The sequence below is a fragment of the Mytilus galloprovincialis genome, chromosome 3, assembly GCF_965363235.1.
Source record: "Mytilus galloprovincialis chromosome 3, xbMytGall1.hap1.1, whole genome shotgun sequence".
Classification (NCBI taxonomy): domain Eukaryota; kingdom Metazoa; phylum Mollusca; class Bivalvia; order Mytilida; family Mytilidae; genus Mytilus; species Mytilus galloprovincialis.
In genome coordinates, this window is record NC_134840.1 from 30,162,173 (window position 1) to 30,400,958 (window position 238,786).

Here is a 238,786-nt window from a genome sequence, read left to right on the forward strand (position 1 = left end):
AGATAAAGTCTGCACTTTATGCATTACGCCAATTACCGACCTACAATACCTTATAGACATTCTTTGTTGAAGTTTTTCCTTATTTCCACTAAAAAGGCAAAGAGATGCTGAGCTTAGCTTTGTTTATATATTCTTTGACACCCAATTAATAATTCTACTAAAGTATTTTTTATGAGTGGAAGTGCATAGAAAAGGGATAGAAGACTAATTTTTGCATGAACTCTCGTTAAACACGAAAGTTGTTATCCATGTTTTCTCCATGGACATAGAATGGTTTCTTCGTCATTAAAAGAACATGTATCACGCCTATTTCGACCAATATAGAGCAGCTCAGCGATTATGTTGTAGGATTATTGTAGTGGGTTGGTTCATAAGATTCGGGTTTTAGTACTCACATGCTTCTTAACAAAAAGGAAAATGACAAAAATACCGAAATTCAAAGGAAAATTCAAAACAAAAATTCAACTGCCAAAATCAAAAGCTCAAACACATCAAACGAAGAGAAAACAGATGTCATATTCCTAACTTGAAACAGGTTTTCCTTCTAAATTTAACCTTGTTTTATAGCTAGCTAAACCTCTCACTTGTATGACAGTCGCCTCGTATTTCAGTACTACATATAACTCATAATGTGCCGTTATTTATGGACATTTTCGCAAAGCTTCAGTTTATTATGGTGTGTTGGTTTTTTTAAGTTTTAAGTCTTTTAAGTCTTACCTAATATTTTAAGCAGGGTCTAATTCTATAGACTCGGGAAGATTTAGAGGTTGACATTTCGTACAAATGGATAAACACCTCTCTTTTGTTAAAGATAATTACGATGACTTTAAATATCTTGTGTGGGTTTTTTTTTTTGTTTCTGTATCATTTTTTTTCATGTCAATAGTGAATCGAAGTATTAAGATTTTTGACATAATGACTGAAAGAAGAAATACTACAGCTGTCATGTGATGGAAATTATAATGTTAATTGCCGAAAAAAATATATGGTAATTTGATAATAGAATATTAAAAGACTATTAAAAAGAAATTATTCAACTTTTGTTAAAACATTTCGATTCCCTATAAGATTTCGATAAAGTAATTCGGTCAAGTTTTATATCCAGATCCTCATTTACATGTTATCATAAATATCATCCATATATATATCACATACTTTATTAATATAAATGGGAGTAGTATTGAATTTATCTGCGTCAACAAGAATGATTAATTTTCATGATAATATGTTTTAAATACGATTTTTTGGACAAATTTATACAAGTCTGATGCACATACGTACGTAAGTCTTGTCATCTTTGGACCGTAGAATGTAATGCATCCCCTATTAGCAGTATAACGTTGACCTCCATTGAGTTATATGAATTATAATTATTAATTGGGTGTCAAAGAATATGAATAAATCTAAGCTGTTCATCTTTTGCGTTTTATGAGGAAATAAGGAAAAATTTCAACAAAATATAAAATTTGAAGGTCTCGTAAAGTACGTCACTAGACGAAAGAAGATATGCTGCATAAATTTTGCATTTCATAAATGACCAACTTTATAAATTAAAAAAAAATCAAACAAAAAACTCTTCAGAATCGTATAACACGAATAATACTGTTCGTTCTGACCGATGAGTTATAATTTTTAATGTCCATAGCGTCAACTTTTTTTTTTGCACAAACGTTATTGACCCCGACACACGGATTTGTCTTATGTGTCCTTACAGATCGAACTTATTCGCGGATCCTTATATTTTGGCTACTTAAAGACCGATTCTAGAGTTTTAACGAATTTTAACGAGATTTTTACGGTTTATTAAGGGTTATTACGAGCTATTACGATATATTATCGGCAAAATTCACCGCGGATTTGTTACGAGTTATCACAAATATCTACGAGCAGATAACGGACATTTTACGAGCCTTTCAAGGGTTGTTACTAGTATATAAGGGAATGCAACTAGTCACCAACGCTTTTACGTGTAAGCTACAAAACGTTTTGAGTTAGTTACGGGTATTTCAGAGTTCTTACTATTTTGAAGCTATTGTAATTTTCCCGAATAGTTAAAATACACGTAGAATTTGAGTTGCAATTCCGATGATATTTAGTACTTGTTACGACACGAAAAGTGCTCGTTTTAACTCGTAATAAATTGTAAAGCTATCGTAACACGACCCGACTGCAATCGTAGACAACCTGTTACATTGCGTAATAATCCGTAAGTTACTAGTAACAAATTGTAAACTTACCATTACAAATTGTAAATTTACCATTACAAATTGTAAACTTACCATTACAAATTGTAAACTTACCATTACAAATCGTAATAAAAAAAATGTAACTTCTCATGATTCTTCTATGCAGTTCATCGAAAGTTAAAAAAAAACGTATCGGGTGATCAAATGATGATTATTAACTCCTAGTTGCTTATAAATCAGGATAGACCAAAAGTTGTTAATGGGGAAGCATGTCAAATTTATATCATCAAACATTTAGTATAAATAGTTATCAAAAAGTAACAGGTTCATAATTTAATACGCCAGACGCGCGTTTCGTCTACATACGATTCATCAGTGACGCTCAGATAAAAATAGTTATAAAACCAAACAAGTACAAAGTTGAAGACCATTGAAAAACCAAAAGGAAAATACATATCAAAGCAGATTTTCTACCGTAAAAATTCGGTTGGTGAGTTAGCATTTAACATAAACTAACTGCACTTTTAATTTCTTGTCGTGTTATCTATGTAACAGTAGTTCAATTTGCATTTCATTGTAAATGCGTTTTTCCATTTAAAACTTCGATACCGACTTAAGGTATTCACGTTGGCGTTACTATATATTTTTTTGTTTTAATACTATCACCGAGTTCTAAGTTTTCCTGTTACTTGATTAGAAAAGATGAAGGTTTGTATGGTTGAGGTCGAAACAAAACATTTGATTGACATTTTGTGAATAGGGAAGTTGTTTGGTAAATCTAATTTGAAATATTGAAATGTGAATAACGGGAAGCGAATTTATTGGCAGGCTCGTTATTAAAAAGGCAAGCGTATATATTTATTAACTCGGGCAATAAAAAGGAAAGAGAATTACTGAGAAAATATTTTACTTCGCATTTATTGAGTTACTCTCCATAAATGCAAGGGTATTTATTGGCCTACTCGGTTTAACCAAGGAGGTTATATACAAGACGAGTGAATGTATTTGCTGATGAACGGTTTACGACACTTAAGGATTCTAGCGAGTTGTTTATGAAGAAAAAGATTTTGTTGACAATTCTTAGAATATTTTGACATGTCAAAAATGACTCTCCTTTCCCGGGTCCTTTAGAGGGACTGCGAGTTGAAGCAAGTTGTGCTGAGTTATTTACGGATGCTTGCGATCGACTACGAATTGACCATCCAAGGACTCGTACGAAAAATCCTTGAATGTGAAGGGAGCATTAGAGAGGTTACTCAACTGCTCATTAAACTAAACAATTTCCTAATTTGTACATTTATTTAGAATGTCATTTGCAACTAAAAAACATTATCCAAATGCTGAAAACTTGTATTGAAATATCTAATAAGAAATTCTTCCATCGAAAAAAAACCTACCTATTGGGTGATCAAGTGTTGATTGTTTAACTCCCAGTGGTTACATGTAATAAGTCAGGATAGACCGAGGGATAGACCAACAGTTGTTAATGGGGAGCATGACGAAATTACATTATCAAATATTACGTAAAATATTATATAAAAGTAAATTTTCTTCCTTAAAATTCGGTTAGTGATCAAGCAATAAAATATAAACTAAAAGCACTTGAATTTCATGTCATGATATATATGAGTATGTAGTTAAATTTGCATTTCATTGTAGATGCGTATTTTCATTAAAAGTTCTGTACCGATTAAAGGTATCCACATAGTTTAAAGTTTCCATGTTACTTGATTAGAAAAGATGAAGATTTTTTCATGGTTGAGGTCGAAACAAACCACGTGATTGACTTTTTTTTATTAGGGAAGCTATTTGGGAATCTAAAGGGTAGCGAATTTATTGGCTGGCTCGGTATTAAAAAGGCAAGCGTATATATTTGTTAACTCGGATAATAAAAAGGAAAGAGTATTATTGAGGATGACTCGGTATTAAAACAACATTCGCATTTATTGAGTTACTCTCTATTAAATGCAAGGGTATGTATTGGCCTACTCGGTATAACCAAGGAGGTTATATACAAGACGAGTTTATGTATTTGTTGACTACATATTATAGGCAAGTTTATTTACTTGATGGCCCAATATAAAAGTCAGATAAGTAAAACAGGAATCGGTTTTAAAGGCAATTGTTTTATTTACTGTATGATAGGCAACTGTATTTTTGACATACGGTATTATAGGCAAATGTATTAAATGGCTGACTGTATTATATGAATGCGTATACAATGGCAGAAAAGGTGTTTTAGGCAATGATATCTAATGTGTGACTCATTATATGTTAGCTGACTCGACATTATAGGCGAGTTTAGTCGATGATATTACTCGCTATTAACGACAAGTGTACTTATAACGAAATATTTCAGATCGTATATCAGTAAAACAATACAGGTTATTTCGGTTTTCAGAATAGATGTCCTTTTGTTGCTTTTGAAATGGTTCAATCAATGTTTTAATAAAAGTGTCGGTAAGTTACATGTAAAGATTATTGTTTTTCTTATTATTTGACACATGATTGTTTAAAATCTAAAATAAGATCAAATCCCGATTTTTGTTTTCTTGAAAAGTTAGAAGCTTTATTCCTAACGTAAAATGTATTATCAGAACTGTAATACTTCAACTGTATAGTGATTGGAAGATTCGTTTTAGGAAAATAATTTTTACATAAAATGATAACATATCCTTACAAAAGACTGTCTTAACTGATATGAGGTTCTTGAGTCAAACACTAATATTTAGCTTTAGCACCCTTGTGAACAACACCTCAATAAAAGAAGATGTCTGTGTAAAAGAGGGACGCAAGATACCAGAGGGAGAGTCAAACTCATAAATCGAAAATAAACTGACAACACCATAGCTAAAAATGAAAAGGACAAACAGACAAACAATAGTACACATGACACAACATAGAAAGCTAAAGAATAAACAACACGAACCCCGCCAAAAACTAGGGGTGATCTACGGTGCTCCGGAAGGGTAAGCAGATCCTGCTCCACATGTGGCACCCTTCGTGTTGCTTGTTTTATAACAAATTCAGTAAATAGTCTAATTCGGTATGTCACATTCATGAAAGGGAAGGGGATTGTAGTTACGACGTAAGGAACATATCCGATATCATTTGTGAAACGGTTATTCCATAACAGTCAACCAACCCGGGATGGCGTCCGTAAAATTTACGAAGAGATGATTTCAACTTCACCATTTGGAACTCTTGATTTAATAGCTTCCTTGTGAGCAACAACCCTCTATCAAGAAAATCATGATAGAAAATGCAAGCACGGGAATATCGTATCAATTTGTAAGAGGTATGGTTGTCGTTAATTGTATAAATATATATGTTATTCTTATTGTTCATTTGATCTTAGTAAAACCACACGTTTATTGGTGGCATTTTTTTTAACCAAATAATGATTTCACTCATATTGTGTTCATCATTACTGTTTTAGGGTCGAATTACAATAAGACGTGTTGGTATGGAAAACAGTGAATGATAAGGGGCAATACTAGGAATTAAAAACTTTGGTTGATTTCTGTTCTTTGTTTCATTTACTACGTACTAGTAAGTAAATCATGTACTATGTTCACATTATGAATAAAAGGATACCGGTTGCATACACGGTTGAGCCAAAAGTTTAATTAATATATTCTCTTATATCACTTTTTTTTAATCTTTCAAACTACTAATATAAAAAAATGTCATAGAAAAGAAATTGTTTATTTCATATAGAATTATCTAATCCAGTCAAATCATGAAATGATTATTAAACATAAAAATAAATATATAAGAAGATTTATTTATCATGATTTTTTTAATGCCATTTTTCAATTAATATCTGGAGAACTTTATTCGTTTCGGATTTAGATATTTCAAGTACATTTTTCTCTCGTGACAATGACCAACCTGAAAGATCATGAAAGAAATTTGACCCTTAGAATCGTTTTTGTATAACGGAACGCGATTGGTAAATTTTTAATTTAGATTCCAGCGATATAATCATAATTAATATTCAGTATTTCTATAAGTTGTATATCCTCATTTTCTTGAGTAAACAGATTAAAAGATTTCTATTATGAAAATTCTGTCAAATATGAATTATGGAAGAGATGTTTATTGAATAAAAATACAGATATCATCAACTACTCTATCCAGTCCATTGTATTTAGTATGCTACGTTGACCTTTTGTAATAGGCCTTCTCACAACGAAGCACTCACGTACCTTACAATTCGAATAACATCATCGTCGATTATTAATTTAAACATGTTTATATTTCGGTACGCGAATCAAATATACATTCGAGTGGAAAATCCTGCGTTCCCCGAATTTCAACTATGTTATCCATTTCATTAGATATTAGATATGAAGCCAATTTTATTTAATTCGGATTATAAAATCAGGGTGGAGAAGCGAATATTCTGTTTTCGCTTCATTTCCAAAATTGTTCATATTCAAAGAAATAAAAACGTTTTATTACTGTTAAAGAATTTCTTGCACCCGCGCGTATTTTGTTAATACTCTGATATTACATTTATTGTTGATTGTCGTTGACTGTTCAATGATAGATTCGGGAACGTAAGATATGAATGATAACTTATAGACTTGTCATGTCACAAAACCTTTCATTTGTTTCCCTTCGTTGTTGGTTTTTTTTTGGGTTCTTTTTGTTTTTTTTTCCTGAATAATGTCTATATAATTAATCAATGTTGTCTTTAATAATTCACATTTAACATCGTTTTACTTTTAGAAAGTTTATGTCTTATGTAGATGAAGACTCGAATTATAACGCAGATATATAGTGGAACGTAATGAGAACCTCGACTTGTCTTTTTTCTCAATTTTTATAAAACCATACTAAGAACGTTGAACCTAATCCATCGTTTGTTGTTGTGTCACTTGTTATTGCTGGGTCTTTTTGCATCGCCTGTCTTTGTTTTTATGCCAACTTGCATAAATGTTTAGTCAGTATTACATAATACAAGACAAAAAGTCGTGTTTTAAAAACTTTGATAGTTGAAGAAAAACACCATTTGATTTTATTACTGAATATGTTGTAAACTTTTGAATCCCAGTATGACTGAGTGTATACCGGTACAATATTTATTCTGATTAAACTTTTATATTGGACGGAAGTCCGCAGTTCTACATCGAATTCCCAATCCTAGTTTGCTATGGAGGAAATTTTTTTAATTACATTTTCGCTTCATCAAACTTTCGTCAAATCTACTGGAACGAACGCAAAAATACTCACTTAATCCAGAGAATTTAAAAGGTTACCCAGTGTAAAAGAAAAAAAATCATTAAAAATACCTAAAATGTCATCATTCCAACGAAATGTGTCAACATTATAGAAAAAAATGTAAACATACAGTTCATTAAAGCGACACTAACAACATGGTGAGATAAACTTATTCTGTTGTACATCTTGTTTATAACAGGAAGCAATCTCACAACATTTCCAATTATTGAAATTTTAATAGCTATTGAATTGTTGTCGTAAGAAAACAGGTTTTTTTTCTCAGTTATGCCATTCTTTTTAGAAGACTGTTTTTCTCGGAATTATTTTTATATATATGTTTAATCTGGCATCTGTTAGTTTTAAAACGATTTTGGTTTTTTGCATTTCAAACTTTTCAGCTCAATATAGTACCCTTTAAAATAAAGAATTTGTCGTTGTCAATTCATTACTTATGGAAGAAAACTATTGTATCTCTTAATATCTCAAACAACCTTAACTGCTGAATTCTTCCTATAGTGTAAAACTTTTAGCGTTCAAAATCTATGAAAAGGGTATTTTTAACAGAAAACGCATTCTTTTTTATTCGTGTGGTGCACATTTTCTTTCAATACTATCAGTTAGACCGCTCAGGGCGAAATTCTGGAAAGTATAGAATGTTGTATAGATAAGGAAAAGGCTTACAAAAAAGCCAAAAAAAAAACAATATTTCCCGAAAGAGTTGCAACTTCATTTGTTAAACCTTTATAAACTTTACAAACTTTCCCTGATGAGAATAAGTATTGTAGTAAGCAATTATCAATGTCGAACTCTGGCTTGAATTATATCCTGTTGAACCAGGAGAACACTTGCGGCCATATCGTATAGTAAATCATACACTAAGGATTTCATTTCTATGGAATTTTTCGTAGGATGGATTTTCAGGGAAAGTATTTCTATATCAGTTTGTTTAGTAATTTTGGCGATTTTAAGTGCTACCATTACATTTGTATTTTTTTCTACAGAAAATTCAATTGCTCATTCTCTGATAGTATACAAGGTAATTGTATATAGTTTTTTGGGTTTTTTTTTCATATTCAGTAGAGCATGCTATCGGTACTTTCAATATTTCATAAGAATTCGTCAGATAGCCCATCCACGTACACGTTACTCTAAGACAATACAGAATTCGTCAGATAGCCCATCCACGTACACGTTACTCTAAGACAATACAGATAGCCCATCCACGTACACGTTACTCTAAGACAATACAGAATTCGTCAGATAGCCCATCCACGTACACGTTACTCTAAGACAATACAGATAGCCCATCCACGTACACGTTACTCTAAGACAATACAGAATTCGTCAGATAGCCCATCCACGTACACGTTACTCTAAGACAATACAGATAGCCCATCCACGTACACGTTACTCTAAGACAATACAGAATTCGTCAGATAGCCCATCCACGTACACGTTACTCTAAGACAATACAGATAGCCCATCCACGTACACGTTACTCTAAGACAATACAGATAGCCCATCCACGTACACGTTACTCTAAGACAGACATCACCAGACTAATGAGTACTATTATTTTTAAAATAAAGCTTTGATCAATGATCTATATTAAAAAGCTAGGATTCTGAATTCACCGTGAGAACAATATACATTTGCAGTGGTAGGTGCTTGTCATTCCCGTTTGAAACTTTAATACTCTCTTCCACTTTTTTATGTAGGGTGTAAACTTTTTTAATTAGAAATCTTTATAACTACAACAGGAAAGCAGGACCAACTTTAAAGAACATTCAGTATAATAATGATGTACATAGAACACGTCAACGCGTCCAGAACTCATTTTTTTCGTATTTATTTTGTATGAAATTAATATGAACAGACACTTTTTCAAAAAATCAATTAAACGAAGTAGTTATTAGATAATCATAAGTTGTAGAAATTCAAAGGAAAATGGTTTTAATGGATCAAATTCTCGTTAAACACTGGTTGAATAGTGTGCAGTACAGAGGGTTCTTTATCCCTATCAATAAAAGAATGGTTCTTACTGACAATGGGTAATATGTGTGAAAATTGAGATAGTTTGTCAAGATTTATTTGCCCTAAATAAACTTTTATGTAGGCTGGACAAACTCCTCACTGTCACATGGTTATGGATAGCTCAATATTATTCCTCGTATTATTCATTCTAAATTAAAAATAGTCTTATTTTGTTCGTTATATTGTCTTATGCTTTGTAGTATACATATGATTAATTTCCTGTATTGTCAACGATTTTTCATCCATTTTATTAGTTCAAACTAAGAGATGAAAGACCGAAAATAATGTAATACGCTTATAAATAAATATTCGATTGGTTAGATTAGTAAATAATAGCAAGACATTTTTTCATTTTTTTATATATAAAAATCATAGGCCATATAAATGTTCGGTTTATCTCCCTTATTACAGTGAAAATAATAACTCGGTTTTTCAAGACCATATGAATCTGTCAATAAATAATATAACACTGTCCGGCACAAGATGCTAAAAGATCAGAAATACAAGTAAGTATTTATTTGTATTGTAGTCCTGTATTATTATGTTATAATTTTAATGTTATATTTAACAATGCCATCAAAGTGCGAGGTTTGGCATGCCACAAAACCAGGTTCAACCCACCATTTTTTTCTTTAAAAATGTCCTGTACAATGTCAAGAAAATGGCCATTGTTATATCATAGTTCGTTTCTATGTGTGTAACATTTTTACGTTGTGTTTTCGTTGTGTCGTTTGTTTTCTCCTATATTTGAGTGTGAATTCACATATATACTATAAGACGTGTCACGGTACTTTTCTATCCCAAATTCATGTATTTGGTTTTGATGTTATATTGGTTATTCTCATCGGATTTTGTTTAATGCTAAGTCCGTTGCTGTGTGTGTTACATTTTAATGCTTTGTCGTTGTTCTCCTCTAATATTTAATGCGTTTCCCTCAGTTTTAGTTTGTTACCCCGATTTTGTTTTTTGTCCATAGATTTATGAGTTTTGAACAGCGGTATACTACTGTTGTCTTTATTTACGGAGATTATAGTTGACCATATGAGTGTCATGGTTTTTTTAGTTTTGAGTATGCTGATGTAACTGATTGACCGAGTATACCATCCACTATAGTAGCCAGTGCTTTAGTACTGACAGCGTTACCTGTCTTTCTATTTTACATCCAGTTCATAAAATTAAGTGTTTGATATAAACTAAGGTTGCAACTGCCTTTGGCAAAATTTATTTTCAAAGTTTGATTTGTTCTATTGGTTTTATTCTGATTGTTTGATTGTTGGTTGCTTAACGTCCAGTGGCAAGTATTTTCTGCACGTTCGTGACGAGAACAAATTAAAAATGAATACAACATCTAGTTCCCGTAATAGAGGCCGTCCGGGAAGAACGTTGGGATCTCTGGACTGCTACTCGAAAAGGAATATATTATGGACAAGGAGTGGTTACAAGGGTTCTTTTCCTTCTCTTAAGACGAGGTATCGGAATTAACGTCCCAATTCTGACCGGACGGAATGCGAACTTGAACATCCCCATTTTTTAAAGGGCTTAACTGTCTGTCGGAAATCACCTTATTGACCATATTTCTATCCCCTCGTCGTTGGGGTGATGTTATTCTGATAAAACATAAGCTTCTGCTTGTGCATCATATAGAAAATATTTTTTTCTTAGTTAATGGTTAGTTTTATGTAAGAAAACCTGTACAGAATCGAGTTATAAATACCCTCTGTGGAGTATATTTTAATTCTTTAAATAAGCACGTTTGCACAAAAGAGAATACATATACGATCCATGATTATCATTTTGTACCACATATATAATTCACAAACTTGAATTTGAACTTTGCAACCTGAAGTATAAAACAATGCTTTAAAATCGGTATAATTATATTAACTTGTATATAGAATATGACCAGTAAAAAGGCTGACACAAAAGATTAAAAACTGATCGTTTTAAATGCAAAACTCATTATCAAAGTAAGTAATTGTAGATTCGGCACGCAAGAGTCATCAGTTATCAGCAGAAAGTATAGTTTCGGCATACAATAGTTATCAGTTATCAGCAGAAACTCTAGATTCGGCACACAATAGTTATCAGTTATCAGCAGAAAGTATAGTTTCGGCATACAATAGTTATCAGTTATCAGTAGAAACTGTAGATTCGGCATACAATAGTTATCAGTTATCAGCAGAAACTCTAGATTCGGCACACAATAGTTATCAGTTATCAGCAGAAACTCTAGATTCGGCACACAATAGTTATCAGTTATCAGCAGAAACTCTAGATTCGGCACACAATAGTTATCAGTTATCAGCAGAAACTCTAGATTCGGCATACAATAGTTATCAGTTATCAGTAGAAACTCTAGATTCGGCATACAATAGTTATCAGTTATCAGCAGAAACTCTAGATTCGGCACACAATAGTTATCAGTTATCAGCAGAAACTCTAGATTCGGCACACAATAGTTATCAGTTATCAGCAGAAACTCTAGATTCGGCATACAATAGTTATCAGTTATCAGTAGAAACTCTAGATTCGGCATACAATAGTTATCAGTTATCAGCAGAAACTCTAGATTCGGCACACAATAGTTATCAGTTATCAGCAGAAACTCTAGATTCGGCACACAATAGTTATCAGTTATCAGCAGAAACTCTAGATTCGGCACACAATAGTTATCAGTTATCAGTAGAAACTCTAGATTCGGCATACAATAGTTATCAGTTATCAGTAGAAAGTATAGTTTCGGCATACAGTAGTCATGAGTTATCAGCAGAAAGTTTAGTTTCGGCAATTTTACTAAACAATTTGCTGAAACCGAAACACTTTTGAACATACGTGTATTTTCTTTTCGATCAGAAAAGTTCGTAAAAAGTGGATAGCGAAATGCTGTTTTCTGTTATTTTTTTTTTACATAACACAAAAAAAAAAAATCAGGTTGTCTCTCACTCTAAAAGTATTGTCACGGTAATTTATTTCAGCATTAGTTGGTTTACTTCCTGTTGGAACCAAAAGCCTGCAATTTTCACTGCAATTATAAATCAGATACATGGCTTATATCAACAAAACTGATGACGGAAATATTTCACGAAATTTAGTCACTTTCACTATAATATTGGTACTTTCCCTCTAGATTGTTAATTTTGGGCATCAAAAAAAGATATATTTAGATATTAATTAACAATGCCTATTCAAAATTGAAAATAGACTCATCTACTTGAAATAAATGCATTCGAAAATAAATATTTGAACTTCTACATACTTAACTTTTTTCAATCTGCAAGTTTTAAGTTATGTTTTGTTAAACAGATCATGATGTGAAAAATAATTGATTCAAAAACAAAAATAGGACAACTATTCGATCTTCAATTAAAGTGTCTATATTTTCTTTATTTTTATCATTATTATCGTTTCTATTATTAGGTTGATAAAACCTATCAATTTTAAAAGTTTATAAAAGCTTAGTAAAAGTATGTGTGAAGAAATTATACCACTCCCGCCAAAAGTTGTTTGACCTGAATCTTCCTACTCTAAAATTGTCACTTACTATTAATCGGTAAATATATAAATAGTAAATTGACAAGCAATGAAGCGTTGTGATATTGACATTATGACAGAAACTAATGGAATATCCCTTATTTAAAAGAATTGTTAATATTTGTTTTCAAGAACAAGCCAAACTCGCCAAAGGATACAAGCGTTTTGTTTACATAGACCAAATATTGACACAACCTCCTCAACACTAAAAAGTCCGTCCGTTAGAAGCCTGAATTTAACGTAATTAACACCTGGTGTTTGAATATCTCGTTAGCTGATACCCGTGTAAAGTAAATGATGAAATTCCATACGCACCCTTTTTGTTTAACTTAATGATCATTTTTACACCTGTGGATACATGCACATTAGTTTTAAAGATTAAGCTCTGTACAAAGTGAGCTTCTTCTACTTAACCAGTTAACCACAAGATTGATTACTTACTCGTTCAAGTAACTTGTTATGACTTCAAAAAGATTTTGTACACATTAATATTGGATATGGGTGCAACAAGCTCACCAGCGCTAGCGAATATCTTTCTCTTAAAGTAACTCTACCATTTAAGTAACCATTGAAAAATATGATACAATCATAGTTCTTTCTTCTTCTTTTTTACCCTTTAGAAATAAATCTACATATCAACATTTATATTCTGTATTTTTTCTCAGATTTTCCCGTGAACATTCATGAAATATTTGCCACTGGGTATCAAGCAAACAACAATCAATCGATGTCACCCTGAATATATATATATATAGTAATGCAATGTAAAATACTGACAAAATAGATTCGTATGGTATAGAATTCCATTTATTTCAATACTCTTGGTTTTTAGGTGTTTTTTTTTTTTTTTTTTTATCTTTCAAATTAGAGTGTTCATTTTGTATTATAACCCATTTGGCTGAAATAATTAACTTATGATCTTCAGATTAATTATTTCAGTGTTTTTGTTTGATATGTATAACCATTATGATACAAAATTGTTTAGAAAACTGCTGTATTTCCATATATAGTTGTGTCAAAGATAATGCTAATAGTTTAAACTATATTTTATTATAAATGATTCGCCATACATGTATAACTGTAAGAATAAATAAGAAGTAAACAATTAATTATAAAATGGGATTAGGAAACATAAGCAGTGCTCTTATACTTATATAAATCCATCTCCCTAAAATTAAAAATAAAATTACAAAACTATGTAAAATGAATTCTACAAACTAAATAAATATTATGTTAAAAGGGGCATTATAATAGACATATATTATAATAAACTCTTTCGGATTTTCAACATATTTAAAACATAAACGAAATAAATATGTAAATTGGTCAATTTTCAAAATTAGGAATCGATTTTGCTAATCATAAGATTTGATTGATGGTTATTTTTTTAGATTTTAGCTGTTGTTTTAAAGATTCTATGCAATAACGTGCTCCCTCTTTAGCTTCAAAACGTTTTCTCTTAGCAAAACTAGGACGTTACGCACGGTAAATATTTTGCGTCGCAAGACGTAACATGTATAATTGACAAATTTGACGCCATATACTAACTTTAACATTTTGTTATCAAGAGCGGAGTACCTACTCGATCGACTTTTATCAAACAAATACCATAAGCTGAAGAAATGTTTCAAAATTTATCATGTATAAGGCAATAAGGATAGTTTTTATTTTTTTATAGTTTGAATACCTAACAATTAACAGTGTTTTAAACATGAAACCAAGATATTCTACTTTAAATAGAAAAAGGGAACATTACCTCGTTAAATTTTTGCTTTCAATTGCTATTAATCATTTTTAAAGACAATCCGGTACATGTATAAATGTTTCTATGAAAACCTCTTGTTTCACCATCGCTGTGACAGAGGGTTACTTTGTTGTTTTTGTTTTCTGTTATACCATTGTATCCACAAAGGTTTTTCGGAATAAAACTTGATATTTTCTGATCTGTGATTAGATGATTACAAATGCAAACTTTTCTGATTTTATTTTGGATAGAATACATAGCAACCTTTAAAAAAACATGGGACACATGAGAAGATTTTAGCCTGAACATTTTTTTTTTTACAAATTGAACATAAAAATTTATGGTATTTATTTCATAAAAATCGATCATATAATAATTCAGCAATATTTCTTTTTATAATGATTTTAGTTGAAATGATTTTTTTTAGATTGAACTCAATTTTGTCCAAAATCTGTGCGAGTTTTCAGACTAATTTCTCGATCTTTTTACCACTGATGGTTTAATTTTACAAATACGTAGACTATTTATATAGTTGTTTAAAATTTATAAGACCTTTGTAACGCGGTTTCTAATCGGTTTCTAATCTACAAAGGTGTTTTAGATTTGCGTGAAAACTTTTGTCCATAACAAATTATCCCTAGGCCCATCCCCCCTTTTCCCCTGTGTCTATAAAGGGTTTATTCCTTATGTGTGTATGTTTTTCTAATCTGAGTGTTATTTTTAATTAAGCAGACCATTTTGAAATGAACATTTCCCGGCATCATTTTAACTACCTAAACAGTTCGTAAATAGTGTGTATTTGTATTAAAGACGCCACTGTGCAGAAACGCCAAAATGACACCCTTGGACATAATGGCTAGACATAGGGAATACTTTCCGAAAAAAATTGTAAGATCATAATGTTAGTGAAAACACCCGACTCATTTAACTATTTGTATGAACTTATAGTTTGTATCTTATAAATATGTTAGTTTTGTATTATAAATGCACATTTAGTATTTATACAACATGTTTCAGCTAAGGAATGGACAAAAATAACGTTTGGACATAGTGGCTAGACATTCGATTTTTAAAAAATCTGCTTCAAGAAAAAGTTTTTTTTTACATTTGAAACTTTGAAAATGTTCATCTGTTTCTCAACTTTCTATTGGGTATAGTTTTAATATGATTTGATTATTTTATAGGGATAATAATTGATAAACTTTCCTCAAAACTCATTAAGACAGGTTCCTCTGCTGAATCTTTCGTTGGAGGCTGGGTTCAAAGTTCAGCCAATACCGAAAAACGGGTATGATGTTATAATATAAATCTAGTAGGAAGCTGATATACTAAATTTCGCAGATTTTATATGCAAAATTACAACGGAACATAGAGACATGCTTTTGATTTAATCTGAAATGTTACACCGGACATGCAATTTTTAACGCAAAAGTAAGATTTAATTTAAAATAAATGTATGGTGCAGAAATTTATATAATTAACTTAAAATAAGAAAAAAATGTCCGGGCCTTTCTGTAGATATATGCATGTTGGTGATTTTATTTTTTATAGGCAAATGGTTGCTGTTCTAAAATCATATAATAATGTAATTTTAATCCGAACGCATTACCGTGCGTAACGTCTAGGTAAACTTAATGCAGAAATAAAACGTCTCTAATGAAACGAGTTTGGTAAGTGGTTTCATATTTTGTAAACATATATTTGTTTTTTTGCAATTTCGACATTATCAAATCTTTTCTAGGTTAGCAACCAGACCTTCTATTTGTCTCATAATCTATACATGTAATATTAAAATTACACAATGTAAGAAAATCAAGTGATATTTACTTACAAAATAAATAATACAGTAAGTACTTATTGCATAATGTATTTATTTATATTTTATTTACAGTCTTAATCTTACTTCAGACACCTATTAGATTTGTAAGAGTCAAAACACTCTAACTGTAAAAACCAACACATCTTTGGGAACAAGTGTTTATTTATAATCACCGACAATTCACACAGAATTCTTTTCCTTTCAAGATAAAGTAATCATTACTTAAACGAATATATTTACTCGTTAACTAATTCTCATTCAAACGAGATCTACTCGTTAGAATTATTAACAATAGAATGTGAATAGTATAATTTTCAACTATTCTTTGCTTTTGAACGAAAGAAAATAAAAAAAATGGTGAGATTTTCAAATGTTTGTCAGTTATTCTATTATGCATTGTTCCACAGTGACAAAACTCATCAAATATTTGGTTCTTTTTATTTTTCAGTATTTGAACAATTTCTGATTAAAGACCGAATATTTATCCAAGAAAATCAGATTTTGTAAAACTTCTTTATGTATCTATGTTGATTTGTGTATTTTGTGACAAAGTTCTTTTCTTCGATACATTTGAATCAGTTCTATTGGATTGAAAAGTTCCTTTCATTTCACCGACTTGACTTCCTTGCGATTAGTACATTTATAAAGACCCTTTCTTCTTTCGGAACAATGATGGATAGTTTACCAAACCTCTTACTTTCGGAGACTCATGACTTTTCTTATTTGGACAACTGTGTTATACCTAGTATTGTAACTGGTCCAATATACATAAATCATGCTTTGATCTGTTATTTCAGCAGATACCACTGTATCTTATAGCGTAAGTCAATTTCATCCTCGGATGTCGTTTTTGGGTATACAAAACCTGGAATTTTATTTACAAAAATACAAGATACGTCAAATGCACATTTCCTATATAAGGCTCTCATCAATGGTGCTTGGAATCAATTATTTGAAATCAGGAAAAAGTCACCTGTGGGTATGCCAACCAGCTAAAATATATATAAAAAAAAAGTCGTGTGGTTACCTGTTAAATTAGGAACAAATCTATAGCTTATTTGCCTCTTGTTACGCGTATGTGATGTGTCTGAGTGATCAAATAAAAAAGCCTATCAAATCGGGAACAAATCATCCTTGTTGTTGACTTTATACAATCAGTCACAAGTCATCAATGTGGTTGCCTGTCAAATCAGGAACAAATCATCCATGTTGTTGCCTAAAAAAATAGATACAAGTCCTACATTTTGCCAAATTATGCAAAAAATCTTCTCTTTAACGTTGTGTTGCCCAAAATTACGAGTTATTGAACAATTTATTGTTGATTGTGCGTCAATGAGTTAACAACTCAATTTATTACCCAAACACATTCATTCATATAACACACACATTTTTTTACCATGTGTCCCCTTTTGGTTCAATGTCGAACAGAGACTGTCAAAGCCTCTTTAAAGTAACGGTGTGTGTGCTTCCTCAATGCACAACTCTGCAAAATGATGGAGATACGTTAAAATCATGTGGAGGTTAATATGTGGTGTCCCACCGAATGCCAGGGATTGACCTGATTTTCAAATACAAAAATCATTCCTTTCTGCACTTAATATCGATATTTTCGAATAACAATGTTTCGAATTGTGCAGATATACATAGTAGTATGTTATGCAATTCAAAGGTTGGATATTGTATCAACTTTTAGAACAGAAAAAAAAGAAGTCGTGTTTTGATCCGAAATTCACAGATTTCACAGCAGCATAGTTTTAACATTTGTATAAATATTTACCACTATGATCTTACGGTCACCATCACGAGATGCATGTTTAAGCAGTCTTAGATCTAAAAAAAAAATACCCGAATTATCCTCTGGGCTCTTTGCACGAAATCAATTTCCCTCATTTATTTATTTCCTAATTTGTATGTCAAAAATAAATTTAAATTTGAACATTGATAAACCTCTATTGCCTGAGCTGTTGTTTAAGTGCTATGTATATATATATATATATACTTATGAATATAATTATTTTCTGTGACTGTATCTTGCATTAATTTGTAGGATCCTTTACTATAGATAATTGAGCTGATCTGTAACAATAACATCTCCATGCCTTATATATCATGTACTGTAGTACGCCGCTAAATTAAAACTGACGAGGAAAGGTAACACACGGGCACTGAAAGCTTTATTTTTGTAGAGCCCAGGTGGTCGTGTGGTCTAGCGGGACGGCTGCAGTGCAGGCGATTTGGTGTCACGATATCACAGTAGCATGGGTTCGAATCCCGGCGAGGGAAGAACAAAAAATTTGCGAAAGCAAATTAACAGATCTAACATTGTTGGGTTGATGTTTAGACGAGTTATATATATATAACAAGTCAAAAAGGGTACAACATCACCATTAAATAACTATAAAATGAACAAATATTAGATATTTCGGATAACTGATATCCTTCTTCAATAATAGCACGAGGTCAAATGAATCATTTAAAAATATTCAAACTGAGAAACTTTTTCTAAATGTCGAAATTTATACAATTTAAGCGAACACCACAGACACTGATACAATTTTAAAATTTCCAAACACGGCGCAAAGATTACAAAGATATGCCAAATGAAAATAGTTATTTTCGATGTGAACTGGCACAATTTTAAAGGTTGTGACAGTTTAGATGTTATAACTGCATTGAGGGCAGTCCTCAAACAAAAAAATCAAAAATGGTCTAACCGATCCAAGTTTGAATAATATTTCAAATTTGACAACGGTAGGGCAATTGCAACAGAAACTACCTATTTAAGCCTCCCAAACGAATAGCAGTCTAACAATGATTAGAAAAATAAGTTTGATCTAATGAGGTAAAATAATTGAACGTGGCTACGTACTTATACATCCATCCCGAATGAATGAAGCCCTGTAATTTAAACTGGTATTTTAAAAAGAATTTCGAACTGTAAAGCCGGAGTTACTGGAAATAAGTGAAGACAGAAAAATGAGGGACTCATTCTATGTTTTTTCATTTATGCCCTCTGGGGAGACTGTCCGTAACTCTCTTATCCAAAATCTTTCCCGAGCGACTCTGTCGACCTTCGACCAACCTTCGTTGTGGTCTATGATTGTGATGGCAAGGTTTTTGAGATCAGCTTGTGTGTGTCCAGGTGATCTCAAATGACGACTTACGGGTAGGTCGGGCTTGCAAGTGTAGTCACTTCGATGACCATTCATGCGTTTGTTGAATGACTGCTCTGTCTCGCCAACATACTGCATGCCACATCGACACTGAAGGAGGTATACAACATTCTGGGTTTTGCAAGTTACATTGCAAAATATAGTGTACACAGACCCAGTCGAGTGGCAAGTAAATGTTTGAGTATTAAGTATCTGTTGACAAGTCAGACAGCGTCTGTTACCACATGACTTGCACCATCCTGCAATTGAACAGCTTTTATTTGAGGAGACGTCAGCTCTAACAAATAAGTCTTTGAGACTTGCTGGTCTCCGAAAAGCTAAGACAGGAGGATTGGGAAAGATCTTGGATAATTTAGGGTGTTTGGCAATAGTTTGCCAATTAGCACGCGCGGATCAAACGTGAAAGGTTAGTAAAGGCTGGATTGTATGTTAGAACAAACGGGACTATTTTGCTGCGCCTCTTCCGTTTGTACTGTAAGAGGTCATTGCGGCTGTTATTGTTAGCGGGCGCAAACCCCTTATCTATGTCCAATTTCTTATAACCTGTTTTGTGAAAAATCCGCGAAGTTCCTGTAACCGTTTCGTGACAGCCTCCTCAGAGGAGCAAATCCGCTGGACTCTAAACTGCCAAACTGTCGCTTCTCCACAGAAGATGTCCAGTTAACCAAATTTCAATGCCGTAGTCATCCTTCTATTTTTGTGTGATGATTTGAAATCTTTACAGTGTTCCTTGTGTTGCATTGTTAGTTATCGTATTATACAATTTGCAGGTGTGTTATTTTTTTCTTTCCATAGAAAAATTATTGTTCTACTTTGTTGTTTAGAAAGTAATTCGTTAAAAGATCTTGTTGTCTATAAGATTTGGTTTTTCTTTTTGGTCGTTATGTATCTTATTCTGGACCATATCTGTTAATGATATTGGATATCACGGCACCATGAAGGAAAAGAAAAATAACAATAGGAAATCAAACATCATCCCTTCCTAAAAAAGCTTGGTTATAAATATTACCAAGAAAATTTTGAATTTTTAAAGTGCTCTCTCTCTCTCTCTCTTTGAATTTTTGCGATTAAGAAATATGATATTGTGAAGTAAGCCTGTTAGAAAAAGATGTAATTGATTAGTAAAATCAATTATGAGACTGGAAAGTCGATTCCAACCATGTGTTACATACTTAATACCGTTGCCTTATGTTGTCCAGTTATCTATATCCATTTATCAGTTTTATTTACTATCAAAATTCGTGTTCTTTATTGAAAATATATCAAAGGAATATAATTATTTGTTATGAGAATCAATATCAAAAATGTTACTGAATTAATAAACTATCTAGGTTATTATTTTTACGATAAGAATATCGTGGAAAATCTTTGATTTTATCTGGTAATTTACATTTCTTAAGTTATTGGACTTATTTTTTCTAACTTTTAAAAACACATTATGTACAACATACATGTTTAATTAAAAAAATTATATTAGGGTTCGTAAAATAAATGTTATGTGTAATTATCAGTATAAGTTTGCAGGTCAAATTAAATTATCTCCCATCGAAAGTGAATCCTCGTAAACATGTTTGATGGGTTCTTTTTGGTATTGTTGTTTCTCCGTATATTAATTTTAATCTTTTGACAATTCAAACTGTTAGCACTAAAAACGTTCTCTGTGGGGTTTTATTCAGAATAGCACTTTAACCGCAGGAAATAAGATATCTTTTGATTTCTAATTATCATTTATCAACAGATTACTTGTAAAGTTGTGTAACGAAAAAAAGAAGTTGTTAAATTTTAATTAAAAGAAATATTTTTGTTATTTGATCTTAGCCAAAAATCTTTTACCCCCACGCAATAAAATAATTACTTTTATTTTGATTTCCTTATACATTCTATTGTTTTACTATGTACTCTGTAACTTAATTATGACTGTATTAGATTATGAACGTCTTCTTAATTCTATGTAAGCTGCTGTTGTAAACAAATCCGTTTCATTTTTCCTTTTCATCGTGCAGAATAGATGGTTGATTTTGAGCATGTAAACCGACCTGCATTGTAAATTGCAGGTATGAACAGATGTAAATAAAACATGGATAATTACACTGCACATGGTAATCATCATAAACAATTGATGATGTTGAATACTTATCATAATTACATCAGAATGAACTTATTACCTCATAAACGCATGTGACATGCTGTCTTTTATCTGTCAAGCAAATGAAAAAAGGGCAAAAGGACTTCGATGAGTCTAATAAGTTATGTATGCTTAGTTATGAATTATTTTTGAATATGTACCATGTTTATAGGTTCTAACTGATGTCATTTCAGGAAGGAGTGAACTAATAATTAAGTTGCTCATAAAACAAAGGTAAAAGCTTGCAAAGGACATTTCAAACTCACAAGTCGACGGTAAATAGACAAACGTCATTCCTAAAAAAAGAAAAAGAAAACTGAAAAAACACAGTACAAAAAACACAACATAGAAAACCAAAGACTGAGCAACACGAACCAACCAGAAACTGGGATAATCTCTTGTGATCGGGAAGGGTAAGCAGATCCTGCTCCACATGTGTCGTGTTGCTCGTATCATAGATTATTTCAAACCCATTTCATTTGATTTTTTAAAAAGCATCAAATTATCTGCCTATCACAAACGCTTAAGGAAGTAAGGTTAAACTCTTCGATCAGATCTTCTTCCCGTATTCAATAAACGATATGTAACGATAAAAGGTTAAACAGACAACAGGAGCTCGACTCAAACTCAATGTATATGATGGTATAGTTCAAAGAAGGAATTTGTTGTATTTATTCATAAAAATATTTCTATGAGCAATAGATTCATTTTTTCAGTCAGTTTGTTTTTTTTTTCTTTTCTTTTAAGATGTTTCACAGTTGGTCATGCTAGGGACTTCGTTTTAGCTTACTATACGGTATGAGTTTTACTCATTGTTACGTAAATGCCGTACGATGACCACCTCGTCCACTGTTCTCTGAAAAATATGTGTATCTTCTCCTTATTTTGATATCTTTCTATATCGTTAAACTCTCTCTACACGAGACATCGGATTTTACGTCCACATTTCGACCGGAAGGGCTGTGATATTTACACATCCTAGAAAGCAAAACGTGCTCCCAACTTTAACAATCAGTTTTGTGCCTGAACGTAGGAGTTTCTGTGATAACCATATTTCAACACCCTATTCGCATCATTTGGATTCACCATCTTGATTCTAGACGAATTAGACTTTTGCTTTTATAAACGTATATACATGACAACAGAGACCCCAACAAAACACTGCATATTTACTGTATTGTTACATGTATATTTTGCTTTTTGAAATATTTACCAGATGAGGTCAAAATATCCTTTGGAATGCTGATTAATACCAAATACTAAATACACCACAATACCGAAAGATTTATTTTCTCAGGAAAATATGATTCCTTGCCTTGTGTGGCATAACATATTTGGTGGTCAAGTTTAAACATCAAAGAACACTTCATTTCAATTTAAATAATTAGAAAAACAAATGATCTAATTTATGGGATCGAAATTTTGCACTCAGTTGATGTTTTCTTTTTCGGTTTAAATCCTCGTATATAGTCATTTAGTTTTTAATTAAAACGCGGAAATGAGAATAAAAACATCGAATTTCTTCCATGACTTGCTAAAAGCGACATACTCTAATTATTAAAAATTTCCTGGGGTGGAGCATGAGTGGTTCTTTGTTAGACGTATTCCAATTTCTTTGATAAAAAGTGTAATTATATTCTCCTGGTGAGATAGCGCAGAGTTGTTGACACACTTGAAAGTTTAAATTTTTACGTCGGGTACACTTTGCCCGAAGGCAATAGCGTTTGAAACAGTAACTTTTTTTATGGAATGAGAGGGACATAAGACACTCGAATTCATCATAAAGGATACACTTAACCAATTGTGCGATTTAGATGGCACGCATAAAACTAACTTCTAATCACAATTAAGTTACAAGTTTTTTTTAAAGGTCAGATGATTGATGATTCAGCCACCATGTGTAGAACGAATGTTTTTTTGTTGTGAACTCTGATAGACGAACCTACCTGTTTCAAGACTTTTAGTAACTTAAATATATCTATTTTGATTATTCAGACTTTTGCTATTACAATCATAAACATATGGCAACAGAGACCGCATCAAAACACCGCGATACCTTTTCATAGTCTTCAAAATGTTGTTTAACTTAATGTTTTAACACATTCCACATTAAAGTGTGTCAAAGTACCGAAACTTTCCTTCTTGCTCTGTGTATGTTTGTGTGTGTTTATGCTTGAATTATTTCATTCTGTATGTTTTACTTGTTTTATAACATGTCAATGTGCAAAAGTTTTATCCCATCTGCCTGTATTTGTACAATATACAACTTATTTATTCATTTGAATAATATTTGTTATGAACATTTCGCGTTAAGCGGATTTTCATTTCAAATACATATAATAATGCCAATCATTTGTATATTTAATGTATTGCACTTGATCGTAAATTTGTATATTTTCTGCATGTTATATCATACCAACAGAAAACACGATTTTTATTTCTATAAATATCGTAAAATTAACAGATTTGTTACGTTTGCAATGTATGGAGTTGTCTTCCTTTTTTCTATTTTTAGGTTTTGAGCGTCCCCGATATATCTCCTTTTTTTACCATGTTCTTCTCATGTAAGATCACGAAAGATATTTTTACCTCCACCATAGATTTAAAAATCTTTGCTTATATGAAGAAAAATTATTTTCCGCCTCTTGAAAATAGAGTTTGCTGTTGTAGGTATGCTTCATTACTATGTTTATTTCCTGTACTTATGTTATCATATTTTACCCCCATCAAACTTGATGGTGTATTGCACAGCGTCTTAATGTGTGGTTTTGGAATACATTATTTTATGAAATTGAAATATGACCATTAGAAATGGTCGGTTGCCTATTTTTTATGGATATGAATGTACATTGCATCGGCTTGATTGAATGGATACACGACATGAGAGAGAATAATAGCGATCAGAAAGACCATAGCAACCATTGTGGATCAGCCAATAATTTCAATCAGATAATGAATTTACAGAGCGATGGGAGTTATTGTCATGAGAAAAAAACTTCAGTTCGCTGTGTGCGTTATCTGAATGAATTATTGTGTGTAGGCATAAATAGGCTGTAATTTCATTGGAAGATTTAATTCTGCTTTAGACTTAAACCTGCTGGCAAACGTCAGCTGGGTTTTTATTTGTCATACAAACCGTGATTATGCTTCAATTGAACAAGCGACAGTCACAATGAAAGGAAATCCTTAGTTCTATACTATACATGCCCATATAGCTTTTGATGAGGTTTTCTACTATAATAGCCCTTTCATTACAGCTGAAAAGCTAAATCCGTTTTTTCAAATCTTTCGATCGAATCCTCGTTTTTCTATTGATAAGTTTAAGTCGTCTAACTTTATCGTTTTCATTCGATAGCCACACTTCTGGTTATAAGGAATGGAATTATTTAACTGGATTTTCCCTTGTTTTTTCAAATTCTTATTTTAGTGTTTTGTGTTATTTCGGATGTACAATTTATCTCGTAAAATGTGAATTGTGTGTTTCAACAGACAAAAGTTGTGGTAAGACTGAAAGACATACCTCATGTATTTCTACGCATTACTATAACCAGGTTGCGGAACCGACTGTCAAAAACTCTTAAAACAAAAACATTTTCGACCGAATTGATCGGAAAGATCTATGTAAAATGTATGTATGTATCATTATTTTTCAATTACATTATAAAGTTGTACTGTTTTGGGTTTTTTCTCTCATTGCTTGAACGACTCAAATGTATGTACGCACACATTTTGTTATCGGGTACATTTGGTGTGGGGTAGAATTTCCTGACGTCATCCATAACACGCTTCACTGAATAAGAATTGACTGCTGCTGATTTCAACTCAGGTTGTTTCTTTACATTGGTGAATAAAATATGTATTCAAGTAGAAAGAAACCACCAAAGATGAAATTTCCCGGTTTTGTCCGTACACTAGTTCTGGCATATGTCTGTCTAAGATATAAACTCAAAATCATGCTTTAATTATTTGTCATAATTTTTTTTGGGGGGGAATGTATATATATATACAAGAAGAATATTAATATGGATAACCCATTCAATGTATATCATACGTGCATGTAAAACTAAACTGATATCAACACCTTCTTTTGGTGTACAAATGTAATGCATGTCGATGTTTTGTAATGTTTTTCTCGGTTGTTTTTTTTTTTTTTCTTTCAAAGATACAAATAAAACAAACGATTCCTTTAAATGTAAGGCTATACAAGAATACTCCCCCTCCACAAACACATAGACAAAAGTTGATTTACCGAACAGGAATTAAAATGCAATAATAGAAATGAAATATGTCATAGTAATTAAACCTATGTTTCTTCAATTTGAATTTACGCTATAACTTTTGTTGTTGTTTTTTTTTTTGTTAGGTTTTTGTTTGTTTTTGTTTCGTCTGTTTGTCTTTGTTTTTTGTTTGTTGTTTGTCGTTTGTTTGTTTTGATATTTGTTTGTTTTGTGTTAGTTTTTGTTAGGTGTGGGTTTTTTTTGGGGGGGTAGGTTATTTTTTGGGGGGGGGTAGGTTAAAGAAACGTTCGCCAAATTTACCCATTTACACATTAATTCAACCACCAGGCTTAAAATTATCGCAACCATTTTTTATTAGTTTTAATTATTATTTTTTTTTTATTCAGATTTATGTCAGTAGATGAAAATTTGAAAGTAATAATTTTTATTTAAAATTGTTGATTTGGTTACAAGGTCAATTCAATATATAAATTTATGCATTCCAATTTATGTAATTTTTATTCTTGTTTCGAAACGATTAACCTGTAATAACAAATATCTTTACAACATGCAAAGTGAAAATTTACAAAACTTTTCACTGCATCTGCATATATCGTTTTCTTTATTCAAAATATCAATGTTTACTTTTTACACGACCGCAGTGAATTTATATATTTTTGTTGTCACTAAAAATTTTAGTGCTCGTTTATATTATTTTTTTATTATACAATTAACTTAAACTTTTATATTTGTAAAATTAAAGAACTATCTGACAAAATCCTGAGAAGCATTATTTATTATATTAGAATTTTATAACATTTCTTTCTTTTGAAATATAGTTATAATTCTTTTTTTCAGTGGAAAAAGAAGAAGAAAATATGCTTATAGACGGTTATAAACTCAATTCATAATTCAAACTTTTCAAGGATCTAAAATATTTTTTAAATTATTAAGTTATTTTATTTCAGAGCGGTATTTCCATTATCTGTCGACAATTATAAAATATTTTAAAAGTTTTCAGGGTTTATTCAATTATGTTAATATTCTTGTTTTCCTTAAATTAGAAAGTGAAATAGATTTTTGTTCTCTAAAATAATACAAATTTTATAAAGTTGTAAACATTAAAATCATCGTGATAAATATTTATTATTTTTATTATATCTGTCATACATATTTTGTCCAACAAAAATTATTTTGTGGTATGATTAACTGTTGGGTCCTGATTGATACTTTCTATAATTGAGATGTAAGATTTCATCAAACATGATCTTTCCATCATAAAAGACGAACGTTTCTAATCAGCTAAATAGATGCCAGGAACTGATGAAAATCGCTTATTATGAATTCCATACATCTATCTATCACTGAGGTTTTATTGTGACGATAAAACCACCAAGATTATCTCGCCTATGGCCTTTGTGTCCACCGTTATTTGGAAAATTATACTATTCAAATCCCGGATAATATTCAGCATTGGATAGGGTAAATGACGCTCTTTAACAAAGAAGGCGAAATCTGATCGTGTCATATATTTGATCTGGACAAGATTTCATCAAATGTCCTTATTACTGATCATTGCTTCTTAACCATAAGTCATTAGGTGGGGAAATTTCACAAAACGATACATTTTAATAAAATGCATCATGGTGTTGACATAGGGTTGATTGGTAAAGCACAATCATTCTTTGGATACAAAAAATCTGAAAACATTGCCAAAAGGCAAATAGTGTCTCTGATTAACTTTGTTGGTTGACCCTGGTATCCTTTGATTCTTAATGTGGTCTTATAAAATGAATCTTTTATCAGAAATTGAACCGGGGGATAAACTAATGAAGTTATGTTATATGGTGTAATTACCCATAAATTAAACAATTATTTCTCAATTTTTGTCTGTTATTTTTGTCACCACACAAAGATATATTGTACAATTGATATGAATTATTATTGACAAGAGCATTTTCTTCTTATAGATGAATTTCTTCGTGATTTCTCTCATTTTGTGATTTTCTTTGATACAAGAAAAGCATAAAACAAAATATCTAGCAACCTTACTATAGATAAGCTGTAAATTTATGTACATTTTTGGTTGTCATTAGTCGTTTACACAAGTTTATATCTTATCTGATTCATTCTTTTAAGTTGCAATTTTCCATACGAGATTGGTAATCAAGATTTAACAACTAGTGTATAAACAGCATGAACACATTTAGCGTTCTCGTTTATAAATGTTGGGCCTTTTTTCATTCTACAATAACTCTTGTTCTTGCGCGCCACATCTTAATATTAGAGTAAAGTTTTCAATAGATAAACATATTTTGTAGTAATCTTCAACGGCATTATTTCTAAACCAATATAATCAAAATTACAGATTAGTACAAATTAAGTGTTTTCCAACAAGATAATATATTAATACCCTAAAACATGCTTTACGCGGTAGGGATTGATTTTAGAAAATAATTATAATTATCACATTTAGAGGCGCTAAATCAGCCGCTAGACTAGGTATTATCACAAAGGTTCACAAATTATTGAACTCTAATTATAGAAATAGAGAATTAACATCTTTTACCCGTAGAGGCATTAATTAAGATAGATGTTGGGGACTTTAGCTGTCAACATTGTCACACAAATTGAATTGTATTTCGACTTAATTTTCTTGTATTCATTACCTGTAATCAGCATCATGCGATTGATACAGACATTGATCAATGCCAATCTTGGAGGTGTATAACGTTATTATCTGTTGTACATATTTCGGTAATTTCCGCTAATTATGTTTTGTAAATATTTTTCATTTTGTTAAAAGTGTCATCATTGATAGTTTAAAATGTTCAAAGTTTTTTTATCGAAGCATGTATTTGAAATCCTTAACTATAACAATATTTTTTTTACCTTACTAATCCTTTTAAAAGCCTACTTCTCAAGTTATAATATAGGGGGTGTACATATTAATATCTTTTTTTTTTTAAACAAATGATATTTTTATATTTACGATTTCGAAATTTCCTCCTTTACTACGAATTCAGAGAGGTAAAAATATTATAATAATTGAAGGTTTAAATTCAGAATTTTATCTTTATGTATAAATATTTTCTAACATTTATGTGAAAATATTAATATAAATCAAAAAATAGAAAATGTATTTCAAATGCAAATTTTTTTGAAAAAGTACGCGAAATGCAACTAGGCCTTGGAAGTTTTATTTGAAGAGAGCATGACTATGATAATTCTTTAGAACGTTTACAATTAAATTGACATGATAACTGTACATCTTCATACGAAGAAAATTTATGACCATTGCATTTATTTTTTTTATCTTTATTAAAATAATTTATTATTCTACGTCAATTACTAAACATTTATCCGGAGAAAAAAAACAGTTCAAGGATAACAAACTTATGCGTAGATGAAAATTTTAAGAAAGTACTTAACACAAAGTGTAGTGTTGATAAAAACAGAATAATCAGCTCACTAATGCAAAATTTACCCATACTGGGTTTTTTTCAATTCTTATTCTGAAAGGGTTTGTTCAGCCATTTGAAGGTTTTTTTTTCTGATTTTTGTTTTTGTTTTTGTTTTAAAAAAAAAAAGTCTGCAATGTCACTTGCAATCAAAAGTTAAAAATTCATTATCAAAATAAAAACTCGAAAAACTTTAAATTGGTAAATAATATAGTTACAACACAATGTTTTTCCTATTCTACTTATTGAATCAAATGGTGTATATAAATCTGTGTCTTTTTCTATAGAATAATAACGCAGTTTTAAAGAGATACATTGATAAAACGATTCTATTTCAACAAGACTTATTGAACAGTTGAATAAATATTTCTTCCATTGATGGTATTACAACCGTGTCACATTACTGTTTAATTACTCATATGTGAACGTTTTTGAATGTGAACAAAAAGGTTTAAACATCGGTAAATAAATATGTTTGTATTTGTCATTTACTTTTACCAGTAGTTGGTGACTGTAATTCCTACCATATGTTCCAAACTAACATTTGTCAAACCGGATAATCTTATATAAAGATCAAATCTTAGCCATGTCGATACATAAACCTTTTCTTACTGAGTCTCAATGATTTTTAACAACTCTTAGTGTTTGAATATGTAGACAAGTCTTCATTACAGTCGTGATTTGCATATTTGATAAGATTATTCATAAAAATGTTTATAAAAAATATGATTTTCAGTTTTGCTAAATAACAAACGAATTTTAAAAGTCTTTTGTGTTGACTAGAAATTTAAATTCTGAAGAAAATCAACACTCGATAGTAAATAACTGCATCCAAAAAAAAATAATGTCATTTAATTGTAATATGTACAATAGACTGGCCGAAATATTGTTATTCAAGTCGCTATTTATTTATCAATAAAAGCTTTGTAATAAATATAGATTAAGGAATTAAAACTAGCATTATTATGAATATTAATTAAAAGATTGTTCCTCAAAATTTCATTCCTCAATAACATGGTTTATAGCTGAGAGTTTATGCAATTTCCTCATATATTTGTTTTACATTTTACGAATTTGTTGGTTTTTTTTACTTAAATTTGAACATCTGTACACCACTATTGCCTTGATAAATAAACTGGTTCACTGTGACTTTACTTTCGTTGTTTAAGTATTGAATACAATATTTTGATATCTAGTATTAATTTGCATATTTATAGTTGAAATCCCATACTAATTTACCTAATGCAATTTTACAATTTCTCGCCTTCATTGACTGTTCGATTCGTAGCTGTATGAAATCCATCCTAAAGTATATCCATAGGAGTTTATGATTTCCAAATCAACAGAATAAGGACTTTTAAATTCAAAACTCCTACGCGCACTTCACACACCAAAAACAACTTCACAGCTTTTTCATTGATGTTCTTCATCTTGAAGGTACATTAAGAACCTAAATGAAACCAAACGTACTCACCTAACTGACTATCAGAGCTAAGCAATAATATTTGCTTTGCGGTTAATTTCGGAAACTGTGAGCATTTGTTGAAGGTATTAGTTAGGCATGTTTTACCAGTACTTCTATCTTTGTTAAATATAAAAAGACAATAACGCTTTATAATTTGGTGCATCCTGAGCGCATCCTGGATTTACATTTTTAAACGTTGAACCAAATAATTCAATAGCCAATGCTATATGTATAGCGAAATAGTTTTAAACTATATGACAAAAAATGGCATAAAAAATACACAAAAGGCCAATTTTGCCTGAGGGCGTGTGAACAAAAGTTTCTTAGCATACTGTGGTTTAATAAGGGGGAAATGAGAAAAGGTATGTTATAAATCACATCGGTACAAAAGCACTTACTGCTAAGCTGATAATATTCTATAAAATCGGGAACATACTAGTCTTTAGTTCTTTTCTGGATGACTTAAATTTAACATTCTACTATATCCCTTTGTTTATTATTATTATTGTGATTAAGGTATACAATGTAGAATGTTTGGATAAAAATGTAGTTTAGTCCTGCTATACGCATATGTGTTTCCGAAGTGATGACATATTTAAGTTTTTGTCTAAATTTGTATCTAGATAAAAAAAAAAGAAGAAAAGAGCCTTTTATGCGGAAAAGGCATTTGTCTAAACTAACAAAATTCTTACTATGTTCTTTTTTCTTGTGTTTCTGGGTTGCTCTCTCATTGACCTACTATCAACACCTCTCTGTATTCATATCCTTATTTTTAAGTCTTTTATTGGGTTCAGCTGTTTTTATTTTCGATGATGACACACCATTTTTATTCAGTCAATGTACCTATGTCTTTGTGCTTCTTCTGCTCTGCTGAAAAGATAAAAGTATTAAAAATTCTGAAATGGGGGAAAAATTATACTTAAAAGACATGTTCAATTACTTATTCAAATGCATTGCATGTTAACTGTAAAAACAACATTATTACTTTAAACATTATAAATTTTAAGTTTTATTTCTAAAATCATCTTGCGAATATTATCATCTTAAAACCAACTTTTGTTTGTGTTTTGTTCTTAATTGCAGTATGCACCTTTTTTTACTTCTTCCTAATTTACATTTCAATCATGTGAAAATTCTTAGGTACGAGTTAAAGTTAAGAATTATATAAAATTTGGATAATTAGAGCAATTATTCCATTGCTATATTATGGTTAAAGTGGTTTTGTGTGCAATCAGATTTACCTATTGGCAGTCACAACAGAATTAAATTTCCTTTCAAGGTCTTTATCTTTCGTACAGACAGACGTTTGGAATATGAGTTTTATGAACGACATTTTCTTCTTGCAAAACGAAAACCGAACTATAACATAAATCATAAATTAGATAACATCTTGAACTTTATATTAATCATGTTTTAAAAATTGTATTTGACAAAACGATTCAACATTTTCTGCATGTGGTCAACAATAATGCTTTTTTTAAATTTCATAATACTATGTACTATGTTAACAACATATTTCGACACTACATCAATTTAGTGTACACGATCAATGTCTTAATGTATTATAACAGACAACATAATACCAAATAATAATGAATTAAAAAAAATCAAAACAAAATGATGAATGTTCTTAATCAATAACTTTATCCCTTGGGTTTTATGCGATCTTGCTAACAGGGCTAATCACTTGTCCTAAACAAAGATTTTTTTCCCTTTATGGTGAAATCTCGGCATCATAGATCTTTTTTGATTAAGCAATTATCCAATTTCCCTCTTTGCTCCCATATAGTAACATAATTCTATTATTATGAAACATATGTATGGCATTTTTTTTATCTCCTTATTCAACTGTTTATTAAACTAAAGTCAAAGAAAAAATTTGAAATTTAACATTGATTTTAAAAGTACCTTCCAACTGTTTTGTTTCAGAAAACACTATTCATAGATAATAGTTCATCCTCATATAAACGGTTTTTCAAATTAAAGATTATTTTAATTTAGTGGACTTTTCTGTGACGGATCTGAATAAGGGATTTTGGCAAATACTTTCCTTAAAATTTGAAAGGGTTTTTATTGCCTTTCTTTCATAAATATAGTATTTGTAAAAGTAAATTTATAGCTTCGCATTTTCAATTGTTTCCTACATCCCTCTGTCATTTCATTAAACATCTTAAAATCACAAAACAGCAAACATTTGTGTATGTTGAGCTCTTTGATTCATTTAAAATATTCAATCATAACCATCCATAGAAACAAGAATACCTTATAACTTTAACATGCTTGTCGAAAACGATTGTGGCTTCCCTTATACTCAAGTGACATGCACCTTTAATTAAATAGCATTTACTTATAAGGTAACACGAAAACGTTAATTTTATGGAATTACTAGCAAAATAAAACAAAATCCTAAATTCCAATTTTTGCAATAAATTCTTTAAGAATTAGGTGAAATCAAAATTACCAAACGTTGTTAAATATTAATTTTTCGATTAACCACTAGACAATTTTGGTTAGAAATTCCCAAATCTTGAACTTATTTGAACTCAATTGACGATCGGCTGTCATACTTTACTTTTGAAAAGTGGTTTTCAATCTTCTATATCTATTATTAGTATTTCTTTATTTATCATTAGTATTTCTGATTAAATTTTTTATAATATATAATATAAAGACAACTATTTAATGTTATTTATCTTTTATTAACGTTTTCAAATAATGTGCTCTTATTATTTCAGCACTTAGTGGTCAAATGACAATAAAGATATTGCTTTATCAAAATTTGTAGTAATAAAAATCGACAGTTTCATTTTGAAACACGAACTTGTGTTCTTCCTAACACTGATTCATTGGCCATCTTTTTTTTCCTCTTCGGTCTTTTCTTTTTTGTTTCAGTTCTTTAGTGTTTGTTTTAAGTTTAAATTCAAAGAAAGTATTGTGTCCTTTCGCGCAAGAGGTAATGAAGCGAAAACTTCCTGCGTCCATCAAGAAATCCATCTGATTCGTCCAAATCGGTACTATTAAAATTTATTTTGAAGATAATATATTCATTTGATTTTTTAAAAGTCTTATTAAATTTGGCACTGTAGTCTGGTTAAGTCAGTTATTACTCTTAGACATTGCTTGAATCAGGTCATTATTATGGTAGTCAATTCATATTCATATTTCATACATCAGAAGTTAGAATCCACTGTTCTTAAAAACTGAAATTCAGAAACTCTCTCTGACAAAGTAGACCTTGGATGACTACCATTTTTCTGTCCCTTTTGTTATATAGCTCCAAAAGTTTTAACATATTTATACAGTCGTGGTTTGCAAATGTTTAGGCTTCAATTTTCTAATGAAGCTAAGTTCAGAAAATCGCACGAAAGATATCAAGTTTTATTTTCCTTAAATCGAATATAATTAAAGAATTATAAAAATTAACAATACGTTTTATGAATTCATTTTTCATAACTATTATTTACTGAAGCTATTTATCCTTTTGTGGACATGAAGTTTCAATTACAAAATATTGTGACGGATATATCACTCAATAGAACAATACTCATTAGAGATACTTGATTTATTAATTTGGTACGCCAAATTCGTCTACATAAGACCCAGCAATGACACCTGACTCAAAACTGTTTGGAGGCTACATCAATTGCAAAGTTGAAGATCATGGAAACCAAATAAACCACAAGGTTTTGCCAAATCTGCCTATGTCTGTGAGTAGAACATAGAGGAACTAGAGTTTTCATAAAGGATTTCTTCGCATAAAAAAACATTAAAAAGGCAGTTTATGTGAAGTTTAGAGGATATAGAATAGTAATATCATGTTATATAAGAGACAGCCAATCCAAGGAAAACATTCATGGCTGAAACAAATATCAAATATGATGTTCGTAGCTGTAAAGAACAGTAAAATGGCATCTTCTTACTCACTACTTTATTATAATTTTTAAGGGACCGTCCATGCAAAAGGAAGAATGCTTACTATTGTTTTGATATATTGTTACTATTTGTTTTAAATATCAATCAACACACCAAACGTTAATAAAATAAAGTTAAAATAAAAAAGGTATAACTACCAAATCAAATGGAATAACAATTAAATCAACAACGTTTCAACAACATTGAACAACACCATATACATACGTAAAATAACCTTGCCATTACTGTCGACTCTTTACAGTAATACAAAGTAATGAATTCAATACCACAGCGCACTGAAAGTTCGACAAGGAAAAGTTAAACATAAAATATACCTTTATAAAAAGTAGTCTTTCGTTAAAAAGGATTGACAAATATTTAAGAACAATAGTTGTTCCTAAATGATACAAATCGACGAGTCCGAAACAACAACAACAGAAAACAAGTTTCAAGGAGACATGATCTGATAATTGTATCCTCCTACACAATCAATCCTTTGCAATTTGATAAGGTTCTATAAATATATGCATACAACATATGACGTTAATCTATCAAGAGATGGAGAAACAGTTTGGGCGTCACTTCTTATCTTTTCAATTTCTTTATATTTTTGTTATAACATTATGGAAAAATCTATAAAAATCGCGCAAAATAAGATCCAAAAGAAGAGCTTAACCAACATTACAGATACTTATGATGACCAAGCGAATGAAGACATGTTAGCAGTTTCTTATTTTCAAAGACATTTTTTACCAACTCTTGGTAAAAGTCAGATAAAGAGTGTTGCATAGTCGTAACGCGAAATGCTATTACATTCAAATTTACCATTTATATACATTTACGAAATCGATACACGTCATGGGGACCTCAAGATGTTGATTGTTTGTGTTTGTTTGTTTGGTTTGTTTTTTAAGATATGAGTTGCTTTTCCATTGGGGTATATCATTTTATTCATATATACAAATTACACTGCAAACGATTAAAAAAGATCACCTTGCTGTTTTCTGTAATACTTACAGTTTTGGTTAACTGACGGATACAAAATTAATGCGTACTTAACTTGGTTTTATATACAAATACATATTATAAACAAATGATGACAAATATAAACAGTATACATATAAATGTTTACACACAAACGAATAGAACAAGAAAAAAATAAAACAAACAAAATAAATACAAAGTTGAAAAGATTGAAGATTAACAATATCAATTTATGCTGATGGAGGAATAATGATAGTATTTTAGAGACTTTATTTTATTTATGAATATTTTAAGCAAGCACGGGATCGGCAGATTTACTGCGACAGAAAACAATTTGAAGCTATCTAAATGACTTATTAACTATCAATGTCAACGTTATAGTACTTCCGGTTGTCATTTTCAGCCGATCACGCTTGTTAGTTATCCCTAAATTAATGTCGTCGCTATGGTGAATCAAGATCGACCAAGAAAGAATGCAGGAGGCAAACCCCTGTCTCGGGTAATTTGGTGAGAATCCTTCTGAACAAAGGTTGATCAGCAGTCCCGCGGAGTCATTAAATTGTTTTTGAAATTTTTGCGACCTGTCAAAGTTCAAATATTATAAATCTTTATTGGTAAATAATGACATCGGATTATTCTCTGTTCAGAATTTCAAATTAAACGTTGAATATATAATTGATTTATTATTTTGTAAAACACTAATAAAATATCGGTCTGTATTCTTTTTTCAAATGTCAAATTTATCACTATATATTTTACTTTATTTGCTCTAAAAGTATCATCAAGATATAGGGGAGGGCAATTAGATTTGCATTAAAACTGTAAGATTAAAAACATCAGCAATAAAAGTATGGATACAAAGCTAATATACTAGTTATACATAATGTGAATTCTCTCTATTGTTTTTCTATATGCAAAATTTTTTGATAATGAAACCAGTTCAAAATAAGTAGAGTTTAAAACTGAGGCTGATAACATTAATATGAGTTAATATGGGCATATTATCTCTAATCAATTAGCATAAATTATGGAACAAAAAAGAGAACTAGTAACTGTTTTGACATATATAGTTTACAGTATACATGTACATTGCGTTTTGCAATACAGTCTATGATACAATGCTCTTCAACTTTGTACCTGTTTCGCTTTATAAATATTTTGATGTGAGCGTCACTGATGAGTCTTATGTAGACGAAACGTGCGTCTGACGTACTAAATTATAATCCTGGTATCTTTGATAACTATTATTGTCAGTGTACACGAGTTTGTGATAAGTTTTGTAGTGTATCGGAAATTTCGACTATAGCATGGCCTAAAAACTATGTTATTCGTATATGCGGTTTATGTCTCATACGGCCAGGTTTAACATGACATTTCCTTGTGATGTAAAGAAAAGGGCCATCATTTTTCAACATTTTACATGGCCAACACTATATATTCTAGGTTTTGTTTCGGAAGGTTTTTTTTATGATTTTAGACTTCCAACTTCAATACGATCTTTGGGTTAAGTACATTTTAAAATGTTAAGACATTTTAAATGTGTTTCTTGACTTTGTATTACTCCGTCCTTTTTTCTGATGTCCTTTTATAATGAGCTTTTTTTTTTTAAATCTTCTTGTAGGTTTTTTGTTTAATGTAAGTACCATTTTTCTATTTTGTTTCAATAACAAACGTTTTGTTAAGTAACTCGTGTAAAGGAAGTCTCTTTACTATTTTTTCAAACCACTTTCACATAAATAGAAGGTAACACACTTTAGTTCTAAAAAGGCATATTTAGAACTGTATATTTCATTAGAGACTGTATTTTTTTTTTTTTTTTTTTATTTACTAGCATATATAATTTGTAATTTTTCGGTTTCCAAACATGCATCTTCTTTAACTCCTATTCAAAAATTATAAATAAAGATATCAAATTTATTTCTAATATATCTACTCATTATATATCATTTGAATAAGATATTCAGGGAGGTAGCACTATTTAAGATTGTTAACATTTTGTCAATATTGAGATTTGTAAAAGTAGTGTTGTCATCCAAGACATACAGATGTATGATTTATTACTAATAAATTGGAAAAAAAACATTAAAAAAATGCATTTCATAAGTTCGAGTATTACATGTCAAATATTTATAGGCAGATATGATGACGTGGAAAATTGACAGCAATTATATATTTTTTACTGTTTTCTGTTAAAATTGTAATTATTGATTTTAATAAATGATGCAATACGAAAAGATAAGACAAATACATGTCATAAAACAAGCAAATGTCTATAATTTCAATAGTTCAATTCAATATCACATCTACGAAGAAATAATACAATTCTGAAACTAATTGTTTTTCCATTAAAAAAACAAAATTTTATCTCCACTTTGTTGAAGTCTGCTTAACTGATTACGGACAAAATGAGCCGAACACCTGAATGCTTCTTTATGGTGTCAAGGATTTGAGAATAAATCCTTTTTGAATTTTGTCAACCATAAAATTTATGTTGAAATGATAAAAAGAACTGTCGTTGAAGTTTTGACAGATATCCAATAGTAAGATAATTATAGCTGGTGTTCAATAAAACGATTAAGCTTTCAAAACATACACATTGTTGAACATCATATAAATATTTCATGTTATGCAATATTATTCTTTATATTACGAGAAATTAATTTGCTCATTGATTGTTGTATGTTAGAATATGATGGTTCAATAGAAAGACAAGCTTACGAACAATTATTCTATATTCTATATTCAATTTCATATATTTTATATTTCAGACACAAAACTGAAAATTTTATATCGCAAACAATCTTTTAAGATATGCTTTTCTGTTTGCCTCAGATGTGACAATAATATATTGTTGTAAAACTTTATGTCAAAGATACTTATAATGCTCCTTCGAATAAACTGTTGTTCTGCCAGTAACTTGTACACCAGAAGCATTGAGATAATAATAACATAGAACAGGCAATAATAGCGAACTAGCTGAACCTGACATTTAAATAAACGTCATTAAAATGTCAAATTATTCTGCAACCATAACAGCCATGGCAAGAATGAAAGGCAACAAATTCAACTATAAATAATACAATTTTTAAATATTTGAATACCATGTTTAGAATATTTAGATAGAAAAATAATCATGTCAATGTACTTGTAAATATACATTTATGAGATTGCAGAAAATGTACTCATGAATATATATAACACAACATGGTGTTCCATGGTCTGTAACTATTGTACTGGATTACCATTTTCTATCAGCGACATCTCTAATCAATTATAGTACCTATCATGTAAGCTGGGTAAATCCGATTATACAGTGTGTCAGGTTTGCTACTTTTTTTATTAATCTCCTAGGAGAAAAGTCTCTGTTTTTACATAATTTTTCATATAAAATGAGCTTCTTTTATAATTCCACAGTCTTAAGATGATTGACATGTAATTTAGAGGGTCGATGAACAATCAATCTCATATTTCATATATTTTGTAGATTTTTCAGTATTTTTTTTTTTTTTTCGAAAATACAATTACGATCTTGCCATTGTCTTACGTTCATAAGAACACGCATTGTGTATTGTCTATTGCTTAGATTCAAGGTTGTTTGCTTTTAATATTTTTTTATTTAGTCATGTATTTTAAAGAAAACAGGATCTATTGATATTTGAGTGTATAAATTAAAAAAATAATAATAACAAATGTTGTAGATATTAACGAATACAAATCAGTCATTCCATCAATGCATTGTCTTTGTGAATCTGTTTGGCTTGATTACTTATTGTATCATCCTAAATGTAACATTGTATTAATCATATTATTATTGTTTTGTCTACATGACCTCCAAAAAGTGTACAAAAAGAATAATTTATTTTTAAGCAAATTTATACACAAATTGTACTGAAATCATATATCATCAAAGACACTGTTTATCAAATATTTACAGTAAAAAAAAATCGTTTCACTTATTCAAAATCAGTGAACGCTAGCTGCAATAAAGATGTAATTTAGTCATTCTAATTGACGGAGGTCAGTATTAGGTCATTATTGAACTAATGATGTGGCTGAAAATGAAATGATGTTGGATGAAATATGATGATCTTTGATAAACGTCTTGTTGCAAATTGGATATCAGCTAATGAGAAGAAAAATCCACTGAACTGTAATATATAATTATGTAATTACGCCAATATCATTCTGAAATTCCTATCAAATTAGTAAAGTGCTTTATTTTAGATCAGTTATTTATAATACATTTTAAAGTAATTTTAGAATAAAAATGCTATTTTTTAATAAAAGGGCAAAGCCTATAAAGAAAAAAATATTTCAACTCGTCACTGTCAACACATTACTACATCCAAATGTAGTTCGTTACTTTTGCATTACAAATATGGCTTTTATCTGTAAAAAATAAGCATTTTGGTTAGGTGTCTAAAATTAAATCTAAGCTCTTACTATGTTATCATCGTTTTCTATGACAAAACTAAAGAATAAAAAACAGAATAACTATGACCTAGGTGTTGTAAAATATCTTTTAGTTATTGATGGTTCTGAATTGTACAATGTAAACGAAAAGAAACGTTTGTTTCTGCCTCCTTGTTAAAGCTTAACTTATACATAGAGTGTGATACTTTTAATGTCTCTCTTTAAGCTACCATATACACTGCTAGAAAACACACCTTATACTCAATAAAAACCATTTCATAACTATTGCCTCGTTAGTTTCGTAGTAGCGTGCGCTCCACGAGTGCGAACGTTCATTAGTTCAATCCCCAGTCGATTTATACGTAGACTTCAAAATTTTGGTACTATAGGTACGCAACATTTAGAGTTAAAGCAAAGTCGTGTCTTCTTTAAATCAAAATAATGTGCCCTTTTTGGGGTGATAGGTATTTCTGTAGACCCTTACCTGTAAAAAAAAAATCCGGCATTGTTTTTAGGTCATCTAAATATTAGCGTTCGTGTTCATATAGGATTGAAATTTGTTCGGGCAGGTTTGCATGTAACATTTTCCACTAGACATTTGAGCAAATCCATCATCTTCTTCATCACCATCGTCATCATCTTCTTATCAGTATTCTAATTCTTCTATTTCATACATATGACTTTATGTTTCAAAGAGATTCCTTGAAGGAATAAAATATTCTAATATTAGACATAGCATTATAATAGGTTTACAATGAAATACAACATTTTTATTTTTACTCTAAAAACTGCATGTTTACATCGGCATACTTGAATACTAGTCAATATATAATCGCAAAAGATTGACATTAGTTAACTCGTCTGTTTCCATGGAATATTTCTACCATGTTTAATAATATGTAGAAGGAAGCATTCTTTCATTACAGCAGATAATAAAATAATGTCGTAAATCCTAATTGGAGTACGTGTTTCGTGATCCCAGGAAAATAAAGTTGCCAGCAAATACGACAAGAGAAAATGTTGTCATCAGTTGACCGGTGAATGAATTATATTTAAATATGAAATGAATAAGTTACAAATGAAGGCAAATGAAATAAATAAAAGACACAGTAACAGCGATATGGGTCGGAGCTAACTTACTTTATTTTCATAATCGACACGCAAAATTCTATTTAAATGCTTTTATATCGCCGTGATTTCATTAAGTCTTGCCAATTAAGGAGTAATCTTGGCTGTACTACAGAGTTAGAGCGCTCAGAGAGGACTCTCAAGGGGATAATGACCAAGTGCTTCTGAATTGTTTCTATTCTATTATGTTCTCGAGGCACTTCTGGTGCACGGAAACATTTCACCGACGAGGATGAAGATGTATCCTTGATGACATAATGCTTCATGAAGCATGTGAAATATGAATGTTTTGTTCACATCTTCAATTTGTCTAATGTATCAAATTAGGAAATACAAAACAAGGTTGACACCACTGGTATAATAAATTGGTAAATATGGAATAGAAAATAAAAAAAAATCTTTTATTGCAAGCAGACATTTTGAAATATTCTAATGAAAGGTATATTTAGATATATATTTATATGATTAATGTCTACTTTAAGCGTTTCCATGTTATAAACTATATATTATTTTGTTAATATATTTTATTTTAAAATAAGGAATATTTGCTTTGAAAATAATGTTAACCTGATAAAAATTACTCAAACATACTCCTAAAAAGGATAAATTTCTGCAATCACAAAAATGCATTTCATTCTTATCCTTAAAAATCAACTGACTCAACAAAGTTTTCGTTTGACAAAAAAACATATTATATTTAGTTGATTGTTTTATAAATATGTTATGTGTTGGTGTCTTTATAACGTTGTTTACATATATTGATTTCATTCTAAACATAAACTAAGCTGTATGAACAAAAATGAGAATAAAAGCCCAATAACCCCTGCAAAATATAGTATACCTCTGCAGTGGCCCTCTATATACTGAAATAATTAACAAAAAAAAAACCGTGAAGCGACATCAACAAATGGTGATTTTTGGGGAAACACTTCTCTCAATAGTTTCAAATATAAAAGTACTTTGCCTTAAATTATGAGTCACAACAAAAATCTTGATTTGAAAAATATTCTATATATATGTTCGTCGTTAATAATCTGGAATGTTTTGTAGTCATTTTCACAAATGTCTTGCAAGTCCTGAACAATGAAGCAATTAACTTATGTTTTTGAAGAAACTGATCTTTTTAAGATCTAAAGACGAGGACATCACAAATCAGGAAGTGTTAAAATTCCAAAATGTGCTTCGTAATTCCGTTCGAAAGATGTACGGATTCATGTATGGTAAAATGGTTGAAAAACAAATTGGAAATTTTCTCTTCTAATTTTTTTTTTATGAAAAGTAGAAGTTCAATTGTTTGTACTTTGAAGAACTGTAAAAGCTAAATTACAATTCTATTCTTTCAAAAATATGGGTGTACAATGTGGCCCGACATCATCCAATTGAATTACAATAACAAATACACAGTTCCGAGTAGAAATAATTATTAAATAAGGCATGAAAAAATATGTTAATATCGAATAGAAAAAGAAATTAAGGCAAATGTGCTGAAAATTAATGAAGCTTATAGAAATATAGAATTGTAAATGGATCATGCAATAGTTAACGCAATGAAATCAAATAAATATTTGCATTACATTAGAGATTTTAGTTGAAACAAATCTCTTTATTAAATCAAGCAAAGGAGTACTGAATTTGAATAATGTTTCCATTAAATTAACATTAAACCTATTGCATAAGATGTTAATTCGTATTTCTCAAATTAGAAGAAAGAATAAATCATTTTTACATAATAATTAGGTACTTTTGTTATTTCAGTAACAAAATAGCAATATAAGAAATGTTTGAACAAAAGTTAAGTTTACCAACTGTTAACCCTGACAAGATGTTTTACATATGCTTCTAAAAACGATTAGAACTAATTACGTTTAATCTACAAAATGCTAGTTTTTATTTCCTATTGAAAAGTGCAAGCATGGAAAATATCACATGTTGTCTAGAATGAAAAAAAAACAAATATAAATTGCATATAAAAGGGGATGAAACGACAGTGATATATATGTTTTGCAGATTTTTTAGTTAGAGTCGAGCTTCTTCTTAGAGCATAAACGATAAAGACTCTGACTTGTTAAATAGTATTTTTTAGGAATTATCAAATAAAAAAAAAAACTTAAATCACAAAAATACTGAACTCCGAGGAAGGGAAGGAAACACACCAAACGAATGGATAACAACTGTCATATTCCTAACTTGGTACAGGAATTTTATTATGTAGAACATGGTGGATTGAACCTGGTTTTTAATCTAGCTAAACCTCTCACTTGTATGACAGTCGCATCAAATTCCATTATATTGACAACGATGTGTGAAAAAACGAGACATAATGGGTAAATTTAGGTAGATTTTAACTAGCTTCATGATTACGTACTACATAAACATAAATGTTCTTGACATTTATTTTCTTTGTGTTCAGATTTAGTTATCCATCTAACATTGTTTTATTACTGACCATGTAACAAGTTGGTTTTACTTTACAATTCGACACCAGCTGAAGACCTACAACATATAAAGATAAGGAACGAAGTATTGATATCATAAAGTAAAATTACAAAAATACTGAACTCCGAAGAAAATTCAAAAAGGAGAGTCCCTAATCAAACGGCAAAATCAAAAGCTCAAACACATCAAACGAATGGATAACAACTGTTATATTCATCACATGGTATACACATAAACAGGTATGCTCTTAAACATCAACATTGTTGAACTTACTATAAAAGAAAATGAAAAATTGCTACAAATAGTTTCACAATCGACAAACTCATCAGATCCCACCGATAGTATACTAAAATAGAAGCGACCGGCACCAAGTTTTGAATAATTTACAAGGAAAGATGGAAGTATACAGCCAAAGAAACAGTAAGGTAGCTGACATGTGTAGCAGCAATGGTTAAATGATGTCTAGCAAATACTGGACGAAACCAAAACAACAATCAGTCAATTGGACCATGAAACACAAAGAAACAAGATACACATACATAAATTTAATTATGAATTCATCTATATATATGTTGAAAACACAATAAAGATTACCAAAATGTATGCCATAAATTGAAGCTCTGAGTTTGACTATAATAGACAAATAAAATTAAAAAGTGAACAGTTGTAAGATTTTTTTTTTATTTTATGTTTTCTCCTTATTTGGATAGGTGTCAATACTCGTTATACATATCATTTCAACTTCCTCTAATTATGAGTTTATCTAAAACAAACCAAACAATAGCAAGTCCGACATGTACTCCACACAATAGAAATATGCAATTCATCATAAAGTCACATTTTGACCCCTTGAATTCGAAACCAAAAGGTATTTAAAATTTGTCATATGACATAAATTATGGACTTTCCGTTTTGAATTATCCTCGGAGTTAAGTATTTTGATATTTTACTTTATATGTTCACATGTGTCTACCGGTATTTCTGAATTTGTCTGACATAATTAAACGTAGTGCATTTATTCAAAACAGCAAAAAAAAAAGTCTTATACTGATAACAATTAGAAGTCAGCAACACTCTTACCTCAAAAGATGTGTTATTAACGTGTACATAAGTAGATTTTTATATGAGTAAAGTGCGAGTTTGAATTAAGATGCTGCTTTAATCATTTCGAGTGTTGCCACGAAAGTGTGAACAATACCAAATTTTGGTCAAATATCTATTTCAAACTTGTTTAGGACATCAAAATGAAATCTCAACTGAAATTTCTGCACTTACAATGATCATGTTCTGTTATCCCATTCCCGTTACATTAAATAAATAAATATTATTTTGAAAGGATCAAAGTAAGTATTCTACTTTTTTCAATATCAGGAACCCGAATAGAGCTCTCCTTTTAAGACAATAAAACAAGGTTTCCGAATGTATAAGTCTTTTTACACTGTTTATCAATAAAAGTTGATATGAACTTATAAATATAATATATATTTATATGTAACATCGTGTTATAAATTGGCGTTGAAATATATTCATTATCTCTATTTTTTATTCACTACAATATGTTACTGAGAACAACAATCAAAGTCTTATCACAGCGGTTTACTTAACATATGCATAGAAAGTGTAATTATTTATCAAATTGAATAGTAAGTATTTTTATAAACATTTATGTTATTTATAATAGTAAAGGAACACACACATTCACATATATAAGTAAATATAGATATTGCATGAGGCTAAGCGATTGGTGCTGTAGTGTATCAAAAGTGTGAGTTCAATGTTCGAATCCCGTTTGGGGACAAAATTTGTCAGCATAAAAATTTAATTCTAACACTGTGGTGTAATTTTCAGACATATATATATATAGAAATATATTGAGGCCGATAGAGGGAAAGATTATGCAAGGGGGGACGAAAAAGACATGCGACAAGCAATGGTAATGTCTTAAATCTACCTAACAAAATATAATATCAACACACACAAAAATCAGTACGTCTATCTTTTATACAAACTGTTTTGAAATAGATTTAGCTGTTTTAATTATAATTAGCATTATCATATGTTCTAAAGGATAGAACATCACTAAGTTAAAAATAAATACATTGGCTATAAAACATATGACATATTCACTTGCTGTCCGGTGACAATCGTTTTTGCGGGTCTGGATAACAGGCTATACAATAAGTCATCATATATAAAAAGCTTATAAGACACCTAGATACAGTTTGTTAATTCATATAAAAGAAAACAAGTTTTTAAATGATTCAAACTGACTTTTCAAGACACTAAAGACTGAAACAAACAATAACTTTTTTGTCAAAAAATCGGTTCATTTAATATTCTTCCTCAATCTGTTTCTATCCTTTGATAAACATCAATTTTCCTAAGAACATTTGTTTCTTCATCTTCCGTTATTTACTAATATTGATCTTGAATTCAAATAGTATTTTAAACAACTAGATAATATTAACATATGTGATAAAATTAAAAGAATGTTACAATTCTCCTTTTCCATCCAATTGAATCTTTAATTTCATTGCTGCTGTAACTGCAGGCGATTCTTTTTGAATGAAACAGAGTGTTAAATATTGTGTTTGCTACAACGTTTTAATCATCGACCAATCAAATAGGTCGTAACAGCTTGCACTCGGTAATTATAGAGGTCGATATTAATGCAGAGATGGCCATTATTTTCACATATGTTTGAGACAACTGAAATGAACTTTAGATGGTGAAACAGAGAGACAATTTCTTCACATTGTTGTATGATTTCAAATTTATCATGTTAAAGAAAGCTGTGTCGGATTTGATGATAAAAACTATGTAGTAGGGGGTTTACGTTAGTTGTAGTTTTAATAATAATTGTATCAAATTTAGAAAATTGATTCGTCTGGAAACAGGACGTTTGCTTAATGAATTTATATTGTCCAAAATTAAATAAGTATATATTTCTATAGACAATTTTCGAGTCACACTCCAAGCAAGCACAGTAAGGCTTCAAGTTCAAGAAGTGTAAGGTATACTAAGACGAAATACTATTTTTATCTCGAAAAGTTTTTAAGTTTTTTTTCTTGGTATGAAACCAAAGGTGTCGTCACGAAAATAAATTAATCAAGGTTTGAACCATTTGAGTGCAAGTGAAGTAAAGGCTGATTAAATATTCAATTAATAATCCTAGGGGCTGACAGGCACATCAATATTAATGAAAATCTTCACAGTTTGACTCGACGGAGGATTAAAATCTGTTTAAATATTTGATGTGACGTCGCTAGTTGATATATTTTCAAGTGGGGACTTTACAGATGGGGACAATAACAAAACTTGTAAGTGGAGGACCCATTATATAATAGGTTCTTCAGAGGGATGGAGAATCTGGACACTATTGTTCAGAGAAGAATACAAACTGAAGAGTTCGATTATTTTCTTCGTTACCTCTCAGTCATCTGAACGGAAATTAATCTTACTTTTACAAAGAAGAGCTCTCCATTACATCAGGTGATATTCTGATTTTAGAAAGGAATTTTAATGTAATTGAGATGTCCAGCATTGTCCAGTGTTTTCATTACCAACTTTTTAACAAGATATGTCAAGGTTTTAGAAACTTCCTTTTAACAAAGTTTAAGTCATTCAGTTAAGGGAATCATGTTTTGAAAGGGTAATCTATGTTCATAGAAGTTAAAATGGTTGTCATTTATCAAGTTCTTTCTTTGGTTGTTGTACTTATGTTCGTAAAAGTTTTAAGCTTTAGAAATGGGTTATCTGCTCGAAAGTATTTTCCTGCTCCATAATTATTGTAATTATTATTAGTATGTTTAATGTCTGTAGTAATTGGGATCGAAAACACTAAACATTCAGATCACAGAAATACTTTCCATTGTACTTAAAACAAAGGATTTCGATTTTTTCAAAGTGAGCTTTCCATTTAGCAACCTTCCATAGCACATTCAAGAATATATCGTTCTCAGTTGAAATAAGGTTTCTGGGATTGTATTTCGTACAATGGTTTCTTGATAGAGTGGACTGTTGTTATAAGAAAGTGATTGAACGAAGGGTTCTTACTGGTAAAGTCTCTTTTTTTTTTGCGTTTCCAGACGCATCATTATTTGGCTTGCCAATTTGAAATATCTTATAAATTAATAAAATTATATATTTTTCTATTGAAAGTTATCCACAATTTTGTCCTCCATTCCTTGTTTTTGATATATAAGAATACGACTTGGCCCCGAATTTTCTTTTCCATGAGCAACCGACATGTTCTTCTGTCATCTTTCAAGACTAGGGGCAAGGATGCAACGGTTTTATTGCTGTTCTCCGTCTTAATGTCGTGGTGAAGCCCTTACACCGAAAAAGAGATCGAACATCACTGTAAGATCACTTAGTACCATTTTTAGCGGAATTATTTGTTAAATGTCGAGACAAAAAAAACACGTGCACATTGAATGTGTACATAAATGTGTATAATATCAGTTAACTTCAGACGAACGGGTAAAGTTATGTAACATATATTGTCATAATGTTTCAAACAATTTCGTTGTATTATACAGAAACAAATTAAAAATCATTGTGACTAATAATACGCACATCCAAATATAAAAGTGAGGTGAAAGACACAAAAAGGGATGTTCAAACTAATATGAGTTGAAGACACACAACTGTATACAAACACAAAATAGAAAACAATCAAAAACCAGGGCTGATCTCAGGTACAACAGAGGATAAGCAGATCATGCTACATATGTGACATACGTTGCACGTTGCGTAAACAAGTACCCATTCAGTGATAGGTCTTATTCTCTGATGTCACATTCGAGGAAAAGATTACTGGACCGTGGTTACGACAATTGGAACATATCCGTCTTCATATGTAAACAACTTATTTCATAATGGTACACAAAGTCGTGATGACGTCCGTAAAATTCCGAAATGGAAAACTTCAATTTTATCACTCGGAACCCTTGGTTTGAAAGCTTTCATGTACGCAGAACCATCTTTCAATTCAGGAAATATAAGTTCCAAGAAAAGGTTACTTTAGGATTAAACGCCTTTTTAAAGGAATTTATTAGTGTATAAACTCGACCAATTCACTCACAAACAACGACGGACTTTTATGATAGGTTTGTGAGTGACTTGGTCCAGTTTATACACCAATAAATTCCTTTAATAAGACGTTTAATCCTTATAATTCTTTAAAATTAGATATAAGGAATATATTTTTCCACACTCGTTAGCTCTATCACACGTAAATTGTATATTAAAAATTATTTATGTCATTGAATAGCCCTGGCGCATGAATATATGTGTTGGTTAACGCAAAAATATGTACTCAATGAAATAAATTTTGTTAACGTCGGTGTTATTATCGCCGCCATCTTGTTTACATTGGTTATGAAAATAAGTTCGGTCAACGTCGTCTTTCGAAAAATAACCAACGTCAAGATCAACTACCGGAAGTTTTCTCGACCATTCATATCAACGTATTCCCTATTATGAAAATCATATAAGAATTATTTTAGTATACCACTGTTCAAAAGTCATAAATCGATTGAGAGAAAACAAATCCGTGTAATAAACTTAAACCGAGGGAAACACATCAACTATAAGAGGAAAACAACGAAACAACACAGTTACACAACACTGAAGTGCAACAAAAACAGACGACAATGCAACATACATGAATTATAGTGTCAACTGGAAGATATGTACTAGACATGCAGGCGTTGCTGGTATGTTGCTACATGGTAATTGAAAGTTTACAATTGGGAAGCTGAAATCTTATACTTAAGTATGTTTTATCTTTTATTTATTTTAGTTAGATAAACAGAAGAATATAATGTATAAATAGCATGAAATACATATTACATTACGAAAAGCTATTTTAAGAAAATGTAAAAAATAGTAAAGCAATGACTGTCTTTCTTCGACATATAGTTGTCACTGCCCTTCACTACATTTTTTTAAACATTCGATAAACACAAACTTAAGTTAAATTAAAAAAAAAACAGTTTTGTACAAAGGTTTGTGTCACAAACGTCTCTTGTATTACTGCGCATTTTTTGGTTAGAATTAAAGAACAACCTGTAGACATTTATTGAGCTTTTACTCTGTCACAGTGAGCTTTAGAAAAAAAGTTCAATAATTTTATTGATTTTTCGCTTATTTATATTATCAACGCACATCATTTAGATGCGTATACAAGTTGGAATATTATGATTTGTATTGTCTAAAAAGCAAGCTTCGTATTTTGGAGGATTTTATTAGGAATATCATCTATTTGTAAGATATCGGTAATTCTATGAACAATTCCAAAAGAACGCAACGAAGTCAAAATTGTCAATATTATGATAAAACAGCGGCAAGAACTCTTTTTTATTGCGCCAAATATAAACGATACTTTTTCATGCAAAATCTACTCAGAAATTGAGACCAATGATTTCTTCTAAAACTGATGTGCTATATTTCTTATCTTCATACACTTATTACTTTGATATAGTATATTTATTTCAGTATATGTGTATTGAAAATAGTATGTAATGACGACATTTTCATGTGTTATCACATGCAGGTAGGAAATTCCATTACTGATTTATTTCGGGAGGTATCCAATTTTAATTTTCTTTCTAATTTTCAGAAATATGACCTGCAGCTATACATAGCTTGTTCATTTCCATTGTCATCTTCAGGTGTTCTCTAAACCCCAGTGTTAATTTCCGCTATGAGATCTCGTGCTCTAGCGGCACGCGGCTAATTAAGCTGTCCTTTACAGAGTATACTTCCTGTCAACCAAGCAGCATGGCTGACTCCAGCTACACGACACTGTGTAGAAATAGTGTAATAATTAGGCTGTTACGAGGGAGAATCTTTCCATTTGAGGTTAATATCATCAACTCATTGCCTTAAGTGGGTGAGAATTTCTGGAAGACAGATGAAACTCTAATTAAACTTTTTACGACAACATGATTTATTTCCGTTCTAGACTCTTAATTAGTTTCTTAATATTCTTAGAGAAAATAATAATTATCCTGTTATTGCTTTTAATTAACAATGTCAAAATAGCCCAACTACTTTTAGAATATATAAACTAAACAAAATGCTATTATTCAAACACAAACACGTACATTTTTCACAATGGCTTATTTTTTCACAATTTTTCATTTTTGTACTTTTCAAAGACTATTTGTTATTATACTGTATGCAATAATATTATTTGAAAAAAGGAAGAAGACACCAAGAGGACAATCAGAAACCACAATTGAAGAAAGACAGACAATAACATGCGAATAGATAAATAGACAAACAACAGTCCGCACACACTCCACAGAAAACTTGAGATTAAGTAACACCAACTTCTTATCTGGTGCTCCTGTATCTGAGCAAGTACTTCCTGCTCCACTAGTGACACACGTCGTGTTGCACATGACAAGACATCGCGGTGATAAGTCACATTCGATGATTCGACAAAGGAGTATAGACAGACGGGATTAGTGCTTCTAAAAATATTTATTCATAGATTCATCTCATATGAAAATGAAATCAAGGAGTGGTGGTATGATTGTCTATTAGACAGGTTTATACCAGAGACAAAATGACCAAGAAGTTGTCAACTACTCTACAGTCTTCAACAATGAGCAAAACCCCATACCCATAGCAATCTATTAAATGCTTAAAATATAAAAATAGTCTGATTTCAATAGCAAAGGTATGAAAAGTTTTTAGAATAAATTTTAAATTTCTTACCGGTGCTAAGGATCGTTTTGAGCTTAAGCTCAATCTGAAGATTATCGTATTTTAAGGTTCTAGTATTTTATTTCATGAATTAATACGCTGTAAGCCACCAAGAGTGCCCTGACCTGTAATGGGCACTGTTCACAATTAAATGAAACAGATCCTCGCTTAAACAGCACTAAGATTCGTTAGTTACTATGTAAGGTATGGTTCATCTGATTGTTAAATATCTATGTGCTGAGAGGTTTTCCATATGTATGTGGTAATGATATATATTTTTATAAACTGACGACTTTCCATATTTCATAATTTTCAACCATTGTCATCTGCAAACTAATGAATAGTCATTTTGTGTGTATATAAAACATTGCAATGTGTATGTTTCCAGCTCAAACCAGCAATACCTAATACCTCCAAGAGAACATACATTTATATAACATTTCTACGGTGGCCGAATGCGGCCATGAAAGAAAAAAAAATATGTTGTTCCCTCAAGATACTATGTCGTTCCCTCAAGATGCTATGTCGTTCCCACAAGATAGTTATCTCGTTCCCTCAAGATACTATGTCGTTCCCTCAAGATACTATGTCGTTCCCTCAAGATAGTTATCTCGTTCCCTCAAGATACTATGTCGTTCACTCAAGATGTTATGTTGTTCCCTCAAGATAGTTATCTCGTTCCCTCAAGATACTATGTCGTTCCCTCAAGATACTATGTCGTTCCCTCAAGATGTGATGTTGTTCCCTCAAGATAGTTATCTCGTTCCCTCAAGATACTATGTCGTTCCCTCAAGATAGTTATCTCGTTCCCTCAAGATACTATGTCGTTCCCCCAAGATGTTATGTTGTTCCCTCAAGATAGTTATCTCGTTCCCTCAAGATACTATATCGTTCCCTCAAGATGTTATGTTGTTCCCTCAAGATAGTTATCTCGTTCCCTCAAGATACTATGTCGTACCCTCAAGATGTTATGTTGTTCCCTCAAGATGCTATGTCGTTCCCTCAAGATACTATGTTGTTCCCTAAAGATAGTTATCTCGTTCCCTCAAGATTTTAAAATTGTATTGATATATGATTCATTTCGATAACTATCTTGAGGGAACGAGATAACTATCTTGAGGGAACGACATAGTATCTTGAGGGAACGAGATAACTATCTTGAGGGAACAACATAACATCTTGAGGGAACGACATAGTATCTTGAGGGAAAGACATAGTATCTTGAGGGAACGAGATAACTATCTTGAGGGAACAACATAACATCTTGAGGGAACGACATAGTATCTTGATGGAACAACATAGTATCTTGAGGGAACGAGATAACTATCTTGAGGGAACAACATAACATCTTGAGGGAACGACATAGTATCTTGAGGGAACGAGATAACTATCTTGAGGGAACGACATAGTATCTTGAGGGAACGAGATAACTATCTTGTGGGAACGACATAGCATCTTGAGGGAACGACATAGTATCTTGAGGGAACAACATAATTTTTTTTCTTTCATGGCCGCATTCTGCCACCGTACATTTCTGTCTCACAAATTTATATACATTTCATTTTATTCCCAAGATTAATGTTGATGCATGTGGAACTCGTTACCAAACCGGGTAGCCAGGAGTCAATACTTCCAAGTCTGGAGCATATATAGTCCAATTTATTTTGTATTGATAATAAAATACTAAAGTATATATACTTTTATGTTTTTGAAATTAATTTCAAATATGTTTTAAGATTTTAGATTCCCTAGCATGTGACCTCTATTAATCTTCAACTATAGATGTAAATGTTTTCCTAGATTATGACATCACAGAATGCAAGATATTACCACAGTTTCACTTCATTTGTTTACCTGGTGGAGCAAGAAATTATCATTTTACAGAATGATTACTCAATGCTCTTCAACTTCGTACTTTATATGAACTTTTTTAAACTTTTTTTTATTCGAGCGTCACTGATGAGTCTTTTTTAGACGAAACGCGCGTCTATCAAAATACAAAATATCAACCGTGGTATGTATGATGAGTTTATTTAGGTTGCGTTTGTGTAGCTTTAACTTAAGTTGTTCTCTATAAACTTCGAATTGCTGTTGTTGTTTTTTTTTATTAATATCTTGCTAAAGATCTCTTCTACTTTTAGCAAAACCACATCGGGCAAGATACCTTTTTCTTGCCTTACCTTGTTGTCTTAAATTTGTTCATCAGATTTTTGTTTTCTTTTTTTACCAACATAAAGGAATAAACAATACAGAAATTTAGCACACATTTATTGTATGCTTCTTACAATATTACTTACACAATAACAATATGACGCATTTGCAACTGTGAAGCAAGCTTCTTTAAAAAGCTTATACGTGTATTGGCATTCCTGTTTTGATAGAAAGTACAAGAAGAAAACATTTTCATCTGATCAAAAAGTGTCATACCTCATTTCTGTCAAACCTGGGCTGAGCCTGGACATTTGTTTATCTCGTTCTGTGTTCTATAATTTGTCCCGTTGCATGGCTATTCTACCATCTACTAAATTAAAAAAAAATAGTTTCAAATCAGAAAATGAAAATGCAAAAAGTAAATGAACGAAAGAAAAATGAAGGACACGTTAAACGATAACCGAAGCATACTATGGTACTTCGGGATGGAAAAAGCAAAATTGACTCTTGTGTGCTTCGGTATCAAAAATTTAAAAATCAGTCCGACACCGTTTTGATAATGACCAAATGGGATAAGACACTCAGTATATTACAAAGTTTCATTGTACTTTCAAAGCGAAACGAAAATGCTTCCATTTATATAACTATATTCAACTAAAGTGTCCTGATTTACACTTGTCACATGCTCGTTACAGTATTTGTTGTCATCTTAAAACAATGTTACTTTTAAAAACATACATGTGCCATACTGGATTCTTATTCATCTGTAAATATTTCGATTGTTTTAAAAATTGGTCTTTATAAATTATACACGATTTGACAATTGACATTCACGAAAAAATGACAATAGAAAACTGACAATATAAAATACTTCCTTCGTCTCCAAACGTTTTTGAAAAAAAATGACTAATATGTGCTATACATATATATTTTCTAAAATTTATGAAGAACTATACAAACAAACAGAAACATAACAAAACAAAACAAAACAAAACAGATAACAGAAGATCGTCAGAGCATCAAGACTGAGTAACACGAACACCACTTTTAAAAACATTATTTACCAAAATGTTCCGGCATGGTGATATGTGGCTCCAACACGATTACTTTTGATAAAATCTAACAATAAATCACAAAAAGGAAGAAAAGCAGTTTTTTAACTTTGGCAAAGAAAATTGACTATGTATCAGTAAAAGGTCCGACTCTACAGTTTCGATATAGTTTCATATTAGTATACAAAAAATGCAACAGTAGTATACTGCTGTTCAAAAGTCATAAATCGATTGAAAGAAATGAAATCTGGGCTACAAACCAAAAACAGAGGGAAACACATCAACCACAAGGGGAAAACAAAGGAACAACAGAAACACCGAAGTGCAACAAATGTGAAAGCCAACATACATAGAAACTAACTATTTGACAAGCATTTAACCGGAAATGGAACAGATGGATGAATCGATCTTATGATTTATGTTCCGTGGAAGTTTTGAATTCATATTTCGAGGGAGAACATGTTAACGAAGTTTGTTTATGAGCGACACGCTGAGCAACAACAGTACACATGACAGAAATATCTTTCCGAATGGAAGAAATATCTTGAGGTCAAGTCAGTCTAGCATTGGTGTGAATTTGCTAAATGTTTATGTTGTTTTTATATTGTATTTTGGGATGTGTATTTAGAATTTAATTCACATCGGTGTCGGTATGGGGTTCTAACACCAATCACGTCACCAACTTATGAATGCTTGAATATGGTGTTTTAATAGATTTAAAATAAAAGTGATAACTTATAACAAAATCCCGATTGCTGACGATGTTTAATTAAAAAATAACTAAAACTCAATGTTCATAGGAAACGGCGCTCATTAACCTTATTCACGATGCAGATATTCTCAAGTATCAAACGACAGAAGACGAATGTCAACGGCGGTAGAGAGGAAGTGAAAGGAAAGCTAACGTAAGAACGGAGCATGTCAACGAATGAAGTAATACAAATACTATTAATAGAAAACATTATTCGAACGAAAATCCGTCCTAACCTATTTATTGGATTTTTCTTTAAACATCATATTGATGCCACTGTGTAATCACCTCCATGACGACTTATATCTGTATGGTGTCAGCATTTTAATACGTCTATGAATTTCAACTAAGTTTTATGTCTCTAAAATTCATTGACATATATATGTTTGACCTTATTTTTGGAATATATGTAGCTGACCTTATAGAATATTATTAAATATTTCGTGTAGATGTCTTTGCAAAATAAAAAAAAAACTATTTACTGATCTTCTTTTCTAAATAAAACTACGAAGTATTGTTTTCAAAATATTATAGAACATTAACTTATATTGCATTATATGTTCTTCTAAAGTTTGAGTCGCACAAGAGAGGTTCCGAATAAAACTATATTGGCACCAGGCAGATGGAAGATAAATAATATGGCGGAAATAGATTGCATCCTGCAGGTATCAGAGCTGCAGAAATTGGACGAAGTACCTTCATTGATGCTAAATATTTATCACTAAATTATAAAAAGGCACTGATATTGAGGAATATTCTCCAAAATGTCTTACTGTTTTCGCTAATCACTGGGTTTGTCACACACATATGGAACAGGATCTGTTTAACCCTTCCGGAGCACCCTCAGTTTTGGTGGGGTTCGTGTTGCTCGGGCTTTATCTTTCTATGTTGTGTTTTGCATACCATTGTTTGTTTTGTGGTTGTTTTTCGTGAGCCCGTATAATATGATACACTGCTAAGTACAGTATTCCTCAATATTAGTGCATAAACCCTAAAGAATAAGTTTTATCACTAACACCTGTAAAAAAGGTATGTTGGTTGGTTGGTTTGTTGTTTCGGGTGTTTCAAAACTCAAATTTTGAATTCGGATATATGCTTTCGAACTTGAACCTCCAATTTCAGATTAAGTTTTAACTTTTGGTTTTTAAATCCAAAAAAGAAAAATATTCGGATGTTTTATTTCCAATCCTTGTAGCCGAATGTTACTTTTTATTTTGGAATTAGCAAAAGAAAAATAAGAGTAAGAAAGAAAATTATATTTCGTAATTTTTTATTTCTATTTTGAGTAAAACATTAACTTTTTTTAAGTTGGCAGGCATTAAACAAAGTATAGAAAATTAATTAATATATCCTGATTAAGTCTGGCTTTCGTTCACTTCCGGTCCATGGATACAGAAAAAAAAACTCGATGAACTCAAAATAAAGTAAACGAAACTAAGTGTGCTGGGTTTTTTCTACAGACATGGTATCTCCACTTCTTTATAAAATAATTAAATCCAGTCAGCCGTAAATAAAATGTAATTTGTTGAAATAGAAACCAGCACCTCGCACATGTTACCTGGAGAGCTCATCATTTCTTCAAAGAAACAAAATTGGATTATCTTAATTAGTATTTGATCGTTAGTACGGAACAAATCTCAACCAGAAAAAGGAGTTTCTTCCAAGTATTTATTTTCTGAAATGGACGTTTTAATTTCCTCTTGTTTAATAAATGTTTTGGCACATTAAACAACTACAGCTTAAGAAACAAGTATCTAAACTCAAAATGAATAAAAAGAAATAAAGTTGACTCTAATAATACTATCAACAAAATGTAGTATTGTCAATTAAAGAAAAAACTAACAACAACTAAGTGTGAATAAATAAAACAGAGTACAAGCAAGGGACATGTTAGATCATATAGTGTTATAACAAAAAGAGTCCTTTTGGGCATACCACGACGCCACATCAATTAAACAATATGTATTACTGTAATCCTCGTTCAGAAAGTTCAGTGTATTATTTTGGTTTTGTAGTTAAAGTATATAACTTGTTTGGTCTTTAAGTCTCATTGTTTCTACGTTATTTATCTTCTGGTACAAGTTTTTCCTTTTGGTTGTCGCTGTGGATATAAAACATTTCCATTTTCTAAATTCCATATTCTTAATGAAGAAACTCTTTAAATTGCAATCAGCAGTAAACTCATTATACTAGTTTCAAGAAGTTAAACGATCAAATATGTTCGTGAGTATCATAAGTATGAGCTCACTGTTTACAACTCAAATTCGGATACGTTGATCAGTTTTTTAGTTTTCATCGATTTTCGTATTGTTGCCAAGACGTCAGTTTATATTCGACTTACATGGGTTTGAATATCCCTTTGTTTCCCTCATCCACTGTTTTCCCATACTGTAAAATGTAAAAAAAGAAACGGAGAAGTAATGTGCGTATAGAATTTCCGATGGGGTAGACATCAGTGTTTAATAAAAAAAAACTGTTAAAAATTTTATCGCTAAGTTACAGCAAAAATGTCGAAGAAAATAGTAGACTTGAAATAACTGGTCCTTCTGGCAATGTTTACCATGATTTTACTTAATTTATAGTTTAAGGTGTAATACCACCATTGATTTTCCCCTATTAGTCTTTGTTAAATTTGCACTTTTAAAAAAAATCTGTATAATTTATCTTTGTTTCAAATTAAGAATTAAGAAATACTTGGCATGAGTAAAGCTTTATTCTTTTACTGCAATAAAATGTAAGATTAATTACCTACAACTGCCAAATTCAAGGGAATATTTTTTATCGACCTATTTTCGTATTCAACCGGATGTGACGTACCATGATTTTATTACACCTTAATAGAGCGAAACATGGAATTGGTGATTTCTCTCTTACTTTTCAGAGGTCAAATTAAAAACAAATGAAAGCGACGCGATGAATTAATTATAAGAAAAATATAATGTAAGACCGTATCAACGTAGGGCCATAATAAAACAGATACAGAAAACATAAACAAAACAACATTGAATACTAAAGCAATGTCATACAAAGATTCTCTGAATCCGTTTGCTCCAATGGTGTTTTCGAAGAAACCCAAAGATGGCGATTTTTTTCTGAAAACAGTGGATGATGTCACTTGTTTTGTGCGGGATTTACATTGCAATTGTGAAATTATCAAGAATAAAGTAATATCAAGTGCATTTGAAGGGTAAATATTTCCTGCCTCGTTTGGCTTAATTGTTCAATTGTACAATCTTGTAATTGGGTTAGACGGCATGCAAACAAGTAAGGAATCCGTAAACCATTATCAAATATGTATTTTATTTTTTAATTTTAATAGAAAAGGCGTGTGAAAAAAATGCAAAGGGAAATATCAAATTTGTACATTTTTATCTGGAACATCAGTATTGTAATTTTTTGCAGTATATTAAATTCAGTTCAACCATTTTCTTTTATCTACCAAATATATCTCTATTTAGTCGATTATATTTCTTTAAGGAACGGAAACTGTTCGTTCTTGTGCTATATTATAATTTGATCGTAACTTATTCGATACGCCATTCAGTCGCCAAGTAAAAACACAAAAGGACATTGGGTGCTAGAAGGGTACCGCTAGAAGAAAGACGTTGCGTGTGGTATGCATTGAGCAGCCGAAAAGGTGTTAAATTTATTTTTTCTTTCCATTGTTTCCGCTGCTCGTTTTTGGATTTCAATTAACACGCTGGATAATGGTCTACAACTAGAATTATCATTTTACCTGATTGAAGGGATTAATTTTCTTGTATCCTTTTCATTCATTTTCGAGTAGATACATCACACTGGCAGATTTTGCTTAATTCACTTCGGAACTATAATGGAGAACACAAATTAATACTCTTGATTCTTATCCCGTCCTGAATGAAAATCTTTCTAAATTCATAAGATCTATTATATATATTTCTTGGAGGGTAAAATAGATAATTTTATCATTAAGGAATAAAATCAGTAATAGCACAAACAAATTACCAAATTATTTTCTCCCTGAATACTGAACGTGATTTTTATAATATGAGCTGTACATTTTGATTATCTTTTAAATTCAAGCTCATTTTCTATGTAACATACTTGTAGGTAAATACGGAGGTGTGTAATGATTGTAATGAAACAACTAGCCACAAACTCCAAATGACGTTCATGAAATCAACTATAGGTATAAGGCAGCAACCATTTGATTTTCTGGGGGGGGGGGGGGGCTATGGTTTTTTTTGGAAAAAAAAGTTTGTTTCCAGTTTTTGGAGAAAAAAATAATTTGTTTTTGATTCTGAGAAAAAAAAATTGTTTGTTTCACCCTCAGCTGCCACTACATGTAATGCTAAAATTGAAAGAAAAAAATTGTTTTCGACTTGTCGCGAAAAAAATAGATTGTTTTTCGCCACAGGCGAAAAAAAAATTTGTCCAGAAAAAAAACCCATAGCCCCCCCCCCCCCCCCCAGAAAATCAAATGGTTGCTGCCTAACCGCATGGCTTTTAACAATGATCAAAACCTAAACCGTATAGTCAGCTTTAGAAGGCCCCGACATGACAAAATGAAAATTTCAGGACGATGTTTTTTTCGTTTGAGTTGTTTCACATTTAGTCATATAATTTGGTGGCCTTCCATATCTTATTATACAGTGTGGGTTTGCCCTTTGTTTAAGGCCATACTGTGACTTGTAGGCGAACACATCTAATTGGACTCTGAGTGAACAGTTGTCTCTTTGGCAATCATACAAAGATTACACAACTAGTGTATAAGTCATTTTTTCTTAAAAGACTAAAATATCATTCAGTAGACATCCAACCGGTTTAGTAAGAACACTTGTAGTAGTGTCATTTTTACGCCTATTAAATAATAGTAAAAATATCTTTATAAAGTTCTTTAATTAATTGTATTGATCATAAACGTTTAACTCTTGAATTTTGATAAAGGAATATTATTATTTAAATCCAAATCTACACTTTACTTTTATATCTAGTTCATGAATATTCAAAAGGTTCTTAGTTAAAATTACGTATCTGATTGGTCATTGTGATTTCGCGGTCAATTTATATTTTGTATTGACCAGGTAGATTTGCACGGGAACTTGGAAATTGCAGATGTATGATTTTGTATGTCCCGAATTTATATACCTGTGTTATTGATTTAACTAATTGTGGACACAACCTATTATTTGATTATTGACACAGATAATTGATATTTAATAAATGGCGGCATATTAGACAAAATAAGGAAAAGTGTTAAAGTTGATATTTATTAGTACACTTATATTATACATTGTAATGATAGAAGTTTAACTATAAATGAATCTGAGTTATTTTGTCATATTGTATATTTTACTAGTCCGAATGTTTATGATTGCATTTTGGTTTTAGGACTCCATTGATGTAATTATATAGAGAATGTATTAGTGAACTGTGCCTTGTCCTTGCCAGTAAAAACTCACTCCACAAGTGGTACGAGTCAATCTATTTTAACTATGTAATGTTGTAGCAAAACGTGATGGATTATTTCCCTTTAAATATGCGGTTTTAAACATATTTAATATATTGGCTTAATTAGTCTTTATAAAAATAGTATTTACAATTTAATGATTGTTGTAATGTAATTGTATCTAAAGAACAAATAATATCGTATGTTCCGATTACTTTAATGTTATATTTGCAGTTTAACGAACGTGCTGGGCCAGCTCTCCTTTACCCGCTATCTTCGATGAGGGTTTACAGTTAGATATCAACGACTTACTACTTAAGATGACAGAAACCAATCCATGCCGTACAGATAGACGTAGTAGTTGGCGTAATCGCGTTAACATGCACTCCAAAACCATTGTATCATGGGGAGTGTTATGCCGATTAACGTCCGAGGGCTGTATCCTAGGCTGTTGGGTGATACGACCTTCATTTCACTGCCTCACGGCTTTGGTCCTGATAACGCTTCCTGTCATCTTTCGAACTACGTCCGAGATCATCTACCAGTACTCCATCATCGAGGCTAGCGGGCTGCCAAGCTGACCAAACTGGCCCTGAAAGCAGCCGTTAGTGAAGAATAAACAACAAAATAGTCAACAAACCAAAAACAACTCATCAAAACCAAGATGGCGGCCTACATATTGCGACCTCCACTACTTGTTCCTGACCCACGGCATCAAAATATGTTAAAGCTCACCAAACGTCTTCGGGCACCGAGCCGACCGTGCGAGGGCTGTATAGCCAGTCAAGGTCGTTAAACACCACCATATATATAAGGGTTACATTTTTGTGTAGTGTATCACAATGAGAACTTAAAGTACACGTGACATTAGCTCAATGATTGTCTATTATATGTATTCGTAGAATAGTACACAATCTTAAACTGCATTGTATTTTACCATTACTAAATGTGATAATGGGTAATTTAAGATACTTGTGTTTTATAATAGAACTGTTATTTATAATTGTGATATTGTTATTTCAGAGTTTATTTTTACTACTGGTATAATAAATCATCCGAACCCTAAACACAGTTTATTATTACTTGACCCAAGAATCGACCCTGTTACACACTAATAAACAGATCGGAAACGTATTGTCAACCAGCAGAGGTATCGACTCAGTGCTGTAAAAATAAAACAACACATTATAAATTGCATGCGTTTGAAGCGCTTTCCTGGATTAACCTTCACGCGGAACGCTTTCCTGGATTAACCTTCACGCGGAACGCTTTCCTGGATTAACCTTCACGCGGAACGCTAAAAGCCAAATATTCGAAACCCAAGGATGTATAAGACCTGAAAACGTTGTCGGTTGAAGAGCTATAAACCAAAAAGGACATAAAAAAAATAGCCACATCTATCTAAGATTAACTGTGTATGTATGAGGGAGTTCAAACCTTAGTTACTGTATAATTTCAAATCTATAAACGGGTAATTTCAGATGGTTTGTTTCAAATCAAATGTTCAGAAGAGGCATTAAGCTGCATGGTGTGTGATATCGTGAAGTCCAAAACGATTTAAGCGTTTTTTAAGTTAGTTATTAATTATAAATACATGTAATGGCGTACTAATCAATTTCTATTTTTTTGGCAAAATGTGAATATTTCCTATATTCGAATAAGAATTAACTATATTTTATCAAAATTCTCCTGTTAACACCATTCTTTACAGTATGTTAAAACAACATAATCACTTTTACCTGACGACACTCTCCTCAATTTGTTGTCGATAGAGGACGACATTTATTAGGTTCCTTTTCAGACTTTATAACGGCTAGGTTTAGAACGATGTTGAGATCCACTGAAATAACCCCATCATAGGGAGCATATCTTAACTTTGATGTTTCGTAATCTCGTACTGAGGAAGCAATACTATCTATATTGATGTATAATCTAACTGATGATCAAAATATAAAAAAGAAGATGTGGTATGATTGCCAATGAGACAACTATCCACAAAAGACCAAAATGACACAGACATTAACAACTATAGGTCACCGTACGGCCTTCAACAATGAGCAAAGCCGATGCCGCATAGTCAGCTATAAAAGGCCCGATAAGACAATGTAAAACAAAAATGTTTATTTCTTTTTGATTTTTTTACGTTTACTAAATATATACACCGCAAGCATGCAGTGGAACGAATTATAGTTGATACACACCACACAAGCAACATATCGTGCTTATCAATATTAGAATACAGAGAAGTAGTTAAATGATTGCAAACGGAACAGATATCAAAAAAAGATGTTACGAAGTTGCTATAGGTTTATTAATAAACAAACCTCACACTTTATAGTAAGCTTGAACAAAAAATAACCGTCATGAAAAAGAGAAACAATTCAAAAGAGATCCCCAACGAACTGATTTCAATAAACTGCCAATAAAAATGAAAAAAATGGAGAAGCAAATAAGCAAATAGTCATTCCGCAGTCTTTCGTCAAATACGAAAACCCTGCACATACATTTAACTGAAAACGATGCATATTTTAAAAGGAGGATGATTTTTAAACCTTACTACACACACATCACAGCACGGCCGGATTGCGTCATTTCGCCCAATTTGTATGTGTAATATTATGTATCTTAAGATCCTTGCTTTTCCTATACTTTATAAAGAAGGTTATATTTTTATTTCATGGTGAGATTGTACTATGATAAATGGTCTTTGATTTTTTTTATATGATAATTAATAAAAAACATTTTTTTACAACAGCTGTTCATAATCAATTATGTTATTATGAGTATGTGTATAACTGACTGACTACATTATATATGTTGCAGGCTCAGTGTTACGCAAGAAGTTAATAAGAATTTCTCGTAAATTAAGATGTCCTAATAAGAAGAACAAATCTAACGAGATTATTGTTATTTGTTCTGGTCCTGAATATATGAACGAAATATTGACCACTGGACATTAACTTAAAAACAATCAATCAATCAATTAACCCTATAATTAAATCGTTGTTATCTAGCTATCATTGATAAAGTCAACAATTTAAAAGGTAGAAGTGTTATTAAGATGGTACTCATGTTATATTCACACAAGTCAAATTCCAACTAGTCTTAAAAGAAAATCTCTGCATGTCTAAAATGGCACCAATCCTTGTCAGCTTTCTAGAACAGACGTCTGTAGTATAGATTTATCGATGGTCATGGAGTTATGTCAAATGTCCTACCAACTTTTATTTCCGCTATCAATATATATGCACCAAGAATAATCCCTTGATTGTTTTCATCACGTGATGAATTGCCTACCTTTTATATTAAATGTTTATCTATTTCTTTAATTGTAGTATAAAAAAGAGTCTTGGAAAATCTGAAATAAAGTCTAGAGCGTTGAATAAAAAAGACAAGCAAAAAACATACAAGAACTTGCGTTACACATAGAGTGTGTTGGTAGGCGATGCTATCACATTACAATTACCACATTTAAGCTGAAAGCATCTTCTGAGCATTTGAAGGTATCTGCTATATATTGGCTATACATCAACTACACAAAAAAAAACGCGTCCAATATCAACAATCAACAGGAACGCTAAATGCTGTTATGTTATGATAAAAGCTGCAAGTTTCTCCGTGACATCTTTGTTATTTAAGCAGTCAAGTTTATCGACAGGTTTTGAGAATTCCTATGGGCACCAATTGCGCCTTTTTATATAGTAGGATTGTTCCTGTGTTGTTATGAATTGCCTCATTTGGCCAAACTCAAATTGATATCCATATTAAGTCCATTTGATAGAGGGAAAGGCCCAAACACTCATCGCTACCTTGATTCAATTTTGGCTGTAAATGGTCAAAATTTCTGTAATTTTACCTCGGCAAGTTACCCGAGGGAACTGACATACATGTTTATCATATGAAAAAAAAATCTTGTTCTTTTCTAGATTTGAATAGTCAAGTTTACTAAGGGGAAACCATTACAAACACTCACGACAAAAGAAACGATTTTTCTTTCCGTATTGTTAAACTTTCTATTTTTGGACGATGGTGCTCTTTTTTATGGTATGTGTTTTATATATTCATACTCATTTTTATTGTTGTGTCTATAATGACGTTCTAGGTTTCAATAATGATATACATAACTGATAAAGTATTAAGCTGTACCTGTAGAAAACTTTTTATGGCGATAGCAACAGCAATAATGTTCAGCAAAGTAAGATCTATTAACAAATAAGTCAACATGACCAATGTGGTCAATTGACCATATAAGGCGTTATTGCCCATCAAAGTCAAATTTAACAGTTTTCGTAAATTTTTGTAATCTTTTACAAAAGTCTTCTCTTGAATCAACTGAGACAAATTTAACAAAACTTCGCCACAATCAGCTTGAGGGTATTTAGTCTTTTAAAAAATGTGTCCGATGACCTCGCCTGCCAACCAACATGACAGACATGGCTAAAATAGAACATATGGGGAAAATGCAGCTTTTTACTTATATCTCTGAAACTAATGCAAAAGCATAACGGTTGCATTATTTCATGAAACAATTGTAAATAAAAATATCAGGTGAGCGACACAGGCTCCTGAGCCTCATGTTTGTACATGACGTTTTTTTCACTAAATCCATTGGATGTGTACTGATGGAACCTTTAGTTAAAGAAGACATGGTTGGGTTTATTACTTGAAATTGTGTTTGAACTAACTTTCAGAACTGAGTTAACCATAATATCAGCAATAGGAAAAAAAGGAAATGTAGTATATTTGCGAATAAGACAACTATCCGCCTGATTCAACTCTGTGGCTTGTCATTCAGTGGTTGCCGTTTGTCACTTTTGTTTTTCGTTTGTTGTTATTTACATACATAAGGCCATTATTGTTTTCCTATTGCATTATTTTACGTTTTGTCAATTAGTGGTCTTGTATAGCTCACTTGACAGTACAAGTTTTCCTCATTGATGAAGGTCGAAAGCTAACTTATAGTTGTTCATATCCCAGTCATTTAGTCTGTTGTAGATTGTTGTTTCGGTGGCAATCACACTACGTTTCCTAATTTGTTTTTAAATGTAATAAGGTTTTGAAGGTTCTATATAAAAAAAAACTGAATTTGCTCAAGGTATGCTTGTCATTTAAAACTGCAATTTGGTCTCATCCAAATCTAAGCAGTGTCATATCAACGTGTCCTAAAATAGGCAACCTGACTCTTAATCAAAACTATTAACTTGAAGAATTTTACGGTTTATTATTTTGTTTTTTGGTGGTAATGTTCCGTTGGCTTGATCTTATGACCTATAGACTTCACAAACTAGTAAGTTTGCGTTGCTTCGGTGACCCGAGTGGTATCAGTATTTCATCTTTCGTATGATCTCTAGACTGATAGCACTGAGGTTGTACGTTCAAACGCCGATTGTGTTCTTTCGTTCGGCTTCACTAGCTTGAATTGTCAATTTTCCGATTGAAGGTCGGATATTTTCCGATTGAAGGTCGGATATTTTCTGATTGAAGGTCGGATATTTTCCGATTGAAGGTCGGATATTTTCTCTGGATACTCTGGCTTCCTCCACCAAATAAACAAGGTGCCAATGAAAAAGCCAAATGTGATAAAAGTGCCTTTTTAACACCAACATTCAATCAATAGTTCGTGCTTAAAGTGACATTAGCTAGTTTCATAAATAGACGACACAATGGTCTATAGAACACATCCTTTGACACATTCAAATTTACATGTTCAGTCAATATCGAAATCTTGGTCAGAACCATCAATCAATTTGGTATATATCTTAAATACTTCACATTGAAATGTACATGTTTTCTAAGTTTCAAGTTGATTCGAGCTCAAATTCATGATAAACAACCTTTAACTAAAGCAATTCCCTAGTCTGTGAATCGCAAGTTGCCAAAATTTGAAAGTTCACATCGTTATGCTCATGTGAATTCAGTTTCAAATGGATTTGTCTTTTACTTCATGGTACACTACCTTAAACAAAAACCTTTAAAGTTTGCACGAGCATTTCTAATGACTTGGCATCGTAAGGCAGCAACCATTTGATTTTCGGGGGGGGGGGGGGGGCTATGGTTTTTTTTTCTGTGCAAACTTTTTTTTTCGCCTTCGGCGAAAAACAATCTATTTTTTTCGCGACAAGTCGAAAACAATTTTTTTCTTTCAATTTTAGCATTACATATAGTGGCAGCTGAGGGTGAAACAAACAATTTTTTTTTCTCAGAATCAAAAACAAATTATTTTTTTCTCCAAAAACTGGAAACAAACTTTTTTTTCCAAAAAAAACCATGTGATGGGTATTCTTCTGGAATATTTTCCAACATTGCCTATATTACTAAAAATAGAACATAAGAAAACTGAAAAATCAAATAAAATCTTTTATTAACTTTCATAAAAATTCATTTTAAATCATAAAAGTGGCAAGAAAATGATAATGATTATATCTTGATGAAATTGTAGTTGATGACCCTACTGTTGTTTAACATTGCTAAAGTGGTTACCAGAAATAGAACATTGGAAAAGTGTTGCTTAAATATCTTGTTTAACATATAAGACAAATTGCTATCAAACTTGAAGGAAATGATATAGTTGACATCCTGATGATAACGCGACACACCATCAAACATAGCTGCAACCGTTATTAATTGAGATTAAACGAAACTTCGTTTAAAATATTATGTATGCAGGCCTAATTGTTATCATGCATTGTGTAAATAATACCTGCGATGCTCTATAGAAATAAGATGATGACGAAACCGATACAAAAGACGAAAGCCTTTTTTTGCACTGATATTTAGTGTACATAAACTCGTCAAAGATACATACTATTATTCTACTTGTCTGATGTTAAAAAATGGATGTTGATTTGATTACAAAACTAAACAAAGTGATGCCACCGCACTCCACTTTGAAGTAACTGTAGTATAACAAAGTTAATATAGGACTTTCTTTGAGATATTATTGTGCCTGTGAGACACAATTGATGCCCCGCAGATGCAAAGTGTTATTTTAAAATAACTAAACCATTTAATCGATTATAAACAAAAATTAGACAAAGTTCAACTATCTCCCAAAAGAGCAACTATTATAAGATTCAGAACCCTGATCAATGTACATCTTCAATATATGTACAAACAGACAGCAAAGTGAAAACTTCCGAGGCTTCAAATTATAGATGTTTAATATGAGGAATAACTATATACCCATAATGGGACGTACGGGCGGAAGGACGAATGGAAAGACAGACAAACGGACGGACAGGGGTAAAACAATAACATTTTAGTTGCCGGGGGGGGGGGGGTAAGAAAACATTATAATCCCGCCAATTGTCCTAATGTATCTTGTAATCATATCTTACTGGATTGTCTTTTAGGGAGTTTGGTGTTTATTGTACAAATCTAGAAAACACGTACCTCTTGTTCGCACTTTTCTAGACCTTATATTGTTGGTTGTTACACAGATCTAATATTGAAAACCGTATGTTTAGATACGTATTTCTTCTTTCTTTTGTATTACTTGATATACTACTTTATAAATAAGTATTGACTACATAAACATAAGAAATTATTTGCAGTGTTCCAGCATATTAACACCCACAAAAACTCCCTCAACGACAGTATTTTGTTGATGTTTAGTTCTGTGAAAGTTGTCATCTGTTTAGTACCGTGTGATGATTGTATGAGTAGAAATACATGTACGTGCAGTGGTCTATCAATGTTAATACATGACTAAATACAACAATGTAGTTCATTCAGTATCCTTTTTTACAAACTACCACAAATCAATGTTCAATCGTAGCTATATAATACGAACAAAGCACAGAACTAAATGTATTAGCATTGCACTACCCAATCATTTAAACTTAAGTATCATTGCAAATAATTCTTTGAACAAGCAAGTACCGGCGCAAACTTCCGAACTGGACAGGTTATTACCATTTAAATCTTCGATTGGTCTTCAATCTTTGAAATACACCTTCTTAATTTGCTTTTATGGAAGTCATGCCATGCCACCTTCCTATAGTTTTCACTCTAAAACCAGCTACTGAACTTCCAAGTAAATTGCATGCTGCAATGTTTGATCAGTTCAAAATATGATAATCTAGTGTACTGACTAATTAAATTTTAGTAAAAATTAAATTTTGGTATCCATAAAGATGCTTTTAATAATTAAAATATCTCTTCGATGAACAAACATAAAATAAAAAAGGAAAACATGCTGATACATAGGCAATTTGAAACAGAAATTGAACGTATTTAAACAAAAAACAAAAACAAATTGAACGTATTTAAACCAAAAAAAAAACTGCTAAAACCTGCAATTCTTGTATTTATTTGACATGCACATCGTACTAAAATAAGCACCAAAACAACCAGTGTGTTCCTAAAAGAGCTGCAGGCATGTAACATTCACGTTGTAAATGAAGGTATACTATGTTGACAGAGTATAGGGGATTTTTTACTAAAACTACACAGGAGATATTCATATATATTTACCTGTCAGATACATATTCCATTACAGTCTAAATCGGAATGGTAATCATCATAACATAGTGTTGAACTGATCTTGGCCAATAAAATGCATGTTTAATGGCACCCAACTTCTATTAAATAAATATTGAATTTAACTAAATTGGAAATACTTAAAAATAATAACAGAACCAAGAAAGAAAAAAAGAAAGAAAGGGAAAATATGAGTACATCCTGACCGGTGCTTACAAGTCTTGTGCCAAAAAAAAATTGTTAACTTTTGGTTTAACTTTAGTGCATAGTGCTTAGAAATGACTCATAATTTTACTTCAGTGTAAAGTGCCATCTTTGAGGTAAAATGATCACATTAATTTATAACAAAACTTATCAGTGTATAGTGTTTTCGTTATGACTAAGATGACTGATTTCAGGTGAATACGTTTTATTATGCAAACAAAAACTGTTATAAATTTATCATTTAAAGTCAATTTGGAATAAATCTGTAGTTTGCGTAAATGGAATGGCTTATTTTGGCGCAAATGAAATGACAATTGCCGCAAAAGCAAAACACCGAGAGGTTTCCCATATTAATGATTTCACAGTGACAGGCAGAGTAAAGAAAACACACAGAAAATTCAGTATGTTTTGAGCCTATTCAGAGATAGCATTCTTGATCAGTACTTGATGTCATGCCATTTTGCACAAATTTCATAAAATTATGCCATTTCACATTTCACCTTTAACACTTAACGTAAAACTTCTCAAAAGCGAGGTAGATTCCTTGAAATTTTCATAATTAAGCTTTCGTTTCCTCTTTTGGTAAACGGAATTCTTATTCGTACCCAAAGCAGTTATATAAGGAAAACATACAGAAACGTTGGCTGGTCTTATAACATTTTTTATTTACTTATTTTAACACTTTTCTTAATTCTATAGTATTGCTAGACGACTGCAGCCTTTTTTCTTTACAAATATGGCCAATAATTACCACTCATTACATATTCAGAATGTCTCTTTGATTGACAGCTATCAATCTCCCAACACCCGACATGCTGGTATCGATTCTGAAATAAATATACTTATTCTATTTCAGTGTAAAATGTAAATTGCACTTAATAACCGCGTGTTGACATCCAAGTTGTAAATGTATTTGCAAATCATTTGATATATGATCAAATCAAGCAGAAATATCTTTTTACTTTTATATTTCTTTAAAAGGTAATCCGACTTCATCCCTTAGCTATTATCAGCAATACAAGGTCGGGCAGATGGAATAATCTATAGACTCCGACGCCAATAAGGTGACGGTAAATTTTCATTGAATTTTCAATGTTTGAGCATCATTGGGCAATTGCGTTTCAATTATTGAGTGTCAAATAGCCAATACTACAACGCATTTAGACTGAATTAAAATCTTGTCATTTTTATCTATAAATGTAATTCAGAGAAAGAAGATGCAAATTCAAGTATATATGTTACATATTAATTAATAAATATATTTCCTCGGTTGATCTTTAATTTTATTGCCAAACCTATTTATTAATTTATAAATCAAATCATGTATTCTGGTTTTAAAACCAAATACAGGATCTTCACATGCAAATGCAATGCTCACGAATATACAAAAAATGCAGCACAAAAATTTCTACACAAACACACATTCAAATAAAAGCAACATGTAGATATTGAAAGGTTAAATGTAATTAAAATTTCTACTTGAATTATCTCCCTCTACTTATAGATTTAGAATAAAGGTAATTTTAAATATGTTTCGGTTTATCATGGTTTAGTTACATTGTTTATTATTCTATAATTGTTATTTTTAATTGATATTGATTTGCATATGTAGACGTTCACCTTTCAAACAATGGAATAACATGTTTATCCTTTACCATCGAAAAAGATTTATTTCATACCCATGTTTTACAAACCTGGGGAAGAACGATTGACTGCCATCAAAACTTTATACTATTGGTCCTGGTGGCCTTCCTATGTTCATTTTTTTATTTATACTTTTCTGGTATTTTTTTAGTTGGGGAATACATCTACTTTTATTTACCTGGACACTTCTGAAATGACAACTCAAACAAAACTAGTTAAACACTTATCGCAATTTTACCCATCTTAGCGTTTCTGTATTTTGGAGAGGGCATTTTGACAAAGGAATTAACAACTTAATTTAAATATACGTTTAAATTTGTATTGTGTATAAATGTACCGTTATGTAAAATCTTTTGTTCGAATAAATTTGATTGCAAAATTAAACCAAAGTTCCATGTCTCAAATCATTGAAACTATAGTGTGATGAATTTGACTAGAAGGTAAGCAATATAAATTTCACGATCTACAAATTGGTAAATAAGACATTATTATATGGTTAACCTGTAGGCTATTGCTTAACTGAGGTCAAATCTTGGTGTCGCAAACCGATTATTTTAAGCCTAGGGGTAGTTTTAAAGAATTAGTTACGCTTGCAATCTAGTTGAGGTGTATGGTATTTCCGTTTCGAGTGTTACACCAAGCGACAAATAAAACCTTTCTTCAGCTGCGTTCTTTCTATGTTGTTTTCTTACACTTATTCTGTTATATAATTTCCGTCTCATTATGGTATTGTTATAATTGGTTTTGTCCGAAATTAAAAAGAAACGAATAATTCACGAAAAAAGTGAAATTGTGTGGTCTACAGATAGTTCATAGCCTATTTCTGTCACTATTTAGTTTTTTTTGTAATTTGTAATGAAGGATCTGTTTAGTTATTTTTTTTTTGTAAACTAAGGGTCTTTATAGGCCTAATATTTTGTAAATTGAGGGTCTTTTGAGGTCTATTACTTTGTAAATTGAGTGTCTTTTTAGGTGGAACATTTTGTAAATTGAGGGTCTTTTTAGTTACTGATTGTTACAGATGAATTTCTTTCCAGAAGCACAAAGACACCTTTAAAAGAATAAATAGTCAGAAAAGTACATTATAAGTATTTTTATGGAGAGTCTTTTTGACAAGTACAATATGACTCTTTAATTATTGGCACCATTTGATTCACTTCCCTACTTTACTATCAAAGTTTAAGTTAGCTCAAGTGTCCGACTTTCAAGGCTTAGACAAATACAAAGTGTACAATATATTCAATCAAATCACTGCGTAAATAATTCTCTTCAAAAACTGAATGAAAATAAACATACATATAATTAGTTTTTATCCTTTTCGACATTTTTGCAAATACATAAATTTACTTTTGAACAGGTGCACATTTTCAGTTTCCTCAAAACTCATTAAAAATGCATATATTTCAATTGAACTGAACAAGTGTCACTTTCTTATATCCGTCAAACTCGGGCGATGTCAGGAAAGAGTTTTGGTTAAGATGAACAACATTATCTTTCCGAACCCACCTTAATCTCCATAAACCGCCACTACAACCCTCTTAATTCCAATCCTTTTCATTAAACGGTAAAAGCCAGTATTATGTAGCGCTAATGAGTTATACTTATTCCGTTAATAAGGTGAGGATTTGAATTGCATTAGAACGGCTTTACTGAATATTTGTTGAAAAACTAATCATGTTTGTGCGAGAGAAAGCTTTTAAGAAAAACCTTGTATTTCTTAAGGTCCATTAGCAATGATGTATGAAGCATATGTAAACTTTTTCGATGAATCTTGTTCAGAAGTAACATTTGACCCGTAAGACGAATATTTTTACAGGTTCTTAACACGTATGTTTCTTTTCTATGTGATGCAACAAATTCAGCAAGTTTTTGAAAGAAAAGATTACTTAATTTTAATTTAATTAAAAAATCTAAGATCATAGCCAAAGCATGTTCATCTTTATTTTCATATAAGGTGCACTTATTGAACGATTGAGGAATTATGCTGCACTTAAAATCATGAATGTATACGTACTACCAGTGAATATTAACAAATGTGTACAATAAATATATCCAATTGTGTTGATTCATCAAAGGCGGGAAATATTTGAAGGAAATGTTTGTTCTACGATTCGCCAGTAAATGGCTCTTAAAAGAGGATGCTATAGAATATTTAAATTTTTTATTGTTTAAAAAATATTTTCTCGATTTTTAGTTCAACTTGAAAAAAAAATAGGTTGAAAATTTGGGGGGAGGGACTGTTACCCCCTATTCTGTCGACTATGTGTGGATGTATAAATGGGTTGATGCATTTCATATGTTGGGTCTGTTGTACTCTTGAACTTCGACATACTTTTGGCATATGATGAGGAGTTGATAGGATATGTCTAATGACTACAAAAGAACAAAACAATAAATTATTATCAAGATTAGGATGTTATCAGTATTATTTGTGTGCCGCCATAATCCCATACGATTCATAAAACCCACATTTATAACTAGTCCATCCTAGTCCAGAGTTCAAGAAAAAAGCATACCCAGTGTCTATTCCAAGGGTGTATCTTAACCGACGTGATTTATGTCGTTTTAGCTTATGATCTAAATAACATGAATGTCACAACGGTAAATAGTATATTTTATCTTTGCGAAAACATATATTATCGTTGTGGGGGCATTATCAAAATTTATCACCCTGTCGATCGATAACTTTACTCAATGTTCAGTAAATACTACGAAAATAAACACTCGTAAGACTAGCAACACAACTTTAATGTGGACAGGTAAGGATTTGCTGTCGATGCGAAATAATTAGTTTAAAACATTGGGATTTCTCCATGAAGAGTGTTTATTAACAAAAAGTGGATAGCTTATTCCATTAGACAAAATGAAAACGACATTCTTTATGTTTGATTGACAGTCTTTGATACGTTATATTACTTTGGTATCTGGGACTCCACGCTATGTCTAAATACGTGGACACATTAAAATTGAGATGTATTGAAATGTTCTTGATATTTATTAAAATTAATATATATGTCTGGAATTGTTGATTTATACTATTTTATATTTAGAAATGGCATTGCCAAAAATGGAATTGAAAACCGGATTCGTCCTAATTTTGACGTATCCATTGCAAGTTGTAAATGTACCTGGTTTATATCCTTCCTTATAACATTCCAATTTTCAGAACCCATTGCAATAGCAAAGACGATAGGTCAATATATGATCTTCAACAGTTACATTACATCAATATGCCTAATGGTTCTAATTCTACACAAAAGTTGTTACTCAATTAAACAGAAACTAAAGCAAGTTCTACAACAACAACAAAAAAAAACTCATCGACAGGCACTTGTCTCTGAAAAAAACAACTTTTATGCTTGAATATAAGTATAAAGGTAAAAAAATTCAGAGTTGTACCTGTGACATTAACGACAAATATATACTATAGACAGAATGTCAAGGTAAGTCTAAAACAAAACCATTAACCGGAATAAAAAAAAAACTTTCATGTATAATCCCCAGATACACAAATAATTCATCATGAAGTTTGTCAAAAAGAATATTTGGTTTTGTATTAAAAAAAAACTTACTCTATAGGATCGAATTTATTACTGGTAGCTAATTTTAGATATATTTTGATTTGTGTGTCGTTTCGTCTGCTGTCTGTTTGACGTATGTCCAACATCTCCGTTTATTCACAATTTCACATATTGACAAAAAAACTGAAGATATCTTATAGCCTTTGTCACAATATAATTTCATCTGATCAACTTACAAAATGCAGAATTTTTTCCCCTGATAAACCTGAAACTGTAATGACACCTTCAACTTTTATTTTATTTTCTATTTTTTTAATCTTATTACAAACAAAAAATTCCAATATGGAAATTTGACTGAAAATAGCATATGGCAAATGGAACTGCCAGTTTAGACACCCATATGTTAAATTGTTAAATAAAAAATACGTTAGACGATTTTAGGAGTAACACAGACAATTGTTAAATACTATTTTCAGATGCAAGGAGCTCTTTGAATGTTTCAATGTAAAAGTTATTGTTTTCCCTACAAATTTACAAATGATAAAAATATTTTTTAAAAGCCCTGACCAATCTTGAATATGAATGTTTTTATCAACGAATATACAGAATAGAATAGACAAAACAAAACAATATCATAGATGACCAAAATATATATATATATATTATACTGCTGGCATACATTACTATTTTCTCTCACTTTCTGTTCTATGCATGGTAAGCAAAACAGAGAAAAAATATTTCAACTCCAATAGTTCCTCTGTGTTGGCGTTTCTATGGATGGCTATAACTCAGGAAAATCCAAAACAATTTATGGCTATTATACCCTGTGACATCAGTTTTCGATCATGTCATTTTATACTTTTTATTACATTGCATATACAGAATGTAGACTGTGACGCCATTGTATAAAACACAAAGACATTGCAGCACGTTTCTATTTCCACAAAAGTAGAATTGCATATTATTTCTTAACCATTTGAAAGAAACCTGTTGTTTTCAGGAAGTGCCATCCAATAATATTTTGCTGTTCTTTTGAGACTGACATTAATTGTACCTGATGACTTTCTACAATTAACTGGTAGGATATGATAGTTTAGTGAAATTATTACAGTTTATTCGGTTGTATTAAGTATTCTATAACATGCTTGTTAGTCCATGCCTAAAGTGCATATCTAGTACTACAAACAAATGAAACTTGGAACTTTGTACGCCTTACATCTAAATGAAACGCTTGTTGGAAGTTCTGCACATCTTCCCTGTTCGGGAAGTAAATCATTTTTTTCATTTGGTATGCCTAAAAACATTACTCAGCGTCTGTTATTTGTGTTTTTTACCGACACATTTTTGCATTATAAATTTGTTATCCCTTTCTTTGTGTGGATACTGCAGTTTACGATAACAAAAATGTCTTTAACAGACTTTGGTGACTGCAAGAAATGTGTAAAGCATCGAAATGTTCATAAATTTGAAAAGCTTAGAAATTTAGAAAAAATTAACACTTTAGATTATGAAATTATGAGGAAAAGATACTTTTAAATACGCTCAAAAAGTCAATCAACTTAACCCTTAAAGAGCTTGAAGTAATTCAAGTAGCTCTGTGCCACAGTGCCACTCCGGACCAAGTATAAATTGCAATGTATTTTTTGTAAATATAAATTTGTGTCTGGAAAATTTCGGATATTTAATTTTCCATAAAAATTCAAATACATCTTCCAATCGTTTTATGTTTGATAACATCACTTACAAAAATATTTTTCTCATCAAATAAATACATCTTTGCGAACCAAACTGTGGCAAAATCATTACGAAAGACACATTTAATAAGTATTTGTTATTTAATACATTTGTTTAATTTCGTTATCATTTGTTTTTTTTTTCGGTTTTTCTGTTACAAACAATCCAGAGTTATGAATCACGACTAAAACAAATAATGAAAATCCCTATACACCTGCAATATAAAATGTCAACACCATCAAACGTTGACACAAATAATGTTTTGGTCACTAATTAGAAATAAATTGAAATGTCCAACTGTAAAGTGCTTCTGAGTGACCGGTTCTCTTGACCTAATTATTAACCCCTCTATGCATGACTGCTCCAGCTCCTGAGAAAAAATCATTCTGATGATCTGTTTGACCTCGGTTTCATATTAATGTACCCGGTAAATCCACAGAACAATGGCCGGACTTCATATTCTATCAGCCGGTTTAACCACAATAGTTTAATTGTCTGAAATGAATGGAAAGGTTGCTTAATTGTAAAATCTGCCTTCATCAATATTTTATATTAAAACTCAGCATTGTTATACGTATCCGTAACTACATAAATAGTTCATTTGTTTTTTTGAAAACTTTCAAACTTATTTCGTTTTACTTGTCATTTCGTAAGATTTTACTTTTCGTGTTTATATGCAACTGATTCAGGATATTACATGTCATTTTATTCGATTTATTCCTATTATTGTGTTATTCAGAATTAATATACCTTTTTTTTAACAAGCATTTAATTTAATCATTTTTGTTGTTGCATTTTTATGACTTCAGAAAAACAGTCTACTTAGAACTATTTCTAGCTACAAGCCATATTTACATCTTTTTGTCGTAAGAAAATTAAGTACATGTCCTTTGCAAACTCGTGTTTACGATAAACAAGAGATGGGCAACTTTCAGATATGCAAGACCAAAATATAACATATTTACCTTATAACATATATCCTTGTAAAAACTTAACGCGACGAATCTCTGAAACACCTCTAAAATGCAGTTAATACGATCAACCAAGCCTATATTTTTTTATGACTTAACCTCTTCCTTTTCTTAATTTCTTGAAGTTGCAGAACTTATTTCTTATCAAGTTTCTCAAGGCTATCAGTTTATAGAATTGTTTTTTTATTTATTTTGATACACTTACCTGAAACTTTGATTGTCTTCTCCATTATCTTCTGCTTCTAAAAGTTATTCCAATTATCTACAACTTGTTTCATTCTTCATTATCTTCTGCTTCTAAAAGCTATTTCAGCTCATTGTTTTACAAGTATATACTGCAGGGATACAAGACAGCATCTTCAACTCTGGTTAAGTTACGAACAAATGCATTTCGTTTACGTTATCTGTGAAGAAAATTTAAAAATTAATGGTGAGTTTGATATTTTCCCCTTCTGTCAGTTGTTTTGCTTGTAAATTTGGTGTTTGGGTAGTCAATAGTTTGGTGTGTAATACAAAGTATGTTCTCTGGTTTTCTTTTTTCGTTTAACTTTCTGTGGTGAAAAAATCCATAGAAATGACTTTTAAACTCGGGTAGCTACGATGGTATTATCAGGATTCGCCTACATCAGGAATGCTCAACCCCAAAAACCTTTAAACCAAGGATGTATCAATACTTTAGATTAGATTAGTCTGTTGGTTTTCCTTTTTGAATGGTTTTACACTTGTCCTTTTTGGGGCCCTTTAAAGCTAGATGATCGATGTGAGCCAATGCTACGTCTTGAAGACCGTACTACTTTGACCTAAAATGGTTTACTTTTACAAAATATTACTAGTTATGTTAGGTTCCTGACTTGGGACAGATTCATACAGAATGTGGGGTGGTTAAACATGTGCCTTACCAGTGGTACAACAGCACAACACAAACGCAAATTGTACAAACTTACAACAAACGAAAAACGAGTTAATGATATCAAGCAACAAAAGATAACCATGCACTGAATAACAGGTTCTTGACGGATTTGAGGCAAGTATGATATATGTTTTTTTTAAAACAGTTTCCACAAAATTTAGAGCATTTATTAGGGATACGGTATTTTCGAGAAATTATAAATTATCTTAAAAGCAGAGGATTTCTGCAAGACTAAACTTGTCAAGCAGGACTTAAATTTCAACTTACAGACCTAATAACTGTTCTAACCTTGAGGTCTCATAGACTTTATCAAGCTAATTGTATGAGGAAAATACGGCACGAATCAATTAAACAAAAAGCAACTTAAAAAAGTAATAATCATATTACTTTGTCAATTTCTTTGTTATGCATTAAACCAAAACAAAAGTGCAAAATTAATTCTGGGAAAATACAGAGTTTTTAGATTGTTTATCTTTGCAGTGTTATGCCCTTGCCACTAGTAAAAAAATGAAACAAACATGAACCTCTTCATCAATCATTACAATAAATATTCTTTACTAGCAGTTTCAAAATTTTATACGACATCTTAGACTTCTACTAATCTCAATTATGCCAATTTTAGAAAGAAATCCCCTTCAATTCCATAAATCAGGAAGGTGATTAATAGCAAATCGTCAAACATTATGGTGCTGTATTGTCGAAACAGCAAAGGATCCCATCAATTTGTCAGTTTACCTATTAAATACAATTAGTATAATTGCATTGAAGTGTGGCTACATGGTAGACACGCTTTTATGGCAAACAGCTCGTCTTTATTGATATATTGTCCTTCCGACCGCAGCAATATACTTAAATGACAAATATGCCGCTTATATTGCTACCAGAAATTGTTTGAAACAAGATCAATTGCCATTTTTCCAGACTATACCTAACCAGAACCGTCTTGGAACTTGTGATATATTACCGGAAGTAAGCTCGGCATTGATTGTCGGGATATGACAATACCCACTTACGGCAGTCGTTAAATGATTTAAGGTCAACAAATTTGTTCAATTTGAAATACCCGATCAAATAGCATATAACACCATTACTCTTTTCATTTACCTATCTGTCGATCTGTTTTATAGGGTATTGTTACATTAATCGCTAATGCCTTTCTAGTTGCTGAATTGAATAAACAAACGTAATAGCGACATGTTTGATGAACGACTCGGGTTGATACACAAACCGTCAATATCGAGTACTTTCTTCTTTATTCTCAAATAGATATCAGATTTTCAAACCATTTATTGTTAGAAATGATGTATATCTGGAAACATAAAAGGGTAGATTCAAGAGTTCGATACCCAGTTGTTTCAGGTTTTTACCCACTGGAGATAGCGTTAATTGTAAACAAACTATCAAGGGACTATTAACTGACGACGTAACACAACAATTAAATTCTACATTAGCTGTCATAACTTTCATTGCATGATTGAATTTCAGTTATATTATTTTTCTCGTGCTTCGTTTACCTGGCATAAAGGAATGTTTAACGAGGTGCATTCTTTCATAACTTTCTATGGGACTGGCTTTGTTACATTATAGATGTGTATAGGTTAGAAGGAATTCCCACATCATCTTCGAACTAAATGAAAATCACCATCAAAAATAGGCTCTCCCATATTAAAATGTACAACACTACACTAATATGTTAATTTTGATCAACATAACCAGCGGGCATCATTTACAGAAAACAAAACCTCTGCGAACTAAACATATCGTCAGTATTGTTACGTTCTACGTAACGGACAAAAATTATAATGTATACATGACATGCAAAATAAGCATTTCTATATCGGACCATTATTTTTAGTTTTTATTTTAAATACACCGTTTTTTAGATTGTTTATATTACTGAAGTCTCAAAAAAGACACATGCCGCTCTCATGTCCTCTTTGTCTAAATGTTATATAACAGAACGGCCATTCTCGGTACTGAATCAAAGAGCTGAATAGCTCTGAGGGGAAAGACGGCCCTTGTTTCTATTTCATTTTTTTTTTTGGGGTGGGGGGGGGTATCTTTTGATAGTCTTTATAAAAAGAATGGAAAAAAAAAGAACAGCTAGAACATGTGGAAGGTTGACACTATTGGAATCAATTGTTGTTTAATGTAATTTCGTTTCTTTAGTTTAGGATTCAATTTAGACCAATGGAAGAGATCTGTATCTTCTAAATCTAAAAATTCAATTGAAGTTGATAGTTAATTATCTAAAATTCAACTAGTTGAATTCTGTCATTTAACAACAACTACAATTATGTTTGAAATCTTAATAGTGTATAACTGAACTGTAGGCTAGGGCCATTTTCCACTTTTTGTGACAGTACTCTTAAGATTTTAAATTTTTTTCTTATTAAGAAAGTTAGGACTGAAAAATCTATTCAGTTTTAAATTTCCATTGATAAAGTTCCCAGTTACATCTCTCATCACAGGGATACAGGTTCTTATAAAAATAACAATATGATTGATGTAAACTGTGTGAAGCTTGTTTCCAAATCCTACATTTTGAAATATTTGTAAAATTTCATGAATACATAGGTTTAAACTACAAAATGCAACATTTGTAATTTTTTTGTTACTATTACAATGATTATATTGGTACACAAAATTCAGTTTAATGGAAGACTACTTATCATATACTAAATGTCACATTTTAAGTGTTTATTTTAGTGGATAATTAGCTCATAAATTGAGGTGCTCCTGAATTGGAGGAAGATTCTCAAAACAGAGTTTTACAGAAAAAAATGGAAAAGATCGTTTCTCTCCCCAATCTCATGTAGGCCCTCGGACTTTTGGTTACTTTGAAAGTTGTTGACCTACAAATTAAAGTATTGCATGTTGATATTTGAATCATCTACAGCAACCATCATTATGTTTAAATTTAACAAATACTATTTTTAAATAAGTGCACAATCTTTGAGAATGATTTAAATAACCAGTGAAGGATATCCCTGCTTATGCGTAGTGTGGCATTCCAACAATGACGTCACTATAAAATATAATGTAGGTTGGATATATTTAGAATATCTCGTCATACTGATTTTTCCGGATTGTAAAAGAAACGTAAATAGTGTAAAGGAGAGCTCAATATACGATAATTTCGAGAGAAACAGAAGGGAAATGTGTAAAAAAGTGTTTAAAGTCAATTTATTCATTTGTGTCTCCCCATCTCATCATTCTCAGTAAGATTTGTTGGGGGGTTTTCCACACTATAAAAACAAAATGAATGATGTGAGGGAATGTCACTCTGGTCAACCCCATTGGGGATTGACGGCTTGAAGCCGTCTTCCCCAAAAAGCTTCCAGTTCTTCCTATGTATAGTCTTCATAACAACCTCGAATAATTACAGACTAGTTTTCCGTTCAAAGGTTTTGTGGTAGTGAAAGCCACACACTCAGGTGAAGCTGCTGTACAATGGATGTTTTCATGACATGAATATAGTTATTTTCATGATATGTCCTTAAAATACCATAAAAACCAATGTTTTGCAAAATGTAATCACGCGAACATGGCTGCATGGTCAAGAAGAGGGCAACATTCATACAAAAGGTGTAAACTCGCAGCAAAATTTCATTGGTATATTTAGCTGTTTGAAGACCTTAGCATGCAATTATAGTATCACTTTTGGATCCAATAAAAAACGGAATGGTCTGGTACATCGATTTATTTGCAGTTTCGTGATACTGATGGCACTTCTTTTCAAGCTTTTTTTTAGAGATGTAGGGCAAAATTCCCCTGAATTTATTCCACAACAACGCAAGTTTAAAAAAAGTCGTTCAATATGCACTAACATTTCCAGTGTATATAAAGTTTGGGGTCGTAACAACATTATATATCACATTTCTAAATAGATAAACAAATTACTCTCCTGCGTTTTTATTTATTTTAGTATATTTTTTTTGTGTGTATCAGGATTATCCAAACCAAAAATTGTTTCGGAAGTAAAACTATCAAAAATATTCTATGATGTCAATTTCATATAAACGTGTAAAGTTTGCAATATCGTATCTAAGTATCTTCAGCAGCGATGTATATTGCTGGATAACATTTGAACTTTATGCAGATATAAGCACAAATGGTATGGGTGTCTTCCGCAATCTTAGATCGTAAAATAGCAGAATACAATTGACTGGATTTTTATTTAAAAAGGATATTTTGAGGCAGGTGGCAATTCATTTGTAAGCGTTTCATCTAAATGAAGAAAGTTATCTTATTTCATCTTATTATAACGACCATTTTCACAAAAACTGAATATTTTTGTTGATTAAACATTAATTAAGCCTTATAAGGGGAGATGACTCACACTATTTTAAATTTCATACAGGATTGTACGGTAATTTTAATTTTTATTTTGTATTAGAGGTATTAGTACGGGGGACACATTAATTCAATATGAAACTTTGAGATTCACACGTGTCTATAACTTAAAGATGCACACGCGTCTCTAAACTTTGTTAGCCATCTTTAGTTTTTTCTTGTGCATTGTTTATTAACTTTGCCAAGCAATCCCTATTGTTCTTAAATATATCAGATTGCAGTATATACAATTTGATTTCAATCTACTTCAAAGTACGTTTCTTGGTATTTTAAGAATCAACAAAAATATCTCTGTACAGATGTCAGTTGAATTTCAGAAATCTACGACGACCTTACGTCAGAAGCTTTTACCCCAAAACTCATTAGAATCGTTTTCTTAGTGTAACCATATACCAAAATTCCAAGCAAGTAAGACTCTTTCCCTATCAACCAAAAGCATGTCCTCTTATTAGATGTACCATTACTTTGGTCTTCATTGTTCAGCACTTATAAATGTCTATTATACTAATAGCATTCGCGACCTTGACCATGAAGGTAATGACCTATATTGATGTTCTCTTCGTATATAACCTAATAATATATTCTCTTTCAATCTCTTGTAAGGTTCCAGTGCGGTCGACGGGAATTTATTTATAAAAAATGTTTTTTATGATTTCTCCGGAACTCCTTTTTCTGAACAACCTCGAATATGTTTATTATGTGTGACCTCGAACTCCAAAATGATGGCCTTAAATTTATAAATGTCTTGATCATAGCATACATGACCCCCAAAAAAATGGATTTTCAAAGTATGATGTCCAGTTATCTTTCAAAAACCATAATTCACTTGGACTGTCCAAATTAACCCTGACACTTCGTAGAGTGTTGTATAATGATGTTTAAAGACTAATTTGTTTATCTATAACTATAATTTCAAAATAATAAGAAAAACGCAAAAGAATTTTTTTTATGTGTAATAAGTTATTACCAGACAAAACAAAATTTGTTATGCAGAAATAGATTTTAATTTAACATTCGATATTCTCAATGAATTATTTAGCTGCAGATGCAAATTAAATATTTAACTGAAAACAAGATCTAGCATTTTAAAAATGTATAACATCACGCACTAATAGGAAAACACTTAATGAATTACGGTTTATTTAACTTCAATGTACGATTTTGAATTTTAAAACATTAGTGTAGAATAACAAAAGGGTGGCGAAAATTAATATTTTGTTCAAATAAAGATTGGCTTCTACGGGTTTGTACTTGTGTCAGTAAAACAAAGGTGTCATTGTGGATATTCAAACCGTGAAGATTTTAACATTTTGAGCTATCTCTCATAAATTTGAAATACCCAACTGATTTAAAACAAAAGAAATACCTTCCGATTGGGGAAAGACTTGAAATGGGATATATTGTATCCTGGTCTGTCGATTTTTGTACAGATAATAATGGCGACTTCACGTGTTCCCACAAAACCATAAAATTCCACTGATATTCTAGATATTATAACTCCTACAAACATAACTTACATAAAAATTATGTTTATTATTCATTCCGTGTTATTTTTTACACTTATTTTACATAAAAAGGAATCATATTTTGGTTAGTTTCAATTGGTGTTTTCTTTGAATTCGATTAATTGATATGGTATTTGTTTTTTTTTTGTCTCTTGTTCGTCTTATTTCTATAAACTTTATTGTTAGTACATGCATGCAACAAATAACACAATGTTATTTAAATCTTAAACCTACTTCAAAATAAAAGCATCTTAACTGGTATCGCTTTTCAATCTCTTTACACATCTCTGATGCCCTTTTCCATTTAGGTAACTCCAGCATCTTTAGTTTCAAGGAAGGACAAAGAATCAGACCTGTGAATTAAAAATAAAATATTCTAATTCCAACACTTGTTAAAAAAATATGTTAAAAGAGTATTCAGCTATTTATCTTTTTTATGGGATCAAATAAACACTGTATTGGTAAAAATACTAAAGAAAATGCAAGTTATGAGTTCTTATACCCATATATATGACCAAACCCATATGTATGACGTCAACTGCCATATTTCCACAGTTATTCTATGTATCTTTAAAATTTTGTGACTATCAAAGAATCCATGCAAAATTACTCTTGCCATAGTACTTTGTTCATTCATAGTAATTTGGTTATTTTTTTTAATTTCTTTTTTGGTTTGTAGTAATTTTTACATTTTGATCAAAGTCTGTATTTTATACATAAGAATTATATTATTTCATTATTTCAAACTTGTCTTTGACAATTAAACCGATGACAATAATTCATTCTCTAGGAAATTGACAAGAACAATTGATTCTGCAATAATTTGAGTTATCCGCCTTATTTCCCGACCAGCATCCTATTCAACCAATTAGCGTACAATTAAATCTTAATGATAGGCCCTTATTGCTACAGATTGGAGGATGAAATTGATTCCAATCTCGCCTAACACGGTAATTACCATCTAAGCATGTCAATTTCAATCATTGTTTTATCATCAATTAATTATCGGGCTTGAGGGAAGACAACTCTACAAATGAATTGATCGGTGAGGACGAAACACTTAATAAACTTGGATTATGTTCGTTGACTGGTGTTATTAATGATCAGATGTGTATCTGATAGCCTAAGCAACCAAATGGTTGGTTCAATATGAGAGAATCAGTGATAATAAGTAGCAATGTTTTTGCCAATCTGAAGAGCAATTACAGTGTTTTCTCTCTGAAATTTAGATAGAGAGGAAAAAAGGCTCTAGAATATAAAAAAAAGAAGATGTAGTATGAATGAGACAGCTCTCCACAAGAGACCAAAATGACACAGACATTAACAACTATAGGTCACCGTACGGCCTTAAACAAAATAGAAGGCTTTTCTTTAACAAATTGTGACTTGGATAGAGAGTTGTTTCATTGGCACTCATACCACATCTTCTAATATCAATTTGTGTAAATTTTATTTTTTTCAAGATTCTTCTCAGATAAACACACAATATAGGTGTTGGTTTCGCTTTTGAAATGAACATACCAAAAGATATGGAAAAATGATTAACATAAAAAAATGAAAAAAATGAAAGTGGTAGTATTATCAATCGGCTTTGACAAAAATTAGTGTTTAATAAAATAATATTACCATCTATCGACAATATAAAAATTGGTAAGACTTCTTCAATAGTTTTATCCTATGTTATACTATTTTACCCATAGTTACTGACAAAGGAAATAAGACGGGTCATCATGATGATGTACTTTACTTTATTTAATGGCGGCGTAACCGAAACATTTTTGACAAAATTCAGTGATTACAATTTTAACCACGGCGACATTTTGACGGCTAAACGTTGGAGGTCAGTTAAAGCAAGCAAGCGGAAAACCATTAGATACTCCTGAAACCTTTCCATGCAAGGACGTTCGGAAGGTATCAGTGACCTTCGATCTGAAATAATCCGTCTTAAACGACAGAAGAAAATATCAAGTTTCCAAAATATCTTTAAAATCAACGTTTTCTGACGTCGTGATATGTTGAAGGTAGTCATTGTTTAAATTTGTCACGATAACTTCATATCTAGGTAAAGAGAAAAAATGTTAATTAAACAATTACATGAGAAATCTCTTGACAATTCTCAGAAGATATTTTTGAATTTCTTAAAATATATATTACATCGCACAAACAAATGTGTAGATGTTTAAAAACAGAAGAACAATTTCTAGGTTGATGATTGCGAACTTTTCTTCTTCATTTTTTTACATTTGTGATTTTTAAATGCTTTTAAAAAGTGGATGACTGTCGTCCACCGCCTCGCACCTGTGATAAAACCCCATCCTGGTGATTCTAATCCGTCCTCTCTATGACTATCTGATTGATTCACCTCTTATGTGATCCCTTTCTAGACACGTCATATATTTGAGTTTTATATATTTGGGAATTAAGTTTTGTTTTAAATTTTAGTTTCAAGTTTACTTGGTATTCGTCATATATTTACATAATATAACCTTCAACTAAGATTTGTTTGTTCAGTAGTACTGTGTGTACATACGGTGTAAATTAATATGTGCAAAGGCTTTTAAGTTTTGGAGTAGCAACATGTCGCATTTTATTTAAGTCTTTTTATAAATACTCCACTTTTCAAATATATCTTCTTAATTTAAATTTTACACTGTCAACAATATCTCGTCATTTTCGAATTACATTCATATTTCCTGCTTTTCATTTCCTTAATGCTTTTATATAGTTCAACTTTATTAATATAATTAAATACAATTTCTGCCTTAAAAGATCCCCTTCCAATAAAAGCTATCATACAACCAAGGGACAATTGGTTAATTCTACTATAGAACATCCTTTTGTTGGTTGTCGCTCTCGTAAGCGCTTCTGTCGTAAACCGATCTGTTTCTGTATTGTAGTAGTGCATCCGTCGTAATGACGGCTTCCATTGCGAGGCTATTGTTAAGATATATAGACAAATTTAGAAAAGCGTTTTATGGTGTTGTAAACAACCACTGTGTGTATATTGAAAGCCATTACAAGTAGAATGTGAAAAATTGTCATTCAAATGAAGGTGAAAATTCTATTGTACGGCTTGTATCAGTTAATGCGTTTTACAATAAAACGACATAATGTGTTGCTTTTGTTCACATCTTATAAATGCTTCTCTTATGAATATTTGCTAACCAAGTGTACAAATTGATCCTAATAAAAGATTATGATACTATTGTATGTAACTGTATTACTGACCTAGTGAGTGAAAATAAAGTCTGGTGAATGAAAGAAGTTCATTTAAGGATAAACTGCCTTTCAGATCTACTGAATAAAAGATCTTTTGAAAATTTAATTTGTATACTTGGGATTTAATTAGGACGACTATTTAGTAAATAATAACACACCATGTAAATACATACAAAAAGAAGACGTACAACTTGAACAAATCAGTAAATTGGAAATAGATTGAACTTCAACTGAATAAATGAATGAATATAGTGTAAGTCAATTATTATTTTTTTCACAGTTTACTTTAAACATAAAAATTCAAATAACAAAAAATGCGATAAAATATGAACGAAAAAACTGATTTAATATCAACAGATATATGTCTCGAATCACCAGTTAGCTTTCTCTCTATTCAGTTTTTGTGTTAAAAAAGGAAAAAAGGAAAGCAATAACATATTTTGAAATAAAGTATTTTTCAAGCAAAGAAAGAAATTTTATATACACGTATGACTAAGAAATGTGTTGTACATTAACGAGACAGCAACGAAACGACAAAGAAAAACCAATAAATATATGAAGGACATGTATGTACAGTTTCGGCTCCTTAAAAAAAAAAAAGAAAATCATTTTTCATTCTTAAATATTTAGCACTCCTTCCTACCATTAATTTTTGTTTATAATTATTTTTTTGTAACAAATCAAAATTTACATTGATCATAAAATGTTATGTTCTGTTTGATATGAGAACTGCACCACATAGTTTCCCAAGAAACAGTAAATTTTCGCGGATGTTGTCAATTTGTTGAAGTTTATGGATGGGTGAAGGTTTTAATGGGAACGGTAGGGGAAAATATTTTCAACGCGTAGACCGTTAACTCAGTCTCATTTTCCTATGAAATTTTAATGATTAAAACATTACTTGATGTAAAACTGAAGGGGGAATAAATCGATTGCACAATAATCCGTGGATATGTACAACCAGATTGAACATATAATTATCTACTGTAAAAATGTTAAACAGAAAGCAAGATTGGACCGCGTACTGCGAGATTGATAAAAGACTTGAATCCGTATTCCATTCCACAGAGACACCGGAAATCATCTTCGCCTGTGGTCCGCAGGATGACGTTACTATCGTAGAGGAAAAGTACCAAGAAACCTTTTCCAAGCTTGTAGTTCGATGAGGTGACGAAGTTTAATTGAAAATTGATATTTCACATATAGTTCTTTCATTCTGAAAAGGTCCCGCTAAGCACTAAAAGTATTGAAAACTATTCCATAGAAAAACATGTTTCTCCGTTCTAATTATCTGCAATGACATTTTTGCGACATGAAATGGCACCGAGAGGGAAAATGCCACCACAAATACATTCCAAATACAAACAAATAGAAATTCTTCGAGTTTTATGTCAAATGAGTTAGAACAATTGACAGAAAACTTGAATGTGGTGAAATCCAACCGTCTACAAGTCGTGTTACACTAACCATTTACGCTGTCTCTTTTGAATCTACTATTGTGACAGTCGTTGTTTGCATTTATGACACAAACATCATAACTGACTATATACATTGAGATGTACAGAAAAAAAAATCATCGTTTACACGTTCCAATCTTGAATGTGTTTTTATTTGATTTGGATTAGTATTCTAAGTTATACGTTACATGAAAACCAGTAGGAGACAAATCCGTGTTAAGAACAGTGTATCTAGTTTTGTTGGTGACCTGCGAGGACGCCACAACCGGAAGACCGTGTGTGATATGTATTGGCTGGAAGCTTGTGTCAACATCAGTCGAAATTGACAACGAAAAGTACACATTATCCTAAACATGTAAACTTTATCTTGTCAATTTAAAGAAAAATTAAGCAAACGGGTTATAAATCATTATTTGAAATTGTAAACTTAGATTTACTGTCTGCATACGAGATGAGATATGAGTTTAAATTGACAATATGAAATAAAAACTCCGTTTATTAGAAATACACCTTGAGATAGGTTCAGTATCTAACTTAAAACAATATGTATTACCACTAAACAAAATATCTGTGAACTCATTTCTTGCATGCTTTCGCTATCACATATTGCATCGTAAATATCAGAAGAGTGACAGGGTTTAGTTTTGATAACATTATATTTATCAACTATTAATACTTTCTACTTTAGCTTTATTTCTGAGAGACCAACATAAATATTTCGGTAATATACTGATGTTATATTATTTAAAAGAATCTATAAAAATCGAAATCAAATGTCTGACTGCACACCTTTAATAATTTTCAAATATACACACATAATTAACAAACGTTATATACGTCTTTCTGTCCCTATGTGGTTCTTTTTGTTTACTGTACCCAAATCATAGATCATACTAAATTTGATAAAAGTCGACTGGCTACCGTTTTCTATCAGAAGCTTATACGATTAAGAGCTATATCAGAGGAATTGTAATCAAACCTCGGCCAAATTCAATCATACCGTGTATGAATGTATAACTTGTACAGGCTAACAACGAATTGTCAGATAGAATCCATGAAGATATAGAGAGCTAGAAAATCCCTCACATCACTGGTTTATTTGGAAAGATAAAATATGACCCCATTCCATTACCTTCGAATTCTTGACCACTTCATCATAGGAATCAACAGGTGTGCTTTAAAAGATATGTAGAGTACACTCATTTTTCATTGTTTTCCCAATAATCTACTGTAATTTGTTTCCCTTCTAACTAATGTATATACCCCGATTCATACATATCAATCAAAACTACAATATTCATGCAGAAGATCAACTATTTTCAAAATGCATCTTTTTTTATACATTAGTTTTACACGAAGATTGGTATTTGTTAACTGACCGATTCTATGTTTCAAAAATCATTCCCCTTTAATAGAACTATATGGCTTTAAAACAAAATGGTCATTCACCTACGTGATATGTAGTGTAAATATTGAGACGTTCATAGAGACACCAACATAACAATATGACATTCACTTATATTGACACATGAATTTTCCAATACAGTGTCAAACCGTTTTGAACAACACAAGCAGTTCTGACATCAACAACAAAATTTAGAGACATTTACTTAAAACCACCTAGCGTTAGTGTGGTCGCATTGAACGCTAAAAGTCCGGTTGGTTCGATTCCCTTCTGGGTCAAAGATCATGCATACATTAAAAATTGGTATAGTTGATGTTTCTCCTCCACGTGGAAGTTAGGAGATAGAACAAAGACTGGCTTGTGGCCATATGTCTCCTTATAGACTATTGCAAAGTTAATCTTAAACACATAAAACATAACAGTGTGTTGGTCTATTTCAAAGTAGAGTATTTTTATATCTCGTTTACCATTATAGCGTTTTGAATATGCCTCTAATATTAACAATCAATCAGAAAATCTCTTAGCATAGTTTTCTCCAGAATACTTAAACACGATGTTTAATTTCATGTATAAAGAACACATTCTTGTTACATCTACATCGTATATATGCTTTCCTATTCTTCCTTAGTCTGTGAAGATAAACATTAATATAACATCTAAGCTGGGAACAGTATATATAATATATATGTTCCTGATCTGAGATATGAAGTCTCATTTAAATATAGAGCAATGTTCTACAGACGTCCGACCTCGAAGTATCCGATCATTTGAGAAATATATATATATGCACACTGATACTTATATTTACAGTTTCCTTTTTTTTTTATATTGGTTGTTTTTTTAACACTTTTAAGGCGTATATATAATCTATTTATTTGGTAAAGTATGGTAAAGTATTTGGTATCGTTGCTCATAACGATCCAGTGCCCTTTTACGAAAGATCGTTAACTATAGTATCATATATCTTATATAAAAAAATATATATATAGTAATGCACATGTGTTTGCGTCATGTATTTTATACAATTTAGGTATATGCAACGTCAATACAACATAACACCCACTATAATCTATAACCTACATCCATGACTTAACTTAACTTTAATAGTCATAAATTACGCGAAGCGGATTTAGAGGGTTTTTTCAGTCCCCCCCCCCCCCCGCTTTTCGGGAAAAAAAATAGTTGATTATATAAGGGAATCACAGTAGCATGATGGGAGCGGGCCCCTCTTAGTCAATCAATGGGCCCCCTTATGAAAATTTCTAGATCCGCCACTGTTAAGGGCATAGAATCCTTGGTATATAAAGATTTCTTGAGTGCACAATTTCAGCCTAGATCATTAAACTGTAAAATAAGGTCACAGCAACAATCTTCTGATAAATGCATACAAGTTCCCGTCTCTATTTTGCGTAACAGCTGCATGACCACCAGTAGGTTTTTTAACTGTGTTCAGAAATAAAAAAACTGTAAATATTTTGAAATCAAGTTGCATGTAAACGCTTTATAACAGTAGGCAAGATTTTAAAAGATGGACGTATATATGTCGTATACAAAAAAAAAATGCAACACTTACACAAATGCATTTAAAATGTGTGTGCATTGAGCAGTACTCAGTAGATATAAGAATAAAGTTTGAAAGCACCTTAACAAATAAAAACAAATGTGTGCATAGTACACGGATGCCCCATTCGCACTATTATTGTCTATATTCAGTGGACCGTGATATTGGGGTCAAAACTCTACTTTGACCAAAAACTAAAAGTGGAATAGACGTACGGACGGGAGGACGAACGGACGTACAGACCGAAAAAAACATAATGCCTCTAGGTGGTGCATAAAACATGCTTTATCTGAACCCATTTATTTAGAAATTAGAATACAGATGTACACGTCTTCACCCTTTCCGTGTTGAACTTATACTATGAGGAGTATTGGACGCAATATAAAATTGAGAATGGAAATGGGGAATGTGCCAAAGAGACAACAACCCGACCATAGAAAAAAACAACAGCAGAAGGTCACCAACAGGTCTTCAATGTAGCGAGAAATTCCCGCACCCGGAGGCGTCCTTCAACTGGCCCCTAAACAAATATATACTAGTTCAGTGATAATGAATATGTTTATCTGAACTTCAAGTTTTCGAACTGGAATGATAGAGCAAGACTGTTCACCTCTAGTCATGTGACCCTTTTGACTACAAGTTATCATATATTATATATTATATATATATAGCTATAAATTTAGATTATGACAAGTGTATCTCTCTCAGTGCACTTCCATACATTAAGTCCACCAGATGAGAGGTTTGTTTTTGTTGGGTTTTTTTTTACTCTTTGTTCGGGTAGTTTCTCTTTTTATAGTAGTTTGAATATGTTTGAAACGTTACGTATATTTTTGTTACGCTTGTAATTTTTAATTGTATAAGGCAAGTTTCTTCATGTTTAAAATGTTTTAAGCTGCTATGATTGTTTCTTTGTGTTTGTTATCTTGCAAATATTACACAATTGTAGCAAAGTATACTGATAGTCTATAATAATACTCCCCGACAGTAATTATAAGAATGTACTTGTATTCTCAATAATAAAATGAAGTTCAACATTTTCCAGTGATAAAGTCGGGAAATTTAAAAATAACCGAGCCTTTGGTGTGTGCTACTTCAAAAATATATGTAGTTTTCTCTTGGCAATTAACACGTAAAACAAATTGGAATTTTACGAAGACACTCAAAATTTAATACTCTGAAATCCACATCTCGCCTTGCATAAATGTCCTATGGAGGTACAACTAAAGACCAAGGAAAACAGCACACTACTCAAACCTGTCAATTGATTAGTAGTGTAGCATTTTTTGTGTCGGGATTAGGAAAACCTAAATGTCTTTTTATTCTGGGAGAATTTTGTGTTGTATTTCAAGCAAGACAGCCTTTCAAAGACAATAAAATGAAGCCGACAAAACCGTTATGACTCATTGTGTTCTATAACTCTAACGAGAACTTTTTGTTATATGTGTTCCTTTAAACAGGAGTTCACAAGGAAACTATGTTATAAACGATGCCATTATACCTGTTCTTGTTTGAACTACTATTATATGCCCTTTATTTCGTGAGGAACATATAGTGTAATATCTTTTCCAATGACGGAACTTCTTTTTCATGTCATTTTGACCTTCACTCACAGTGGCATTCATACCACTATCTCAGAATAACCAGGCCTTCCCACCATAATAAAAAAATGACTGCAAACAATACTTATGACCAAGCAACACGAAATCTACTCATTATAGGAGGTCAACGTGGGTGCTCGAGAAGGGTCATCTGTTCTTGTTCCTTATCAGTTAGACATTGGAGTAAGGACGATATTGTAGCAACTACACGGAATTCTTCGTTGAGTTTTCATTTTTGTTTTTCTGTGTCGAGTTGAGACGGTGGGTAAAATCAAAATGAAGAATGTTCAAACCTAAGATGCTTATAACAAAGAATTATTTCGTTTTCATAACCCAAAACAAACTGAAATAATGGGCTAGGAACCTTTAATTATGGTGAAAAGCGTTAAAGCGTAAATTATATGGTCGATACGGGTAGACGGCCATTATTCAAGTCCTGTTGTTTTACGTTTAATTTAAACATTGCAACCAAACCTATTAAATCGGTCGAGCAAACACAAATACAGCATATGAGAAAAACTAGTAGATCAAGTAATTTTAAACCTAGGACAATCTAAAAATTACTTGGCCCTACCGAAACGACATTAGGTAGTATGAACGCATGACTAGTTCTTTCTTTCCACCTGGTGTGAATTTTGTGATTAAGTTCACCTTGGTAAAATAATAACATGCCAGGCGCTTTCTTGAGCTGAAAATTTTATAGGTTTTTCGTCCATATTATTTTAGCAAGTATTACTGAATTGGACGATTTTAATGACTAAATATACATTTCAAACGAAAACTTCAAAAGACCTAGTGAGGTGTATTAGATATTGTCGATTTCGTGTTCTAATAAACGTTTATTACGGACAAACAAAATATATTTAATTGTGTATTAAAACTTAAAACCTAAATCAGAAAAAGCTTACATGTTGGGTACTGGTCCCGGGTTTAAAGTTTTTACTAACTAAGGTGTATTTTTTGTTTTATTTTTTATTTGTTAAGTATTCCTTATATTACTGTTGTTCGTCAACATTCTTAATATATTATTTAAGTGGAATCCTGAGTAAAATCTTCACCGAAATGATACCATTGGGTGATATAACTGTGAAGACAATACTAATATCGTAATCTCATTAAAGATGATAGTGATATCATAAATCTTGTTTAACTGAAACTGTTTGATCCCAGGATTACACATTAGAAATGGTCGGCAAATGATTTTGTCGCCCAAGCGATAATGCTGCTTAGTGGTGACTGTAATTTATTGGGCAAACATGATAGATTGCAAGAAAATTAGCTAAAACAATTTACTGGAGGGGTCATATACAATATGCGAAATAGTAACCGTCTAATTAGATCATGAAATGATCCTGAGAAAGTCCAAGTATGATTTAGTATTCTAGAATCCCTTACGCATTTATTGTTTTCATGTTTCAGTAATTTTCATCATTAATGATGCATCTTAATTTGAACATTCTTTCATGTCGATTTCAACGAAATTTGCGGTAAAGTGTGGATATTTATTACAAATAGGAAACATAAAAATAAAGAGATCTAAATGGTTTTGTGTAAAAGGTGTGAATGTATTGGGTGAGAAAATATGTTTGGGTACTTTTGAGACGATCAAATACATTGAAATTTTATGGGAAAAATCAAATTTCTGGATTAAAACGATTAAATTCCGCATGACATTTCATTGCGATGTATTCTGATTGTAATTATAGCCCAATAAGTGAAAGCCTGTGTAAATGACAACGCACGCAGTTGTATAACTAAATTTCAAATTGATTTAAAATTAATAAAATATTAATATAGAATAAAGAAAAACATTTAAAATATATAGAAGAATTAAAGTTTACAATTTTTAACGTTAAAATAATTTTGATAATAATGATACAACTGCCTGAAGTGGCATTTCACGGCACGTTTTTGTTTCATAATGTATCCCCGTCATACAAGATAAACCCAACATTCCAAATTAGGTTATAATTTGTCATTGTATTGAAAAGACAAATTTGAAAAAACACTCAGACCTAAAACACAAGACCCTCAAGAATTGAGAAGTTGCGTTAAAAACTATTAAACATGCCATTCAAATCTAATAAAACAACTGTGAACATTCCAAACCTGTACGTTTGTATTTCTTAACATTCAAGAAATCGGGACCGTTAAGCGTGGGGTGCTTGTTTTCAAATACATTGTAAAACTTGAGTTTTTAAACTAAAACAAAAATATCATACCTTTTGCAAGACCGGAATGACAATAATAAATTAAAGTAAGACATATTTCAGTTTTCAGATCATTTAATTCTTCTTGTTTTGCATTTTCAATTCAAAATAAACATTATCTTTATATACAAAAAAATGCAAATAAATTTAAATAGTAAACAAATAGAATTAGCAGAGACTATATATATACGGACCGAACATTCGAATTATATGTATATATAAAATACGTGTATAAACTTTGTTCCAATTCCGCGTTCTACTCAAAAATATACAGAATGAAATAAAAGTTTAACAAAAAACTAAGTAGTTTGGTTTAGTTCAAACAAAATCATTTTACCATATAAACCTTGAGCCACATAAAGTTGAAATATATTTAAAAATTCAATTTTAAACATAAAAAAATATACGGAACATTACCACGATTTAATACATAAACAAAACAAAATCTAATCATACTTACAAACCTACTTCAAGAAAATTGAATTTACCGTGAGCAAATATATATATGTGTGGAAAATTTCCCTAAATTTGTTTGGCGAATTTCGAATCCGACTTATTATGCTAAATATATTCTACAAAATTATCTCGTTTCAACAGTTCGTGTATAAATAAGTTTTTCACTTCTGTAATGATTGTAATAAAATTATATAGATCTATTTTCAATAATTTCAGCACATTTTTTTGCAAAATTCGCACCATATAACTCAAATAAACATTCACACACGCACGCGCTCGTCTCATTCGATTTGTCTGCTTTTCAAACATGCTATACAGTCTTACAAATGTCATGGATTTCGACGATCATTCATTCAACAATGTAAAAATGATAAACAATATATATATAATGGGAAATATAATGTTTTCTCTCGCAGCACAAATTTGTAAAACAAATTAAAAAACAGAAAATATTACATATGTGTCAGTGGCACAGTGTTATTTACCCCTGCAGCTTCCGATGACGCCGTCTGCTGATAATGTTGTTGCATAAGTCTATGGTGAGCAGCGGCACTATTTGGATCGTTGGCATCTCCCGGTAAATACATACTAATCATTTCCCGTAAATCTCCTGCTTGACGGGGTTGTCCTGGAATTTGTGGTTGATTTGGTTCCCTTTTTACGGACGGAGGAACCTGTGATGGAGACATAGAATACGGATTCATTCCTACGGACATTGTGTAGTTTGAGGTCCCATTCATATATGATGCGGATGTCATCTGATTTGCAGACATTTGTTGAGCTGGAATAGAATAATTGCCATACTGAGCTAGTCCCATTTGATTTGCCATATGATAGGCATTTGGATCGTGCATCATGTTCATAGGATATCCATTCGGCATATATCCATTCATTCCGGGATACATTCTGTTTGGATCAGACTGCAGCTGTCCTCCACTGCCGGGCATACCGGGTAAAGCGTACTTGTCTTTCTTCATGAGGGTCTTTGTTTTCCTGCGCGGTCTGTACTTGTAATCAGGATGATCCTTCATGTGAATTGCTCGAAGACGTTTAGCTTCATCTATGAACGGACGCTTTTCGGATTCGGATAACAATTTCCATTCAGCACCAAGTCTCTTGCTAATTTCAGAATTATGCATTTTGGGATTTTCCTGGGCCATTTTCCTTCGCTGACCACGAGACCACACCATAAAAGCGTTCATTGGCCTTTTCACACGATCGTCAGTTTTCTTGTTACCAAGACCATTGTTGTTATTGTTGTGTTGTCCATTCATGTCCGGAGATGGAGGAGAATGTACTTGCTGTTGCGATGGATGTTGATGCATGTTCATACCTCCAGTTACTGGCACATGCATTCCTTGTGATGCTGGTGGTAAAGTTGTAGTTGGTCCCTGTTTAGATAAGTCACTATCCATACTATAAAATTTGAACAGTGTTCCACGTGCTTTATACAAGTCCAATACACTGATTATAATAACTGAAGATAGTCAATAGCTTTTGAATAAGTTCAAGTCCAATAAATGATAAATCTCAATACGGCTTTCACTACCAAACTATAAAACAGGTCTTATAATTTCGACTTCTTCTTATTCTTTTGGCTAATACGGTTTACTAAACAAGGGATATCGATTCGTCAGTGAAAAATAGACACTGCCCCGTCCAATCAAATTAGTTCTTTCTTGGTTTTGGCGAGTTATTCACGGTAATATTAAAAAGTGGGCGGGACTTCGCAGGTAAAGTTTATTGTCGTATCCAAACAATTGAGTGAATTCAATCATGTTGAGAATCGCTCATGTCGTGAAAAGTGGGCATGGTCTAATATTGACATGCAGATGAAAAATTATCCGTTAGAATTTTTTTTACAGGTGTTGTTATTTTTATATTTCATTACATTTCAAAATATTTTAATAAATATCAAATTCAAGTTACTCATTAAAAAAAATATTAAAATTTTGTGTAATGATTTGGGAATAATTGTATTTTTTTAACACATTTAAACGTGGACCTGGAATAGCACAACAGTCCAATGTCATTATATTATTTTTTTTTCATCATGATAAGATAAATAATGAAAAGAGCCCTTTTTCTTATAATTATAGTTTTATGGTTTCAAATTGAAAACCGGGATAAAAAGGGGGAAAAGACTCTTAAGAAGAAATCTCGCTTCGGTTGGCGATACAGACACTTTTATAGAAAGCAAGGACTAACAGCTCATCTGTTGATAATTAAAATTCCAGCAGTTAGTATTGATGTAAAACATTTTTTTCAGCATCTGATTATAAAATACTAATTTATTATGAAGAATCTATATTTGAATTCTTATATTGTATTTTGCGCCTTGTATATAATCCCTTTTGATAGAAAATAAACATCATCTTATTCTTACCCAGAATCTTGCGGACGAGTGGCGGAAAAGCATGTTATCTATACAGTATAAAATGAAAGACTAGAAAACAGACTAGAAAAAAACAACAAATTTAAAAAAAAAAGAATGGCATTGAATTTGTTTTGTTATTTTGTTGTTTATTTAAATTTTCAGTGATATGGAGGTGAAACCAGCGTTGTAGATCTCGGAATCGAGCAGGCTATATCGCAACAAGGCAGCACTCGCACCCGCAAAGTGGGAAGGGATTTATATAAGTTTCAATAACTTTTTACCCAAACCACTATAAATTAATATGGTTAACTCAACCACCGTTGAATTAAGACAGTAGTGTAAATTTGATCCCCTTCCCCAATTTTTGAAGAATCAAATCAGGTCGACTGTTTAAGATTAACTTATTTCAAAACATAAACAAACATCTTTTTTTTTATTTATTATCATTCACATTATGTTATTATTATTATCATTATTATCTCTATTTCAGAACGAAGGGGACTGGCTTGCGCAGTATGTGCCATAAACCTCAGACCCCTAAATTTGTAAATTTGTTTCAAATCTGTTACTTAAAAATCTAACAAAGGATATAAAAGACAGAAGCGATTCTACGAAAACGTAGATTTTTTTTACCAGTACGGGAGAAACATGGACAAGTCTTATGTGTAGCATCTAACAAAAACAAAACATGCATGGCAGACTAAACCTATGAGATGGCTTTTCTAAAAGTAAATCTTTTAACATGTTCTTACATCTGTAACAACCATTCTAACATTATTGTATAATGTCCTGTATAATTCATAATGTAACAAACAGAAATGCTGCTATACGCGTGACTTATCTAACTTTTTACATTTGTTAAAAACATCTCTGGTTTCTTTCCAAATTACGGCCAACTGACCTCTTTTTAAAAGATGTAAAATTATCACTTAAAGCTGCAATTTTTCAAATTTCTACATGCAAAAAAAAATCTCTTACCTGCTTTTTAAATATTTTGTAACAGATTTCTCTTTCTTTGGAATTGTTCTATTCATTTAAAGACGGTAACGGTAAATTTGTTTACTGCTTTTATAAACAGCGTGTTTAATTGCCCGCAAATATAAATATCATTCGATGTATACAAAAGTAACTCTTTATATAAGAGTAAAAGGGATAAAGTATTTATTTCTTTTGATATACATTTGTATACATGTTATAAAAGGTTTCAATTACATTTTTGTATTGTATTTTATATCTATAGTATTGAGAAAGGCAAACAATAGAACATTGAATGGCCATTGTAATTTGGTCAAAAGAGGAATCAAAAACGTCTAGTTCTACTCTGACCTTGGCCATGAGGACAATGATACAATTAAAAATTAAGGAATTGACCCACATTTAAAATATAAACATTTACACGGGCTTTTTACCTTAGTGTAGGACGTGTGTGTTATGATCTACTTGTTGAAATGCGTACCAGCTTTGATCTTATTTGTTTGCAATAGGAGTACCACATATATTCGGATAAAACATACGAAAATGAAATGTTTGCAATAAGAGTTCCGCATATATTGTGGTAAAACATAACAAAAATGAAATGTTTGCAATAAGAGTTCAACTTCTGCATATATTGGGGTAAAACGTGACAACATGAAATATTTGCAATAAGAGTTCCGCATATATTGGGGTAAACATAAGAAAATGAAACTTCAAAATATAATCCTAAAATATTTATCAAATATTATATTTTGACTTTATTTCTACTTTGTATTTGCTATATAAATAATTCCGCGCTATATGGTAAGTAAGAATAAGTTGAAACAAACATTTGCACGTGTTATAGAATAGTTTTATCAATAGTTTATGAAATTTACCCCCATCGCCAAATAGAGAAAGCAGAGGATTAAGGGTTTTATCCTTTACATTGTTCTTAAATCCTAGGCATCGTGCGTTGTCAACGAGATATAATGAAATGGGGGATCTAAACACAATGTTCGTTAATTACTTCGGTCAACTAAAAGTGAGTCAGCTGAGAAACTTTTCCTTTTCATATGTGAAAATTGAGATCAAAGAATCGGCAATAAGTATAAACTGTGTAATACATTCCACACCTGAAGAATTGGACCTTAATTTTAGTATTATAGGTAGTGTCAAATACAAGATTTTATTGTTTTTCGTGACAATCTTGGTATTTTTCATTAAATTAAAAACAATCTAAATTTAACAACATTTAAACAATCGTAAAGTTTTATTTTGGAATAATCATAAAAACAACTTAATTTATTCTGATTTGTTAGAAAAGAGGTAAAATAAATAATAACACACAACCGATCAGTTTTGAACTGTTTTTTGTGTTGTTAAACCTTGAAATACTTGTATGTCATAAATTTGTAATTACAGAAAACACAAAATGATCATCATAATTTAACCTATTCTGTAATTCTGTTTAAACGATATTTCATAATTCTTAAAACACTATGATTTTCCAAGAAGCAGTATTTTATTCATTTGTTCATTCTAAATGAGTTTTTCCTTAGTTTATCATCTAACCCATGTAGTTATTTGATTAGAGGCGGATGGTTTTTTCCAGTGACATGCATTATATGAATATGATACTTATTTAATTATTATCTAGACTATTCAATATCATTTAGATTAATTATATCAATTAAAATTCATACTTCTAACTTTTTCGTCTGTTTACTTCATATTCCCCCTAAAATTTTCCTAATATATTAAAGAAGCACATTGTATTTGAATCAAAGAAGTTGTTTTTCTTCTGGTTTTGTTTTTTGTTTCTTGCTTCCTTCAGAAGCTTTAAAATAATTGCTATGGAGAGTGTGGAATTTATTTAAATATAACTGCGTCATATTATTTTCTAATCGTGTAATATGAAGGTACAATGTGAATCGTGTATATTGAGGATTAATACATCATCGTCCATATCAAAACAGTTCCATTTCTTTTTTTATTTTTAAGTTCGATTTTTATATATTGGCGACATCTTGATATGTGCCAAGCCAAATAATCTTTATTTTCAGTGATAATCGCTTGACATCCTCGTATTATCATATAAACGGAAAGTGAAAATGGAATTATATATAACAATAGTAGAAAGCGGATGCGATTAATTGATTTAGCCTAATTAACGGGTACATCTCGGTAGGAACCCCCCGGAAAATTAAGGTAAAAAGTTCCTTCAATTATCAAATTAATGAATGACAGGAAACAAACAGAGTGAAAATTAATTGAATTCCAGGTCGCAGAGTATATGTCTATTTTCATAGGTGTGAGGTACAATTTAATTGGAAGTAGAAAAGAATTAAATTATCATTCACAACTAACGGCAATTTTTCTCTTTATTTTACACTATTTTTCTACCTTCCAGTGGTTCTCATATAAACAAGGTGACAAATCTGAGATTGAAATCTAATTAAGTTTTTCTGTTCAAAAGATTGCTTGATTGTTCTGATAAAACAAAATGTACACCCAAATAGTTACATGACACGGGTCCGAGTTGTCTACATAATTATTAAACATCTCAAAATTATTGCCAAGAATCAAAAATTACTTCCAGAAAATAATACTCATATATAGTATAGACATTTGTCGCGAATTAATTAAGATATGTTTAATTATTTCAAAATTGCCTCACATCTGGCAGACTTCTTTTTAATATAAATATATATACATTCATTAACGCAAACTGATGTAAAACTTATAAAATGTGTTTTCCTCTGTACCAGGTAATGCATTGCTACACGGGATTAAACATTCATACATATATATATATATATATATATTTTTTACAAATTGTGTGTATATATATATATATATATATTATATATATATATATATATATATATATATATACACACAATTTGTAAAAAAAATATATACGAAAATGTCTTTTACAAATATTTTAAGTTTACTTGTTTATCAAAAATTGACGCAGTAAATATAGAATTCTTTGAATAACTGATAGCCCTATAATTTTTTTTTATATAAATTTGCTCTATTTTGGTATGAAAGTACTAAATATAAATAGCTTATAAGATTTATACACAACCCTTAGATGGTGAACTTTTTTCAAATCACATATATTTTAAAGTGTGTATTCTAAGTGTACATTTTGATAGAATGATAACATTTTAACAAATGTATTGAAATGTAAAGTCTTTTCTTCAACGAAAGTATCAAAATAGAAGAGTACTTTTGTATGTTCAAGACCAAATTCAAAAATGGCTTATATTTAACAAATATTCTAGACAGAAAGAAGAAATTTAAACGCTTCTGTAATGACATGTACAAACATAGTTAAGTATTTTTCCAAATAGATACAAAGCAAAGCAGTCGTCCGTGAAATACTACGTAAAAGGTTAAGCCAGCAAATTTATCGTCGCCATCTTGGATCAACAAAATAAACTAAAGTTTTAAACATTCTTAAATTTAACTTTCAACATCTCTAGTGTAATTCGAAACCAAATGCATCATATCGCTTTACTGATCTCTACTATATGCATGAAAGTGATTATTTTATACGGAAATTCGGGGACTTGTTTTCTGATGTAAACACGGTTGCTCTAATGCAAGCTTCACTCTCATGGCATAGTAAATTCTACCGTGTTAAAAAAACAACAAAAAAAACCAACTGATTAGTTCTAGAGTATCAGTTTACATGCACACGGTGACAGTTTTTCTTGCAGCGTTGCGATTTATATCGAGACATGTACACCAATGTCAGATTTCACACCTGGTGCCAAGATGTAAAAAAAAACATACTCTAAGGCGAATGTCAGTTTCTGATTGAGCTAATATCGATTTCAATCACGACAGGAAAAGTAAACATCTAATTATAAAACTTACCAAGAGTTCAAATCATTCAATTTTCCTCATTCTCCATTTTAACATTAGATTTTATAAAAGCATATCACATTTTATCTTTTGTATCCTAAAACAAACAAACAGTATTTCCTATAATTAAAAAGATTTTAGCTGTAACATCCCTCAAAAACAAACTACTTGCTAGTTCAGAAATAAAACTCAATATAAACTCTCATGCCCCTATCAATAAACTTTATTTTAAATGGAGACTGTTCTCTTAGGCAATATAATATGTAACAGGATAAGAAAAGTCTCTTTCAAATTTCTAACAATATATTTTGTATTCAGAGATAATAGTAACAAATTCTTTTCAATATACCATTATGTTGTGTATAGCAACTACTATAGATTTTCACGGTCCGAACAATATACGTGTAGAGAGACTATGAATAGCTTTAACCGTCGAACAATTGATAGTGCGCAATCTAGCCGTTAATTTGGCCTATATGAGTTCCAATGAATATGATATTTAATGACTCTATAACAAAAAGCGTATTAAGTTATGAAACTATTTAATTTGTAGCAATTTGCGACTATTTGTGCGCAAGCAAATGAGAACAAATTAAACCCAATATACTGGATCGATGATATTTAGCTAAAACTGCGAGGCTGTTTATTCGCTGTTAGCAATGTTGACATAAAATATGGACTTCTAGTAAAATTGTGGTGATGTTTATCTGGATAAAAGATCAAATGTAATTTATTTTAAATTACCTTTTAAATTCATATTATCTCTTCGATCGTGAAAATGTGAGAGACCAAAAAAAAAGTTTACCATAACTATTGAAACGTTTTACCAACAACAGTTTCTCAAAAAAATAAATAATTGTTTTTTAATTATCACTTTATTTTGAATACCAAGGGGTTACAATCTAAGCAATGAGAGAGCATAAAGTCAACCATTTTATCGAAGTAAGCAACGTATGGTACATTTTAACTTTTTTTCGACATACAATTTAAGTAAGAACAGAAAAAAGAAAATGTGGTACGATTGGCTTTGAGAAAACTCATCACAAGAGACCAAATGACACGGAAATTAACAGTTATAGGTCACTGTACGACCTTCAACAATGAGCAAAGCCAAAAAATCCCTATAAAAGAGGATATGTAAAAGAAAATGTTGTATAATTTGCCAATTCTGAATTTATCATCAATAATTTTCAAACGAATTTCCAATTTTAAACCTATGAAATTAATCTGTTACATATGTTTATTTTATAAATTAATATTGTAATTTAGATTTTCTTCTTGAAATATAGGAAAAGGTAGGTCATTTCTTTCTTGTTAGTTTTTGATCCTATAACATATAAATTTGGGGAAAGTAAAACAAACCAGAGAATTTAATCTCCTATTATAAAACTTGTGTTTACAAGTACAAAATTAGTTCAGCATACTCTGTGTGTGTTTAAGGGATTAAATAAATTGTTTTAAGTTATTAGCAGCCCAAGCGTTTGTTCTTTAATCCTCTCATTAGTGTGCCCCAGGTAATCCAGGCTACCTGGACAGCATTACTTTGACCTGACACGGTGGTGTCTCTAAAACACTATTTCAGGTGAGAAAATGCCACTGTCACCCTTGGGCTTTCACACCTGTGTCACCAAACTGTAATTATTCCGACTTTGATCGCTTTACTTCCATTAATTAATGAATTTAATTATCGGTTTAAGTTTTAATTGAAATTCTTGCACTTTCGTCTATTATTTTAGCCATATGGACAAAAGGAATTGTTGACACTAACATTGTTTTCATAAGAATCAGAAATAGCGACTGAACCAATATTGTCACAAGCTCTCAAAGTATTATTTTGTTTTAATCAAATTTAACTAATGACCGACTAATGTTAAAACAAACGATCTTAAGTGCTGGGTTTAAATGCATGATTATTTTGTTCTAAGATGAAAGGTTTATCATAACATGTTATATTTATTCTTTAAAAATGCCAAGTAGCTGAGAGTATTTTTTTCAAAAATAATTCATAAATACTAAAAAATATAACCATTCACACGAAACAATCGCGATAGCAGCCCATGTTAGGACACAGTACACCTCCTAGCAAACGTCTCCTATAAAATATATAGAACTTCAATGGTAAAACACAGTTGCACATAAAAACAGGATGTTAAAAATAAAAAAAATGAAAATATTTAGCCTTGGATTATTAGATATAGTATCAGTCCCAGAATGTTTTTAATATCATTTGCCAAAATGTACCATCCCTTTTCAAGTGCGAGCCTAAATTGTCCAGCTTTATCCGGGTTGACCTTCTTTTGTCGATTTATAGCATATTAAGTTGCTTCCCTGCTGAATATGCATAAAATACTTGTCACTGGACGTGGAGTAACCAAAAAACAAACACTATATTTTACATCATATTATTATTCCAGAATAAAGCGTTCTATAAGTTTATACTTATTTTAAAATGCTTTTATTAATATATTACATTCAAAGAAAGGAAGTAGTTGGCGCGAAAATGACAACAGATTTAATTTAAAAGTGGAAATGGAAAGTCCATTTATCGGTATTTATTTTTGATCCCGTTAGAAATCCCGTATAATTCCTTGATGACTGAGACATACCCTGGTTAACTAGAGACAAACACTTCGGCACACTTCTGATGGTCATCTTCAATCACAACTGCCATCCGCTTATCTGGGCCTATACCCTTTATCACCTTATACTGTAAGTTTACCAAAACAAAGGCTTGTCTTATTAAATATTAACGCGATTCTTGTGAATGTATTATAATTGGACGGATAATAATTTACTTTGATCAGGGGAAACCCTTTATCTTTAGTGAAACAGATAGCTTCTTATACCGGTTTTACTCATTTCTCCATCGTGATTCGGTGTCTGCATTGGAATTCGTAAATAGTTCTAGCGGGGTTACCGAACGACGTGTTGTACGGCCGCGACAGAAATGAGACCATTCGTATGATTAAGTATTTTTCGATCGTAACGACCCGTCCATACCCTGTAATTTATCAAGCATTGTCAAAATTGTTACTATTTAAATCGGGTTTCTGATTTGTACATTAGTAACACTTAACGTACGTTGTTTAGAAGGAAAACAAACATTTTTTGTTTATTTGACCATAAATTTATTTACTACTGAATTGCCCTAGTAGGAAATGGTGTTGATAGAGACAATTAAAAAATACATAATTTATATAAGACTTAATTATATGAATATAGAATGAAATTCAGGTTATCCAGTAGTCATGTATCCCCACCCCACAAAAAACAGCACACTCTCACACGCGGCTTCACATATTAAATATATCGAGAACGTCAGTTGTCCGTACCTATTTAACCGGAAAACTAGTATCCGTGAAACTCAACCAACATGCCTCAAAGTGGCAACCCTTTTCCTTTCATACAGTAGTTTATTCGGACGTATCCACAGTCCACATATACATAATATGTGAGAAGACTGCCTGTAATCCAAACAAACTTTTCCCTTTTATTCCCTTTTCTATATCTATAACTCATAAGTTTATGCAGACTAAATGACTTTTATATTATACATGATATATTTAAACCATGTTACGAAGTAAACGGGATAACTGCGAATGACTATGTATTTATACGTTTTCGCAATGCTGGACGGGTAAAGCAGGAGAAATGAGAGCAAAAACACAGGTCTCAGTCTAGCTCCGGGTAAGGAAATAAATACGTATTGTGGAACCTATACGATTTTGTCGAACTTCTATATATATTTGCCAACACCATTCCAGTACACAGCCGGCTTATCATGGCTATTTCTTTAACTATAGCTTACAATGCACATTTGTGTGTATACATGTATATCTAAATAACAAGAGCAGTTACCATGGGAGTCGATTCGAGTAAAGCTCTACCAGCTTACCCTTCCTGGACACTTAATATCACACATGGTTGAGAGTGGTTTGTGCTGCTCAGTCTTTTCTTTTTTCATAGCTTTTTTGTGTGTTCATCTTTTGGTCACGGTATTGTGTTTTTCTTCGACTTTTGGTTTTGGTTGTCATCTCCTATAGTCTGCTGTATTTGTTTCTCCAGTCAACAACCTGGTAGTCGGAAACCGGTTAAGTCTTCTGACAAACTGTACCTCACATTTTCAGCAATGAGATTGGCTAAAGTGTATATAAACAAAATAAACAAGATAACGTTATGTCCGACACAATTCCTTGTATACCTGAAGCCTTGTATAGATTATCCTGATAACGGCATCTATATACCCTTATAACAGTTATATGTCAGGCTTAACTGTTTACCCGTAAATCTTGATGAGTAAATAAAATGTTCACAAAGTTGTATCTTGATTAATAAAAATATCTCCTATACCCATCGGGGAATTTCAGTCGCTATCATTCAATTACATGCAATTATACGGTATTTGACAGTTTCAGCCATCAGAACGTCTCTTGCTTGTCAGTTTCTACAAGATTTCATACGGTATACTGACATGTTCATTGTTTTCGACACATTCTTAAATTTTTATATCTCTGAAGACGTTCTGTCAGAGAAAGCAGACAATCTGAACTTCAGGAACATTCATTCACTGAAGCAAATAATTTTCTGTGATCACCATACCACGGAATTTTAATTCTGTTTTTATTAGTATGCAAAGTATTGGAATCTTCAAACAATGACAATGTCAACTTTAAATTTTGAGCCATAGAATTGAGAAATCATTTTGACAGAAGTCGAAACATCAAACGCGCAATATTGCCTTAAATTTACTTCCGGAGAGCGTGCTACCAAGAACTGAAATTGCCGTTATTGCTAAAACATGAATATCATTTTATCAAAAGTAAGAAACAAGATTTCGTAAACGAACCTTACACATCAAAACTGGAGGCAAATTTTCTATGACGATTTTTTTCTAGTGGAAAGTATCAGATAACAAAGCGAATAAAGTTTTGGTCAGAATGTTTCCATAATATCAGTACACCTACGACAATAATAGTCATTTCATTCTGAAAAGTATAACAAAAAAAACAAAATAATACCTATACATAAGGGTATTATCATTGAGACCCATGCAGGTCAACTAGTATCGTATGAACAATGTGACCAGGTCCACCATTTGCTTTATAATAACAAGGCTTCAAAACTTCCTGTTTCATGTGCTACTATAACTTTGTAACGAAGATGATAACTCAGATGAAAATTATAAGTGTACAGTAATAATACTAATAATGCGCAAATTTCTTCATGTGCACCACGCAAGACGCTAACTCGTACCTCATAAAAAGTACATTTCTGCTAAGTTAGTCAGCTCCCAATTTCAATCTATATAATTGTATTTCTTAAATTCGTATCATCAATACAACTTCATGCAAACGTTTTCATGTTCAGAAGAAAAAAGCAAAAAAAAAAAATGCATGATTTGAAGTGACATTCTACATATATCCATTTAATACACTACTTTGTCTATTTTGTTTTCTAGCTTTTATTTTACGGAAGTAATGCAACATTGAATTTTATTTCCTACCTTGTGAGATTGAGAATATATATGGATATATTTTATTTAATATATTTACTTTCTTTGTAGTCTTTTTGTCAATTTAATACGCAACACTAAATAGTTTTAAAATTATGCTATTATAATCATTCAACTTTGCAACTGAATTAATTTAGTTTTCATAAATCCAACTGACACGACATTGTAATAAATACAAGTGAAATACATACAACGAATTTCGTGATAAGCATGTGGTAAAAAGAACTCTCTTGTATCTCAACCAAGATCTATGTCAGATAATACTGTTTCCGGAAAACACACGACAGAGCTATCGCTATGACTGTACAGGTACCACTCGCATTTGGAACGTCCTCTTACAGAAATGAACTTTTTTCGCACATATTTTAGAATGCATTTCTGAATGAGGAATTCTCCCAGCCCGAGCACACTATTCTGGAATTCAGTGACGTCCCAAATGTTATTCTTTTTCTTGATTATCTCTCCATCAACTTTAGGATAACCTCAATACAGATTATGTAATACGAGATATTTGAAGGGGCCATCGTATAATATCAAATTCTTACGTTACCGCAAAATATAGGAACGATAAGACATGGACACTGGAATGATTTCTACAGACAAAAAAAAATAATTCGGTGATCGCCTATTAAATTAAAAAAAAAATATGCTTGTATATATCTATATATACAGGATGTTTAAGATACTTTATAATATAATACTAGCATATATTTTTTCGATATTCACATGCAGTTTTACTTGCTCTCGATGCACGCAATATTTCCTAAAAATCCGTGATATCAACCGCTGCTTATAAGTGAAAGCGATGATCCCAAAGTAAGTGATGACCCTGCACGTCACTTGTATGTGCTTATTTTTAAAAATAGTGTTGAAAATCGTTTCAAATGTCAGATCAAATACAATTTATCATGAACGTAATTTTACACAAAGCACATTGTAGTAATATTTCTTTTAACTCTGAGTATAGACATTATTTTTAAAGGACACATGCTATGAAGATTGCACAGAACTGTGGCTCGACCAGTCCAAGTTAACAAACGAGACGAAGAAAAAAGGACAGGAACAAAAAGGAACCTACATTTTAATGACTTTTTGCTCACCAGATCAACTACTTGAGTTGTAACGCCTGAAGATAGCACCAAACTGCAATTTTGACAGAGCTTGGCAGTTGAGTATCCATCACCAGAATATACAACATCATACTTTACCTAAACCAAAAACAATCATTTGGTACGAAAGTATCAATTGTCTGACTGGTAGAAACAAATTGATAATTTGGTTAGAGAAGTCATTTGATTGCAAAAACAAAAAAACATGTGCAATTTATAGATTTATATCACAATGCCTCCAACAGCAATATTTAATGCTGAATAAAATTATTTAGAAATAATTGACAAATTCAAAATGGTTGAAATGTAATCATGTACACTCTTCAAACTGCAAATTCGTGTAGATGTTGACCATGTTAGTGAAACGTATACAATGAAAATAGACTCTGCCTCTTAACTCTTTACCAAACACGTATTGACCGAACGATTGCTATATAAAGTTTTCAAGAGAAGATTCATAATCCTGCAATCAAGTATACAGCGTATATGGTATACGTTTTACGTGTATGGGTAAAAACTAGAAATTCGAATGAAATTTTACTTGATATTTAAACAAATAAAGTGGCACACCTTGTGAAAGTGAAAAAGTGATATTGTTTTAACCAGCCGTCTTAATGATCTGCCAAAGAATGATAAAATACATTAATAAAACAGGCTTATCAAGCTTCGAACAGGATTTAATCATCTGGTCTAGCTAAGCTTAGCAACTGTAAATACCAATCGTTTATATCTAGTTTTATTTGAACGAGGTAGATTTGTTTATTTCTTTTTCGGATTTTTGTTTTATAAAAGTTCAACACACTCAGTCGGATTTTCAAAAAGATGCAGACGAAGACTGTTTGTATGTTAGACGCTTTAAGAAGGTACATGATAAATAAAATAACTGCTGTACTCAAGAAACTTCAAATTGTATTACAACACAGTCACTTAATTTGATCTAATATGAATTTAATACTTTAAGTGCAGAACACATGAAGAAATGCAACTATATAGATAGTATCATGGGTGTTTTAAAGTACTGGGGCAATATTACTGCTACGCTCCGGAGAGTTATTATAACATATACATAAATCTGTTTATAAACATATCTGTACAGAGATGAACGAATGTACTGAGAATTAAGAATGTCAACTGGAATTAAAGGTATTATTGAAACACACACACACACAAATGTCTAGTTTTCATGTGTTTTTATCCATAACACAATACACACATAGAATCTCAGATATAACGTTTCTATATGTCAATTAACCACGTACAAAAGCCAATGCAGATTGATTTATTGTTGCTTCCTTAATGTCCAATAGCAAATATTTCAAGGCAGAAAACTATGTCTAAAATGTATTCAGGTGTTTTGCTCATCCACATAAATTCTTTGTTGAATAATACAATCAGTTATCTTTCAAGTTTGTCTCTTTCATCCAAGAGTTGGATGTGACCTCATGTTTATTTATGTATATACCCTTAGAATATAAACAATGTATGGTTGCCTTTTTTTAAAGACTGTCCGCTGAATATAAATAAGCAGCCGAATGTGCACATTTTGCATGCATACATGCCCGTCTCTTCCACCAAACATGTCAGTTAAATTTACAAATTAATATCCATGTAAGTCTCCTCATCCTTTGTTTAAATCCCCCAAAAAGTTCCGAAGGCTGGAAATACTCAATTAATTTCATAATCAGCAAGTGCACAACTTCAAAATGTGCGCAATCTTTCTGTGAAATTTCAGGGATTTCGATTGAAAACTGTAGGTGGATAACACAAATTTGGTTCCCACTTTCCCCATCCACCCAAAATATCACTTTTATAATAAAAGCCGGTGTTGAAATTCGCCCCACCCCACCAAAAATGGTAAGTTTTGTTAATTTCAAGAGATACGAATGTTAGTCATTTATAATTCCTTGAATTGTGCATATTTCCTCTCTTTTTTATCAAAGCTTACAACAAATGCGTTCGATTCTGTTATTTTCCAGTTTTCATATGATTGTACAATGGTTATACACAGATTGCAATCAGACATACAATACATATACGCTAATAATTACATTAGATGTTTGTTTCATTATGATACTTTATTCTGATTGGCTAATTGCACATCACGTGTTATTCCGTAAGCAATTGCATTGCTCAATAAAACTTTTCATTCATGATAACACGTGGTCCCACAATAAAGTGCACAGGTGAATTAAATAAAACAATAATAAAATTCGTTTTTTCATAATCATTGCTAAAAAATGTAATTATAAGTATTGAATGCTTCTTTTTGTAACTTCATAGGGTTGTAAAAGCGTTGACCGTGCGCACATTTTTAGTATGTAGCGCTTCCGCGATTCATACAAAATGTACATCGGTCAACGCTTTTACACCCCAATGAAGTTACAAAAAGAAGCATTCAATTCTTAAATGAAAACGCTATCGCAATGATAACTAGCAACGGCAATACATCTATGTATACTAAGACATAAAAAAAGCATAAAACTTAAACAACTTGAACTTTTTATTGTAATTTAATCTTTTATCTTCCCAGTATCATAGTTTCAACATCAGCTTTTGATGTTTAATAATTTAATAACTTTGAGTAAAATAAATTCATTTCTTTTGCAATGCACTCGCACGATTAATAAGAAATTCAAGATTAAAACAGATTTTGAATTTTTCCCATTTCCAATCTACTTTTCTGTACTTATGGACAATTTCTAATTATAAACATTTGATATTAGTTAATTAATGTTTTTACATTTTCATGATTAGAAATACCGTGAGGGTCTGATGGAATGCATTTGTTGATTTCTCAGGACACAATTAATGCCATTTCAGTTAACAGAATATTGCGATTTGATTGCAGACTTATTCATAGAGCTCGTCCACGGTTTCGGTTAATTCAACCAATGGCATGTTATCCGATAAATCTTGTTCTTCTCTTTGAAAAATATACATATCCATATTTAATAGTTTGACCTCATTCATCATGAGTTTGACTGCGATACAGTATCGTGGTTTCATCGACATATAAAAAGATACTAAAAATATTGATTATTTTATAACAAAACTGTTTTGTAGCAAAATCTTAAAACTTACAAAAGATACACCCATAGTCAATGCAAAGAAACAGAGCATAAAACCTGAAAGGTTGATGTGAAAATTGACCTCAAACTTGGAAAGTTGAAATTGCGTCATAACTTGAAAACAATAAAGTGAAACTGGACCACAGTCTTGGAAAGAATGCAGTAAAATGGAACCAAAATCTAAAAAATAAATGAAGCCACAACGTGAAAAGATTGCAGATAAACTGAAGCCAATACATGAAAATATTGAAATGACACTGGAGCCAAAACCTGAAAAGATTGCAGTGGCAATGAAGCTAAAATTGAAATGATTGAAAAGACACTGGAACCAAAATGTGAAACGATTGCAGTGACGCTTGAGCCAAAACGTGAAAAGGTTGAATTGTCACTAGAGCCAAAACCTGAAAAGATTGAAGTCACATTGGAGCCAAAACTTGAAACGATTGACATGACACTAAAGCACAGATTTGGAAAGATTGCAGTGAAACTGGAGCAAAAACGTGAAAAGTTTTAAGTGACACTAGAGCACACAAATGGAAACATTTCAGTGAAACTGGAGTCATTACTGAAATTAATATATATTAACCATGTTCAGTACAATAGAACATTTATCCCTGCGATAATGCGAAACAATAATGTTATTTAACCTGATAATGTACAACAAAATAGCATGCAATAAACAAACGCTGCAAATATGTTCAAACAAGGGCGAAAAAGTGAAAAGAACAGAAAATTGCAACTATCAAGACAGGACAAAAAGTAAAACAGTGGTTTCAACCTTTTGATAAATAGTAAAACAGTTTTTTAAACCTTTTGACAAAAAGATAAACAGAGGTTTCAACCATTTGTCAAAACGTAGAATGAAATTCAAAACAGTGTGGCTGTGGCCATTGATTGACACATTAAATATATCCATTGACTGGGACAATTTACGTGAACGTTTGTCTGTAACGACCACTTTTCACGACGTACCTACGATAGACATTTAAACTTTGGAGTCACCAAAGGTTTCTTAACGCCTTTAATTATAAAATAATTCGAAAAATTAATCAGGAATAACCTTTATGTTTTGATTTATATAATTGATATATTAAATCAAAACATCGTGTTATTTCTGATTAATTTTTCGAATTACTTTTTTAAGGTGTTGAGAACCTTTGGTGACCCCATAGTTTAAGTGTCTTTAAAAAGTACATAGTGAGCAGTGGTCGTTACATACAAACGTTCACCTAAATTGTTCCAGTCAATGGATGAATTTAATGTGTCAATCAATGGCCACAGCCACATTGTTTTGAATTTCATTCTAAAACAGTGGTTTCAGTCATTTGATAAAGGTTTCAACCATTTGACAAAAAGTAAAAGAGTGGTTTCAACCATTAGACAAAAAGTAAAACAGTGGTTTCAATCAATTGTCAAAAAGAAAAAAAAGTGGTTTCAACCATTTGACAAAAAGACAAAAAGTGGTTTCAACCATTTGAAATAAAAAAAACCTCATATTTCAAGTATTTGTAATGCAGTAAGATACATTCTTAAATGCTAGAAAATGAAATCCATATCAAAACAGCGAAACAAATACAACCTTTAATATGATAATATACAACAAAATAGCATGCAATAAACAAACTTTTAAGCGGCGAATATGAACAAACAAGGGCGAAAAGTGAAAAGAACAGAAAATTGCAACTACCAAGACAGGACAAAAAGTAAAACAGTGGTTTCAACCATTTGACAAAAAGACAAAAAGTGGTTTCAACCATTTGAAATAAAAACCCTCATATTAGAAGTATTTGTAATGCAGTTTGATACATTCTTAAATGTTAGAAAATAAAATCCATATCAAAACAGCAAAACAAATAGAACCTTTAACCTGATAATATACAACAAAATACCATGCAATAAACAAAACTTTTGAGCTGTGAATATGTACAAACAAGGGAATAAAAGTGAAAAGGAACAGAAAATTGCGACTATCAAAACAGAACAAAAAGCGAAACAGTGGTATCAACCATTTGACAAAAAGTAAAACAGTGGTTTCAGTCATTTGATAAAAGTTTCAACCATTTGACAGAAAGTAAAACAGGGATTTCAACCATTAGACAAAAAGTAAAACACTTATTTCAAGCATTAGACAAAAAGTAAAACAGTGGTTTCAACCATTTGAAATAAAAACCCTCATATAAGAAGTATTTGTGATGCAGTAGGATACATTCTTGTGAAAAGACCACCGCGAAGATTCAATAATATAAGCAATGATATAAAATAAAATCTATAAATCCGTGAAGTAACAGCTACAAGTATATGCCCTATAGTGTTGTTTAACTCTAAAAATATATATAGAGAGAGAGATTGTCTCTTAATCGACACACCGTCTTGCTATTATAAGCCTACTTATACTGAACAATATTTTACAATCCCCCAGGAATATAGACACCAAACTTACATATGTTTTGAGCAAAACACTACTTAACATATTTTTAGGCAAAACAATCAACTCAATATATATATCTTAAACATTTTCTCTCACTGTTCAGCAACACCTGTTTTCATTTGATGGGAATAAAATCTCAGCAAACGAACCTTAAAAATGTAGAGAGCCTCATAATAGGATAATGCAAGACCGCATCTACTAATTTTTTGTATTTATTGAAACTGAAATCATCTCAGCAGTCCAATTCTGTTTCTATTATGTAGAGCAGTTCAGAGAGTAAAATTGTGAAAAGACATCTAGGCAATGCAATAATGGAGAACAATAGTGATCCCTCAGCGACCATACAGACGACAGAAAATCCTATTGGAAATCTCGTTCAAGCGTGTTAACGCGATATTTGACAAGCAATCTTCAATTCCAAACTATATACAAATACTATATGTGTGTGTGTGTTGAGTGACAAACATGCTATCAGTCATTCGAGTAAAACTTTAATGAAAAAATTCAAGGACGAATTGAAATTTAGAAGTTTAAAAATTTCCTTCTGGACAAAAGAGTGCATTGAAAGGTTCTCAAGGCTCATTTGCTATCGGAATATCTCATTCAGAGACAAGGCTGTTATGTCAAGTTCCCAATCATTCTGTTAATTACTTATATTTTATCTGTCGCCTAACAACGTAAATTTCTGTCAAATTTACTACTAGTAGATCTGAAATTTAAAGATGTCTCATTTTTATTTTAGTTGTAATTTAAGAAGATATTAAACATTCGGTGAAATATAAAAATTAATAATAAGAAATCTCATATATCGTTCAATAAATCTGTCTCAAATTTTGGCAGTGGTAATAATTTAAACAATTAAATTTGATTATATCCTTGAAATTACACAGATTATATCAACATTGATACCAACCGTCTAAATTGGTTCGACAAAGTTGTACATGAATGATCTTTAACCATTGCCACTCATTACAAAAGGCTGTTTTCTGTGAATCAAGCAGTTATATATGCTGATGACGAGAACTATTACAAAAAGTAAATAATACAACCAAAAAAGGTTTTTCTGTTACCATACCAATTTACTGATTTATGTCATGTCCAACTAATTCTTACAGTTTTTAACCTCGCCACATTCTTTGAGTTCCTGCATCAAGTTTGGAGACTAATTAAACTCATCAAAGATACCAGGATTGAAATTTTGTATTTGCGCCAGACGCGCGTTTTGTCTACTTAAGACTTATAAGAAAATATTAAATAGGCCAAATAAAGAATGAAGTTGAAGAGCATTGAGGACCAAACATTCCTAAACGTTTTGCAAAATACATCTAGGGTAATCTATTCCTGGGGTAGAAAAGTCTTAGTATTTCAAAAATTCCTAGTTCAAAGTTTTAAAAACAGTTTACTTAGTATTTATATATAATTATTACCATACCAAAGACAATTCGTTTCAACACAGAAGTGCTGACTACTTACTGGCTAGTGATACCGTCGGGGTATTAATATTCCCCCCAGCAGTGGCATCGACCCAGTGGTTGTGCTTAAACTCATCATAGATACCAGGATTGAGATTGTGTATATGCGCCAGACGTGGGTTTGTCTAGAAGACTCAATAATGACGCTCGAATAAAAAAAAACGGTTGAGAAGGCCAAATAAAGAACGAAATGGAAATATCATTGAGGACCAAATATTCCTAAACGTTTGGTCAAATACAGCTAAGGTAATCTATTCCTGAGGTAGAAAAGCCTTAGTATTTCAAAAACTCAAAGTTTTGTAAATAGTACATTATAATTATTACGATATCAATGATAATTCATGTCAACACATGATAATTCATGTCAACACATGATAATTCATGTCAACACAAAAGTGCGGACTACTGGGCAAATGATACCCTCGGGGAATGAATACTCCACCAGCAGTGGCCAGAGGCGGATTTAGAGGGGGGCCCAGGGGGCCCGGCCCCCCCCTTTTTGGGAAAAAATTTGGTTGCTTATATAGGGAATCACTGAAGCGTGACTGAAGCGGGCCCCCTCTTAGGTCAGTTAGTGGGCCCCCACTTATGAAAATTTCTGGATCCGCCACTGGTGGCATCGACCGAGTGGTTGTAATTAAACTCATCATAGATACCAGGAAATGTAGTGGTTGCCGTTTGGTCATGTCTGTCATATTGGTTATTTCTTTATTTGTTTTATTATAAATGAATCCGTTTGTTTTCTCATTTGGAATGTTTCACAATCTATCATGTCGGGGCATTTTATAGCTGACCATTCGATATAAATTTGCTTATCATTGAAATGGATACGTTGACATTTGTTGCTAACATCCACGTCTTTTGGACTTTAGTGGATAGTTGCATCATTGGCAATCATAGCACATATCCCTTTTCTTGTATTGTAGAATATCATACGGTGACCTGTTGCTCATATCTGTTACCTTTGGTCTTCATGAATAACCATTTTACACTCATTATGACATACTGACTGCAAAATGAGAAGTTATGAAAACTCCATATACTTATTGAGAGCCAAATGAGTTCAAAACTCAAAACTATTGAACATATATATTATCAGATAAGTGATAATCAACTGCCTTACCCAAACCATTTCATATACAAAAACATTAATCTAAGAGTATCACTGTTCTGTAGTTATGTTAACAAAATCTATGCTCAAAATTACCGTTTATTGTCAGTTTTCCTTATTGACAGATCATTGGTGCAAATAAAACTGACCTAAAGATCTTTGAAAATCTCATTTAATGAATTATGAAGTTCTACGCTGCAGAATTTTTTTTAAGGATGCACGTCACAAGTGATGCAAATTTTCAAATTTTTCCCAAATACAATGCTTCGGTGAAGACACCTTTAACCGTCCATTTTTCTTTTTACGTAATAGGTATAGTTATAAATTAATTTCAAGTTTTTGTGAGATACAGCTAACAAAATATAAAATTCATCAAATTACGAATTAATGTCATTTTGCTTACAGAAAATTCTATTTTTTTTAAATTTTAAAATAAAACTTTGAACTTGAACGATAACTTCAATTATTATGTTAATATGAATTTAATGTGACAAGACAGAAATTGAAACGAGAGATGAAAGGCAAAGCCTGGTCCAGATTTGTTCTTTAATGGGGCTTTTGAAAGACAAGTAAAAACATTAGAATTACGTCAAATGCGTAATAAATTACGGTCTTCGTGAATATAATGAACCGTGCAATATAATATCCATGTATTCTTCATGCCAAAGAAAAATGGTCGTTAAGTGAATTTTAATAAATTTCTAATAGACTTAATAGTTATGTGATTGTGACAACTAACTCATAATCAAAACTTCACAGAAAAGTTTAAAGTGCAAAAAGTTTTTAAAATGTTTAATAATTTTTTAAATGAGGATGATTTATTTAAAAGTTGGAAGCACGCAGATAACCATATGATATAAGTATGAGGAGATGTGGTATGAAAACCCACGCGACAACTCTCTAGCAAAGACCAAAGGAAATGGATGCAAACCATCTGCAAATCCCAAAGCGACTAAACATGTATGTGCACGCTCAAGCCTCCCTATTATTTGACAGTGTTGTAATAATAAAGAACAAACTGTAAATATAATTTGAAAAGGGGATAGACTCAACAGAGGCAATACAAAGCTCATTTTACACTACTATAGTAATAAATAGACCATGTTTTCTCCAGACTAAATATCAATCAGCATTTCTGCATTGGATTAACTTCAAGGCGTCATACGGTACATACTACAAAAAGATGCACATCCACTATTTAAAAAGAAAACAAAAGAGAGGCATACAATACCAATAAGATATTCAAACCGTCATAACCCGAGAACAAGCTGACAACACTATGGTAAAAAAAAAATGGAAAACGATGAAAAGACAAACAGCAGTGAAAAAACATAACATTGACAACTAAAAACTGATCAACATGAATCTCACACCGAGTTGATATCAAGTGTTTAGGGAGAGTAGACAAATCCTGCTTCATGTGGCTTCCGTCGTGTTGCTATTGTACGCAACTCTTTGGCAAGCCACATTCAATGATGTTACATTTGAGGAAATGATAATGAAAATTGTGGTTACGACAATTCGGGAATATATCCGTCGCTTTCTGTGAAAGAGATATTATTTATCGGTCGAAAAACTCTTTATAATTTTCGTATTTTTTTTTCGAAAGGATTTTTCAACATTACAACTTTAAAACCTCGGTTGATAGCTTCGTTTTAATTAGCAAGGAAAACATGACAGGAAACGAAAGCTCTGAATCTGACGAATATAAATAAACAGGTGCTACTGAATGGTGATGAACAGGAATGGAAAATACACAATTTGGAAAACTGATATCAGCTCCGTTGTAAAGTTTTGTTCTCAAACGCCCCTCGTTGTCAATTTTTTTGAAGTAAGCCAGGTGTGAAGCAGACTTAACTGTATATGTGGTGTGTATTATTTCAAGTTTGTTTGGGATAGATACAATATATGTTTAATTCTGTAAAACTTGGTTTTATTTCATTTTGGGAGTTTGGGTTTATTAATATTTCATATAAGAGCATGTTAGAAACTGTTTTAAGGGGTCCACTAATTATTAATTGCTGAACCTGATTTGTAAGTGGATTTGAAATATACGGGGTTGAATTTAATAGTAATGGATTATTCAATTTTTTTATCTTTATTTTGATTACGTGATATATATATATTCCCGTCATCCTAAATCATGTTCATAGAAAAAAAAATCACGAATGTTATGTTTGGAATCAAATATCAGATACCCATCCCCCTATCAAACTCGGTTCCACTCAATTTCTTTACTAACTTCTCTCTTCATTAACTGAATAGTCCAATAACTAAAGTGACTACACAGACGTGTACTTCTAATAGCTCATCAACACTTTTTTGAGGTAACTTTATATGTGAAAATGCATTTATATACGAATGTGCATATATTCTTTATTCTCATGTTAAAGAACATCATTTTATATAGGTCCGAAGTGCTACAACAACGAAAAAAAATAACCTTTTTTTCTGGTCTCTAACTGAGAATTTACGTAAGGTATATCCGATTTTTTTTATAATGTGGCAATGACCACAAATTTTCCGTTATGTATTCATGGTTTTCACCGTGCCACGCGTCTTCGTATTATTCAAAAACCCATTAATGTCCCCACAACAAAACGCTGCCTGTAACTAGATCCACTTAAAACCAAGTCTTAAAATTGATGATCCCGACCTCGACTAATCTATTATGCAAAGTTACAAATTTTCTTTTTAAATTTTGCAACAAAGAAGAAAATCAAAGACATTGTTCAGCGTTAAATTTACAAGTAATAATTACGCTGGAGATTGTAAGAAGGGTTGAGTTTTTTATTAGTTTGGGGCAATATGCTAGTAATTGTATGAAACAGTGATCCGACAGGTGCGGAGAGATGCTGAAAAGTATACCCATAGTAACAATTACCACCTGAAGAGTTCTATAATATAATACATGTTTTCTGCCGCATAACAAAAGAAACGCAGAGTTTATGGAAATGAAGACGAAAATCAAATTTACGTAAAACCATATAATTTGGGTGTTTATTCGAAGTAGGAGGGAAACGTTCTATCTTCTTCAGTAGTCTCTATTAATTGGAAAATGTTGATTTGATATCTTTATCTAATTAGAAAAAAACAAGAATTTTAATTTAAGAGATACATGATTATGGCCAATCTGTTCAACAATAACAATATTTTACCGTCATGTCATTTTCGCAAAATAAAACATAAAACATCTAACTGTCCATAATAATAATTTCTCATGTCTGTATAAAGAGAGTGCATCAAGCATTTAATGCTCCACTAAAACACCACATTTCATTGTCAACAACTTTGGAATGTTTGTTGCATGTTTACCTCCTTGCCTAGCTTTCTTACTCGCAATGACCATACAAAAGTCCAAATAGGGTAGACAGTTCATAATTGCATTCATGGCACAATCTAAATCAGAAGCCGTAAAACAAATGTTAGACAAATTGTTATGATATCAAGTCTTTGTTTTAGCAGTTATTTCAATGAGGCTGCAATTGTATATGATTTGATGCAGACAGGCAAATACTAAATGAATGCCAAAATTTTATTGCTACCCAAAACTCCACCAATGATAATAGATCATTTTTTTCATGATGACCGGTCGAATGAAGTTTCGCATTTAAACCATTGTTGAAAACGGGACAAATAAACTCCCCTAAAAACTGCAGTCTATTTAGATAATGATTGTACAACAGTACAAGTTTGGTGATAACTTTTAGGAGTATCTGGTGTGATTCGTTGGAATAAGCTTTTGGAATATACATGGCAATTTCCAATCAAGAACTCTCCGAATATTACAGATGTTTCTTTCCTTTTGTACTTTTTAAACACAAAATATTAAAGACTAATTGTTAAGTATTATCACTGTTACTTATGCTTAACTTGGCAATCTGAGTTTTCATTAATAAAGGCGACAACTGTCGAAGCACGAGAGCTGTTTTAAAGTTGTTAAATATCACTCACATGTAAACAACAGCGATCAGACAATAGAGCATTTTATGCTTTTATTATGCGACAAAATACAAAGAAGAAAACACGATGATATTAGACAATCCATTATCAATAAAATTAGATAATTTTTTTTAATTCGAATTAACGTCAGGTGCGCGTCCTGAAAGAAATTATAATTTTAATTGATAATATCTCGACATGGTTTCGGTCATTTAATATGATGACAAGCAAAAGATGCCATCAATAATAACAAGCGATTATCTTGTCCAATTTCATATTAAAATAAATGATAATGAATTTTAAATTCAAACTGACAGAGTAATTGTTGGATATTGTTTCGTCGTGTTTGCTGTTTTATTTTATGCATTTATGTATTCTTGGTGATACCGGTCCTTCACACTGTTCTGCACTCAAATAACTTAAAACCAATGTCTATAGTTCTAAAAGCTAACAGCAGTAGAAACTAAACTTACGACAGTAAAGTTATTCCAAGGTTGATACGCTCTTAGAAATGTAAAAGTACCAAAAAACCATACTTTGAGCTCCACTAAAATTTCAATTGTCTAGAAAATCACCAACCGAATTAGTTCTTATCAGCTTCTGTTTTAATATTTTCAATATTTGCTATGTTTTATCGGAAGATGGTAAGTACAAAGATAAACCATACTCAGAGGGATAACTGTTTAGTAGAGAATGACATCTACAAAGCGAGAGAAAAATAGTAAAAGCCACGTAAAGGGCAACGTATACAGTCTTTGAAGCAATACACAAAAGTCTTTACAATATGCCATAATTTAAACAGTCCCGAAGAAAACAAAATGTGTATAATTTAAGAAGAAACTTTTAAAGAGTTGCCTCTTCCTCTGATATGATAAGATGATATCCTTCCCGAAATAACAATATCGGAAAAGTAATGCAACGTGCATTCCATTCTCAAAACATTCAGGTTGCGCCTGATAGTTCTATGAACCACACATGTACAATTTACCGAAATCCCAAAATGCTCCTAGCTCATGTATGAGTGATCTTCTCGGATACATTCGCAGTACTATTAAACATTTGTCTAAATAAAGTACTTTTAGATTAACCTTAGTGACTTGATTAACCTTTGTTGGTTATCATAATTAAGGTCGGAGGGTTTTTTCTTTAACTTTTATTGTCTAGTTTCGTGCAAATACGGAGTATTGGCATGTTCCTGTGACTTACATTGTCAGGACAAGAAGAAGAAAAAAAGAACGATTTGAGTTTAGTTCTTTTAGGAACTGCATAGCATAGCAACATTACAATCCTGTTTTACATTAAATTACAGAAACCTGGTTTCTTTCGAATGTAATCTACAGCGGGAAAGGTGTCTTGGGGTTAATACTATTTAGCTCTGTTTTATACTTATTTTTTTCATTATTTTTTTTACGTTTTCTTGCGAATTACCAACAGTGTCCTTGTGGCACAGACCAAGCTAAAAACCGAAGGTTTCTTTTTGGAAGGGTAATATTTTGAGTCACTTATTTTCACTTTTTTTTTACTTGCCGTATAGTCAAAGCTTTATTGAAAATTACTCACAAATTTAACAGACAACATATTTTATGTATGTGAATTGGTAAAATTGTTTTATCATTTCTAATGAGATTTGGACGTTCTTGATACTTTTATACTTCAACTAAAACAAAAAAACAAAATAAAATCATCCACAAAATTTAAATTAATATTTTAAAGTATCATGAAATTGATTTCAGATTTTTTTTTATCTGTAAATAGCTTGTTTATAAATGGACGTGTATGATTACAAACCCAAATTCATTGAAGCATTGACTTTTCACATTATCAAGAAATTATTAATACATAATTTACAGATTATTTATACATTTTTCATTAGTATAAACACAGCATGAAAAGGTGTCATATGTATTTTATGAACTTTTCCATGTCGATGGGATACTTTGGACCTACCTAGAAATATTCATTTCTTTACCCAGCTTGATACTCAATGTGTATGCATTATTGATCCGTATTTGTTTTCATTCTTTTCTTCGCCGTTTTATCACCATTCACAGAAATCTGTAGCGATATGTCTTATTTATTCGCATGAATTTCAATAAGATATCGAGCAACGGACATTAATGTAGATGATGCGTTTGTTTAAAATTTCTTTTTCATTATAGAAAAATACATATAATTGTGTTTGCGGAACGTCTTTAATGACAATTTCCGCATTTAAGGTTTTTGATTATTTAATTCAAGGTTGCTTCCTGTAGTGTTAAGGACAAAAATAATATACGAAACCTTTCATCTGCAATTTTTTGGCAATGTCAATGACATCTTTTAAATGTTCGACTTTTACAGTTAGCCAGAGTGCAAACTATAGTTTACAATTCAAATACCAAGTTATAACACAAATAGATTAACATTCAATCATGACTTTTATATAGTTTCACCACGATTCACAAAAAATACATAAAACAATTTAAAGAATTGTAATGCATATACAATTACCAATTCTAAAATCTGAAAAAAACTTTTCATAACCTTAATGACACTGGGTACCATTCCTAAAAGCTAAATTGACCTTTTGAGACTTTACAATGGCACTATGTACTATTCAATAGTCCTTAACACTCACATGCTATTAATTCGAATTAGACTTTCCATAGTCCTATCATGAAAATACGTGCTATACACAAAGTCTGAATGGTCTTTTTTTGGACTGTAAATTTTACAACGAAAATATGCACTATTCATACAATACATTCAACCTAAAGTATACTTATATATGCATTGTGCTATATAAATGTAATCTGTAAAGTCACAATGAAACTGTGAGAGGTGCTGCTTGTTTAGAAACACTCAGTTGGCAACCACTTCAGCCATACATTTATGTGTGTATGTTGTGTGTACTTACTATACCTTCATGTGTTTGGTTACCTCCAACACCAGAGAAATACATAAAAAAAAGAGTTCCAAATAAAATAAAAAAAGCCTTCAAAGTTCAAAGAAATAAACATCATTAAAAACCTAAACACCATTCCTAAAATAAAGCCAAATAAATCCAGTTGTATAGATATATATTTTACGTCGACTTCAACAGAAGCTGACAATATGAAGTGAATACGATAACATTCATTGGCAAGATTAATAGGACAATAAATACAAGATGAACCAACTAATTGGTATTATGACAATTTTAAAATCTTTTAATAAAGTGAACAAGTGTTTATTCTTGGTTTTATAGCTGCTGATAAATCGCATTATTACAGGAATCTCTGTAAAATCACGCACAATAACGCGTTATCTACATCTGATATCTGAAGTTGTGGTGAATAGCAAAGAGCTAGCTATAAAGCGCTAATTAGCAGACAAATGAACTGTCTCCGAGAAATATAACAGTCTGCATACATGAACAAAGCCACTAGCATCGAAATGATAGAAATATGAGAACCAATTAATGAAAGAGCTATATGCTACATCCAATAAATGTGCTCGGCAGTGGTTGGTATCATGGCAGAAATTTTGTCGACTTATATTACAACATACACAGCGCCAACTTGGAAAACAGGTGAAATTTATAATGGAAAATTATATTTTATGATATTTTTCTATCTCTAAAGAACATCACATAATATTCTGTAATCGCTTATCGCATGGATTCCCACCTGTGATATTAAAAAATTCAAAGGAATATTATTTTCTTCGTATGACCCTTAGTGACCCGAAACAAACATCACACCCTATGTTGTAGTGTCGTCTGTCACATGCTTTAGATAATATCTCGTTCATGATGACGTTTTGTATTTGTGATTAATTCAGTTTCTCTGAAGAAACTGGCCCCTGTTGTCTGTATAACTAACAAGCATAGTACTAAAAGAGAAGTTACAACGAACTTTTTGATTTTGCCATTTGATTAGGGACTTTCTTTTTGCATTTTCCTCGCGGATTTCAGTATTTTTGTGATTTTAATTTTTTAATATATTTTAAATTGAACTTAAATAATAACGAAAAACACAGATTATAGATATGTATCAAATCTAAGGAATACAACAAAACAACAACATCGACATAAAAATGGTTTGCATAATTTAGCTACAGCTATCATGCGTGTACTTGAACCCACTGTTCATATAATTTGAAAAGTATTATATATCAAACAGTTACTTGTATTCTATTTCCATATATATGCATACAGAACTAGGTATATACTAATATAAAACTGTGTTCTTATTACTTGTAATGTAGGGACGACAGAAAGGTTGATTGAAAACCTTTTGAAGTTTTAACCTCGTCATGCTCCAGCTTTACTGGGATCCTATTTCACTATCATCGTTACAGATCAACTGAATATGAATTGATGAAAAACACTATAATGGAATTATTTTTTCATTCTTTTTTCCCCTAATGGTAATAAAATGACGGTTCAAATCCATGTACAAGAATATCACTCTTCATGTAATTGAAACAAAAACTGCAATCAGTCTGTCTTCCACCGACCATTTATAGACATTGAATAATACATCAGAATTTGTTACATTTCATTTCAAGAATAAAAATCAAAAATTCGGGATTCATTATACGATTTTTATTTGTACACATTTTTAAACCTACAGAAGACTGGCAACTAAAGACATTTATTTTTCCAAATATCTGATCAACTAATCTAATAAAGATCAACTGTATCCTTAGAAATTAACAGCAAAAAAACGACGAGAAACTGACTTCTAAGTCGATGATATCCTCAGAAATAAACATTCCACACACGAATACTTCTGAGTCCATTATACCATCAGGAATTAACAGTTTACAGAATAGAAACATTGACTACTGAGTCGATAATATCATCAGGAATTTACATGCAGTCCAAAAAATAAAACACTGACTTCTCAGTCGAAAATATTCTCAGAAATTTACAGTTCAAAGAAAAAAAAACACTTACTACGGAGTTGATGGTGTTCTCATGATTTAACCGTTCACACAACCGGTACATGACTACTGAGTCGATAATATATCCTCAGGAATTAACAGTTCACAGAACCGGTACATGACTACTGAGTCGATAATATATCCTCAGGAATTAACAGTTCACAGAACGGTACATGACTACTGAGTCGATAATATATCCTCAGGAATTAACAGTTCACAGAACCGGTACATTGACTACTGAGTCGATAATATCAGGAATTAACAGTTCACATAATAGAAACATTGACTACTGAGTCGATAATATCAGGAATTAACAGTTCACAGAATAGAAACATTGACTACACAGCTACTTTTGCATAGGTAACAAAATAGTACTGAATATTAAAAGTAAATTTCCAGTACTACAGATTTTTAGTACAGAAATAGTACCTATGCAAAAGTAGCTGTGTACTGAGTCGATAATATCAGGAATTAATAGTTCACAGAACAGAAACATTGACTACTGAGTCGATAATATCAGGAATTAACCGTTCACAGAACAGAAACACTGACTACTGGGTCGATAATATCAGGAATTAACCGTTCATAGAACAGAAACATTGACTACTGAGTCGATAATATCAGGAATTAACCGTTCACAGAACAGAAACACTGACTACTGGGTCGATCATATCATCAGGATTCAATGCTAGTAGTTCATAGACCAGAAACACTGAATACTGTGGCGATCATATCTCTCGATTTGAAAGATCATAAAACCCATACAAGACTACTGCTGAGTCGATAATATCATCAGAAATTTACAATCCACGGAACCGATATATGACTAATGAGTCGATAATATCAGCAGAAATAAACAGACAACAGAACATAAACACTGACCACCAAGCCAATAATATCATCAAGAAAGAAAAAAAAACAGTCATCAGACACAACACACGACAACGGGCATCCGCAGGAATTAGCGAAAACTAAGCTCAAAACATAACTGGTGATTCAACTAAAGCACTGACTGTCGAACAAATGATTTCATTGACAATTAAACAGAATGACTTATTATTAAGCCAATGGTATGCTCGACAACTAATTAAACGGTTTGACTTGTGAGTAAATGATATTACATGTACTAGTATATGGAATTGACAAGTACTGACTATATGCCAATGATATTTTCAGGAATGAATTTTCAACGAACCAAAATAGTAAAATTGTCCCAAGAACACACTTTTGATAAAGGGTCAAAGAAATATAAAAAAAAAACTTAAAGTTAAACTGCTGGGACATGAGCACATTATACGCCTGTCCTTGTTTATTTTTTTACGATTTCAGACTGACAAAAGTGTAAATAGCTAAAAAGTACCTTAATAATATGGATATATATGAAGTAAGTGACTAAGGGCACACTAACGGTAATGCGCAACATGTATGTGTACGCCGAATGGTATAACATTTTACACCAAATTCGATGTGCGTACGAGAAAAAAAGAGAACAGTACAACCCTAATTGAACAAGTACAATTTTCCCCAGAGGAGTTGGAACTTTTCAGAAGTTGTACTGGCAACTGAACCTTTTTAAGGCTTATAACGGAGTGAACTTTCATATAACTATTGAATATGCGTCTGTAAAATTATACCCCTAAGCGTATGACCCGGTAAAGTGTTTGAAACATGCAAACCACCTCACAAGGAAGGATTTACATGTTTGGTCAGTAGTCATACTCTTTGTAGTACGAAAACATTGCATCATATGTTAAAGTAGGCTCGGAGTTCGGTGATTTTATTAATTCTACTTTTTATTTGTGTCATTGCAGACGCAAATGTTTCAACTTTTCCAAACTCTCCGTATATTTGTATGACAGAAAAAAAACATCTACCGTTGTGTTTAACAGCAACATATGTGAACAATTCGAAAAGAATAAACAACAAACGGCAAACTTATTCTTTGGAGTATTGTCTCCGAACTGTCCACAAGAGACAAAAATGACACAGAAATTAACAACTATAGGTCACTGTACGGCTTTCAACAATGAGCAAAGCCCATACCGCATAGTCATCTATATATAAAAGGCATTGAAATGACAATGTAAAACAATTCAAACGAGAAAAATAATGGCCTTATTTATGTACAAAAAATGAACGAAAAACAAATATATGTAACACATAAACAAACGACAACCATTAAATTACAGGCTCCTGACTCTTGGGATTTGTCTATTATGAAAGCATTATAGACTTTCTTAACTGCGTATTCTTCTATACACCTTTATAAGTCCAATGTATCGAGGTAATGCTCAAAGAACTGGTATAACCCTGTCATAACTATACGTGAATAAACTCATCATAGATACCAGGATTGTAATTTTATATTTACGCCAGACTTGCGTTTCGTCTACAAAAGACTCATCAGTGACTCTCGAAAAAAATAAATGTTAAAAAGGCCAAATAAAGTTGAAGAGCATTGAGTACCAAAAATTCTTAAAAGTTTTGCCAAATACAGCTAAGGTAATCTATTCCTGAGGTAGAAAAGCCTTACTATTTCAAAACTTCAAAGTTTTGTTAACAGTTAATTTATAATTATGAACATATCTATGATAACTCACGTCAACAGAAATGTTGACTACTGGGCTGGTGATGAATGTCCCTTGTGTGGAACCTCGTGTGGTTGTTTTTTATAGTTACATTTTGTTGTTTATTTTTTCATCAAAATTAGTGTTGCTGGCAGATCATTGATTGCTGTTGTTAATATCATTCACAATGTTTCCAATTTTTTCTATACTCACGGTGAGTTTGAGCGTTTCGTGTATCGTAGGTATCTGTCAAATCTTTTTTTATTTGATATACGCTGAATATATACATTTCTGCATAGAATATCACTCTATAGTTAAAACATGTAAGTTATAGACGTAATTAAACGAGTGCAATCCTTCTTTTATAGTTTTACATGCGTTTAAAAACGTTGAGTTCTGAATATTTTCAGTATTTAGCAAACGCAACCAGATTTCAATCATTTTTCGGTCTTCTCTATTAAACAGAAAAACAAAAATACTAAAATGCATTATTTCATTCTGATAAGAAGTTTACGTGTTGCTGGTTTCTAATTGTTTCATCCTAAATTCTATTAAATGGATGCATAGCAAACTATCTGTGACATTTTGCAGTTTGGCATGCTTCAACAACGATTTATCATTATTAAATAAATTGTTGTTTTGTAAGATAGATGATTTCTATTCAGTTTATCAGATTAAATATGTTGTATATATTAAAATAAAGACCAGATGTCATCAATAAAGAAATGGTTCTTTTGTAGCGTTACCACACTCCGTCGCAATAACACAGTCTGTTTGTAGATACATCAAAATCTATTCTTAATATAGTCTTTAAGAAGTTAATGAAATGAAAATTTTCAATTTAAGATTTCGTTTTAAAGGTGTAACATGTTGATCATTTTGTTTATTTTTCACTACCATATCGTACAAGGAAAATTATTTCAGACTTCATAGTTTCCCCGAGACCAATATTAACTTTCATTCCTCGATGATCAAAGAGTTGGAAAAGGGTAGATTACTCTGATAATAAAAATTTAGGGTCAGAGGGATGGAAGATCCCGCTGACTGATTGATTTAGTAATATATTTTGTTTTCTATAACAGATTAATTTTCCAGGCAAAATAATAATACTGATGGACAGAAAAGACAAACATGCATTAATGAATTAATCACTAGGGGAATTAAAGTAATAAAATGAATGGAAGCTATGTCGTGTAACGGCCAATTGGTGTTAGATTTATGAAGCAACTCTCAAATAGAGAGTTTTTGAAATGATAACTTAATATGAAAAAAAATATTTACCGTTACTTGAAAATATCTTTATCTTGACTTACCTGAAATAAACAAAATATGGATAAATATAAGAAAAGTCAAACATGTGAAAAAATTGCAGTTTCTGTAACAATGAAAGCTTAAAACCTTTCGATTTCAAATAGCTCACGCAACAATAATACAAGTTGAACTATTAGACAATATGTTCTCACACAATTTTTGGTATAATAGATAAGTTATAGAGCAGATATAAAAAAAATCAAACTCAGCCACGCGACCGAAACAGTGCATACAATAAGTCGTGTATGGATAGCTCATTTAACAGAACAATCTCTTCCATGAGACAATCACAAAAGGATGTATTCTAAATACTGGTCAGACACAGAGCTCACTTAAGGAAGCAAGCTTAAGAAGAATATTTAGCAAAATCTTAATACATATATTAATTACATAGGCTAATACATCGACACCAAGTTCAACGATAAACCAATAAATATATAATACAACGTTCAGTACAATTCACATAGCTCACACTGCAACCGTTGATACAATAATCAATGATCTGAAAAATGTTTTCGAACGAAATAAGTTCGCAGACAAAAACGTCTTGAATATGCCTGGAATGTAACCGCTGGACGTTCTAGATAAGCAGCAATGAATCAACATATATTCATTATTTTAGACCTATTCCCCTTTTCCACATTTTATCTCATTTCATGTCATTTACCAACGGTAGTAAGACCATTTTGATGTGTTAATTGAAATGGTTTATTGGTTCGAGAAATGGTAATTGACCCTCCGAAAAAATGTTCTGCTTTAATTATAAGTATAAAATTTATCAGTGAACTTTTCTTTCATTACATGTTTTGTCACATCTTTCTTAAGATTGAGAAAATGTCTTTATATGGTATTCTTAACTCAATGGTACCATGTTTTAAATGGTCTTTTATGTCCATTAATATCAACATTTATACATCATGGCTATTAATTTAACCGTCTCATTGGCTTTAAAGATGTGATTCCATCAAAGATTTAATGATTTATAATTTTAAAACGAGACCAGATAAGAAACAACCCAATTGGCAGAACTAATTTTCATTAAATTCAAACATAGTTATGGTTTTGATTCATGATATAGTAGTAAATCAGGGTAACTATGCATTTGAAAGGCATTGAAATTATTTTTAAGATTTATATACTTCTCTTAATTTCAATAAGTTAGGTTGTTAAAAATTATCAACATCATTAGAATGCTTAAAACCTTGAATATTATTATGATAAATTACATGCATATCCAACAAATTCGTTTGATGTAAAATGTTCAAAATTTTAATGTTTTAGTGACGGTCTATTTTCTTCGTCATAAATCAGCAATGCTATTCTAACACTGAACAAAACGAGACGTTAAAAAACAAACTTTTAATCAAAGAGGGTTAAATGGAAAATATACTCCAAATCTGTTGCTGGTATTTTGACCTTCAATTTTGTTATATACAGAAGCATTTTTACGTTTTTTTTTAGTTCATAATGACTTAAATATTAGTGGTTTGCGGTTTTTTATATGATTTTAGGATATTGTTTTTCTTATTCTCATCAACCGTGTTCACCACATATAACACTATTACATTTGTAGATTGTTCTAATTAATGTGTTATGAATGATGACAGAACAGAGTAAATGTGATGGTGTGTTTTAATTTAATCTCAATATTAATAATTTCTAACAGTGTAATGAAACAAGCTGTACATATGAACAAGTAACAAAGAAGCAATAAAACCACTATTGATGGAATCTAATGGACTGTATATTTCCTATAAATTTTGATTTGATTAGCCAAAAATGTAACAAAACAATAAATCAAACGAGAACATGTATTGGGATAGAATATTAAAATTGTCTTCGTTCCCCTTGGCTTTTGGACAGCTGATTGATAAAAACATAATATCTGCAAACGAAGGCAGTCAAATTTAAAAGTATAGAGGTCAGTGGTTTGTTAGGCAATTGGTTTCTCTTCACAAATAGTTATCTTTTAAGCATAAAGTTAGAAAAGCCGAATGATACAATTAAAAATAACAAACTATGCTTCATTTGTTTGACTTTATTGACAGAGGTTTTTGGCTCCACTCAATGTTCAAGCTGTGCAAACAAGACTGGTTGTCAAATTATAATAGAATTTTCTCATTAAATTACCAAAATTACCAAAATTATTTAATTTTTTTAAATTGTTTATGACTAAAGCAGTAACGAAAGCAATTCTGTTTCTTGATCATTTTTTTTTAATATCAAAATGTTGTTCTTTATTTTTTCCAGTTATTTCTATAGGCCTAACTGAAAAGAAATCAAAGTAAAATAACTCTTTTCGACCCATATTTGAGGGCTTTGTAAATGTTGTTGACCACTAACTTAAGGAATTTGTAACAAAACCAGACAATCAACCAAATGATATTTTATGAATATTTCTTATCTTTGTACAAATAAATGTACGAGTCTTCATGCAGTGCTGCTCCTTTCTGTTATTTCCCGGTGCATCCCGACAATATTTCCTCAAAAACTTGTATTAATAACTAAAAACATTCTTGTTTCGATACAATCTTGAAACAACGAAAAGGGTATCAACTTCAAATATGACTTAATCATACCGAAAAAACAAGGAACTTATAACTACTTATTGTTTTTGTTAACTGACCCCTGATGCCCCGATTAGTTACAGGCGTTGTCAAGGCTCCGATAATATCTGAGGAAATATTCATGTGACATCAAAATGTGTCACTCCACCATCTTGGTACATTTTATGTTACTGTGTGGGTCTAGATTGAAATCACTTTAATTTTGATAAATTACAGTAGCACTGTCAGCATAAAGATTAACAAATTCTGATACTATATTTTGATGTATGAGAGTGAACTTAAAATGTTCGATAACTTTTCAAAATATTTCATCGAAACAGAAGAATTATGACAATATTATTCATATGCAGTGAAGTGAATATTCACTTCACGATATAAGCCCTTTTTTAACGTAATATTAATTTTCTGGTTTATTCCCAAATATGGGTAGGAAATGGTTATGTAACATGACAATTTCATCCAAACATATTAAACCTAATTGTATTCTACCATGATTCAACACAATTCGTAATGTAGTATTTGGCCAAAGTATTTAAAAAAATAAACTAATAAATGCATTATTATTTGTTTTCAAATAACTCGATCTTTTGTGTAAATCGCCATTTTCTGTAAATGCACTTATTTGATCTCCATTTTTTTTTTTTTTTTAAGCTTTCCAAGTACAGCTTTTGCAGTTTTGACGGAAGGCGTTTTCCAATTATTACTTTCAATGCCTCTCTAGACACCTGGTGGAAACGGCATTCATGTTATATATCCGCATAAAAACATGTAGTTGCAAATACCTGGAGATGAAACAGTCATTGGGACAAGCATACCATGTTCAATGACTCCTTTGATATGATCGAATATTTGATGACTCCCCTTGTAATGACAGATAACTTTCCCTATACTTCTTTTGTAACCTAAGAGAATTTTCATTTCATGTACAAACTACATGAGGAAAAAAACTGTGAAGATGTACCTAAATTCCTTCTTTTTTTATGAATTGAGAGGATTATTATTGAATTTCAAGTACTATAAATAAAGTCTAATACAAATTAATACAGTTTTCTTGACACAATCATCGGACCGAATGAAACGTGGAAAATGACTATACATTATATGTCATGTATTCCTACAACACTTTACTTAATATTCCAGATGTATACAAGAGCTTAAATATTTATGCATTTGAAACTACTGAGTTGATATAGTGGAAACTTTATCCCTGTTTTATGTTAAAGTGCACACAAAATCTATTAAAATGATAAACACTTTTGTGTTAAGGTGTGTCAGATTTAAAACTTCGTTGATCACTCATGTAGAAATTCTATCTCGGCTACCCCAAAGTAATCAACCAAAATGACGACCCGTTAAAAACAAATGAGGTGTCAACAGAGGCTCTATATGAATGCTTTCAAATACTATTAAAAAAATCTTAGTCATTGACTTAATCCCAGGTTTCTGGCAAATGTTCACAAGCAATGGAGCCCTCGTAATATTATACAAAAACAAAGATACTCTTTCCTATATTTAAACACGTCATTTTTTGTTTAGCGATAGTTTCAAGCGGAGATTATTATCCACCCCTGAGCGAAGTTAAAAAAAAACTCTTCCCAGTACCTTAAAAACATAGACTGATAAATATTTTATACACATTGTCCTATCTCCAATGGCCTTATTGTAAAACCATTACATGGAATAAATCACAATTGCCTAATCAGAATAAACACATCCAAACAGAGGTATTTAACTTGATGCGTAGCACACCTTAGTTATCAAGGGCTTGTCAAAGACCTTGCAATTTTAAGTTAGTCTTTAATTTTTAACTGTAAATATGCATTTACTGCTCTACCATGTACACGAATGTACTGCAGATATGCAATCGCAATCAAATGTTCAAACCGTGAGGGACATTTTGATAATCTTGCCTGAATGTCAATATGGTGTTTTCATAAATTTGAACAGTGTTGTTAAATGAAATAAAAATTGTAACAAAAATATACACTCCATTCATCAACATTAAATTATGGAACTCAAGTTTGATTGCATCGGTTTTGGAATGGCAGAGAGACATCATGAGTTCATTAATTATTATAACAAAGTTGATTAACAGTGAACATATTAAAATAGTAAATTGAGACTTGTTACACAAAACAGCTTTTTTGGGTGTCATATTCCCTTTTTTAAAACGTGAATCTCTGTTTACTTTTTAATATCATATATCTTGTTTAATGATAAAACAAAATTGCATCCGTTAAACACCTACAATCATGCGAAAGTATCTGCAGTGAAATTGTATATGACTCGGCAGAATAAAGAAAAAAGTAACCTCAAAATGCACTATGAATTCATATACTGTATATCAAATTTGTTTACTGTTTGTGTTCATATGTTGATACATTTAAATGCAAGCCTAATAACTTTTATGCTATTATATAATTTTCGTTCGATTAACAACAAATATAAAGAAGTCGATAAATACGAGGAGATGGGAAGCTACATGACAATCTAATTCGTTGTTGTTTTTAACTACAAAGACAATCCTTGAAACTTACAAGAAATGTAAAATTAAATATTAAGCGACAATGTTATATCTCATAGACCCTAAAATAGTCATATCTGATTCAAATATGTTTATACGGAAGTTATATGATTTTACGTGGTCTATTTAATATCGGTTAGATTCGACCTCATTGCCTCTGTTTTCTTATTACATCCAACGCAATTATACGAGGTTATATCGACCTAAGAGAAGCATATTGACTGAGGACGAAGTCCGAGGTCGATATGCTTCTATAGGTCGATATAACATCGTATTGACCTCAACCGAACGTTACAATTGTTATATTATTAATCAACAACTATTGCATGAACAATGTAAATTTGGGGATTTCTAGAATGTATGTTTAGTATCATGCTGTATGCCCTGTGCAATATGCTGTTTTTGAAAACTAAACACAACAGCAAACTGAGTAAATACAAATGTTCATGTGATCAAGTTTTAACGAATCACAAATCCTTAAAAATATTCAATTAATAATATATATGTATATAAAAGAGGGACGAAAGATACCAGAAGGACAAACTCATAAATCGAAAATAAACTGACAACGCCATGGCTAAAAATGAAAAGGACAAACAGACAAACAATAGTACAAATGACACAACATAGAAAACTAAAGAATATAACCGTATTTTAAAAGATTGGACATTTGTGTCGTTTAGAAAGGGATTAGTCAATTATAACGCAAATCAAAGAATTTAGTTAAGTAGAACCCATTTATACCCTCGTTCCATAAAATTTTGGTGTCAAGCTGAATAGCTGTAACTTGATTTCAGTCTAGTCATTTTCTGATTGGCATATCTTAAAATTATGGGAGTCCGGGTAGTGAACATGTGAACTGGTGGTGATGATACGTAGTAACTGTATGTTAATTATGGTAAACGATACGACAGGAAGAGTTCCCCGAGCCCACAAGTAAATCATTTCTTAAAAGTTAGAAGGAAGAAGAGAATTATGATTAAGATTTCCTAATATCTGCAACACGGAAAGCTTTTTTTTCAAATTCACACAGGGATTAAATAATAAAAATATTTCTTGAAGCTGTCATTTTATAATGTATGATATGATACATACTAAATATAGACAACGGGTTAGAAAATAGGGATTTAAAATTCATTTCAAGAAATTTCTATAGACATGTGACAATCCAAAATATAAAAAGTTATTAAACACAAATGCATTAATGTGATATATATCGATAGATTTAAAAATTAATATTATTATGAAATAATTAATTCAATATCTTCCTCATATATGTCGGAGACACGTGAACGAGTATAGTTTATAATACACAGCGGTGAAAAATCGGGTCATTAAGTAATATTGGCTGGGTTCAGGAGACTGTACTGTAAAACCTAGGACTTATACATTGGTCCCCAGCTAAAACGGATATTCCGAGGAACTGGTAGGTGTCCACGTCAAACGAGGATAAGCGTGAGAAATTTACTAAAGCACTGATGAAGAACGATATACAGATATAATACAGAGAGATAACATCGCGGCTCAGGTTCCAAAACATTAATTATACCATAGAAGCATGCAAACCTTGAATTTATTGACATTTAAACATATATAAAACACACATGGATAGCTAAATGTATTTTATAGCTAAACTATATACCATAATTTTTTTTCTCTCAATATGTAAGAACAACAGTGATGCAGCTATCAGTTTGTAATTTCATGGTTGATGCATTCAACACAACTTTAATGGCATTTATTTGCAAATATATATTAAAGTGGTAATATTTTAATATTTCCATCTTTAAGTTAATTGATAAAGTACAAGGGTGTTGTTTCAATGTTGCTGATATGTCAATTTACAATCTAATTTTTACAATATTATCCTCGTAGTTGAGGTTGTAAAAACATTATTTCAAAACATGTAACAACTGAGTATGTGATTCAAAATTAACAGACGACAGTGATCCAAGAATTAGAGAAGGCAATGATCCAAGAATAAGAGAAGACAAAGATCCAAGAATAAGATAAGACAATGATCCAAGAATAAGAGAAGACAATAATCCAAGAATAAGAGAGGACAAAGGTCCATGATTAAGAGAAGACAAAGGTCCAAGAATTAGAGAAGGCAATGATCCAAGAATACGAGAAGACAATGATCCAGGAATATGAGAAGACAATGATCCAAGAAGAAGAGAAGGCAATGATCCAAGAATACGAAAAGACAATGATCCAAGAATACGAGAAGACAATGATCCAAGATTTAGAGAAGACAGTGATCCAAGAATAAGAGAAGACAATGATCAAAGAATACGAGAAGACAAATATCCAAGAAAAAAAGAAGACAACGATCCAAGAATAACAGAAGACAATGATCCAAGAATACGAGAAGGCAATGATCCAAGAATACGAAAAGACAATGATCCAAAATTAAGAGAAGACAATGATCCAAAAATAAAAGAAGACAATGATCCAAGAATTAGAAAAGACAGTGATACAAGAATAAGAGAAGACAATGATCCAAGAATAAGAGATGACAAAGGTCCAAGAATAAGAGAATGCAATGATCTAAGAATAACAGAAGACAATGATCAAAGAATAAGAGAGGACAAAGGTCAAAGAATAAGAGAAGACAGTGATCCAAGAATAAGAGAAGACAATGATCCAAGTATAAGAGAAGGCAATTATCCAAGAATAAGAGAAGACAATGATCCAGGAATACGAGAAGACAATGATCCAAGAAGAAGAGAAGGCAATGATCCAAGAATACGAAAAGACAATGATCCAAGAATACGAGAAGACAATGATCCAAGATTTAGAGAAGACAGTGATCCAAGAATAAGAGAAGACAATGATCCAGGAATACGAGAAGACAAATATCCAAGAAAAAAAAGAAAACAACGATCTAAGAATAACAGAAGACAATGATCCAAGAATACGAGAAGGCAATGATCCAAGAATACGAAAAGACAATGATCCAAAATTAAGAGAAGACAATGATCCAAAAATAAGAGAAGACAATGATCCAAGAATTAGAAAAGACAGTGATCCTAGAATAAGAAAAGACAAGACAATGATCTAAGAATATGAGAAGACAAAGGTCCAAGAATAAGAGAAGGCAATGATCCAAGAATACAAGAAGACAATGATCCAGGAATATGAGAAGACAGTGATCCTAGAATAAAAGAAGACAATGATCAAAGAATACGAGAAGACAATAATCCAAGAATAAGAGAAGACAATGATCCAAGAATACGAGAAGACAATGAATCAAGAATAAGAGAAGACAATGATCCAAGAATACGAGAAGACAATGATCCAAGAATAAGAGAAGACAATGATCCACGAATACGAGAAGACAATATTCCAAGAATAAGAGAAGACAACGATCCAAGAATAAGAGATGACAATAATCCAGGAATTAGAGAAGACAAAGGTCCAAGAATACGAGAAGGCAATGATCCAAGAATACAAGAAGACAATGATCCAAGAATACGAGAAGGCAATGGTCCAAGAATACGAGAAGACAGTGATCCAAGAATAAGAGAAGACCATGATCCAAGAATAAGAGAAGGCAATTATCCAAGAATAAGAGATGACAAAGGTCCAAGAATAAGAGAAGGCAATGATCTAAGAATAAGAGAAGACAATGATCCAAGAATAAGAGAGGACAAAGGTCAAAGAATAAGAGAAGACAATGATCCAAGAATAAGAGAAGACAATGATCCAAGTATAAGAGAAGGCAATTATCCAAGAATAAGAGAAGACAAAACAAAAATTTTATCAAAAATTTCATTTCCACTCAAACTTAGAAATTCAATATATATAAGTAGAAAAACAATGACTGATTCTAGTATTTTTCACAGAAAATGAATGTAAAGTTCTGTAATAACTTTTCCATACAAAATCAAATCATTCTATTGATGGTTATATTCGTAGAGAAAATATAAAAACCATCCTCTTGTTTTTTCAGTTACCGATCTGGATATTCTTGTGGTGATTTGTCCTATTACTTTGATATTTACTCATATAAAGGGGGGGAGAAATGTCATAAAAAACGGAAGGCATTGTTTTAGACACTTCAAACTCCATTTGGTTTATGTGAAACATTCAAACGGTGCAAAATAAAACTTATTTATAATTTACAGTTTCCATTGATGGGTTCCAAAGTGAATCATTAATTTTTCAGGAAACCAATTATAATGGTGAATCAATTTGAAATATATATAGTTTCAAACAACATTCATTTTATCAATAAAACAATAACGATATTGTTTCGTAATCGCCATATTGATGTGGGAAAAAAATCGGACAAATCATGCATGCAATATTAGTTAGTTCTTATTCGATTGGCGAAAGCAACATCCCGAAATCATAACGGTATTCGTAAATCTATATTCTTATGATACAAATCAGGTCATTTAGCAAAAAATCATGAGTTTAATTAATCATTTTTCACTGTCTTGCATAATCGTAGTTACTGTCAAAAATCGTCTAGCCTATTCCCGTAGGGAACACCTCGATTCAGTATTCAAAGACTCCAAAGCATGTAACGAAGAATTTAAGAATCTGTACCAAAGTGTCATAAGTCTGTGCATATTTACTTTGGTAAAGGTCTTCAAAACGATAATTATACACTTGAAGAAGAAAACTGATGTATATATAATATTCCAAGCCTTCCTTTAAACTCGATCGTCTTTTGAGTATTCAGGTCGCATATATTAACCAGAAACAGGAAGTTTTTACAATAATCATATATTCGAAAATAGCTACGGTTCAACTAGACAAACTTTAAAAATTACTTCCTTGAAACAGTGCTCAGTTTGTAAAATTCTTTTTTTTGCAGTTTAGATATTTGTTTAATTTTTTTATGGGATGTGGTAAGATTTTCAATGAGACAATTATCCACCAAGGACTAAATGACGCGGATGTAAGCCACTATACGTAAAGCCTATTTTTAGATCGAACACCTTAAACAAATGAGTGAAAATAAGCAGACTATAGAGATAAACCTTATTTAAAGATGTTCCTAGTACACATATACTAGTGACTAAAATTTAAGTCTGTAAAATGTTTTGGTGTTAAATGCCTACTAAAATGTATATGTTATCTATAATTCAACCATTAATCCAGTGGTGTAATCATTTACTATTGTTAAATTTTATAACGGAGAGATCAATTCATTCCCTCTAATAGGCTTGAAATGGTCGCAAAAGTTAACAATAAATACATAGAAACTTTCACAATAATAGAGTGTTAAGAAGTTATGAATGAAATACCACAGAAAACTATTCAAAAGAACGAAATACACAGCTATTGTGAAGAAACAGTGGGTCAGTGGGTCGTTTGGATTTATAAAAGGGGTTTCTAATGTAAGAGTACAAGATAGTATCAAAATACCTTTTGTGGGGGAATAATAAAGACGTTGATATGTTACATGTTGAATGAAATCTGCCTTTTATTCAGACTATATATTTTCGTCTAAATACTGCTTTTTAAATAAATTATATAGTATTTAAAGTCGTTTCAGTGAAAATGCACCAGATGAAAGAGCACACCTTTGTTAAATGATATGAAGTGAGCTCAGCGTTCCAAATCGAAGGTTTTGTTGCTTTTCTACTTTAATTTAATGGATATCAATGTCGAAAATAACTTTTGATAAAAACATATATTACAGGGCTGAAACCAGTCTATGGAATGACAATTATGACACATTTCGTTCGTATCATACCTTTACCGATTCCTTAAGTTAACAAAACCTTATCTACGGATGTAACCATAACTAAATTCAATGATTGGTCTAATAGTCTGGTGGATTGGATTTGTTTCCAAGATGCTGAAATAACGACTTCTAAATTATTAGAGGCTACAGTACTTTATCCAAGACTAGAAATTCCACAAGTTATCTTTAAAAACAAAACTTAACAAGCTAAACAAGTAGAAATTTTCTAATTAAAAAATTATAACATGTAATTAGGCCTATCGATGGAATTTTTGAAAACTGAATTATATTTTTATGTATGACATTGGGTAATTATGCTGTCCTATGAGTAAAGTTATTATGAAGGTTCCTTATCAGACAGGAAATTATGATTAATTGGAGAAGGCAATTATTTGAGTAATCTAGATTTTGTAATTGTGAGGTTTTCGTTTGGTAATTGTCAACTAATTGCCATAGGTCGATTTTAAAAACCATTGTAAACGCACACGATGTCATTCAGACTTTACACGCCTATCTATATAACACAAATAGTTCCTTGCATCACAACAAATATAATAAGATTTCTGTTACACAGTTCGCTCTTAATTAACGATTTGTGTATTTTGTATTTTGGGGGCCTTAAATGCCGACCGGCATGAAGAGGATAGGTGAGAAGTGAGGTGATATTTTGTAAGCAAATATATTAGGTCTAGCTTACCATACTTATTTGAAAAGGAAACATGTATGTCATTGAGCGATCTCTAGGATTTTTCTAAAATTTGGAATATATCTAGAGTATGTGGAACTGAATTTAAGTAGTTAAAACACATATATTCAGCCACTTTTTTCGCGAAATATATTTTGAAAAAAGTAAAATAGATTTATTAACTTAAAAAATAGCAAGTAAAATTTCTATCAAGAATTTCAAACATCTGCTGGACTGGGTTACTTGAAAGGTTGTTTCACTGGAGAACTGTTGGTCAGAGAAATAGCCTGTTGAAATCAGTGTAACTTATCCAGCAGACGACAAGTATTATCCATTGACCAATCATCTTATTGGTTGTATTTATAGAATTCAAATATGCGTGTGTTGTTTCCAAAATAAAGTTACAAAAAATATCATATAATTGATATATGAAGGCCGTCACATAGTTCGGCAGTTTCTTCATCTAATTTGAAATTTAACATCACATTGTATAAAAGAATTAATTATTTATCTCACAACAAAAATTCAGAATTTCATATAAATAAATCGGAAATTCTGTGTCCATAGCATATCATTTAAAAACTTAAAACATTAAAAGCTAAACAAAGGCAAATGGCGGTCAAGTATTTAGACCTAAAATGTCTTGGAAAAAAAGATTTAAACACACAGATCTCCTAGGGACGAAGTGGTTGATATTGACTAAAAATTGTCAATTTCGTTAAAAAAAATCCTAGTAGTGGTTTATTTGCAGTTTTTAAAATGTCAAAATGCAGAATGCAGAATGTCTCAAAAAGTGCAAACAGCATAAGACAGTTTTCTTATTGTCAATCATACAAAATCTCTTCATTTTTATAGTAATGCATCTTAATGTATGATATATTTATCTACCCCACAGCCCACATCATAAAGAGTTTAATACTTAGATTCGTCATATAATTTTCTTATGTTCATTCTCCAAGGTTTGTAATTCATTCAATAGAAACTATCCTTCGACAATTCGATAAAAAGCAATTCAAATGCCGAGTCAAAATTTTATAAACTGGAATTCACAAAAATCAGAGAAATTGTCAATTCAAGAATGTACCAAGTCAGGAATAGACAGTTATTTTTGCCATTTGAAAAGGAACTTTCCGTTTTGAATTTCCTTAGAGTTTGGTATTTGTGTAATCTTATTCTATAGATAATAGAATGCACTTCTGTAACTTTATAACATGGTGTTTGTGTTAGAATGAAAACATTTGGTATTTTTTTTATGTAAAGCTAGATTACTTTGTGCTGCTACGAATGATTGGATATTTTGAAATCTTAACATACATCTACTTATAAAGGGTCATAAAACAGAATAGATTTGTCAAGGATTATTAAAAAAATAAGCGAATAAATCATGAAGAATAAGGTTGACTTTTAACTTAATGAAGCAATGGATTTTACGAGTTAAACGGTCTAGTTTTATTGAGTCTGATAGAATCCTGTTTCAATGTTTGTTATTGTTCAAATACAAAAAATATTAATATTTAATGACTTTCTGTTTAATTTCTCATAATGTAAAGTTAACTACGATTTACAAACAACTGGTATATGTTCCTTTAATTGCTCAGAAGAATAGTTCCATTGCTTTTATTTATCTGTTGCAATTGAAATTCTATTGATAAAGTATAAAGGAATTGAATGACATGGTAAAAAGAAGATATCTAGGGACAGAGAAAAAGAATGAAAAATTAACGATGTCGCGAACAAATTATTTGTAGTCAATTCCCTTGGTAAGCCATCCTACAAAGGGAATTGTTTTTAACTACTTGAAATCAATAAAGATATCATAGTACATGGTCTTACAGGTTAGGCCCAGGTGATCAATTTGTTAGATGCCATGTTTAATTGGTTTCAATTTTGGACTAACCCAGCTTTTCCCACTATACAAAAAATCCCAGAGGTTACAAAACAAGGCTCTAACCACAATGACAAGTACAGGACTACTTGTTGAATCTTTTCAGTAGTTAGGTTTGATAAAAAATAATAGCCATATCTGTAGAAATATATTGTAAGTTTGCTAATTACTTTTTCTGGTATTTGACTATGAACTTTTCCCCAAATTCACCTTCGAACAGCAACACCCTCGATTAATACTAAAATCATTAAATGATCTTCAGGTAGAATTTTATTGGGATATTTCTCGGAACACGGGATCGTGTAATGGGTATTTCATTTCTCATAGGTCATTTTCTTGAGGATGGCTGACAGACTGGTGATTAATGAAAGCATTAGAACACAATTTTTTTGAGAAGTACCAAAATTTGAATTTCACCAACATACATAAAAGGTGAATTTATTTCCGCTATTTATTAACGCCAGACTGATTTTTCAGACGGGGCAACACATCAAAGTGATGCTCGCAGGTGTCTAATATGGTCATATATTAAAATAATTTCACAAATCAACAGGTATAGCAAAATGGAAATGAGCATTGGATGGAAGTGTGAAAATTGGATAAAACAAATCATTTCTTAATCGGATTTCCCTCTCTATCTCTCTTCACTGTTGTCAATGCTGTAGATGTTTTGCTTTATCTGCCTAAATGTTTACAGACGGTCGAAATTTGTGTGATGCAAGTCTTCCACTAAAATACCAAAATTCTGACTGAAGTTGTGTCGAAAAAGATACAAATACAAGACCGTGCAGTGATAAAAACAACCTTTCTATTAACATGGCTAATCTTATAGTTATCTCTGGTAAAATTTTGAAACTTTTTAACAAAGGATTTTAAAATTGTTTATCTATGTCTTAATCATTCGTGCCAGGTCTGTAACAATTGAAAATTCAAGTTAAAACTTTAAAAAGTATAGATACACAAAGTCCAATTACCACAAGTATATCATCTCGTGACTTTAAAGGTAAAATATTTTAAAACAAAAGATTTTTTCCGCTTACCCACTGAGATAAAGATCAGTTAGAGTTGTCTCATCTTGATTACGGTATTTTATTTCATTTGTTAGCAAATAAAAATAGTGACTGGTGCCAAAACAATAGAACAGAGATGACATATCTACGTTTGTAAGTAATATGATCTAGCACTAATTATTATCTATTTACAGATCTTGGCTTTTTAGTTTATGTTTACCGTTAGTTCTAAGTGATCCATAATTAATCACTTCCACAGAACTAGTAGTCATGTTATAAATGATAAATGAACGATTGGAAATGCAAGCATGTGAAATTTCCTCAATTTTTATCACGATATTAACTGTAGGGATAGTGTAAAAATATAAAAACTCAAATGCAAAAAATTATTTTTTTTATCAGTTTTTAGAAATCTATACCTCATAAAACCTACCCATTTAGCGCTCATCTGATGAATTTTTTCTGTCATTCTTGTTTTGATTTATCGCGTTTAAATTGAATAAAACAATTGGTGGCAATCGTATAGAAAATTACAGCTAAGACTGACAAATAAAATACTAAAATATAATGTAAAAATAATGTCTATCAAGTGGGTTTTATTTGTTGTTGTCTATGGTAAAACTACTTAAATGAAGTTTTCAACATCTCACGAGAAGCCTTTCACATGTACTTTGTTTTGTTCAAATATTAGTGTAGAATTAAACTTAAACGATTTCCCCCCAAAAGTTTTCGAAATTTCCATTAAATTTTGTTTCTTGACTTTAACCAATTCATATAAAGTTTGTTTTAATTCGGTTTATTTTTATTTGACGCTTTCCCCCAAAATAGCTGATAAATTCCAAAATCTTTTTTTTCCCCTCTTTTAATTAAATTCCAAAATATTATCTAAACATGTCATAAAAATGCCAAAATATTGAATATCTGAGAATAAATATGATTGCTCTATTACAGAATTAATTCACAATTTCATGCTACCCTCCTAACCTAAATGAAAAATAATTTGGATTATATCATTTAAATCATCCAATTTTAAAGGCAATCATTTAATGTTAAATTGGCTTACACAATATATATCACATTCAACACAGACTACTTTATTCTCCTCGTATTCATGTATGGACTGCCCATTCTTTTTCTAACTTAGTTCAGCCTTGTTGCATTTGAAAAGAGGTATTTTCTGGGCAATTTAATGCAAAGTTGTATGACAAAACAAAATAATATACGATAATGCAGGTTTCAGTTTTCATTGTCATAATTTACAAAATTTATTAAAGTGATGTATTCATAATTGATGTGCTTAAGTTATAGATGTGTGTGTGTGTGGCCAAAAGGGGGCAATACCAAAAACAATTTGCAAGTATAAAAAGACGGAGTGTTTTGCTAAGTATTATCGACAGATTTTATTAGAAAGAGAAAAAAATCTTCTGTTGAATTTCTGTAATTAGGACTTTATCATAATTGAAGAAATGACATTTACTGAAAGGCTTTAATAATCACTGTCCATATTTTTATAATTTGCGAACCCTGGACCATTATCTGATAAAACTATTTCAGAAAACAGAATGTCAAAACGTTCACTTGTAGCAGACATTTTAATTAAGTGCTTGTAAGACGATTATTAAGCTCCCCGAACTGTAGCTTTACATCGCTCTGACAACTAATAGACTGACGTAATTGGAAACAGAAAAAAGTCTTGGCGCGATCATCTCTGTGACAACGACACCTGTAGTCAAAAGTAAAAGGAACAGTTATTCCAGTCAGTTGTCGTGCTACTTGGAACCGAATTTTAGAATATTATATTGATGACAGATCATATAGCCCAAAATGTATATATTGTAAAAAAAAAAAAGCCCAACATTTAAAAGAACATCACTAAAATCACATGCCTTAAAGGGTATCAGGGGTTACGAAACAAATAAGCATGGCCCTTTATAGCTAGATGTTCGGTTTGAGACAAGGCACCGTGTTGAAGACCGTACTTTGACCTATAATGGTTAACTTTAATAAATTGTGACTTGGATGGAGAGTTGTCTCATTGGCACTCATACCATCTTCTATGGGTTTTTTTTTTGTGCCAAAATTATTGCTGTAATTGATGACAGATCAGATTTACCATTATTATGTTATTATGGTTATAACTATATCAATTGTAAGGGGTATAACCATTATAGGGGTAACTCTGGCAGCATCTCAATCGTCATTGTAAAAAAGTAAAAATCACAAAAATACTGAACTCCGAGGAAAATTCAAAACGGAAAGTCCAGATCTCAATCGACAATGTCTAACCATGCACTATACTGGTTAATCTAGGGGTATATCAATCATTGTGGCTATAACCATAAATAGTAGTAGATATTTATATAACTTGATCTCAATCGAAAGGGATATAACCATTATATGGCTTAATCAGGCTTTATAGTGGTAAATCTATCTGTATCTCAATAGTCATTGACACACCATTATTATGGCCATTATAGTGGTAAATCCATCTGTGTCTCAATAGTCATTGACACACCATTATAATGGCCATTATAGTAGTAAATCTATCTGTATCTCAATAGTCATTGACACACCATTATCATGGCAAATCTGACCGTATCTCAATTTTCATGGGTATAGCCATTATAGTGGTAAATCCATCTGTATCTAAATAGTCATAGGAAAACCATTATAATGGCAAATATGGCCGTATCCAAATTGTCACAGGTATAACTATTATAATGGTAAATAAATTTATATGATAGATATAAGAAGATGTGGTATGAGTGCCAATGAGACAACTCTCCATCCAAGTCAAAATTTGTAAAAGTAAACCATTATAGGTCATATATATGGTTATTGAGATACGGATAGATTTTTCACTGTAAAGTTCCTCAAGGGTGAATGGGAATAGAATTATGATCACTTTGGTCTTTTTGGACAAGCAGTAAAACTCTTGTCAAAATGCCTCCTCTTTTTTTGTGCAGGATGTATAAGTACGCAACCACGCACGATCAGAACGAGGACGTTGAATCCGATGCCTCGAGTAGAGACTGTGCCTATATATATATATATCTACACGATAATCAAGAACCCTTGCAACAACTCTTCGAGTGATCCGTTGGTGCAATGATCAAATGTGTCCTAAATACGACTGATCACCTCGCATACTCATTTCACTCCAATGTCATATATATAAATTCCCTTTTTGAATTTGCCTTGGAGTTCAGTGTTTTTGTCATACTTTCTTCTCTAAATTCGATTTGAAGAGACTAAAAATATCATAAAAAGTAAGGTCTGAAATATGGAAATAAGGAAATATGGACCCTTATGATTGAAATACGACCAGATTTACCAATATATGATAGCATTTACAAATGAAGATTGAGATATCCCAGATTTACCAGTGTAATGGCTATACCTCTAACGATTGAGATACGGCTAGATTAACCACTACTATGGTTATAGCCCATGTGAGGTGATCAGTCGTATTTAGCTATTGGTAGGACACATTTTATCATTTTTGAAACTGAGAGATATTCAATTCGTTTTTAAAATAGAATGAGGTATTACAGTATTATTCTGTCTTCATGAACTTTAAGCAATCACCAATGAATCGATCAATCAGTCAATCATAGAGATATAGAGATTTTGCGAGATCTTAGAAGAATATTATAAAAGCCCAGAAATATTTCATGACTGATCAATTAGACCGTATATTTATTTGGGGTCCTGAAATATTCCTTAACTAGAAATATGTTGGTTTTTGTAATATTTCAGGTGATCATAAACTCGAAGTTTGAGGTCTATAAAAGAGATAATGTATAAACTACAACAGAATACAAACATTTTCTAAGCAAATAAACAAAATTCCGATATTGTATTCATTTGTTCCAAACAGTAATCGACTACTTAGTAAAGGTATCTTTAAACGGATACACAAAAAAATACTATTACTCTTATGAGAGAAACAACCAATTTTGTTATACCTTATTAGATATCTATCTCATTTGGCTAAATGAATTCGACACAATGATGAGATAAATGACCCATCACTGTTATGTATATTCGTATTAAACTAATATCAAAATGAAGAAGACATTTTTCGTCCTTGTTAAATTTTTTTAGAAAAATTTCATGCTGAAAGATTAATGATTTCGTGTACGTTTGTACCCAATACCATCCATACATGTATATAGAAACTGATATTTATGACTGGACTCAGGGAACTCATAAAGACCGTGACCGTCTTATCAGTCCAATCCTTATTTATAATTATAGAAATAAACTTAGCTAGAACTAGCTAAGGTCTGTAATTGTACTGTATACTTATGGTATAATATGTTCTGGTTAATAGGGGTAATCAACTCGGGCTTGCGTGTAGATTCCTTTCTTATTTGTCAAAAACTTGGCATGATTGTTGTCCGTCATGAAACTAATATGAAATATAAAATAAGGCATGTCGAAGGCCGAAATCGAGGGTTCAGACTTTATATTTTGCAAGGATATTAGAAGATATGCATCGTAAACGTTCCATAATAACAAGAATTTTAACCATTAACTAGGACAAAGTTCCGAGTCCGAATATAACATTCTGAAATATATTGGAAATTAACTTTATTCTTTTTGTAAAAACTGCATCTCTGATTATCCAAGATTCTCACTCAAGCACCCAGAACCGCTATCGAACAGGATTCGAAGCATGATATCCCCTTCTTTTTTTAACATAAACAAGGTCAACCTTTCTATGTTCATGGATCTATTTATTCAATTTTTCCTTGAATTAGGAGAAAATAATTATTATCGAACTGGTTTAGAACGCAACAAATCATCAGGTAATTTAATTTAAGAAATTCTATCGTACATCAAAGTGAATATAACATTTCACATATTACGAGATCTGAATATTTTCATAAGGAATTTACAATAATGTGCATTTGTCAGGGAGTTCTTCAAATCGATCAGGTATGTCTGTTCTGCCATGTCAACGCCATGATAGAAGGTGTGTAATTGACACCGCCCGGCGAGACCCTCCGTAATCAGGTGATTATTTCGGACTTATGGAGAAAATGATTGATGTATGTGCCCTTTTTACCTTGTTCCGGACCGGATGTCCCTCCCCTTTTCATTCAAAAATTATGTAACACGGATTTGACTACTTCAGAAATGTTGTCGGTTAAATAACCGGGTACTGTGTTATGATTGCAATCTGGGAACAATGGCCATAATAAAGGCCGCAATAGCCTCTAGGTCTAACGTTATCCCATTTAAATTAGATTTTACATTGGTGTCCCGTTGTTATTAAATAAGAAAAAAATTGATGGAATCTAACCGTTTGACAAATTGAGACTTAAAATTTCACTTCTCTCTTTTCGTGAAATCATCCGATTTAAACAAAATCTGACGATGAAATAATGACATTGAAACATGCACCTATAAGATATCTAAAAATCTGTAGTATTATACACCTTGTGTGATTGTAATAAGATATACCAAGTACAATATACAGGAACTGTACTCATTAATTGATAAACGCAAGGCAAGTTATCCTCCAGTTAAAGTTCCTTGTTGCTATGAGTGCAGTGTAAAGTATTACAGAATACTTTTAAAGGAAAAGAAAGTAGCGATTTTTTAAATATGTTTCATGCTCATCATTTCTTTTTCAAAGTCCGAATAAATTATAAATTATATAAAATATATATATTTATGTATTTACCAAGTCAACACAGGAATTGAAAATAACATGTAAAAGAAGACGGTGTTTTATGTACGACAAAAAACTTTAAACGTGATATTAGACTAGAGTTACGTCCCTGTAAAACGTAATTTCCCTTTTTAATTTATGCATAACAACACTATAAACATGCGAAATGGTTTATGCAGGTGCTCAATCGAATTAAACATGCAGCAAATATAGGCTCTATTTTTTTTTATATATGAAATAATCTAAGAAGTAATTCAAGCCTGCTACTTATTAAAACAGGTGTCTATCAGATGACTTACAGTTAATTTTGTGAACCTAATTTAAGCAAACTTTTCATAACCGACGACCCAAACCGACTTGAATTGTACTGCATTGTACGGGGGAAATTGTTTTCATCTCGAGTCTGTTGTCTTAGCTTCAAATACATGTTTGCTTAAACCACTTGAGCTCTGCATCTTATTTATGTATATATAAAATCTTGGACATGAATCACATGCGAAGAATGTGTTATTAAAGTCTCTTTCCCACCTACAGTTTTATAGTAAATGAGAATATCGGCGGTATTTTAATGAGATTTGAGAACCTGATCTGAAGATTAATCGGCCGGAATGATGTACCTAGCATTCCATTAGCCGTCGTTCGTAATTACCTGTTCAGGTAAACACAGGTGAGAGGAGATTGTTTCAGAGCTTGACAGCTAATAACTGGCTTTGGAAATGGGTTTAATTATTGAAATTTTCTTCTTAATTAAGAAGCATCAGTAGTAATATTGTAGTGCAAAATATTTGGATGATGTAAAATCGGGATAAAAAACACAAATTTTATAATTACTGACAGGAAAAGTAAGATGGTTTTATTTTAAAACCTTTTAAAGACGATTAGAATTCTAGCACTCTAAATTTAAATTATATAATTCCCACACGACTTAAAAGTGCTATATTTATGAGGTCTTTTCGTACGGAGCAGGATATCCATATTGCTGAGCAGATAATGTGGATTATCATGGCAATTTCTATATTTTTTATGCTTTCGTAAAACATGTACATCAACATACATACTAAATCTTCAATTAAGTATTTCGTTCTTTGATTCATTTCATTTAGAATAATGAAATGAATACCACAGAGTATACACGGATAATTCTGAAAATTGAAATGCATATTTTGTAACATAAAGTAGTATACACTCAATTTCCTGCTGTCAGTACTGCAGTAGTACATACAATTGTACATCATGTTATCGGCTGTCGGTACAGCAGACAGTAGTACATATATTAGTACACCATGTTATTGGCTGTCGGTACAGCAGTAGTACATATAATAGTTCACCATGTTATCGGCTGTCGGTACAGCAGTAGTAAATATAATAGTGCACCATGAATATCGACTGTCGGCACCGTAGTAGTACATATAATAGTACATCCTATTACCGGCTGTCAGTACAGCAGTTGTAGATATTACTGTACACTTTATTGCAGGCTGTCAGTACAGCAGTAGTACATATAATAGTACACCCTATAACCGGCTGTCAGTACATCAGTAGTACATATAATAGTACACCCTATTACCGGCTGTCAGTACAGTGTAAGTACATATAATAGTACACCCTATTACCGACTCTCAGTATAGTATAAGTACATATAATAGTACCCAATATTACCGGCTGACAGTACAGCAGTAGTATATATAATAGTACATCCTATTACCGAATGTCAGTACAGCAGAAGTACATATAAAAAGTACACCCTATTACCAACTGTCAGTACAGTATAAGTACATATTTTAGTACACCCTATTAACGACTCTCAGTACAATATAAGTACATATGATAGTACACCATGTTACCGGTTATCAGTACAGAAGTAGAACATATAATAGTACACCATATAACCGGCTGTCAGTACAGCAGTAGTACATATCATAGTACATCACATTACCGGCTTTCAGTACAGATGTAGTACATATAATAGTACACCATATAACCGGCTGTCAGTAAAGCAGTAGTATATATAATAGTACACCCTATAACCGACTCTCAGTACAGTATAAGTACATATCATAGTACACCTTATAACCGGCTGTCAGTACAGCAGTAGTACATATCATAGTACATCACATTACCGGCTGTCAGTACAGAAGTAGTACATGTAATAGTACACCATATAACCGGCTGTCAGTAAAGCAGTAGTATATATAATAGTACACCCTATTACCAACTGTCAGTACAGTATAATTACATATAATAGAACACCACATTACCGGCTGTCAGTACAACAGTATTATATACATTAATACACTCTCTTACCGGCTGTCAGTACAGCAGTAGTACATATAATAGTACACCCTATTACTGGCTGTCGATAAAACAGTAGTACATATAATAGTACCCCCTATAACCGACAGTCAGTTCAGCATAAGTACATATAATAGTACACCATTTTAACGACTCTCAGTACAGCATAAGTACATATAATAGTACACCCTATTACCGGTTTACAGCCGAAGCACATATACTAGTACACCCTTTTACCGATTGTTTGTACAGTCGAAGCACATATAATAGTATACCCTATTACCGGCTGTCAGTACAGCCGAAGCACATATAATAGTACACCCTAGTACCGGCTGACAGTTCAACAGTAGTTTAAACATTAATACACCCTATCACGGGTACATATAATAGTACACCCTATTACCGTCTGTCAGTACAGCCGAAACACATATTATAGTACACCATATTACCGTACACCCTATCACCGACTGTCGCTGCAACAGTAGTGCATATCATATTACTGGCTGTCGGTACAATAGTAGTACATATATAGTATCCTATTACCGGCTGTCAGTACAGCAGTAATACATATGATAGTACACCCTATTACCGGCTTTCAGTACAGCAGTAGTAGTACATATAGATAATATGTACAAGATGGCAATCTGTTTAGTGCAATAGATTGGCAGACAAAAGTCTGCAATACTTGATGGCAAAACCAATTGTTATGAATGGATTTATACTAGAATTTGAATATGTCACTTTAATATTTGGTATGTAACTATTTATTGCAATATGTCCCTGAACATCAAACTATGTTTGAAGTTAGAAGTAATGATTATTTGATTACAAGATGAGCGAAAGATCGGGATTAAACAATCTCTGTATATCAATATCAATAGAATGTTCTGTTTCCTTTAAAATCTAAATATATATATTCTCCTTCATGTACGGTCCATTTAATTGGTAGTGTATCTGTTATAACTGTGACAGTGTCCCTATGAATGTGATACCTATCACCATTAGAATACACGTTTATTGTCATACCTTATATCAATTGTTAGAAAAATGAATGAGAGAAACAACTCACAATGATAATTTCTTAAAGAACTAGATACGGTCTTGTTTCACCAAAGTATTCGACATAAAATAGATCATTGTCTTGAGCTGACGACTGACTAGAGACTTGTTGCGGACATTGATATAAAATGCAACACATTACGGCAACATTCCCAATCCTTAAAAATGATGTATTCCCCAAGGAATTGTCATATCTTAGAAATAATAGACTGCTGCAAGCACGAACCGTGCCATCGAAGGTTTTATATCAAACTCTTCTAAGACTTGAGCGAGAGCATTGTTCTGACTGACAAAAGCTTTACGATAAATCGCCTCGTCTTTTGTTCTCTTTGCTATAAATGATAACAGTGCTGTATGATATTTTAATAGAACGCAGATACTGAAAAATCGTGATAGGAATATAGAAATAGGATTTTCTTAAGCTGTTTTTGAATTCATTCAATGAAATGTAAAATCTCGATCTGTGTTTCTCATCAAGAAATCTAATCATGCTTGTATTCTGAATAATATAGACAAAATGTAATGATCACTTCTTCTATAAATATTAAAATTATTGAAAAAATAAGCATATATCGGTGTACGAATTAAAGATATTATAAAATAATCTTGATGAAATCATTCAATTATTTAATAAATAATTTTTTGACACGAGAAATTAAGTGTTATACTTTACACAATCTGATTTCAAAATTATTTACTTCATATATTATTTTTTCTTCATATTGTACAAAGCAACCCTTTTTTTTAATTAAAATATGTTTTATTTGCTTTTTTTCTAAAGCACATGTAAATATACCATGTACTGATGTAGATAACTTATCAGCCATTATAGGGTATTTCTTTTCAGTTTCAACCGATTTTTTTTTCTCAAATTAAATGACGTCTGATTGCTTTACAATTTATTTATTTATATCACTAATGTCGACTTTCTTTGCTCTTGGTAGCTTGATGTGTAACTACCGATTTTCATCAGGTTTTCGAGAATTAAGATAAAAATATATTAATTTGTTAATTGGTTTCATGAATAACAATGGACGTTTTAGCATTTGAAGACGACAAGATAAGCAACCTCCAAAAGTGTGTGCACATGTTTGGCGCATAGAGAAAAGAAACATACAGGTATGTATATATGTGTGTGAGTTCGAATCCCATATAAATGAGAAAAATACTAGTATACATAAAAAATTATAATACACAAATTTGTCTGTAACTAATAATTTAAAAAAACGTTTTTGTTTTATTTTGGGAGTATTTTGAAAACAACTTTTGTTTTATTTGGGAAGTCAATTTTTATTAATTATTTCAAAATTTGATATATTTTTTTTATTTCACAATGAGAACTGATTACTCTTTACTATTTTTGTGACACAAGTAGTCTAAAAATTCGCTTGCTGACTATTGCATACAAAAGAAATCTTAATTGATCTTAATATTCTGGAGAACACTTTTTGGCATGAAGGTTTTTTTTTGTAGAAACGATGAGTAAACATAAAACCAACGAAACCTATCCGACCTTGGTTTCCCGCAGGCAGTGGAGTCAGCGTTGGACTTACAATAAATGCTGAATAAACCAATACAATTTTAATTCATCAACACAGCAAGATATGGGAAAATTACATCGAGAACTTGAAAAATAAATAAACTCTTTACAAAAGCGAATTGTCGCCGAGTGCCGAACCGAATCGTTTTATGACATTTTTCAACGCCCTTTGAAAAGACTTTGAATCAACTGAATTTTTCACCAAAGATCGAATAATAACTTTTACTATTTGTTTACTAAAACTCAACAGTTTGTATTATTTGCATTTGGGTAAATAATTATTTTCTTTTATATATTGTACAAGATGGAAAATGATTACCCCTGTGGGTTTTTTGAACAAAATCTACAATTTCCTTGTCCCCTTTTATGTGTAAGAAGATTTTATGATTTCGTCCTCTTTAATTTAAAACCAAGTATTAAGTAAATAAAACACAATAACTAAATATTTCTTTGTATTTTGGATCATAATTACCGATTAAAAATGGAATATTATAATATACCAGTGCAGCACATTAAAATCAACGCGACAGTTATCAAGGAAATCTGTAGTTGTTTCTCACTCTCACTATTAAAAAAAATAACGTGTACGGGACATACTTTATTTTATGCATGTCCAAATTTTTTACATTGCTGCACATTATTTCATACATTAGAATTTAATAATTAGTCTGATCAAAGAATTTTATATAATTTACACATGCATAAAAATTTAAAATTGAGTTCTTATTTCAAAGAGTAAAATAAAGAATTATAGAAATGAAACAATTTAATATTTAACTCCTTTATGATTTTTACATTTCATATTTCATGTTCACTATTTGAAAATTCATCAAAATGAAATATTAATATAAGGTAAGATAAATTATGCGAAACTGCCTCTGTTCCATCTCTGCTTGTTTTAATGTTCCGTAAAATAGAAGTGCGGGAAAACACACCGTTAAAATAATATTTGCACACTTTGATGTTTAATGAAAATATGAGATGTGTAATTTTAATAACTTTAATGGCTATTTTGAACTCCATTAATGGTTAAGTAAATGTACATTATTTTTAATGTTAGAAGTACACTTCTGTAAAAAAAAAATGCTGTTCATTCAGTGAAAATGGATGGTTGGTTATATTTTTTGTACGATTTGTATTATCCAATACAGATTTTTCTTATAACATGTTAGCATAAAAGCTTATAAAAAATAATGCAAGTCATATTACTTAAAATATATACAAAGTGTATCGCTTATTATTTTCCGTAGTATATTTAATTCAAGAAATGCTTTGTTGATGTAATTTTTCTGTTTGGGTTCTTCTTTTGATTCTAATATTCTGCAATAATTGTGAACGTTTGCGCCAGAATCTATGACAGGCTAGGTGCGTGCATTCACATTAAAGGCACTTATATTTCAGATTCGTGACAAGAGTTTTTCCAAATGTATTTGCTTCCTATATTTTCATTATCACCCGTTATTGTTATTATTTGTTGTCCACTCTAATGGTCATTTCGATCAGATAAAAGCGAGAAAATGGCCACTAGTGACCGTTATGTTACGTAAATCTGCGTTAATAGCCCACAATAATTGGACAATTTTAACACGTAGTAATCGGGTTCTTTTGATACATACTCTGGGTGCTAATTCAATCTATGATTTAATTGAAAAAAATTCAATTAAGAAATATGTACATTTAACAAGTGACAATTGCAGGTATGTTGATTCACACGTTTAATTAACAGGTGTGCTGATAACTCTAATTTTATCCAGGATTATTTCTACAGTCATTTTATCAAGGATTATTTGTACACTTATTTTATCAGACCTATATTTAATATATTGAAAGGATTTTCAAAACTGTATATTCTTGATGTAAGATGAATTAATCCGAAAATAATACCCCCTCCCACTCAACCCCTCAACACCTCACCCCCTCTCCGTGAAAACTCACAGAATACACGGAGCTGTACAGGATTAATAAGAAAATAATAAAAGGAAGGTTTTATCTTTTTCTTAATGACTATTTCTCCATAAAAAATAAAAATATCATTTAGCAAACTAATTTTTGTTTCAATGTCATACAATAGTTATCAGCATTGGGTGAAGTATTCGTTTTAAGATTAACAAACAATTCTTAACTGAATACCGTGCAAAACAGATTTCAAAGAAACCATTTTGGCTGCACAGCTTCAAGCGTTCAATTCATCTTAACGTCTGCTGGTATTTTTTTCGCCATTTTAACCTTTGATTACTTTATAAACTAAATCAAACTCAATCACCCTATAATTATTCAAGAATTTATGAAACCGGAAATTTTATTTGGAAACACCATATAATAATTTTAAGAGTAAATGATATGATCTATTTTTTCGAGGAAAAGAGCATTTAAAGAAATTTTGAAAACGTTTGTATTTTTATGTTCTGTATATCTATGTTTAGTTACAGGTCTTTTCAGAGTTTCATATACTTATAATTAAAAAAAAAACATTAGACAATTGCACCTTTTAATTTTTCAGCTACAGTTCACCAACCAAATGATTTTTTGAATTTGTTAGATCGTTGATTTTCTGTATTCCTCGATAGACCTGTAATGAAGCAAAAGTGACTCGGTGTTCCTTGAACACAACAGAAACAGAGATAAGGAGACCGAACTAAATTATAAACCTCAACTCCAAGGAACCATTTCTAACATATCTACCTTTAGAAATAGCAAATTTAACGTTTGACACAAAAAACAGAAAAAAACAAACAAAAAAACTGAGTGGTCCGTGCTTTGAAAACGCACAAATACACACAGTTTATTTAAGATAAAAATCAATTGCTGAATATGAGGCTACTTTTTGATTTTTTTCAATCTTAAAATTTGCAAAATTCTAAAAAATAATGACATTTTGAACCATCTACAGACATTTATTAATAGCCTGCCGTATGATATATATTATAACTAAATGATGCCGAAGCAGTAACGGATGAAGATGTTAATATTGGAAAAGATTCAAAATCGTTTAAAAAATATTTAAGCCTGTAAATCAATACCCAGAGAATATTCTCCTAAACTCAAAATAAAATAATTTATCGATTAAAATTGGTCTGGTTTATGATGAGTGTGTTACTAACAATGCTTCGTTTTTGAAGTTATATTTTTCTTGCATTCTAAATCATTCAAATGTCAGACTTTCACGAAAATCCAAAATTTTATCAATTTTATTGTTTTAACTGTTTGCTATAATGATTCTATTGTTAAAAGTGGAATTAAAATTATTTATTGAACCTTAAAAAGTTTTTTTAATTGTAACTCTGGGTAAAATACAACACAACTATTGAAAATACAGTAACGAATATGCCTTCCTTTAAAGATAGACATTTGGCTAGTCATGCATAGGGTTATGAAATGAAATTATATTTGGAATTCAATAAAAAAAAAAAAAAAAAAAAACTAAAAAAAAACTAAAAAAACATCGGCAATAAGAATAAGATAAGATTATCGAATCCGATCCAAACGACTTTATTGTCTGAACGCGTTAAAAGAAAGACAACTCTAATAGGACTATTGCATCATCCATGATTTATCTCCCATTTCATACTAATGTATTTATCGACCGAAATGATTCTGGTAAAAAACAGACACTTTATTCGTGCAGTGGTTATGGTTCTGATCAGTTGTAGAGACGTGGAAAATCGATTAAATTTAGTTTTAAATGACAATTTAAGTCCTTCAGTTGTTTTGATCACATATTTAGGGTACAGCGCTTCATGAATGTATAGTTTAGCTAGTGTTTGTCAAGTTTAAATTGCATACTGTTATCAATAGATAAAAAATACTCCAATATGAACATAAAAAACAAGGAAATGTTCAGTATAGTCCATTGCACACAAACACCTCTTCAGTTGTCAAACAATAGTGATTGCTAGCCCGTTAACTTTGAGGGTAGAGCTATAATCAACTTCAAATAGTGTCAGTTTTCCCACCGAAGGTCGGTGGCTATTTCGACTTTAAAAACTGGATGTCTGACATGAAATACCAAAAGTCGCTGCTGAAAGTGGCGTTTAACATAAATAAAAATGAACAAATACGCAGTGGTTTCTTGGTAGCGTGCTCTTCTATTAGCAAGTTGCTCGATCCCCTGCTGGACAAAACCCAATGACATTTAAAAAAGTATAAACCGTTTTAAACTTGCAACCCCAAAGTAAGTCTAGGAGCAACGATTGCTTACTTTGGATCAAGATTAAGGTGCAATACCACCAATTCAATCCCATCAATACAGAATGTATGCAAAAGTATCCCTACCCTGACACAAAATAGTGCTTTTGATATCATTGTTTACTTAAAGTAACCAATCCAGAAAAGAAACGTAAATATATTTAGACCATGTTCAGCCTAAAATTTAATTGTCTATGAGTTTGTATTAAACATTGAGGATTAATGCACCCTATAGTATACTAATTTAAGATTTCCAGAAAGCTATGGTTTTTTTAGTAGAACTTCCGAAAGTTAGGTCTTTCTTAAAAGTGTTTAAACATATGCTGTTAAAATGCAAAATTTGGTTAAACAGATAGGGATTTTGAATTGGTGGTCTGACACCTTTAAGACCAGGTATAATCCGCAATATGCATTGTAGTATGTCTGTGTTAGTCCAAGTGGAAATTTATGACTGCATCAATGTTCGTAGAATATAGCTTCCTAATGATATCCGAATTTTCTATGGGGAAGGGGGCTTGTTCAGATAGAAAATCTTCAAAATGTCACGGACTCCAACACTGTTGTGTCCAAAATTACACAAATTACAATATAAATGTAATACCGACCAATATAGTTTAGTTGTTATAATTCACCAATTTATTGAGGTTCACGTAACATTCGCCCACAACCCCTTGGAATATTAATATGTATTTTTAAAGTAAATCATATTGACATACACAGATTATTAAAAACAAGTTACTTGTTGAAACTGTTTTAAATATTAGAGAAACCATTATTCATATAAATTGAAGCTTATACCTCAAAGAAAAAGTCTACACGGAATCTTTGAGTTGCCTCCCGTCGTCTACATGTTGACTAGATAATTCATGCCGTATGGATTTTGGAGTTGCCTCCCTTTGTCTACATGAAGACTTTTTTTTGTAAAATATTAAATAAAAACGGATACTTAAATTACCAATGTACATTCTACTTTTAAGTTTACATATGAACTATTTTGTTTTGAATCTGATTACAATTACCAACTTTTTGACCGTGACAGAGTTGCCAGAGTTAGTGGTGTTACATCACGAATTATTTGCCCTATACATATATACGTTTTTATGCCTACCAAAGTTAACATATACTTTTATGTTCTGTGGTTGCCTAAATGTTAATATTGTTTGTGCACGTTGTGGCGTTATCGAAAATGTGCAAATAATTCTGATAAAACTAGTGCTAGGCACCGTCTTGAACTTGCAAAGAGGTGAGAAATGTTGGTCAGCGTTTTAACATTCTTCTTTAATAAACCAAATGCACCCTTCACCTCCAAAAATATCTTCCTTAATAAAAATAAAATGCACCCCTCCTCTTCCCCTCCTACTCATTAACGACGTCACCAATGAACTAATTTGTAGATCCTAATTTGCCCGATTGTCAGTTTTGCTGTGTACAGTGTGCCTGATTGTCAAATTTACTGTCACGGTACAGTGTGCCTGATTGTCAGATTTGCTGTGTACAGTGTCTCTCTTTTTTTTTAAAAAGCAAGCTTTAAGTTCATGAATTTGTCATTAAAGGGCAATAACTTGAACTACAGTGAAGAAATCGTCTGTCAGTTTTTGATATAGATTTATATTAGGTTACTTTTTACCTCGTTAGATCTACAATTTCCGAGATATTAAGTATTTGCATTATGACATACATGTTGGTTTATAGATCGTAATAAAGTTTAAATTCTAAACACACCAAGGATTATTTACGTCAAGTTTTATTTAATCTGGTTCAGTAGTTTTAAAAGTGAATAACATGTACGAAAGGGTAAAATTAAAAATAAAAAATAACTCCATTAAAGGTCAATTAAAAGTTTCGGTCATAAAAATGGTGTCCATTATGCTTTCTGCCGTTGCTCAAAACTTGTCACCCTGTCTAAAGACAGAATAAAAGGGTAAGATAAAGTAATCGTCGACTTGGAAACAGTAATGCTTTGTATCGTTCTGATAAGTCAAGTCATTTTATACTGATTTTCACATTTTGTTGTAACACCACTGTCTAAGGTCAGTTGAGCGAGAGGAGCTTACATACATGTTAACACCGCAACATTGTATATGTTCCTGTCCCAAGTTAGAAGCCTGTCGTTCCTGGCTGTCGTTGGTTGTTGTCTGGTTTATTGTGTTTCGTTCATTTGTCATAAACCCGGCCGTTATTTTTCTCGTTTGAATTGTTTTACATTTTTTCATGATGGGTTCCCTGTATAGCTGACTATTAAAGTATACGGTATAGGTAGAGGATTGATTTTCTCATTGACGGGGACCTATAAAATCTTCAACACGCTTCATTTTGGACGCAGCTGGAAAGTCATACTGTTGGCAATCATACCACATGCATAAGACATCCTTACTGTACATATAAATAGAAACTCCGACATGAAAAATGCTCAGATTGCTTAGATCTACGTACAAAACATTAACTTAGACATCAAATTGTCAGATTACTTATCTTAGAAGTATTTGCTCTTAATTGACAATTTTTAATCATTGGTGAGGTCTTTTCTTTAATCTTGAAACTTATAGTTGATAGAGAACTTCTGTAGGTCCAGCAAGACAAGATCGTCAAATGAGCCAGCCAACTCCTTATAAGAATTATTAGCCTTAAATGACTACTAGTATTTTTTATCGTTAGTTCTGCTATTTCATTGAAAACAATAATTAATAGAGTGAAACTTTAAATTGTAGTAAGCAGCAAGACAAGATCTTTAATTACAGCGGATTCCATTGAGTGTGTAGCCAAAGGTAATATCTTTGGTTAGCTTGTTTGTTAGCTGAACCGTGAAGTCATTATTTGGTCAGGTAAACTACCCTCCTTTCAAAGTAGCATAGTCCAACAGACAGATCGATTGGTTTTCTGTCAGACTAGTCTATTTCTAAAATAGGGTAGTTTACCTAATCAACAATGACTTCATGGTTCAGCTAACAAGCAAGCTAACAAAAGATATTACCTTTGGCTACACACTCAATGGAATCCGCTGTAAAGTGGCATTAGCTGTCAAAGTCGTGTTCACAGATTAAACTTAGATTCTCATATTTGATTTATATCATAATAAAACGTATATTCAAATTATTTAAAGTCTAAAATAAACAATTTACAGAGCATGGACTCGATAATATGTATAATCGTTTCGTGTGTGTTATAGCAAAGACGCCATCTAATTAACAAATCGAGTTGACCTCCGAAGACGATAACAATCCAATAGTTAAAGACAAAATTTGGACAGCATAAATGATTTTATAGACAAGAACTATACAAACAAGTCATTCGAAAGTTTTAGTATATTAGTTATTTCCCTTTAGTTTATATTATTATCCTTTTTCGAACGTATTTGGTTGCATTATATTTATAGCAAATAGAGAGAACTGCACACATTTAAATAATCAGCAAATAAAATTATACAAAATCGACACAACCCTACTGAAATTAAAAACTTAATTTTCAACAAGAATACATCACTTTTTTTTTGTATAATTTCCCAGAAAATGATTTTAAATTGTCTTATCCGACTCTAAAAGACAGACTAGCACCATTCGTGGTCACCATCCATCCATAGAAAGGAGTATGTACTTCTTCTAAACATATTTGATTATGTCTAACAAGCAACAAGAATAACTCCTGCAATTTAAAAAAAAAAAAACAAATGGCATGCACCTTTGAACTATGATTTTATAGGGGGTCTTAAAGAGATTGTGATTCACAAGTATCTACTTTGGTGCTAGATTAGAGTCGGGCTCAGGAGAACCTCTTAGATACAGTTTCTCTCTATCTATCATGTTTTCAAGATAATAAGTAAACCTTTAATTGTTATAATATTGTTACTCAAAGGCAACAGGATTTACTTGCTGGTTACAATCATTTAGTCTCTTTGAAGAGATTGTACTGTTGATCATTTTGTACTGTTTACAGTTCTAGTTACAAGAGGTCAATACCCCAATCAAAATGTGTATAGACGTTTCAGAAAGTTTGGTCTACTTTTAGTTTCTGTGAACTCGACCTTTAGTCTAGTTATCTTAAAATAAATATGCAATTCCTGATAAATCGATGTAAGAAAGACTTGGATTTCGAAAGATTGTCAATCAGTTGTTGTGTAGATGAATTAAAGCTGGAAACTGCAATATTATATAACCCATGATGGTCCAAATGGGCTAATGTATTGTGGTGAGTACATTGAAACAGCTCATAGGATGTTTTACAATTTGGAATGTATAATAGTGTATATTATAATGGTCTCCCAGTTAAAATACAGAATCGTGTTTCTTACTTTGCAAAGCAGAAATATCCCACCCTATTATTGAATATCGGTATTGTAGAAAGATCAAATTCTGATGTATACAATTGGAAAATCGATTCTTTTGTAATGGAAATCGGAACGGCAAACAAAAATATGCTGTAAACGTTAGCCAAAAAAAATGCTTTGAATTTAATACAATAAAGAACACAGATCCTATAGTAACTGTCGTGCTGATAGGTGTAAGGAGCCGAATATGACATATGAGCGGTATGAGCTTTCAAACGTAACAACATATTTGTATATGCTTTACAGTCTTTTACGAGACCGAGCCTCCTTTAACATTTTTGACAGGAATAATATTCCTTTACGCACATGCACCATCTGGTACGCTTATAAATAAGAGACCATTACCGATCTATAACAATATTTAAGTATGTTCGATTATGTATCCTTTTAATTGTATTCCGTTTTACACACTCTCAGGTAACGTAACACCAGTGTAAAATTTAAACAACATCCTTCTTAGTAGCCGTTTAGGAGTGGCTCTTACAAGATGTTATTAAATTCAATAAGCTCCCCGTTGACTTAATGAACTGTGATTGGATTCCCTTATGCACATCCTAAAGTGGCGTTCTTAAACTCTCTAAAATTCATCAATATTTAACTAGCTGCTTAACAAAATTCCGTCTACTAGACACAATTACTTCATATCACAAGTTTTCAAGCAATATTGAAGAAAGTAAATTTGATTATCTCCCCTATAACATTTTGGACTGATATAAATTCTCAGGAAGGCCTAGTTTCTACACCTGTGTATATTTCATTAATATCTGTCTAACCGTTTAGGATGAGTTGTGCATACATGGTATACATGGACAGACCAAAAGAAATACGGACAGACGGACGGGCATGGTGATTTCAATATACTTTATAAACAACTTTAGAGGGTAATTTTTTTAGACATTTGTTAAACAAAAAGCTGCATTTTAAAGACATACACATTCACTTAATTACAGCTTTTTGACCAAAGACAAGTTAAATGTGATCAGAGTTAACATCCAATTCGCTTAAAGTTGCATTGGCGTTCACTTTACGTTCACTCAGACTAGTTCTTTGTTTGAGGAAAAGAAGATGGGACAATTTGCGTTCCTCGTCTGATTGATCATACATAAAATAGTCGTGGCTATACTGATCCCCTTTGTTTTAATTTGACAAAAACAAATCTTATTTTATAAAGTCAAATACAGTGTCTTTCAACGATATATTTTAATCTTTATTGAAGATGTTTTGTTTTATTTTATATATTTGATACGCATATAATAAATCTGTTTCATTGACCTCACATCTGTATTTAAAGTGCAGCTCATTTTATATACATGTATAGAAGACAAAAGAGGAACAATCTTAAAAAGAGAGATTAACAAATTACCATACCTTCATACTGTGTTGGAGATAAATCCTTTTCAATGAAATAAATATTCCAATGAACTCAAATTAAGACACATATTTGCTTTCCTTTTAGCTATTTCTAACACTTTTCCTGGATTTTATATCCACAGAAATCCTCATTACAAGCACTGTCTCTCCGAACTAAATGAAGTTTTACTACCAATTCAACTTATGATTGGATATCATTATATCCCCACATGGTAAAAACCTTTTATGCATGTAGTTGAATGCTATTATAACTTTTCATCTTGACATAAAAGTAACTATCAGTGATCAAGATAAAAATCCGCCTTGTAAACGAATCTCTTTTCAGTCTTTGCAGAGCTATGCCAAAGTTGTTACAATGTTCTTTTCATGTAAGTTTCAATCGTTTCAGCTAGCAATGGGCCCTATCGTATGACTCCATTCATTGAAGAAAAAAGAGAATTCAAAATGTTTTCAACACAAAAACGAAAGGTTTTGTTTCCTTTAAAATAACCAGTCATCAAGTCGCAGTTTAACATTTTCATATCAGAAATAAATATATCGCTAGTCAGGTTTATTTATGATCGGTGTATTGTGTTTTTCGTCCTTTAAGGCCTGAACATAAAAGGACAATTATAAAGCACGTTGAATAGGATTTTAGACTCTTTAGTTTCTTTATTATAAACTTAAGACCTTTTCTTTCCATGTATACAGGCAATGTATGCAGATTGAATTAAATCTATTGATATAAAATGACATTCTTTAACATAAGAAATATGATACACAAAACATTCAAACGAGGCAATATGTTATTCAAAGGGGAAAACAAGAGAATACAATAAGGCTAGTCAATAGCTCGCTATATTAACTTTTTGTATAATCGTATCCAATGTAATATTTAACAAGGCGCGTGTTTGTGTTTACTTCAATCATTTTTGTTAGTCCCTCATAAAATTAATACGGAGGTATTGTTATTCGTTGTGAATACGTGCCGCTAGCTTTTGTAATTTTTATATCAGAATTCTATACAGATATCAACAGATAAAAATTGTATAAAAATATTAATGTTCCAGGGTATTAGATCATAATATAGCTGATAAAAAGAACTACAGTCTTAATTTTGATCAAACGTTCCGTACATTTGTTAATAAAAATACTGAATAAACGGCCTTTGTTGTACTCTTTCTAAAGCAACATTTATTCCATACTAACTATTCTAAATTGTTCATTATTTCCGAATACGACGGCGACTTAACAAAATAATAAAAATACATATACAACATTTGATAAAATGCAAAATGTAAATAGTTCGTCCCAAGCCTTAATGTTGTCAAAACATACACTTCTCCATTTGGGACATGCACTTGAAGTGGTTTTTTTTTAAGAAAAGAAAGGATATGAAGAGAATTTATATACCACTGACTGATTTACTAAGTCATTTAACATAAACCATATGTAGCTAAATATGCATTGCTAAACAGTTATTGAAACAAAACTGCACTGTCCATATGCACGTGTTCTACAAAGCTTTCCTCGCATCGAGTATGTTAACGGACTGAAGATACTCCACTAGTAGGACTGTACTTTAATGGAAGAAGAAGTAATGACAAGTTCACATAAAATTGAGAAAGGAAATGGTGAATATGTCAAAGCGACAACCACCCGACCATAGAGCAAACAACAGCCGAAGGCAACCAATGGGTCTTCAATGTAGCGAGAATTCCCGCACCCGTAGGTGTCCTTCAGCTGGCCTCTAAAATATGCATAATAGTACAGTGATAATGGACGTCATACTAAACTCCGAATTATACACAAGAAACTAAAAATTAAAATCATACAAGACTAACAAAGGCCAGAGGCTCCTGACTTGGGACAGGCGCAAAATTGCGGCGGGGTTAAACATGTTTATGAGATCTCAACCCTCCCCCTATACCTCTAGCCAATGTAGAAAAGTAAAAGAATAACAATAAGCACATTAAAATTCAGTTCAAGAGAAGTCCGAGTCTGATGTCAAAAGATGTAACAAAAGAAAATAAATAAAATGACAATAATACATAAATAACAACAGACTACTAGCAGTTAACTGACATGCCAGCTCCAGACCTCAATTAAACTGATTGAAAGATTATGTCTTCATCATATGAATATCAGGTACAATCCCTCCCGTTAGGGGTTTAGTATCATACTATCATAAAATATATGAGAAGAACATAACCCGTGTCATGCCAACAACTGTTTTTTTAGAAATAAATGTGTTTAGTTCCGATGCAAAGACCCTATCAGTGAATCAATGTTAAAGCCAAAATATGCAATCTTTAATGACCTGACAACAGTATCGTAACTATATCCCCTTTTAATAAGTCTATTTAAAGGTTTTGTTAGTTTCTGAGGAGAATACTGACATTTTTGTGCTTTATAAAGAATATTTCCATAAAATTTTGGATGTGAAATACCTGAACGTATAAGATGTCTGCATGTTGAGTTATATTTACGAATTATTTCCTTATACCGGTGATAAAATTTAGTAAATGTTTTGACCAGTTTGTGATATCGAAAACCCTGGTGTAATAATTTTTCAGTAATACTGAAATCACATGTCACGCATATCTCAGAATGACACTTAATCCGTTGGAGATGTACTCATTTATTTTTTAGTATAGAGTAGCATGGTTTATTAATTGGCTTTGCACTAGCTTTCAATAACTGCGTATTCTCTTAAAACAGTACTGTGTCTTTTTGGTAATTTGAATATAAAAGATGTGGTATGATTGCCAATGAGACAATTGTCCACAAGAGACCCAAAATGACACAGACATTAACAACTGGTTATTTCTTTTTGACTGTGCTTCGTGTCAAACTGACGAGTCCAGCCCTTTCCATCTTTGAATTGTTTCACATTTGGCCAATCCGGGGTCTTTTATAGCTTAATATATGGTATGGGTTTGGTCATAGTTTTAGGCCGTAAGTAGAAAGGTCGTTGTGTGCCTGTCCTAACACAGGAGCCTGTAGTTAAGTGAATGTCAGTCATATTTGTTTTTTTTTTTCGTAAATTGTTTTGTAATAAATTAGGCTGTTAGGTGTCGGTCAGGTGTTGCACACAAAATACAAAGTAAATACAAAGCCGCATTTTTGCGCCTGTCCCAAGTCAGGAGCCTCTGGCCTTTGTTAGTCTTGTATTATTTTTAATTTTAGTTTCTTGTGTACAATTTGGAGTTTAGTATGGCGTTCATTATCACTGAACTAGTATATATATTTGTTTAGATGCCAGCTGAAGGACGCCTCCGGGTGCGGGAATTTCTCGCTGCATTGAAGACCTGTTGGTGACCTTCTGCTGTTGTCTTCTCTATGGTCGGTTGTTGTCTCTTTGACACATTACCCATTTCCCATTATCAATTTTAATCATAAGAATTTCAAATATTTTGTGAAGGATTTGTTTTAATTTTACCGCGTTTTCATATCCTAAGAGCACAATTATAGATAATGTATTGTCTATATCTTTTACTTGATTGATATGCTTGTAATAAGCCATATGATTAAAAACTACAGGCTCCAAGACACCTGTGCCACTCACCTGCTATTTTTTATTTACAATTGATGCATGGAATAATGCAATAATTATACTTTTGCTCTAATTTCAGAGATATAAGCCAAAAACTGCATTTTACCCCTATGTTCTATTATTAACTTTTTCGGCTATGTTGGTTGCAGGCACGGTCATCAGACACATTTTTTTTTAAACCAAATACCCAAATGATTGTGGCCAAGTTTGATTAACTGCAAAATTTCCTTAAAATTACCAATTCAGGGGCAACAAACAAACAACGGTAGTCTGATTTTTCTTACATTTTCCTACATTTTATATGTTAGCACCCCATTGTTCTCATTTCTTTATTTTTTGGACCACATTGCGTACTATTTTTTTCTATTTTTTTTTTACTTTTGGATAATTTTTTTCAACTATTCTTTGTTTCTTTAGGACCATTTTTTTTTTTATCTTTTCCATATGGACCATTTTTATCGATTCCTTTTTAACCATTGTTCTTTATTCTATTAACCCAAAACAATCTCCCAGTTTAATACGAAAGTATTGTAGTGGAAAACATATAAAAGTAAGGATTGGTTCTCTCGTGCAAAATTAACCTTATACGGTTTTATCCACTACTGGTGATATAAGAGTAAGACGATGTGGTATGATTGCCAATGAGCATCTTTTCACCGGTGCCCTCTTCACCAGAGACTGGACGCCGTAGAAGGTTAGATACTAAAGGTTACCATTCGGCCTTCATTAATAAGCAATAGAAAACTCCATAGGGCCCCGAAATGAATAATAATAAAATTTTCAACCATTAAACTTGAAAACTAACGAATTGAGTTAATATGCACATAACAAAACGTAAAACAATGAAATACAGGCGCCTATTTTGGGACAGGCACATACAGAATATGACGGGGTTTCATCAGATCGAAATAGAAAAAATACAATAACAATAACATAGGTACTTGGGAAAGGGCAATTTATTTCTGCCCTCCCCCTATTTTTTAAAGTTATTAGAAAACAAAAAACAATAACAGATTTGGTGAAAAAAGGGGAAGGCTGAAACAATTGTCCTGTCCTCAAGTACCTATGACAATAACTAGTACTAGAACACACCCGTGATATCGCGGGTCCATGACTGATATATAACTATGCGTATGCCTTATTTTAGTATTGGTATTGTCATCTGATAAAGTCATGCCGATTATAACATGTATAAGGTGCACATTTTTCTCTGCTTTCAAAATCTTTCTGTTTGAACCCGTCGACCTGGAACCTATCAATTATTGGTAATATTAATAATTTGGAAAACAAAAGGACCTGGAATGGAGTATTTTTTACTCAACAGTATACAGCAAAATTCTAAATACACTGTTTGGTGGTGCGCCTGTCAGATGCGGAACGTACAGATAAGGTAATAGGTAACAGGTGAATATACTATTGGTATCGGTGTCGGACTCGATCCGGAACTTCTTAATTATTGGCAATATTAATTACGTGGAAAACAAACGGCCCTAGAGTGGTGTAATTTTTAATCAACACCATTGTACTATATTAGTTATATATAAAGTTGAATTCTTTGATTCATCGTTTTTACGTGATGACGGCTGACAAATTGGACCTCGTAATTTTAGTATTATAGATACATGTCATAAAAGACACAAAGTACAGATCTGAGAGTACTCACAGTTAGTGGAAGGTTCTTTTTTTATTATTCAAAAAGCGCGTGTGACGTACCAATTTGGTAAAAAAAGGGGGAGGGCTGAAAAAAATGTCCTGTCCCCAAGTACCTATGACAATACACAAAAGACACAAAGTACAGATCTGAGAGTGCTCGCAGTAAGTGGCAGCTTCTTTTGTATCCAAAAAGCGCGTGTGGGGTACCAAATTGGTGAAAAAGGGGGCGGACTGAAAAAAATTGTCCTGTCCCCAAGTACATATATCAATTACACAAAAGACACAAAGTACAGATCTGAGAGTACATCTACTTAGTGGAAGCTTCTTTTGTTTTCAAAACGCTCATATGGCATACTGAATTGTAATAAGCCAAGTATTTTGGTGACATTTAGGCTGTTTCGTTGGCCCTTAACATATTAATGCTCTCAAACGAATATTTTCGTTTCAAATTTCAAAATCATTTGGTCTTAAGAAGATCTCAAATACAGATGTCGTACTTTTTTTACAAACGAACACTAATTGTGACATGGACAGTGATGTTTCTTTTACTAGCGGACACAAACCGTGCATCATTACCATTATTACATTTGTTTCTCTAGCGACCACCAACTGAGCTAAGGACAACCGGCATTGATTTTTAATTTCATTTTTTACTATCATTCTCAATTGTTACATATATTTATTTTAAATTAAACGACACTTTATATAAGTTTGAGGTTTAATTCTGGTTCCGCCCACTTGATTATCATATGTTTACAATAATTATGTTTAACTTTCGTGTATTGCTACAAAAGGAATGTCTTTCATTTGAAAAGATAATGAATAGATGCTTTACTGACTATTGAACCGTGAATGATATTGTCCTCATGATGTTTTGTCCTGATGTAGTGAAAAAATCCTAGACATAAACAGAAATGCTTTAAATTTTGCACATAATTGATTTCAGGAATAAACATGATGAATTCCCCAAAAAATTAAAAACATTGCGACACAGATCAGAAAATATTCAAGTATACCAGGGAATGTAACCATTAATTTCATTTAAATTTACCAAAAAAACCCAGCAAATTGACAAATAAAATGTATAACCCTGATATAAATTTGTTTTGTATTCATGAGGAAATCTCCTTCTTCAAAAGTTTCAATTTTTTACAATGACGATGCGTTTATTTTCATTTTAGACGGGTATTCACTCTGCGTTTCTCACAGCTCAAGGGAGGAGGAATTTTTAAAAATCTAATATACGTGACATAGGCTAGCAATTCTAAACGACTTTCAATGTTATACATAAAAAAAACGAGAAAACCATTAGATATAAGTGTTGTTTATCGGAGTTATTCAACAAAATAAACCAAGTAAATATTTCAAATTATGCTTTTAACAAATTTCACATATTAACAAAGAATATAACCTACCTTGTATCAGACGTTTGAAGACTTCCATTTAAATGTTACATCCTTTGAATAAAATTTCACATCAATTTTAAGCTAATTACGAATAATTTCCTCTTATCATCACTCATGCATCACTTCAAATTAATATTTCATAATTCATCTTCGGTAATCTATTTATTCCATAAAGAACTGATGAAGTAAATCCATACTTTAAAATCCAATTGAAATAATAACTCCTAAAATAGAAGAAAAACCAAATGTCAATCGTTTAATCCATGTTAGGTCGCAAACAGAATGAAAATTTCTACAGTGGACCCCTTTGCACGATCAGGATCTCTTTGAAATTTAGAAGGCATTTGACGTTTAATTACTCAATTAACTATGTCCTATGCATAACAAGTTAAAATGCAGACGAGCGTTTGCAAGATTAATCTTACTTTCAGTGACCCCATTCATTTTTACCTTCACCTTGCAATCTTTAAAAAAGCCGAAAGTGAAAATCTCAGAGAAAGCATAAATGTGTCTTTACCTATTTTAACATCTACTATGAAAAGTATTCGTGTAGATATAACGCACGACCAACACAATATAAAGGAGAGGCATGCTGGAAGGGATCAATTTTCTATTCTTTTCATCAAGATTGAAAATAAAACATACGACATTGTATCCAAAGTTTCGTAATGACCGGGTAAAGAATCCTTTCCTATTGTTAGTAAATTTAAGTGTTCCTTTCATTCATAACAATAATAAACTGACTCTATTGAAAACGAATGCATTCAATGATACAAAAGAAGTATACAATCGCCCGAGATACAAAAGAATTTGATGCAAGGGAAACTTTTGTTAAATTTCTGTATCCGATACATAAGGAAAAGGGATACTTTTTGTAGGATTATAAAAATTCAAATTTTACAATAAAAGTTAGATGAGATCAAATTTTACAAGCGTAAAATAAATTCAACGTCTTCAATTTCTTTTTTAACAGATTTCAGCTATTAAGATATAAAGTTTGATATTAATCCCGAATAACAACGAGTTTTAGGATGAGAACAGAGTTTCATGAAGAAAACTCATCAGTTAACTGATTTAAAAACACATAATTACAAACAAACCGAAAATTAGATTATTAGTGAACATCCAGTGACAAATGTTTCATACATAGATGAAATTCAAAACAGTGTGGCTGTTGCCATTGATTGACACATTAAATTCATCCATTGACTGGGACAATTTAGGTGAACGTTTGTATGTAACGACCACTGCTCACTATGTACTTTTTAAAGACACTTAAACTATGGGGTCACCAAAGGTTCTTAACACCTTAATAAAGTAACTCGAAAAATTAATCAGAAATAACACGATGTTTTGATTTATATCAATTATATAAATCAAATCATAAAGGTTATTCCTGATTGATTTTTCGAATTATTTTATAATTAAAGGCGTTAAGAAACCTTTGGTGACCCCATAGTTTAAATGTCTATCGTAGGTACGTCGTGAACAGTGGTCGTTGCAGACAAACGTTCACGTAAATTGTCCCAGTCAATGGATGAATTTAATGTGTCAATCAATGGCCACAGCCACACTGTTTTGAATTTCATTCTATTCATGACGAGGACAAATCTATGGTAAATCCAATAGATATAGTCGTCTCGAAATACCCCCCCCCCCCCAAAAAAAAAAAAAAACAACAAAAAAACAAAAAAAAAACTCCCGCAGAAAAATTATACCGGGGTATATGAAAATGTTTTGTATCAAGATGAATGTATGCAATACAAAGAATGTTTGCATCAAGGGATAAATCACGTATGCCCGGTTCACATACACGGATTTTTCATATGAGCCCTTATGGACCGTCAACTCGTAGTCAATCGCAAATATACGTAAATAATAACTACTTTAAAATCGATTTGTTACGTTCTAGTCGAACCAAATTTGTTTAACGAATTATAACGAGTGCATATGCGTTGTTTACGATTTCAAACGGGTCGTGTTACGATGGCTTGACGGATTGTTACGTCGAGTGAGTTAATTAGAATGAGTTAATATGAACAATTTACGATGTGGTGTGGTTACGGGTACTTTACAAATATAGATACGTATTTTTTAAGATTAGAGAATAAGTATAAAACCTGCAAAAATCGTAAGGGAATCGTAACCATTCGTAATAATACGAATACAGGTCAGAATTTACACTCTAAAGCTTTAATGAATAGTATTATTCTAATATATTCGTTACAATCCGTTTAACGCCCGTAAAATGCCCGTACGCTGCTCGTAGTTATCATTGACACTTGTCAAACGAGGAATTTTGCCTTAAATACATCGTAATAACTCGTAACAATCCATAATGCACTGTTGATGGCTCGTAATAACTCTCAAATCGGTCGTTTTAGTTGCCAAATCTTAAGGATCCGTGAATTTGTGCGATCCGTGAAAACTAATAAGTAAAATCCATGCATGTGAAAGGGACATTGGTGTGCAATAGTTTCTGCTAATTAGTTCATAAATTCTCCTTGTCTTACTACTCTAGTCAGGGGTGTGTTATATATATATAAAAAAATTGTCCTTTTTTATTACATTCCATGCATTGGCGCATCAACGATATCTTTTGTGAACGCGATTGTTATACATGCGTATTTCGAGTATTACTGGCGGGTTTGTTTTGATTCGATGAAATCATATATCATACATATTTCCGTGAATGCAAGAGAAATCAATGAGATCCGATGGGACATTGAAAATGAAAATATTCCATTGTTTGACAATTTATCACTTTAAGGAATAGAACTTAATTATCTTTATAAAATCATTTGACTTTTAATGCATGAAGGAAAGGTATAAACCCATCCATTGCATTGGGAAAGTAATGTCAAGATCCACCAGTTCGTCTGAATGGTCAATATATAGAAAACTATCTTTCCTTAGGAATTAAAAACATTTAGTATTCTGACATTTTGTTATAAAATTACTTTAAAGACTCTGATATACTAAAGTTAGAAGATTTGAGTTCTGCTTGCACAAAGAATTTTGATATATGTTCTTGACGCTTCTTTTTGATACTCTGTCGGATCTAATGAACTCCGCGGTGCTGGAATACATTAATCTAGACTTTTTCGTGACAGCCTTATTGAAAACTCAGTGAACTTGGTGATGATGTTGTTTTATTTGCTTCCCGTACATCGATTGGCTTTTACGACATAGTCAACATGCGCTTAGGGCATCGACCCCCTCCCCCCTTGTTTAGCGACATAGACAGCATACGCCCCTTTTTGTGTTAAAGATTTTTGCATTAAATTTTATTCAAAATATTTAAACTTCACTCCTCAGTAGCTGAACTTTTCGTAAAGTCCATTTTTTTATACCTATAGATAGAAGTCAAACTCCAGTTTGACTTCACAGACTGTAGACTCGGAATGTTCAAAGCATGAACTATTTTAAAAAAGTCCTACAAATTCAAAAGGTTTAATTGGAGAATATTGATTTTGAAAATCTTAACCCCCCTTCCCCCCACACACACACTCGCATACACACAATGAAAAAGAAAAGAAAAGAGTCGATGCACAAGGTGCTTGTGAGTGACATATACGAATATGTTCGGTTAGTGAAGCTCAATGTATGGCATACTATGGACGTTCTGTCACATCGGATACTATATGGTGTGTCATCACTTATACATATAAAGTCTTTTGATTACGTATGCATTCTTTAACATTTAGTAACATTCCACACTCAAAATCATATATACTCGGTATATAAAGGAATTTAGTAATAAGAAAAAATATAAGTAAATGTCAAAAGAATTATATATAAATATGTTAGATAAAAACTTACCATTATCGCGTCACTAAAAAATCATTTGAAAACATCCTACCAGTTATCAAAAGCGACTTTCAATAAAGCAAAACATGTCTTTAAAGCAATTTGTATCAATTCTTTACAAATCTTACACAATAGCTTTGATAAATCTCAAATGATTTTGTAAATAGGTTATTATACGGGAAAATTTAATCCTTTTTCTTTCACCGTGGACTTACTCTGTCCGTATAAAGAGTCTTTTGTATAAGACTTGAGTAGGTAGTTACTTCTCGAATTAATTCATCGAAAATTTAGATGTAAATTAAATTTAACTTTTCCATTAAGATACTATAAGAGATAACATAGGCAAAACTTGTTTCTTTTCATTTCTTACTTGTATCGAAATCCTTATAAGTTTTCTTTCAAAATGCAATGTAAAAACCTTTTTTGTTGAAAATCACTGACTGTTAAGAATTCTCGGTCGTTTACAATAGGACATAACGATAAAACATGGGAGAAAAATTATCGTGTAATAGTAGTTCATCTTTGTTCGTTTTATTTAATTGTATTTCATAAAATTGCGTACATTTAAAGCAAATGGCTAAAAGCTTCTATTCAAAAACTTTTCAAATCTACATGTTTGTGATTTTGAAGACGCCATCCGCTGGCACGCCTTGGTGTTTACAATGTGGTTGTTTATTAATAGATTAATAAATATGTATAAACATATTTGGTGTATATGGTTGCTATGGTAATTTGTATTTAGAGTAGAGTATAAGATAAGATAAGATAAGATAAGAATTTTATTAATCTAATCAAGAACCCATAAAGGGCATCATTTTACAACACAATATGATTGGAAAAAACAAAACAGAAAACTAATACATACTGAGCTCAAACTTGGTCAACTTTATATTTTTTATGTGTTTTCGTTATTTCGTTATTTGTTTGTTTGGTTTTTTCTTCTTATTCTCTTAACTATACATATATTTTGGTGGTGGGGTTGGGGGGAGATAGCGACATAAATGCTTCAAAGTCATGTCTCGACAAGAGAAACACAGCAATTATTGCTAGCTAATTATGTATAAACTCAAAAAGACTTTATAGCGGTCGATATGCACGACATGTTTTTGGTTGCCAAAAGAGTTTGTCTTAACTTGCGATCTATCATTACCGATAAGTATCTCTTTTCAATTAACCGTCAATGGTATATCAAAAAGAAAAAAATAGGGTTACAAAAATATTGGTCAGTATAACAGTCTCCACCAACCAATTCAAGTTAGAGTTTTCCGGACGTCAAAATACCGATTTCTAGAAAAAATCCTTTGAATCAGAAATGTATAAATGAAAGATATTTGACTAAAAATACCCTATGAAGCTAGAAAACACTTTATAGCTTTTGGTTTCTGCAAATAAAAGGTCGCGGTAACAGCATCTGTTACTACACTACAATTTGTTTTCTGATCTTATATTTGGCACATATGTCCAACTTTAGCCAAACTGGATTTTTATAATGAGTTTATAATGAGACCTTTTATTGATTTTGATATCACTGGGCCAAGGTCAACGAGATGACCAAAGCAGTAATAAGAAGACTGAAAAATGAAGTTACCGGATTATCTTTTCAGCTGGATGTCAAACCTACACAAAATTGCGCTGGATTTTGCCCTTGGACAGAACAAACCCGTCAGATTTTGGAGTCAACAGGTCAAAGGTCAAGGTCACAGTTTATGTAAATATACTTATCTATAGAAAAACTGTTGTAATAAACCATAAAACCGATTTTTAACTTTTTTTGGTGGATAATTCGCCTTTCGTTAAAAAACCCTTTTCAAGCAAAAGGCCATATTTTTGGCAGAACTACTTTAAACAAAAATCTAGATATTGTTTTGATTGATTGTTTTCAGAGTCGAGTTATTTGAACGCTAATTTAAATTAAATCCTGTCACATTCTTCATGCCAGTCCAATGTTAGGTTGCTGCCTATCATATTTGCTTTTGCTTATTGTGTTAGTATAAATTGGGCAGTTGTGTTTTTTCTTTTGATTTGTTTCAAATGTTGGTATACCGGGCCTTTTATGGCTTACATACCGTATTTGTGTTTTTCATAGTTAATATCGTACAGTGACCTAAAACTGTTCTTGGTTTTATTTTTATATTTACTACCCATTAGGAGCCCATTTCTAAATATATAGCCTTACTTTAAATGGAACTGCTATTAGTGTTTTTCTATATGAACCTGATAGGTCATCTTCATGAGTGCGGAGGCGGGCTTCAGTTTGATTCAACATAAAATGTTAAATAAAATATAAGCATATGAACGAGTGAAGTAGCCAAAATATTTTTCTTGCTGTCATTTGAAAAAAAAAAGGTTCGCTGTTTTAAATATCGGTACATCTTTTACTGGCACTCTCGTTAGATTGTTATTCGTTCGTTTCTTATGAGTCTTGAAGATTTTAAAAATCGCACGTCTAGTACAACAAATTTTAACCCTGGTATATTTTTTGAGTCTTTATAATTGCTGATGGACGTTTAATCATGGCACCAGTACAGTGGTCAGTAATTCTGTGTTGACACGCGACAGCCATTTTCCGTAAATTTTGAAATACTTAAGAGTTTTCTATCCCAGGCTAAAAGGCTTTAGTCGTATTTGGAACAATTTAAAATTTTGGGTTTTCAATCCTTTTCAATATAGTACTTGTTTTGGCCTTCTGACAATGGTGCAATTCGAGTGCCACCTATAAATCAAATGTAGACGAAATGCACATGACCAATGCTAAGGACGTACACCCCTAATTCACGGCCCCATTTCTTTCTATGTTAAATTCCTCAATTTCAAGCAGACACACCCGGAACTTCGGATATACCAAAACAGGTACTTCAGATCTGACAAAGAGGCAAAATGTAACCTCTTTTTAAAATTTGGTGCAGTTTTTTAAATATCCAAAATTACAATAAATGTTCTACATATTTAGAAAGTTACACTCATGCGTAGGAACTATTTTGTGTTAAATATGTACTACTTTCTGGTATGTGCTTTCTGGGCGGGCCCGAATTAGTGGTGTTACACCTTAAGCCTCGTGTCTTTGATGACTTTTGTACGTGGTTGCGTATTTGTGAATCCCGTAAACTAGCTGCATGAAAACCTCTTTCCAATAAATACCCACACAGTCAACCTTTATGGTTTCTATATTGTCACCTCTTTGAAATGCACATGACATATGTTATTTCATTGATTCTAAGGACAGGAATAAATTTTGATAAATACAGTGGATAGGTGTTATGTGACATAAACAATGTACGTCACAACCAGCTTCATGTTCATATAGGATGGAAAAAATGTTTCGTGAATTTAACGGCAGTAGAAAGAGGGGCAAAAGATACCAAAGGAACAGTCAAACTTATAGATCGAAAATTAACGCCATGGCTAAAAAAAAATAGACAAACAGGAAAGTACCACTGTATTTCATTGTAGAATTGTGTTCTTAATCATAAACATATATCTCGGGTTTTTTTCCTAAGCAACGTTCTTATTTGGTATTGCTTAATTTTTTGTTTACTTTAGGTGACCCGTTAAAGCTGGTAAATTGGAAACAAAAGTGATGAACAGCTGCTTTGTTTACATCTGGTGCTAGTTGTTTTCTTAGGTAGAATGAAATGTTGCCTTATATTTTCACTGCAGTACTTGACAAAATGAAACGTTATCAATGCCATGTTTTTTTTATTTGAAGCAAAGATAAATGACATGTATATATTACCCTATATTCGATAGGTTCTACAAAGAAGGTCTACTGTAATATATGGGACTGACACTGTGAAATGGGGGTAATTTTGATAGGGGCAAACATTCAATTTAATTAAAATATAGATCTATCAAAACTTGCGTCGACGCTCATAATTATATGATTGCAAAATATTTTGCTTTTTAAAATTTATCTATCAGCCCCGTAGAGATGTTACAAAGATTCTTTAAAGAAGAGAAAGCGTGTTACTCGCTCTACGCCAGGCATCGAATTTAATGTCTCCATATGACCGAAAGTGGTTTATATTTTTACAGCCCTCACATCCAAACAGAAAGCTTACATTGGCAGAAGTTTTACCTCAGTGTGGAAGAAGTTAGATAAAACCCATATTTACATACCCTAGTCAACCTTTTGGTTTTACAATGTGTAAGCTCTGCATACAAACAGTGATTTATCAGAGTCAAATAATAGCATTTTTTTAAATCAACTAAATTTTATATCATCTGAAAGTAGATTTTAGAGTAAAAATAATTACATTCTTTAGAAAGGTCCGTGAAAGATTATTTTATTGATTATATGAGAATTTCCATATGTAGATTCAGATTCAGATTCAATATTTTATTATAGTCTCACCACATACAAACATAAAATGAGATTCACATACATAGATTTAAAACATTAAAACATTTGCATTGCATGTACCAATCTTAAAAAGATTTATGAGAGACTTTTAAGATATACTATATACATATAAACTTATTTTTACACATTTAGAATTAAAAATTCTGACATAATATACATTTTTACTAAATGATATTAAAACATTTGTTTCTTTAAAAACTAGTGAAATAAAATACTATTTCTTCTTAATAAAATGTTGTTGCAGGTTTTGGCAACTATAGCAGCAACATTGTCATTACTAAATAAAAATATAAATTTTTCATTATCTGATAAAAGGTTAAAATGTTCATTAAAATGTAAAGCTTCATGTATCATGATTTGTCTTAGATCCACATATAATGGGCATTTTAAAATGACATGCATTTCATCTTCAACAATAGAGCTACAGTTAAAACATGTCCTCTCGTGGACTTCTTTCTTTTCATATCTTCCAGTTTCTAGTTTTAGTGGAGCTACCCCACATCTAAATTTAGCAAATGAACTTCTGTTCTTTAAAGATATAATATTTTGCAAATAATTTTCAGTACAATAGTTATTTTTAAACAATTTGTAAGTTCTTAATTTACTTCCCTCTGCATATGCAGCAACTCTTGTACACCAGTTATATGTATCAATTCTAAGAAATTTCCCTCATTTAGTACTATTATTATTACTAGAACACACCCGTGATATCGCGGGTCCGTGACTGAATTAAGGTATATAACTATGCGTAAGCCTTATTTTAGTATGGGTATTGTCACCTGATTAAGTCATTAAGATGCACTGGAACAAATCAATTATTGGTAATATTAATTATTTGGAAAACAAAAGGGCCTGGAATGAAGTATTTTTTAATCAACAGCATTGTCATATTTTAGATATAGATAAAGTTGGATCCTTAATTAGCTGTTTTATGTCATGTCGCCTTTCAAATTGAAAACTGTACCTATACGCCTTATTTTGAGTCCAGATTTTTAGTATTTGTATTGTCATCATACTGGAAATCTTAAATTAGTATACTATGGAGTGCATTAATCCTCAGTTTTGAATGCAAACTCATAAACAAGTAAATTTTAGCTCAAAATGGTCTTTATATATTTCTCTTTCACCGAAAGTTTCATTTCTGCCAATTTGTTGGTTAGTTTAAGTAAACAATGACATCAAATGCACTATTTTTTGTCCGAGTAGGCCTACTTTCTAAATTGGAGCATGGAAGTATTATATTGACAATATAATACTTCCATGATTGGAGGGAGTAATTGGTGGTATGACACCTAAACTCTTGGTATCGGTATCGAATTCGACCCGGAACTTGTTAATTATTGGCATTTATTTATTAATTATGTGGAAAACAAAAGGGTCTGGAGTGGTGTAATTTTTAATTAACACCATTGTCCTATATTAGTTTTATATAAAGTTGGATTCTTTGGTTTGTCGTTTACCCCATGACGGCTGATAAATAAACTCATCATAGATAACAGGACTAAATTTTGAATATACGCCAGACACGCGTTTCGTCTACAAAAGACTCATCAGTGACGCTCGAATCCAAAAAAGTTAAAAAGGCCAAATAAAGAACGAATTTGAAGAGTATTAAGGACCAAAATTCCTAAATGTTATGCCAAATACAGCTAAGGTAATCTATGCCTGAGGTAGAAAAGCCTTAGTTTTTCAAAAATTCAAAATTTTGTAAACAGTTAATTTATAAATATAACCATATCGATGATAATTTATGTCAGCACAAAAAGTGCTGACTACTGGGCTGGTGATACCCTCGGAGAAATAAATCTCCACCAGCAGTGGCATCGACCTAGTGGTTGTAAATAAACTCATCATAGATACCAGGACTAAATTTTGTATATACGCCAGACGCGCGTTTCGTCTACAAAAGACTCATCAGTGACGCTCGAATCCAAAAAAGTTAAAACATTGTCAAGAATCAGTCCGGTCGACATTGCGCATGCGTGAATTCAGATACCCTACATGGAGACAATCGTTATATAGAAGTTATATGGAAAATAATCTTTATAAGACGATATTCAATTTTCTTCCCGGTTGTTTTCTTAGCTGTTGTGATCACCAGAATCCTTAATGTGTCTTCTTTTTAAAAATGTAAATTATTTTAAAATAATGTTTAAACTTCATGCAACAAATTTAGATTTTTCATACAGTGATGTCAAATGGCTTACATTTGCCGTTATTCTTACAGAAAATGCCATTTTTAGGGAAAGTGGTCAGCTTTGAAAAAATAAATAAAATACTTTTACTGATGACATTCCTTAGCTGTTGTGACCAAGAGAAAGATGAAAAGTTATAGTTTAATGTGGTGTGGTTTATTTTTAAATTGGTTATTGTCTCCTTGCACCAAATTTGATTTAAAAGTAGGCGATTTAAGTTTTTATTCCATCAATTTCTATTTGACAACAGGATACATTGTTTGTGTAAACAGATAGTTCCCTGTTACACAATCTTGTTTATACAGTCATGCTGAGATATAATAATTCATGTGATATAGTGTAAACGACGTTTTGTATTAACTTGGTTTAGGGCTGAAGGAATTAAAAAACAATAAATAATATGAAATTCACGTTTTTATTATTGAAGTTAATTATATATTCAAAGTTTTTGTTTGTGTTTGTTATCACGTGCTTATAACCGATATTAAATAAAGTATGAGAATATGCAATCGTAATCTAAAAGTTAACGCATTGTATTAAATAAACGCACGTTCAACTGAGTGTTTTATCAATACACAATCACATTTTTTTTTGTAATTAATGGGATTAAATAGTTTCTCTTCATATTTGGTAAAAAAAAAAAAAAAAGAGTTCAGCAGTAGCTGTATGATGGCAGATTGTCAACTTGAGACAACTCCCCCAGTGACTAGTTGCATTTTAACTGGTCCTTTTGACTCTTTTTCGTAACAATACTTGTATAACCTTTTTAAGGCTATTTTCTCACGATTGGAATACACAATCATAAAGGAGAACAATTCCATTTCGTCGCACTTTAACAGTGCATGCATGAAACAGCATATATATATAATACACCACTGAATTCGACCACTTTATACGGCAAGATAAAAACAGATAATAGATTTTTCTTCAAAACTAAGTTTCTGTTATTAATTTCTTAAAACTAAATATACGAATAATGTGTGCGCACAATACATTAGAAAGTTATTCCCTTTTAAGACACGTTTTACCATATAATGATATAAATTTACATTCGCCGTCAAAAAGAAACTTGTTGATGACTAAAATAATCGAAACTAACATATATATCTAAATACAACAGTATTCTTGTATAAAATGAAAATAAACTGCTGTTTATAGAATTGCCTTGTCATTTTATTTTATCCCAAGCTCTTCAACTGAATTAAAATTCATTGAACCGAAACAATATTAAATAAAAAGTCAATAATTTCTTCACAAAACGATAAAGATTGTTAGCTTTGAACAGTTACTTGTATGACAATTAACATGTCAGCTTCAGGCTATATACTTGTGGATACTCGAGGTGGATATATGGTGGAAACGATGCTGGAATCTTGTATGATTTTATTAAAAACAGGAAAGGGTCAACAAATATGACATTTCCGAAGAGGCAACAACCCGACAAAAGAGCAGAAAACAACCCATAGTCACCAATGGGTCTTTAACGCAAAAAAAGGGGGGATATTCAATACAATAATGTTATAACTATATATAATTTAGCGAAAAGAACGTCACACAAAACTCCGTAACATATAAAACAAATTTGAAAAAAAACACACACACACATAAGACTAACAAAATTTCTGTGTCATATTTTCTCTTGTGGATAACAAGAAACGGCAACCTCATAATAACAAATAATTTGTTCCTGACTTTATCAAACAAAACTAGAAACGTGGCATTCGGCGGGGTTTAAAATGTTTGTGAGTGCTCAAATTTATCTGTGGTATAAAAGCACAACACAATACCAAACTCTTAAAATTAGTAGGAAAATGCTTCCCTGTACATTGGGCATGAAACTTATCTACAGAATACAAAAGATCTAAAGTACCGATTTGAAGATAAGTTATCCACCAGTACACATCGAACATACATATGAAAAAAAAAATGTGATCCGATTGCCAATAAGACAACTGTCCACCAAAGTTCAAACAAAAAAAGTAAAATCACAAAAATACTGAACTCCGAGGAAAATTCAAAACGAAAAGTCCGTAATCAAATGGCAACATCAAATGATAAAACACATCAAACGAATGGATACATGTAACAACTGTCATATTCCTGACTTGGTATAATAGGTGGTCGTATCCAACTATAGACAACCGTACGGTCTTCAACATTGAGGAAAAAAACATACCGTACGTATAGTCTGATATAAAAGGCCCCAACATTAAAAAAAATATGGAATTATTTAATTGAAAAAACTAACGGCCTCATTTATAACAAAAGAATTTACGAAAAACAAATCAGAACTCGCGGAATTGTGCTGTTATCCTCACTCAAAGCATAGAAGTAATATTACTTCCATGCTCAAAGTGAGTGTACATTTAATAATTATTAACTGTCAATGAATTTTAAAATTGAATTAAACGACAGACATTCCGAATTCTCAAGGTACCTGTTATATATATACACACAAGGACGTATATATTGTTAGTTATACGTCCTTGATACACATAAAAAAAAATAAAGACTCGTAAGACAACGACATTTCGGCCAATTGTGTTACTTGAACTAAAATTTCAAATACTTTTCAGTCAGTTTGATGATCAATTCATTTTAAATAAGAAAATATAATTTATTTATATGAATTTTTCATTTACCAATTTGGGTCAAACATCTTGCGCCGTTTTAATGTTTCAACTAGGACTAAGAAACTAATTCAGTAGTCCCCGGTTTCAACAAAGATCGGAACTACGGACTTCAATTTATTTTACAAATAGAACCAAAAATTAGAAAACATGAATCAAAATTATTTTAGCGATAACATCTGGTATTGGTTTTCACTGAAGTTATCTTACAGACCAGCGGGTGTTCAACCCCTTAAATTTGCGTCTTATTGCAATTGTCAAATTATCTAGTAACCCCATGTGGAGCGAGGATGTATTATCGTCCTTGTCGATACAAATAATTGTTATCAAATTGAGTTATCTCCCTTAAACCGGACAGATTCTTGGCAATGAGGTCAAATACAGTACGAAGTTGAAGAGCATTAAGGACCAAAACTCCTAAATGTTATGCCAAATACAGCTAAAAATTGGACCTCGTTATTTTAGTATTATATATACTTTGAGATAGGAAAGCGATAGACTAAGTCCAAAATATAAGTTATTTTTCATGAAAAATCGACTTATATTTGATTTTTCTCCTTCTCTCACACAAACACACACACACTGAATGCAAACATGTCCATTATTCTGATATCGGTAAATGATATAATAACCGATAACAATTTCAACTGTCGGTATTTTAATTCTATATTAATATACATATCACACGGTGATTGGAAGGAAATAAATTACACATTATATAGAAATGTAAATATTAATTTGTTAATCATGGTAACATTTCTTCTTTTTTATCTCAACCGTTAAATTGTTTCGTCTGAATCTATACAAATTCTCTTGCTAATAGATCCGGAAAATGAAAATGCACTTTTAATGAAGAGATAAATAGTGATCAACTCGTTTGAAATGCATGTGTAAATGACTTCTGAATATAAAGGACTAGAAAATAGTTTTTGATTTTCCTTACATAATTGTACAAAGTTGTAGCTGTTCAAAAGATCATCGAACAAAGCAGAAGTAGATTTATTTGCGTCAAAGGAATGTGATAAAAACAGAAATAGACTGTACTTCTACTTACACATTCGACATTGAGTGGTGTCAGGCGGGGGTTTTTTTTTTTGGAGGGGGGGGGTGTGAAGTGCAGGGAATATTGAGTGAAATCTAGGTCTAACCCTCTGAATGATTGTTACCCTATTCGTTTTTTATTCTTATATTTTGCAACTAACTATTTGCTTTCATTCATTCGAAAGTGCAATTTTTTCTAACCCATATCAATGTGTATATAGGTTTTATTCAATAAATTTCAGAATTGGTATACAGTTCACAAAACAGAAATACTAGATAATGGTATTCAACACTTTCCTTCAAGCTGCTGCTTCCATCGGAACAAGTGTCTTCAATCTTTGACAAGCTCTAAATCGCACCGAGTCTACAAACATTTTGAACTTTCAAAGAGCTGCAAACAATATAAAATCTTCTTAAAGGAAAAGTGAAACACGATGATCTAACGAGGTTTCAAACTTTTGGACTTTGATATACAAATGTACATATGTATGTTTAACTTTTTTCTACCAACATATCCTGTTTGTCCCGGTAGACCTTAAAGCTACACCAAACTGCCTTCTGTCTATCTTTTTCGTTAAACTAGAAGCTTCAATATAAACCAGCATAAACCTTTATAGTAGACAACCAGGTGATTGGGGTATGGACCCCCGTTTTAAAAAACAATTTCCACTAATTTTTTAGGTAAATGTTTTTCATATCTTAATTTATTCAATGTGTTCTTGCTTCTATTGGAAAGACATTACAATAAAAGCGGTTTATATATCCAGTCCCTCTGTGGAAAATAAGAATGGAGGACACCATAAATAAACATTGGTTATTGCAACTGTCATATGAATAAGAACAAGATATAGGAAGATGTGGTGTGAGTGCCAATGAGACAACTCTCCATACAAATAACAATTTAAAAAGTAAACCAAGAACACATTTACAAATGTAATGAATCAAAAAAGATGAAACATGAAGATAATTTATTAAAAAAAAACATAAATCAGAATACTAATGCAAACAAAAACAACAACACAAAAGTTAAAACATAAGGTTTTATTTCCCCCTGACCCTCTATGAATAGCCTCACCCTTTATCTAATTTAAATGACTAGAACCAGTCCGGATACTTCCGCACCCTCATTTAAATTTAAAGTCATTGATAACGACTTTAAAAGATGGTCCCCCGAAATCATCAAATCATTATCCCTAAACATTTCTCAGGTTAAAACCAATATCATTTATAAAAAAAAAATGTCAGTCTTTTGCAGATTCTAATTCACTTACCTCTTTATAAATTCCATCACTTTCAGTGTGGTCTTTTTACCAGAAATAAATTTTTTAAAAATATCATTGAAGTAAATCCCTGATCATTTTGATGCTAATTTACACATGTTAACATGAAACTTTTCTTTCTTGTATATTCTATGGCATCTATGCGTTTGGCGTGGTAGCTTTTGTTTTTTTGGACACGCTGATAGAACATTTTAATAACATTTAACCATTTACACCAATTCGCTCGAGAATTTTAAAAGTTTTTATTTGCAAGATTTACAATAGAATCAGTGAGTGTGGATTTTCTGACTAAATGCATTTAATAAGTTCTTTTTCAAATGGATAATAAATTTCCCCGTAGACTTTAATGTAACAGTAATATCTCAGCGAAACACGGAGTAGTTGAAAGGTTTCACTTTTGTTGATTTCAAAAGAGAACTCTTATCAAAAATCGAATATAAAACATTTTATCAATATTCGGCTTAGTAAATCATCCACCAATAAAGAGTTCGTGTTTGCAAATGTGTTAAATACTGTCGAGTATTGAATAGTATTTTAAACCAGATATAACCTATCATCATCCGCATGTAAGTTCAAAAGAGGTTACGAGGGAACCGCTACTATCCTTTAACTCTGTATCCTGCTTTTTTACACGTTTCGATAATCCTCAATACATTATCGTTAATGGTGATACTATCACAGCGTTTAATCATACAACACTTAATTGACTTCTGAATATTGATGTGTTTAATAACAAAACTTTGTGATAAAAACAGTAAAAAATTGCAAATTGTGTTCGGGTTTTCATTAATTATACGTTAATTATATAAGCTTTGTAGTGACTGTGTCATAAAGACTTCCGATATACATCATGCTAATTATGCAACCTTAGCGGAAACATGTTATATCCTGGTAAAATAACCACTTTCAACTTCAGTAGCAGGCTCTTTGAGTTTAGAACCAATACTGTCGACGATTGCTTAAAAAAATCAAAAACGAAGAAAAAAGGAGTGAGAATTGAAGAGACACTCTCTTATCCACCTTGTTAGTTTCATCAGATATTATCCCCCCTTATTATACAAATATGAATTATAGCATTGTATAAGAACAATCCGTTTAGTTTTGGGTTTTCTAAAATTTTATTTCATTTTTACATTTTTGAAATGAGTGAACAAATACATTTACATAACTTGATAATAAATAGATACAAATTCCTTTCATATGTTTTAGTGATTCATTAAAAAAAATTCACCATATCCTACCTTTATTGGTGACAGTAATAGTCTATCCCTGCAGCATAACTTTTGATGCCTTAAAAACTCTTCCCACCTACACTACATAAACCAAATTTGAATTTCCTCATTATGGATTAATCAATTACCATTGGAAGCCGATACATAAGACTGTTTCATAAATCTCAGGGTAGAATTTCTTAAATCAGTTCTATTTTACACGAAACTCTGCAAAAAACAGATCATCGTGTATGGTGGTAACCCGATTCCTGTACAATGAGTTTTGTCTGGTAAAAACACGTCATGTGAAGGCTGCATATTCTCAAAGAATATTTGTTAGTGTGAACAATGGAAAAAAAGATGAAAACACAATAAACTAACACAACTATGCTAGAAACAAATAACGTCTAAATTATACCATGCAGTCGCTTTTATTTCACATACAATAATGAAACGATTGCACAAAGGCTTTTATCAAATCGTATTGCTTAAAAAACAAAGCATATTGTTCGTTACAAACATTTAATTTCTTTATTTCAAATTACCTTTATAAAGCTCATTTATAAAGACCAATTAAGTATATTTCGTGACTGTGAAAAGGGTCTTTCAAAGAGTATTGAAACTTAATGAATAAACTAAAAAGGTATTTATGAAATATATTTATAAAAGAGTGTTATAGCAAAGAATAAAAGCTTGTGATTGTAGTCTGTCAATAGAAGAAAATCATTACTGCGGATTGTATTTTCTGCCTATGTTGATTTCAATCCAAAGCGCTTGTGATTTACTACGTGAATAAGTAGTTAAAACTGGATTTCAAAGTGGATTTGCATACGTTGGAAACCAAAGAAACAATTGGATCAAACGACATTCAATGCAATTCTGTCACAGAACTATAATTAATTGCTTTTTGAATAAATTTTGCTTTGAACAAATACAAAACAACCAAACTAGATTTTGTAGTCTTTATAATAAAGATAGATTTTACATGAGTTTATTTCATAGCTGGAAGCTGAATAGAACCAATTGCACAAACGCATTCAAATGAGGTTTTCCTTGTATAAATGAAATAAATTTTGCCTCGATCTGATATTAAATAAAATCAATTCTCATAAAGAGTTTACCATTTTAAAAGAAAAATGCGCACGATTCCTTTTTTTTTTTACATAAACAAATAGATGTAGGTTTAAATCAATGAGACATAAATCTTAAATCTAACAAACAAAAAAGTGTCTTATTGGCACTCATACCACATCTTCTTATATCTAATACAAGAGTGCACACACTGAAATGTCTCGCCTTCTTTACTAATCATTGATATTATGTTGATAGTCCTAATTATAAAGTATTATTACAACTGCCATATAAACTTAACATTAACCAAGAAAACTAAACATTGACCAATGAACCATGAAAATTAGGTCAATATAAAAAAGAAGATGTGGTATGATTGCCAATGAGACAACTATCCACAAAAGACCAAAATGACACAGACATTAACAACTATAGGTCACCGTACGGTCAAGGTCAGAGGAACCATGCCAGGCATACATGTACAGCTAAAACTTATTACTTATAGTTTAAGAAAAACAGACAAAAACACAAAAATTTAACACTGAGCAATGAACCGTGAAAATGAGGCCAAGTTCAAATAAATAAATTTGGTGTATTTTCTTTTGATTGGTTAAAATTATTAGTTTTATTTTCAATGTTGTCAATTTTGATGGCGACACGCCCACTCTGACTTTGTGTATTCATACGCCAACATGTGTGTACGTTGTTATTGTTTATATAATAAATATAAAACGTTCTTTGAGCCTTGTTTTTGATAGAAATTTATTTATAATGAATGGCAATAATTTATTTTGATTTTATTGAACCATAAAACTAATTTTTGACTCTTCACATTTGACATAATCCGCTATAAATCATAAAATATTTCCATCCACCAGTTGACCTATTGCATATAGAACTAATATTAGAAAAAAAAATCAAAACTCAAAACTTAACTTCGACCACTGAACCATGAACATTAGGTCAAGGTCAGATGACACCTGCCAGTTGGACATGTACACCTTACAGTCCTAACATACACCGAATATACTAGACCTATTGCTTATATTATCTGAGATATGGACTTGACCACCAAAACTTAACCTTGTTCACTGATCCTTGAAATGAGGTCGAGGTCAAGTTAAAACTGTCTGACAGGCATGAGGACCTTGCAAGGTTCACACATACCAAACATAGTTATCCTATTACTTATAATAAGAGCTTTTTTTCAAGTAGTCACTGAACCATGAAAATAAGGTCAAGGACCTTGAACATGTGACTGACAGAAACTTCGTGACATGAGGCATCTAGCTATATACAAAGTATGAAGCATCCAGGTCTTCCACCTTCTAAAATATAAAGCTTTTAAGAAGTACGCTAACGCCGCCGCCACCGGATCACTATCCCTATGTCGAGCTTTCTGCGACAAAAGTCGCAGGATCGACAAAAAGTATAGATATTAAATGGTCGAAATACGGTCTCAAACAAAAGACATTAAAGACTACCAAAATATTTTTTTTATCTTCAATTGGCACGATTCATGTATAGTACCTTGCATACAAACTATACGTGCACGCTTTGATTCACTTACTCAAAACGATAAAAAGTGAATTTCTTTTAGTTTTTGGTGGTACTATATGTGAACACTGTCAAGATGCTTGCCACTTGATTACCCTTCAACCTTATAATAAATCATGGAATGCATTTCAATTTTAATTGCAGTAATATTTTAAAGATTTGGTAGCTTCAGATAAAAACAAGTTATTATAATGAAGAAATTAATTGAAAACATTTTAAAGGATCCACGTATATCATCCTTTTAAGTTTGATACAAAATTCCAAGCAGAGATTTATATTTGCCACACAGTTTCAGAGAAAAAGAGGAAAACATGATTTCACATAGACGTTTATCATTGGAGTCGCCATGTTTCCACCTGACTAAAACAAAATGGCCATCATTTTTAGATGACTCTCTAATAATTTGCAGATCAGTTTCAAAGATCTTCTCATGCAGTCATGTTTTCATCCAATCGGACGGAACCAAACGACGATCACGTGACGACGATCATGTATGTATAGAAGACCGCTAGTACACTATTCCTGAATATCAAAGTTAAATCGGCCACGTAGTTTCAAAGTAAAAGGACAGGGTGAACAAAGTACCATCAATGACATGATGTCTGCTACTATATATGAATGTTGAACTAGAAACCATAAATTGAGGTGAACCAAACTTCTCAAGATTTAAAACATTTTCATGGTGGTATCAAAACTTCATAGAATGAAATTCAAAACAGTGTGGCTGTGGCCATTGATTGACACATTAAATTCATCCATTGATTGGGTCAATTTAGGTGAACGTTTGTATGTAACGACCACTGCTTACTATGTACTTTTTAAAGACACTTAAACTATGGGGTCACCAAAGGTTCTCAACACCTTAATAAAGTAATTCGAAAAATTAATCAGAAATAACACGATGTTTTGATTTATATCAATTATATAAATCAAAACATATAGGTTATTCCTGATTAATTTTTCGATTTTTTTTATAATTAAAGCCGTTAAGAAACCTTTGGTGACCCCACAGTTTAAATGTCTATCGTAGGTACGTCGTGAACAGTGGTCGTTACAGACAAACGTTCACGTAAATTGTCCCAGTCAATGGATGAATTTAATGTGTCAATCAATGGCCACAGCCACACTGTTTTGAATTTCATTCTATATGATATGGCAAAAGTATGTCCTTTTTCCAAACATTTAATTAAATCAGTAGTGTAGCTTCACCTATAAATCTATTGAGGCAAGCGATTTACACTTTGGGTGTCTGTCAATACCTAAATTATCATACTCCGGTTTGGGAATGTGTATATCAAAAGCGAAACCGTGGTCTCACAACAGGTTTCAGCATTATCAAGTTTTCTAAAGCAAAAAGTCAAAATTTTAATAAATCTGCTTTTCGTCCAGTGACAAATATTTGAAGCATATCCAGGACTTAAATAAATGAACAATAATCCAGTATAAAAGTTCTTCAGACTGAGTTGGTCGTCCAGAATGATCGACAGGCATTAAGACTGTAACTGGATAAGAGAAATCACGTGAAAGCCATGTAAGACAATAACAAACAGCGTAACCCTTCAAGAGGCCACATTCGGACTCCTGATAGAACTTCCATGTAACAAGAGTGTGACACTTTGTGCACGATTCTTTAGGTTTAAAGCTTTATTTCCGACCGGACGTTGCTGCGTTTTTATACATAGCAACTAAAGATCCAAAACGAATTTTGTTCAGCAAAGGGATTTAATGGCAAACACACTGTTATAAAGTTGTTGTCTATGAAAAATCTTGATAAAAATTATAATTGTTTTCAATAGAATTGAGAATGAAAACGGGGAATGTGTCAAAGAGAAAATAACCAGACCAAAGAGCAGAAAACTGTCCAAGGCCTGCAACACAGCGAGAAAACCCGCAACCGGAGGCGGGCTTCAGCTGGCCCCTAAAAAATGTGAACTAGTGAAAATGGACGTTACACTAAACTTCAAAACATATATAAATGAACAAAAAGTATAACAAAGGTCGGAGTCTCCTGACTTTGGACAGGCGAAAAATGCAGCGGGGTTGCACATGTTTTGTGATATCACAACACCCCACCCCTTTTACACCTCAAGCCAATGTAGTATAAACAAACACACAGCAAAAGTCACAGTAAAACTCAGTTAAAGAGTTCGAGTCCGATATTAGAATAGGTTACCGAAGAAACTAAGCAAAATGATCAAGATACATAAATTAACAAATGACTACTAACAGTAACTGACATGCCAGCTCCAGACCTCCATTATACTAATTGAAAGATTATGTCTTCATCACATATGATCAAACAGAATCCCTCCCGTTAGGGGTTTAGTATTATACAAACACAAAATATACTAGAAGAATACAACTCGCATCAAATCAAAAAATGGTTTTAGATTAAATTTGTTTATTTCTGATGCAAAGACCATATGATAGAATCAATACCAATTCAAAAAATGACATCTTCAATGATCTGACAACAGTATCGGAACTATATCACTTCTGAATAAGTTTGTTGAAAGGTTTGATGAACTTTTTAGATGAATAACCACAATGACATTTTTAAATGTAACTATACAGCAACACTAGAATTTTAATACTTGGTATTCAAATTGTAATACAGATCATGATTTAAGAAAAAAGCATGAACACCTTTAACATATTTGTTTATAGACTCAATGATACTGAAGTTTAAGATCAGCTATGTCATAATAGTCATAATATACTGTATGCGATTAGGGTTACCCAAGACGACATGGATAGATTATAACTTGGTGAACATGGATCTTTTTGATATGAATAAAGGAATATTTACAATAGAAGAAGAGCAAATTTGGTTCCCATAAAAATGTCAACGGTCTGTTGAAAAGACGACTTCCAAAGGTAACAAAAGTTTCGTCTACAAAAAAAAATAAAGCATAGCGAACCTCCTGTGTTAATCATTTTTTCCAATATATAATTGCCCGTTCCTTAAACAAGACATGTGTATCTTAAATGGAAGCTTTTATGAAACAAAGCTTGACTTATTTTTTGAACTTTTTCTTTAAGATAATAATGAGGAATATCTAGGTAAAGGATAGAGAAGTCTTATGTTTAGAAACATATATTTTCAATATATGCTATATATTGAATACACCTTGTACAATTACTTAATCAAATATTTTACCTAAATTTTTCTTTCCAACTAGATGTCATTAAAATTGCAATTTTGGCACACTTACGACAGTCTGTAAGTGTTAATCGAAGAAAATGAATAAGAACGACATTGCAATCAAACTGAAAAAGTAAACCTAAAGAAGATCTATGTTTTTTTTCATATACCAACTTATCTATTGATATTGATGTCCTTCAATACACCATGGTCTGTTAAAATATGGAAGAGTTTCCTATGTTTTTTTTTTTCCTTTGGTTTAGTTAGTTTTCAGTTAAAACACCACGTTGTGTAGAATAAATTATATGCAAAAAAATGTAAAAAAAGTAAGTATAATTTAGAATCGATTTTGTATTATGTGTCTATGGTTTATAAACTTCTCCTTACCTTTATTTCCATATTCCGATCTTCCTTAAACCATTTATATTTTTTACTTGTCCGACCTATCGAACATATATATTCCACTAGTCTTTGATCATATGTTAAATCCTCCAGCTCGGTTGAAGTTCTAAAGTTTTGAAATTGTGTGTCGTCTATTAATTACCCTTCTGATTCAGTCTTCCTCTTTTGACTTTGATTGTCACGTCACATTGATTCCAAATGAAAAGATTTTCAAATTAGTAAAGATACTTTATGTCCTCCGATCATTAATGATCACTCTTTATCAAAGAATGGATATTGAAGTTAAACGAAGAAAAAGATATTAATCGGATAAGCTGTATTATTAACATTGAGAGGGAAAGCCAGCTCTGAATACAGCGATAACGGGCATCAATGGAAGAATGCAGATATTCTCTATTAAATAATTCGCCATAAATCAAGGGTTTCTTTTATTTATACGACGTAACGGTCTCGTAGCATTTATTCGAGAGAGAGAGACCGAATCCTATAATTCACCAGCAAATACAATATTCTTTTGAAATATTCGCGGAAACGACTTTTAGACTCGGGCTTACTGGTATTGTGAATCGATGGACATTGTATATCATTGGATAATTCTATTGGATTACAACGGGATCAAATCACACTGTATATACACCTTATTTTATTCTCAATTTCTGAAATTTATGTTTTCTCAGAGGTAATAACTCTTGTCTGATTTTGAAATCAACTTTCATTTTACAATATAGAGTATAGCTATTGCAACCAGTGTGTGTGTTAAAAAGCGTACTCGTGTAAAAAACATCTGCGAGCAAAAAAAATGAGTTCTAGACGTACGTCAATGAGACAGCAACCCAACGACAAAACCATTAAAAAGCTAGTGAAAAGTCTTCATGTCGTAAATAACCTTATTAGTCCCAAGTCAGGAGTTTGTAGTTCAGTGGTTGCCGTTGGGTTATGTATGTCATATTTCCAATATGTTTTGTTATAAATTAGATCTTTATTAAGCCTCGGTCACACCTAACCGGATAGCACGAACGGACGCCTAACGGACGAAAATGAAAGTTGTACGTTGACAAAATTGTCTGAATATCGTTGCTACAATACTATAGAATAGAGGGACACATTTTAATGTTTTAAACAATGACATCTTTTTTCAAAATATTATCTCATAGAAATTTGCATTTTTTTTTATAATGACCCATATGTGACATTTAAATTGGGAAAACTTTAGCAACGATATTCAGAAATATGCAATGGGAAAAATGAAGAGTTCCTTCAATTTTTACATTTTTAGGTCATCCTTTCATAGAATCGTGTCAATGGTGTTACCAACAAATGATATGAATAATAGTCCTATTACAGATCTGAAAGGATTAATAGTAAAAAATAACAGTTGATTCTGGCTATGTCCAAGGGTTTAACAAAACATTAAGGATGTTTTTATAACATTTCATACTGTAAACTGTATATTGTATCACAAAACATTCATATCTAACATATGCAAGTGTTATTTTGATACATGTTGATATATTTTCATGTCTTTTGACTGAAACAAACCAAATAACATAGTTTTGCATGTTTTTTTGATAATGACCCATATGTGTTATGTCTGGGACTTCTATACCCGACTATACAGTATGAGTTTTCTCTTTGTTAAAGGTTTAGCGGATAGTTGTGTCATTGGCAATCATACCACATCTCCTTAATTTTGTTACATTAGTCTTTTAGAATACATGATTGTTTGAATTAGTTGTTTTTTGGCTTTGAACTAGCAGTCAGTTACTGGAGTACTCTCACATTTGTACTTTTTGTCTTTTTTGTTTTTAAGGTATACGTACAAATACCTCGCGACGTCTACGTCAAGGCTGTGTTTTTGTTATATAGAAATTGTTTTTTTTCTGCTTTTTATTGATCTGATGAGTTAATATTAGTTACCTCTCCAGGTTTATATGTCGACAAGTTGAACTTTCTATTTCTGGTGGTCACCAAGTTCAATTGCAACTTCCTGGTATTGATCAAATATTTAGCAATACTAAAAAATCTTATGTATTGCATTAGGAACATTAAACTGTACAAAAGTCTGTTTTTAATTATAAAGCAAGTGAGAAGGAAATGCAGTCCAACTGCAAGTTTTTGTGAATATCTAACCGTCTTTTTTTTCTTTTTTTTTTTTTTAACTTTTTGTACAAAGGAATGAACAAATGTTTGAAAAAATCCAAATCGAAATCCTGTGAACATGAATACTTCGATTAGGTGTACAAATAAGCTAAAAAAAAAATGCAAAATGCAGGAAAAACATTTTGTACAAAAGGGAAAATAAACATATCCCCTCCCCCAAATGAATAGTCGTCCCCTTATTGTCATAGTGTGGATGGAAATCTTATCATTCACGTTGTATCGTTACCTGACAGAGAAATAACGCAAACAATGCTCGGTAAAATGTGACCGAACATGGAATGTTTATTTGTATTACTGGTGAGGTAAGACCCCTCCCTCCTCCTGTTTCGATTTTATTTTATTATGTAAACGTTGCATGGTGCTCTGAGGGTTGTTACCCCCTTTATTTCCAAAATGATTGGGTTCGCATCTGTTGTTGGATTATACTGTTCTATTTAAGTCATGCACAGAACCTTGGTGACCGATAATCCCAGCTTTACAGAAATATTGTGCTGACACTAATTTTGTTGCAAAACTAATACTGTTGGAGCATGCTTAGTGATATATTCAATGTTTAATGTTAATTGGGAAATGGTCACCAATTCAATAGATATGAAAGGAACCAAATCTAGATTTTCTTCAAGCAGAAATCACTAATATTTCAAAAGACAATTTTAAAAAAGAACTATACATAAAATCCCTAGAATTCTTTTCTATAATGTAATCTCATTTGCGAAATGTACAAGTCTACAGATCTAGTGAATGGAATTAATTAGAGAAAGATGGAGCTCATGTGATTTAAGGACATCATGTATTGTACGCAAATTCTAAGGCTTTTTATCATCACGGAAATGAAATTTCGATGCCTAAAATGGCGAAAAATCAACATCTCCAAAAGCTTGATGTGATCATTGTTGATTTTCTAAAGACTTTTTAAATGCTCAGCTGCTAAATCTAAGACTAACAAAGATGGTGTCTGGTTTATCGTAGGTTGTCAAGTTCTGCTTTATACTATTCAAACCTAGAAAATCCTATATCTTTGTATTCAAAAATGTGGTCTCACAAATGAAAAAAAAAACAGTGAACCAAAAGATCAAGAAAAAAATCTAGCGGTCAATATACGGACAAGCGTTTGTCGGACACACCGTTCATTTTAACTGATCGCCAATGTTTGGATAGGCCAGTACAACATTTTTCGATGAGAAAACAACCGTAGAAAGAATAACAAGCTTTGACAAACTTTACACATTATGACAATTCCTATACACTTGATGAGGTTAATAAAGGTTTTTTTAAATTCTTATCTTCTCGATCAGAGGAATAACAAAGGATACAGAGAAAAGTGCAATTTAAAATCAGCCAATAAAAAAACCCACTTACCATAGTTACAACTTTAGAAAGAAAGTTTTACACAACAAACACAAATTAGAAACAATTGATCAAATAGCACAACTCACAGTTTACATTTTATACTAAACATTTTCAGACATGCGTTTCTATCCATAGCACAACTGTTATCATACTGTTCATATAATATATACTGTAGTATATATACATTTTACTAGTCCTGAATTAGTCAAGTCAATATAAAAGATAAAATATTGATTGAGTTAATTAAGAAAGAAAGGAAAATTAAAACCAAAGGTCCATTAATAATTGAACAGTCTTTGGTGATGTCTTAAGTTAGTTAACCTGTAACCTTTTATTTTACCAAGGTCACTTGACATGAACGTTATTTAATAGTATAACTAAAGACTATACATATAGGCTTGTACTGAGTATTCATTGAGGCTTTATCGCTTCCGTATGTCGGGGATTGGGTGTGTCCTCTCATACAGATCATAACAAATATTGATTTTGTTTCTGCATTAGAATTGTTCTTGGTTGAAAAGATCACAATGACCTAGAACTTTGATTATCATTTACAATATGAATGGCCTCATATTTACTCGAACCTGAAGCGTAATAACCCATTTTTTGGCCCATTAACCCCTACTTTTCTTTCCAGAATACAGAGTACATATAGTTTAAAATGTTATCTTAGAAAATCTTATAAAATCCTTGTTAATTTTTCGACGTTTTTAACAGAAAAAAAGGTACTCCGCAATTTTGCGCCTGTCCCAAGTAAGGAGCCTCTGGCCTTTGTTAGTTTTGTATGATTTTTAATTTTAGTTTCTTGTGTATAATTCGGAGTTTAGTATGACGTCCATTATCACCGAATTAGTATACATATTTGTTTAGGGGCCAGCTGAAGGACTCCTCCGGGTGCGGGGGTTTCTCGCTACATTGAAGACCCATTGGTGGCTTTCGGCTGTTGTCTGCTCTATGGTTGTTGTCGCTTTGACATATTCCCCATTTCCTTTCTCAATTTTACTAATGTTAAACGATGATAAATCTAGAGAGAAAAAAAAATCCCGCCAAATTCTCAATGGCTTATATCTCAAAAACGAGCACGTCACGGACCCTTCATTTGTTTCTGATTTTAAGAAAAATAATACTATCAATTTATAGTCTTTGAAAAAGCTTGTTATTTTGAAACAGAGTAGCGAATATTCAAGTAATCGGTTAAGTCAGTCAAAACGAAACTCATCTTCGATGACTATTCAGTATAACAAGGAAGTGTTATTTTTATGATTTATTGTCAAAATTGGATCAACAGGAATACAGCTATCTATAAGACACTTATATAAATGCTAAAATAGTAGTTACAATTTTTTTACTGAAAGTAACGGTGGTCTTGTTAGTTGGTCAACAGAAAAATCATATTCATTTTTATGTAGACATCCTTGAGTGATAAAGTTTTATTTGGCTATGTGATTTTTGAAAAAATTAATCGGGTCACAGAAGTAAGTCGTGAGGATAGTTTAAAAGTTAACGTTTGGTCAGGCAACGTACATATACTACATATTTTGTCTGTATCTGGATTTTGTGTTATATTTGTTTGAACTCTCCTTTTTTATTTACATGTATCATATATTGAACTTATTGTATATTTCCAGCATTTCTGCATATCTAGTTCAAGCTCTATTGCTATTCGACTTCTTATTAGTACTTTTAGTAATAAAAATTTGTCAGAACTTACCTTTAGTTTTCCGTCAGTTTTCCCCCATTGTCATGTTTTCAACTTTCCTTTCATATTTTATTTATGATATCAAATCTTCTAATAATATTATCTTTACTCAATTATTTCTCTTAACTACGTTTAAAAATGCATGACATTTGTCTCATTTAGTATGTCGCCCACAATAACAAATCCAAAGCAACATCAGTTTCATATAAGCAGTTTTAACATTGTTAAATGAAACAGCAATGGGCTAAGTGGGTAATTTACTCTGGCGTGGAACAAAACCTTTTCCTCGAATTTGCATAATGAATTGATACAAATTTTATAATTGTGAATTTTATAACAATGGAAGCATTGGCAATTTCGGTTTAAGGGCTATCATGGGAATTCAGCCTTTTGTATACTAGTCTAACTTGGTATAAAAATTTGTGCAAAATAATCTATGAACGAATGAATTTTCTTTATCTCACCAACAAAACGTCAATCTTTATTAGATGAAACTATAGAAAGATATAACTAAAGTGTTGAACGTCTACAGTCGGCTATTATTGAACTATTCCATAATTTATAGCGCTGGTGAAACATTGGATAAAGGACTATTGTATCTAGTATGGAAATGTCCTGACGGAACAATACCTTCAATAGAAACTTCCTTATTTATGGAAATGATCAAAGGCTAACTTTACGTCCATCATATTCACTGTTCAATACTGCTAGACTGAATCACTGATCTCCTCCATAAGCTTTCCCTTTCTCTTTTGAAACTGTTTAAACACTATATGTATGTATTTATTTATTTTGAGATAAATAACAGCGAAAGAATTTAGTTTGAATAATTTTACCTGTGATTGGTGCATTTTTTTTGGTGTAAATTTAGAACTTATTTCAACGATTGATGTCACATAACTTCTATGATCTTCTATACTCTTAGGAAATATGGCTATATCACGGCTTCGGAATATTTTTTTATCAAGAAATTCATGTCTTATTTTGCAGTTTTGGGATGCACAAAGTGATACATTTTCAACTTTTCTTTTTATGAATTGAATGGGGAGATTTACAAAATCAATCATCTTACTATTAAATTTATTTATCTTTTTATTCAATGATTTATTAAGGTGGAAACTTCAGATAAAAATTGGAAGAAAATTGAAATCAGTATGGTGTGACGGAGTGCACTAAATTTTTAACCCGATACCTAAAATTTGATATATCAAGGGACATAACTCTATCATGATATATATAGATTGCAAGATTTCCTCCTTATTTTTCTGTCATTATATCTATGGTAAACTAATTTAATATTTTATTGTTATAGATTTAATATAATAGTTATATAAAACACATGTTGTGTTAGACTCTGATCCTGTCCATAAGTTGGGCGTATGACATTTGCGCCGATTTTCAAAATTTTCATTCTTTCATTTGCGCCGATTTCATTTTTTCATTTGCGCCGATTTTATATTTTCTCCTAATTGGATTTACAGGTAAGTTAATACTTGTACATGTACTATACCGTGCAGGTATATTGGTAAAATCTGTTTATAAACATAGGTTTTAGTTAATTTTGATTCATATTGTTCTTAACTTTGCTGTAATTGATGGACATATTGCACACTGCAACGAGCCGAGGAGTCAATTTTTTTAACCATTATCGGCCACACACACAAGTACGTTAGCAAGACAAAGAAAAGATGGACTACGTTATTGACAATTACAACAAATATAGAAGAGACGAAATCACATGAAAGGAACATATTAGATATGTTGCCTATAAATACTCAGCAAGAACAGATTTATGATTTTAAAGAATTCCATTTTTATGGATTTGAATGCTGTAAATAGATTTTCAATTCGTCATTTTAGTATAAACCAGAGTGCTTTTATCTAAGGTTTTTACTTCTTGATTTTAAAGTATGTGAATATAGTGTACAACTGGATGACGGAAGAGGTCTATAATGATAAATGAAAAATAACATGACTTGGATGGAGAGTTGTCTCATTTGCACTCATACCACAACTTCTTATATCTATTCACCTGTAATTCACCTGTAATTTACCTGTAAAAAAATCGGCGCAAATGAAAACAAAAATCGGCGCAAATGAAAGAAAAAATCGGCGCAAATGAAATGCAGATCGGCGCAAATGCAAAACGCCGCATAAGTTATAGTAGGTATTAGTTTTCTGTTTTGCTTTTTCCAATCATACTGTGTTGTAAAATGATGCCCTTTATGGGTTCTTGATTAGATTAATAAAATTCTTATCTTATCTATAGAATATGTGTTATATTTCTTATTTTGCATATAGATATATTTTGAAATTCCGAATTTGCAAAATAAGAAATATAACATATGTCTAATTCGAACTTAAGTCTGTAATATCCGATTTTACATATTGCGATTGCATACTAAATATAAACATCAAATAAGAAGGGAGATCATCTGCCTAATTCGAACAATAACAGTGCACGGGTCTTTTACTTATCAAAACTTCCAGGTTGTATGACAAATCATAGTGAACAAATATATTTTTGATAAAATATAGGAGGAAATGGGGTTTTATACTTTTCACTGTTTCCTTATACAGACTATTGTAACTTTAAAACTTCTCTCAGTCGCCATATGCTGACCATAGTTGTTTCTCTATAGTGAAAAGGAAAAGATTTCTACGCGCAAATAAAAGCTTTGGAATGGCTGTCATACAAGCGTTGCAATTTTTTATCGGTTCGTTGAAAAATGGTTGTATTCGCAAATTTCCCTTTTTTTAAATGAATAAAAGAAAGTCGTAAAAAGTACTAATTACCTTATTTATTCTATGTATTATGTAGGTTGGTCCCCTCCGCAAAATATCCAGTATGCCTTCGGAAATACAAATATTAAGTAGTGTCAAGGATTTCAATAACGGCCGGGAAACAGACTATATATAAAAAAATGTATTACGCTGCCTAAATTTATTACATTTTGGCAAACTTTACTGGACGTTTGTTTCGCGGATTCATGACGTCAGTGAAAAAATAGCTGACAATAGTGAATAGACAATATCATTAGATGAACATGCCGATGAAAATCTATGACAGATAATAATACTCTGTTGTTAACATTTCTCGGTATTGGAACTTGCATTGTTGGAATGTCCTTAATACAGAAATTGTTCCGTCGAAACAAGATGAAACATTCACATCTGAACGAAAGTCTGAACGAAAGTGTGGTGACTGCCACTTTGAAGGAAGTATCGACCGACGGTTTACTCGATTCTGAAACAGACCAATCAGAGATAAATGCAGAGAAAGGAAGCGATGTGATTAAATCAACGTCTTCGTCATCATCAAACTCTGATGCGTCCATAAATCAAAATGTTAGGAAAACTAGACGAAAGTTAAACTCTACTCTCAGGAAATACAGGTAAGAAAAGTAAATACACTCTCGGACCACAAAGAAGTGTAGGCCTTTTATCATACTTTATGGGTGCCCATATAAACCTATAATAAACTTGCCTTAACCCTAAACCCTACTCTGACCCATACATAACACCAACATTTGCCCTTTGACCTTAACAGTGCCAGCCCAAATAGCTATGGTAAATGCCACAATCCTAACACTTTTCTTATCCATACTTTACCCTTACACTCAGTCTTGCTCTAATTCTAACAGCTTACTCAACCCTGGAGAAAACAATTACCATAAATGAACCATTAACTTAAGAACATGGACCCCTATAGCTGCAAAGCCGTAACTCTAATCAGTAATGATACTTATTATATTTACAGACCAGTCAGTAAACCAATATAAAAAGTGATACGGTTCAGCAGCTATAATGGACCTCAAAGTAGCCACACTTTTGGAGCAAAAAATTATCTCGGATAGCTTTTTAAATCGGAATCAAAGGGAACGATATAGTATGGTTTCATAATTTTTAGTGAACAAAGGCCTTTCGTAAATAATTTATTTTAGTATTAGTTTAGACTTGGTCGAAAATATAACGACCCTCAAATTCACGGAAAACTAACTCCATATAAAAAGTCCCTAATAAAAACCATATTTTTTTTTGTTTTGTTTTAGAAAAACAGAAAAGAAATTACGACGAAAAAAGATTGAAATAGTTCAAATGGAAAGTGAAATAGAAAATCTCATGCAGGCTGTGAAGAGCAATGAAGTCAGTATGGAATCTCTGCACGAGGAATTTAATAGCAAAAAGTTGGAAATGTTAGCCATAACATCATTCAGTAAGTGATTTCACCTCGTATTCGTTGGCTTTTTTCTATTATATTTACTATCGTCTAATTGTTCAGTCACAAAACGGATATTTTTTGTTTAATTCAAAACGATCTGAACGAAGTACATGTTGCTTACAAGTTCTGCAAGCGAAACATGGACATGATCTGGATGAGAGTGGTATTGCTAATTGGAAAAATAGTATGCTGTTACTACTAGTATTACGAACGATGTATGAGGAGAACTAAAGATTCGGTGTGTAGTGTATTTGATTTATTTTGTTCTTTAGTGTAGATAAATTTTAAATAATATGATTCTTTCCATTAATCGCAAGATTAACTTATGTATTATTTTCTCAATTATTATTGCAGTTACACCTGAATCAGAAAGTGATATTAGGAAGAAAGAAGTTATTTGTTACAAGCGATACTCCAATATCAAGACGGTAGTAGACGCCAAAAATGTACTGACAATGATCAGACAGAGACAGAAAGCATTAAAAACTTTGGAGATCCTCACTTTTAAGAAATACTGGTCCATCGCACATAAAGCAGACAAGCCAGAAAACACTGCAGTTATTCGGAGTGGGCTCGAAAACTGGTTTCGTCATTTTAGACACAATACATTTGCTAGTGATTCAAGTCAAGAGAGCCAAAATAATACTCAGGAAGAAGAAAAAGAAGAGACACATCCCGCCATTCCAAACCCTTTGTTTGTTCCTTTACTCGAATCAACGATATGAATAGAAAAAAAAACACTCTTCTCAAATAAACTGAGTTATACACTTCATACTGTTTTTCCAATACTAAGGCAACACTAATTGGCACGAAAATGATTTATTATCTTCGTTAGAAAATCTATGACCATCTCAAAGATATCAGTTTTCAATTAGGTATTAAACAATAAACTTATCCTTTCCTGATTTTAGGTGAATATAAAATGTATCATCACAATTTTTACTACAGTCAAATTTTTACGAAAAATCAGTGACATTCTGGTATTTTTTTCTTTCTAAAAAGGACCGAATATTCATTTCCGAAATCCTCCTGTCTCAGTTGTGTCATTGTTGAGCAATATATCACATTTCAATTGTTAGTGAATGTGACTGATCTATCGAATCTCATTTATCATACTTACGGCGGGTGACACATGTTGAGCATGATCCACTAACCCTTTCTGGAGCACCTCGGATCACCATCGGTTTTAGTGTGGGTTCGTGTTGCTGAGTTTTTAGTTTTCTATGTTGGGGTTTTGAATACACTTTTTTTTGGCCAAGTTGTTGTCAGTTTATTTCGACTTGAGTTTGAATATCCCTTTGGCATCTGTCGCCTCAATTTTAATCCATGCAGTGGTTTGATTAGATTGAGTTATTACGATGTTATAAAAAAGCAGTTTTGTGGTAGCGTTTTTGCTTCGAGTGCCAGAGGTCGTGGGTTCGCCGGAACACCCACCGGGTTAACCAAAGACTTTAAAAATGGTATTTTCTGCATCTCGACTAAGCACGTGGCATTTAGGAGTAAAAGCAAAGACTGGTCGGGTCGATGTCAAAATAAAGTGTCTGGGACGGTAAGGTGACATGTCTTCTTTGTGAACTAACACGTTAATAGTCCGGGTCAGCGTTTTAGTCTAGTACAAGCGAGGTTAACATTCATATTACATTAAGATGTTCTCGTCCTGAATATGCAGTTCGTTCTTCTAATGAGCTTTCGGAACAGGGAAAGAAAAATTGAAGACACGGGACTCGTTGTAAAAGTACCATTATCAGAGTTCGCTCCCCTGACATGGCAACGTTTAAATGTAGATAAAAACTGTTTTTGTAAAAATCAGTTTGATAATAGGATAAAACACAATTTGAAATAATTTTTAAAATTTGAAGTTAACTGTGTGGTATTTTTAGCTTGCCGCGTCTTCGTCAAACGTTAATTTTACTGTCGCAAAATTTAGTTTGCCTAGCGACGCAAAAATCGCCTATTTGTAGCTTTCCCCTAGAAATGGACTTTATATATTACGCATGGGAAATTTGTAAATATATATCTTTCTGTAAATTTCTCAATTTCTATAAGTGAGTATATAACTTCCCATACAAAAAAATCGAGAACACGTAACCTTGTTATTTGCACTTTAATAGGAAGTCAAGATTAAAGCACACGTATTAGAAAGTTGGAATTTGACAGTGGACACATTTTGAGTTATACAAAAATGTTACCCATAGCCTTATTTCGCCCATGATTAGTTGCATAAGTATACTATAAACCAAAGGCTGTACATTAAATGGGAAACAAATAGGAGTAAAACTTTGTAAAACATTAAATTTGATATGAGTAATGTAAGCATGCAAATGATATTATAATGAGACATAAAAGTGTTGGTCCAGTTCATGCATGTGCAGCAACTTAAAAGATATTTGTTGATGTAACTAGGAGAGTGTTTTTTTTATAACGATTTAGTCTACTTATTTAGCGAAAGTGTAATTCTATTGTAAGAACTAGTCGGAAAGGAATCGTCAGTGTAAAAGTCAATACCGATTACTGTTATGAAATAAATATTAATAGTATACAAAGGATAATAATTCTGATCCCGTCATCGGAAATATTTTCATTTAAATGTTCATTTTAAAGAATGGTATTCATAAATATCAATTATTCGCGGTCAATTTGAGAAACATATGGTCGGCTATAGCTGTGTAAATATTTGCTTTTTGAATATGAACTGTATTGTACGATAACGCTCTTACAGTATAAGTTACACCATGTCGGGGTTATATATGATCATGGAATAGACAATTAGTGGGTAAGCTGACAACTTTCTCTTTTTTATTCCTGTTTACGTCAGAAAATATCAACAGCAACACAATTTGTATAATGAAATGATTTAAAATATAAATATATATACTTCGTCTCAAGTTTAGTCAAACAACGATAGATAACGGCAAGTTTTGTTTCTTTTCTCTGCGAGATTCGAATCCCTTCATCTGAGATACCGTAACTACATGGCCTGCACTTTTTAGCGCTTAGAACGCTCTCAGGACTACCAACTAGGCTATAGAATATAGCTTTCGTAAGTTGACGATTACAATTAAATTTAAAAAATTGATGTGAATGCATGGTTATTAAAATTATCATCCCGTAAAGTTTGCGACAGACAAAAAACAGCTGATCTGTAAGGTTTACCATCTATGTGCCACTACACATCATGTTATGTGTCATACTCTTGGATAACGCCAACGAGGAAACGCATTACTCGACTAACGAAAGCATTATTTTATAGCCTAGTTGGTCTAGTTGCCTAGGGCGCTGAACACAGTACAGGCGTTGTTGCAATGATGTCTCAAATGCAGATTTGAATGCCGATGAAGGAAGAACAAAAATTATATTAGTTATCCTCTCATAGGTATTGTCATTTAGTGATATTCTTCCGCATGTATATTATCTGGGTAATCAATGGTAATGGAACTTGTCAATTTGTACTTTTCTATTATATGATTATGCTCTATGGTGTCATCCTTTATGGGCACTGCCATAAGATATTTCTCTAACATATGGTTATACTCGAGGGTGTCTTCTATTTTGGGCACTGCTATCTAGTGAAATATTTACATCGTTAATGCTCTAGGGTTTCATCTATGATGTGCACTTTCATTTAATGATACTCTAATATATGCATATGCTATAAAGTATAAATCATATGCATTGTCAATTAGTGCTACGTTATGTGCACTGTAATTTTGTGCTACTCTTGCATAAGTATATGATAATGGTGTAATCTATTATGTCCATTGTCTTTTAAAGATATTTGACATATGATTATGCTATAAGGTGATTTTAATTATGCACAATGTCATTTATTTCTACATGCTTTGCTTTCAGTATCTATTATGTGCACTGTCATTTGGTGCTACTCTAACACATGCTTGTGATCGAAAATGTCATCTTTTATGTGCACTATAATTTAGTTCTTCTCTTGGCTCATTGATGTCATATATTATGTGCACTGTCATTTAGTGCTACTCTTACATATGGTTATCATCGAGGGTTTCCTCTATGTTGGGCACCGGCATATAGTGCTACTCTAGAAAATACTTATATGCTTAAGAGTGTCGTACTTAGTGAGATGTACATGAACGGATGTGATTCAGGATAAACAAATTAGAATGATTAGTAGTATGCAATTCAAATTCGTCATAACATAACAACTTTGACTGGAATTTTTAATATGTAAAAATGAGGTTTATTGATTAGTTTAAATTGGCCTAGATATAGCTTTCAGTTAATGCGAAAAATGTTATATCGATATATTATATTGTATAAGATTATTTGTGTGCATTGTTGCGATCTGATGAATCAGACCTTTTCTTATGTTGTGCTGTTACACCAAAGTCTCAGCTTAAGGGACGATTGAGAGCGTCGTATTCTGTATGAACCTGTCTCGAGTAAGGAGCCTGTAAAGCAGTGGTTATCGTATTACATGTCGGCTCCGTTTGTTATTCGTCTATTTTTGTAGCATTTAGCTGACCGTTCGTTTACTCTTTTGAATTAATTAATTTTTGTCATATCATAGCCTTTCAAATTAACTATACGCTTTTTTAATCATTTTTGAAGACTGTACGGTTAGCTATAGTCGGTCACACCTTTGTTTTGTGGTGTTTGTGGATAGCTGTGTCAATGGCAATCATGCAAAATCTCTTTCCTTTGATATTTTACATGCGTGTCTGCAAAACATGCAACTTTGTAAACCTAATTGTTTTTAGGTCAATGATAAATATATTGCAGTAATGAGATCTTCTTCTCATTAGTAAATCAAAAGAATACAGTTTAGTATGTGATCCATTATGATTTAAAAATATAGAGATTTGAATTATGATATAGTTAAAATTTAAAGGGATATTATCTAATCTAAAAATATTTTGAATAGATAATACTCCAAACCATCTATATATATCTTATTTTGGCATCCAATTCGTTTGCACAAATTTTAGTGAAAATTAAAGGAATAGAAAATGGCCCAAAACCGCCACAATCGAGAAAAAAATGTCTGGAAAAAATACACCAAGCGCACTTTTTGGTTCCAGAATATCCAGGTATTTTTACAAAATATTTCTTGAAAAAAATTGATCGAGTAGGTGGTATGAAGTTTTCACAATATTTGATGCCTAAATACTACAAAATGTTCACCAATCGGAAACGGTACGAGCTGCCATGAATGGCTTTTAGATTTCCAATAATCAAGAATGTTCGTCCACGGTAAGTCTTGTAACCGGGTAAATGTCCTAGGTCAAGAACTTTGTCAGTGGTTATATAAAGTGATATTAATATCTACTTTCCTCTTACTCTCCTTGTACGCCATTGGCTTTTTTTGTTGTTGTTGCTTTACACTGGGGAGAATTTGTTGTTGATGACTGATCTTTGATTGTTTCTGTTTTATTTATTCACTTCGTTCCCCCAGTACGATTTAGACGGCTTTGCATATTGTATAGACCTCGGTAAGATTTGAAGACTATATCTCTTCCTGTATTTGTTGTTGTGTTCCTCTCTCATTGACGTATGCATATCAAACGCATAAACAACATAAGCAAATTATACCCTTGCAATCATGAGAGGAATTCTAATGAATTTTCACTCAGACTCTCAACAGAAAAACTACTTCTGTGAGATCTGGGTCTGGATCTTTAAATGTTCGGGAAGACTAGCCGTGGACAATGCCTATGATGGTTTAAGGCATTGCTGTCGCTGAAGTAGAAAAAGGTTGGAATCGACTGACTCCTATTAAGGAGAGGTTCGCATTTTTTATTAATAAAAAAAAAAGAATAAACAATACAAGATAATACCCTAGTCCCACTAGGCCACGATCGCACTACGATCTGTGAAAAAAATGCAAATTTTGATGATCGTAGTGCGATCGTGGAGATCGCAGTAAGGTCGTATCACGGTCGTGGTGAGGTCTTCAAGATCGTGAAGAGCGTGGCCAACTTTGAACATGTTCAAAACAGTCGTGGTGCGGTCGTGGCGAAATCAGGTCGTAGTAGAAGCGTAGTGAGAGCGCACTAAGATCGTAGTAAGATCGCAAAGGTCGCTGTACAATCGTAGCGAGAGCGTAGCGAAAGCGTGATTCTATTCAGAGAGACTGCGCTACGATCGCACAGCGACGTTATCACGACCTCACTACGACCATCACGTTCTCACTGCGACCCAACTACGCTTCCACTACGACTATACCACGCTGTTCAAGACCATAGTACGATTCTAGCACGCCCTTGCCGTCCTCATCACGCTCTTCTTACGACCTGACTACGTTTACACTACGACCATCATTCTCATTGTCATTTTCACATAAAATATATAAAAAAAGCTCCCTAGATTTTGTTTGTTTGAATGTAATTATCCATTGCTCTAACGGCTCAACCATGCTTCTCGTTTTTATATAGATTAGACCGATGGTTTTCCCGTTTAAATGGTTTAACACCAGTAATATTTTGGGTCCTTTATAACGTGCTGATTGATGTGAGCCAAGGCTCCGTGTTGAAGACCGTACCTTGGCCTATAATGGTTTACTTTTATAAATTGTTACTTGGATGGAGAGTTGTCTCATTGGCACTCATACCACATCTTCCTATATATATTGATACATCTATGTCATCTCTGCTATCGTTCACTAAAATATCGTCATTGAGCTTCATGGACCAGCAATAGGTTGTAATTTAGGTTGGATTGGTCGGTCCGACATCTCTGCTTGATCAGGATTCGTTACTTTGCTCCCCCTGCCTCTACATCAACTCCTACCACTATGCCCACGTGTTCTGGTACATTTTGGTGGCATGACTGTATTGTTTCCGAGAAATCTACGATTTAATCAGAAATAGAAGGAATTGAACTGTATTGATATGGATCACGATGTTGACGTTATTGCTGAGAACGTAGTAAGATCGCGCTATGAACGTAGTATATTCGTGGTAAGAACGTGTAATAATCGCAGTAAGATCGTGTTGCAATCGGATAACTCGTGGTATGGTCGTAGTGAGAGCGTGAAGAGCGTAGAAAGATCTTGATAAGCGTAGTGAGGTCGCAGAATAAGCGCGGTGAGAACGTGGTATAATCGTAGCGGGATCTTTGTAGAAGCGTAGAGAGGACGTAGTAGCATCGTGAAAGCAACGAAAATTTACATTTTCATGCCGCTCATACCGCGACCTCACCACGATCTAAATTTATTTTAGATCGCGGTGAGCGTGGTGCGATCGTGGTCTAGTGGGACTGGGGCTTTAAATACAATCTGAACGATAAAACAAATAGAAGAACAATAATAAAAGTAGATACACATTTTCAATTAATTTCTAAATATTAAAACAGCAAAATACTTTCCAAAAATAACTCTAAATTCATGTATATCAAGTATATTTATTTTCAAAGTTTTATTTTAACTTTTACAAGTCATTAAATAACCTATTAAGGAGAGGTTCGATATTTTGCGATCAACAACAAATGGAAGTCTTTAACGTCCTTGACTGGCTATACAGCCCTTGCACGGTCGGTAATCCAGCTCTTGTTCAAGCTTATACCGCAGTCCCACTAGGCCACGATCGAACTACGATCTGTGAAAAATTTTGATGATCGTAGTACGAGCGTGTAGATCACAGTAAGGTCGTATCAAGGTCGTGGTGAGGTCTTCAAGATCTTGATGAGCGTGGCCAACTTTGAACATGTTAAAAACAATCGTGGTGCGGTCGTGGCGAAATCAGGTTGTAGTAGAAGCGTACTGAGAGCGCACTAAGATCGCAGTAAGATCGCAAAGGTCGCTGTACCGTCGTAGCGAAAGCGTGATTTTATTCAGAGAGACTGCACTACGATCTCACAGCGACGTTATTAGGACCTCACTACGACCATCACGTTCTCAACGCGACCCAACTATACGCTTCCACTACGACTATACCACGCTGTTCACGACCATAGTACGATTCTAGAACGCCCTTGCCGTCCTCATCACGCTCTTATTACGACCTGACTACGTTTATACTACGATCATCATTCTCATTATCATTTTCACATAAAATAAATTAAATCTCTCAAGGTTTTGTTTGTATGTAATTAGGACTTCTTGTCCATTTTCTCTAAAGCCCCAGTCCCACTAGACCATGATCGCACCACGCTCACCGCGATCTAAAATAAATTTAGATCGTGGTGAGGTCGCGGTATGAGCGACATGAAAATGTTAATTTTCGTTGCTTTCACGATGCTACTACGTCCTAATTACGCTTCTACAACGATCCCGCTACGATTAAACCACGTTCTCACCGCGCTTATTCTGCGACCTCACTACGCTTATACAGATCTTTCTACGCTCTTCACGTTCTCACTGCGACCATACCACGAGTTATCTGATTGCAACACGATCTTACTGCGATTATAGCACGTTCTTACCACGATTATACTACGTTCATACCGCGATCTTACTACGTTCTCAGAAATACCGTCAATATCGTGTATCAATATAGTTCCATTCCTTCTATTTCTGATTTCTGATTTCTCGGAAACAATACAGTCATGCCACCAAAATTTACTAGAACACGTGGGCGTGGTGGTAGGGGTTGATGTAGAGGCAGAGGGAGCAAAGTATGAACGTCATACTAAACTCCAAATAGTGCACAAGAAACTAAAATTAAAAATAGTACAAGACTAACAAAGGCCAGAGGCTCCTGACTTGGGACAGGCGCAAAAAATAGTGGGTTTAAACATGTTTGTGAGATCTCAACCCTCCCCCTATACCTCTAGCCAATGAAGAAAAGTAAACGCATACAATACGCACATTAAAATTCAGTTCAAGAGAAGTCCGAGTCTGATGTCAGAAGATGTGACTAAAGAAAATAAAACAAAATGACAATAATACATAAATAACAACAGACTACTAGCAGTTAACTGACATGCCAGCTCCAGACTTCAATTAAACTGATACTATACACATAAATAGTAAAATACTTGTCATCAATAGATGTCGGAACGACCAATCAAACCTGAATTACAACCTATTGCTGGTCCATAAAACTCAAATGACGATATTCTCGTATTTATATAGATTAGACCGTTGGTTTTCCCGTTTGAATGGTTTTACACTAGTAATTTTTGGGGCCCTTAATAGCTTGCTGTTCGGTGTGAGCCAAGGCTCCGTGTTGAAGGCCGTACCTTGGCCTATAATGGTTTACTTTTATAAATTGTTACTTGGATGGAGAGTTGTCTCATTGGCACTCATACCACATCTTCCTATATATCTATTGACATATCTGTGTCATCTCTGCTATCGTTAACTTAAATATCGTCATTTGAGCTTTATGGACCAGCAATAGGTTGTAATTTAGGTTGGATTGGTCGGTCCGACATCTCTGCTTAATCAGGATTCGTTAGTATCAGAGCTCCCTCTGCCTCTACACCAACCCCTCCCACCAAGCTCGCGTGTGCTAGTAGATTTTGGTGGCATGACTATTGTTTCCGAGAAATCTACGTATTAATCAGAAACAGAAGGAATGGAACTGTATCGATATGGAACACGATGTTGACGTTATTGCTGAGAACGTAGTAAGATCGCGGTATGAACGTAGTATAATCGTGGTAAGAACGTGCTATAATCCAATTAGAAGCGTGGTAAGATCGTGTTGCAATCGGATAACTCGTGGTATGGTCGTATTGAGAACGTGATGAGCGTAGAAAGATCTGGATAAGCGTAGTGAGGTCACAGAATAAGCGCTGTGAGAACGTGGTATAATAGTAGCGGGATCGTTGTAGAAGCGTAATGAGGACGTGGTAGCATCCTGTGAAAGCAACGAAAATTTACATTATCAATCATGCCGCTCATACCGCGACCTCACCACGATCTGAATTTGTTTTAGATCACGATGAGCGTGGTGCGATCGTGGTCTAGTGGGACTGGGGCTTAAACCAATAAACACAATATTCAATGATCTTATTACAGTGTTGAATAGGTAACCTTTTAGAATAAGTTTATTTAAAGGATCGACAAGTTTACCAGGATCGTTTCTAAATTTTCGGGCACGGTTAACAACATAACCGTAAAAATAAGGATGTACTATCCCGTTAGAAATAGTGTACAGGTACAACTAAACTTTAAAACCAAATCTTTATTTCTATGGAAAAAATTAGTAAAGGTTTTAAGTAATTTACGGTAACGAAATCCCTGGCTTAATAATTTACCAGTAATACATAGATTACGTTCGTTAAAATCGAAAACATCACGACATACACGGATATAGCGAACGAGCTATGAAATATAAACACCGTAAAATGGTGCCAAAGGAACATCACCATCTAAAAATGGCAAATTAACAATAGGGAACGAAAAATCGTCCATTTTGTCGTAAATTTTAGTGTGGAGTACCTACATGCTTAATCTGTATCTTGTTTTTATCTTATACCAAGGAATAAAAAATAAAAAATAAAAAATGTTACTTACATATATACAAAATTATAAAATTATAATGAAATATAGAAAAATATAGATTTTTAATTATTAATAATACTGTTAAACCAGGCATACGCCAGAAAGTAATCGTCAACATGTAGTTGATGTTTTCTGTATATAAAGAAGAGGAAGACATCCTTTTACTCACCCGATAATTTACTTTATAGCTACCCACTTAAGGAATATATTTTTATTTTATATCACTCTTACAAAATAAACATTCTCGAAATCGGTGATGTCCTTCAATCCTAAAAGAAACCTGGATCCGCCATGAATTAATTTTCATTAACCTTCTCTTAAACGGATGAACCTTAAAAGAATAAAAATCTTATTTTCAATATTTCAGTCATGCAAGGTCAACTTATGGTAGACCTTCAAATTTTAAATCTGACGATTTTAATGATTGATAAGTTTTAATCGGATCAAATTATTATTGATAAACAAAAAGATTGACTACTGTTATTGTAAAAAGGCAAAATTCAATATTGGTCTGTAACCGGATCATAGATAATCATGGTACCTATTAAACTTATTTATCCAGATAAATGGTTCTCCCGAAATCGATACCAATAAAAGTTTAAATATTAATTAGTACATAACATCCTTAAAAATTATTGGAAATAAATGACGAAAAATAGAAGGTAGGTTTATTTCTGTTTAAACGAAGAGTAATAACTGACAATTTTTTCTTTAAAAATGGCATTTCCTAAAGGTCTTTATTATAGTTTTTTTTAATTGGAGTGAAAGAAGTACATACTAAAAGATCATTGAAAACTTTATGTTTCCTACTAATTGGTGAAAAACACATCTGTTGAACTTGATGAAACGAGACATAAGATGATACCGTCTATGACCATAGCTAGGTATTTTGTTATGCATTGGTATTGATTTGACCTGTTCGTTACATGTTGATGTGAGAATATTGTATTTAAATATTTGATTAGAGGTTGCTTATATTGATTGAGTCTTGACGATGTATATGAAGTTTGCCATGCTGCTAAATTATTTTTGATATTTAGTATGGTGACTTTAAAGGTACATTTTGTCTACTGTGTCAGGTAAGATGTTTTGTCTCATTTGTCTTTTCTCTAATTAAAAACATAAAGCAAATTTCAACAAAAATATTTGCATTTGCAGCAGCGTAGATGCAAACAAAAGTTTCACAAAATTGAACAACGCATTTTTTGCTAAATCTGGCATTCAATGACTAATAACTTTCTATAATTCCAGAACTTCCAAAAAGGATGTTTGAATTTAAATGTTGTCTTTAATACTATTATAATGACGAAAATATTAAAATGACAAAAGAAGAGAACTGTTTGATACAGATTTAGGAAATAAGTGTTTCTGGAATAACCTTCATCAAATTCTTTTCTAACCCAAAACCAATGGTTTATAGATATGTTACAAAGAAGATAATATTCGATTTTTCAGGATTTGTTTTAAAGATATATAACTTTTCAGAAAGGTATCATTTTTCCTAACAATTTTGATCAATTGTATTGTGGTTGAGCATGTGTGCGTTTGGTCAGCTACGCTAAATATAGGACATAATATGCACCTGTATTTTGATACAGTACTATTTTCTATTTAATCTTTAAAGAGAAAATTGTTTTTTTTCTAAATTTGATAATACGATTAACCAAATCGTACTGTAAATAAGTATTATGAACAAACAAACAAGTGATTAGTAAAGAATCCGTTTTATACTTTCGAGGACATATAGAATAACATGTAAGAGGGAAATCTGAAGTTTTAAGAGTTACTAAATCGATGTTTGTACTTGGAGGGAAATTCGTGCTCTAAGTGTCTAAAGAATTGTCAGTTTTGTGATGAATTTATACTGGAGGTAATTTCATCATGATATCTATGCCCCAGGAACCTTAACGGTATTTGGCAAAATCTTTCGCAATTGTTTGGTACTCAATGCTCTACAACTTCATACTTAATTTGGACTTTTTAACTTTTCAATTTCAGAGTCATTGATGAGTCTTTTGTAGAAGAAACGCGTACAATATTTCAATCTAAAGGAAAGTTGATCACATACTAATGCATACATTGGTAAACTTTGAGGCAGAATATTTAGATATGTTTTTAAAGTCTTCACGTTATAAGTTCATGAGTCCAAATTAATGAGGGACAGGAGAACACTTCAGAATCGAGAACCCATATGAATTCTGTTTCTATATACCAATTGTACTGGGGTGGTTAGGGAATAAAACATACAGTAATATACTAATTGTCATTCGTTCGTGTGGTTCATAGGTGTTCCTAGTTTCTCGTTTTATATATAAATTAGACCGTTGGTTTTCAGATAGAATTCTTTTATTTTAGTCATTTTGAGGCCCTTTATAGCTTTCTGTTCAGTGTGAACCAAGGCTCCGTGTTGAAGGTCGCACCAAGACCTATAACTGTTATCTTTTTATACGTTGTGACTTGGACGGAGAGTTGGCTCATTGGCACTCATACCACGTCTTTTTATTTATAATCTTTCATATATGCTTTCCTAGACTGTTCTGGTGGTCGTTATTCTGTGTTATTTTTTATAAAGCATATATACCAGTATGGAAGCAAACTCCCACTGATTAGTATTATCTCTATGATCTCACCGTTTCTGGCTGCCCCTATCCATTTTTTTCAAATTTTTCATTTATCTACGTCAGAATTTTTGTAAGTATTGAAAATACCCTGTCGTTGATAACTTTCTATAATTTGCATTAAAATGTCCCATTTAGATGTTTGTATATTATTGTATTTAAGAAATCTGCTTTCTATAAAGAAAAGTTAAAATCAAAAATTGATTTTTCATACTGTATAAATAATTTAAATACAAGCATAGTAATTAGAGATGTTCTCGAAATTATAATAATACACACATGAAAAAATCAAATTTGATATGCGTCCAATTTCTACAAATGTCCCGTAATTCAATCAGTTTAAAATCCTGATTGTCGTACAACTTAAGTAATAATTATATGAGCAAATATTTCTTTTGCGACATCATTGTCATATCTGAAGCTAAACACGAAAACGTTGTTAAACAGACTGTGAAAAGAAGACCCGTTGGTTGTCAGCTAAATAAAATTTGGATGAAACGAAGATCGATAGGAGTATTTATTTTTTAACTTTATAGGAAGCTTCAAGTAGTTTAAGTTTAGAATTGAACTTCTAGAGAGGTTCGGATTAGAAAAAAATCAATGTTTTATTTCTAGAAATACATCAGAAATTGATTGTTTTGGAATCTAATTGCATCTTAGAACACGTGTTCAAAATCTTTCTTGACAAAACCGTACGCATCACGTTTAAAAAAATATTTTCAAGACTTTACCAAGACAGTTAAATATCAGTCTGAGGAAGTCACATGCTCATTGAAAACGAAAAGAAATATACCTTAATTGATGTTTTTCAGATAACGTCATATTAAAAACAACACGGTTGACATGGAAGACGAAGACCAAGAAAAACTATTTCATCTAATTCAAAATGGAAACATAAGGAAACTTACAAACTTTTTCAGTGAAGGTACGGACATAAATATTGACTTTGAAGATGCCTCAGGGAAGACACTTCTAACGTGCGCCGTGTGCTATGATGGAAAGGACGACATCAGAACACATATGGTGAGAACGTTGTTACCTCACGGTTGTGAAGTCAATAGACAAGATATGTATGGTCGCACAGCACTGATGTATTCATGTATGGACACAGGAAGTGAGGACGTTACTAGACTGCTTACAAAGAAAGGAAATTGTGATCCTAATATTCAAGATAATAATCTCAATACTGCACTTATGCACGCAGTCCTTGCTTCAAATCACGCAGCTGTGTATATTCTTGTTACGTCGTCTGCAACGCGGTCAAACATTAATCTAGATATACAGAACGACCAAGGCCTAACTGCTTTAGAACTCGCAATCAAATTAAAAATGGGAGAATGCTGCAAAGTTCTCGTACAAAACGGATGTGTAGATATGAAACATACAAAGGATTTAAAAGGACTCAGAATTCTGTTGGGCAAAGAGATTGACTATAATGGTAGAGAACACAGTTTTGTGCGCAATGAATTTCAGACGCTGTCTTTGCCAAAGTCTTTTGGAAGATCTTCGACTTCTTCGACGTTATCCTCATCTTCATCACCTCGAAGATGTTCCAACCCAACTCCCGATGTCGTACGACAAATCGGAAGTAATTCTTACGCAGAAGATACGCCACGAAGCGCAAGATCGGATCACACTAGTATTAATCGGACGCACCAAACATACGATATTAGCTGGGTAGGTAGTCCTAGAAAATTACGACGCGCTTTAACTCCTCTTTTCAAAGACAATGCACGCATAGTGGAAGATGAAGAAGACCAAGATATATTCAGATTTCGCACGAGACTACCCAGTATTCCGAGTGGGAAAAGACTTTGTACGATCCATTCTGCATCTGATTTAACTACACAATGATACAGGAACGCTCATGGTTGATTTTTTTTATTAACAATAAAATACAGAAATGATTATAATATATGGTACGAACTACACAACAATAAAGAATAAAATTAAAGATAAAGTTTTTCAGTAGTATATCGAATGGTCCCTGTTCATAGAAAGATATTATAATTCGCCAGGATTTTGCATTGCAATGATTTTTATATATGGTCAGTGTCAATAAAAGCGTGCTTAATTGATCAAATAATCTGATACTTTATTATGCTTATAAAGGTATATAATGATAATTTTAACAGAATTCTATGGAACGCCATAGCTGTCTTCCGTTGTTCATATTTAGTATATGCTGTGATCATTTAATTATTTTCAGCGTTTTTTTTCGATTATGAGTGCCCTTTTCATTATGTTCAGTAGTATAACAATTATGTTGAGCAGTAACATCATAATGATCAGTAGAATAATCATTATATTGTGCAGATCTGGTATTATATTCAGCACTTTAATCTTAGCAGTTTGGCTTTATATTCAGTAGGTAAATCATTCTATTGAGTAGATTTGTCTTTATATTCAGTACTTTTGAAAATATCTTCTGTCAACATATTTTTATATTATGTAGATTTCTCATTATGTTGACTACAGAAACCGAAATATTCAGTGGTCAAACACACTTTATAATCAGTACTGTTATCGTTATGTTGAGTGAAATAAATATTATGTTCTGTAGACTGATCATTATGTTCTGTAAAATAAATATTATGTTCAGTACAAACAACTTTATGATCAGTGGTCAAAATGTTTTATGTTTGGTTCAAAAAATATTATACTAGGTGGTTAATCAATTATATTCAGTGCTTTTTTCATTATGTGGTGGTGGTAGACTTCCGAAAATAACCGAAAACATACGAAGCCGAACAATTTTTTCGGGTTTATTTTCATACTGTCAACATGTCGTCTGCTATACAACGTGCTTTTGTAGAACTTAATCTGAAAATCTTTCAAAAGTATATAGAGGAGAGGATAGAGGATTGACACTTTTCAGAACCTTACTGATCAAGACTTTCTAATTATTGGGGGCATTATGATGACCTATAGTTGTTAATTTGTGTGTCAGTTAGTCACAGAGTCTTCCTCATCGCTTCCCTCAATCTTATTCTATCACCAATAGTTTCAACACCTAGTCTGATCAAGTCTTGGTCAGTAAGGTTCTGAAAAGTGTCATCCTCTATCCTCTCCTCTATAAACTTTTGAAAGATTTGCAGATTAAGTTCTGCAAGAGCACGTTGTATAGCAGACGACATGTTGACAGTATGAAAATAAACCCGAAAAAATTGTTCGGCTTCGTATGTTTTTGGCTATTTTCGTAAGTCTACCACCACCACATAATGAAAAAAGCACTGAATATAATTGATTAACCACCTAGTATAATATTTATTGAACTGAACATAATATTTATTTTACAGAACATAATGATCAGTCTACAGAACATAATATTTATTTCACTCAACATAACGATAACAGTACTGATTATAAAGTGTGTTTGACCACTGAATATTTCGGTTTCTGTAGTCAACATAATGAGAAATCTACATAATATAAAAATATGTTAACAGAAGATATTTTCAAAAGTACTGAATATAAAGACAAATCTACTCAATAGAATAATTTACCTACTAAACATAAAGCCAAAACTGCTAAGTATATTGATTAAAGTGCTGTATATAATACCAGATCTGCACAATATAATGATTATTCTACTGATCATTATGTTGTTACTGCTCAACATAATTGTTATACTACTGAACATAATGAAAAGGGCACTCATAATCGAGAAAAAAACCGCTGAAAATAATTAAATGATCACAGCATATACTAAATATGAACAACGGAAGACAGCTATGGCGTTCCATAGAATTCCAACTTTTGGAAATAAATACGAACATGCTAATAATTCAGAGGCAAGACATGTCTGGATGTATGTATAATTATTCTCAAAAATTTGTCCCAGTTAGTTTATTCAATATAATAGTCTGTTTATATAGTATCCAAATCTAGATGGAGTTGCCATGAATATTACAATGGCCTTCACTTTATTTTTTTCCTAATTTTTTTCTTTTTTTTTCTTATTTTGTTTGAAAGGAACTTCAATACCTATAAAATTAGCATTTTTGTTTTCTGAAAATACGCAATTGCAATATTTTTTTCTTATTATTGTTTTTTTCACAATTCTGTGCAACGCAGGGCCCTAATGGATAAAAACGTCTGATGTGAGTTTTTTCTATTTCGACGATATACGATTGAAGCTTGTACATTATTCATGTAATACACATAATGGTCATCTAGTTGAAGAAACAATAAAAATACAATACATTTATTGTTCATTACACAATCAAACATTCCCACAAACGACCTTGTAGACTGGTCTCAACTCTACCTTATTAAAGGAAGACACAGCCCTATACATCTCCTGAACTCTGCAATGAAGCTTTTCCTTTCTGCCATTCAGATAATCCACCCGGAAAATGCTTTGCACTAAAATCAACACAGTAACAATCAGTTAAAAAACATAATACACAATGCATTGATATAAGCAGTCAATACCTTTGTTCAGGTTTACTTGTAAAATGATTTTGTTTACAAAGTAATACTGTAAGATGAAAATCGTTTCCAAACTCGGACTTATAACAAGGCATGCAGTCAACAATCAATAACTAAGTTATCAGCTCGTTGAAAGTTAAAGAAGGCAATTATTTTTGCAATTTTATTTTAGTTCTTCTTTGAATTCGATAATAAAACTGTATTATACATCTGTCAAATAAGTTTTGAGTTAGGAAGGCGTTTGCTTGTCAGATGCATTGTCTCGTTCTTCAATTCTTATACGAAATAGTTGGGATGAGATTACTTCTGGAAACAAAAGCAAGACAATTATTACAAATATGCACTACTTACTTTTCATACCCGTATTCTATCGCCATTTCTACAGCACTACTACTTCGTTCACCACTACGACAAACAAACACTATATTGTCTTCCAGTTCCGGTAAATCATATCCATATAACACTTTAAAATGCTCAGGTGACATATTGAATGCTTCTGGTAATTGGTCAACTGCAAAATATGTTCAACGAAGTAAATTGTTCCGAATTTAATGATTGCTCGATCCACGTACATTTCCTTCGTCAAAGAAGAAACAAAACATTGGAAAGCCAACAGACATAACTTTATCCAATTTTTTATATATACATATTTTTTTTTAATCACAAGGGTACTGATATCAACAAATAAGATTTTGTTTACAAATGTGAATATTGGTAATCGATGATATACACTATCTGCTAAGATTGTAACACAGGATTCAGTTCCTTACGCGTCGGGATCTCTACGTAAAGTAAAATCACAAAAATAATGAACTCCGTTAATGGCAAAATCAAATGATAAAACACATCAAACGAATGGACACCAACTGTCATATTCCTGACTTGGTACAGGCATTTTCAAATGTAGAAAATAGGGATTGAACCTGGTTTTATAGCGCTAAACCTTTCACTTGTATGACAGTCGCATCAATTTAAATTATAATTACAACGATGTTGTTTCTTTAATGTCTCTATCTTGGGAATATATTTTAAAATGGATTTAAAAGTCCTATCATTGGAGTCGTGAATCCTATTAGTGGAACCCTGTGCCCAATTCATTAACTAATGGAGTCAATATTGAGAGCATAGAGCACAAAGATAAAATTATGATGGTGCATAAATCTTACCACAAGCTATTCAAACACATGACAACTTTATCACAGATGATGGAAAAAGTAGGGATTTTTTTAACCAGAAATATGTCAGTTTGAGACATTAAAAACAACTTATTGTGTTGTTAGCCAAAGGCTCGAAACAACGAACATTTCAGATCATCAACTATAAGTCCAAGTTACTGATGGTTATGCCAGAAAAAGTTGTTTAGTCCTGCACTCAGACGCGCAATTAAATATATGATGAGCACAAAGATTTCTAAACCATTTAAAAAACCCGAGATCCTCTCTTTGTGACAAACAGATTTTGTTCTAGGTGACAAAGCCTCATACAATACTGTTTTTATATATACGCAAATATACCATTTAGAATATAATATTTACCCCCATGAACATCTTCACGAAAGAAGAGATTTGAGAAAATCACAAGTTTTTCATACTCTCCCTTTGTATTAACATAAAATAAATGACGAGGAAAATCTCTAGTCTTAATACTGAATACAACAATTTATAAGAATCCGTATGTAGAACGATTTATTACCGCAAATGAAAGAAGTTCCGCATATTTTTTTCCAAAGTTCTTATCATCAATATTCTAGAGTAAAATATGTCATTCAAAAATATTGTTATGAAGTATATTGAAACAGCGGTGACAATCAGATGTGCATTGTTAACAATTTTCAAGATCTACGCCTAAATCTTCACAATTCTACAGAAATATCACAATTTTTTATTTCTGTATGCTTAACACAACTTCTCCCTTATGATCAATATAAAGACCGACTACATTGTCAAATATAATAGGGCCTTTTAAAAGTAAAGATCTGAAGATACAAATTCTTTGTTTAAGACATGAAAAATCTTTCTTGATGAAAAATGTATTTAAACAACAAATATATTAAGGCAACAGTGGTATACCGTTGTTCAAAAGTTACAAATCTATTGAGAGAAAACAAATCCGGGTAACAAACTAAAAACCGAGGAAAGAACATCAACTATAAGAGGAAAACAACGAAACTACAGAAACACTGAAGTGCCACAAAAACCAATCATGCAACATGGATAGAAATATACCCTGAAGATGGCACTATCAAAGTGATGGATCTTTTTTATGGACAAAATAGAATCATCTTCATAACAGCGTGGACCAGACCAGCATTTCTTGGCGCGCTCAGGTTATTAATTGACAGGGTCAGATTATGTGAACGGTCTTCTGTGACACCCGCACTTGTCATATCGTACGTGTTATAGACATTTAAACATTGGGGTCGCCGAATGTTCTATTCGCCTAAATCAAATAATACGAATAACTAGCACAGTGTGTTGATTTTTAAGATGTTGAAAAATTAAATTTCATATTTTCTTCTTGTGCACCTGCATGTAATTTACTCTTTTATTCTATTTAAATCCCCAAGGGTGACTGGGGTATAGAAATATGGTCACTTGGTCTTCTCCCGACCGGCAGTAAAACGCTTGCAGAAGTGGGGCGTCCGTTTGGCTGTGCGGGATGTATCAAGTTCGCAGTCACGTCCGGTCAGAAGGGGGACGTTAAATCCGATGCCTCGTGTAAAGAGAGTGCCACGCTCTTTGCACGTTAAGAACCCTTGCAACAACTCTTTTGAGGGGTCCGTAGATGGCCTGTTGCAAGGCAAATTTTCTGTCCCTATCCAAAATACCCTCATTTTCCAGTGGTAGTCCAAATTTCCCCGACCATCATCCCGGATGGCCTCTATCGTATCAACCTACCTATTGTATTTATTGTGAACTTGTTCTCGTCCTGAATATGCATGAAATATTTGCCACTGGACGTTAAGCAACCAACAATCAATCAATCAATCAATCAATCTATTTAAATCCCCATTGAAAGGCCTCTAACAGATATAGTGAGCGTAAAATCACTGTTATCGGGTGCCGATGACAAAAAAGTTAAGGGTAAATGATTCAGTATTATCACCTTATGCATGGGCTGATGAAAGTCATACCTTCTGAGAAAAAACCTCCACCAGCAGTGGTATCGACCCAGTGGTTGTAAATAGGCTCACCATACATACCAGGAATAAAATGTTTACGGTAGCCGATGACAAACAAGTTAAAGGTAAATGATTCAGTATTATTACCAACATAAGTATTGTGGTTTTCCCCGCTGATATCGCCACCAGCATAGGTATCGACCCAGTGGTTGTAATTAACCTCATCATAGATACCAAGATTAAACTTATGTTCGTCTAAAATAAAGTACGTAGTTGAAGAGTATTGAGGACCAAAAATTCCGAAAGGTTTAGCGAAATGAAGCTAATGTCATCTATTCCTGGGGCAGCAAATTCTTGGAATTTCAAAAAACAAAGTTTTGTAAACACTCAGTTTATAATTATCATCGTATACATGGGCTTGTGATACCCTATAAAAGGAAACCGCCACCAGCAGTTGTATCGACCCAGTGCTTGTAAATAGGCTCACCTTAGATACCAGCAATAAAATGTGTACGACAACCGTACGTTTCGTCTACAAAAGACTCGTCAGTTTGGTTGCAACACAAATCCTGTCGACGCACCCAGTTTCGCTCCGATTCAAATTCGTGCGAGTTACTCAGTTTTTTATTCGTATCTTCTAAATCAATTTATCAGATTTTAATACCCGTCAATTCTATCTTTTTGGTCATGTTATTGGTTTTTATTCGAAGTGGGTTTCTGATTGTCCTTTGATATTTTCTACATCTTTTTGCTTATTTTATCTTATTAGTACTATGTACTGCCCTCGGTACAACTCAATAAGGGATCCGAATGTGTCCTGTTGTAAGGCAAATTCACCCTTATCATAGTCAGTCAAATTTCCAATCAACCATGTATTCCAGTTGACCCACTCTGCAAAACCTATCTATTGTTTTTGTTTTGTTCTCATCCAGAATATGCCTGGACTCTTTACCACTGGATTTTAAGCAAGCAATTTGTCGTGTTAATGAATCCAAATTATGCTTAATATTCATACGAAGTTAACTGATCTGTCGTAAATGTAAAACGTAACTACTGCTTCCACAGATTATTCTTGGTGAGAACTTTAATCAGTGCACATACCAATAATTAAAATGGATACATCGTTTACCGAGCTTTACCAGTTGATTATATTTGGGGGTACATATTATAATGACAACTGTTATGTTGTTAATAACTTACGTGGTATATTTATTGTGTTGTGATAAAACCGTCCAAATTTGTCTAGTTCATATGCATCTCGGACATCTATAAGTACAATACTACCGTCCCTTAAACCAGAAAGCAGCTGATCATATTCCACGTTTGGTGTTTCAGCTGTTCTTTGTGAATAGTTTTTAACTGAAATGAAAAAGTTCAATTCCAAAACACTATTTTACAAGTGGATGCAGAAGAACCGGTTCCTTAATCAATGGATAACAGCGATTCAGTATACTTTAATTGATATTTATTCACTCATACGGGTTATGATCTTCTAGTATAGGTAATGATGGCATGATACTAACAATTAACGGTTGTTTAAGGGTTTGTTCTTGATTTTCTATAATAAAGACATATTCTTTTATTGAGTTCTTGAGCTAGCATTTCTATAAAGTGTTTTTTGTTTCCTCCATTTACTACCACTGGGTCGATACCACTCTTTGTTGACTGATTTATAAAAAAAAAATCTGATTTTCACCGTTCAGATAAATAAAGAAAAATACTTTACTAATTTTAAAGAAACAGTGGTTCCAACTCTATTTAGCGAATTTTATATTAGATGCCCACTTTTGGTCATATAGCCCTAATGTTGATACGAATTTACGGATCCCTGGCTTTTAAATGATTGAAGATGAAAATGAATATTTAGTCCACAAATAAAATGCAAGAAATAATTGTGCCTATTAAATTTAAAAACCACTCTCGCAGCTATGAAATGGATAATAAGCTGGCCTAACAACATGTAAACATTGAAATTCTGTCACAAAATTCCTCTACCCTACCTTTCCCAAGATGTTAGTATCTTAGCACCTTGTGCTTAGTTAACAGCTGTTACCTGCATCGTCAATGGGTCAGCTCAATATGTGCTAAAATGCATAGTTTGATTTTTGAAGTCCCAAAAGACGTATGGTGTTGAAAATAAATATTTACAGGACAATAGCTGGTATTTAAACAAAACAAATATTTCCAGTCAAATAAGATATGGATCAAGTCGTGTCACTGTTTAAAGGACATGTATAATCGACACATAAATGTTGAACTTACCGTTAAATAAAGAACATCTGTTTGACGTAACAATATGCAGGTGATTCCTATAACCTATGTAATGTCTTGATTTGATATATATCGGCAAAGGCAATGTATTGACAAACCTGCGAGCATAATTTACACAGATCGGAGAAATTCTCAGCCATGCTAAATTTGAAAGCATATCTTAACACAGTGTTCTCCCTTGTTCCATCAAAAATCAATATTTAGTTTGTCTAGTCACATTTTTGTAATGAAAAACGATAAAATTGAATAATGTATTCTTTCTTTCGTTTTTTTGCTTCTGTGCTTTGTCTATATGTCTTTTTGTTGTCTTTGTTGACATATTTGTATTTTCATAGTGATTAACATTATAGTTATAGCACTATGTTGACTGCTGTACCCCTATTTTTGATAGTTCTTCCTATTATATATGAATATTTTGTTCACATATTGTTATCAATATAATGGAATTTTATGCGAATGTCATACAAGTGAAAGGTTAAGCTATCTATAAAACCAGATTTAATCCACCATTTCTACATTCCAAATCAGGAATATGACAGTTGTTTTCCATTCATTTAATGGGAGCTTTTGATTTTGCCATTTGATAAGGGACTTTCCCATCAGAATTTTTCTTTGGATTTTTTTTAATTTTGGCTCTTAGAAATAAATGGTGTACAAGTTTGAAGAACCGCGACGGAAAGATCTTAGACCATCAGCATTAATCTTATAGAACTGTAACTATGCATTGAAAAAAATAATAGATTGTTGATAAGGCAGAAAATAGCTTAAATAATTAAATTCTGTGTTCTTCAAGTAAGTATGTGTTTTAAGGTCTCGTCTCTCTTTTTTAGCTCACCTGGCCCGAAGCGCCAAGTGAGTTTTTTCCATCACTTTACGTCCGGCGTCCGTCGTCGTCCGTCGTCGTTAACTTTTACAAAAATCTTCTCCTCTTAAACTGTTGTGCAAAATTAAACCAAACTTGGCCACAATCATCATTGGGGTATCTAGTTTTAAAATGTATCCGGTGATCCGGCCATCCAACCAAGATGGCCGCCATGGCTAAAAATAGAACATAGGGGTAAAATGCAGTTTTTGGCTTATAACTCAAAAACCAAAGCATTTAGAGCAAATCTATAAAGGGGTCAAATTGTTTATCAGGTCAAGATCTTGTCCTGAAATTTTCAGATGAATTGGGCAACCCGTTGTTGGGTTGCTGCCCCTGAATTGGTAATTTTAAGGAAATTTTACTGTTTTTGGTTATTATCTTGAATATTATTATAAATAGAGATAAACTGTAAACAGCAATAATGTTCAGCAAAGTAAGATTTACAAATAAGTCAACTTGACCGAAATGGTCAGTTGACCCCTTTAGGAGTTATTGCCCTTTATAGTCAATTTTTAACCATTTTTCGTAAATCTTAGTTATCTTTTACAAAAATATTCTCCTCTGAAACTACTGGGCCAAATTAATCCAAACTTAACCACAATCATCTTTGGGGTATCTAGTTTAAAAAATGTGTCCGGTGACCCAGTCATCAAATCAAGATGGCCGCCACGGCTAAAAAAAGAACATAGGGGTAAAATGCAGTTTTTGGCTTATAACTCAAAAACCAAAGCATTTAGGGCAAATCTGACAATGGGGTAAAATTGTTTATCAGGTCAAGATCTATCTGCCCTGAAATTTTCAGATGAATCGGACAACCCGTTGTTGGGTTGCTGCCCCTGAATTGGTAATTTTAAGGAAATTTTGCTGTTTTTGGTTATTATCTTAAATATTATTATACATGCAATAGATAGAGATAGAATTAATTTCATAACAGTGTGGTCGACGGTAAAACGTTTGTAGGTTGTAACTTGTTTGTCAACGGCTATGATTTTATGCTCACCCAGTCTGTCAGAGGCCTTCCAGTGGGGATTGAAATATTCACTTGTTACACATTTCGATACATAAAATGAAACTTTCTATTACAAAGCTTTGAAGGAATTTGTTTTAAATATTTGTTATATCATCACATACAACTGTTTCATTTATAAGAATAATAATGTTCAGAGATGATATCATTTAATAATAATAAAAAAATGGTTTATCCATTGTAAAAAAACTATTAAGTTGATGGGGTTAATTCACAAAATATCTCATTGATTAAGAGCACAACTACTTCTACGGTGTGATCATTTAAGAATGGCCTACTATTTATTCAATGCATATACATGTGGGTTTTGTTTGTGAAGAGTTCTAGATAATTAAAAAATCATTTAATTTCTTTGTTTAATACCATAAAACGATTCATTCACTGAGATATTTGTCATTTGCCTTATCTTCAAGTCCAACACAATTTCTCACGTTTCTTACAAAACTCATATTCTTGTGATGTATTCTTTTGTTGAAGAATGAATGTTGCACCTTTTTTTAATTTATTTTTTCGTTTATTTTTAGTGTGTCTCGTTGCGTATAAGACAAACTGACTACCTCTTTATTCATATTTAAAAACATACGAGATGGCATCAATACAAAGTCATGACACAAAAATAACAAAATAATTTCAAGTTCCCTACATACAATTTGTTATAATACATTTTACCAATACATTAACGTAAATTCAAATTTCACAAGGTTTAATCCAAATAGCTTTTTGACTTTCCAATAACTTGCAAGTACGCAGATAGGGCAGAAGTGTATTCTGTCTATATTTTTTATTTGCACAACTTTAGAATGTGGACTATGCACTCGTTTTTAAATAAAACGAAGACCAGATAAAAGTTTAAAGATGAGTTAATTCTTCAACCGCAGTTGTTAAATCGCTTTGACGTCCGCAAAAAGATGATCACTGTGATCAACACATAGATATAGGAAGATGTGGTATGAGTGCCAATGAGACAACTCTCCTTCCAAGTAATAATTCATAAAAGTAAACCATTATAGGTCAAGGTACGACCTGCAACACAGAGGCTTGGCTCACACCGAACAGCAAGCTAAAGAGGGCCCCAAAAACTACTTGTCTAAAACCATTCAAACGGGAAAACCAACAAGGAACGAAAAACACATATGAACTACATAAACAGACGACAACATGCATTGTAACTTTTAAAGCCAATTAAGTAAAAAGATAATCTGAAAAAACGTGCGATATCATATTAGGAAAATTGATGGTCAAATCATAACAAAAAAATCAAGTAAAGAAGTTTAAGTATTCAACCTTTATTGCTTGCTGTTCAGTGTGAGCCAAGGCTCCGTGTTGAATGCCATTTGTATTTATATTCAAATCACAAAGGTTATTCCTGATTAGTATTTTTAATTATTTTATTTAGGCGTTTAGAACCTTTGGTGACCTCGCAGTTTAAATTTCTATAATAAGTACGTCGTGAGCAGTGGGCATTACAGACGAACGTTCACCTAATTTTTCCCAGTCAATGAATGGCCGTAGCTACACTGTTATGAATTTCATTCTAAACTGTAAACAGCAATAATGTTCAGTAAAGTAAGATTTACAAATAAGTCAACATGACCGAAATGGTCAGTTGACCCCTTTAAGAGTTATTGCCCTTTATAGTCAATTTTTAACCATTTTTCGTAAATCATAGTTATCGTTTACAAAAATCTTCTCCTCTGAAACTACTGGGCCAAATTAATCCAAACTTGGCCACAATCATCTTTGGAGTATCTAGTTTAAAAAATGTGTCCAGTGACCTGGCCGCCACGGCTAAAATAGAACATAGGGGTAAAATGCAGTTTGGCTTATAACTCAAAAACCGAAGCATTTAGAGCAAATCTGACATGGGTAAAATTGTTTATCAAGTCAAGATCTATCTGTCCTGAAATTTTCAGATGAATCGGACAACCCGTTGTTGGGTTTGCCCCTGAATCGGTAATTTTAAGGAAATTTTGCTGTTTTTGGTTATTATCTTGAATATTATCATAGATAGAGATAAACTGTAAACAGCAATAATGTTCAGCAAAGTAAGATTTACAAATAAGTCAACAGGACCGAAATGGTCAATTGACCTCCTAAGGAGTTATTGTCCTTTATAGTCAATTTTTCACAATTTTCATAAATTTTGTAAATTTTTATTAACATTTTCCACTGAAACTACTGGGCCAAGTTCATTACAGATAGAGATATTTGTAAGCAGCAAGACTGTTTAGTAAAGTAAGATGTACAAACACATCACCATCACCAAAACACAATTTTGTCATGAATCCATAAGCTTCCTTTGTTTAATATTCACATAGACCAAGGTGAGCGACACAGGCTCTTTAGAGCCTCTAGTTATAGCTTGATGTTACAATGTTTATTTCGAGTCCCTATATTATGTTTAATATAGTATTAAGCATTTTCAGAAAACAATATACTATTATAGCCCGGCAAACTGTTAGTTTTCTGTACTAAGTAGAAGAAGTATAGAAAAGTTTGTTTAAAACTTGGTTGACAGCATAATACCCACTAAGTAAGTTCCCAAGGGCTTAGAAATCAGTGCTTCGGTACTGACATGATTTATAACATGTAAAATAGTTTCTTTAGATTAAACCGTTGTTTGATTGGGAATTAACTAGGAAAATTTATTTGTTCCAACTCCTCTGACACTGTTACCCGTAGATGCATTTAACTATGTGTGTATGCCCTATATATTTAGCTCCTAAAGTTAATACGTATTAATGTATCCCTGGCTAATGTAATGTTGTCATTTTAGAGGTAATACTATATTTAACTTTGTCATAAAGCGCGAGGTTTGGCTAGCAACAAAACCAGGTCCAACCCACCATTTTTTATTAAAAATGTCTTGTACCAAGTCAGGAATTTGGCAGTTGTTATCTTATAGTTTGTATTTATATATGTTGCATTATCGTTTTTTTTTATCTGCACATCAGTGTTTCTGTTGTTTCGTTGTTTTCCTCTTATAGTTGGTGTGTTTCCCTCGGTTTTAGTTTGTAACCCGAATTTGTGTTCTATCAATCGATATTTGAATTTTGAACAGCGGTATACTTCTGTTGCTTTTATTCCGAATGTTTGGATTATTCTGTTCCCAATGAGAACCAATACAGAAACCCGCTTCAGGCGCACGAAATTTATATGAATTAAAAAGTGTCATTTTCATCTTCACTTAATTCTGGGAACCAGTGGAGATTTTGAAAGCTCACGACGACCACCATCATCAAGAACTATAATGCTATTTTAGTAAGTCGAAAGAAAACAATTTATGTATATATTAGCTGTATGCTTATATAACACCTTTCTATACTGGTGCGAATGTGTACACCAGTGACCAAACCGGTAAGTATTGAATTTTAGTTATTTTTATTCGACCAGTTTGAAAGCAATGAATGCTGACCATTGCCTCACAAAACGGACCAAGCTAACAGAGACATTATAAATATCTACAAACAAAATGATAATAAAGCCATGAAACAAAATCTTGAAGCCAAAAGAAAAAGAAAGATCAACGAAAAACATAAAAATGCAAAATGCAGGAATTTGCAAGGGAGCAGATATAGCCACAATAGACTTTCATTTTTCAGAGATCAAATAATTTCAATTTGACGTGGTAATTATATAAATGTTAGCGGCAACAAGTGAAATCAGGCGTTAAGCTTATATTCTAGGCAATAAGAAAACGCCTAGGCATTTCGCTATTGCCTGAAATTACAAGGCATTGAACTTATTTCCTGAAATCTGATGATGATTATTCAACCTTTTGCCAAACATCATTTCAGGCAATAATTTAATTTTGAGATTTTTGTTCTTGATCCAAATACTAGATAATTATGTGAAATATTCTTAATGAAAACTATTAAAAAAATATATTCCAAAAATTAATATATACTGATTTATATGCTTCATCTTTTGTCGAGCATATTTCAGTTAGTTAAAAATAGACAACTGAAGATATGAAACTTTGCCTGTCAGATCATCTTTCCATATGTTTTTATTAGGTATGTAAATTTTCTTAATACTCATCTTGTCTTTTCATATCTTAATCTGGAGTATTAACATTTAAGAAACAGAAACATTCTTTAATCTTTGTGGAATATAAATTTGAATCAGAGAAAACAAAGATCCTATACCCAAGGAAAAGGTACAGTAATCATTTGGCCAAGATTAAACTTATAATCAGAAAATAAGGCAACTATACACTATTACAATTTGAAATAGTATGACAATATTTTACCATTGGAGGTTTGAAAGACTAAGACTTAAGTAAGAGAGAATGATGAGAGATATTTAAAAGTTTATGTTTTTCTAGAAAAACTGTTAATATGTGGTATTTTGAGAAAAATGCATGTAAGAAATATGTCAGAGCGTCATTATTATACTATTATAGAAAATTAAACAAATTAATAATGGCTTTGCAAGCAATTTCCAAGATTCCAATGTTTTTTGTGAAAATTGTAACATGATCAAATAGGAAAGCGAGTAGTAGTAAAAATAAAATAACAAAAATACTGAATTCCGATTAAATTCATAATGGCAAAAGCAAAAGCAAATCAAACAAATGAATAACAACTGTCGTTATCCTGACTTTGTGTAGACATTTTCTTATGTAAAAAATGGCGGATTAAACCTGGTTTTATAGCTAGCTAAACCTCTCACTTGTGTGACAGTCAAATAAAATCCATTGACAACGATGTGTGAACAAAGCAAACCGACATAATAGGTAACAATGTCATTATAGGGGTACAACCCGTTTTATTCAAAGAGTTTTACAGAAGAGAACAAGTTGATCTGATCGATTTTCAAACAAAGATAGTGTACCAATAATTATGTTTCTAGAGGTATTTCGTCAACAAGTGCCTCAAAAATGGCTTCTTATTTAGTCTATGTTTTCACAATATTTGACGTGCTCTACAAACAGCAGTGACACAGGTCATGGATTTACACCTAAGGTTATATCTTAACTAATACTAATGTGACCAGAACTAGGTATTGTCTAGCCAATGCATCTCTAATAACAGAGTATAATTTAGTGGTCAAACCAAAATATTCTTGAAAATATTCTTACTGCATGGATGAGGATTAATGAATTAACAGTGGCCAGGTGGAATAAAACACGTTCATATACAAAATAATTCTGCTCTACATAAAGGTATTAAACGATCACCAGGTACACAAATGATAGAAAAAAAAAAGGAAACTGGGAAATAGTATGTGCCATAACTCTGACCAATTGGTAAAAAATTAATTTCAATGAAATTTCTATCAATATAGAAATACGGAGATGTAGTATGATTGTCAATGAAACAACTACCCAACAAGTTAACATTTATGATAAGAAGGTTATTCAATGCGTTGTAACTTCAATATTTTACTTATGATTTATTTTCATGATGTAGTTGACATTTAAACTTCAGTTCTTATTATTTTATTATGTACAAAATGTACAGAATGTAGTTTAACTTTGAATAAATTTCTTTTCATTTACTCTTACTTTCATTTTTAAAGCATTAAAAGTAATGCCTGAATCTTTTTTAAGGGTTTTATTTTAATGCCGAACATAAGGCAACAGACTTACAGTCTGGGCGTTAGCTCATTGCCTAGGAGTTAAGCTTTATAAAGTAATGCCTAGTTGCACTTATTTCTTCTAACAGATATATATTATTTATTTTAAAAAAAAAGAGAAATTGATAATAAAATAAAATTTAACTAGAGACTCTCAAGAGCCTGTGTCGCTCACCTTGGTCTATGTGCATATTAACAATGGACACAGATAAATTCATGACAAAATGGTGTTTTGGTGATGGTGATGTGTTTGTAGATCTTTCTTTACTGAACATTCTTGTTGCTACAATTATCTCTATCTATAATGAACTTGGCCCAGTAATTACAGTGAAAAATATTTTGTAAAAATTTACAAAAATATACAAACATTTATGAAAATTGTTAACAATTGACTATAAAGGGCAATAACTCCTTAAGGGGTCAATTGACAATTTTGTTCATGTTGACTTATTTGTAGATTTTATTTTGCTGAACATTATTGCTGTTTACAGTTTATCTCTATCTATAATAATATTCAAGATAACCAAAATCTGCAAAATTTCCTTAAAATTACTAATTCGGGGGCAGCAACCCAACAACAGGTTGTCCGATTTGTCTGAAAATTTCAGGGCAGATACATCTTGACCTGATAAACAATTTCACCCCATGTGAGATTTGCTCTAAATGCTTTGGTTTCAGAGATATAAGCCAAAATCTACATTTCACCTCTATGTTCTATTTTTAGCCATGGCGGCCATCTTGGTTGGTTGGCTGGGTCACGCCACACATTTTTTAAACAAGATACCCCAATAATGATTGTGGCCAAGTTTGGTTAAATTTGGCCCAGTTGTTTCAGAGGAGAAGATTTTTGTAAAAGATTACAAAAATTTATGAAAAATTGGTCAAAATTGACTATAAAGGGCAATAACTCCTTAAGGGGTCAAATGAAAATTTTGGTTATGTTGACTTATTTGTAGAACTTACTTTGCTGAACATTATTGCTGTTTACAGTTTATCTCTATCTATAATAATATTCAAAATAATAACCAAAAATGGCAAAATGTCCTTAAAATTACCAATTCAGAGGCAGCAACCCAACAACAGGTTGTCCGATCCATCTGAACATTCAGGGCAGATAGGTCTTAACCTGATAAACAATTTTACCCCATGTGAGATTTGCTCTAAATGCTTTGGTTTCAGAGATATAAGCCAAAATCTACATTTCACCTCTATGTTCTATTTTTAGCCATGGCGGCCATCTTGGTTGGTTGGCTGGGTCACGCCACACATTTTTTAAACAAGATACCCCAATAATGATTGTGGCCAAGTTTGGTTAAATTTGGCCCAGTAGTTTCAGAGAAGAAGATTTTTGTAAAAGATTCGGGCCAGGTGAGCTAAAAATACAAATATACTACTTTCTATTAAAGGAAAAGATATCAATACAGTTTCAACCCTATATATCGAAAAACGCACAATGCATACTAGCTGCCAATTTAGATGGTAAACTGAAAGGAAATAACAAATTGAAAGCACGGCTATTTTACGTTCTAGCCACAAACATTGCGCGCCACACCTCAACGTTCTGTTCCAAATACAAAATTATTTGATACACAGTAGATGTATTCACTACAAATTAAATAACAGAGAGAAAAAATGATACAGAAAGATGATGGTCTGCACATTGCGTCAATATGAAATAAAATAAAATAATTAAAGGCAACAGTAGTATACCGCTGTTCTAAAGTCATAACTTTATTGAGAGAAAACAAATCCGGGTTACAAACTTTAACCGAGGGAAACACATCAACTATAAAAGAAAACAACGGAACAACAGAAACACTGAACTGCTACAAAAACAAACACGATGGTAGCTTCTGACAATTTGAGCAAAAATAAATGTATGAATGTACTGAATACGCATTAACGAACATGCAATAGTAAAATAAGGAAAATTTCACATTTACTCGATCCATTAACAGGAGTGAAGAGGTAAATGAAATGACTGATATGAGAGAAAAATGTTATGTATATGACACCGATATTCTGAACATAACTATTCAAGAACGATATGATATTAGGTAGGTACACCAAGGATGGTTGTGTGCATAACATATGCTATCCTTGTTAACATAGTACCAATAATACCTCAGTCTGTTGTGCACTGAAAGCGACGAAATCAGTATTGAGGATGAAACTGGAACGAATACCGACAAACCTTGCGATATCAGGTCAAGAATAGATACATATAAACTACATTCTAATATAAAACAGTAGTACACACTTAAAACTGATATTCCCATACATATCCTAAATTAATCAATTGGAAACACAAGTTCAAAATATTAATAGATTCAATCGATGATAATGCCAGGCAATGGGATAAACGCGATAAAGAAGGAATAGATAATCATAATGTATTTATACTTTAAGGTCGTTGATAACATATCAGAATTCAAAAACATAAGGTGGTACCCAACACCTTGACTAAAATTAATTTGGCTCGTTTAATTTTCATAAATTTTTTAGAAAATATTAACTTTGACCCTTTGAAAAAAATATAAAATTTCAAAAAACTTGAACCAATCCCTTTCTGGGAAAAATTGGTTGGATATATAGCAGTTTGACAAACACTCATTTTGATCATTGACAGAGAAGCTTAATATTTCCTAAAAACGTAGCTGATTTTACAGAGTTATCTCCCTGTAGTGTTAGGTATCATCTTAATGAGTCTTTGACTACACAAGCTACCACAATCTTTAAAGAAACAAATATTGCAAAGCACGTGTCCTACCCCCGCGGATAAAACCCATAACAACATCGTTTTGAGAGTAAATCACATAACATAAACTGCTTGATAAATGAATTACGTACTGATAAATCACTTGGAAACTCAACATATACCTCGATGGCACTTACCAAGGAGAAAATCCTGATTTATGATAGGTCTGTTCTATGTTCCTTTGGAAATTCAAACAAAGATGTAGAAATGATTCTTCCTTCACTGTATCTGATGCCTAACTTACAAAAGTGTCCTTAAAATTAACCTTATATTATTGGCTTTCCAAGTGCTTCACGAAACCATATCTGAATTATTAACATCAATTTTATCAGCAGTAAACGTATTTTAAAACTACATATTCTAGAGGCGACGTGAATCAGATGTGGATACTTAAGTACTAAAGATCTTTAACAGTTCGTACAATCTAAGACTATTTTATCTCGCAATAGTATTAAAACATGACTTTTCTACACTTAACACAATAATTCCGCAACTCAACTAAAAGATAGATTGAAAGAGTTGATCCAGCATCGTGTATAAAATAAATCGTACTTGGTAAAAATCTATCTGATTCTAATAAAAATTCTCTAAAACTGATGTATGATTTCTTGATTGACAACATATTTGTCACATTTGTAGGTAAATAAACTCATCATAGATACCAGGAAAAGAGTTTAGTACTTGCACCAGACGCGCGTTGTAGGATGAGTTTATTGACAAACAATCGGTATATCAATGGGAATTTACTATGATCATTTTTATGCCGACTTCTTCCTTTAATCATATAAGGCTGACTTAATCATACAGGTGTTTCATGTGATAAATACAAAGAGGCTAGCAGTATCCCTTAACTTCACTTTCCACTATATGGATGATGACCGGATGATAACCTCTCACTAAATAACTCTAAGTTTTGTGAAAAAGTTGAATGCATCGATCCCGACGAATTTGAAATAAAAGATACAACAAATACATTTATAGCTGTCTCATTCATTGAAAATGAGGGTAGGTTGGGAACTAAACTTAACGACAAAAGAGATTATTACAGTTTCCCAATTGTGAACTCTTCGTTTTTATGTATCAACTGTCCAGCGTCTGCACTAGTATATATTTCCCAGTTAATACGATATTTCAGGGGTTGCGTTTCAATTATATATGTAATTTCATTGATAAGAGGGTTGCTGCTCATAAGGAAGCTAGATTACCAAGAGTTTAAAGTAATGCAGTTGAAATCCTCCCTTCAAAAATCAAGATGGTTAAACGTTATGGAATGTCTGTTTTACAGATAGCAAAGGATATGTTCCAATC

The 238,786-nt window shown here is 32.0% G+C and overlaps 2 protein-coding genes and 1 long non-coding RNA gene across 12 annotated transcripts; 1 reads left to right on the top strand and 2 right to left on the bottom strand.

The window, feature by feature from the left end:
• Positions 1-76,624: 76,624 nt before the first annotated feature.
• On the bottom strand, positions 76,625-189,111 carry LOC143067673 (uncharacterized). 10 transcript variants are annotated; one of them, XR_012976002.1, is made up of 6 exons: positions 188,809-189,111; positions 172,261-172,475; positions 103,416-103,500; positions 84,519-84,637; positions 77,719-77,917; positions 76,625-77,037 (listed from the first exon to the last, which is right to left on the bottom strand). It is a non-coding gene; the product is annotated as an uncharacterized LOC143067673 (long non-coding RNA). The 10 variants fall into 10 exon arrangements; XR_012976003.1 differs by lacking the exon at positions 188,809-189,111 and adding an exon at positions 176,074-176,088; XR_012976005.1 differs by lacking the exons at positions 172,261-172,475; positions 188,809-189,111 and adding exons at positions 107,262-107,542; positions 165,655-166,172.
• Positions 95,795-98,028, bottom strand: LOC143067672 (transcription factor Sox-2-like). Its single transcript, XM_076241111.1, has one exon. The coding sequence runs from the start codon at positions 97,606-97,608 to the stop codon at positions 96,646-96,648; it is 963 nt and encodes a 320-aa protein (XP_076097226.1). The 5' UTR covers positions 97,609-98,028; the 3' UTR covers positions 95,795-96,645.
• A 14,049-nt stretch (positions 189,112-203,160) lies between the features above and the next one.
• On the top strand, positions 203,161-205,156 carry LOC143067674 (uncharacterized). The gene is made up of 3 exons (XM_076241113.1): positions 203,161-203,557; positions 204,215-204,378; positions 204,739-205,156. Exons 1-3 carry the CDS (start codon positions 203,226-203,228, stop codon positions 205,107-205,109), a joined length of 867 nt encoding a protein of 288 aa, XP_076097228.1. The 5' UTR covers positions 203,161-203,225; the 3' UTR covers positions 205,110-205,156.
• The last annotated feature ends 33,630 nt before the right edge of the window (positions 205,157-238,786 follow it).

What these genes read in the sequence shown, in the direction of transcription:
- LOC143067672 (XM_076241111.1), bottom strand. Translation starts at nt 97,608, where the DNA reads ATGGATAGTGACTTATCTAAACAGGGACCAACTACAACTTTACCACCA.
- LOC143067674 (XM_076241113.1), top strand. Translation starts at nt 203,226, where the DNA reads ATGACAGATAATAATACTCTGTTGTTAACATTTCTCGGTATTGGAACT. An exon ending in TCTACTCTCAGGAAATACAG is followed by an intron (nt 203,558 to 204,214) that starts GTAAGAAAAGTA and finishes GTTTTGTTTTAG; the next exon opens with AAAAACAGAAAAGAAATTAC. An exon ending in GTTAGCCATAACATCATTCA is followed by an intron (nt 204,379 to 204,738) that starts GTAAGTGATTTC and finishes TTATTATTGCAG; the next exon opens with TTACACCTGAATCAGAAAGT.